The sequence below is a fragment of the Leptodactylus fuscus genome, chromosome 1 (assembly GCF_031893055.1).
Source record: "Leptodactylus fuscus isolate aLepFus1 chromosome 1, aLepFus1.hap2, whole genome shotgun sequence".
Classification (NCBI taxonomy): domain Eukaryota; kingdom Metazoa; phylum Chordata; class Amphibia; order Anura; family Leptodactylidae; genus Leptodactylus; species Leptodactylus fuscus.
Window position 1 is genome coordinate 34,921,257 of NC_134265.1, and position 268,096 is coordinate 35,189,352.

Below are 268,096 nucleotides of genomic sequence, written 5' to 3' on the forward strand. Positions count from 1 at the left end.
TACCATGAAGTTGCCACTGGTTATCTATGAGCACGACATCCTCCAGAATGGCTGGCTCCTTTCCTCTGAGGCCACTCATTGACCTTACATGCGGTGCAGGTCTTCCAGTGGTAACTTCACAACGCATGCTGCAACGAAAAGCGGCAGCAGACACCGGAGGACAGATAAGTATGATTTTTTTCATGTTTCGCCTTCCCCAGCCTCCTTCTTCAGCTCTCCTGAATTCCTGAACAACCCTTTTAACTTTGTCTTAGTTTTAGACATTTTCAATAAATCTGCCCCAATATGTTCTTTATATTTATAGTATGCAGTGTTTGGTTATACAGCTTGTAAGGTAAAGAACATGGTTTACATTGTACCTAAACTGCAGTGGCATAACTACCGGGGTAGCAGCTGCCACAGGGCCCGGGGCATGACAATGGCACTGAGGATGTCCGCTCTCCCTCCTGATCTTCATACTTACCACTGCTGCAACCCCAACCCCATCCCTCTCACCCCCACCTTCCCCCTGCTTCTTACCTAAATAAAAACAAACAAGAGAGGTTGGATAAATTGGCCACAGCAGCCGTTTTATTACATAAAATACAAACAACAAATTTTAACCTTTCTTTATTAAAACATCCTTTCTGAGTAACTAACTAACCATACCCCACTTCTCTTATCTAAATAATATATAATTAATATAAATATTAGTGCAAATAACAAAGAGGGGGGAAAGCCCTTGGAGCTAAAGATCTGACCACCAGACTGACCATCATAAACAAGTTACCCCCAGCCGCAACCACAGGCACGGGGGCACCGTAAACTGATGGCAGTACCAAGCTCAAATCACTCCCCGGGACGCCACCCAGCAGGAGTCCAGAGGCAGCCAGACCACTCATATGCAGTGATTACATAATTGGGGAGAAATACACCCCATGTGTTTTTCCCCACCCCCAAGGTTTTTACAACTCCAAGGACCTCCCACCCCGCCAACTACTGCGACGATCAAGTAACCCTACCCACAAACCCAAGCTAAAGGGCGGGCGGGACCGTTCTTCCTCTGCTACGCGACTGGCCAGCGGCGGGGGTCGCAGGGGGCTTTATCACCTCCCCCTAGCAACTCCCGCCGCCGGCCAGCCGCTCCCCCTCCCTTCCCTGACAACCACCTCCCGCTGACCCCTCTGCCCTGTCATGTCGGCCTCCCCCTAAGCTGTGCCCCGGGTCCGGCCTTTCTTTAGGGGTGATGGCCGCTACCCCTGCAATTTTTTTTCTTAATAGGCCGTTACCAGCTGGAGTTACTCCTATTTACTTACCGATACTGGCAGGGGCCGGGATCGGTAAGTGAAGCCACGAGCCCCACAAGTACTATTATTGTACTCAGGGGTCTTTTCAGACACCCAAGTATAATGATCGGAGGCCCCGGAAAGCTAAAGGAACATAATAAACGTGTTACTTACCTTTCCACGCTCCTAGCAGTGTCCTGATGTCACATAACTGGGGCCTGTGTCATTATGTCATTGGTTATGTGTCAGTATGTCATTAAAGAAGGCCAACACTACCAAAGACTGCAGCGGAGAGGGAGATAGGTAAGTAACAGTGTTTTTTTTATGTTGGTATTCCCCCGGGTATCCGATTATTATACTATGGGGTCTGAAAAGAGCTCAGAGTATAATTACTGTTCATGGGTGTTCATTATGGGGTATAATACTGCGCCCAGGGGCCACTATGGGGCGTAATACTGTGTGCAAGGGCCACTATGGGGCATAATACTGTGTGCAAGGGCCACTATGGGGCATAATACTGTGTGCAAGGGCCACTATGGGGCATAATACTGTGTGCAGGGGCCACTATGGGGCATAATACTGTGTGCAAGGGCCACTATGGGGCATAATACTGTGTGCAGGGGCCACTATGGGGCATAATACTGTGTGTAAGGGCCACTATGGGACATAATACTGTGTGCAAGGGCCACTATGGGGCATAATACTGTGTGCAAGGGCCACTATGGGGCATAATACTGTGTGCAGGGGCCACTATGGGGCATAAAACTGTGTGCAGTGGCCACTATGGGACATAATACTGTGTGCAAGGGCCACTATGGGGCATAATACTGTGTGCAGGGGCCATTATGTGGCATAATACTGTGTGCAGGGGCCACTATGGGTCATAATAGAGCGCGCAGGAATGTGGCGGGGGGGGGGGGGGTCGGTCGGTTGAGGTCTTCAGTGTCGGTCAGGAAAGGGGGGGCCCCATGTCAAAAGTTTGCCACGGGGCCTCGCCATTCCTAGTTACACCACTGCTAAACTGATTTTCTGGCAGCATGTTTCCATTCTTTCATGAACTCTGCACTGACATCCATGTTCTGTCCCATCTTTATTTTTCCATTTGGCAGCAAAAATTCTCGCTGCTTCTGACTGTGAGTACAGGGGGTAGCTGAGGGAAGCTGAGACTGGAGGAGACTGGGGTCAGAACTACATGGAGATGTATGAAAGGTGAGATTCTTAAGGTCACAGATCTAGCTTTATCATTTCCAGAGATAACACCATCACAGTCAGGATTGGGAGCTACTGTATATAAATATGTCAGTGTTTTCAGTTGGGGATATCTCCAGGAATAATAAAGGTAGAACTTGATGTCATGCAACGTTGGTGAATGTTTTCTTACATATGACACCATGGTTCTACATTTTATATCACCTGAGATATAAGTTTTTGAATTGAGCCCCCCCCCCCCCAAACCCCCGCCCCCCAACCCCAGTTTTCCTGCATTATACAAGCGCCCACCTCTCTACACTCCAGTGAGAGAGACGGGAATGATAAAATAAGGGACAGAATTTCAGCGCAGGAGCCAAATCCATGAATAAAATATAGTGCAATTCATTTATTAAAACAAATTCCCCCATTATAATTTTTTTTCCAATTTCCATGATTTTGAAGATGGTGTGGTGATTCTAAGATAGTGAGAATATAATTATTTATTATGCTTACTTGTATAGCGCCATCATATTCCGCAGCGCTTTACAGACATTGACAGTCACTGCCCCATATAGGGCTCACAATCTACAGTCCCTATCAGTATGTCTTTGGCGTGTGGGAGGAAACCAGAGTACCCGGAGGAAACCCACCCAAACACGGGGAGAACATACAAACTCCTTACAGATGTTGTCCCTGGCAGGATTTGAACCAAGGACCCCAGCGCTGCAAGGCTGCAGTGCTAACCACTGAGCCACTGTGCTGCCCTATGATGGATGTGAAAAGCCTTGTTTACTAAGACATTATCTCCTGATAAGAGACTCCATCAGAGGATGGTATGAACAATCCTGCACTGGAATACTAGGAGTTCATTCATGAACTAGCCATTAATCACTGGTGACATCATGGGATTGTCATTTATCACCGTCTTCATCAACCCGTCCTGTTCTTCTCCAGGCACCAGCATAGACCTATGCATTCAGTATTCAGAAGATGACAGAAGCCTCATATAACCCTCTTGTAGACTTCACGTAACATGGAACCTTACAATAAAAGTTACACACGGGTGACCAGACCGCTGATATCTGATTAAAGACAGGTTCTGCTTGTTATCAGTTGTAAATGTGTTATGTTGATCCAGAAGAAGACAAAACAAGAGGTTTGGGCTCTAAATCTGAGCTCAAATGATCCAATACTTCAACACTTTTCTTTATTGACCCCTCAGAAGTTGGTTGGTTCAGCTGAGTAGCAAAGAATCATCTGGGAGATGCAGGCTGAGATATAAAAATTGGCTTATAGGTCAGCGCAAGACAATTCCATATGGCGTTGACTTTGGAGACAATCAATTGACCCTTGGGTCTACTTCTCATGGGATCAAGTTGATGATGTAGCTAAGGCTGGATTCACAACTAAGCCCGGTTTACTTTCTGGGATTCCATCTGCCATTCAGCTTGAAAAGCATGGGGAGAAAAGTTCTGCTTCGGAAATGTGGCAGACCCCATTATAGCCTAGTTTGTTTTTTTGTTGTTTTTTTTAATGTAGATTGTGAGCCCTACATAGAGCTCACAATGTACATTTTTCCCCTATCAGTATGTCTTTGAAATATGGGATGGAAATCCATGCAAACACGGGGAGAACATACAAACTCCTTGCAGATGGTTTTATGCCCTTGGCGGGATTTGAACACCAGGACTCCAGCTATAGCCTAGTTTCCTCGGGAAATAAATTAATTCATATTTTAATAATTCAGGCACATTCCCATATGCCCAAATTGAAATCTGCACCATTGCATTATAACCGTCCCAAATTTGTGAAGATTGACCCAAATTTTTCGCAACTATCCTGGCAAATTTGATTATGTCGAAAGTTAAATGTAGTAGAAGGAACAAGGTGGTACACCTTTGGTGCAATAAAGAGTCCTGTGTCATAGATGTGCCACATTTATATCCATGGTATGTGAGAAGACTGATTTCCGTTTCTCTCTGAACTTGTTCGAGCCAAAACAAATCTTTGGGCTGAACAATTTGAACCTGAATCGAAAACTAATCTTTAGATGTTCGTCCATCTGTAGTAAGCAATACATTTTTTAGAGTTGGAGTCAGAGGTAGACATATGTCATACATACTCTGTCAGGTACAGCGCTCTCTCCTGATCCATCATGGATTTCTTTGGTCCTTCCTATCCTTTGTGTGACACCATGTTCTCGGGGTCTCATGCACTGTGTCTTCTCTCCAGTACTCTTTTTAGGTCTTCAGTTGTCCACATATTCTGCTCGCCAGCATGTGCCACAAATTGCAGGTTCTTCCTCTATTAGTTGGTGCCTAAGCAAGTTCTGCTAAGTTCCAGTATATACTAAAGTGTATATTGTTCTGCTACTTTTGGCATCAGCCCAGCTTGTTATTCGACCATACCTGTCTATCCTTTTGATTGTTCCTAACCTGCCATGACCTCCCCCCATCCAACTACATTTTCTACTTGGCACCAAGAATTACTCCATTGCATCTATATGTCAACTGTTGCTAATGGACTCTGGGGGCATTGGGAACTCTTGGGAAAGTCCATTTATCCCGTTAGACTCTGCTTTCGGGTGTAGCTAAACACCAAATCCATAGCAAGCCAGACATTGGACCCACATCACACATTTATGGCATATCTTGTGGAGATGCCATAAATATTCCAGATGGGAATACGCCTTGAAAGGGAGTCTGTCATCAGAATCCAAGATATCACCCCAGCCCTACAGATAGATAGGTTAGGATCATCAGAACCCGTTATATCAACCAAGTCCCACAGATAGGTTAGTGTCACCAGATCCAAGCATATCATACCAGCCCTGCAGATAGATATTTTAGGATCACCAGAACCCAGAATATCACCCCAGCCCTACATATAGATAGGTTAGTGTCACCAGAACCAGCATATCACCCCAGCCCTACATATAGATAGGTTAGTGTCACCAGAACCAGCATATCACCCCAGCCCTACAGATAGATAGGTTAGTGTCACCAGAACCAGCATATCAACACAGCCCTACAGATAGATAGGTTAGTGTCACCAGAACCAGCATATCCCCCCAGCCCTACAGATAGATAGGTTACTGTCACCAGAACCAGCATATCACCCCAGCCCTACAGATAGATAGGTCAGTGTCACCAGAACCAGCATATCACCCCAGCCCTGCAGATAGATAGGTTAGTGTCACCAGAACCAGCATATCACCCCAGCCCTACATATAGATAGGTTAGTGTCACCAGAACCAGCATATCACCCCAGCCCTACAGATAGATAGGTTAGTGTCACCAGAACCAGCATATCAACACAGCCCTACAGATAGATAGGTTAGTGTCACCAGAACCAGCATATCCCCCCAGCCCTACAGATAGATAGGTCAGTGTCACCAGAACCAGCATATCAACACAGCCCTACAGATAGATAGGTTAGTGTCACCAGAACAAGGAGATCATCACAGCTCTACAGATAGATATTTTAGGATCACCAGAACCCAGAATATCAACCCAGCCCTGCAGATAGATAGGTTAGTGTCACCAGAACCAGCATATCACCCCAGCCCTACATATAGATAGGTTACTGTCACCCGAACTAGCATATCACCCCAGCCCTACAGATAGATAGGTTAGTGTCACCAGAACCAGCATATCACCCCAGCCCTACAGATAGATAGGTTAGTGTCACCAGAACCAGCATATCAACACAGCCCTACAGATAGATAGGTTAGTGTCACCAGAACCAGCATATCCCCCCAGCCCTACAGATAGATAGGTTAGTGTCACCAGAACCAGCATATCCCCCCAGCCCTACAGATAGATAGGTCAGTGTCACCAGAACCAGCATATCAACACAGCCCTACAGATAGATAGGTTAGTGTCACCAGAACAAGGAGATCATCACAGCCCTGCAGATAGGTTAGGATCACCTGATTCAAATTGTGAATTGGTATCTCCATTCCTGAGAAGTCACCATTTGTAGTCACTATGCAAACGATGTCTTTGAAGCAAGAAGGGTGTTGCTATTGCTCCAAACAGCTAATTTGAATATTGACATAAAAATCTGATATCTTGGCAATGGAGGCACCGATACACAAGGGAAAAATACTGTTTGATTCAGGTAACCTTAACCTTTTTTTAAACTCAAAAGTTTTATTGATAATTTTCACAAGGAGAAAAGAAAAGACAATTACAAGCTACTGGGCGAACACACGCCCTGTGAACAGAAAAGCACACAGTGCAACACAAGATTTAAGCACAGAAAAATAAAAACAACATAGAAAAAAACAATAAAAGGCTTTCAGGAAGACCCGGAAGATCAGGAATAAGGGAGTCAGGTAACCTTAACCCATGTATGTATGGGACTCGGTTAATCTGCTGAGTTCTTTGAGTTCTGATTTGTTAAAATTTGCTTTAATTTAATTAAAATCAAATTTCTTATCTTAAAGAAGAATTAATTTATAGGTCTAAAGGCCTAGGTGTTATCAGCAAGTCACAGAACAACACCTTATATAAACATTATCGATACATATACTCGGTGGCCAGTTTATAACAGGTATTTCTGACGTCAGATCACCGGGAGATACAAGAAGGTGAACATGAAAGCATTCCGCAGATATCAGAGACATAATAGATAAACAGCCAGTCTCACAAACTCTGAACATGGAATGATTATGGTTGAAGCTTTGACACAAGTTGCGAGCAGCAATTGTTAATGTCTTAATGCTGTTTCACTTTCCTTTCCTACTCTTGAGAAGAGAGCTGGGTGAATATTTTTGCGATATACGTTATTAACCTATTTTAGTTCCTTTTATTACAAAAATGGCTCTAAAGTTCTCCCTAGCATTCCTCTAGCTAAGCTATAGGGAGGGATAATCCATACACATTTATATTGCCAGTAAGTACATATGTAGCTCTTGCCAGGTAGGATGTAATTTGAAATAGTTGTATCTCTGTATCTTTTATACCACTTAGATCAGTGATTCTGGTGTCATATGAGTGCATTCTTAACACCAGTCCGGCCTCTTCATAATTCATGCACGATCTTATGCACCAGAATTTAACCACTTCAGTACCGGGCCAATTTGTGGTCCAGGACCAGACACATTTTTGGGTTTTTTTGTATGTGCACTTTTGAGGGCTGTAACATTTTTCCCATATGTCTCAGTCAACTAATTTCTGCGTCTTTTTTTTGGGGAAACATAGGGCTTTATTTTTATGTTGTTTTTATTTTTGAATGTGTTTAAAAAAAATTTATATCCAGGAAAATATAAACAAAATAGGAGGGAAATTGTGTCTGGTTTTCAATATTTTTTTTTTTAATTTAAGAACACAAAGTGTCACTGAAAACTTTATAAAATCGTTTTTCCTCTCCGTTACAGTAATTTTTATTTTGTATGGTGTCGTCGGGGGTGGGGCTATAACCTTTAATAACGGCGTTTTATTAGCGTATTATTTTATTTATTTAATTATTATTATTTCATTTACACTTTTTAAAAACTTTTTTATTATATATATATATATTTTTTTTTTCAGATTGTGTCCCCATAAGGTCATAAGAGACCTTTGAGGACATCTGATCAATTTTTTTTTTGTTACAGAGGCTGATTTCTCCTGCAACTGAGGCTGGTACATTTAGCCCCAGTTGCAGGAGGAATACAGCCTCCTGCACACTGTATACGCAGTATACAGAGCTGATCTGGGTCCTGTAGGACCCAGCAGCTCTTGCAAGACGCTGCTCCTGGCGGATCACGTGACCTCCGGGTCAGAGGGTGGCCTCATCATGGCGGCACCCATAGCCGTGTATGCAGCGCTCATTGAGCGCTGTATACACAGCGATCGAGATGGCAGGGAAGGGAATAAACCTTCCCTGCCATCTCTCTTGGAGCTCCGGCTGAAGTTACAGCCGGCTCCCAGCTTCAGTAGCTGCACGATCTCCGTGCAGCTACTGTGTTCTGACTGGACGTACCGGTACGTTCTGTCAGAACTAGGCAACCACTTCCCGGACGTATAAAGTCTATGGGCGGTCCGGAAGTGGTTAAAGATGACCTTTCACCACCTCCAACAATTCCAGGTCTTTACATCATTTAAGCTGTTACGCCACTGATTCTGGCACAGTTGGATTTTTTTCCCTAGCCCCCACCATTCCTGAACAATCAACCTTGCTAACTCTGTTCACATCGGTAAAAATTTGCAAAAGGGGTGCTTCTTTGGTGCAAGAAGGGGCAGTGTGTCACAGTTACAGTAATCTACACTAGAAAATTGGCATCTATGGGTCAGTAAATTTCCCCCAGTAAGTATAGGTGTTGGAGATAGACTCTCCCTGGCAACTCTTAGAGGATTGTGAGGGAAAACTTTAGAGCCTGTTATCTACTAAAAAGAAGTAATTTTAGACTACTTTTTTGGCAACACCCTGACCCTTAGGCTTTTAACATCTGCAGAGGTAGGCCCTATATCTTGGTCTGATCATGCTCCTGTTTTGCTCTCACTGGCCTCAGCCCTCGGCGCCTCTAGGAAATGCCACTGGCGCTTAAATGAAGCCCCCCTTCATTCCCCCTCCTCTAGTGCTACCCTCCGTACACAGCTTCAGGAGTATTTTACCCACAATGTGGGTTCAGTTTCTTCTGATTCCACTCTATGGGAAGCCCACAAGGTGGTTATGAGAAGTCACTGCATCGCCCTGGCCACTTGACTTAAGAAGGATCGGATAGCTAAGGAGAAGGCTTTGGTGTCTCGGATCCAACTTCTATCTGACAGTCTGAGCGAGGGCAGATTTGAGAGATTTCACTACACAGGCTACCCAACGCCTCCTCCTATATAGCTGCCAATGCTACTATGAGAGGGGCAACAAGGCGCACACCCTACTTGCTAAAACTCTGTGTGATCACCAAACTTCTTCCACCCCGTATGCGGTCTGGGACCTTCACGGAACCCTCCAGTACCACCCTGACTCCATTGTGTCCCTGTTTAAGGATTACTACACTAACTTATATAATCCCCCTCCCCCCCGCTCGAGTGCAGACCCAACATCACGGGCTGCTGCATTGCACGATTACTTAGAAGGTTGCTCCCTGCCTAAACTCTCTTCCACAGCAGTTGCCGCTCTAAATGCTCCTATTACGGTAGATGAGATTAGCTCCACCCTCAAAGAACTTCCTAATGGTAAAGCCCCGGCCCGGACGGTTTCACGTATCTTTATTACAAAACATTCCAATCAGACCTGCTCCCCCATATGTGTCGCCTGTTTAACTCTTTCTTGGAAGGTGCCCCTATTCCCCAGTCCATGCTTCATTCCCATATCACCCCAGTACCTAAACCCCAAAAGGACCACCAAGAGTGCTCTAACTACCATCCTATAGCATTACTCAATACTGACTTGAAGCTTTTTACTAAGATTCTGGCTAACAGGCTTGGTGTTTGGCTTCCATCTCTGATCCATAAGGACCAGGTGGGCTTCATCCCCTGTCGTCAGAGGGGAGATAACACCAGAAGAACTGTGGATCTTATTGATGTGGCTAATCGCTCCACCACCCCTGCCCTCCTTTTGAGCCCAGATGCAGAGAAGGCTTCTGACTGCCTAGATAAGTCGTTTATGAGAGCCACCCTGTTTAGCTTTGGCTTATCTGGAGTTTTTCTCACTGCAATCGAGTGGCAATCGAGTGCAGCGGTGAAACTCCCTAACTCAGTCTCAGCCCCGTTCCCTATGTGAAATGGTACCCTTATGAATTGAACCCCTAGCAGCCCGCGTCCGATCTAATCCTGATATCACATGGGTGTTAGTTAGAGACAAGCTTTTTAAAATTAGCCTGTTGGCGGATGATGTCCTACTAACGCTTACCCACCCCCACATTTCCCTCCACAATCTTCTCCAGGTCTTTAAGACTTATAGAATGTGAACAAAGGATGAAGATCAGCATCACTCGGAGGAAGACGTAGAAAAATTCTTTATTCCATTTCCAACGTAAAAAACATATAACAATAAAGAAAAAGTAATGACAAAAAACACATATTAAAAAACGCCGACGCGTTTCGGAACACGCAGTTCCTTAGTCATGGCTTTTTTGAACTGAGCACAACCATGCTAGTATATATATGCAAGAGACTAACAGCAAGATTCATTCCACATCGGTTAGCAATAAAGACAAATTAAGTACAAGTGTGTGTTGGCCTGATATTTATACACCACCTACTATGCAAATCTCACATAATCATTTTTACAAAAAATACACGTACGAACATTATATATCCATCTTATTTGTCTTGTATTCTTCCTCTTTCATGCACTTTTCCTTTTGAATAATCCTACATGTTCACAGACTCTAAAGTATAGGACATTGCTTCTTCAGATATCCTCCGGTCACGTGTTATAAACGGACCAATTAGATCACAGTTGTGAATCCATTCATAAAAAGAAGAAAGGAGTAAGAAAGAGAGGAACTGAATCACGTGGTGTAAACGAGCCAATCAGCATTATATCTACAACACAAAGAAGAGAGTCAACATATATTACTACAAACATATTGGATAAAGAATAACACAAGTTTATCATCATGAACAAACTCCGGTCACGTGTCACAAAAGGACCAATTAAACACCTCTGTGTGTTGGGAACTACTGCGATATCTGGCTCCCTCCAAGAACATGAATCCATCCAAACTATTAATTAACCCATAAGAGACAATGGCAACAGGTAAGTATAACTCTCAGATGGTAAATATCTACATAATAAGAACTAAACAACCATTTAATATATAAATGTTAAGTCAGATTTCATATTCATACCTTGGGGGGCCCTGGAATTAAACTGTAAAATCCAAAACGCCTCCCTTAAAAGTAAATTTTTTCTCCAGTCACCACCCCTGCGAGGTTTCTTAACCATTTCTACACCACAAAATTTCATAGAGTCTAAGACTCCTCCATGTACCGTGGAAAAATGTTTCGTAGCCCCTGATGAATTTTCTAGGCACTTATTGCTGTCGGAAATATGTTCCGAAATACGTGTTTTAGCTGATCTGATAGTGCAACCAATGTAATCCACCTGGCATGTGGTACATTTTATACAATAAACTAAATGGTGCGTATCGCAATTCATATGATTATTGATGTTAACTATGCAGTCTGATGCATAGCTTTTTATTTGTTTGGTTTTATAAACATACTTACACACCATGCAACGTTTCTTTCCACACATAAAAAAACCTTTTTGATCTAACCAGTTATTTTTGTCGCAAGTTGAATTAGATTGAAAGAAACTAGGGGACAACAAGTCATTTAGAGATCTTCCTTTTTTGGCTACAAAGGAAACCCCTTTGTCTAAGATCTTATTAGTAATGTCATCAGTACATAATATGGGCATGTTTTTTTGAATGATTGTGACAATATCTTTATATTGGGTACTATAAGGTGTAGAAAAGACCACATCAGAAGTAACTTTTTGTTCACGTCTAGGTGCCGCATTCAAAAGTGAACAACGATCTCTATCTGCCACCAAGTTTTCCGCTCTGTCTAACATCCATTGAGGATAATTTCTAGTTTTTAGTCTTTGGAAAGTCTCATTTTTAGTGACCTCATAATCTTCTGGATGAGAGCAAGATCTTTTAGCTCTTACAAGTTCACCAATAGGGATAGCCCTAGCTGTATGTGGGGGATGGCAACTATCTTTTCTCAAAATAGTATTACCTGCAGTTTTTTTACGAAATAATTTGGTAACAACCTTACCTGTATGAACATCCCCCCGCAAAGTAATATCTAAAAAATCAACAGAAACAAAATCAAAGGCGTGTGTGAACTTTAAATTAAACAAATTATCATTCAAATAAACCAAAAATTCTGGTATGGGCGCTACATCTCCATACCAAACAATTAGTATATCATCGATGTAGCGCCCATACCAGAATTTTTACATCGATGATATACTAATTGTTTGGTATGGAGATGTAGCGCTCATACCAGAATTTTTGGTTTATTTGAACGATAATTTGTTTAATTTAAAGTTCACACACGCCTTTGATTTTGTTTCTGTTGATTTTTTAGATATTACTTTGCGGGGGGATGTTCATACAGGTAAGGTTGTTACCAAATTATTTCGTAAAAAAACTGCAGGTAATACTATTTTGAGAAAAGATAGTTGCCATCCCCCACATACAGCTAGGGCTATCCCTATTGGTGAACTTGTAAGAGCTAAAAGATCTTGCTCTCATCCAGAAGATTATGAGGTCACTAAAAATGAGACTTTCCAAAGACTAAAAACTAGAAATTATCCTCAATGGATGTTAGACAGAGCGGAAAACTTGGTGGCAGATAGAGATCGTTGTTCACTTTTGAATGCGGCACCTAGACGTGAACAAAAAGTTACTTCTGATGTGGTCTTTTCTACACCTTATAGTACCCAATATAAAGATATTGTCACAATCATTCAAAAAAACATGCCCATATTATGTACTGATGACATTACTAATAAGATCTTAGACAAAGGGGTTTCCTTTGTAGCCAAAAAAGGAAGATCTCTAAATGACTTGTTGTCCCCTAGTTTCTTTCAATCTAATTCAACTTGCGACAAAAATAACTGGTTAGATCAAAAAGGTTTTTTTATGTGTGGAAAGAAACGTTGCATGGTGTGTAAGTATGTTTATAAAACCAAACAAATAAAAAGCTATGCATCAGACTGCATAGTTAACATCAATAATCATATGAATTGCGATACGCACCATTTAGTTTATTGTATAAAATGTACCACATGCCAGGTGGATTACATTGGTTGCACTATCAGATCAGCTAAAACACGTATTTCGGAACATATTTCCGACAGCAATAAGTGCCTAGAAAATTCATCAGGGGCTACGAAACATTTTTCCACGGTACATGGAGGAGTCTTAGACTCTATGAAATTTTGTGGTGTAGAAATGGTTAAGAAACCTCGCAGGGGTGGTGACTGGAGAAAAAATTTACTTTTAAGGGAGGCGTTTTGGATTTTACAGTTTAATTCCAGGGCCCCCCAAGGTATGAATATGAAATCTGACTTAACATTTATATATTAAATGGTTGTTTAGTTCTTATTATGTAGATATTTACCATCTGAGAGTTATACTTACCTGTTGCCATTGTCTCTTATGGGTTAATTAATAGTTTGGATGGATTCATGTTCTTGGAGGGAGCCAGATATCGCAGTAGTTCCCAACACACAGAGGTGTTTAATTGGTCCTTTTGTGACACGTGACCGGAGTTTGTTCATGATGATAAACTTGTGTTATTCTTTATCCAATATGTTTGTAGTAATATATGTTGACTCTCTTCTTTGTGTTGTAGATATAATGCTGATTGGCTCGTTTACACCACGTGATTCAGTTCCTCTCTTTCTTACTCCTTTCTTCTTTTTATGAATGGATTCACAACTGTGATCTAATTGGTCCGTTTATAACACGTGACCGGAGGATATCTGAAGAAGCAATGTCCTATACTTTAGAGTCTGTGAACATGTAGGATTATTCAAAAGGAAAAGTGCATGAAAGAGGAAGAATACAAGACAAATAAGATGGATATATAATGTTCGTACGTGTATTTTTTGTAAAAATGATTATGTGAGATTTGCATAGTAGGTGGTGTATAAATATCAGGCCAACACACACTTGTACTTAATTTGTCTTTATTGCTAACCGATGTGGAATGAATCTTGCTGTTAGTCTCTTGCATATATATACTAGCATGGTTGTGCTCAGTTCAAAAAAGCCATGACTAAGGAACTGCGTGTTCCGAAACGCGTCGGCGTTTTTTAATATGTGTTTTTTGTCATTACTTTTTCTTTATTGTTATATGTTTTTTACGTTGGAAATGGAATAAAGAATTTTTCTACGTCTTCCTCCGAGTGATGCTGATCTTCATCCTTTGTTCACATTCTATTTAATTTGCTTTTTTGCCCGGAAGGCTGATCGTGCACCCCGGTTGGAATATCAGAACATACACGGTGAGCTCCAAACTTTTTCTTTTTTGGACTTTATCTTTAAGACTTATGGTGATTTTTCAAGTTATAAAGTCAATTCCCCCAAGACTGAAGCCCTCCCCCTCAACATTCCTGTCGCTGATATACAACTGCTTCACTCCAACTTTGACTTTCAATAGAAGGAGCGTTCCCTCAGATATTTGGGGATCCAGCTCTCCCCTTCCTACTCTACCCTCTACTCGGTTAATTACCCTAAATTATTTAGCGAATTAAGAGCCCTCCTGGAAAAGTGGCGCCCTCTTCCTATCTCGCTTATAGGTAAAATTAATGCGGTCAAAATGTCCTTCTTCCCAAAGCTACTCTATTATTTTGAGATGCTTTCTATAGCCGTCCCTCACTCAGAATTGCATTCCCTTCAAAAATCTATTTTTAAGTTTATTTGGAACGGCAAACGTTATCGCATCCCTCGCTCGGTGATGCTTTCTGGTAAGGGCGAGGGGGGGCTGGCGGTATCACATGTTCTGCATTACTACTGGGCCACTCACTTGCGCTGTCTACCATTTTGGTCCGCTCCTCAGGCTTATACAAAGTGGGCCGAGATAGAAAAACTTTGGCTTGCACCGATCCACCCCAATGTGCTCCTGTGATCTCGTCCTTCCCCCCTTCCCTCCATTCCCCTCCTAGGAGCCATTCGCTTCACGAGGGCTATATGGCTCACCTGCTCTAAAATCTTCCCCCTGGCCTCCCAGTGTTCCTCCATGATTTCCTTCCTGTATAACCCCCTCCTCCCAGGGAGTCTTTCATCGGCTATGGTATGTCCTTGGAGTAGGTTAGGTCTTTTTCAAATTGCTGACCTGATTGATCCGCTGACGTTGGAGCTCAGGCCCTTTGACTATTTTGTATCTGACATTCATTTGCCTGCCACTGAATGGTTGTATTACCAGCAAATTGCCCATTTTATGTTTACCTTTGGAAGACTTTGTCGAGCGGGCACCTCCACGGATGGCCTTCTCTCTGCCATCTACAGACTCCTTTCTTTGCTTGAGAAGAGGGGTTCTGTCTCACATAAATATATTGAGAAATGGTCCGGGGCGCTGAAAAGGCAGATTTCACTGAAACAATGGCAAGTTATCTGGTCACGTGCAGCTAAGTCTTCCACCTGTATTACATTCCGGGAGACCCAATATAAACTACTCATGTACTGGTACCATACTCCTGCCTTGCTCCACTCCCTAAACCCTAGCATATCTCCTCAGTGTTGGCGTTGCCAGGCAGGGGTTGGTACCTTGTATCATATTTTTTGGGAATGTTCAGGGTTTCGCCCCTTTTGGTCGGAGGTCAAGTCTCGCATTATTTATCCAAGGGGTCCCCTTGGACCCTCTTACCATCTCCTCAGCCTCCCACCCATGCACTTAGGTAAACAATCTTCTAAATTGTTTCTCTATCTTTGCACTGCTGCTATAAGACACTTATTGCCCTTCGCTGGAGGAAAACCGTCCCTCCTTCCTGTGCAGAAGGATGTCCGTAGCATGGAGAACTTGGCGGCCTCACTGTTGAGGCGTTTCAAGCTATCTGGTCACCTTGGGGCACATATTGTATTTTAAATGGTCTCTGATTCCCTCATTTCCCCTCCTCCCTCTCTTCCTTATCCCTCATACCCAGATTTTGTGTCATGTACGCGTTTTTAGTTTCTTGGGTTGCTTTTGCACCATTTTCCGTTTACATGTTTTTTGTCTTTCTTTATTGTTGTATTCTGTTCTTTTACAAAACTATTTCAATAAAAATTAGTTAAAAAAAAAGAGGTAATTTAATACTAATGCTAATACTAATTTAATATTAATGGATTCATTTTGTTACTTTTTATATGTTTATAATTAGAGAAGAGCGAACAGTAAAATGTTCGAGATTCGATATTCATTTCGAGTAGCCGCTCAATGTTCGACTACTCGAATCGAATATCGAATCCCATAATAGTCTATGGGGGTGGAAATGCTCGTTTCAGGGGTAGGCAACGTTCGATCAAATTATACTTACCAAGTCCACGAGTGAGGGTCGGGCTGGATCCTCCGAGAAGTCTTCTCCGTGCAGCGTCCCCGCAGCATCTTCCGGCTCTGAATTCACTCTGCCAGGCATTGGGCCTGGGCAGAGCCGACTGCGCATGTCCGCACTACAAGTGGGCATGCACAGTCAGCTCTGCCCAGGCCCGATGCCTGGCAGAGTGAATTCAGAGCCGGAAGACGCCGCGGGGAAGCTGCACGGAGAAGACTTCTAAAGGTAGGAGAAGAACCAGCGTTGATTGGCCAACTGTATAGCATTCGGCCAATCAATGCTGGTTCTGCATCCAACTTTTCCATTCGAATAGCGAGTGGTACTCGATCGAGTACGAGTATTTCGAATACCGTAGTATTCGATCGAATACCTACTCGATCGAGTACTACTCGCTCATCTCTATTTATAATATCTTTGCAACATGTTAATATTCAATGACTGATATACTTCCATATATTATATTACTATTACAAGACCCTTGCTATGATTGACACTTGGACACCCTGCAGTAACTTCAGTCCGAAGCATTAAGGCAATAGTACACTACAATATCCCAAGCTGATGTGATTTGTGAATAAGAAAAAAACACAGTAGGAACACTAAAAAGTAAACACTAAGACCTAGTGATAACCGCAAGTGTCAGGTCAGTTGTCTACTGCAAACATCTACATTATTCACTAAAATACTGCAGATTGCCTTGTTTCAGGAATATTCCTTGTAGTGGTTTCCTGGTAAGGTTATATCTAGGACATTGTAGACAATCATTATTGGGGTAAGTTCATACTACCGTTTTTACTGTCCGTTATCTGTTATAAGATGAGAGCAATGGACATTAAGGGTAGCAGAATAAAGACGGGGTCACACCTGCGTCCAGTCTATGCTTTAGCCAATCCGGCAGGTTTCTGTCTTCAGCCCTGAGAAACTGAAAAGGGGATGGAAATCCAGCAGTCAGTTTTCAAACCCATTCACTTGAATGGGTTTGCAAAGTGACCGCCTGTGTGTGTCTTCTGCCTCTCCGCGGTGAAACCAGTTTTTTTTTTTTTAACTGAACACAAAGTCCTGCATATCTGACTTTGTGTCTGGTTAAAAAACCCGGTTTCACCGTGGAATGGAGGGTAAACTACCCCGTGGTGAGCAGTCACAAGTGAATCAGCTGAAAACTAGTGGGACATAGAATAAACCCCACTCCCATTCACTTACAAAACTCCTTTAAAGGGGTTGTCCAGGCTAAACCTTTAAAGTTTAATTCTGTAGGGGCCAGTGAAAAGATTTGTTTACTCCTTGGGTCTCTTCTAGCGTTGTGTGGAAGCCACTGACTGGCCTCAGCGATCACTTCAGTCAGTTATATCAAGGGCATTGTACCTGTATTATTTCCAGAGATATCACCAGTTGAAAACATAGTCAGGATTGGGATATTTATATGGACCTGCAGCCGCCCTAATGCCAACTGCACTGATATCACTGGAAATAATGCAGCTAGAACTGAGATCTTGGTGTCATATGAAGACTGAGTCATATTTCATATGTCACCAGAAGCAGTGTTCTAGAATTTCTAATGTCTGAGATCTAATTGTTTGAAGTGGCCCACCACCACCTCCTAGCCTCAGCTTCCCTGCATTATACAATAGCCATCCAGCTGTCCATCTAGTGAAAAGCGGTGATCAGATTTCAGCTGGCAACAGGGAAAAGAATGAAAAATTGCAGGATTTCTCAGAAAGAAGCCAGAAGTTTTTAATAAAGAATATAACGATATTTATTATGCTAGGTTCATAATAGCTATCTCTTAGTTGTTCGGGTTCATCAGAGGACCCAAACAACAGAGGGGCAGACTACTAAATGAGCGGGTACACATGGAACGCAGCAGACACATTGACTATAATGGGGTCCATTGTGTGTCCAAATTAAAATTGGTGGAAGAAAAAATCCTCAGTGCAGGACATTTTCCTCTGCCGGTTTTTGAAAAACATTGCAATGGAGTCTGCAACAAACACAGATGTTAATATAGCCTTAAGGAGCTGAACAATGCCAGACAATCTATAGTTTTGTTACACAAGTTTAGTTGTTTTCTAGATCAAAGCGACTTCATCACCCCATCCAACTCTAGTTTACTGCCAGTGTGCTTTTCCATGGCTGATTTCCTTATAGATACTTTGACATTTGTAAGAAAGTGAACACATTAAATGTCACTGATGACTTATGAGCCAAATACATTGCAAATTCCTTTTTGTCACTTCCATTGTATAGGTTAGCATATTATTACACAAAATCTGAGGAGGAAAAGGTCTTATATAGGGTTGCATTTTTTTTTTTTCAAAATGGTTTTGCTTTTATGGGAACATGAGTCCAGAACAGTGCAGATGGTCGGGCTCATGGAGGGCATGGACAGGGACAAACCTAGGACTATACATAAGAGACTATACGATCAGCTCATGGCACTGAACATACCCTCATTTAAATAATAGTATCATACAGTACAATACCCATACAATGACATATTAAAGAGTTGTCCTGTTACGGACACTAGCCTCTATTCACAGGAAAGAGGATAAATGTCCGATCGCTAGGTCGCGATCACTGGGTCCACCAGTGATCAGGAGGACAATGGAGCAAAAGTCCTCCTAAGGTCGCCTTGTGAATGGAGCACCAGATTACAGTCCCTGTAGCCCTATATAAGTGAATGGAGTGCCGGTCACACAAGTGCCCTGGTGCTCCATTTACAAGGAGGCATTAGGAGGACTTGTGGTCCCCCATTCTCCTGATCACTAGGGAATCCAGCGATCAACTCCCAGCGATCAAACACTTATCCCCAGTCCTGCAGATAAGGAAAAAGCGTCCTGTTATGAATCAAATGCACCACCAGGGTATGTATTGAGTCCCAGCCACCAGACATACTGATCAAATGGCATAACAGTGCTGAACGTCTGACCCACTCCAAGCCGCACCACTCCCGACCCCCAGACGTGTTCATCAGAACCCCTGATGGTATGGATGGACTTGGTAGCTACTGTTGGGCAGAGTGGTAACAGGTCAGAGAGTGCAGGACGAACAGCGCACCACTAGTCTCAGCAGACCCAGAAACCGAACACACTTACCAGAAAACTTCCTGAGGTAGGATGAAGGTCTGAAGATGCAGAGGCAACTGATGGCAGCAAACGGATGGTAGCAGCAGTGAACAAATAGAGTAGCCGTCCAATCTAATCAGCAATGAGAGGTCTGCAGAGTACAGAGAGGTAATCCAGGAGAATTATCAACAAGCTGGGTCAGTAGCAGGAGAGCAACGCGGTACACAATCGAAATCAGCAGGAAGGAGCCTAAAGGCAAGCGGAGGTCGTAGCGGGAGAGGACAGAGCTACAAAATCAGGAGATGAGAGCAAAGTCAGGGAACGAAACCAAGAAGTCAGGCAGGAGACAACCAGAACACAGATCAAGAGAGCTAACATCCAGAAAACCGAATATCTAGTGGTGAACGGGAGCGAAAGTGAGTAGAAATAGGCTCGGACAGTACAAACAATTAACCCTTCACCGGAGCATGAGCACACCCGACACGTGTTAGGAGAAGACCAGCAAACCCAGCATAGCCACTGCAGAGGTTCCGGCTCTACTCCTAACATGTCCATAATGGGAACAACTTTGATGTTTTTAAAGGTGTGGTCTGATAAGACACTGGGTCTTACCATAAGAGGGTGTAAAAGTGCTTTGTCTTTTGCCCTATAAAAAAGCTATCAAAGGCAACTTTTGGGTAGTGTAGACTGGCAGATATGCCTCCATGATGCACTCAAGGACAATTTGCCAAGTTGACAGACTTAGAGGGTATGTCCTCAGCCTCCAGAGGAAGCTGTGGGGTGAAACATATTTTGAGGCTGAAGGTTGGAGATCGTGGCTGCCACTCCTATACCACCACCATGTCTGGTTAGTCTGTGTACTTTAGGCACCATGTTTTTGATGCCATTCACTGATTATTACTACATATACCGTATGGATTATATGTCTATGAACTGACTGGGGCATATGATGTTGACTTGTTTTATGGGTACCAGCTGTATTGCTGTATATATAATGTATGACCTTGACCTTCATTATTAGTATTGCTGTATATGGTGCATGTGACTCTACATCCTTCATAATAATTTTTAATGGGTTTAATTGTATAAGTGTGGATTTTACTTTATGAACTAATAAATTACTGTGTTTTTTTAAAAAAATTTGTGGCGTATTTGTTTATACTCAATAAGGAAAATATTAGGTTATTAGTTATTTCAGAAAATGTTATATACTAGTAATTCTAGAAATTTTTAGAATTATGCATTTCTTTATAATACCTGTAGTAGATTCATCAGTTTATGTGGACAGGTAACCTGCAGTAAAGTCATCTTCCACATGCGTTGCATGATGTTTACACACGACTGCTGAGCTCTTCACAAAGATAATAATCAACTAGTCATAAAGGGATGAATGCAGCCGGCCAAAGCAAACATGACTTAACATTGTAAATTGTAAAGGAGAAATTATAGCAGAATGAGACCAATAAGAGCAAACAAAGAACACCATGACTGTGTGCACCAATGTCAAGTTATGTGCTCACTAGAGATGGGTGAACCTCTGAAGATTCATTTCATTTCAGGTTCAGGTAGTTCAGTCTAAAGATTTGTTTTGGGTCGAACAAGTTCAGCATTAACCACAACCAAAATTGGCTTAAAACATAGTATAGAATAATCTGAGGACTTCTATGAACCTATCTATAAAACATAGTATATAATACTGTCAGGGCTCCTAGGAACCTATCTATAAAACATAGTGTGAACACCGTCAGGGCTCCTAGGAACCTATCTATAATACATAGTGTATAACACTGTCAGGGCTCCTAGGAACCTATCTATAAAATATAACGTATAACACTGTAAGGGCTAGTTCACACGTGGGCAAAGGGGAGGTTTTTGACAGCGGAATTCGCTTCAAAAACCTCTCCTTTAACATGGTGGTCTATGTAGACCACTAGCTTTTTTTTTCCTCCTAGCGTTTTCCGCCTGAAGAAGCGACATGACCTTTCTTCAGGCGGAAAACGCCTGAAGAATTGCATAGAAGTGAATGGGAGGCGAAAACCGCGCGGTAAAAAACCGCGCGGTTTTTTACACACAAAACCGCACGGTTTTTTGCAAAAAAACGCGCGGTTTTCGCCTGCAGTTTCTATAGCACATATAGGAAAAAAAAACCTAGCGAAAACCGCTAGCGAAAACCGCGTCAAAAACCTCGTCAAAAACCGCGTGGAATGCAAAAAACAGCGTAAAAAAAACTCCTCGAGGTTTTTTACCTCGCACAAATAAGCTAGGCGGTTTTCACGTGTGAACTGACCCTAAGGGCTCCGGGGAACCTATCTATAATACATAGTGTAGAACACTGTCAGGGATCCTAGGAACCTATCTATAATACATAGTGTATAACACTGTCAGGGCTCCTAGGAATCTATCTATAAAACATAGTGTATAACACTGTCAGGGCTCCTAGGAATCTATCTATAAAACATAGTGTATAACACTGTCAGGGCTCCTAGGAACCTATCTATAAAACATAGTGTATAACACTGTCAGGGCTCCTAGGAACCTATCTATAAAACATAGTGTATAACACTGTCAGGGCTCCTAGGAACCTATCTATAAAACATAGTGTATGACACTGTCAGGGCTCCTAGGAACCTATCTATAAAACATAGTGTATAACACTGTAAGGGCTCCTAGGAACCTATCTATAAAACATAGTGTAGAACACTGTAAGGGCTCCTAGGAACCTATCTATAATACATAGTGTATAACACTGTCATGGCCTAGGAACCTATCTATTACACATAGTGTAGAACACTGTCAGGGCTCCTAGGAACCTATCTATAAAACATAGTGTATAACACTGTCAGGGCTCCTAGGAACCTATCTATAACACATAGTGTAGAACACTGTCAGGGCTCCTAGGAACCTATCTATAACACATAGTGTAGAACACTGTCGGGGCTCCTAGGAACCTATCTATAAAACATAGTGTATAACACTGTCAGGGCTCCTATCAGCTTATGTTGATGTGCTACAAAACACCTTAGCATGTCTAAGTTATCTTTTTGTAGCCCCCTATTCTGATCTTGCATTGCACCATATAGTGCTCCTTAGTCCCAGGCTACTTAACGACCATTACTCCATCTATCTCTCTGAGCACCTAAATCTGCATTTGAGTTGTTCTTGCTCCCTTCCTTGCCTCAAACTGTGTTTGTCTATTAGTCCGCTGCCCATCTTCTACCATTCCACAGCTTATGACCAAACTCTGGATCCCTTGATGTAGGCTCATTCTGTATAGATAGATAGATAGATCTATACAATAGATTATAAGACAGACAAGCATTTACAATTGTGAGCATACAATCATAAAGTTTATGAAGAACTCAGCATTCAAAGGGAGTCATAAGACCCTAACCCCAATTTCCAAGACAGGCATGCCAATATAAAGCAATCTGTTGTTTGTATTGGGGTTGTTGTCTTACAACTCCCCAAATATTGGGATATCACCACTGATTGGTTTATATTCATATGCCTGTGTTGGATATTGGGGTTTTGACCTTATGGCTCACCACAACATTGGGATGTCACCACAGATTGAATTATATTGACGTACCTATCTAGGAAACTGGGTTTGTGGGTCTTATGACTCCCTTAGATAGATTTTTTTTATGTATGTTATGATTCTATGGTCACAATTGTAAATCCTAGTCTGGTTACTCTTCCAAATATCTATTCTCTGGTTTCCTTCCAACTATATTTCCTCCCATGGGTAGGTGAGTTTAGCTGATCTTCATGTCACCCTTTAAGACTTCACCAAAAGTAAAAACCTAAAGGGATCCCTGTGACATAAGTCCATACTCCTTATGGTGAGTCAAGACTAATGGATCACTGTATGGCACCATGAAGAGTCCTGGGCTCCACCATAGATCTCCTACATATAGTGTTGCTTTCATGAGATCTTATGGAAATGTAATCTACCCTACTATCGGGTTATCATACAAAGATTTTCGCCATCAATACACGTTTCTGACTTTGTATAGTTAAGCGGGTGAGGCATCAACTTTGAAAAGCCCGGACCTTTCTTCACTGTATATATGAAGAATAAATGTTTTTTAATTGCTTCTTTATCAAGCAAGCGTGAAGAGCCAAGGCTCCTTGTAATACAGAAACACATGAGCTGTTGCGGCATCAACCTGTTCTGATTTCTCGAGTATTTGGTTGAACAGATTAAAGCAAATATTGAAACTGAACAGTCAATAGCTATAGGAGTTTGAACAGGTGTCTAACACAAGGAAGGTTCAGCAGCTCTTCCTGCGATGCCTATGAAATAGTTAAGCCAATGCAAACTACGACCTTCTTCAAACTTACTTTTGCTTTTTCTGAGGATTATAAATTGCAAAATGTAAATATCAGCCACTGACCAGAAGTAAGTCAATGTTTGGACGACATGAAAGGCACTTTTCAGAACTGTCATATAAGATTGTCCTTGATGTATACTTTTGCTCGGAGGGCACAAACCTATTACCGGACTAATGCAATAATAACAATAATAATAATGATATAGATAAAAAGGGAAAAAAAATTGGCTTGTTTTTAGATGTTGCTGTACTGGATGATCAGAACATCATGTTGAAAGAAAAGCAGAAAAACTTATGAAGTACAAAGATCTTGAGATGGAACCGGGCAGAATGCAGAGGAACAAAATCAGAATTGTTCGGAGATCTAAGTATCATCAAAAAAAGACTAGAAGAAGTCTTTAAAAGTTTCCAGGCCATCATAGAAAATTTTCTCAATGCCCCTGGTTGAGACACAGCCACCTACACTGTCTACCAGTATTTGGACACCTGCGGTAGAATAGAAAAACACCATTTCTTCCTATCCAATAGTTGGTAGACCCCAGCAGATGCTTCCTTACGGATGGTATTGAGCGACACAATACTCCCGGATGCCTGGTGACACTCCTGGTGTATGTGAGCCATCGGTTGGGTGCGGTTTATCTGGCCCACACTCATCGGTCTCTATCCCCCAGTTTTGGGGGTTTGCCGACTCAGGGCACATTCCAATAGTGACCGCTCACCTTCCATTTCGTAATCACATAGGCCACTGTCGATTTTGGGTAATTCAGTTCTCTTGCTATGTCCCCTAAGGATCGACCATTGCTGTGGTACCCGACAATTACCCCTTTCCCGAAATCGGACAACTCTGCACTTCGTGGCATCTTTCATGCGACTAATGCCAATGCTGTTTCCTATTTAACTGCAGAAGGCGGGACGTACATCACAACCGAGTCATTCTAAAAATATTATAAAAATATATTTTTTGTACAATGTAGCATTGTAGTTACATTATTTTTATTTTTTCAGTTTTTTATTAACTCTACTTTTTTTCTCCATGCTTATTTGTGATCCTTTTTTTTTTTTACTATCCCATTCACATAGCTGTATATGAGAGTTTGTTTTTTGCAGAACAAGTAGTATTTTTAATGACACTATTCATGTTTCAAGTATTGAGAAAATGTAAAAGAAAATTTTGGGGCAATTTCACCATTATTGATTTCCACTGGCTAGGGGATAAGTTACAAATTGGTTGGGGGTCTGACCACTAGGGACCCCTCTGATCACAAAAAGGGATCTTAGTTCAGAATGGATCAGTGGTCAGATGGAAACACCAATGCTCCATTCATTTCAACCATTAGCACTACACTATAACCTGTTATAACCATAAGAGGTAGTTAACACAGAGTTTTTTGGCAGCGGATTTTGATGCGGAATCTACCTCAAAATCTGCTGCCAAAAACGGCTGCCATTGAATTCAATGAGAGCTGCTCGCTTCTTTTTTCCGCTAGCTAGTAGCGGAAAAAAGAAGCAATATGCCCCACCTTCTGCATCTGACTCAGCCACAGTGTCCGTGGAGTGAGACTGTCTCCCGATTAGGCCCATTCATTCAAGCCTAACACGAAGCGGAACGCCGCGATGGGATGCCAGTGCACTGCATCGGCATTCTGTTGCGGCTAGCTGCGTGGTATGTTCACACGGTCCTTCTGTCAGCTGATTGGTGGGGGTGCCAATCTGATGTTACTGACTGATGTTACTGAGCTTATAGCTCACCTCCTTCTTACCACCCTGTGCCCCCCTGCATCGTAATCATGGGGTGCCAGGGGGTTACCAAGACCTAACAGCCTCCAGGCTGCCATGTATGTCTAGGTAATAACATGCTCAATCTCCTTTGTGAAACTGTAAAAAATACAGTTAAAAAAAAGTGTAAGTCTAAGGCCTCACGTTGCGGAAATGCAGCTTTTTTTATTGCAGATTTTGTTGCAATTTTAGAAGCCAAAGCCAAGGATGGCTACAAATGGAATTGCAAATATTTAGAAAGTTCTTATACTTCTCCCTTCTTCTCAATCTACTCCTGGCTTATATATATATATATATATATATATATATATATATATATATATATATGAAATAAAAATCAGAATGCCCACATGTGTAACAGACAGACCTGCTTATAAGCTCACAAAACTCATTTAACACATTTGGATTTGGGTTTTCATCTAAATGTTCAGGTGGATTCCTAATAATCCAGCATAGCCTTCATGGTTTATGTTATTGCAGAAGCCATACGGCTAGTGGGAACAGAGCATTAGTCTTCAGTGTAGGTCTTAATCAGTGGCATGTTCCTGTCCTCCATAAGATTTGGTCATCTAGTTTCTGCTGGTGGTCTATGGTGTCAAACTGCTGAGAGCTCCAGAAGAATAAGAAGAGAATGGTCACCATTAGATTTAGCCATCCGGAAATCAATGGAGACTTTTATAAGAACCATTTCAGTAGAGTGCAGATTGCGGAAGCCAGATTGTAAGGGGTCAAGAAGAGAGTTAGTGAAAGAATAGTGGATCAAATGAGAATAGACCAAGTGTTCCAAGATTTCCGAGATGAAGGGGGGGGGTGAGGGTTAGAGACGGGCTGGTAGTTAGCAGCAAGGGACGGGTCAAGGGATCATGATGGAATGTTTAAAAGAGGAGGGAAAGATTCCAGAGGTCTACTTGCTCTATTGCCCGCATCTCTTCGAAAATATTTGTCTTTTCGGTTAAAGGGGTTTTCCGGGCTTTTTTTTAAAATAAGGTCTGTCAGTGCTATTAATGGGTTAAAAGTGCACTCAAATACTTTAAGCAGTGTTTTGAGGGATTTCTGGGAGCTCCTGGTATTTGCTGCATTTGTTTGCATGGTGGTTGCTTCCTACTATGTAACTTCTTGTGTACCTTCAACGCTACCTCCTTGTCACTGCTCCCCCCTCCTCTCTCACTGCATTACACCTCCATCCCTGTCTCCTTAGCTAAGCTACGCTAAGCGATCCTGCCCACACCTAGACCTTCTCAATTAACTAAGCCCCCCTCCCCACATCATACTTACCTAGCTTCCGATCTGTGAGATGGCTCCTCCTTTCCTCTTCACTGCGCAGGCTGGAGACGTGGTGTACAGACCGGAAATACCTGTGAGGCTTGCGCAGTACAAATGCCATCTCTACTGCGCATGTCTTGCAGTCACCTCCGACTGCGCAAGCACTTCAAGAGAGGAGGACCTGTTCCGGACACAGGAAGACATGTGAGTATTGATGGGGTTTGGGTTAGGGAGGGAGAGAATACTTGTGATTTTCCGTTTTGGATGCAGTGAAATGGAAAGTCAGAAAGTGTCCCTGGGGCGGTCACATGACCTTCTCAGGGATATAGGTAATTATATAATTTTTTTTAATACAAGTAAATTATAAGTTAAGTGGGAGGAGGGGATTTCGTTTTGGGGAAGATTTGTAGTTTATCCTGGACAACCCCTTATAATATGATCCTATATACTTCAGGTGGAAGGTAAAGCTCAATTTTGTATGGGTTTTCCATTATTTCTTTAAGTCTTCGTAGTCATTACTACTCGCACTTCTTTTTTGCCCATTATACTTTAAGAGCTTTTCTATAGCTTTGATCCTTGTTCCACCAAGTTCCATTTTGTGTCATATTTCTTGTCATTTTGTGTAATACTTCAGTTTCGCCAACACTCCCACTGTAGGCTTATCAGATCTAGGATGACAGCGGCACTATGCTCGGTCTGATGTTTTTGTTTAAGTACTTTCATAAATCTCACCCTCGTGATGTTTGCTTGAACAATATTGTTGTCACAAGTGCGTGCTTATTCTTCCTCCACCCTACTGTATACAATACCTGGCAAGGATTCATTACGAGTAAGGGGGAGGTAAGTCATCTCATTACCGACAAAAAAAAAAGTTTCAAGTTAGAAAGATAGCAGGAAGGCTCATATTTTTTTCTATTAGTAAGCAGTTTTTTTTTACTAAGGTCCAGTTTACGTGATAAACTTTTGCCTAATGATGGCTCCCCTGCGGTATACAGGGAAACAATGAACAAAACCAGATCTAGCTTTAGATTAAAAGAGGTAGTAATCCGGGCTCAGCCATCGGAGAAGGCCCAGATCCACTGGGTTTCTTTGAGTCTGCTTAGGGGTTATGCAGAAAGCTACAGCAAGGTCTGTCACTTTTACATTAAGTGTAAGACAGGGCCCTATGGCAGCCGGGGGCACTTTGCGACAGCAGGACAGCCAACCATTTAGAATGCTACCCCGCTGTTTTGGGCATTGCTTCCTGTCTGCCTTGGTACGTCCTCAGTTCACCTCATCTGTGTCCTCTGCTTTGCACGCCAGGTCTCCCTAAATCCTACTTCTTATAGTTGGCAATTATGGCCTAATTTAGTAAATTTGTTGTATTCCTACAAGCCACGGGAGAACAGACTGGGGCCCTAGAAGATGAGGCCCATTTCCTACTACGCTGCACCAAATACTCAGCGGTGAGGGCCGTCTACTACCAAAGACTCTCTGCCCACATCCCAGACTTCACATTTGCAGATGAGAAGAGGAAACTCTACATCCTACTGCGAGAAAAGGAGTCCACTGTGGAGATCGCTGCCCAATACGTGTCCAGCTGTCACCAGACAAGAAGAAGATGAAGCCCCAGAGGCCTGATAATAGGCAGGGTGGTGGGGTAGGATTACTGCTGTCACCGCAGTGCATTTTTCAGTCCATTCCCCCGGTCCCCTCACTCACATTCTCCTCATTTGAAGTCCATGCTATCAGACTTTTCCGGCCACTCTCCTTACGTGTAGCTGTGATCTACCGCCCACCTGGCTCACCCTACCAATTTTTGGACCACTTTGCTTCTTGGCTTCCCCACTTTTTATCCAGTGACATTCCTACCCTCATCATGGGTGACTTTAACATCCCTATTGCCCCCCCCTCACTCCCCGGCTGCCTCACAGTTTCTCTCATTAACCACTTCTCTTGGTCTCTCACAATGTTCTTCTTCCGCCACACATATAGACGGTAACACGATTGATCTAGTCTTCCATCGACTCCTCACAGTCTCTAAATTTTCTAACTCTTCTCTGCCGCTTTCTGACCACAACCTTCTATCTCTCACCATCAGTGCTCTCTCCCCTTCACAAGACGCCCCTACCAATCACACATATAGGAACTTGCGTGCTATTGACACCCAGCACCTCTCAGATACTCTACAGTCCTCCCTGTCCCCCATCTCTTCAATCTCCTGTCCCAATCTGGCCACCAGTCACTATAATGAAACCCTCAAAAATGCATTGGATGAGGTTGCTCCCCCCTCCACTCGTAAAGTCCCACATAGGAAGCAGCAGCCCTGGCACACGCCACAGACACGATTTCTTCAGCGCTGCTCTAGGTGTGCCGAACGTCTCTGGAGAAAATCACGCTCACCTGCAGATTTCCTCCACTTCAAGTTTATGCTTAAAACATATAGCTCTGCCCTTTACCTCGCCAAACAAGACTATTTCACCGCCCTCATCTCTTCTCTCTCCAGCAACCCTAAAAGGCTTTTTGAAACCTTTCACTCCTTACTCACACCCAAGGTGCAGACGCCATTCACAGACCTTAGTGCTGATGACCTGGCCATGTATTTCCATGATAAAATTGATAAGATCCGTCAGGAAATTACTGCCCAAGCCCCAGGTGGCATTGACTCCCACACCTACGATAGTACTGATCCCCTCACCAGCCGCACTTTAGACTGTCCATTCTCATCTTTTGAACCTGTCACAGAAGAGGAAGTCTCCCAGCTACTTTCTTCATCTCGCCCCACAACCTGCAGTAGTGACCCCTTCCCCTCACACCTTCTCCAATCTCTGTCCCCTGCTGTCACTACTTACCTTACTAAAATATTTAACCTCTCTCTCTCTTCTGGAATCTTCCCATCCTCCTTCAAGCATGCTGTTATAATCCCGCTACTGAAAAAACCCTCCCTGGACCCATCCTGTGCTGCTAACTATCGACCCGTCTCTAACCTCCCCTTCATCTCTAAACTTTTGGAACGCCTGGTTTATTCTCGGTTAATCCGTTATCTCTCTGCTAACTCTCTGCTTGACCCCTTACAATCTGGTTTCCGCGCTCTGCACTCTACTGAAACAGCTCTCACAAAAGTCTCTAATGATCTACTAAAGGCTAAATCCAATGGTGACTTCTCTCTTCTTATTCTTCTGGACCTCTCTGCAGCTTTTGACACTGTTGACCATCAACTTCTCCTCACTATGCTCCGCTCAGTCGGCCTCAATGACACTGCGCTCTCCTGGTTCTCCTCTTATCTCTCAGACTGCACTTTCAGTGTATCATTTGCGGGCTCTGTTTCCTCCCCTCTTTCCCTTGCTGTTGGGGTTCCTCAGGGCTCGGTCCTCGGCCCCCTGCTCTTTTCTCTCTACACAGCCCCCATTGGACAAACCATCGCCAGATTTGGCTTCAGGTACCATCTTTATGCTGATGACACCCAATTATACACATCTTCCCGTGACATCACCCCTGCACTCATACAGAACACCAGTGACTGTCTCTCTGCTGTCTCTAATATCATGTCCTCGCTCTATCTGAAACTAAATTTCTCTAAGACTGAACTACTACTGTTTCCACCATCTAACAGATCTGTCCCTGATATATCCATTGCAGTCTCAGGCCTTACTATAACTCCTAGGCAGCATGCCCGCTGCCTTGGGGTCATATTTGACGCAGACCTTTCCTTCACCCCTCATATTGAATCACTCGCACGTTCATGTCACCTCCACCTCAAAAACATCTCCACAATACGCCCTTTCCTTACCAGAGATACACTAAAGACACTTATTGTCTCTCTGATTCATTCTCGCCTTGACTACTGTAATTCCTTACTAATCGGTCTTCCCCTCACTAAACTCTCTCCTCTACAATCTATTCTGAATGCAGCAGCCAGGCTCATCTATCAGGCTAGACGCTACAGCGATGCCTCCGGTCTGTGCCAGTCACTACATTGGTTGCCTATTCATTATAGAATAAAATATAAAGTTATCACCCTCATCCACAAGGCTCTCCATAATGCCACACCTCCCTACATTTCTTCCCTCATCTCTGTCTACCGCCCAACCCGTGCTCTCCGCTCACTCAATGACCTAATACTTACATCCTCTATTATCAGAACCTCCCACGCTCGTATACAAGACTTCTCCCGAGCTGCACCACTTCTCTGGAATGCTCTACCCCGGACAATAAGATTAACTCCCAACTTCTACAGTTTCAAACGCAAACTAAAGACGCATCTTTTCAGACAAGCCTATCTCAATTCCTAATGCACAAAATTGTCTGAACACAGTATAAGCAATGCCGCCCCTGCTACCTCTTGTGTCACCCCCTCTACCTCATAGATTGTGAGCTCTTTTGAGCAGGGCCCTCAGTCCCATTGTGTGAAATGACGTTCTTTGTTATGTATGTCTGTATCTGAACTCTATAAATTGTACAGCGCTGCGGAATATGTTGGCGCTATATAAATAAAATGTATTATTATTATTATTATTATAAGCCCCAAGGACTATTAAACCTCCCACCACCCAAAGACCTTTAAGCCCCCCCCCCATCAACTGTCTACCCCATGCCCACCTATACCCACATGTCCCAAGCAAGAACGATGAGACCTCAAGGACACACGAACCCCCAAAACACCACACCCCCTTCCCCCACCCCCAACCACTCTTTGCTTTGGCAACACCAAATGTTTTTCTTCGGTCATGCTAATAAAGCACATTTGTATTTGTATTTCCTGCCTTCAGTGCACCAGAATCTCAAATGTGAGGTACAAATCCTCTACAAGACATAAATTTGGTGCAAAATGTACCAAGGATGTACTGTACGAAGTTGTGTAGCTGCAGTAGTGGGCTTTTACTACAGCTAGAGCGCCAATAGACAAGGCAGGCATGGATTATTATTAAAAAATAAATAAATAAATAATAATAATAATAATAATAAATAATACGGCAATATCACACCTTCATTGCAGGTTCTAGGCCTACCCCTGATGACACCATGAAAAAAAAAATTACCATAACCGAGAGGAAAAGCTATTAGGCCGAGGCAGGAACGTCATGGGAAAAATTGTGGCGTTTTACAGTAACCGCAAAGTGGATGGGATTCTAGCAAATAACATGCCCACTTTGCAGTAAAAACCGTGGTGCGGATAGCCACGATTTCCAAAACCAGCACTTTGTAACAGAAAGTCCTCAAAGGAAAACTCTGTGAACTTTCTGCTTAAAGTGCTGCTTTATTACTACAGGACGTCCCGTGGGGCCTTAGCCTAAGGCTGAGGCCTCATGTTAAGCTTTTTTTTGTTGTAGATTTTGCTGCGGTACTTTGAACCAAAACCAGGAGTGGATTGAGCAAAAGGTAGAAGTATAAGAACTTCCTACATATCTCCCATTCCTCTTGTAGTCACTCTTGACTCTGGCTCAAAAAACTGCAACAAAAAAAGCTGCGATTCCGCAACGGAGGCCTTAGCCTTACAGCAGGGGTGAACCATGGGTTTCTTCCGCCTGAGGCAGACGTCAGAAAAAAGTCACCCCCCCCCGGGGAGGGGTGGGGCTGAGGGGGCGGGCCGAGTGGAGGGGGCGGGGCCAAGCGGAGAGAGCGTCTTGAGCAGGCAGGGAGAGGACCTGCTGTCTGCCTGAGCGTGAGGGGCGGCCGCTGGAGCAGCCTCCCCAATCCACCGCTCAGTGATGGTGACCCTAAGCCAGTCCAGGACATAAGGCACGAGAGAGTTTTTGGCACAATTTGTGCAAAATTTTTTGCAGGATTTGTTTGACTGCTATATTAGACTTCCCTACAATGGAGATCTGAACATAGCTCAAGACCTCCTTCACATGACCGTGTTCAGTGTATATGTCAGTGAAAATGGCGCGGATTGGTTTCTGCCTACTCTAGAGGATGGCTTATGTTACTTGGCGCCATGTAATACCGTATATCCTGCGGCTGACCATTATGATTTTAGATTTTAGCACGATCATTTGATCTCCTCTGTGGCTGCAGGATAATAAGATTCCTGTCCATTATTACTCTCTTCTTATGTACAGTACATTGCTATATGATTTACCACACACATGGTACTGTATAGAAGACATCTGTGGCTGTGTAACGTATGTCATTGTGCAGATCCTGAGCAGGAGAGATTTGTGCACCTGTAGTTTGGAATGACAGGTTCTGGGCAAACAAATGCCGCGGCACATTCCTCTATACTTTGTAGTCTAGTACGCTCCATTAGATTAGCTTGTGTGATCTGCCCGTACAGATATCAGACTACAAATATCACTGTATACAGACAAGTATGTCTCCAGATTACATTTACTGTAATACCGCATGGATTGAGTTACTAAATATAACCCACAACCGAAAGCAAAGGGGCTCGCTAATGGCAAGTGAGCCGGTCACCAGAACCCAGCACAGTGGTTAGCATTGTAGCCCTGCAGTGATAAAGCCCTGGGTTTGAATCCAGCCGAGGACAGCGCTTGTATGTTCTCCCTATGTTGATTTGGGTCTAATAGGGAACTCAGATTGTGATCCCCATGGGACAGGGTTGATAACATTTCTGTAAAGTGCTATTGAATATGTTGGTGCTATATAATTGAGAACATTAAATAAACCAGCCCTGCTGATAGATAGGTTAGGGTTACATGGTGAGTTGTAACCCTCATTACTGAGATTTCTCTGGGTTTTTTTAACTCTTTTGTTCCCTATCAAATTAGTCCCCTGGAAACTATAGCAGAGGCGGGTGAGTTTGTAAGTAGTAAATATCAGCTAAGGACCAGTAAAGTGGGCATCATACTGTATGGAAGACATTAATGAGGGTGTTATACTGTGTGGGTGACAGTAAAGGTGGCATCATACTGTGTGGGGGGCAGTAATGGGAGTGTTATTCTGTATGGAGGGCAGTATAAGGGGGCATCATGCTGTGTAGAAGACAATAATGGTGGTGTTATACTGTGTGGTGGACAGTAAAGGGAGCATCAAACTGTGTGGAAGATAGTAATGGGGGTGTTCTGCTGTGTGGGGGACAATAATTGTGCTGTTATACTGTGTGGGGAACAGTAAAGGGGGCATCATACTGTGTGGGGACAGTAATGGTGGTGTTGTACTGTGTGGGCGCCAGTAATAGGGGTGTTATACTGTGTAGGGGGTAGTAATGTGGGTGTTGTACTGTGTGGGTGCCAATAATGGGGGTGTTGTACTGTGTGGGGGGCAGTAAAGGGGTCATCATACTGTGTGGGAACAGTAATGGGGGTGTTATACTGTGTGTGGGTCAGTAAAACAGTAAAAAAGGCATCATACTATGTGGGTGGCAGCTCAGCTCAGGGTCTTGTCCCGTGGTTTCTGTGGCACTTCAGCTGCGGAATCCACAACAAGATGGAGCATCCTGCTTCAGTGTTTGTCTCCCATTGAAAACAATGGGCAGAATCTGGCGCTAATTTTAAGTTGGATTCCACCTCAAAATGAGTGCCAACATTCAGCATGTGAACATATCCTTAACACTATGCTGACCAAGTGCAATGTACTCATTCAACCATATATATATATATATATATATATATATATATATATATATATATATATATATATATATATATTAGCTGGTACCCGCGACTTCGTCTGCGGTGATTGTAGCAGTGGGTATATACAGGTGTGGGTAAGGTTTGAGTACTGTGTATAAGGTATGGGATATGAAATGTAACTTTGTATCTTGTTGTTGCTGTAATTCTGAGAATACGTGAGACTTTTGTGTTGAAGTTACTTTGTATTTGAGCTGCTATATATACGGTGTTGTGAGAAACTTTACATAGTGTTTTTGGGACAGAGGTATTTGAAGTTAACCCTTTCCCGCCGATGGCATTTTTTGATTTTGGTTTTTCGTTTTTGACTCCCCTCCTTCTAAACTCCATAACTTTTTTATTTCTCCGCTCCCAGAGTCATATGAGGTGTTAATTTTTCTGGGACAAATTTTTCTTCAAGATGCCACCATTATTTATTCTATATAATGTACTGGGAAGCAGGGAAAAAATTCAGACTGGGGTGGATTTGAAGAAAAAATGCATTTCAGCGACTTTCTTACGGGCTTTGGTTTTACGGTGTTCACTGTGCAACCAAAATGACATGTCCCCTGTATTCTGTGTTTCGTTACGATTCCGGGGATACCAAATTTATATGGTTTTATTTACATTTTGACCCCTTAAAAAAATCCAAAACTATGTTAAAAATTTTTTTTTTGAAAAGTCGCCATATTCTGACAGCCGTAACTTTTTTATACGTCCGTGTACGGGGATGCATAGGGCGTCTTTTTTTGGGGGTCGGGTGTACTTTGTAGTTCTACCATTTTCGGGAAATGTTATTGCTTTGATCACTTTTTATTCAAATTTTTATCAGAATCAAAACAGTGAAAAAACGGCGGTTTGGCACTTTTGACCATTTTTCCCGCTACGGCGTTTACCGAACAGAAAAAATATTTGTATATCTTTGTAGAGCGGGAGATTTCGGATGCGGGGATACCTAACTTGTATGTGTTTCACAGTTTTTAACTACTTTTATATGTGTTCTAGGGAAAGGGGGGTGATTTGAATTTTTAATCCTTTTTATTGGTTTTAAATTTTTTTTGCATTTATTAGACCGCCTAGGGGTATTGACATGGGTGGGCGGTGTCACGGATTGTCAGAGCAGTGGGGGTCGGCAAACATGGCTGCTCCGGAGCGTTATAGAGCGCCTCCTGGAGTATCGTTAAGGTGAGGGGCAAAGTGGTAAAGTATATGTATATGTGACTGTGTGGGGTTAGGGGCGAGGCTGCAGAGGGCAATATGAATTTTGTGGCTTGCTATGGTCCAAAGTGTGTGAGATTGCAGAGATGGTGGTGTGAGTTTGGGTTTTGTGGGGTTCCTGGTACAAACGTATGTGCGCTATTGTGACGAAAAGTAGCCTATTGCGCAATCGGGTGTAGTGACTATGTTTGTGGAAAATTTCAGCCAAATCGGTGGAGCGGGTTTTGCGTGATTGAGGAACAAACATCCGAACATGCAAACATCCAAAGACACAAACTTTCACATTTATAATATTAATAGGATGTATGTACATACATACATATACAGTACACACAGAGACGTAACTGGATGCTTCTGAGATCCAGGGGCGTTCATACTACCATTGGGGACCATCAGTAGTGTCCGTTGCTATTGTCTGTTACAAGATTTTAGCAACAGACACTAGCTGAACCGTCACAAATCCATTAAAATTTCCATTGATTTCAATGGTATTTTATCTTGTGTCCATTAGCGTCTGTTATACACCCAATCCATCCGTCACATGTTCGGGTTTTTTTTGTGACCAAAAAATCCTACACGCAGGACTTTTGTGTATGGTAAAAAAAATCAGATTCATGTCGGACATAAGGCGTCCCTTATATTTTAACATTGAAGTCTATGGGTAACAGACTTATCACGGACAGTAACTACTGTATATACTCAAGTATAAGCCGAATTTTTCAGCACAGTTTTCATCTGGCAGTTTCGAATTAAAAGAATGGACAGATCGCCGCATAGTGAATGAGGTCCACTTGGCTCTGGTTATGACCACCAATCCTCCGACGGACCAGAACAATGGACAGGCCAATGTTAGCGTGAGCCTAGCGCCACTTATTTGGCAAATTAAAAAAATATCAGACACGACATAATGTATATAAATACTTTTACTTGCAAAAAAAACATAAAAAATAAAATCATTTCCGTGTAACCTGTAAACAATAGATAGTCGGCTTTAAGTTACATTTACATCTGACCTATGAACATATTTACATGATATAAGTTAATCTCCATGCTGACTCGATCACATGACCGGTGACGCAGCAGCAACTTTTATTTTTTACTTTTATTTTTTACATAGGTGTATAAATAGTTCTTGGAACTGGCGTCAGTGCAATGAAGGATTTCATCTGGATCTCTGAGAGGTATATACGGATATCTAGTCTGCATTGTACAGATAGAACCTGGGCTAGAACTCCCATTCTCTTTCGCATTAGAGAATCAATGATGAGGGTTGTAGTCCAGAAGGATCAATGGCACCTGGTAGTGAGAGAAACGTAGGCAGCTGTGGTTACGACATCTCTACTGGAAATACATTTGGGTCCTGGCAACGCGACGCCGGGGCTAAAGGAGACAACAAGAAACTTTGCCTTATTCTAATAGGCTGGGAAACCCCTTAAGGTTAAGGCCCAATGTAACAAAACGCAGTGCAAAAAATGAAGCAGAAACAGTGTTCCCGTTTTTGCAACATGGGGTTTCATCCTTAAAGCCAGGACTACTGGCAGCAAACCCACTGCAATCTATAGAAGCAGGACTCTATAGGCTAGGACTATATGGCAACATGTGTCACGTAAAAAAAAAAGCCGTACGACTAAAACAGTTGTACGACTTTGTCTGAGAGCTGAGATTTGATTGTAAAAACACATTGGACTTCCATTAAAGTCTATGGTAAAAAAGTGGCATACAATCTGCAACCAACAGGTTTGGATTGTTGCATCACAGTTGCGTGAGGTTGCAAGTCACAAAACAACACCAAGAAGATGTATTGAAATTTCTGTGCAACTTCTTTGTCACACAATACATATGTTTGTGCAGCTCTAGCCTTAGGCCAGGGCCCCATGGGACGTAAACGCCGCGATTTGCCCGCAGCGGAGATGCTGTGGGGAAAATCGCGGCGTTTTACAGTGCAAGCAAAGGGGATGGGATTCATGCGAATCCCATGCCCATTTTGCAGAAGAAATCGCAGCGCGGACACGCTGCAATTTGCAAAGCTGTTGCGGCTTTGCAAATCGCAGCATGTCAATTATATCTACAGAAACGCCGGCGGCTTTTCCGTAGATATAATGGGAAGAGAAAGTCCAGGGAGGAAAACTCCGTGAGCTTTCTCTTCAAAGCGCTTCGGAAAGAACCGCAATGCGATCGCGCAGCGGTTCCTTCCGCAGCGCTTTAGCGCTGCAATTATGGCCCGCGGGGCCTTAGCCTTAAACAGATCTCATCCATAGGCTGCAAGTAAACAAAGTCTACTGCAATGCAAAGGCTGAGATCTGCGTGGGGGTCCACCAAGAAACCTGCACCCAATCTTGGGTGGTTTTTGCTGCGGCAGTGTGGCTTATATGAAATTTTTAGCAAATAAAATCCCTGAGCTTCAAATACGTCTATTATGATTTTTTGCATTCATCAGTTCAATAGATATTAGTCAGTGCTTACATTCTCCTCTGGGGGGCGCTAAAAAATAATTCTACAGATTTTACATTCAAATTTAATACTGGTGCAGATGGGTCTCTTCGTATGTACTCCAACTTGGTAGATCATGTTGTCGCTAGATATGTCAGAACGTTTACATAGTGCAGTTTCTTTGGGAAACGCGTTGTTCAAGGTACATATGGGCACAATAACACACACGTGCCATCTACATGTAAACCCATGCACATAGAAGAGTCATGTGCATTGAGTCTGTATGGCAGCATTGTGTTATGCCATATGGCACAGCACCATGTTACAAAGGCTTCTATAGATTCTATAGAATATTTCCATATTACAGCCTCTAACAGAATATGTTGCAATTAAAAAGGAAGGTATAAGAAAGTACAGTATGGATACTATAATCTCTAGAGGCAGCGTATCACAGCTTCATACAAGCCGTAACACAGTCACCGGCCTGAACTGCAACGTTCACCCTTATTGCTAGTGTTGCTCGCCCCCTGGTGGTAGTCCAGATGATTAGCAGTAGTTCATGGAAGTGTAGTTAGCTGATCGTGGACGGATTCAGTTAGGAACCCATCGAAACTTATAGCCTCCTTCATTGGTCCTAATGGTAAAGGCATTCCCCTGGGGATAGGCAATTGTCCGAATGGTGCAGTGGTCTTTGATGGAGGTCCTGAAGGTAATGTCTTCTTCTAAACCAGTGTCGCACAAGTTCACTGAGCTGTGACCTGTGGAGGTCTTCAGTCCCTGAAAGGTTCCGCACATTTTGATGCCAGTGGTGACTTCATCCTTGCTGTCCGTGGTGTCCTCAGAACACAATTTCGGACGCTTGGCCTCACTGTGCACAGTCCCCATTAGGGCGGCGTTACACTTCTGGGATATTTCCATCAATATCTCATCCACCTGATGACATTCCTGCTCGGTGGTCTGTGGATAGTATTCCTCTAAACTTCTTTTTACTGGAGGTCTGCTCAGTAAGCCATCAGAGGAGGGTCTGCCATCATCCCCGGCCCGATGTCTCATCAGCTTCTGGAGGGTGGAGAAGAAGAATTTTAGTATTTGTGGAATATAAGCTATTGTTCGCTGGTATCAGCCATTTTAGGCTGGAGAGGCTTGATGTATATAGGGGGTATAGAGGGTATCTATCTGAAGGGTCAGTTCTGAGACCCTCCAGAAATATTGTTATAGCTAAGGAAAGAACAATAGCAATTGTAAGTTTTGCAATTTTCGGTTTAGTGTACCTTTAGGGCCCGTTCACACGGAGTAAATGCGCGTGTATTTTGGCGAAATACACGTGTAAAAATAAGACTAAAAAAAATCACGTCAAAATACACGTGTAAAATGTCATTGAAGTCAATGGGAGTCTTATTTTTACACGTGTATATTCCCAAAATACACGCGCGTTTACTCCGTGTGAACGGGCCCTTAAGCTACGTGACCAAAGATGCCTATGTGGACTCCTTCACCTACGTAAGTGAATGGAGTCGCATTGTGATCCTGAGGATGTTGCGACTGCGACTTTTAGTTACAAAAAACCCAGCAGTGCTCAATGTTTTGCAACACCCTCAGGTGACTCCATTCACTTACATAGAAGCTCGACACAATGTGCTATGGTCACATGACCGAAATCACCACATAGCCTAAATGCAATACTGCCCTCTGTGGGTATAACATGATACTACACCTTGCACTTACATCAAGCACAGACGCCAGATGTTTCGCCTGATTTGCAAGTTCTTTAAGCTGAACGTTTTTCTCTTTAAGACAAGCGATTTCTTCCTGCTTTTCATTCAGGGTCACGTGAAGCTGAAATGGAGGAAATAAAAATGAGTGAAATCCTTAAACTTCAGATTCCTTATCCACAGTTTACAATCAGCATGGAGTGGCCCCACCATACATACCTGGGTGTTCTCCACCAATGCGTCTCCTAGCGCCTTCTGGTTGTGATCCGCCATGTCTCTCCAGAATTGCTCTGTGCTGGGAATCGGCTGCACATTGATGGGGGTGAGTTGGGGTGGATGAATATTGGAGACCATACATGGCTCATACGACGTCACATCAGGGGGTAGGAGAAGGAAGTTTGGGGAACCCATTCCAGTTTGCATGTGAGATGTGTGGCCTGCCAAGAGAGGAGGTAATTGGGAATTAGTCAAATTATACCGGATGTCCATATATATATATATATATATATATATATATATATATATGTGTGTGTGTATGTGTTGTATGTCCATGTATATGTAAATATGCTATATGTTATTAAAAAAAAGTCTTAACGGTTTATGTGAATGAATAAAAGAGAAATGTAAATCCCATCAATATTTGGTGTGACCTGGAAGTGATGATACGGCCCGCACAGATATAGCCCTGATCTCAACATCATCCAGTCCATCTGGGATGACATGAAGAGACAGACGGATTGGAGCAAGCCTAAATCCACAGATGATCTGTGCTTAGTTCTCCAAGATGGCGGAACAACCTCCCTGCCCAGTTCTGCCGAAAACTGTCTGCAAGTACCGAGAAGAATTGATGGAAGGCAAAGAGCAAAGGTCACACCAAATACTGTTAGAATTTAGAATCCTCTTTTCCTCATTCACCTCATTCCATTCATTGACAAAAAAAACTATTAACCCTTCTATTTTTGGAAGCATTCTTAGTCCACAGCTTTTTTTCCATACCTGTCCAGAAGATTTGCACAGTGCTGCATATATATATATATATATATACACACACATACAGATGTAGCAGAGTTGACCTGACTTTAGGCAGCAGGCTAAGTCATTACATTAGGACAATGTAATGCAGAAGACAAATCTTTCTCAATAAAACTATTCATTGGCCTTTGTTGTCTTTTATGATACTATATCACACTATAGCTATTTATCCTGCTGCAGAAAGTTGCGTTAACTCAGATACATCTGTATACCTGCCTGTCTGTATTTAGCGACAAAGAAAACACACATAGTCGGCATATCAAATAGCGTTCACTTAAAAATACAGCACCACACATGTCCACAGGTTGTACGTGGTATTGCAGTTCGCCTCTCAAGTTAGATTGTCTAATCGCTCAAATGTAGAAAAAAAAAAAAATCAAGATAATACAGTTGTATGAAAAGAAAAACACATTAATTATGTTAATATTTTACTATAATAAATACAAGTGCATATTAATTCAGGTTTTATTCTATATTTTATTTTTATTCTTATTTTTATTCTATATTTTATTTTTATTCTTATTTTTATTCTATATTTTATTTTTATTCTATATTTTATTCTATATTATATTTTATCTTTTATTCTATATTCCACGGTACCCTACAAAGACCTCACACTAGACCCCAGTAGTACTAACCCAAGCGCACATACTAGAAAGTATATACAAGACTATCAAAGCGGGTATATATACTCCATTCACATGTTCTCCTGCTCCAGTTCAATACCAGGACCCTAGTGCTGCACGGTGCCAGTAAGAACTACTGAGGAACAATGCCACCTGCACCGCTTTAACTGCTGATAATAAACAATGACCACAATACGTGATTGTACCAAACTGGTAGACAATGGTCCAACTGGTGTGGAACTACAAGTCCAAGCAATATTCAGATAGAAATGACATGCAACCAAATAACAATACCAATATGCAGATAATCCTCATAATATAATGTAGCATCACTTACCGTCAATAAAACTGTCCACGGCATCCCTGAATTCCTGCAGATCAAACTCAGCTTCACTTTGCAAGCACGGTCCCTGAAACACACAAATGAATACAGGTGTAAGGAACAGGGACGGGTGCAGAACAGACAACGCTGCGAAAAAACAGAGCCACAAACCTGGTACTCATATCCATAGGTTGGAAAACTAAAGTGACCAGTCTGCACCGCCATATCCAACATGGTGACTGTTTCCACCAAATTCCCAAAAACAAGGTGAAGGGGGGCAGGTAATGAGAAGTGGAGCAGGCTGTAGTGTAAGTGATGCCAGGAGCAGGTGTACAGGAGGTAGGACAAGTCACTTATCCCAAACCTGTCACTCTACGCTGTCCCTATACATACTATGGCGGCTCCTGATTGGTCAGTCATTGTCCAATCTCTGTCCCTCGCCCATCCACATTCCTCAGGCCCTTCAGTGACAGATTAACCCAGGCTGCTTGCTTCAGTGTGCAGAGCCTCACCTCAGGGCACCGGGCAAATAAACTGCCTGGGGAGGCTTAGCATCCACACAATGCAATGGCAGGCGCCGCCCAAGCCTTGCACTGATCAGATCCACTACAATGCACTTCACAGCAGAGTAATTGGCTATTCATTGCTGATTCTGATGCTAGATTACCTGTGTACACTACACACCTAGGGGCAGACACTACAACACCCCTCAACAGCAATAGTCCATCCTACTGATGGCGCTCTAACACTCTTCCTATGGGATATTGTCAGGATATTAGTGTATAGCAATATTCTGCAACCTGTGACTCTATAGATGTTACACTACTGATGTCTGAGCATGCTTGTATACGGACTTATATACGGATATATTCATTCTATAGTCTAATTTAATTATGGGATATATTTGTATTGCATTAGTAAACCTTGTGGCCCTTTACATTACTAGTGTACAACTTGTGGCCCTTTATATTAGTGATAGCCAACTTGTGCCCTATTACATTACTGGTGTGCAACTTGTGGCTCTTTACATTTGTGGTGAGCAACTTGTGGCCCTTTATATTAATGAGGTGCAACTTGTGCCCCGTTACATTAGTGGTGTGCAACTTGTGCCCCATTACATTAGCGGTGTGCAACTTGTGCCCCATCACATTAGCGGTGTGCAACTTGTGCCCCGTTACATTAGCGGTGTGCAACTTGTGCCCCTTTATATTAATGAGGTGCAACTTGTGCCCCGTTACATTAGTGGTATGCAACTTGTGCCCCGTTACATTAGTGGTATGCAACTTGTGGCCCTTTATATTAATGAGGTGCAACTTGTGCCCCGTTACATTAGTGGTGTGCAACTTGTGCCCCATTACATTAGTGGTGTGCAGCTTGTGGCCCTTTATATTATTAGGTAGCTACAGGTGGTCCTTTACATTAGTATTATGCAATGTGTGGTCCTTTAAATTAGTAGTGTGCAACATGTGCCCCTTTATATTAGTGATAGGCAACTTGTGGCCCTTTATATTAGTGATAGGCAACTTGTGGCCCTTTATATTAGTGGTAGCCAACGTGTGACCCATTACATTAGTGATGTGCAACTTGTGGCCCTTTACAGTAGTGGACGGCTACTTGTGTCCCCTTACATAGTGATCTGCAGTACCTGTCCTGGCCATTACACAGAGAACAGCGCTGTCTGCTTCCTGCTCCATTTTCTGTGACTCAGCTACCAAGGACATCTGATCGGGGGGCTACCAGGTGTCAGACCCCCACCAATCTGGTATTGACTTTCTCTCCTTAGGAGAGATTATCGCTGTTTTTAGTCTGGAGTGCAGCTTGTGGGCCCCTACATGGTGGCATACTCTATGGAGACCATGGCGAGGCTTTGTATCTTCCTTCCACAGCTCCCCTACTCTCCGCATTGTGTACACACTTGGCAGAAACATTTACACATAACTGAAATCTGGTAATAATCCTCCTCTAAATACACTACAAGTGCCAGCCATTATGCAACTTGTTAGGCTGCCAATGTCTATATATAGAGCACAATATGTGTCACCTCCAAGGAGGGGCCACTCATAGTAATAATAAATTGGGAGCGAACAGCAAATAATAAAAAAAATGTAAAAACCACATCCAAACGGTCATGTCATAGCCCAAGTACCCAATGCAAGATAGAAAGAGAGACACACAGATAAATAGAGAGAAATATAGATAAGAGATAGATAGAAATATAAGTAGAAAATAGATGTAAAAATATAGGTAAGAAACAAATAAATGGAAATATAGATAAGAAAGAGAAATATAAATAAGAAACCGATATAAATGTAGATAAAAATAACTAGAAATATAAAGAAAAAAAATGATTAAAATATAGGTAAGAAATGGATAGAAGTATAGAAAGGGCTCTTCTACTCTATTCTCTCTGTGGGGTCACTGATGGACATACAGCAGATGGACCAAAAACACATCCATCATACTGAAAAGATCTAGTCACGTGTCTATTTCTTCATGGACCAGAGGTAGTATATAGATAGATACATAGATAGATAGTTATGAGATAGAAATACATAGATAGAGTTATTAGATAGATAGATAGATAGATAGATAGACAGATAGATGATAGATAGATAGATAGATAGATAGATAGATAGATAGATATTAAGTTATTAGATAGATAGATAGATAGATAGATAGATAGATGATAGATAGAGTTATGAGATAGATAGATAGATAGATAGATAGATGATAGATAGATGACAGATAGATAGATGATAGATAGATATTAAGTTATTAGATAGATAGATGATAGATAGAGTTATGAGATAGATAGATAGATAGATGATAGATAGATAGATATTAAGTTATTAGATAGATAGATAGATAGATAGATAGATAGATAGATGATAGATAGAGTTATGAGATAGATAGATAGATAGATAGATAGATAGATAGATAGATAGATTGATCGATAGACTTGGATTTGCACACGTATAATATCAGTTGGCCGTGTATTCGTTTCTGTAGTAACGTGAGTTTCCACAACAGTATTACAAAGCCTCCATAGAGATCTAGCTTATTACACGTTACACCTAATTCTGCTCAGCCATCTGAAGGTATGGGGGGGGGGGATTTTTTACAATCGTACATGGATTATACATTGTTTTGTTTCTTATAATAATAGGTATATGGGGGGATTCTGCATTCGGCAGATTTTGCTTTACATTAATTTTATAGAAGGAAAGGACGGTCACAGCAAATATTGATGGGATTTCTCTTTTGTTCATTGACTTCCTTTTGTTAAATGACAAAAAAATAAACCATTACCACTTCTACTTTCTATACGGGATTTCTTCTCCACACCTTCCTTGCAACTTTTGCATATTGATGAAATATCCCCAATCCCAAATCCACCGGTAAACCCATCCGCCAATAAGCATGCCTTAATTAAGATATTGGAGTGGGGCCATCTTTAATGGGGACAGGTTCACTTGTAACACTGTGATCACACACTTGTTACTCTGCCTTTTGTGGTCATGTTCTTTAAAGCTGAAAATGTTGTCCTAAAAGGGGTTAATGATCTGCTTTGACAGTAAGTGTGCCACTTTAATTTGCATTGCATGTGTCCCTTTAAGGCATCAAAGTTGCAATGGGCTTTGATGTTCTGTGTCTTACCTGTTGCGTTAGAGTGCCCCTAGCGGCGTCCTGCTGTATGACACTGTTACAATCATCCAAGTCCTGCCAATCAATTGTAGAGAGCGCTGTGGGGCAAATGCAAGGACAGGTCACTGCAAGTGCACAGTATATATGCATATTGTGTATATACATATAGATCAGGGCTACTTACCTGCATCCACAGTACCTGGAGACTGGTCCACATAGATAGTGACAGGGCCATTGGGCTGCCCAAATATCTTCCTAGACACCTAGTAATGATAACAAACACCCTTTAGCTGGGTCCTTATGGCCGTGCATCATCATGGCGGTGCATGGAGCAGTCCTACCTTTCTCTCTGGCTTTTCTGGCTTCCTATTGACTCTATTAGCAATGTCAGTGATCCTGTTGGGACAGAGTTTATCGAAGGCTTTCCTTCTATTCTGCATGATGTCAGCTCTGCAGCGGCCCCGCACCGACTACTGATCGAAATGCCAGATAGCAGCGACTTTAGAGTAAACGTTATAACGGTAGCTGTGCGACAATAGGCGGCGTGCGCCAATCACAGGGGCCGGGGCCCTCCGGTTACCAGGGAGAAGCGTCCCTAGCAGTGAGCCGGAGCCCGCCAGTGCCCGGGCTGCAGGGAGCAGTGACAGCAGCTGGAGGGCAGCAGTGAGAGTAGGGAGTGGAGCCAATCACCTGGGACAATAGGTGGGAAGGGTGGCGGGGCGCTAATTACAGGGATTATGGCGGTGTCAGCGGCTCCCGGGCTATCCCCGGGCTGTGGGGACACTTCACCATTAGCGGAGGTGCAGAGGCTGTTACCGTGGCAACCACCGGGAGAGGGACATTGAGCGCCAAATGTGCGGGGACCTGGCGCAGACCCGGAATACAAGGACCAGCAGGGGGGTGACAGCCCTGTAACATGTATAACGTGTGTCACCCAGAGAAATGAGAGCCATGTCATGTCAGGAGGGTCTCAGAGCTATCTACAGTATCTATCTATCTATCTATCTATCTATCTATCTATCTATCTATCTATCTATCTATCTATCTATTATCTATCTGTATCTATCTATCCCTCTATCTATCTATCTATCTATCTATCTATCTATCTATCTACCTACCTACACATCTATCTATCTATCTATCTATCTATCTATCTATCTATCTATCTATATCTATCTATTTCCTATCTATCTATCTATTTATCTATCTATCTATCTATCTATCTATCTATCTATTATCTATCTGTATCTATCTAATATCTATCTACAGTATCTATCTATCTAATATCTATCTACAGTATCTATCTATCTAATATCTATCTACAGTATCTATCTATCTAATATCTATCTACAGTATCTATCTATCTAATATCTATCTACAGTATCTATCTATCTAATATCTATCTACAGTATCTATCTATCTAATATCTATCTACAGTATCTATCTATCTATCCCTCTATCTATCTCCTATCTATCTATCTAATATCTATCTACAGTATCTATCTATCTATCTATCTATCTATCTATGCCTCTATCTATCTCCTATCTATCTATCTATCTATCTATCTATCTATCTATCTATCTATCTAATATCTATCTACAGTATCTATCTATCTATCTATCTATCTAATATCTATCTACAGTATCTATCTATCTATCTATCTATCTATCTATCTATCTATCTATCCCTCTATCTATCTATCCCTCTGTCTATCTATCTCCTATCTATCTATCTATCTATCTATCTATCTATCTATCTATCTATCTATCATCTATCTATCTATCTATCTATCTATCTATCTATCTATTATCTATCTGTATCTATCTAATATCTATCTACAGTATCTATCTATCTATTATCTATCTATCTATCTAATATCTATCTACAGTATCTATCTATCTATCTAATATCTATCTACAGTATCTATCTATCCATCTATCTATCTATCTATCCCTCTATCTATCTCCTATCTATCTATCTATCTATCTATCTATCTAATATCTATCTACAGTATCTATCTATCTATCTATCCCTCTATCTATCTATCTATCTATCTATCTATCTATCTATCCCTCTATCTATCTCCTATCTATCTATCTATCTATCTATCTATCTATCTATCTAATATCTATCTACAGTATCTATCTATCTATCTATCTAATATCTATCTACAGTATCTATCTATCCCTCTATCTATCTATCTATCTATCTATCTATCTATCCCTCTATCTATCTATCTATCTATCTATCTATCTATCTATCTATCTCCTATCTATCTATCTATCAATTATCTATCTATCTCCTATCTATCTATCTATCTTCTATCTATCTGTCTATCCCTCTATCTATCTATCTCATATCTATCTATCTATCTATCTATCTATCTATCTATCTATCTATCTATCTATCTACAGTATCTATCTATCTATCCCTCTATCTATCTATCTATCTATCTATCTATCTATCTCATATCTATCTATCTATCTATCTATCTATCTATCTACAGTATCTATCTATCTATCTATCTATCTATCTATCTATCTATCCCTCTATCTATCCATCTATCTATCTATCTATCTATCTATCTATCTATCTATCTATCTACAGTATCTATCTATCTATCTATCTATCCCTCTATCTATCTCCTATCTATCTATCTATCTATCTATCTAATATCTATCTACAGTATCTATCTATCTATCTATCTATCTATCTAATATCTATCTACAGTATCTATCTATCCCTCTATCTATCTATCTATCTATCTATCTATCTATCTATCTATCCCTCTATCTATCTATCTATCTATCTATCTATCTCCTATCTATCTATCATCTATCTATCTATCTATCTATCTATCTATCTATCTATCTATCTATTATCTATCTGTATCTATCTATCTAATATCTATCTACAGTATCTATCTATCTATTATCTATCTATCTAATATCTATCTACAGTATCTATCTATCTAATATCTATCTACAGTATCTATCTATCTATCCCTCTATCTATCTATCTATCTATCTATCTATCCCTCTATCTATCTCCTATCTATCTATCTATCTATCTAATATCTATCTACAGTATCTATCTATCTATCCCTCTATCTATCTATCTATCTATCTATCTATCTATCTATCTATCCCTCTATCTATCTCCTATCTATCTATCTATCTATCTAATATCTATCTACAGTATCTATCTATCTATCTATCTATCTAATATCTATCTACAGTATCTATCTATCCCTCTATCTATCTATCTATCTATCTATCTATCTATCTATCTATCTATCTATCCCTCTATCTATCTATCTATCTATCTATCTATCTCCTATCTATCTATCTATCTATCTATCTATCTATCTATCTATCCCTCTATCTATCTATCTATCTATCTATCTCCTATCTATCTATCTATCTATCTATCTATCTCATATCTATCTATCAATTATCTATCTATCTCCTATCTATCTATCTTCTATCTATCTATCTATCTATCTATCTATCCCTCTATCTATCTATCTATCTATCTATCTATCTCATATCTATCTATCTATCTATCTATCTATCTATCTATCTATCTATCTATCTATCTACAGTATCTATCTATCTATCTATCTATCTATCTATCCCTCTATCTATCTATCTATCTATCTATCTATCTATCTATCTATCTCATATCTATCTACAGTATCTATCTATCTATCTATCTATCTATCTATCTATCTATCTATCTATCTATCTACAGTATCTATCTATCTATCTATCTATCTATCTATCTACAGTATCTATCTATCTATCTATCTATCTATCTATCTATCTATCTATCTATCTATCTATCTATCTATCTATCCCTCTATCTATCTATCTATCTATCTATCTATCTATCTATCTATCTATCTATCTATCTATCTATCTATCTATCTATCCCTCTATCTATCTATCCCTCTATCTATCTATCTATCTATCTATCTATCTATCTATCTTTATCTTTCTATCATATCTATCTGTCATCTTCTATTTACTCTGTGTATTTTCTAAATTTCATATCTATTTGTGTTTCATCTTCTATCATCTATGTCTATCTGTTCTATCTATCATTTATCATCTATCTATCTGTCTGTCTGTCCATCCGTCCGTCTATCTATTTATCTATCTATCTATTTATCTATTTATTTAATTTTCTATCTAGCTATCTGTCTAATATCTATCTCTGTTCTTTCCTTCTTTTTTGTTACGTCTTTGGAAAGCTTTAAATGGAGTCTGTCAATCTGAACTCTTTGGAGTAATAAGGGTGTTGTCATTTCTCCAAACAGCTCAGCTGCAATTTAAGAGGTCAAAATTCGGCTAAAGTAATATTTGTAGGAATTTTCCTTCTCTCTCAGTCATTGCACCTGAGTCAGGGGGCGTTCACACTTACGCCCATATCTGCCCGCCGGGTCTCCATCCTATTTCCCAGAGAAACTGCATAGGGGACGGCTTCCCGGCGGTCAGTTTTATACTCCATTCATTTGAATGGGTTTTAAAAGCAAACCACCAGTGTCCATACTCAGACTCTCCGTGGGGAAAACGTTTTTCTTGGTCGGACATGCAGTACATTTGGTCCAGCCCCCCCAAAAAAACGGTTTCCCTGCGGAGAGGCAGCAGGCGGACACCGGCGGTTTGCTTTTAAAACCCATTACTGACCGCCGGGAAGCCGTCCCCTATGCAGTTTCTCTGGGAGATAGGACGGAGACCCGACGAGCGGATACAGGCGTAAGTGTGAACTCTCTCTAAACATGCCAGTGATTGATCGACGTACCAGAAAACATTCAGTCCACATGTAATCTGCGTGGGTGCGACACCAGGAACCCAGACAGATCAGCTGTTCTACTGGAGGCTGCTGCAGTGGGCGGGGAGCGCATATAGGCTGCTTGTATTCATGTATTGTATGCGGTGCTGTAATTCTCTACAACCTCTGCTATGTAGTGGATGGCGCTATAGCTACACCCCTATATGTGCTCCTCATCCACTGTATCAGCTTCCGAGGCCCAGAAACTGCCAGAACAGCTGATCCATATGGGGTCCTGATGTCGAATCATACAGATCACATACTGATGACCATCAGTATAAAATATCCATTTGGGGCCGTACTCCATGCACCAATCCATTCATTTAACATAACACATTGCTGTATACATTATCCATGTCCTGTGACATCATTATGTGAAATATCTCTTTGCTGTGACATTACTGAGCACATTCTCACTTCACTGTGACATCATTGTTTGCGTTTGTTCTGGGCTATGAGATCACTGTATGTATATCCATTCCCTGTGACATCATAGTGTACATGATCCATGCCATGTGACATCAGTCTGTGAATTGTTTTTCCTGTGACATCACTGTACACATATCCATTCTCTGTGACATCATTGTGTGAATTATCTCTTTTCTGTGACATCACTGTGTATATTATCCATGCATTGTGACATCATTGCCTATATATGATGACATCACTGAGTGTATGACTGTGCTGTATCTTCATTATGTTATTCTGTGATGTTCTTAGGATCACTATGTATATACTCTGACCTCACCAGCAGTATCACCCCTGTCCTGTGACATCACCTGCAGTGTCACCCCTGTCCTGTGACATCACCTGCAGTGTCACCCCTGTCCTGTGACATCACCTGCAGTGTCACCCCTGTCCTGAGACATCACCTGCAGTGTCACCCCTGTCCTGTGACATCACCAGAGGTATCACCCCTATCCTGTGACATCACCAGCGGTATCACCCCTATCCTGTGACATCACCAGCAGTATCACGCCTGTCCTGTGACATCACCTGCAGTGTCACCCCTGTCCTGTGACATCACCTGCAGTGTCACCCCTGTCCTGTGACATCACCAGCGGTATTACCCCTGTCCTGTGACATCACCTGCAGTGTCACCCCTGTCCTGTGACATCACCTGCAGTGTCACCCCTGTCCTGTGACATCACCAGCGGTATCACCCCTGTCCTGTGACATCACCTGCAGTGTCACCCCTGACCTGTGACATCACCTGAAGTGTCACCCCTGTCCTGTGACATCATCAGCGGTATCACCCCTATCCTGTGACATCACCAGCATTATCACGCCTGTCCTGTGACATCACCTGCAGTGTCACCCCTGTCCTGTGACATCACCTGCAGTATCACCCCTGTCCTGTGACATCACCTGCAGTATCACCCCTGTCCTGTGACATCACCAGTGGTATCACCCCTGTCCTGTGACATCACCAGCAGTATCACGCCTGACCTGTGACATCACCTGCAGTGTCACTCCTGTCCTGTGACATCACTAGCGGTATCACCCCTGTCCTGTGACATCACCTGCATTGTCACCCCTGTCCTGTGACATCACCAGCAGTATCACCCCTGTCCTGTGACATCCTCGCTGTGCATTATGCAATGGAGATCAGATTTGTATATACTTTTCATACCCTGGTCATGACAGAGTGGGGCCCCCGCCCAAATGTTGCATTAGGGCCCCATGGTTACCCGTTACCTCTCTGGCTAGAGCCTACCTACACTCACTGCAGTAAAAAATACTGAAATATTCTTTATGTCAGAGAGATATTTGTTTTATATCAATAGCAACATTTGTAGCAAAAAAATGCAATGATTTCTTATTATAACCGAATACAGCAAGAACAAGCAACAAATGTCCCACAAGGTCTCCCCCTATATCAGTGATGGCGAACCTTTTAGAGACCGAGTGCCCAAATTTCAACCCAAAACCCACTAATTTATCGCAAAGTGCCAACACGGCAATTTAACCTTAATATTGTGCCGATCCACTATTGCACACAATTACAGAACTGCAAAATATGGTGATACGAATGGGGCTTTATAGAGCTTTCTGCTCCACTGTGACCCCCAGACAGTCCTATCTGCTTGACAGTGGCCCCCACAGTATAATCTGCTGAACAGTGGCCCCCACACAGAACAATTTGCTCCAGGATGGCCCCCACACAGTATAATATGTTCCATGGATGGGTGGCCAAAGAGAGGGCTCTGAGTGCCACCTCTGGCACCCGTGCCATAGGTTCGCCATCACGGCCTTATATCATGTGCTGGGCTCATTCAATGACAACAAAAAGAGGTTTTACAAAGTAGCAAATGTATAACATAAAACCTATACAATGTCGTCAGAAAATCAATAGAAATGTTGATTCTGGATGGAGATCAGTAGTGAAGGGGGGTCTGTGCTGCACATAGTAATGAGGGGGGGGGGGGGGGTCTGTGCTGCAGACTGATAGTGAGTAATGGGGGGGGGTCTGTGCTGCAGACTGATAGTGAATAATGGGGGGTCTGTGCTGCACACAGTAATGGGGGGGTTCTGTGCTGCAGACTGATAGTGAGTAATGGGGGGGGTCTGTGCTGCAGACTGATAGTGAATAATGGGGGGTCTGTGCTGCACACAGTAATGGGGGGGTTCTGTGCTGCAAACTGATAGTGAGCAATGGGGGGTCTGTACTGCAGACTGACAGTGAGTAATATGGGGGGGTCTGTGCTGTAGACTGTTAGTAATGGGGGGTCTGTCTGTGCTGCAGACTGTTAGTAATGGGGGGTCTGTCTGTGCTGCAGACTGTTAGTAATGGGGGGGTCTGTGCTGCAGCCTGTTAGTAATGGGGGGGGGGGGGGGGCTCTGTGCTGAACACTATTAGTAACATGTGGGGTCTGCGCTGCGGACTGTTAGTCATAGGGGGTCTATGCTGAACACTATTAGTAATGGGGGAGTCTGTGCTGCAGACTGTTGGTCAGTTATAGAGGGCGGGGTCTGTGCTGCAGACTATAGTAATGGGGGGGGGTCTGTGCTTCAGACTACTGTATAGTAATGGGGGGGGTCTGTGCTGCAGACTATAGTAATGCGGGGGGTCTGTGCTGCAGACTGTTAGTCATAGGGGGTCTATGCTGAACACTATTAGTAATGGGGGAGTCTGTGCTGCAGACTGTTGGTCAGTTATAGAGGGCGGGGTCTGTGCTGCGGACTGTTGGTCAGTTATAGAGGGCGGGGTCTGTGCTGCAGACTGTTGGTCAGTTATAGAGGGCGGGGTCTGTGCTGCGGACTGTTGGTCAGTTATAGAGGGCGGGGTCTGTGCTGCGGACTGTTGGTCAGTTATAGAGGGCGGGGTCTGTGCTGCGGACTGTTGGTCAGTTATAGAGGGCGGGGTCTGTGCTGCGGACTGTTGGTCAGTTATAGAGGGCGGGGTCTGTGCTGCGGACTGTTGGTCAGTTATAGAGGGCGGGGTCTGTGCTGCGGACTGTTGGTCAGTTATAGAGGGCGGGGTCTGTGCTGCGGACTGTTGGTCAGTTATAGAGGGCGGGGTCTGTGCTGCGGACTGTTGGTCAGTTATAGAGGGCGGGGTCTGTGCTGCGGACTGTTGGTCAGTTATAGAGGGCGGGGTCTGTGCTGCGGACTGTTGGTCAGTAGCGCGGTAGGTGGCGCGCTTAGTCGGGTCAGTAGGGGGCGCGCTGTTGATGCGGGGACTCCGCGCTCCTCTTCGCACCTTGCGCTCTTTCCTCTGTACAATGGCGCCCTCTGTGCCATCCCTGCCCGTTGCCATCTGTGCTGTGTATCATTAATGTACACAGAAACCAACTGCAGCTGCGGCGGCACATCAGTGTCTGCTGGTCAGTGACTGCCTTAACATTAACCCCTTGTTAGCCAAGCATAACCCGGATCCTGTAGGTATTGCTCTCAGTGGTACCCACCTAATACGCATTAGCTGTGTGTGTCTGTAATAATGTGGGTATCAGTAAAATCCAAATAAAATCTCCCTACTTTATATGCAATACATTTTTGGGTGGACCTTTTTGGGGTATTGGGAACCTACGAAAAAAATATATTACCATACCTCGCACTACATGGAAATAAAGGTACTATTCCGTTATCGGGCCAGCAGCAGCGCATTTCAGCACCAGCTTTCGGGACAGCAGTTCAGTTCAGCAGCGGGAATTACAATGACATCCGAGGACTGCTGGCCCGATGCTTGTGCCCAGTAGCCAGTACATCAATGACCCCCCCTCCATCTCCTCCTCCTTCCAGTGCTGCCCCCCAGCTCTCCTTACATCTACCCCGTACCCTCTCCCCGCCACATGACTAAGCCGATGCTGGCCCGATGATAGAGGCCGTGCTTGTGTGTAGTAGGCAGTACATCGATCGATGCCCTCATCCTCCTCTTCCTTCCAGTGCTGCCCCCCAGCTCTTCTTACATCTGCCCCGTACCCTCTCCCTGTAATAGGCCTCACCGTAAATCTTGAGCAATGAATGCTACTAGATAGCCGCCGGACGCTGCAGAAAGTTTGTCCCTCCGGCTCGCTGTAGCTCACCGTTCCTATAGTCGGCGTGTTTCTTGTCAGGGCCTGGATTGAGCCCCGGTGTCTTTCCTTTCGGTCTCGGTACTAGCGCTGAGGTGAGGCCTAGTCGTGTGGCGGGGAGAGGGTACGGGGAAGATGTAAGGAGAGCTGGGGGGCAGCACTGGCAGGAGGAGAAGGATGGGGGAGGGGGGTCATCGATGTACTGGTTACTGGGCACAAGCATCGGGCCAGCAGTCCTCGGATGTCATTGTAATTCCCGCTGCTGAACTGCTGTCCCGAAAGCTGCTGCTGAACTGCGCTGCTGCTGGCCCGATAACGGAATAGTACCGAAATAAATTCTATTACGGGAAATATTTATATTGCTCCAGCAGTGCAATTCCGCATGTTCAGGCCGTGTTCACATCTGCAGCAGAGTCTCTGAAGACTCCATTGCAGTGACCAATGACTTTTTTGTCTGACGGTTTCATTTTAAGACAATGGACACCCAGCGAATCCCGTTATAGTGTCCATCATGCACCAATGGTGTCCACTGTTCTGTTCCTACAATAGACCAGAACACCCAGGTGCAATTGTAAACGTGGTGTGGATCCAGTAATTGGCGCTACCTCTGCTACGGACATGTTACATCTGTGTTTGGGCCATTCTGTTCCCCTATCCGCATGAATAGTTCTACCAGCAGCACTTTTCTCTCCACATTTTTCGTGTGGAAACCACACGGACCCCATTATAGTCTATGGGGTCCGCGGGTTTCCTAAGGTAGCCGCTTTTTTATGCGGATTAGGTTTCTGTTCAGGGGTCCCCAAGCGGACCCCTCAAATGGAAACCCAGCATAGATGTAAACCGGGCCTTAGTTGTGAGGTCTGGCGGACAAGACAGAAACTCCTCCTAACTTTCCTCCTTCACATGCATGCTCAGCTCAGTGGCCATGTGTTCTAAATAGGGCGTGGGGAGTAACCCACTACCAGTCATCTATTAGGGTCCATTCACACGGAGGAAAATGGTGCAGAATTTTCCTCGCTGAAAATAAAGCCTCCCATTGACTTCAATGTGTAGCGCGCGTATGCCGGCACCCATTGAAATCAATGGGATCTGTTTTGAAGCGCTGCGCTCTGACACGTGTATATGTGTCTAAATGAGCGGCACGTTACTCCGTGAGAACAGAGCCTTAGGCTACGTTTACATCTGCGCTGGAGTCTCAGTTGGAGACTCTGCTACAGAAACCGCCGGAAATCAGTGGGCCCGAACGACGGACAGCCCAGCGCAGAGATGAACATGGCCTTAGGTTGATGAATATGGTATATCAGTATAAGTATATAATACTGTAAAGCCAGCGACTTTGCACACAGGAATGCTGACATTAGCTGGGGAGAAGCACGGCGCGAGGAACAAGTTCAGTAGCAGGACAGCTTGAGAGCTGCTGAAACGCCAGAACAGGTGAACCATCGACAACAACATAGACATCAATGGATGGACTGGATCCACATGATCACAGGGCCCTGTTTGTTAGCAACTCGACAGGGTCCTGCTACAATGGCACCTATATGTCCTAATAGAAGATATGGAAAGGGGTTGGTCGAGATGCTAAAACTATACAATGTAGATCCTACCCTGGGAAAGGAAATTATTAAAATTTGTCCAGTTTCTAAAACATGGCAGCATGTAAGGAATGAGCAATGGGCGTCTTCAATGTGGTCACATATATGATATTTTGTTGTATGCTGTCGGTACCCCTGTATCTAGATTCTTCATACTTTTAGCTTGTACATTGTAGGGAGCAGTGGAGTAACTAGGAATGGCGGGGCCCCGTGGCAAACTTTTGACATGCCCCCCCTCCCTCCCCCGACCGACGCCGAAGACCTCGACTGACCCCTTCCTACGCATTTCTGCACATTCTATTATGCCCCATAGTGGCCCCTTAACACAGTATTATCCCCCATAGTAGCCCCTGCACACAGTATTATGTCCCTCAGTGGCCCCTACACACAGTATTATCCCCAATAGTGGCCCCTCCATACAGTATTATGTCCCTTAGTGGCCCCTGCACACAGTATTATCCCCCATAGTTGCCCCTGCACACAGTATTATGTCCCTCAGTGGCCCCTACACACAGTATTATCCCCAATAGTGGCCCCTCCATACAGTATTATGTCCCTTAGTGGCCCCTGCACACAGTATTATCCCCCATAGTAGCCCCTGCACACAGTATTATGTCCCTCAGTGGCCCCTACACACAGTATTATCCCCAATAGTGGCCCCTCCATACAGTATTATGTCCCTTAGTGGCCCCTGTACACAGTATTATCCCCCATAGTCGCCCCTGCACACAGTACTATGTCCCACTGTGGACACCCATAAACAATTATTATACTCTGGGGTCTTTTCAGACCCCAGAGTATAATAATCGGAGACCCGGGGGAATAAAAACATAAAAAACTACTGCTACTTACCTGTCCCCGGCTCCTACGCGGTCTTCTCCGCTGCCTTCTGCGCTGCTGTCCTTATTCAATGACGTCGGACGTCACATGATCCGGGACGCAGGCCGGGTTCATGTGACGTCAGAGATGTCAGGAAGAAGACCTGACAGGATCGAGGGGAGGAAATTAACATGTTTTTTTATGTTTCTTACCTCTCCCGGTCTGCCAATCATTATATTTGGGGGTCCGAAAAGACCCCCGAGTATAATGATAGCAGTGGTAGCGGCTGTCACCGGGCCCCCAATGTCCCAGGCCCTGTGGCAGCTGCCTCCGCTGCTATGGCGGTAGTTACGCCACTGGTAGGGAGTGTAATGATAATTCTTCACCTATTGCTCCCGACAATAGGAAGAGATGGCTGCGGGGGAATGGACAGTTATATGGGAACACCCTGAGCAAACAAGGAGGCTTCACAAAGTGACCAAGCCCAAAAGTCATGCAGGCTATCAGGATAAAGAATAGACATGGGAAGGGGGAGAGCGGGCACCCTGTTCATAGAAATATCTTCATTATTGTATAATGCACCAGTAACGTACGTTGCGCTTTAGTTTCTCAACATTTTCAAGATCTTGGTTTGCTGTTGAGTGCTTGGATTATTTCTTATTTTTACATCCTGAAAACCTGCAATGGTATTTGTCTGACAACTGCCACAGGGCTCGGGACATTAGGGGCCCGGCGACAGCCGCTACCGCTGTGTTTTTTTATAGGCTGTTACCGGCTGGAGTTAACAGGCCCTATTTACTTACCGATCCTGGCAGGGGCCGGGACCGGTAAGTGACGCGGCGGGCCCCACAAACACTATTATTATACTCGGGGTTTTTTCAGATCCCCAAGTTTAATGATCGGAAGCCCGGGAGAGGTAAGAGAACATAAAGAACAGTGTTAGTTACCTCTCTGGGTTCCAGATAGGCTTCGGGCCTACTTCTGTGACGTCCCTGATGTCACATGACCAGGGCCTGCGTCCCAGGTCATATGACATCCTGGACATCATTGAAGATGGCTGACACCACCAAGGAGTGCAGCAGAGCCAGAGAGAAGTAAATAACAGTGTTTCTCATTATTATACTCTGGGGTCTGAAAAGACCCCAGAATATAATAATAGTTCATGGGTGTTCACAGTGGGACATAATAGTGTGTGTAGGGGCCACTATGGGGCATAATAGTGTGCGCAGGAATGTGGGGGGGAGGGGTCGGTTGAGGTCTTCGGCGTCGGTCGGGGGGGCCATGTCAAAAGTTCACCACAGGGCCTCTCCAGTCCTAGTTATGCCACTGATTGGAATGCTGATATAACGGCAAGGGGCCTGACTGGAGTGATGCAGATCTGTGTGTGACAGCCCATCCACCATTGGCACTTACCAACTCTAATTGTTTTGAGTGTAAGGGGTCTGGAGTTGTTCATGGTAAAAATATAAGGCATCCCCTAACAATAAGCCCTAACCCAACTTTCATAGCAAAAAAAAATAATATAAGTCCCTGTCTTATTTTTGGAGAAACACGGTATCCTAAGAATATCAAAATCAGATTAGTGGGGGTCTAATATCCAGCACACCTCACAACTGTTCTCAGCAGCTGAAAAAAAATACAACAGGAAACAGACAGCTCTGTTCTCTGTGTAGTGGCTGCACTGAGTCACTGCAGCTTAACTCCCATTCAAGTGAATAGGAGCTGATCTGCAGTGACCTGGTTCGGCCACTATACAGAGAACGGCGCTGTGTGCTTCCTGATCCATTCTCTGTATCAGCTTCTGAGAACAGCTGATCAATGATGGTGCCCGGTGTCAGACCCGAAACCAATCTGAACTTCATGAACTATCATTAGTATAACCCCTATAGGCTAAGGCCTCACATAGCAAGACACAGCCATAAAATGCTGTAGAAAAGACCGTGCTGGAAATGCATTTTTTTTCCACAGATTTTCTGCCTCTATTATATTTCTAGGTATACCTAGAAATATAGGTAATTGCAGCACTTTTCTCTTTGCATTTTTCATTGGAGAGGGGAAGGAAATGACCCAAATGTAGATGTGAACAGAGTCTAACACGATACTTGCAAATGGGTTTTGTATGTGACTCTCACTAAATTGAATACAAGTCGGGAGCGCTCCATCAATTCTCACAATACAAAGAATATTTTTATAAATTAGTTTTATTTAGTGCTGGTCATTGCAATTTTATTTTACTGCATCGCATATATTGTTTAATATAAACAGTTCATCTATAGGACTATATACAAATACATTGTGAGTATATAAATACTAGTGCAAAAGAAATGCTACATTAGTAGCAATGGAAAAACAGCAACATTAAGATTCACACTTCACAAGTGTCTTCACGATTTCTACACAACATTGTTCCATAAAATACAAGAAATATTCAAGTGTTTGCCTAAAACGCAATACTGTTAGAGCCTCATAATCCTTCAATATGGCTCGGGCTACACGGTCGTGACTCCGGTCGCGCAACCAAGGATCATCTCACCAGTGTAAGCGAATGGGTGATGAAACTGCGACTTCTAGTCACAAAAAAAGCTTGCAGCGCTCAGTCTGTGACTAGTAGTTGCAATTGCAGCAACGTTGGGGTCACAGTGCAACCCCTTCCACTTACATGGGTGAAGAAGGTGCAGGGTGGTAAAGTCGCCATGTAGCCCTAGCCGAAAATAGAATACTTCAATAAAACAGGCTGGTTAAGAAATAAATTAGTCAGCCATTTTGCATTGTATATGTTAATTATTATGGCATTCACATAACGTAAATGTGAGGAAGTAAATAAATACATGAAGGGGTTAATTGTCCACATCCATGGCCACCTCAGGCATGTCACTGGGCAGAAGCCGCTGCAAGGAGTCTTTATTCAAGGAGACCAGCAAGTCGATCTTGGTCGTACACTCTTGCAGTTCGCTATCGGCATATCCGCTGTCCTGCCTACTGGTGGAGCCATCTTGGCATAAAATGTTCTTTGCAAGTGCCAAGCAGCAGGCGGCCATCATGGAAGGTGGGTATGCACTGAAGGCATAGTCGGCCAAGCTCAGTTCTGCTATGCCCTTGGCCAAGGCTAGGGCTTTGGAGGCCTGACAGAAGTCCAGCTCTGAGGGTTCTCCCTCTGTCAGCTGCTTTAGAGAGAAGTGCTGCAGGAAGAAGTTGATGGTAGGAGCTGCGAGCTGGAACTGAAGCTTGAGCAAGATGATGCATTCAAGATTGCAGAGCTGTTCACGGGTGAAGTTGTTGCAACAGAGAGCGAGGAGCTGCTTCACTCTGGGAGGTCGTGTCTCCACCTGGGGAGGAGAATAGAGTGATCCTTAGGTATGTAGAACAATATGGGACCTGAACTTGAGGGTCATAACATGAGGTCACTTAGAACATGGACTATGAATGATCTTAATTAGAGATGAGCGAACAGTGTTCTATCGAACACATGTTCGATCGGATATCAGGGTGTTCGCCATGTTCGAATCGAATCGAACACCGTGTGGTAAAGTGCGCTAAAATTCGATTCCCCTCCCACCTTCCCTGGCGCCTTTTTTGCACCAATAACAGCGCAGGGGAGGTGGGACAGGAACTACGACACCGGGGGCATTGAAAAAAATTGGAAAAAGTCATTGGCTGCCGAAATCAGGTGACCTCCATTTTAGACGAATAGTGGATTTCAAATCCGGGTCATATGAGAATGTGAACTTTGTGACTATGAGACAGGGATAGCTGTACAGGCAGGGATAGCTAGGGATAACCTTTATTTAGGGGGGAATGTTATTAAAAATAACTTTTTGGGGCTCTATCGGGTGTGTAATTGTGATTTTTGTGAGATAAACTTTTTCCCATAGGGATGCATTGGCCAGCGCTGATTGGCCGAATTCCGTACTCTGGCCAATCAGTGCTGGCCAATGCATTCTATTAGCTTGATGAAGCAGAGTGTGCACAAGGGTTCAAGCGCACCCTCGGTTCTGATGTAGGAGAGCCGAGGGTGCACTTGAACCCTTGTGCACCCTCGGCTCTGCTACATCAGAGCCGAGGGTGCGCTTGAACCCTTGTGCACACTCTGCTTCATCAAGCTAATAGAATGCATTGGCCAGCGCTGATTGGCCAGAGTACGGAATTCGGCCAATCAGCGCTGGCTCTGCTGGAGGAGGCGGAGTCTAAGATCGCTCCACACCAGTCTCCATTCAGGTCCGACCTTAGACTCCGCCTCCTCCAGCAGAGCCAGCACTGATTGGCCGAATTCCGTACTCTGGCCAATCAGCACTGGCTAATGCATTGTATTGGCGTGATGAAGCAGTGCTGAATGTGTGTGCTTAGCACACACATTCAGCTCTACTTCATCGGGCTAATAGAATGCATTGGTCAATCAGCGCTGGCCAATGCATTCTATTAGCGTGAACTGAGTTTGCACAGGGGTTCTAGTGCACCCTCGGCTCTGCTACATCAGATTGCTACATCTGATGTAGCAGTGCCGAGTGTGCATCAGATGTGTAGTTGAGCAAAACTGACTCAGCACTGCTAAGTCTCTGCATTCGCATAGGAATGCATTGGCCAGCCTTCGGCCAATCAGCGCTGGGTTTGGGGTATAACAGTCCGTGGAGTCTCATCTTCCTCTTAGATGGTGACCGCTATATGGGGAGGTGGGGTCTACTATCTGTACTATATATAGTATGGGACAGTAAAGCCATGCAGAGGCCGGGACTCCTAGTATCATAGATCACTGATATATCACATTGAGTGCTAAGCTATTCTTACTGTCACATAAGGCCTCGTTCACATCTGCGTTCGGTATTCTGTCTGGGGGAATCCGCATGAGGACCCACCCCCAAACAGAATACCGAAAGCAACTGCAAGCGCTGTGCAGTGAAAGCACACGGACCCCATAGACTATAATGGGGTCTGTGTGCTTGCCGCCAGATCTCCGCAGAGAACATGCAGACAGGAAAGTAGTTCACAATCTACTTTCCTGTTTGTATGATTCGTATGGGCAGCGCGTGGCAAGCACACGGACCCCATTATAGTCTATGGGATCCGTGTGCTTTCACTGCACAGTGCTTGCAGTTGCATTCGGTATTCCGTTCGGGGGGTCCCCATGCAGACTCCCCAAACGGAATACCGAACGCAGATGTGAACGAAGGGTAAGATGTATGTATGAAGGAGCATTCAATGCTCCTGTGACCACAGTCCCTACACAGACAAAAATGTTTAGGGCATATGTAATGGTGCAGCACTTATAGGAGGAGCCCCTGTAAGGAAATGAAACATGCTTATTGTTTAGGGGTCACCTACCTGCTTACATGCGATGAGTAGAGATGTGACACCCACTAACTGGAAGCAGTCGATTGCTACAGGCGTGTTGGAAAGGAACCTGTCCAGGATACTGACGGTGAGACACAAGGACTCAAAGCCCAGGCTGAAGTGTCTGTGCACCGGGATCAGCCAACTGATCAATTTACACCGAGATTCTGGCTTCAGCTGCAGGAAAAAAAAAACAAATGGTCACAACTCATGAAAGTCATATACCAGACACATGATAGTATATAGCGCGTACAGATCTTTGTATTTAAATGGAACCTGTCAGGACTATTTGAGACTAAACCACTCACAGATGCTTATCAATGATGGTTTGCTATCTCAAATAGGCAAATCGCAGCGTTCCCGGCCCGTGGGACCCTGACCTAAGGGGTTCTTAGTTTCTGATCAGTCCTCACTAGAGAGCATAGTGATTCTCCGATCAGAAAAGATGGGTCCTAGAGCTAATTTGAACGCTTTTGTTCCCCTATTTTATCAATCACGGGGGTGTCAACACCTGAATCCCCACTGATCAAACCATCTGCCATGTCAACAGTTTTATCCAGAGTGACAGTTCTGACAATAGGCTTGCTTTGTGTTTCAATTTCTCTATATCTGCTGTCAGTGAACTGAAACCTCCCTATTACATCCAGAGGCTGAAGATCTACACTGACCTAATGTTTCTCACAGCTGCGGGGTTGTGACAGTTGTATCCAATCTTCCGTGAGGCCCGGTTCACATCACTGTTCGGGTTTCTGTTCAGGAAGTCCGCTTGAGGACCCCCCCAAAAGGAAACCTATATACGTTAAAAAGCGGTTACCTGGGAAACCCACGGATCACATAGACGCATACCTATACGCATTAAAAAGCGGTTAACGTCAGGAAAGACGCAGACCCCATATGACTATAATGGGGTCCGTGTGCTTTCCGCTCAGTGTCTGAACAAAACATGCAGAGCCAAAAGTACTGCAAGCAACACTTTTCTTTCCATATGTTTCGTGTCAACACCGAGCGGAAAGCACACGGACCCCATTATAGTCTATGGGGTCTGCGTCTTTCCTGACGTTAACCGGTTTTTAATGCGTATAGGTTTCCGTTTGGGGGGTCGTCAAGTGGTCTTCCTGAACGGAAACCTGAACAGTGATGTGAATCCTGAATCCGGCATTAGCTAAATATTAGATTAGAGACACAAATAGTTCTCCTGCTATCATAGTTTGCTACAGTGTATCAGTGAAGGTAAAAATGTATCGGTCCAGACTGTTGACATTACAAAGACTGGAAACAAAAGTAACCAAATCTCAGGCTCAGTTCACATCTGCATTTGGGGATTCCATTCCCCTCTCCGCATGAAAAATCCGGAGAGAAAAACGCTGCAAGCCACACGGGCTCCATCATAGTCTATTGGGTCCGCCGTTTTTTATTTTTTTTATGCAGATTAGGTTCCGTTCAGGGGGTCATAAAGCGGACCCTCAGAGCGGAAACCTTAACGCAGAAGTGAACTGGGCCTTATGGGAACTTATAAACTGGGTTCTCATAAGTGTTGTTTTAGGATATGTTCACATCTGCACTGTCCAATGCAAAGTCCGTCTGAAATCAAAGAAAAAAAAAGTTCTGCAAGTAGTACTTTTCTGTCCAGCGATGTCAGGGAGGAATCAATGGATATATGACAGACCCAATTCTAGTCAATGGGGTCCCTCAGGATCATTGTTCTCCATCATCAGACAGGCTGTCCTTACTGTTTAATCTGTTCTTCTGGTGCTAGAATGGGCCAGGAGAACAGATAAAGTGACACAGATGTCAACACATCCATGGGGGAAGTCTACACTACCATTAGTCAATGTCCATTGCTCTCATCCATCACAGGATGAGAGTACGGACATTAAATGACAGATATTGCCCTTCTGTGTGGCATCCATCTGCATTCACCCCATGTTAAAATCATGATACATTTTCTGGCAGAGGAAAAGTCCTGCAAGCAAAAGTATACAAACATGACAGAAGACAGCGTCCGCCATGTTGTTTACAGTATAGTCAATGGGAATAGACGCAGGAGAATGACGCTCCATCTGTGCTCATTACTCTACTACTGTTAATGTCCGCTGTTGTCATCCTATGACTTATGACAGAAACGGGCTGTAATAACATCAATGTGAACATAGACCATTCTTCTTTTCCGTAATAGAAAAAGAAGAGCGGACTAAACATTTAAGACAGAGCCGTATAATGACGGACAACAATGGATCCCATTGACCATAGTGAAGTAGGACAGATATCTCCTTTATTTCACCACAACAGACCCCAGTGGACCCTAACTATAATGGGATCTGTCGAGGCATGAAACTAAGTCAGGCTTGCAACACGTTTTTGTCTGGCCATTGTGGACACACACACTGGAGTCGGAGACTCCAACACAGATGTGAATGTAGCTGTGACACATATTAGGTTTAAGATAAGATAATCGGTTACAGTCCCACCACTGGCTGGTTTTATTCACTGATCTTGAAAATGGGGAAAAAAATGAAGCACAAGACAGTGTCTGTTTCTCTACAGCTGCTGCAGAACTACCACTCCCAGCATGTCCTGGCCGCCTGCAGCCATCAGGGCTGGGAGTTGTAGTGTCCCGACAGCGGGTGACAGGTGTGACAACTTGGCCATGGTCATAATGCCATTTGCAGGGTGACAACCTCTGTAGGCGCTATATCAGTAGCCACATTGGTTGCCACCCCGCCGCAGCTCCTCCAGGGACTTACCTGGGGCTGGTTGGCCATGCACTGTGCAGACAGATACTTCTTCTCCAGGCCTTTCTTGAAGTGGTAGCATTCTTCCCCATAGTCTCTGAAGTTCTTCAGGCTCAGCCTGTCAGAGATCTTAGGGCACAGGTCACTGCTGGGGGTCACGGGTCTGCGGGTCACAGAGGTGGGTGTAGGGCTGGGGGTGTCATACAAGTCACACACCCCAGAGTCACAGCTCTTCAGCTGCAGGGACTGCTTCCTATGTCTCAGGTACTTGGCTTTCTTGATGTCCCTGCAGGATCCAGCACTGGTGCAGAGCACCCCATCATCTCCCCCCCGGCCTTGTGGGGTGACTTCTTCCCTCTTCCTCTTGCTAGGACACACGGGCTCCTCGGTCTGCCTAGAGCTACAGGTCACCATGTCTGCGGACTGACTACACACGTGTCCTGCCCACCTTTGTGCTCGGCCCCGACATGCTGCAGCTTTTATATCCAGCTGTGCCGCGCGCTGATTGGCCGGAATCGGGAACCTCTGGACGTGACGTCATCGTGAGAACTTTTCCCGGCGAAAGAACCGCTGAAGAGGGAAAGCAGTTGTCAGCTTCTCCAGGCGAGCGCCGCCGGGTTACCGAGGAGACGAGCTGGCGCTTATAAAGAGGCGCGCTAGCTTGTGGCGGGCAGTGTCTGTCTGGACCCCCTGGGGCTCGGGCGGGTCCCCTGTGATGTGTCAGGGCAACATGAGCAACGGCAATTAGCTGGTGAATACAGAGGATGTGTGGGGTCCGGGAGAGAGGCAGGAAACACAGCAAATACTGCAGGAGTGTTTGTATACATAAGTCAGTCCCAGGCAAGAAAAGCACAACTAGAGGAGAGACCCCACATCTAGAGGAGAGACCCCACAACTAGAGGAGAGACCCCACAACTAGAGGAGAGACCCCACAACTAGAGGAGAGACCCCCACTACTAGAGGAGAGACCCCATATCTAGAGGAGAGACCCTCATAACTAGAGGAGAGACCCCCACTACTAGAGGAGAGACCCTCATAACTAGAGGAGAGACCCCACAACTAGAGGAGAGACCCCACAACTAGAGGAGAGACCCCCACTACTAGAGGAGAGACCCCACAACTAGAGGAGAGACCCTCATAACTAGAGGAGAGACCCTCATAACTAGAGGAGAGACCCCCACTACTAGAGGAGAGACCCTCATAACTAGAGGAGAGACCCCACATCTAGAGGAGAGACCCCACAACTAGAGGAGAGACCCCACAACTAGAGGAGAGACCCCATATCTAGAGGAGAGACCCTCATAACTAGAGGAGAGACCCCCACTACTAGAGGAGAGACCCTCATAACTAGAGGAGAGACCCCACAACTAGAGGAGAGACCCCCACATCTAGAGGAGAGACCCCACAACTAGAGGAGAGACCCCATATCTAGAGGAGAGACCCTCATAACTAGAGGAGAGACCCCCACTACTAGAGGAGAGACCCTCATAACTAGAGGAGAGACCCCACATCTAGAGGAGAGACCCCCACATCTAGAGGAGAGACCACATAACTAGAGGAGAGACCCCACATCTAGACGAGAGACCCCACATCTAGAGGAGCGACCCCACATCTATAGGAGAGACCCTCATAACTAGAGGAGAGACCCCACAACTAGAGGAGAGACCCCCACATCTAGAGGAGAGACCCCATATCTAGAGGAGAGACCCTCATAACTAGAGGAGAGACCCCCACTACTAGAGGAGAGACCCTCATAACTAGAGGAGAGACCCCACAACTAGAGGAGAGACCCCACAACTAGAGGAGAGACCCCATATCTAGAGGAGAGACCCCACAACTAGAGGAGAGACCCCACAACTAGAGGAGAGACCCCACATCTAGGGGAGAGACCCCACAACTAGAGGAGAGACCCCACAACTAGAGGAGAGACCCCACATCTAGGGGAGAGACCCCACAACTAGAGGAGAGACCCCACAACTAGAGGAGAGACCCCACAACTAGAGGAGAGACCCTCATAACTAGAGGAGAGACCCCACAACTAGAGGAGAGACCCCCACATCTAGAGGAGAGACCACATAACTAGAGGAGAGACCCCACATCTAGACGAGAGACCCCACATCTAGAGGAGCGACCCCACATCTAGAGGAGAGACCCCACAACTAGAGGAGAGACCCCACAACTAGAGGAGAGACCCCCACAACTAGAGGAGAGACCCCACAACTAGAGGAGAGACCCCATATCTAGAGGAGAGACCCCCACTACTAGAGGAGAGACCCTCATAACTAGAGGAGAGACCCCACAACTAGAGGAGAGACCCCCACATCTAGAGGAGAGACCACATAACTAGAGGAGAGACCCCACATCTAGAGGAGAGACCCCACATCTAGAGGAGAGACCCCACATCTAGAGGAGAGACCCCACAACTAGAGGAGAGACCCCCACAACTAGAGGAGAGACCCCACAACTAGAGGAGAGACCCCACATCTAGGGGAGAGACCCCACAACTAGAGGAGAGACCCCACATCTAGGGGAGAGACCCCACAACTAGAGGAGAGACCCCACAACTAGAGGAGAGACCCCACATCTAGGGGAGAGACCCCACAACTAGAGGAGAGACCCCACATCTAGGGGAGAGACCCCACAACTAGAGGAGAGACCCCCACAACTAGAGGAGAGGCCCCCCACAACTAGAGGAGAGACCCCCACAACTAGAGGAGAGACCCCACAACTAGAGAAGAGACCCCCACAACTAGAGGAGAGACCCCCATAACTAGAGGAGAGACCCTCATAACTAGAGGAGAGACCCCACAACTAGAGGAGAGACCCCACAACTAGAGGAGAGACCCCACATCTAGAGGAGAGACCCCACAACTAGAGGAGAGACCCCACAACTAGAGGAGAGACCCCACATCTAGAGGAGAGACCCCACAACTAGAGGAGAGACCCCACAACTAGAGGAGAGACCCCACATCTAGGGGAGGGACCCCACAACTAGAGGAGAGACCCCACATCTAGGGGAGAGACCCCACAACTAGAGGAGAGACCCCACATCTAGGGGAGAGACCCCACAACTAGAGGAGAGACCCCACATCTAGGGGAGAGACCCCACAACTAGAGGAGAGACCCCACATCTAGGGGAGAGACCCCACAACTAGAGGAGAGACCCCACATCTAGGGGAGAGACCCCACAACTAGAGGAGAGACCCCACATCTAGGGGAGAGACCCCACAACTGGAGGAGAGACCCCACAACTAGAGGAGAGACCCCCACAACTGGAGGAGAGGCCCCCCACAACTAGAGGAGAGACCCCCCACAACTAGAGGAGAGACCCCACAACTAGAGAAGAGACCCCCACAACTAGAGGAGAGACCCTCATAACTAGAGGAGAGACCCTCATAACTAGAGGAGAGACCCCACAACTAGAGGAGAGACCCCACATCTAGAAGAGGGACCCCACAACTAGAGGAGAGACCCCACAACTAGAGGAGAGACCCCACATCTAGAGGAGAGACCCCACAACTAGAGGAGAGACCCCACAACTAGAGGAGAGACCCCACATCTAGAAGAGGGACCCCACAACTAGAGGAGAGACCCCACAACTAGAGGAGAGACCCCACAACTAGAGGAAAGACCCCACAACTAGAGGAGTGAACCCAGAACTAGAAGAATTACGTCACAACCTGAGGAGCGATCATCTTAATATAAACAGGAGAGGGCACAGGGCTGTTTTAACCCATTAACGTGGTAAAAGTGGGCACCCCCATCACCACCACTAAGATATATCTGACCCACACAGGTTATGTGGCCCCCACATAGGGACTTTAAACTGTCCCCCTATCAGTGGCCTCTCAGACATTATATTACAATGGTCATCTCCAGCTGCCTCCACAGTTTCATAATCCACTTTAGATACCCTCATGGTATAATGTGGTCACCACCACAGTTTTAGCCCCCCCCCTTCTGCAGGCACCTCAGTACGTATCAAACAAAGGAAAAAAATAACATTTATTTTACTTACTCATATAGCGCCATTATATTCTGCAGTGCGTTACAGAGATATTATCAATACTGTCCCATATAGGGTTTATAATCTACACTCCGGATGTCTTTGGAGTGTGGGAGGAAACCGAAGTACCCAAGGAAACCCAAGCCAACACGGGGAGAACATACATAAAAAGCTACAAAGTCCTTATACCCACCTTTCCCTGTTCCTCTGATCTCTGCTTCTGGAGACTTCAGGGAGCTACAGATACAATGTAAGTGACGTCATTACATTGTGCCTATTCTCCAAAAACACTGGGAGCAAGAGTCAGGGGATACCGTAGAGCTCGGTGTAGATGTACTATTTGTCCTATGGTTAGAGTAGCCCTGGTGAGGCGGACAATGAAAATCCTTGTATTCAGCAAAAATATTTCCATTGTTGGCTTAAAGGGATCCTAACACTCACACACGATTTTTTTCTAAGTACCATGATGGAATAGCATTAAGAAAGGCTATTCGTCTCCTACCTTTCGTCGTCTTCTCCACGCAGCCGTTCCCCCACAATCCCGGTTCTGAGACAATACTGTGCAAGCGGCCATTTTCTCATGGCCTGTGGGCATGCGCAGTCTGCTCTGCCCAAGGCCCGAGGTCTAGAAGTTTCAAGCCACCGCCGGAAGAAGAGAATGAAGATGACGCTGCTGACGAAGGAGGTGGCGCTGGAGAGAGTTCTCTCGCAGCATTGGGGACGCCCCAGTGCTGCGAGAGAGCTAATTTGCAAACTGACAAGAACCAGGATTGTAGGAGAACGGCGGCGCTGAGACGACGACAAAAGGTAGGAGACGAATAGCCTTTCTTAAGGATATTCCGATGTGGTACCTAGAAAAAATTGTGTGTGAGTGATAGGATCCCTTTAAGATGGACAGTTTTAGCCTCCATAGTCACCGCACAGACATTTTCCTCCGTGTGAATGGACCCTAAGTGTCCGAAAATGGCCTGAATGGTGGCCAATGAAACTATGAGACTTGACCATGCTTGTCAGTAGATCAATACTGTCTACTGGTGGTCTGTTTGGGCCGTTCACTGCGTGTGCTTACCCTCACATAACCTCTACTTCCAACACCACCTAGCAGCTAGGTCAGAACGGCCTAGATGATAGGCAATTTGTCGAAATGGTAATTCTGCTTCTCTCTGACCAATGATGTACACCTTCTTAAAGTCTGTCAACTGAGCAGTATGTCTTAACATGTGTCAAAGAATCATGTCTAAGGCTGCCTTCACACGGCGTAGCGCGCCGCTCCTATAGACACGTATACACGTGTTCGAGCGCGGCGCTTCAAAACAGAGCCCATTGATTTCAATGGGTGCCGATATACGCGTGCTACACATTGAAATCAATAGGTAAAAAGCCTCTGATTGATTTCAATGGGTAGCATGCGTATATCGGCACCCATTGAAACCAATGGGCTCTGTTTTGAAGCGCCGCGCTCGGACACGTGTATACGTGTCTAAAGGAGCGGCGCGCTACGCCGTGTGAAGGCACCCTAACATTCAATGATCTTTCACTAAGAGCTACACTACCCAAAAGTAGAAAAAAGTTTGCAACTGGCATTTTTATGCCAACCTCATCACTTTTGAGAAAGTGGTTGGAGCCATCTGCTGCACCAGATACATTATCACTTACACAACTTTAATGGCATAAAAGATGGCATAAATCTATGCCGGCAGAGAGGTGGGGTAGCTTTTCACCCGGGCGCATGAATTCACAGAGGACGTCATGAATTTAACACATCCTATGCTGGCGTAGGGGACAACATGACCGGTGCACAGAACTCCGTTTTCATGAGTATCCTCCATAGTGTTTTTACTCTATGGCCCTATATGTGCCAAATGTATCCACAGGCCTCTGTTTATCTGATGGAGGCCAAAAGAGCATTTTGAAATGTAATGTGAACAGTTTCTTAGTCCTCATCTCCCAACAAAGCAAAACAAGTGAACAGGTGACTACAAAAGAAAAAAAAACATCATATGTTGCAGAACTGGTTTGGGGAACAAAATGGGAAGTTTTCTATCCCCTGTTTATTCAAGGGTTTGTCCAGTTTCAGCAAATAGATGTTATTGTTTATGTCATGAAAAGTTGAACAATTTTCCAATTATATTTTCCGGATCGATTCCTCGTGGTTTTCTAGATCTTGGCTTGCTGTAATTTGTAATTCCAATCAATAAAAAAATCATTCCATGGTCATATGATATATTGTCCGTAGTCATGTGGTGGACACACAGGTGCACAGCCCCCACCCGCGGCCATTATTTTTTTTAGTTTGAGGCTCTCTTCCCACGGAGTAACGTTCCGCTCATTTAGACACGTATACACGTGTCAGAGTGAGCGCTCAAAACAGATCCCATTGACTTCAATGTGTGCTGGCTTACGGGCGATACACATTGAAATCAATGGGAGGATTTTTAACCCATTGATTTCAATGTGTAGCGCGCGTGAGCCAGCACACATTGAAGTGAATGGGATCTGTTTTGAGCGCTCACACTGTGACACGTGTATACATGTCTAAATGCGCGGTGCGTTACTCCGTGGGAACTGAGCCTAAGGTGTTATAGACAACCCCTTTAACTCCTAGAATCTACATGTAAATACACTGATATATGGCCGCAGTCAGACTCCACAATCTAAAAGTGATGATATATTAGATGAAATTTTACTAAGGGCGCAGAATGTGCTGCAGATTTTGTTGCGGTTTTTTTAACCAAAGCCAACAATGGCTACTAAACTAATGAGAACTATATAAGAAGTTCTTATGTTTCTCCCTCCTGTTCAATCCACCCTGGCATAAAAACACAGCAAAGTCTTCAACAAAAACATCAACATGGGTCCAACAAAAACATCAGCTGTGGCCCCGTGTAGCGAATACACAGCATTTTGGCCCAGATTGTCTGCTTCAAATTCCTCTTTGTTACTTCCATGTGAACATACTATAAAACGTAACTATCTTTCCATGTGTTGATAACAGTTCACATGGCAGGTTATATGTAATCCAAGATATATAACACCAACAAAGCAAGAACAAATAAAACAAAAAGAGGTCACTCAAAACCCAGGACAAATCATCAGCAATGGACCATTGATCAGTAGGGATTTTATTGGGTGAGTATATCTAGGGTCAGGTTCCAATTAGGATGGGGCGGGCAGTCGGTTAGGGCTAGTTCACACAGAGTTTTTTGCAGGCGGATTTTGACACGGAATCCGCCTCAAAATCCGCCTGCAAAAAAGGCTCCTATTCATTTGAATGGGAGCCACTTGCTTTTTTCCCCGCTAGTAATTTTTTTCTAAAAGAAGCGACATGCCCTATCTTCCCACGGATTCCACGGCTGAGACAGCCGCGGCATCCGCAGCGCGAGATTCCGTCCTGATTAGGCCCATTCATTCGGGTCTAATCAGGAGTGGGATGCCGATGCACAACGTCGGACATGCAGGACTTTGTGTCCGGCTAAAAAAAACGGTTTCCAGGCCGCAGGCGGACACGGGTGGTCACCTTTACAAATCCATTTGAGTGAATGGGTTTTGAAACTGCATCCCCTGTCCAGTTTCGCCGGGGCTGAAGATGGAAACCCGATGGAATGCACAAGCCGGACACCGGGCGCAAGTGTGAACCCCCCCCCCCTTAGTCTGCTACATCTTTATATCACACATTTTCTTTAGAAGAGTTTCTGTGCATATCATTTTTATCTAAAAGTGTTCTCCAGCCCCAAATGAATTTTTCATATCGATGAACTATCCACAGGGTCTGACACCTGGACCCTGCACAGATCAGCTCGTGTGCTAGTGGATGAGAAATTCATGCAGCACTGCTCCCATACAAGTAATAGGAGCAATGCTGCAGTTCCTCTGGGAGCACCGCTATACCTTGGACAGGGCTACTGTGCCACTCCTATTACTTGTATAGGAGAGATGCTGCATGCCCTCCCCATCCTTTATTAGCTGCAACAGCTAATCTGTGTGGGGAACAAGTGTTGGACCTCACAGATCACACACTGATAACCTGTTTTATGGATAAGTCATTAGCATAACAATATTGATTTGGGGCCATAAAGCTCCTTTAACAAGCAACCACTTCAAAAACAGCTTACATTCACACGGAGGAAAATGGTGAGGAATTTTGTGTGGAATTTCAGCGCTGAAAAAAAGCCTCCCATTGACTTCAATGGGTTCCTTTTTCTGCTAGCAGATAGCTCACTTGCTGGGCGGCTGCCATATTTAAACACCCAACTTCCACTATAATAGTACGGCATATGTCGGGAAAGGCCTAAAGCTACGCTCGCATCTGCATCATGACTTCTGCATAAATAAACCATGGCATAGTGTTGGTTTCGTCTCACGGCAGACACCACCTTTACCCAACAGATCCCATTGATTTACAATGTGGTCTGTTGAGTTTTATCATTTCAACAGAATTAAAACTTTCACTGCTTCTCTATCAATCACTCACATACAGCTTTTACAGAAGTACTATACATCACTTGCAGAAGACAGCAGAGGGGTCAGAGAAGGGAAAACTTCAACAGGTGGTTGAAGACTGATGACAGCAAGTTTAGCAGGGGTTTGGTAATAAAATTGATGTGTTCCGTTCTCAGCTGAGCAGTGGGCCCCTTGAGCTCAATAGGCCCCAGCATCTGTCCGGGATTACCAGGTGCTGCCGCCGACCCTGGCCCTAACATAGCATAATATTCCACCGTGGCTCTTCCATACAGTATAAAGTCCCACAGTATAATGTTCCATAATGGCACATACATAGGGTTGACCAAACCGATTCTCAATATGAATTTTCCAAAAATTGCGGGTTCAACCGAGCACAAAGTTTTTGGGTTCGTCAGCCACAGAATATTATTGTATTCTAGGGACTCTTTAGGCCCCAGGGTATAATAAGCAGAGTACCAGGGGAGGTGAGGAATCATAAAAAATAGTGTTACTCACCTCCCCTGGGCTTTGATGCGTCCTCTTCAGGTCTCTTGAATGACTTACGAGACCGCTGAGGCCTATGATTGGGCCTCAGCAATCACATAGGTTGCTTGTCCCAAGGGACTGCTGAGGTCCAAAGACAGGTCTCAGCGTTCCTGGAAGTCATTCTGGAGGCCAGAAAAGATCCAAGCAGAACGTGCCAGAACCAAGGGGAGGTGAGTAACACTATTTGTTATGTTTGATCGCCTCTTCTCTTATACCTTGGGATCTGAAGTGACTTTAGAGTATAATAATAGCAGTTCTGATTTGGATGTGTTCGCTCCTAACAAATATCATGAGGTTCGCCCAACAAGGTTGGATTATAGTGAGGCAAATGTTCAGTTTCTGTTGGGCCCCCTTAAAGTCTTGGGCCCCGGCCCATGGCTCCAAACAGGTTTTCCTAAGAACAACCATGATGTTTAAGGATGAGGCACATGGTGGGAAAAAAAAAATGCTGCATTTTACAGTATCGGCAAAAGGAATGAGATTTTGGAGAATCTCATCCACACAATCCAGAAAAAAAAGCTGAGTTTTCAAAAATGTGTGTATTTTTGAAAACTCAAAGGATTTGCAGAAAGTCCCTACTTCACACTCTATTGGTTTAAAGCAAACCTGTCACATTGGAAATCTAATGTATAGGTATAGAGCAGGAGGCGCGGAACAGACTGATGTATAGTTTTGTGGAAAAAGAGTCAGTATAAATGGCAAATTATTTAATCCTTACTCGTTCCATTTTTAGGAGCCCAGTGGGTGGTTCTATGTGGTGACTGGCACTCATACAGGGTTGTCAATCACTGATAGGACGGCCCACTTGACTCTTAAACTCAGAATGCACGGAGTTGAACAGGAACTGAACTCCATATTAGTCTGCTCAGCTCCTCCTGCTTTATAACATGTCTGCAGATAGGAGACAGGTTCCCTTTAAATTCCTGCACTGCAAAGTAGGGACTTTCTCCAATACCTCTCAGTGTTTGCATTTGATCAGTTTGTGAACTCTACTGATCCACTGAGAACACTTTGTCTCCCCCTAGAGGTCAATAAGGGGTAACAGATACAAGTGACATAAATATAAAGACCAATACTGTATATACCTTATGCCATAACCCTACTAATATTATAAAATCCTACTAATATTATAAATGTGAAAGTTTGTACGTTTGTGTGTTTGGATGTTTGTTACTCAATCACGCAAAAATGGCTGAACGGATTTGGATGAAACTCGGCACATAGATAGATGTAACCTCAATTAAAATATAGGCAACTTTTTATCCCGGTAAATGATATGGCTTCATGACTGTTATGAATTTTTGTTCACATACTATAGTACACTGCTCTTATCTCACCTTCTGAGAAAGCCAGGGCTATTATCTCTAGGTGTAAACACACGCTAATCCACAGTGTTCATGCATTTGCGTATTATCTGATCTGGTCCAGGCACTGCAGACAAACTGACATGAGCAAACACCTTCAATCCAAACTGTCAGTTTGACAATTTTAAATATGCCGGGAAAAAGAGAATCTGATTTGTCGCAAACAATGAGAGCTATGAAGGAGCCAGAAGTCACAGAGTTCTCCTCAAGCGGAGCAGACGGGGATCATCGATGCCAACAACACGCTCATTATATGGCATCCCAGCGAGCTGCTGAGATGCCGGAACAATCACAGGCACGGTGCGAGGAACAACTTCAGTGCCAGGCCAACTTGAGAGCTGCCGAAACCCCAGAGCAGGCAGATCGTCATTGCCAACAACACGCTCATTATATGGCATTGCAGCGAGATGCTGAGATGCCGCAACAATCACGGGCACAGCATGAGGAACGAGTTCAGGGGCAGGCCAGCTTGAGAGTTGCCGAAACGCCTGAGCATGTGGATCATCAATGCCAAGAACACACTCATTATATGGCGTCCGAGTGAGCTGCTGACAACAATCACAGGCACCGATCCAGGAACAAGTTCAGCGGCAGGCCAGCTTGAGAGTTGCCAAAACGCCAGAGCAGGCGGATCATCAACACCAACAACATGCTCATTATATGGCGTCCCAGCGAGCTGCTGAAATGTTGTAACAATACCGGGCACAGCGCGAGGAACGCATTCAGCGACAGGCCAGCTTGACAGCTGTCCAAACGCCGGAGCAGGTGGATCATCAATACCAACAACATGCTCATTATATGGCGTCCCAGCGAGCTGCTGAGATGCCGGAACAATAACAGGTACAGTGCGAGGAACAAGTTCAGCAGCAGGACAGCTTGAGAGCTGCCGAAATGCCGGAGCAGGCAAACCATCGACAGCAGCAATATGCTGAATATATCCACTCCAACAACCCGCAGACGAAGTCACGAGCAGAGGCTAGTTCTACATAAAGCAGGATTTCACTACCGTAGATGTGAACCTTGCAATGCCAAGGAATAAAAGGAGTTTTCCAAGACTTATTAATTAAAGATCACAAAAAGATCAATCAAAAATCAATTAAAGATCAGCAGAGGCCTGACCACCGGCCGGTCAGCTATTTGGAGAGGATGCAGCTTTCAGGTGTGTGCCCCAAAAGCCTCTTCGGTACTCACCGAGCACAGCACCATACATTTGTACAGTGGCTGTACTTGGTATCACAGCTAGGCCTATTCACTTTAATGGGACTGAGCTGCAATCAAGCCATGTGACCAATGAATAGCTGATCCACGGGGGTCCCAGGAGATAGACCCCCACAGATCTTCAATTGATGACCTATCCTAAACAGAATCGATAACATGATCTCTATTATGTATCTCTCAAAGCAAAATACTGAAACGGGTCTGGCCACTACAGATACAAAAGCTGCAGATCAAAGGGTTAAAAGCATATGGAGACTTTCAGCACATATTCAGAATATTTTAGGAATTCTCATATAGCATTGTCAAGTATAACTGAATCTGGACTCTTTGTTATTCCTTTCTGCAGACAGATGTAGCGTGTAATTGCCGTGATATTCATTATTGTATTGTGTTACAGCAGCGTGACACTTCATGTTACTGGATCTGTTTGGTAATCTGAGCAAGCGGATGTCAATGCCACAACTGATACATTTCTCAATTTGCTTCTTCCAGGGGTTCTGTCGCTTCCTTCCACTTACCATCAAAACAGTGGAAATCTTATGGACCCCTTTCTAAGTTATTGGGGTCTGACGGGCACAATAAATTTGGCACATTGCTACGGCTTCCCTTAGGAACGGAAGCTTTCTAGCGAACATATGGTAAGGTTGATAACATGTCTTATGCAGTGATGGTACAGTAGTATAGGTAGGCCATTGTGGGTCTGTGATAAACAGGGTGAATGCAGGTGACAACTCCACCAAAGTCATCACCACCAAAGGAACTGCTTGTTACCAAGTGGGGCGTAACCAGCGCCGCACTTCCCATGAGGCGACCTGAAGCGACCGCTTCAGGCGGCGTTATGCCAGGGCCCCCGGGAGGGCGGCATTTTTGCTTACCTAAGCCAGTCCAGGCTGTCCTGGACTGGCTTAGCGTCACCGAGCGGTGGATTGGGGAGGCCTCCCCTCACGCTCAGGCAGAGAACAGGTCCTCTCCGTGCCTGTTCTCTGCCTGCTAACGCCGCTCCGCCCTCTCCTCCGGGTGGTGGTGGAGAGGGGGGGCTTTCTGTCGTCCGCCTCGGGCAGCGAAAAAAGCAGGTTCACCCCTGGGCGTAACTTGATGGGGTGCAGAGGGTGCGGCTGTACCAAGGCTCAGGAGCCTTAGGTGACCCATAAGCGCTGGCATAACTATAGAGGTTGAAGCAATCATTGCTGCGGCCAGTCCTATAAGCCAGGGGGGCCCACAGGTCACCCTCATCACATGAAGGGTGATTAACCCCTAGTTCAATTTTTGTTTTTGACTCCGCACCTTACAAACCCTATAACATTTAAAATTTTCCTGTTACAGAGCCATATGAGGGCTTAATGTTTGCAGGATAAATTGTACTTCGTAATGGGACACTTATACATCTTTGAGTCCTCTGAAAGCTGTGAGGTAAGTTATAGGGCTCATTCACACGGGGCAAGAGGGGGTGGATTTTGACGCAGAATCCGCCCCCTCACAATTGAGGACTATGTAGACCGCTAGCATCCTTTTTTTCCATGAGTGGTTTGTTCCTGCTCACGGTAAAAAGAAGCGAGCTGCCCTTTCTTCAGGCGGATTTCGCGGCCAATTCATCTGCAGCGTCCGCCTCGCGACAGCACCCTCTGGACTACGTCCATTCATTTGGGCCTACTTTGGAGCGGAAAGCCGCGACAGTCCTAAAATCAGGACCAAAATACACGGTCCCGTGCCTCGTGTGAACTAGTCCTAAGTGTTGGTGAAGGAGGGGTATACTGAAATGAACTGGAGGGGGTAAGGAAAGATCCTCCTTAAAGGTGAAGTCCCTGGTGACATTAGGAAGTGAAGCTTTGCATTGAGGTATCTCCTTCATTCCTTGGAGACCCCCTAGGAAAACAGTCAAGTGTCTACTTTTGCCAGTCTCTAAAACTGTCCTTAGCATCACTCCCCATGTCCGTGGGCACTTCTCACATTTGGGCGGTGACCAGACACGTTCCTAACATCTGTGTTTTATAATTTATAGCCATTTACTTGCATTGTGCAATGTGACTTTTTTTCCTTTAAGTGTCTTGATATTTCCGTCTTGACCTTCTATTTGCAAAACAGCAATAAAAGTAGAATTAAAAAAAGAGAGCGCTCACCATTGCCAGGAATCCACCTTTTACATATTGCGCTTTTCTCCAGGTCTTTTGTCTAGTGATGCCCTGACACAAAGCCGTGTGACAAGAGATGGTTATGTGAGAGGCTGCACATGATGAGTAGTCGCTCAGGTATGCTACAGTTAATTTCTTCCATTCATGTTAGGTGTTGGGTACTTTTCAGCAAACACTATTTATTTCCTTCAGTTACCTAATACTAAGGGCCCAAAATGGATCAAGATTTTTACAGCGGTTTGCAGAGAGCAAATAATGGAAGCCTATGGCTTTGTTTCATTACATAGGCCGCTGACAGACCTCAAATAATAAGAAATCAGTGCTGGGTAGATGGCGGCGTATGGCGGAGCGCCAAATACGGGATTGGATTTGAAGCAGATCTGCCAGGTCTCCTCTTCTTCTTTTATACAGGGTGTTCTTAAGTAGTATGATATAAGTAGTGACATTAAAGGGATTCTACCATTAAACTACTTTTTTTTCTAATTACCACGTCGGAATAGCCTTAAGAAAGGCTATTCGTCTCCTACCTTTAGACATGGTCTCCGCCGCGCCGTTCCGTAGAAATACCGGTTTAAACTGGTATGAAAATGAGCTCTCCGCAGCAATGAGGGCGGGCCCCAGCGCTGAAAGGCCGATGAGCGCATCCCCATTGCCGCCCGAGAGCCCTTTCCTGCGCCGCCTCCTTGTTCTGCAGCTACTCCGCCTCTTCTGGCTTCTCTTGCTCTTGTAGTTCTATACAGGAGCATAGAGAGGCCACTCCAAAATGGCCGCCGGCCGGCTCTTGTATTGAACTGCAAGAGCGGCTACCCAAAATGGCCGCCTCCTGTATTGAACTGCAAAAGCGGCTACCCCAAAATGGCTGCCGGCCGGCTCCTGTATTGAACTGCAAGAGCAGCTACCCAAAAATCGCCGCCGGCCATTTTTGGGTAGCCGCTCTTGCAGTTCAATACAGGAGCCGGCTGGCGGCCATTTTGGGGTGGCCTCTCTATGCTCCTGTATAGAACTACAAGAGCAAGAGAAGCCAGAAGAGGCGGAGTTGCTGCAGAACAAGGAGGCGGCGCAGGAAAGGGCTCTCGGGCAGCAATGGGGACGCGCTCATCGGTGTTTCAGCGCTGGGGCCCGCCCTCATTGCTGCGGAGAGCTCATTTGCATACCGGTTAAAACCGGTATTTCTACGGAACGGCGCGGCAGAGACCACGTCTAAAGGTAGGAGATGAATAGCCTTTCTTAAGGCTATTCCGACATGTTCATTAGAAAAAAAAGGTAGTTTAATGGTAGAATCCCTTTAAAGTAAGGGAAAGCAATTTGTGTATTGCAGTTTGTAAGAATAGAGTCTGCTTAAAAAGCAGTTACCCAAAGATTCTAGAGCAGGGGTTTCAAACTCAATTTACCCAGGGGCCGCTGGAGGTCTGGGTGAGGCTGGCCCACATCAGGTTTTCCCAAATTTTTTTTTTTTCTAAAAGTCGCCATATTCTGACACCCGTTACTTTATACTTTTTTTCCCCCGTGTACGGGGATGCATAGGGCGTCTTTTTTTGCGGGGCCGGGTGTACTTTTTAGTTCTACTATTTTGAGAAATTGGTATTGCTTTAAATAATTTTTTATTCAAATTTTTATCAGAAGCAAAAAAATGACGGTTTGGCACTTTTGACTTTTTTTCCCCACTATGGCGTTTACCGTACAGGAAAAATATTTTTATAGATTTGTAGAGCGGGCTTTTTCAGACACAGGGATACCTAACATGTATGTGTTTCACAGTATTTAAAGGGGTTGTCCCATCACAAGGATCCTATCAATACTGCTAGTTTATGTGGATTTAAGATGCAATCCTCTGGACCCTCAACACTGCTGGCTTCTCTTTTGACTGCAGCGGAAGATCCCATGATTGGCTTTGCATTTTTCTTCCTGGGATAGTAAATTGAAATGGATGAAGGTTAAGATGAATTAAAGGGATTGTCCCATAACAAAGATCCTATCTATACTGCTAGTTTATGTGGATTTAAGACTTTTCCTAAATGCATTGCTTTATCAAAACTGCTTTGTTTGGCCGCTATCTTAATTTATTCACTTCATTGTTTACACTCCGTTTCTATGGCCACTGGGCTTATCTGCTCATTTGTCAAGTGATGTAGCTGCCTGCTCTCAGGGGGGGAAGGAGGGGCTGGCAGCAGCTCTGAGCTGTTTGTGTCTAATAAGTAGCGGAGCTTCTCAGATAGGGGAGGTGAGAGCTTCGGGATTCCTGAGCTCTTATCAGTCGGTTTAATTGAATGTGGCTGATAAGGGCTGAGATAGGGAGTCCATTACCTCTGTATGTAATGCAAACGGACTCAAATCCAGCTCTGCTACATCAGCTTCACACTGTGGTAATTCATTGACAACCAATCCTGTGCAAGTGAAACTCCGCCCACCTATGTGCCGAGAAAAGCAGGAAGTGAATAGAGCACAACAGCCTGCAGGTTGATGAACAAGTGTCATGGGAATACCCCTTTAACTACTTTTATATGTGTTCTACGGAAAGGGGGGTGATTTGAATTTTTAATACTTTAATTTTTTTTTTATTTTTTACTTTAAATTTTTTTGCATTTATTAGACGGGTCTTGAACCCCAGGGGGTCTGATCACTAATGCAATGCATTACAAGCTAATGCATTGCAAAAAATCACTGCAGACCGGCTGGAGAGCCTTTACAAGGCTCCCGGCAGTCGTGGAAACGTGACGTCAGCCCTGGAGCATGTCATCGACCGGAGGCATTAGCGCTGGGTGTCTACTGTGTAAAACAGTAGACACCTGGCAGCTACAGCAGCCGCCCGACTCCCGGGTTGCCGCCATAGTTAAACACCCGGCGTCAACCGGGGCCGCAAACTATTGTCCCGATGGCCGCAGTTGGCCCGCAGGCCGCAAGTTTGAGACCCCTGTTCTAAAGACTAAAATGGAGTCTGCTGGCTTTCCGATTGTATACTATATTAAGCGGAATGGGGGATTGAGTCTCTAAACGCTAGTGTGAACCTAGCATAAGGAAATTAAGAACCATTTGGTGTTTATGTCTTGGAAGATTTAGAAAGAAACAGTGAACGGGATTCGAGCCTCATATAGCGTAGTCCTATAAAGTCGACCAGGGTGGCTAGAATGGAACTACAGATTTGCAAATATCTGCATTGTAAGCCGTACGGATTACATCTTTTTCAGGAGCTGAAGGCAGACGACAAACCAAAATGCTGTGAGTTGATAACTTGCAAGGCCAATTGAAAAAGGAGCAATTTGCTGGCAGACGGGTGTTCAGCCATGAGGCTACCTGTCACCTCATTGGGAAGATCAATCGCCTCAACATTAAAATTTGGGGCTGAGAAAAACCATATAGGAATAGGGAGGAACTGTCTATCTATCTATCTATCTATCTATCTATCTATCTATCTATCTATCTATCTATCCATCCATCCATCCATCTATCTCCTATCTATCCATCTATCTCCTATCTATCTATCTATCTATCTATCTATCTATCTATCTATCTACTATTGTAAGTGTACCATAAATTATTATATATAAGGAGGGATATTATAAGGGGTTAGTGTATTTATTAGGTGGGCTATTATTTATAAGGGAGGAACTATTTATAAGAGGCCTATAATAAGGGGGAAATTATTATATATAAGGCATCTAGTAAAAGGAGGGAGCTTTTATTTAAAGGCTGGATATTTTAAAGGGGGATATTGTTAAAGGGGCTCTATCATCAAAATTATGCCCTATGAGCCCCACATATTTCTGAATAGCCTTTAAAAAGGCTATTCAGGCACTGCTAATGGTATTTTAAAAGCCCCTCCCCATTTTAAACTAATTCCTTAAAAATTAATATTCAAATCATACTTACCGTGCACGGTGGGCGGTTTGTGCACTGGTGGACGCCATCTTCGGTCCCGCCTTCCTCTGGAGTCTTCTTCCAGCGACGTCCTCCTGGGCTCTTTCTACCACGCCTTCAATCTTCTTTTCTTCTGGCAGGTTGTGTTTAAATCCTGCGTGTGCACAGTAGCGCTCTGGCGCCATTTTTGTTATAGTTCTAAAGAGAACTGAGCATGCTCAGTTCCCCTTAGAACTACACGAGCGTACTGCGCATGTGCAGTATGGTTGCAAACTTCCATTGACAAAAATGGCGCCAGAGACTGCGCAGTAGCACTCTGGAGGAAGCGATACTGCGCACGCGCGGGATTTAAACACAACCTGGCGGAAGAAAAGAAGATTAAAGGCGTGGAAGAAAGAGCGCAGGAGGACGTCACTGGAAGAAGACAACAGAGGAAGGTAGGACCAAAGATGGCGTCCACCAGTGCACGAATCGCCCACCGTGCACGTTAAGTATGATTTGCATATTGGTTTTTAGGGTCTTAGTTTAATATGGGGGGGCTTTTAAAATACCATTAGCGGTGCCTGAATAGCCTTTTTAAAGGCTACTCAGGCACATGTGGGGCTCATAGGGCATAATGTTGATGATAGAGCTCCTTTAAAAGGGAGATCTATTTATAAAGGGGTTATTATTGTTAAGAGGACTATTATCAATAAGAATATTTATTAAGGTGCAGTATTACATATAAGCGGGGCTATTACAGATAAAGGGGACTATTATTTATAAGGAGGCACTATAATATCTGATGAGGAGGTGCAAAAATCTAACAGGGTTCCCACTACCATATCATACCGGTGCAGATACATTTATTTGCCGTATGGTTAATGCGGCCCTGTCTGCTATCATGGATTTATTTCTATTCAGTATCCGGACTTCAGACTAGACATACTGGGTTGGTATAAGTAACAAAGACACCATGGATCTCTGATCTAACCTCTCCAGGTAAATGACATGCCCTGTTTACTGATACATTATCTAATAAAGCAGCGCCACCTATAGGACAAGTTAAGAAATGAACTTTTTAAAACAATCAATTAATATTCAGCATCATTATTTATTTTACAAATTGTATTTTTTCACCTCTTTGATATCCATGAAGAGAAGTGAATATACTGTATACATTTAGACACTGTCCAATATCGCATTGACCAACATTAAAGTTTTTAGCAAAATTTGACCGACTTATATCATATTCACTTTACTTTCTGATGAAATATCAGAGATAATCTGAGATCTTTATGAGCCAGGACTACAGAGATGTTACACTCTCTGATCACCCCTTGTTGTCATCACTGTAGATGTGTAAGTCTTGCAGCAAACATAGGGAGATTTGCCTTTCAGGGGCCTGGAAAAGGAGGAGGATGATCAGTGAGGTCGCGTACAAGGTAGCCATTAAGTTACAGATTCTCCAAGTTTGAATCCATTTGGTGCTGACATCTAGAGAATTCATAGTTGTTACCATTAACCCCACTTTGTAACATGGGGATCTCCAAATTAGTAATAGAAGAAGCGCAGCCAGCAATGGGGCCAAGGGTCTTCACCAGGAGAACTGCTAGGATATGACAGGACATAGGACAAGGTAAAATCACAGTCAAAAATGGAGACAAAAGTGAGACCCAGTAGAAGAACAATAGGGACCAGATACAGAATATAAGGGGTAAGGCAAAGATAATATCCAGGAACAAGGCCAAGGAAACCTGCACCAATAGTGGAACAATGGCACAGGGAATGAACCAAAACCAACAGACGATGTAAGGCCACCAGACCTGAGCTCTGAGACCATGTATGATGGCTGGAACCAGGCAAGACAAGTAATGTTAGCTGAGGACAAGCTTTTCCATAAGTAGGTATAGATGCCGTGCAAAATGGTGTCAGGTTATATTAGGGGCTATGCCAAATAAGAATCCTATAACATGACGTATGTACCTGTTTGGCTGGAGTTACACTTTAGCAAGTCCTTGAAAGTTATCCATTACCAAGTACGACAGATCTCCAAGAGCTCTTGAGATCTCTACAAATGTATACAATGAGGTCAAGTCGCTTGATTCCCGACAGTGTTACAAGATTTAGAGCAAACAAGTGTTCAGAACATTGTGCACTCCTGACAACAAAAGACATGGCAGGTGTTATACAGGAAAGTGTGAAGTGCAAAGATTGTCCAAGGTAAGGAGAAGTAAATAAGACCCATCAAGGATCCTACTAATATTATACATGTGAGAGCTTGTATCCTATTAATATTATGTTTGTTTGTTTGTTCCTCAATCACGCATAAATGGCTGAACGGATTTGGATGAAATTTGGCACATAGATAGATTGTAACCTCAATTAAAACATAGGCTACTTTTTATCCCGGAAAATGACATGGCTTCACGACTGTTATGAATTTATGATCACATACTATATTACACTGCTCTTATCTCAGCTTCTGAGAAAGCCAGGGCTGTTATCTATCCGTGTAAACACTCAGATAACCCTTTGTGATTTGTGTTCATGCATTTGCATATTATCTGATCTGGTCCAGGCACTGCTGACAAACTGGCATGGGCAAACACTTTTAATCCAAATTGGCAGTTTGTCAATTTTCAACATGCCGGGAAAAAGAAAATCTAATTTGTCGCAAACAAGGAGAGCTATGACGGAAGCCAGAAGTCACAGAGCTCTCCTCAAGCGGAGCTGAGGGAGATCATCAACACCAACAACTTTATATGGTGTCCCAGCGAGCTGCTGAGATGCCGGAACAATCACGGGCACAGCGCGAGGAATGAGTCTAGTGGCAGGCCATCTTGACAGCTGCAGAAACGCCGGAGCAGGCGGATCATCAACACCAACAACAGGCTTATTATATGACGTTCCAGCGAGGTGCTGAGATGCCGCAACAATCACAGGCACAGTGCAAGAAACAAGTTCAGCGGCAGACCAGCTTGAGAGCTGCCAAAACGCCGGAGCAGGTGGATCATCAACGCCAACAACACACTCATTATATGGCGTCCCAGCGAGCTGCTAAGATGCCCGAACAATCACAGGCACGGTGTGAGGAACAAGTTCAGCAGCAGGACAGCTTGAGAGCTGCCAAAATGCCGGAGCAGGCAAACCACCGACAGCAGCAATTTGCTGAATATAGGCGGATCATCAACGGCAAGAGCACACAGATGAAGTCGCGGGCAGAAGCTAGTAGTTCATATTTTCTTATATTCTTTCCTTAAATCTAATCTAATTGTCATGGTGATAACAGCTTAAAGAGGACCTTTCATGGTTTGGGGCACAGGCAGTTCTATATACTGCTGGAAAGCCAACAGTGCGCTGAATTCAGCGCACTGTCGGCTTTCCCAATCTGTGCCCCGGGTGAAGAGCTAGCGGTGTCGGTACCGTAGCTCTTCATCGTCAGAAGGGTATTTCTGACACTCTATCAGGACCGTCCTTCTCCACAGCAGTGCCTATAGCGCTGTACTGTGTGAGCGGGGAGGAACGCCCCCTCCCTCTGCTCACAGTGCTCATCCATAGACAAGTATTATCAGGGGGGAGAGGGGCGTTCCTCCCCGCTCACACAGTACAGCGCTATTGCCGCTGCTTGTACGGAAGGATGTTCGTTACGGAGTGTCAGAAATGCCCTTCTGACTGTAAAGAGCTACGGTACCGGCACCGCTAGCTCTTCACCCAGGGCACAGATCGGGAAAGCCGACAGTGCACTGAATTCAGGGCACTGTCAGCTTTCCAGCAGTATATAGAACTGCCCGTGCCGCAAAACATGAAAGCTCACTGCATTCACTTATGGGTCTGCATGCCTACCTTGTTTTAAAAAAATAAAAATACTGAATCAAATTAACCAACTTGCACAAAATCACATCAGTTAAGCAGGTTGATTTGGTTCAGTTTTGGCTATTTTTCGATTAATTGGCCCAATACACAATATCATCCCATCAGTAGTCCACGCACAGTAAAACGATCGCCCCTCACCTTGATCCTTAAAGTAAGCCCTTTACGTGGTAAGACCTGCAAATTTAGAATGTGAGACCAAGTGCACCAAATTTATGAAGGTCTGTAGGACAGAATTGTAGATATGTCTAAGGACCTGGTGGTTTTAGACAGCGCAACCATAGACCGTATTGATAAATATACCCCATTGTGATTGCACAAATCCAAAGGGAAATGCCGCCATACACCACCACAACAAATATGGCACTGAGTTTTATTTGAAACGCATTAAATGGTTGCCAGATGCAGAAAATAAAGTCCTGTATTCCCTTCAACGCTGCATGCAACATTGATCAGAGGAAGAAAACTAGTCATCCGCAGCAGAGCTGAAATACCACAGGATTTAATGCTCGTGTCTCGGCCTGGCTGCTGACATCCTAGTACAGCAATCCTTGGGATTGGAATCCGATCAGCTTCACTTTTCTGTTTTAATCAGTTCCTTGATGATTCTTAAGATTTCATCATCTGTAAGGATACAGGATAGGGATCAAGACTATCTTTACAATAGCAACGCCCAATTTATGCATAAATATTTAGTAGGATCTCAGTCTTCCCCTAAAGGGGTTTTCCTACAAGACAAGTTATCCCTTATCCTTACAACAGGGGATAAGTTGCAGATCAGTGGAGGTCTGATGGCTGAGATTGCAGCGGAATGTACTTGGAAGACACTCCAACCGACCGCATTCTGTAATGCCTTCTTGTCTATGGATCTTATCATCTGTTCCGCTTTGATAACATACAGCTCTATCCTGTTCTGTGTCACTGGAACAAAACAGATTGGAAGCCCCCATAGACATGAATGCATCACAGAACGCAATCAGATGACACAAGGATCTCAATCCAAGTGTTAACATTCTGCTGCAAAAGTCAGCCTCACATTGCAAGCACTCAGTCGTGTACATGGGGTCTGACGGTATCAATCTGTTTTGGCTGTAACTTAAAGGGATCCTACCATTAAAATGCTATTTTTTTTCTCCCTAACAAGTAGGAATGGCCTTAAGAAAGGCTATTCTTCTCCTACCTTTAGATGTCTTCTCCGCGCCGCCGATCGGTAGAAATCCCGGTTTTCGTCAGTATGCAAATGAATTTTCTTGCAGCACTGGGGGCAGTCCTCAGCCCTCAAACAGCACTGGAGTCGTCCCCAATGCTGGGAAAAAAAATATCCAGCGCCGCCTCCATCTTATTCAGGAACGGTCTCTTCAGGCATCTTATTCCCGCACTTCTAAACATGCGCAAGTCGGCTCTGCCATTGGGCCGACTGCACATGCAGACGGTCATTTTTTTGTGGCCACTTACGCGATCATGCACAGTATGCTCTATGTTCTGTTAAACTACAGGAGCGTATTGCGCATGCTCGCGTAAGCGGCCACAAAAAAATATCCGCCTGCATGTGGAGTCGGATCTGCCCGAGCCGACTTGTGCATGTGTAGAAGTTGGACCCCCCCAGCGATGGAAGAAGATGTGTGAAGAGGCCGTTCCTAAAGAAGATGGAGATGTTGCTGGAGATTTCTCTTGCAGCATTGGGGACACCCCCAGTGTTGCGAGAGAATTCTTTTGCATACAGAAGAAAACCGGCCATTTTCTTGTGGCCCGGGCATGCGCAGTGGGTTCTGTCCGAGGCCTAGAAGATTGAAACCCAGGACGGAAGAAGACACAGGGAGATGGCGTTTGAGCGCTGGGGACCGCCCCTAAATTTCAATCGAATGGCGGTGAGGAGAAGACATCTAAAGGTAGGAGGCGAATAGCTTTTCTTAAGGCTATTCCTATGTGTTAGTCAGAAAAAATTGCATTTTAATGATAGGATCTCTTTAAAGGGGTATTGGACATGCCATAAACTACCCATACACATGGTTCCCCTCATCTCGAGACTGCAGTAAATGGATAGTACACTGTACAAACACCAAGACTTCTGAGATTAGCTCGGCAAATACTGAAAACAATTGTTACCTTCAAGAGACATTTTGGGGTTTTGTAGCTTTTCCTTTAGGACCGATTCAATTAAAACGCGCAATTCCTTAAAGATGACAGCGATCTTTACAGGAGCCTGTGAAGAGGAACAGAACAATGGCTGTGACAAGACTCTTCATACACCTGAACATGTATCGCTATATCTTACAAATGAGCTTCACTATCTAAACCAATACAACATCCTTTCCTATATCATTAATGGGACCAGATATGAGCTTGAATATCAGCGATATTACAAATGTATATAAAACTAACATAAAAACCTTCAAAAACACTGTAGAGATGCATCAATCATCCATAAGATTAAAGAGGTTGCCGGGAATTGGCATAGGTCAGTCTCGTGCTATGCCCTCAGAGGTCCTACGCCCCACATGACTGCTGAGACCAGTCACATACGTGGTCAATTCTTTTAATGACTGCTGAGGCCACTTATTGGTCTCAGCAGTCACAAGCAGCGCAAATCTTCCAGTGGCAAGGCCAAATTGTGAGCCAACATATTCCGCAGCGCTGTACAATTTTTAGGGTTCAAATACAGACAGAAAGATACATTACAAAGAAAGTCATTTCACACAATGGGACTGAGGGCCCTGCTCGCAAGAGCTTACAATCTATGAGGTAGAGGGGGTGACACAAGAGCTAGCAGGGGCGGCATTGCTTATGCAGAGGTCAGACACTTTGTAATAGAGGTGACTGTCATTACACAAACATAAAACTATATATGAGCCATCACCAGTTGTGTCCTTTAACATGTGGCTGGAGCTTGGACATATAAAGTTAGCCTGAAATGGTATCATATCATGTGGTGTAATGTGGGAGCGGGGACAGAGGAGGGTTAAATTTTGGGGATTCTAATTATAGTACAGAAGGGTTACATTAGAATTTGTGATAGGCCTGTCTGAAAAGATGCGTCTTTAGTTTGCACTTGAAGCTGTAGAAATTGGGAGTTAATCTGATAGTCTGGGGTAGAGCATTCCAGAGAAGTGGTGCAGCTCGGGAGAAGTCTTGTATACGAGCGTGGGAGGTTCTGATAATAGAGAATGTAAGTGTTAGGTCATTGAGTGAGCGGAGAGCACAGGTTGGGCGGTAGATAGAGATGAGGGAGGAAATGTAGGGAGGTGCAGCATTATGGAGAGACTTGTGGGTGAGGGGGATAACTTTATATTTTATTCTATTCTATATATAGTTATAAGGCATGTGTCAAAGTAACCTCCACATGAACATCAGGACCCAAAGTTTCCCAGAAGAATGGTGTCCAGAGCATCACACTATCATCTTCCATAGGCTACCCTATGCCATGTCTTCCCCAGATAAGCGGCATACATGTATCTGGCCATCCACATGATGTAAACGAAAATATGATTTATAAGACCAAGTCGCCTTCTTCTATAGCAGGGGTAGGGAACGTACAGCTCTCCAGCTGTTGCAAAACTACAACTCCCAGCATGCATACTGGCTCTGCTGTTCTGGGAACTCCCATGGAAGTGAATGGAGCATGCTGGGAGTTGTAGTTTCACAGCAGCTGGAGAGAAAAGGTTCCCTACCCCTGTTCTATAGCTACATGGTTCAGATCTGATGCTCTAGTGTTCATTATGGACACTTTCAGAAGTGGACAGGGATCGGCATGGGCACTCTACCTATACATCTATATTGCTATACACGTCATACCCAATGGAATAACAGATTACTCACATAGATTGTCACATTTGCACAGAACACTTATAATACCTGAAACTGAACCCAGTCGTCTACAGTCAGCAGACGCTCCCGATGTTGTACGGCTATATCACCTCCGAACAAGAGGATCGGAAAGGGAGACACCAGGGTTGTTTCTCTAAGGAAAACCTTGGAATATTTAACCTGTGGAAAATCCAAGAAGATGTGTATAAAGGTAACAGGATAGACTAGAACGGTGCAAAATATCGGCACAAACATGTAGGGAAAGGCATGTGGACAACATAATAACATCCACTCACCTTCTCCTGGTACAGCAGCCATCCATACGTCTGCAGGTCTCGGTTCACAGAGGATGGATGCACTTGTGCTTTTCCTTGCGCTGTCTCCACCATGCAGGCCAACTTTTCGGAGATATCCACAGACTTTGTGAACAGGATCTTCCCGACATTGTCGTACAGACCAGCTGTCAAAATGGCTTTAAGAAGTGACATCTCCTCGGTAGACATTGTTCCTCTTCTGTCTACGCCACCTGAGGAGGTCGACCTGGAGCATTCAAAGCCTGCGGCCCTCACCAAGCGGATTAACTCCTGTTTCACATCCTTAAGAAAAAAGAAATACATTGACCGTACAGCAAGTCCCATGTACGTAGCCTGATGTAGAGCGGTGGTTCCTGTGTGGACAGGTAGTCAGTTTATTTATTCAATCCTATGACAGCCTCAATGAATGTCTCACAGGAATCAATAGAGAAATTGTCTTCACAAGACAAAAAAAATTACACAGATGGGAGGAGTTCTCCCTTAAATGTCTACAATTGGGGTTAGCAGTGGGTTTCAGCTGTAATCCACAACACCTGTTGGGTATGAAATGGGCTAAGTTAAGGATATATGTGTGCATTATTGGTTGTCAAGGGGCAGTAGTGTAATTAGGAATGGCGGGGCCCCGTGATGAACTTTTGAAATGGCACCCCCTGCATTTCTGAGCACACTATAATGCCCCATAGTGGCCCCTGCACACAGTATTATGTCCCATAGTGACCCCTGCGGACAGTATTATGCCCTATAGTAGCCCTTTCACACAGTATTATCCCCCATAGTGGCCCCTGTGGACAGTATTATCCCCCATAGTGGCCCCTGTGGACAGTATTATGCCCCATAGTGGCCCCTGAGGACAGTATTATGCCACATAGTGGCCCCTACACACAGTATTATGCCCCATAGTGGCCCCTGCACACAGTATTATGCCCCATAGTGGCCCCTGCACACAGTATTATGCCACATAGTGGCCCCTACACACAGTATTATGCCACATAGTGGCCCCTACACACAGTATTATGCCCCATAGTGGCCCCTGCACACAGTATTATGCCCCATAGTGGCCCCTGCACACAGTATTATGTCCCATAGTGACCCCTGCGGACAGTATTATGCCCTATAGTAGCCCTTGCACACAGTATTATCCCCCATAGTGGCCCCTGTGGACAGTATTATGCCCCATAGTGGCCCCTGAGGACAGTATTATGCCCTACAGTGGGCTCTGCACACAGTATTATGCCACAGTATTATGCCCCATAGTGGCCCCTGCACACAGTATTATGCCCCATAGTGGCCCCTGCACACAGTATTATGCCCCATAGTGGCCCCTGCACACAGTATTATCCCCCATAGTGGCCCCTGCACACAATATTATGTCCCATAGTGGCCCCTGCACACAGTATTATCCCCCATAGTGGCCCCTGAACACAGTTTTATGCCCCATAGTGGTCTTTTCAGACCCCAGAGTATAATAATCGGAGACCCAATGGGGGATAAAAACATAAAAAACACTGTTAATTACCTTTTCCCGGCTCCACTGTATACTCTGTTGCTGTCGGCCATCTTCAATGACATCTGGGATGTCATGTGACTGGGGGGCCTGTGTCGCGACGCATATGGACACAGATCCCAGTCATGTGACATCAGGGACGTCACGCAAGTAGGCACGAAGCCTGCCCGGAGAGGTAAGTAACACTGTTTTTTATGTTCCGTTACCTCTCCTGGGCCTCCAAACATTATACTCGGGGATCCGAAAAGACCCCCCGAGTATAATAGCGCTTGAGGAGCCCATGGTGTCACTTACTGATCCCGGCCTCCGCCAGGATCAGTAAGTAAGTAGGGCCCCGTTACCGGCTGGAGTTACTCCAGCCAGTAACGGCTTATTATAAACAAAAAAACAAAACGCAGCGGTAGCGGCTGTCGTCGGGCCTCTAATATCCCTGGCCCTGTGGTAGCTGCTACCCCGGTAGTTACACGACTGTCAAGGGCTTAATAAAGTACTAAAATGCCAATTATTACATTACCTCTATAGTTAAAAGTGCCTTTCTGTTCAGAAAGTTTTTCCTGCAGAAACTCATCTCTGTGTTATAACCTTCTACTCGGATCATCTTCCATCTGTGAAGACAAAGGGAAATCCTTGTAAGACACAGGTCTAGGCGATGAATGTTGGGATGACACATCCCTATAGAACGCCTATAGAGCAGCAGACATGATATACAATACAGTAGTTACATCTGGTGGCTGACAAGTTGACACAGGTCACTGGATTTCCAATATTGTCAGATCCCTCCAACTCAAAAGTATAGAAAGATTTCATAACCTAAGAATTAAAGATTCAATCATCTAGGAGATGCCATTCTGATCCTTCTATTCGTATGACTTACCTCATGTAGGCGCTGAAGATAGTCAAATGATCAGAGTTAGCCAGAGCCATGGCGGATTTTGCCAGATCTGCTTCATCTTTTCTACCAATAGGTGTCATGAACGGAGACTTCTCAGTCATGGTAGCAGCCAGTGTTGCCTGTCACAAGGAAACAAAGTTTTAGATGAGATCGATCTCCAGGATTAGGAAGTGTCCTGCCTTGGATTCAGCTGCAATACCCGCAGCACAAGAATACAGCTGATCATAAATTGCAAGCTCTTGTGAGCAGGGCCCTCAATCTCATTGTGTGAATTCATTTATTACTCTGTAATGTCTTATTTTGTCTCTACATGAACGCTACGATTTGTAAAGTGCTGTGGAATAGGCTGGCGCGATATAAATAAAATGTATTATTACATTATTATTAGCCCCATTGTTTCTAAGGATAGACCTGTGGTAGCAAGTCAAAGCTCTGCTTCATCTTCCTGCCGCGGGCTGCACAGGGCCTGGAAGTGGAGAAGAACCTGAGGCTGAAGATCACTTCCAGTTCCTCTCCACTTTCCAAGTTGTGACCCCTTACAGTACATGATCCTATTAACCACTTAACAGGAGAAATATGTAATAGTATGTTATTTAAAGGGATCCTATCATTAAAAGTTATTTTTTTGTCCCTAACACGTAGGAATAGCCTTAAGAAAGGCTATTCTTCTCCTACCTTTAGATGCCTTCTCCGCGCCACCGTTCGGTATATAATCCAATTTTCGTTGGTATGAGTTCTCTCACAGCACTGGGGGTGGGCCCCAGCGCTCAAACAGCATTGGGAGCGCCCCAATGCTGCGAGAGAACTCTCCAGTGCCGCCTCCATCTTCTTCAGAAACAAGTTTTCATCGCGTCTTCTTCCGGCGGTGGCTTCAAACTTCTAGGCCTCAGGAAAGGCCGACTGCGCATGCCCGCCGGCCACAAGAAAATGGCCGCTTACAATACTGTGTCATTTTTGTGTAGAGAACTGCTCAGTTCCCCTGAGAACTACGTGAGAGTGCTGTGCATGTGCAGTGCGGTCGCAATGTTCTCTACAGGAAAATGGCGCTGGAGCGTGCACAGTTGCGCTCTGGGGGGAGTGCTACTGCGCATGCGCAAGATTTCAATCGAAACTGCTGGACTGGAGGCAGTGAATCGCAAAGAGAAGGAAGTCAAAGACGAGAGGAGAGCGTGAACAACCTATCACACGGGGGAAGGTTCCTTAGCGAACGCCCACCATGCACAGTAGGACTGATTTACATATACGTTTTAACATTAATGCAGAAAAACGAGGGGGGGGGAATTGTTCAAGAACGATTAGCAGCACCTGAATAACCTTTTTAAAGGCTAATCAGGCATATGTGTATCTAAAAACCGGAAAATCTAATGATAGAGCCCCTTTAAAATGGGATTACAAGGAGATTATCACTGATTAGAGATGAGTGAGTGGTATTCGATCAAGTAGGTATTCGATCAAATACTACATTATTTGATCGAATACTACGGTATTCAAAATAATCGTACTTGGTCAAATACCACGCGGTAAACGCCTTTACATTTGCCGCGTGGTATTCAACCAAGTACGAGTATTTTGAATACCGCAGTATTCGTTCGAATACCTACTCGATTGAATACTACTCGCTCATCTCTATCACTGATATATAGACCTGGCCTGCTATGTGATAAAATAATTTAGCACATGAGAAGTTCTCGTCTTACCACCGCATCCAGGCAGCCAAAGATAGCACCAAAGATAAGCATCTTTCCAATCTTCACATTAACCGGCAGAGCGGCAAGGTGCTGACCTAGAGGAGTGAGCTTGGGCTGAGTGAGCTCACAGGCGCCGATCTTCCGCAGTAAGTTCATGGCGTTACTGATGACTTGGAGCTGAGGAGGGTCTAACGCCTTAGATAGGAAATCCTCTGGAGAGCCAAGATCACACTTCTAGAATTACCAACAAAGAAAATATATCAGATAAGAAGAAAAAGCGCAATGTGCACAAATCATAGCACGTCAAGGAGCCTCGCTATGTTATGAAGCGCTGCCCTATTCCTGGTTAATGTAATCAGGTTTCACAGGTGAATATAACACTTTGTAATATGTCCTATTACATAAAAATGCTTCGTTCTCCTCTTACCAGGCGTTCTTTTATCCCATCCCTTAGGCACCATGCACACCAATGAGTGTGATTAGGATGTGGAGCTGAGTTTGCAGCACGAACGCACTCGGATGACACTTGGAGTGACAGCTTAGTCTCATCCAAATGTGTTTGGTTATGCATTCACGTCTATGGGGGCTTCGGATTCATTGCGTACCGATGACACTGAGCAGGATAGGATCTGCTATATAATCATTTGTGTCAGAACGAATCAGAAGTCCCCATAGAGATGAATGCATCTGGGAGTGCATTCTGAGACAATCTGATAATTTCCGTGCCCAAATGTGTACAGCGTGGCATCAATAATCTCACTGATAGCATGCCAAGGTGTGTAATGGCGGCGATTTCAGCACGTGGTGCTCACACTGAATACTGAGATGTTTTGAACATTTGCATTTCATTAACATATCTTATCCATCCTGGAATCTCCATCATTCTAAGACTTAGTCGAGGAGTGTATGTGAAGATAGGCTTTAAAGGGCTCTGCTTTTGCTTTTCAGAACCAGCATCGCTCCTGTCCATGTACCATTTCTACTATTGCAGCTCAGCTTCATTCATGTGAATGAGACAAAGCCAAGCCACAATATGCTACACTGCTTAAGCAGCACGGTGGCTCAGTGGTTAGCACAGCAGCCTTGCAGCGCTGGAGTCCTGGGTTTGAATCCTGCCAAGGATAATATCTGCAAGGAGTTTGTATGTTCTCCCTGTGTTTGCGTGGGTTTCCTCCCACACTCCAAAGACATACTGATAGGGAAAAAAAAATGAAAAAAAAATGCTATACTTTACTACTAAGCACAATGAACAGTTGCACTGCAGCCATAGCTAACGGCCAGCGACACTAAGAGTCCAACTCCAACTGATCTGCTGTAAATTGCCTATTTTAAGGACTGGTCATCAGTATGAACCCTGGAAACCACTGTAATCTGTATTTATTTATTTAGGTGGAACTGCCGCAGTATGGCATGATGGACCCAAAATATTGCAATTCACTACTGTCTGAGATACAGCAGTATAATGAATTTTAGAAACATTTTTTCTTGTTCTCTGGCGCCCTCTGCAGATTGATAAATGCAACATCTACATTTAAATGGAGACTGTCAACAGACCCCAGCATAACACCCCGGCCCTGCAGATAGATAGGTTAGTGTCACCAGAACCAGCATATCACCCCAGCCCTGCAGATAGATAGGTTAGTGTCACCAGAACCAGCATATCACAGCCCTGCAGATAGATAGGTTACAGTCACCAGACCCAGTATATCAGCCCAGCCCTGCAGATAGATAGGTTAGTGTCACCAGATCCAACATATCACCCCAGCCCTGCAGATAGATAGGTTAGTGTCACCAGAACCAGCATATCACAGCCCTGCAGATAGATAGGTTAGTGTCACCAGAACCAGCATATCACAGCCCTGCAGATAGATATGTTAGTATCACCAGATCCCAGCATATCACCCCAGCCCTGCAGATAGATATGTTACAGTCACTAGAACCAGTATATCACCCAAGCCCTGCAGATAGATAGGTTAGTGTCACCAGATCCCAGCATATCACCCAAGCCCTGCAGATAGATAGGTTAGTGTCACCAGATCCCAGCATATCACCCCAGCCCTGCAGATAGATAGGTTAGTGTCACCAGATCCAACATATCACCCCAGCCCTGCAGATAGATAGGTTAGTGTCACCAGATCCAACATATCACCCCAGCCCTGCAGATAGATATGTTAGTATCACCAGATCCCAGTATATCACCCCAGCCCTGCAGATAGATAGGTTACAGTCACTAGAACCAGTATATCACCCAAGCCCTGCAGATAGATAGGTTAGAGTCACCAGATCCCAGCGTATCACCCCAGCCCCACACATAGATAGGTTAGTGTCACCTGAATCAAATGGCGTTTTCCCCTGAATCGCTGCCTCTTCTTCCAAGTTCTTGTCAATAAGCAAATAAGCTCTCTGGAGCAATGAGGGTGTTGCTAAAGCTCCAACAAGGTCAATAGCAATGCCCGCACTGGCCTAAAGAGCTGATGGCGACATCTCGGTAACGGAGGCAGCGATTCACAAGGGGTAAACACCACATTATTAAAGTGACCCTAATGTGCAGGGCTCGGTTGCTATGCTGGGATCTGATGACACATTCCCTTTAATATGGTGATCTGATACCAGTGGTAGGCAGTCACCTCATGCCAGAGATATAACAGAATTTACCTTTACACTTAACTACAATGTGGCACAGAACTAACACAACCCTACAATGGCTTTTGCTGTTGTTTGTGATAAGATATCCCACCGCAACAAGTTACCAGTGTCAAGTTAAACTTTGCTACATCTATAGTAAACTGTTCTATAGCCGGGATTGTTCCAGTAGATTAGTCATGTGGCAAACCTCACCATAATGTGGAGACAAAGTTCTTCCAAAGGTACTCGTAATATTTCTGGAACGGAGTAGTCCATAAAACTGTGAAATCTGTTAGGGAAAATACAAATGTCAAGAAATGCAGTAAAAAAAAAGTGACAAAGGCTTCAAAGACCATCTTGTCACTGGTTTCCCCTTATACATACACATAGCAGAGTGTACACGTCCTACAGGCAATGTCTTTTTAGAAACACCTCTATGGCATAGGTTGAAGACCGTACTGGTGAGGTCCAACCTTTTGGCCAATATTAGTGTTGGTCTCTTCCCTTCTTAGAACCCCTATCAACATAATCTGTAGGAGAGAGATGACCGCTTTTCATGTGTTGGAGAACCAAAATATACCTATAGATAGCAAATTCATCCAGAACATAAAGGGTGTTCCCCATCTTAACAAGTTATCCTATATCCATAGGATAGGGAACAATTTAAATATTGGTGGTGGTCTGACTGCTCAGATCCCCAACGATCAGAATAACAGGAGTGTTTTGTTCACCCTTTGAGGTAGTCGAGTCAGTCATTTCCATAGGAGCATCTGTATTGTATTCACCTATCTCCAGCACTCCCATTGAAATAAATGGTCCGCTGGATGCCCCAGCCAAATCACCACCATTTTACTGATTGGTAGGGGCCTGAGCAGTCGGCTAAGTTGGAAGACCCCCTTAAAAGGGGCTCCACTATCTTCAGCAATCCCCTAGAAATGAATGGAGAAGCTGGGGGGCAGGTTAATGTATGATGGGCCATTATGTTATATGGGGCCAATGCAGGGGCCACTGAAAGGCACTATATTTTATGGGGGCACTAAGGAGTAAATATACTATGTGGGGGCCACTGAGGGGGCATTATAATTTTAGCAGGTCAGTATGTCTAAGTGGTGGCGATGGCAGGTGCCCACTTTTGAAAATTTTGCACTAGGCCCACCAATGTGTTAAAACAGCCCTGCCCCATACGTCCTATTAGGACATCATAGGCTGTTGTCTACCACCTAGGACTCACCTATATGCATCAGAACAGAGAGTCAAGACAATAAACTCCATGGCTGGCCATGGCTGAGTAGATTTCCCTGCAGCCATCGCCGACGAGATTATGCAAAAATGTTTAACTTCTGCTACAAATATGGATTATAGTCATGAGTAGAGATGAGCGAACACTGTTCGGATCAGCTGATCCGAACAGCACGATCCCATAGAAATGAATGGAAGCACCTGTGACGCCGGCCGGCCGCCGGCAAAGTCAGCGTCACAGATGCTTCCATTCATTTCTATGGGAGCGTGCTGTTCGGATCGGCTGATCCGAACAGTGTTCGCTCATCTCTAGTCATGAGAAATCCCCTTTAATTCCACATGACCAGGGATGCAGCATTTCCAAGACAAGCCGATTTACCTTTCTTGTGTGTACAGTCGGAAGCAGAATCCATCCCGGACACGGCCGGCTCTTCCCTGGCGTTGCAGTGCACTGGCTTTGCTTATAAAAGTCTCCACCAGAGAACTCATCTGACTGCTCTCGTGATATCTAGAAGAAACAAAGCCACATCACAGCATATTAATGTACTGTACATCGCTTATGGGAGTTGTCATCCACCTTTCCCACACCACTGAATGGTAATTCTGCCTTGTTATAAAGCATTATACTGGTTGCCACCCAAAAAGAGAGATAACTAAGAAACGGCTGAACAGAATAATAGAAGATTTAGGTATTTTGATTTACAGACCATTTAGTGACTGTAGGTTAAAGAAAAAAAAGTTTTTGTAGCCCGGTCACCTGTTCTCTTTTGTTCTCCCAGCATCTATGACAAATACCACATCCGGGATGGTGATACCAGTTTCAGCAATGTTTGTTGCCAGCACAATCTACACAAATAATGAAAAGGGTCAATGTAAAAACCACCGTATCCCAGTACTAGGCAGGCGAATCACTGCTCTAAGCTACTGTATTAGAAGATACTGATGTAAAAGGGGTTGTGTTGTTAAAGGGATCCTATCATTGGATACTTTTTTGCTCCCGAACACATAGGAATAGCCTTAAGAAAGGCTATTTTTCTCCTACCTTTAGATGTCTTCTCTGCGTCGCCGTTCAGTAGAAATCCGTGTTTTCTTCGGCATGTAAATGAGTTCTCTCGCAGCACTGGGGGCGGGCCCCGGCACTCAAACAGCACTGGAGGCGTCCCCGATGCTGCGAGAGAAATCTCCAGCGATGCCTCCATCTTCTTCTGGAACGCCCTCTCCCTGTGTCTTCTTCCGTTCTGGGTTTCAAACTTCTAGGCCTCGGTCAGAGCCGAATGCGCATGCCCGGGCCACAAGAAAATGGCCGCTCACACCAGCTTACTGTGTAAGCGGCCATAAGAAAATGGCTGTTTATACCAGCTTACTGTGTAAGTGGCCATTTCCTTGCGGCCCAGGCATGCGCAGTCGGCTCTGCCCGAGGCCTAGAAGATTGAAACCCAGGACAGAAGAAGACACAGGGAGAGGGCGTTCCAGAATATAGAGGCATCGCCGAAGATTTCTCTCACAGCATCGGGAACGCCTCCAGTGCTGTTTGAGTGCCGGGGCCCGCCCCCAGTGCTGCGAGAGAATTCATTTGCATAATGAAGAAAGCCCGGATTTCTACCGAACGGCAGCGTGAAGAAGACATCTAAAGGTAGGAGAAGAATAGCCTTTCTTAAGGCTATTCCTACGTGTTAGTCAGAAAAGGTTATCCAATGATAGGATCCCTTTAAGGATACTTATTCCTATCCTGTCAGATCAGTCGAGGGTTCCCCAGTGATTAGGAGAATGGGGTTGGGTAGACAGGGGACAGTGCCTCGAAAGCACCAGTGCGCTTGTGTGACCAGCGCACCATTCACTTCTATGGGGCTGCTATGACTATAAAGTAGTCCATTCACAAGGAGGCTTTAGGGGGGACCCTTCATTCCCCTGTTCTACTGACCACAGGAGGACCCTTAGTAGCAATATTTTGTGCAAAAAATGCAACGTCTTTCTTTCTTAGACCTGCTTCAGCACTTTCCTGAAAGGGGTGGTGGCGTGGACAACGGCCATCTTATACTTATGATCATTTACTCCAGTTTCATGATGGCTGAAATCTATGACAGCTATGAGCACGGCCAATACGCCTTGTCATAAATCTCGAGGTGCAGGGGTTATCAAGATCTGTGGATTAAACCCCAGACTTGATAAATCCCCCCACAATACACAAAGATAAGGAAGTGTACCCCTAGTAATAGACTTCTGACATGTCACAGGAGATATGAAGACAGGTCATAAAGGTTGTCGTACTCATTAGATAGTCAAGCTTTTCCTCCCAATCCCCTTTCCTTTCACAATCCCCGGATGCCCAGTCGAGCATGCATGTGTTTTTACTATGGAAAGGGGAATAAGCTGCTATCAGACAACTCTACTGGTGACTTCTAAGCCTTGAGAATACGCAAATCGGCATCTTTAAATCCGGCAGAACTAATCCTTCTGCTGTGAATCAGGACACCCCATGTATATTAAATGAATAGCTGGCCCCACCAAAATAGTCACCTTAAGACTGTGTTACGTGATCTTACCTTTCTTGTTCCTGTTGGAGGAAGTACGAATGCTTCAGCCTGGTCCTGACTGGAAAGGATTGAGTGAAGTGCTATCAACTTGTACCTAAAAAATAAAAAATTGCAATGGCCTGGGTCTATATAGTAAAATAGGGAAAAGCTCATCAGCAGCACAAAAGAAGGGTGAATAGTGATATTGTGGCTCTAGTGCAAAAACCAATACAGAGCTGATCTGGACTGGCCAACAATGATCTGGTGAACAATCAGGACCTATTCACAATACCTTGGTGAGGAACTAACCGATATCTGCAAGTGATTTGACCTGGTTATCACAGAGCTTTGCAGGGGCGACCATGGGTTGTGTACAGTTACAGTACTGTATATAGTAAGCTGTGAGGAGCTACGCCAAGTAATACGTCTCAGGCAGTACATTCTGTATGTATAGACCAGGTCACTAGTATGGGAACAAATACGACTATATGACAATCTTGTAACCCAATGGCCTGTTGGCTTGTCACTATGCCATAGGCCTGATACTGTAATGTTTTAAACCCTTAAAAGGCTTTATAATTGATGACATATCCTTAGGGGTCCAGCACCTGGGTCCCTGACCGATCAGCTCTCTGAAGAGGCTGCATGGTATTGCAGCTCAGCCCTTCACTTGAATTGGACTGAGCTGCAATCAGGCCATGTGACCGATGAATGTGACATCCCATAGGTTGCGAAGCTGCAGCTTCAAGCAGCTCGGACCCCCATGGATCTTTAACTGATGACCTATCCTATGAATAGGTCAGCATTTAAAGGGATCCTATCATTGGATACCATTTTTTTCTCCCTAACACCTAGGAATAGCCTTAAGAAAGGCTATTCTTCTCCTACCTTTAGAATTCTTCTCCACGCTGACGTTCGGTAGAAACCCGGGTTTTCTTCGGTATGCATATGAGTTCTCTCGCAGCACTCTGGGGCGGTCCCCAGCGCTCAAACGTCCTTAATGCCGCGAGAGAAATCTCCAGTGACGCCTCTATCTTCTTCTGGAACGCCCTCTGCCTGTGTCTTCTTCCGTCCTGGGTTTCAATCTTATAGGCATGCGCAGTTGGCTATGCCATGGAGCAGAGCCGAATGTACATGCACACGGCCACAAGAAAATGGCCGCTTACTCCAGTTTACTGTGTATGCAGCCAGAAGAAAATGGCTGCTTACACAGCTTACTATGTGAATAGCCATTTTCTTGTGGCCTTGGCGGCATGTGCAGTCATCTCTGCCTGAGGCCCGACGGTAGAGCCGACTACGCATGCCTATAATATTGAAACCCAGGATGGAAGAAGAAACAGGGAGAGGGCGTTCCAGAAGAAGATGGAGGCGTCGCTGGGACGCCCCCAGTGGAGTTTGAGCGCTGGGGACCGCCCCCGAGTGCTGTGAGAGAACTCATTTGCATACTGAAGAAAATTGGGATTTCTACTGAACGGCGGCGCGGAGAAGACATCTAAAGGTAAGAGAAGAATAGCCTTTCTTAAGGCTATTCCTACGTGGTAGGCAGAAAAAAAGGGTATTCAATGATAGGATCCCTTTAAAAAGTCCTGGAAAAACCCTTTAAATACTAGGCCAATCAGCTTCAATAGCTGACAGTTATTTTTCCTGGCTCCTACACATACCCATATCAAGGGGTTTCTGGGACTAAATTTACTGATGATCGGCCTTAGAATAGGCCTTGAACATAAGATACAAAGGCATCCTATACTCAGGACCCCCACACATAACCCAAGTAATGTGAGCGCTGCCTCGTTTCACAGTCACATGGCCTGCTGACGCTCAGTCCCATTCAAGTGAAAGGGGCTGAGTTGCAGTACCAAGCACAAAGGTTACAGCATGTACAGTAGTGTGTTTGCAAACTAGTGAAGAGGATGCAATGCTCACATGAATTCTGTGGTCTCTTCAAATGGCTGATCAGTGGAGTCCTGGTTGTTAAATGCCTACCTATCTGATATCAATGAGCTATCCTAAAGATAGGGCATCAATATTTTAGCCCTGGAAATCCGTTTAAAAGTAAGAATAGGGAGACCCCCAACACACACAGCAAAGTTGACCCGGTGCATATAAATCTGCTTGTCTCTTATATGTACATGGGCCGTAGGTATAGATTTATACAGTCCATCACCTCCTCCTGTCATTGAACCTCTTGTCAGAAGATAGAAGGTCATAAAGCTGCTGAATATCAGCCAGGCCGGGTAAGAAGATCAGCACAGCTCCCTCCACATTTCTGTACTGTGAGCTTCTGTCTGGTGAAGGAGAAAAGCAAAGAATGGGGTTACAGAGGAAAAGTCATACAATGCCTACAGACAGTATGAAGGGATTGATAATTCAGCGCCATGTTTTGTGGCATCCTCTAAATAACACACATTTTCTTAAAAGCAAATCTGTGAAAACAGTAATGGCGGCCATATTGGTAATCCTCCAACCCTGGCCATAATGATTGTAATAGAAGATATGAACGTACCCAGAAACACCAGCAGGTCCAGGATCAGATCCAGATTTATTTTGTTGGGGTTCATGTACAGGACGGCATGCTGTGTCCGTGCTGAATACTTCTGATAAGACGGGTTGACATCCACCAGTGATCCAGACTGAACAGGAATAAACTCCTACAAGGGAAACCATTTGTACTGTTAACTGGAGTGGATCCTTTATATAGCATGTCATTTATAGGAATGGTTTTAGGCATCCTTAATATGATTTATATGCATCTATAAGCAGAATTTTTGCAACCTACGAGTGGCCACCAGAGGGAGCTATATTTGGGTTTTAACCATCACGCTACTACAGAGCAATAGGTCGAGGCTACCCGTGACCCTCACCTGGTATTTTCTGCTGCCTCCTCCTTTACAGGTGACATTAAGGGTTATTTCTTCCTCATCTTCTAAGAATTTCTGACAATACTCGGAGTCCTGTTCCAAGATGAACCCTGTTTCCTCCACAATATCTTCCAAATGGAAAACCTGGAAAAGACACAAATCTTTGCAACTACAAACAAGACTCATATTAAATAAAAATAAATAAATAAATAAATTGCCTAGAACAGGGGTGTCAAACTCATTTTCACCACATTAGCCTTATGGTTGTCTTCTAAGGACCATTGGTGATTCTGTGACTGTATAAATGTAGCCGTGCCGGTAATATGTAGTTACATTTATAGCCAAAGGCAACCATAAGGCTGATGTTAACATATTGTTAATACACATACGAAAAACCTGCCCGGTTGTGCACCTCTTTTTTTTTTTTTAATGTAGATTGTGAGCCTCATATAGGGATCACAATGTACGTTTTTTATTTTCCTATCAGTATGTCTTTGTAGAATGGGAGGAAATCCACACAAACACGTGGAGAACATACAAACTTCTTGCAGATGTTGTTCCTGGTGGGATTTATCTATCTATCTATCTATCTATCTATCTATCTATCTCCTATCTATCTATCTATCTATCTATCTATCTATCTATCTATCTATCTCATATCTATCTATCTATCTATCTATCTATCTATCTATCTCCTATCTATCTATCTATCTATCTATCTATCTATCTATCTATCTCCTATCTATTTATCTATCTATCTATCTATCTATCTATCTATCTATCTATCTCATATCCATTATCTATCTATCTATCTATCTATCTATCTATCTATCTATCTATCTATCTATCTCCTATCTATCTATCTATCTATCTATCTATCTATCTATCATCCCCTTACCATTCATGGAATTATCCAACATGCACATACCTCAACAGGGTAAGTCCTTCCTGAAATCCTGATGATCGGACAGTGCGAGAAGTAGTTAGAAAATTTATCGCTGTCCACAGTGGCGCTCATGAGTATGAGGTGCAGGTCTGAACGCTTGTGCAGGATTTCTCGGAGGATGATGAGCAGGAAGTCAGACTGCACTGTTCTTTCATGTACCTGGATTGAGAAGGATTAATCACCCACAGTTATAAACAGGCAGACGGCAGTCTCTGCTTATAACAGCAGGAATTTCCAACATTTCTACACAGTAAAGTAAAAATCTGTGTACTACAACTCCATGACATTTCATTCAGGTGATCCTAACAGCAAAAGCTTACAATTTCTTAAGGACAAAAATTTAAATTGTAGCAAAGACAATTCGATTTGCATTTTGAATGTTGTTCACATATAGGCTGCGAAACACTCTTCACACATAGGCTATAAAGGATAGGCCCTGAATGTCTTGTTTGGTGCAGCGACTGTACAGACAACAAAATTAACTATATTGGTGTCTTCTTTAAGATGAAGACTCATCTGACTACAGGAGTGGAACAGGGGATAACTCCGACCCCACCGTTCAACTTCATAGGCTACAGGCCGCTTTAGGCTGAACACTAAGAATGACGATATGATCCTACTTACCCATAAGTCTGAGTGTGCACTCACCTCATCCACAATGACGTGTGTGATGTTCTTCAGTAGGCTGTCCTCCTGCAGCTTGCGTAGTAAGATTCCTGTGGTACAATACAGCAGTCTGGTATGTTCCCCTGTTCGGGATTCCATGCGAATCTGGTATCCACATAGAGAATTCTAGAAACACACGATATTATAGAATAAATTCTTCATTTGTAAGCCATTAATGCTTTTGTCTTTTCTTGGATCGGCAGATAAACAACTTCTATTCATGTATGCGGAGAGAACAACCAGATCCCGACATCACAAGAGTGAAAATATGTTACCATTTCTTTCCTTTTTTTATGTAGTTTGTGAGCCCATATAGGGATTACAATGTAGATTTTTTTTTCCTATCAGTATGTCTTTGTTAGAATGGGAGGAAATCCAAGCAAACACAGGGAGAACATACAAACTCCTGCAGATGTTGTTCCTGGAGGGATTCGAACCCAGGACTTCAGCACTGCAAGGCTACAGTGCTAACCATTTCATTTCTATTAAAGTGGTGCCCAGGCCCATGTGGGTCTCCGCATCCTGCTCCATCACAACACACAGGAAATGCCTGCTTAGCCAGTCAATGGCCAGTGAACGGGTTAGCAGCTATCTCCTGTGTGTCGGATGTAGAGACCAGCAGGGACCTGAACTGTGTTGGAACGGGGGAGACATGATCGGTAATCTATATTTCTTCTGACACCAATTTTTTCCCCATTTCAAACTCCTTTTAAAAAAATTTGTCTAGGTTTATGGACAATCCTCAGTTCATAAATACTTGATCGGTAAATTTAGGACAGGAAGGCTAAAGGTACAAGAACAGTTGCAGCAATGGGTTAATGGTAAAAAAAAAAACGCACATGGATACCTGTGTTATCGCCCATGTCTCCACGGATCTTATAATTTTCTATAATGAGCCCAGACCTCAAAACAGACAGGTATAGGACTTAGTTTTGCACCTGGCTCATGGCCCCTTACACAGACCTGTGATAATACACGTGCGTGTGTATAGGGCCATAGAAAATAACGGGTCAGTGTACTATTCATGAAAACACTGACAAAGTACATGCTTGTGAGCATGGAGTCTTAAAGTAAGTGTCCCCCAGTACATCTCAATTTACATGCAGTAATAGATAAGGGAGAGAAAGGAATTAAAGGGGATGTTCAGCATTATACAAATATGGCTGGTTTCAGACACAGATCTCCCTCAATCCATGGGTTGTGTCTGACATTGAAGGTCATGTCTACTAAAGTGAAGGGGCTGAGCCGGATAGAACCTGAGGATAGAAGTGGCCCCTTTTTTTTTTTTTTTTTGCAAAAAAACAACCATTTATTTCTAATTCTGTACATGCCTTTTAATGTTTTGCCATTGTACCTTCCTTCACTACTTTGAAATCCATTGCAGGGTAAAACAAGTCTTATTTATGGCTTTTCTTACGGATTTTCAATACAAAGTTATCACCCTCACCCACAAGGCTCTCCATAATGCCGCACCTCCCTACATTTCCTCCCTCATCTCTGTCTACCGCCCAACCCGTGCTCTCCGTTCACTCAATGATCTAACACTTACATCCTCTATTATCAGAACCTCCCACACTCGTATACAAGACTTCTCCCGAGCTGCACCACTTCTCTGGAATGCTCTACCCCCGACAATCAGATTAACTCCCAATTTCTACAGCTTCAAGCGCCAACTAAAGACACATCTTTTCAGACAGGCCTATCACAATTTCTAATGTAAGCCTTTCTGTACCGTCATTAGAATCCCTAATATTAACCCTCCTCTGTTCCAGCTCCCACATTACCCCACAGGATATGATGCCATTTCAGGCTAACTCTATATGTCCAAGCTCCATCCACATGTTAAAGGACACGACTGGTGACGGCTCATAAAGTTTTATGTTTGTGTAATGACTAGAGATGAGCGAACACTGTTCTGATCAGCCGATCCGAACAGCACGCACCCATAGAAATGAATGGAAACACCTGTGACGCCGGCCGGCCTCCGGCAAAGTCAGTATCACAGGTGCTTCCATTCATTTCTATGGGTGCGTGCTGTTCGGATCGGCTGATCCGAACAGTGTTCGCTCATCTCTAGTAATGACAGTCACCTCTATTACAAAATTGTCTGACCTCTGTATAAGCAATGCCGCCCCTGCTACCTCTTGTGTCACCCCTTCTACCTCATAGATTGTAAGCTCTTGCGAGCAGGGCCCTCAGTCCCAGTGTGTGAAATGACTTTCTTTGTAATGTATCTTTTTTGTCTGTATTTGAACCCTACTATAGTGTACAGCGCTGCGGAATATGTTGGCGCTATATAAATAAAATGTATTATTATTATTTTCTCTCCACTCACCTTTGCTCCAGGTCCAGATTCACACCCCAGCTCTTCACACACTCGAGTGGCCAGGCTCATGGCAGATATCCTGCGAGGCTGAGTACAGACGATGTTGCACTTCCCTGAGGCCCATTTATTTAGCAGCAGATCTTCTAGTATGAATTGCGGCACCTGAGTACTTTTACCACTGCCCGTCTCACCCGCTACAACGATAACCCGGTGCCTGCTAAGTGTTTCTAAAATATAGTCCCTGTGTGCAAACACCGGGAGCTGCTCCCTGTCACTCAGCAGTCTCTTGTACTTTGCCGAATCTCGGCACTTAAAGAAAAGGTTCCTGACTGGTTCTAAATTGTCCTTCTCGACCAGATGTAATGTGTTCTGCTCCACATCGTCTTCGCCGGCTAGGTTTTCCCAGGAGTCTTCGGGGTCTTCAGACAATTTGTTGATCTTTGGGGGCTTCTGTTGCTGCTGTTTCAGCTTCAGTTTATTTAATAGTTTGGCAATGAACTGTTCCCGCGGCTTGTTGCTCTCAAGTTTGTCTTTCTCCTGCTTACTTTTCTCAGCATCGCTCCATTCTAGCCATACGTCTCTGTATGTTGGCGGCAGCAGCTGATGCACAGACTAAATGGGGGGGGAAACATGCAATCATTTCTTTTCTCCTTCAAATTCCATTTAAAGAGGACCTTTCATTGGTTCGGGCACAGGCAGTTCTATATACTGCTGGAAAGCCGACAGCGCACTGTCAGCTTTCCCGATCTGTGCCCCGGGTAAAGAGCTATCGGTGCCGATACCGTAGCTCTTTACAGTCAGAACGGCGTTCCTGACAGTCTGTCAGGTACGTCCTTCTACACAGCAGCGCCAATAGCGCTGTAGAGTGTGAGCGGGGAGGAACACCCCCTCCCTCTGCTCACAGTGCTCGTCCATAAACGACTATTATCAGGAGGGGAGGGGGTGTTCCTCCCCGCTCACACTGTACAGCGCTATAGGCTCTGTTGCGGAGAAGGACGTTCCTGACAGACTGTCAGGAACGCCCTTCTGACTGTAAAGAGCTACGGTACCGGGACCAATAGCTCTTTACCCGGGGCACAGATCGGGAAAGCCGACAGTGTGCTGAATTCAGCGCACTGTTGGCTTTCCAGCAGTATATAGAACTGCCTGTGCCCCGGACCATGAAAGGTCCTCTTTAAGCTTTTTTTTTTCTTAACAGAACCTAAAACAGAAGAACACTTGAAAGTGTCTGATAGCTTCTCTATTCAATTCTATGGAATGATGGAGTCTTGTACTTGGCTATGTCAGTGTCACAGAAATTAATGGTGCACGGGTCCTGGGGTGCTGGTGGCATAGGGACCCTTGTTCTCCTGATCAAAGGAGATCCTGTAGATTTGAGCGGAGTGTTATTATTTGTAACGCCCCTTTAAAGGGCATGTCTCACTGCTCCTGACATGTCTGTTTTAGTAAATACTTATATTCCTTGTATCGACTTTCCTCGTTGGATTCTATTTAGCCCGAGCCTCCGGTTTCCGAGCTGGCTCCGACTCAAGGTTACCGCATTGGAATTGGAACCTGAGTTGTTCCGCCTCTACCTGTTCAGTGTATTATCTGTACTAGGGGGCTGGCTTTACTATGTAGTCTAGGGGGGAGAATGCGGGTGCTGGTTCTTATTACATGACCCTGAGACGGAACCAGTTCGGGAAACTTGAGGTTTGGGCTAAATAGAATTCGGCCAGTGCATGTGAAGTCCCCAGATAACTCCTTTAAATTTCAATCATTTCCTATCAGTTTTCACTGTGCTCTTCCTCTGAATAATAATGAATAAATTGACATCTGGGTGTCACCATTCCCTTGTGTCCTTGCACAGTTTGGCACCGTCATCACTTATTGAACAGTGACAACAGTGTAGGGGCACCCCACAAAAGCTTAACACCCAGCTGTCAATTTCTAGGAGTAATAATAGAGGAGCAATAGTATGAGGAGTTCTAGGGAAAAAAAGATCCATAACTGATATTTCAAGAAGACCTCAACTATATCGTGAAGGGAATATCCTCCAAAAAACATCTGTCAAATGTATGACCAAGGATTACCCCACCACTGATCATCAATGGAGAAAGATCTGGTGGTCATGCCTGCACACTGATGCACCCTTTAGTGTCTTTGTGGCTAGACTCCAGAAGAATGGACAAAGGAACTATTAAAACAGCTAAGACTTACGAAGACAGAGGGACCACATTGACTATAATGGGGTCTGTTGGGTATCCGTGCTTTTTAAATAAAATCGGCAAGCGAAAAAGTTAGTTTTCATCTGGCGGTTTTAGACTGGCACTGAGATGGAGTTCCTGAAGGGAGACTCAAACGCAGATACGAACATGGCCTAAGTTGTCTGCTTTTATGATCAGTACTTAGTCATAGCATCAGGTACATCCACTATAAGAGAATCCACCCAGCACTCAGATATATAGAAAATATTTGAGACTTGATTGAATCCTAAAATAACCACAGACAACCAGAGTAACAGACACTGCAAAAGTCAAACGCGTTTCGGACATGTAGATCATCCATATTCATGACATGTCTCAGGTATCTTCTACTTAACCCAGTGTTGAGTGGATTCTCTTTCTATACGTGGCTAAAATTATACTTCATGTGACTGCATATGAAACAAAAATCTATAGAAATAGAAGAAAATCTCATACTTGGCCTTTAGTGAGTTCATAAAGAGCTAAAGTGGCGGCGAGGTGCTGAGCTTGCATGCTGTCCTCTGTGACGATTGTAGGACACACAGACATGACGTCATCATTTGATTTCACAATTTTCACTCTACAAAGAAACAGATAGAATTTATATCCTCAGAAATGTATTGTTAATTCTTCTATATGGCCACAGCTTTATGATATGAAATACTGATATGTAATGAGCCAGGGATATTTGCCCACGCAGGTAGCAAAGACAACGCAAGATGATTGGTTATTGGAGCCCATGCGGTGTGATTGAGAAGATGGGGTTCAGGGAAGAAGGATAATGGTTGGCCTGACTCTGCACCTTGATGTCATCTCATCCGCTAGTATATAAAAATAAACTGGGTAGTTACTCAAATAATCTCTCAAAAATATTATACTGACATATGGGCTGGTTGAGATGCTGTAGGATGAGTATCTGTATGAAGTACGATGAGTGTACTGTGCCATACTAGGGTGAGCTGGAGGCGACCTGGCTCAGCGGCCCACCTAGGGAGTCTGAACTTGGTTATAGCTAATAAATCCCTACCCTGCCCTTACTAGAATTGCACACTCTTTCTCAGGGGCTATATGTTATACAATTTTCCCAAAAACTGAAAAACCTTGTACTAAGTTGATATGATGACTGTAGCCCAATGTGACGACACTTACCTACTTTTCCAGTACCTGCCCACAGGCACCTTCTCAAATGAGGGGTTTGGACTTTTAGGATAATGTTTCCTACACCAATCAATCAAAAACTGCTTCGGAGATTTACCCGTCCAGCTGCGAGAGGTGTAGTCGAAGTTCCGGATGTCAAGAGGGGGTCTGGTTTTAACTGGACACAAAATAGATTAGAAAAAGTTGGAAACAACAAACACGTCAAAAATAAATATATAATCTGATATTAGGCCACAAAAGATTAATGTAAGGCGACTTTGGTAGTTTTGTGAGCAACAATAGCATAATATACATCACTATACTTGCTAACAAAGTGACAAAAATCAGATAGGAACCCATAATAAGTCACTTGGGTGTGTCCGAAGCCATTGCAATAGGTCATATGATGCAACACACGGCATTATAAAGGAGCAGCTTCAGTGATTTCTATAAAAACTTTTTTTTAATGCTAAAATCTGCTTGGGTGCGATGAACAACAATGACGTAAATTGGGACAGGCCACTCCATTCATGTCTATGGGACAGCCAAAGGTAGCCAAGCGCTGTAATTGGCCTCCTAGAAAAGCATGGAGCAATATCATGTATGTTCATCCACCATTCCATTCATACATAGGACCAAGGGACCTATGGATTGGCAGGAATCCCAGTGGTCAGACCATCACTGATCAAACACCTATCACCTATCCTGTGGATAGATATGTTTAAAACTTTGTATGACCCCTTTCAATAAGACAAGTGTGAGTTTCCAGCCTTTTCCTACCTTTCTCCTCCTTGACTTCTCTATCATTGTCAAACAGACTGAACCCTAATGATCCGTCATCCGGATGTGCTGGTGGCGGCTTTTGACTTTCATTTTTCTCCTCAGTCAGTTTCACTGCAGGGTTAAACATGGGGTGCAGCTCCAACGTCTTCATTTCTGTATAAAGGAAATTCATTACAAATTCAGGCATTGAAGGGGTTGTGCCTTATGGACACTTCTCCCAGCGAATAAGTGTCTGATCATTGGGGGCCTGAATGCCAGGCCCCCCTGTGATCAAGACAAGAAGCTAAATGGCCAAGTAAAGCCTCCTTGTGAATGGGGTGTCGGTGTGTGTGGCGCTCCATTCACTGCCGTGAGGATGTGGGTTTCTCCGGAGATTACAGTCCCAGCAACTCAACAGCAGAGAATGGAGCGCTGGTCATGTAAGCACACTGCTGCTTAAAGGGATTGTCCCATCACAAGGATCCTATCTATACTGCTAGTTTATGTGGATTTAAGACGTTTCCTAAATGCATTGCTTTATCAAAACTGCTTTGTTTGGCCGCTATCTTAATTTATTCACTTCACTGTTTACACTTTGTTTCTATGGCCCTTGGGATTATCTGCTCATTTGTCAAGTGATGTAGCTGCCTGCTCTGGGGGGGAGGGGCTGGGAGCAGCTCTGAGCTGTTTGTGTCTGATAAGTAGCAGAGCTTCTGAGACAGCTCCAGGATTTCTGAGCTCTTATCAGTCGGTTTAATTGAATTTGGCTGATAAGGGCTGAGATAGGGAGTCCCTTACCTCTGTATGTAATGCAAACTGACTCAAATCCAGCTCTTCTACATCAGCTTCACACTGTGGTAATTCATTTACAACCAATCCCATGCAAGTGAAACCCTGCCCACCAATGTGCCGAGAAAAGCAGGAAGTGAATAGAGCACAACAGCCTGCAGGTTAGTGAACAAGCGTCATAGGAATACCCCTTTAATTCACAAGGAAGCTTTAGGGGGACTTATGGTACCCCATCCTTTTGATCACTGACGAACCAATTAGACCCCCAGCATTCAGACAATTATCCCCTGTCCAAACTTTTTTGTGGGAATCTTAAGTGAGAGAATATTACACATTTTGCTTCCAACATGATGTTACAAGTCCTACCTTGCTGATATTCCCGGATTTTGTTCTGGGCCTCCCTCTGGCCCGCTTTATCTTTTTCTTGTTTTGTGATAGCTGCTTGACTTTTGGCATCCAACAACTTTGCTGTCAGTTCAAGATATCGTTCATTCTATAGAAAACATAAAATACTGAATTGTCTAGCTATTTCTTAGCCACACCGTTCCATAACTCCCAACAATGTGTGATCCTGCTGACTTGGCTGATACTTAGGTAACACCTGTACCTATACATTCCCACCATACTGTCTTTAGTGTTTAACTTACAGGGTCAAACTTCTCATTGTCAGGATCTTTGACAGGATCCAGCTCTTCCTCCTCATCGCTACCCTGCTCGGCATAGCGCAGAATCCACTCTTTCATGCTCACTTCCTTCTCATTACTGGCCTGCCACATAGAAGAGAATAAAGGTGCTGCCATAAGTTATGTCCACTCTTCATAAAGACAATTACCTAAGATATTACAGAGCGCCTTTCATGTTGTCTGACATCAGAGGTTTTATACACCGCTACCTGTCCATATATATGGAATGGGTTTTTCATTCCCAGAAAGTTCTACAATAACCAGCTGTGTGTGAACTTGCCCTTTAAATTCAACACATACTTTCACAGGTGCTTCAGCAGATCTACTAGAGCTGGCAACATTGTCACGGACCGGCTGCTGTGATGTGGGCCGAAACTTTTCTCTTTCTTTCTTCTCCTCCTCTGCAAACTGCTGGCTGAAGCCATCTGGCAACTGATCTGTGGAAAGAAAGCAATATTATCATACACTACATAGACGAAGGCGCCGACCGTATCTTACGGCTATGTCAGGTCTGTGTATTTCTTGCTTCTCTACTTGAGTGGCACAACAATATGGACAAATATTGCAATTAAAGGGGTTGTCCGGGATTTATTTTTTATGGCCGATGGAACACTTGGCTCCAGTTCCTGTATAGTGGCCAGGCATAGGTACTACAGTTTAGCTCGCACGGAAGTCAATGGGAACTGAGCTACAGTGAAGGCTCCAGCCAACATACAGGACACAGAGCCATATACTGCCAGCTCTGGGCTGTGTATAGCATGGGCATTGGAAGGGGCTCCGTACAGCTGATCCATGTGGGGGCCGGCTGACAACCCTCCAAGGTACAAATATCTATGGCCTATCTTAAGGCAATAAAAAAAAATCCAATTCTGAAGACCCCTTTAAAGAGGACCTTTCACCATATCCGGGCACATGCAGTTTTATATACTGCCGGAAAGCTGACAGTGCGCTGAGTTCAGCACACTGTCGGCTTTCCCGATCTGTGCCCGGTGTGAAGAGCTTACGGTCCGGTACCGTAGCTCTTCTATGGTCAGAAGGGCGTTTCTGACCATTAGCCAGAGACGTCCTTCTGCCTCACGGCGCCAATCACGCTGTGCTGTGGAGCGGGGAGGAACGCCCCTACCTCTGCTCGCAGTGCTCGTCCATAGACGAGTATTATCAGGAGAGGGAGGGGGCGTTCCTCCCCGCTCCACAGAACAGTGCGATAGGCGATGCGAGGCAGAAGGATGTCTCTGGCTAATGGTCAGAAACGCCCTTCTGACCATAGAAGAGCTACGGTACCGGACCGTAAGCTCTTCACACCGGGCACAGATCGGGAAAGCCGACAGTGCGCTGAATTCAGCGCACTGTCAGCTTTCCGGCAGTATATAACACTGCATGTGCCCAGATATGGTGAAAGGTCCTCTTTAAGTTTTCTTTATTTTACTATAAAGTATTATTCATACCATCCTGTAGATTCAAGCACAGCCAATCCAGTGCAGAATGTAGATCGCCACCGTACAGCACAACGTTTGACATTGCATCTTCAATGTGCTCTGGCTTGAAATTTAATTCCTGTAAAGCTATATACAGATCCTAGAAAAGGTAAAAAGGACACTATACTTTATCTGAGTTTTTAAGGTGGACACCTGTACTATCAACGATACAGCAGAGATTAGAAACTTTGTAATATATTGTCTTAGAGAAAAATGCTTCTTTCTCCACTTGTCAGCCAAGCTTAAGTGCAATATTTCACTGCAATCGGAGTGATAGGTTTTTGCAGACCTGTAACTTCTTAGAAGTCAGCCTTCCAGACACCGTTCCTTTGTCACAGATGAACTTCTTATGCTCATTTATTAGAGAGATGATCTTCTTCTCTAGTTTGCTCTCAATCACCACCTGTTTTAAGAAGAAAAGATCAGATCAATGCAACAAATTGGTGATACCCTGTTACTTATTCATAATCCAAGGATCCCACTAAGGCTGTTTTCACATGTATTGGATGGGACAACCGCTAGATCGGTGGGGGCCCAACTTCTGGTGCCCTCTCTGATTACAAAAAGGGGGATCCTGAGCCCACCGTTTTAATGGAGCATTGGTTGAGCATGTGCAGGAGACAAGTACAGTACTAAGCTATCTTCAGCAGTGTCTTACATTTTGATGGACTCCCACTGATCTAGCAGTTACCCCCCCATCCAGAAGATAGGGAATAAGTGACTACTCCTATTGGGGTATGTATATTATTTCAGTTTATTACTTCAATGCATTTTTTAGCCTCAGACTACATGCAGGGTTTGTAAGTATCCTGTAATTGTAGAGACAAATCGATTTATTTTTGCAATGTTTCAGAATTTTGACTGAAAAACAAAAGTAGAAACTGCGTCTTATGAACAATTTCCAAATATAAATTTAAAGGGATTTTGCGCCTTCAGATTGAATCTTCATATTGATGAGGTATCCACCCGGACCATGCACAGATCAGCTTTAGCAACAGCCTCCAGGTGATAGAAGCTACTATCACACAGGGAGCGGGTGCATTTCCCAAAAATCACAGCCATGAAGTGGACAGAGCTGCTGTGCTGCTCCTATTACTTGAATAAGAGCACCAGAGGCTGCTGCAACAGCTGATCTGTACAGGGTCTAGGTCTCAGATCTTGACAGTTCACATACTAAGGCCTATAATGTGGATAGGTCATCACTATGAAAACTTGACCTAGGTCTGAAAAAAACCCTTTAACTGTAAAGGAAGAGCTGGAGAAGTACAAGAGTGTGCCCTCACCTTCAGTATAGACTTATCACTAGTAACAGAAGCGCCGGATTCAGCAGAAGATCCAAAACTGTATGTTTTTGGACCTAACAAAAAAGAAGAAAAAACAACGTTAACGAGAAATACTTTAAGTGCCTTGACGTTAGACAAACCCAACCCAAATATATCAGGTAACGTCTGCTGTAACAGAAATCACTGTACCATGAGCCATGCTGTCTCAGTACAGCTGATCTGTAGGGATCCCGGGTGTTGGATCTCAGCATAACTCATATTAATGGATTGACCTAAGGATGGGCCATCAGTAGTAGAAACTACTTTAACTACTGTAGGCAGATTTACCATTTAAAAGTTTTAGGTGTCTTACTAGAGATGAGTGTGTACTATTCGAAACGCCAGTTTTGAATAGCACGCACCCATAGGAATGAATGAACGTAGCCGGCACACAGTGGGTTAAGCGGCCATCTGTGTGCCGGACGTTTCCATTCATTCCTATGGCCGCGTGCTATTCGAAACGGCCGTTTCGAATAGTACTCGCTCATCTCTATGTCTTACCATAAATCCCTTTGGCAACCATGGGACCAGCCTTACAGGTTGTCACTCTAAAATTAAGTTCTGTTTCTAGAAACGCCAGACTCTCTATGTAAATAAAAATCATTAGGACTGACACATGTCCCTGTTACCTTGCTTGTTTCGTGCTTCCTTGTTCCCAGAGGACACACTAGCAGATTTGCCAGCCTCCCTCTTCGATGTCTCGTCCCCACCAGGCCTGGTTTCTGCCGCTGCCCTTGGTCGATTAGCGGCTGAAATTGCTCCCTGTATGGCCGGAGCATTGCTGTGCCGATTTTTCTTATTTTTGCCACCCATTCTTTTAGATCCTGAGCATATCTACAAAGGTGTAAATAGATAAAAATAAAATAGTGATTAAATGGTTTTACCTACTGTGGTGATAATAGGAAATATGCATTGTATATACGTCTCTAAAACTCCAGCAGTCCCTGTCAGTATATAAGGTTCCTGGAAAAGACATCTCACTGTCAATCTAGAATACAAAGAAATTGACGACACTGCTCAATAGTTTTATCGAACATTAAAGTGATACAACTTTATTGATATATAGCACCAGGTGCATTAGGACAAGATAAGCTGTATAAGTGAACTCTAAAGGTCCACTTGGATTTGGGATTCTTCTTTTGTCCTCTTCCACTGGTATGCTGTTATGATCAGGTCAGAGACGGTGTTTTTACTCTATGTTATACATGTGCTAAAAAATATATCCATACTATTTATTCTACTGTCTTCCATACAAAATAGGCTTGTTCTACCTTAAAAAAAGCCCGTCATTTAGAGGTCAGCATGAGTCCAGGTCCTGCCGAATACTTGTTGGTTTGCTAAGACAGATGTGCCTTGTACAGTTGCTCTGTCCCATTCAAGTATATGAGATGAAGCTGTGGCATCGGGCACAGTCACAACCTCATATATGGCAGAGCCACATCCGCTCCCTGTCCACTATTGCTGCCTCTGGCATCCACAGGCAGCCGGATCAGCTGATCTATGCAGGGTTCAGGTGTTGGATACCACAGGTCACATACTAATGGATAATCCTGTGTATAGGTCATCAGTATGAAACTTGCATTTGGGGCCAGACAACCCCTTTAACCATCAATTCAATGAATCTCGGATAAGAACAGCTCTCAGGGGACACGAATGACTATAATGGGGTCCGTCTGGTCGCTGTTGTTTTATCTGTAATTTTGCGTGAGAACAAAGTCATATTTGCAGGTCTTATTTTGTTACAGATTTTATAAGGACTCTGCACCACAGATGGACACAGACAACGTGGGATGCAGATGTGTACATAGCCTTACAATGCGGCCAGGTTACATCTGTGCTGGAGCTGGTTCAGGATCTTCATCACAGATTACGTTAAGCATGGCGGACCAAATGGAGCAGAACTCTGTATTATACTATCTGATAGAAAGATGGATGCCACGATGGAAACTGATGAGCCCTGTTATGGACAACTGGTATTATTATTTATTATGCTTTATTTTATTTTATTTATATAGCGCCATCATATTCCGCAGCGCTTTACAGATATTGTCAGTCACTGTCCCATATAGGGCTCACAATCTACATTCCCTATCAGTATGTCTTTGGTGTGTGGGAGGAAACCGGAGCACCCGGAGGAAACCCACGCAAACATGGGGAGAACATACAAACTCCTTGCAGATGTTGCCCTTGGCAGGATTTGAACCCAGGACTCCAGTGCCGCAAGGCTGCAGTGCTAACCACTGAGCCACCCGCCATAAGAAATATGGCAAAGCTATCTATGAAACTGTGACAACAGTCAGTCATCTGCAAACCACAGAGTACAGAGAAGAGTCAGGAGCCTGAAAGGAGACTGCAGGCACCAGAACAATGGCCGAAACCCAGTAGTAACCTCTGTTCTCTATGGAAGTGCAGGATGGACTGTCCTGGTAGCCACGTGTCCAGTACAGCCACAGAGCCGGTGTATGTGCCCCACCAGCAGCAGAATATAAGAACTGCATTACTCACCACTCAATCGTCCCCATCACACCCGTGACGTCACGACAGACTACGGAACACCCGGTGCAGCTGACGTCACGAAACCAATCGGTCTACAACACAGGTTCCCCACCACATGTAACGTGAATAAAATCCCTTCCCGTCTGCAGAGAAGCGGTCATTTTGTTGTAGCCCAACTCGTTAGCATAAGCTGACGCTTGGTCTTCAACAAAATGGCCGAAGCCGCCAATCACTGCCCAGGGACCGCAGACGTATTTAATAAACCACTGCCCCAGCGCATAGTGCAAGCCCCGCCTACTGCTCTCTGACGTCATTTCTGTGCGGCCAGAACCAACTCCATACCTCATCTGTGTGCGACCCTTAGCACACGCTACCATCCGTTGCGTTGAAATTCAAGCAGTACCGAATTCGTCAGTTTGCGGGAAAGCTGAGCTGGTTCGTCGGAGGAAATGGCGGACGCGTTCGGGGACGAGCTGTTCAGTGTGTTTGAGGAGGAGACCCCAGCGGCGAGCAAGAGCGCCGCCCAACCGGGGCCTGCGGCCAAAGCTGGGTAAGAGGGCGAGCTGTGGTGTAGTACGGCCCCCATCATGTACCGGTGTGATATAGATTATATGAGGTCAGGGCCATCATGTCCTCCCAGCCCCGCTCTGTGTGCAGTGTTACCAATATCACCATCTCTGCTTGCTGTCAGTGAATGGAGCTTTAGTGTTACCATGCAGAGGCCCAAATGTCACAGAGTATTCAGCTCAGAGTGGGGCGGTGGGTCCAGGGGTATCACAGTGTCCTGATGGTGGCAAATACTTGAGTACTGGTTAGGCTATGATAGGACGTATACATGTTGTTACATTTTTCTGTGCCATGTTGTTACTTAAAGGGATTGTCCAGCTTTACAATGATATTGAGAGACAAATCTTATTACTTGTGTAATGAACAGTTGTACAATTGTGTAATATACTCCCAGTATCAATCCCTCACGGTTTACTAGATTCATTTATTCTTCTTAATTCCCATGGATTAAAATCAGACCGGGGTCATGTGACGGTCAGGGCCGGGGTCATGTGACGGTCAGGGCCGGGGTCATGTGACGGTCACCTAGGTGGACAGTAGTCGGACATCTGCCTGGTGACCGGCTGTCCATCACATAACCATGGAGTGAACCTTGACAGGACAACCCTTTTAACATTGTGTATTGTGTATATCAGTAATGCAAAGCCCATATTGTACCTCTATGTATAAACTTATGATGGCCTGCTGCATTGTACAGGGAGGCCATAATATAACTTCAGGTGTTTGGAGTCATGTGCAGGCTGACCCAATGGACGGAATTGCCTGAAAATTTGTATGTGTGCTAATCAAGGCATGGGGAAACAGACGGCATGAAATTTTTATTTTTTAAATTTAATACGAAAACTCCCCACCAGGGGATAAAGTGGCGTTGTACAGTGAGCGCACGGCGCAAAACCCGTCTGTTAATACTTGGGGATGTCCCATTTGGACCAACAACTAGCATGACTGTTCAATGTGGCCGCCATCATGCATGGTGAGCATGGTCATCTTATGCAGAACATGCTCAACGCCTGCGTGTAACGTCTCTGGTGAGATGCTGCGCACATCCAACGTGATGCGGTCTTTGAGGTCAGGCAGGGTTTCGACATTCCCCCGATAAACGCGCTCCTTCAAGTGTCCCCACATCCAGAAATCACAAGGAGTGAGATCCGGAGAGCGCGGTAGCCACGCTGTAGGGAATGAGCGGCTCAAAATCCTGTCATCGGGAAAATGTGTACGAAGAGCGTTCTTCACAGGATTTGCGATGTGAGGAGGGGCTCCATCCTGCATAAAGGTGATCGTCTGCAGACACTGCCGCTGATGGAGTTGGGGAATGACCACTGTTTCCAGCACTGTCCGGTACCTCGCTGCTGTGACGGAACAGGTAGCTACCCCAGTTGGGCCCAAATCTTCGAAAAAGAACGGTCCAATCATGAACGATGAGGTGAACCCACACCAAACAGTCACCTTGGGCGAATGCAGCAGAACCCCCTCGAGTACACGTGGGTTTTCGGTGGCCCATATGCGACCGGTCTGTGTATTGATGGTATTCAGGTAAAAATGCGCTTCGTCGCTCCACAGGATATTCCATGGCCAATTGGTATCCACTTCCACTCTGGCCAGAAACAGGGTGTCATTGTCATGAGGAAGCAGTTGGTGGTGATTTTTAGGTTTTTTTTTCATGCCGTCCGTTTCCCCATGCCTTGATTAGCACACATACAAATTTTCAGGCAATTCCGTCCATTGGGTCAGTCTGCACACGACTCCAAACACCTGAGTTTATATTATGGCCACCCTGTATAACATATTAAAGAATTATTCTTCCCTCTCCTGGAGGCGTCCTAGGGTGACACATGGGGTGCCTAGGAGTGTCGCTGTACTGAGAAGCCATTTATTGTCAAACTTCTGTTTTCTCTTTGTAAATCGTAACAACTAGAGATGAGCGAATAGTATTGGAAACTGCAGTTTCGAATACCTCGCTCCATAGGAATGAATGGGAGCGGCCGGCGCTTAACCCCTTGCAGTTCGCCCGCTCCCATTCATTCCTATGGGAGCAAGGTATTCGAAACTAGAGTTTCGAATAGTCTTCGCTCATCTCTAATAATAACAACCAAAAACATCAAAATGACCCTGTTCAAAAGTTTCCGTACCATGTATTGCCTCCTCTAACATCAGTGACAGCTTGAAGTCTTTTGAGGTCGTTGTGGATGGAGGTTCTTTATTTTCTCAGGATGGTAAAGCTGCCCATTTTTGTTGGCAAAAAGTCTCCATTTCTTGTAAATTCCTGGGCTGTCTTGCATGTATTGCGTCCCAAAGTGGCTCAATGATACTGAGGTCAGGAGACGGCCACTCCAGAACTTTCACTTTCTTCTGCTGTAGCCAATGACAGGTTAACTTGTCCATGTGTTTTGGTTCGTTGTCATGTTGGAACATCCAAGTACCTTGCCTATGCTATGAGGTCTATAGTAAAGTCAGCTCACGTAGCACTGATTAACTACCTGTAAAAACAGGAGACGAGACAAATGTGCATAGAGCCTTACCATTTTTTATTTATTTCAAATCAACAATAACTTTATTGTGACATCACATTCTAGTTAAAGAAAAGGAGAAAAAAAATTTCAATAAATATGACCATGCAGGGTCGGAGTGTCACATCCTCTCAGTAGACCTAAGTTGGTGTCTGAGTTGGGAGATGCCCTTTAATGTCCCTACTCTCTGTATGTTCTACGGAATGGGGTGTAAAGGGAGTGGGGCACTTAAGGTGGGTTTGGCATAAGAAACTGTAGACACACGAGTAGAAAAATTTTAACCTAGACTATTTGTGGGACTTGCTTCAGCTAAGGGGATATTTTCAGTTTTCATGATTTTCCATCAAACCCCTGTCGAGTAACCTTATGCTTAAAGGGGTATTCCCATGACGCTTGTTCACTAACCTGCAGGCTGTTGTGCTCTATTCACTTCCTGCTTTTCTCAGCACATTGGTGGGCGGGGTTTCACTTGCACATGTTATAAATGAATTACCACAGTGTGAAGCTGATGTAGCAGAGCTGGATTTGAGTCAGTTTGCATTGCATACAGAGGTAACAACTCCCTATCTAAGCCCTTATCAGCCAAATTCAATTAAACCGACTGATAAGAGCTCAGAAATCCCGGAGCTCTCACCTCCCCTATCTGAGAAGCTCCGCTACTTATCAGACACAAACAGCTCAGAGCTGCTCCCAGCCCCTCCCTCCCCCACTGAGAGCAGGCAGCTACATCACTTGACAAATGAGCAGATAATCCCAAGGGCCATAGAAACGGAGTGTAAACAATGAAGTGAATAAATTAAAATAGCGGCCAAACAAAGCAGTTTTGATAAAGCAATGCATTTAGGAAAAGTCCACATAAACTAGCAGTATAGATAGGATCCTTGTGATGGGACAACCCCTTTAATTCATCTTAATCTTCATCCATTTCAATTTACTATCCCAGGAAGAAAAATGCAAAGCCAATCACGGGATCTTCCGCTGCAGTCAAAAGAGAAGCCAGCAGTGTTGAGGGTCCAGAGGATTGCATCTTTGGAAAGAAGATAAAGCTTGAACCTTCATCGGATGATGTCAAGTAAGAATTAATGTCTGGTTTTATGAAGGTGTCCTTCATTGGTTACAGGGAGCTTGTCGCTGTTTTTGGGGCCAGTAAACCACTAGCATGTCCTTGCGCAGCTGGGGTTTTGGATCCCAAACACGTCATTGTCAAATATGTGCATTAAATATTCGGTAACAAAAGAACTCCAGTGACATGGTGAGGCATATAAAAGGTTGTGGGGTTTGCTTGTGTTGCCCAGCTCTTACCCTTCGTTCACATCTGCATTGGTATTCCATTCGGGGGAGTCCACATGGGGACCCCCGAACAGAATACCAGGCGCAATTGGAAGCGCTCTGCAGTAAATGCACATGGACCCCATAGACTAGAATGGGGTCTGTGTGCTTGCCCTGCGCTGTCCGCACAAATCATGCGGACAAGAAAGTAGATTGTGAAGTACCTTCCTGTTCGCATGTTCTGTGCGGAGATCTGGCGGCAAGCACACAGACCCCATTCTAGCCTATGGGGATCCATGTGCTTTAATTGCACACTACTTGCAATCGCATTTGTTATTCTGCTCGAGGGGGGGGGTGTCTCCATGCAGACTCCCCCAGATGGAATACCAACGCAGATGTGAACCAACACTTAGTTAAAAAACAAAACACAGAATAGCCATTGTTAAGAAATAAGTGGAGGTCTGACACGTGTGACCCTGACTGAGCCCCATCACCCTTAACTGTTCTCATGGCTGCCTGTATTATATTGGCTGTGTGGTGTCATTTCGGCCTCATCCCAGTAACTGCTATGGGACAAGGCTGTAATCATTGTTTGGCCCCTGTAATTGGTGTGCAATTTAAACACTATAGAGGTCAGTGCCACGACCCAATTACAAAGCTGATTAGGGTGGGGATCCTGGGTGCCGGACCTCCACTGATGACCTAGGTCATAGGTTGGCAACCTTTTCAGCATGCTGTGCTTTCATTTTTAAGGGGTTGTCCCATCTCAAGGCTCCTGTTTATACTGGTAGCTTATGTAAATTGAAGACTTTTCCTAAATATATTCCTTTTGTTAATGCTGCTTTGTTTCCCTGCTATGTGAACTTATTCCTCCCATTGTTTACACAGCGTTTCCATAACCACTGACTTGTGAGAAAGGACAAGTGACCTCATTCACTGCAGGACAATCAGTTCAGCTAATTGCAGTTTCTGTTCTCTCTCTATGTTAACACACGGATAACAATGAGTCCATTCTCTAAAGCATGTGCATATTATCTGATCTGCATACGTATTGTGATACTTCATACAGTCCTGTACAGCAAGCTGGGAGGGGGAGAAATGCAGGAAGTGAGAAGACACAGCAGGCAAACTAATGAAACGGTGAAAACCCATATAACACAAAAAAAATAGTTTTGTCGTGGGTGTGTTTGCAAATCAAAACCCTAGCTGCATGATGACATGTTGGTGGTTTAGTGACCGCAAAACTAGTGACAAGTTCCCTGAAAATGTAAATCGTGCAGCCTGACCTGAATTCCTGAATGTTTTTTTTTTTTTTTTTTTCTAATTGAAAACCCCATTTACATGTGTTGTGCTGTAAATTTCCATATCTTTACATTCATGAATCCATTACAAAGGTGCCGCAGTTGAATTGATGCTACAATAGTTAAACAGAAGTGGATTAGACAGGCATAGTAATGATATGCGCCGCCGCGCTCATGGTGCAGGCGTAATGTATACTATATAACATATGACCACAGCAGCTGTCTGCATTCATTTATCGCTTGAATAGCGCCGCAAAGCAAGTGCCCAGCTGCACGTGCCGCCCGTTACTGTATGTGAAGCTAGCTAATTGGGCCGCCCCCAGTGCACTTACAGGCTGACTTGCATATTGATTTAAAAAAAAAATAAAAAAAAGGTTAGCTTTGCATGGCTTGATGGGATTGTGGCCACGTATTAAAGGTTCTTGAAATGCCCGAACCTCAAATCTGTTTCTTTTACAGTCTGGCTGACTTGATGCCAAGGGTGAAAGTTCAAGAAGTGGATACAGTTGAGGGCTGCACCCATGAGGTAAGATGCCGTGTGTTGTCCATTTTGTACGTTAGAATTTTTGTGTATTGATAAAATTGAATGGGGCAGAACTGACTCTAGTGGGGCAGCGCTGCAGTACCAAACTTTGCCACTACAAGTGGTACGGCAAGGGGGCAGCATGGATCCCTGCCTGGTCTCGACTGTTGGACTCTTTAAAGGGGACCTTTCATCAGATTGGGCACAGGCAGGTCTATATACTGCTGGAAAGCCAACAGTGCACTGAATTCAGTGCACTGTCGGCTTTCCTGATCTGTGCCCCGGGTAAAGAGCTAGCGGTGCCGGTACCGTAGCTCTTTACAGTCATAAGGGCATTCCTGACAGTCTGTCAGGAACGTCTTTCTCCACAGCAGCGCCTATCTGCTCACAGTGCTCGTCCATAGATGAATATTATCAGGAGGGGAGGCGGCGTTCCTCCCCACTCACACTGTGCAGCGCGATAGACGCTGCTGGGCAGAAGGACGTCCCTGACAGAGTGTCAGGAACTCCCTTCTGACTGTAAAGAGCTACGGTACCGAGACCGAAAGCGCTTTACCCGGGGCACAGATAGGGAAAGCCGACAGTGCACTGAATTCAGTGCAATGTCTGCTTTCCAGCAGTATATGGAACTGCCTGTGCCCCAAACCATGAAAGGTCCTCTTTAAGGCAGCTTGTGTAAGTCCTGGAAGTGGTCAGGGTACTTGGCTTTCACTGATAGATTAAAGCAGGGATAGGGAACCTTCGGCTCTCCAGTTGCTGTGAAACTACAACTCCCAACGTGCTCCATTCACTTCCATGGTAGTTACAAGGATAGCAGAGCAAGTATGTATGCTGGGAGTTGTAGTTTTGCAACAGCCAAGGTTCCCTACCCCTGGATTAAAGGATCAATCAATACTGACAGACATCGGCTTACCTATTGCAAGATGTTTCATAGCAGTGCAGATAGGGGGGTTTCAGTCATGCTTCAGAGCACTACTATAGTATGAAGTTTTAATACTTGCTGTATAGTAGGTAATACTTGTACCATTTCTTGCTGTAGGTTGCGCTCCCTGCAGATGATGAGTATACGCCTCTGAGGGCTCGCGTCGGCAAAGCTGCAAAGGTGGGTTACGATTATTGTGCTGTATTGGTGAACATTGAATAACGTCCATCAGGATAAGCTGACACTGCAGCCTCCTGGCATAGCTTTTAACCACACATACATATACCTCCCCATGGACTATTAAACCCCCCACGCACCACCCAAAAGACCCCATGGACTGTATCACCCACCCCCCATGAACTATTAAACCCCCTAAGCCCCCCCCATCACCTGTCTACCCCATACCCACCGACACCCCAACGCCCCAAACAAGAACGAGGAGACCCTAAAGACACTCAAACTCCCAACCCACGAACTCTGTACCCATCCCCCTCCACCACCACTAACTTTCTTTTTGCTTTGGCAACACCAAATGTTTTATTCTTTGGTAATGCTAATAAAGCTTATTTGTATTTGTATACGTCTGCCTTCACTGTAATACAGAAAGCTGGATCTCTATTTGCCCTTGCTAAATTAAGTTCACAAGAACTGCCACCATGATTTCTTAGAACAGTAGTCTAACCTTTCATCCTATTGTGATTTTATTTGCGTTTCTTGAATCAGATTTCTATGGCTTTGTCCAAATTCCTTATCGATATCGCACAGTCTTCGTTTTTGTTATCCTGACGGTCACTCATCGTCTCTCGACAATTGTATGTGTTAAGAGAAGAACCTTGTGTAATTACTTGTTCTATATCTTCTGTATCTTCAGGAATACCCATTCATATTGGACGCGTTTCAGAAAGAAGCCATTCTTTGCATAGATAACAATCAGTCAGTCCTTGTGTCCGCTCATACATCGGCTGGAAAAACAGTGTGTGCAGAGTATGTACCGTTTTGTTCATTAACATTTTTGGATTTATTTAGTGTATTGGTTTCTACCCCCCCCCCCCTCCGAACATTGAGTAAGGGGGCCATATTTATTTAAATAATTTTATTTATATCGCGCCAATGTATTCTGCAGCACTTTACAAATACAGAGGAGACACGAAAAGACCTTATCAGACATTACAGGCTTACAAAATAATAAAGATGTTAAAAATAGGAGTGAGGGTTCTGTAAGTTCTTGCTGGCAATCTCTGAAGGCATAGGGGATAAGAGGGCTTCTTGGATACAATGGTCCTGCCATCTATTAATAAGGTCATATAACTGAAACTGTATGAGCCGACCACCAGCTGCCATCTGTGAATGTACAGATACTGAGTATAGGGTAAGATGTGGATGGAGGGTCAGGTTCTGAGGGAAGGAGTAGGAAGGCTAGCTTAAAGGGATTCTACCACTAAATAGCTATTTTTTTATTTTTTTTTTCTGCTTTAGACGTTGGAATAGCCTTTAGAAAGGCTATTCATCTCTTAGCTTTAGACGTGGTCTCCGCAGCGCCGTTCCTTAGAAATCCCGGCTTTTACCGGTATGCTGATGAGTTCTCTTGCAGCGATGGGGGCGTTCCCACTGCTGCCCGAGAACTCTCTCCAGCGACGCCTCCTTCTTCAGCTGCATCCTCCCCTTCTCTCGTCGTCTTCCTTCTGCGTCCTCTCCGACGCCTGTGCAGTCGGCTCTGTCAGTGAGACACTAGTAGAGCCGGCTGCGCCTGCCGGCCGGCGGCTGTGTTTTTGAGGTCGCAATTACGCGCAGTACGCTCCTTGAAGTTTTCGCATAATAGAGCGTACTGCGCATGCTCAGTAAGGTCTGTACAACCCTCCAACGCTTGAGTGAAGTAATCCAGGCTTCGGAGGGCTGTACAGACCTTACTGAGCATGTGCAATGCGCTCTGTTCAGCAAAGACTTTGAGGAGCGTACTGCGTGCGATTGCGGCCTCGAAAAATGACAACCCCCTTTGTGTGAGGAAATGTACAAATGTGAGTGAGTGTATTTTATCCCATCCCTTTTGCCTTTGGCTTTACCAAACTTTAAACGGCACCAATTTTATTGAAGCTTCATCTTATACATTGAGCCAAACACAACCATTCGACAAAAGTGATCATAATCAAAGGTAAGAGAAATAGAAAATGAATGGCTGTGCTACTCAACCACTTCATAGGGGTCCTTTAGTGATGTATTAAATCTTTTTCCTATCTGTATAGGCCTGCACGTTTTGAGGCCGGACTGGTCTCTTCGTCAGGACCAAATGTTGTGTGTCTATTCCTGTCAGTGACTGGTCCAGTCTTGAAACACATAGACCTTAACACATAATGTACTACGTTACTAAAGAACTCGTATCATGTAGTGTTGAGCAATACGGCCATTATTTTCCATTTTTCGTATTTGTTATTGTGTACACATGGTTTCATCTAAGTGGCTGAAGAGGTTGCAGCAGCGCTAGCATAGATAGGGCCAATTGTGGTTATGTTATGGCTGGTTGTGTTCATCTCCTGCCCTCTTCCCTTCTCACAGATACGCCATAGCTCTCGCTCTCCGAGAAAAGCAGAGAGTTATTTTCACCAGCCCAATCAAAGCTCTTAGTAACCAGAAATACAGAGAGATGTATGAAGAGTTCCAAGATGTCGGCCTGATGACTGGAGACGTCACGATCAACCCAACAGCATCCTGCCTGGTTATGACCACTGAGGTACGTCAAATACTACCAGAGCTTCTATAACCAAAATGTCCTATGCTGATCACAGCAAGTCCCTGCGGCACCACCATAGGGCATGTTAAAGGCCTATTCTCAGCTCTGTAGCGTCTTGCCAAGATGAGAATAATCCTTTAAGGGCCCCTGGATTTGAAAAATAAGATTGGTTAAAAACTGATGCAATACAGACAGTAAAAAATGAGGAATGGCCAGAAAAGTGACACAGTGCTGGGAAATCTGACACTTACTGGTTCTGGGCTGGGTGGTCTACTTTTAATCCAGCAAGGACCTTACTCCTGCGTCCTTGAAATCTTAAAGGGATCCGATCATTAAAACTCAATTTTTTTTTTCTCACTAACACGTCGGAATAGCCTTAAGAAAGGCTATTCTTCTCCTACCTTTAGATGTCTTCTTCGCACCGCCATTCAGTATAAATCCTGTTTTTTTGCTGGTATGCAAATGAGTTCTTTCACAGCACTGGGGGCGGGCCCAATGCTGTGAGAGAAATCTCCAGCGCCGCCTCATCTTTTTCAAACTTCTAGGGCAAAGCCCACTGCACTTGCCCGCTGGCCACAAGAAAATGGCCATACAATACTGTGTGCCTTAGGCCTGAGGCGTAGAAATTTGAAGCCAACCCCCGGAAGAAGAGGCGTGAAGAGGCCTACATGACAGTTCCTATTACTCGATCAAACTGACCTGACATATATGTGGGTTCACACGTGTGTCCAGGTTGCCGTTCTTTTGGTCCGTCAGAGCAGCAGCTTCATTGGATCTCATACATGATGGAGACTAAAAGAGCCTGAGGGACTATAATGGGGTCCTTCAGGTGAAACTGCCAGACCAAAAAAAAATCAGGCGTGCAGATTTATATGTCCAGCAATTTCCAATGGACACTGTGATGGAGTCCAAAAGAAGCAAATAGGAACACAGTCCATGTTCTGCTTCCTTTATTAGCCCCGTGTATGTTACAAACTCTGTAAAGATGCATAAAAAAAAGCACTTAGTCACAATGGAATAGATTTATAAAAAGCTGAATTTTGTTTGTTTTTTTCCGCCTTAGTTATGACTGTATCCTTCTATATTATACAGATTTTGCGCAGCATGTTATACAGAGGCTCTGAAGTCATGAGAGAAGTGGCCTGGGTCATTTTTGATGAAATTCACTACATGAGAGACTCGGGTAGGTACCAGGATATATGCAGTGTACCATTGTCTGTGCTGCGGGTACGCCCGCATTTCTTATTATGTGGACTTGAACTCACTATAGGGTATAGATAATGCAAATGGCAGCAAATGCTAGAGAGACTGGCATCTCCCCAACCCCTCCTCCCCATACATGTGTGTCCTCGGAGATGGGTGGTATTGTATACTGCTAGAGAGCTTTGCCAGTATGCTTCCCAATTGCAGACATTTTGGTGCCTTTCATTTCGGCACTGATCTCCCTCCACTGAAAGAAGGGTGGATCTTGCTGCTTGGCATCATCACTGGGCTGCGAGGAACGTTCCCCTCAACAGTACAAGGCTGTGCAAGAGTATTGTCCCGGGGGGTTCCTCACAGCTCAGCTATAATGCTAGGCAGTAAGATCTGCCCTTCTGACAGTGGAGGGATAACTGTGCCAAAATATCTGAGACACCGGGATGCGGACCGACTGTGCTTTTTCTGTGAACACAAACCTACTTAGGCTTGTACTTAATTAAAAGTTAAAGGGATCCTATCATAGAAATCTTTTTTTTTTCCTGAGTAACTTGTAGGAATAGCCTTAAGAAAGTCTATTCTTCTCCTACCTTTTGTTGTCTTCTTCGCGCCGCCATTCCGTAGGAATCCCAGTTTTTGTTGATATGCAAATGAGTTCTCTCGCAGCACTGGGGGAAGGCCCCAGTGCTCAAACAGCAATGGGGACGTCCCCAATGCTGCCAGAGAACTCTCTCCAGCGCTGCCTCCATCTTTGTCAGCAGCATCCTCTTCATCCTCTTCTTCTGGCGCAGGATTCCAACTTCTAGGCCTCAGGCCTTGGGCAGAGCAGACTGCGCATGCCCACAGGCCACGAGAAAATGTCCGCTTACAATACTGTGTAAGTGGCCATTTTCTCGTGGCCTGTGGGCATGTGCAGTCTGCTCTGCCCAAGGCCCCAGGCCTACAAGTCGGAAACCTGTGCCAGAAGAAGAGGACGCTGCTGACGAAGATGGAGGCGGCGCTGGAGAGAGGTCTCTTGCAGCATTGGGGACGCCCCCAGTTCTGTTTGAGCGCTGGGGCCGCCCCCAGTGCAGCGAGAGAACTCATTTGCATACCGACAAGAACAAAGATTCCTACAGAACGGCGGCGCAGAGAAGACAACGCGAAAGGTAGGAGAAGAATAGCCTTTCTTAAGGCTATTCCCACGTGTTACTCATTAAAAAAAAAAAAAGGGGTTTCTATAATAGGATCCCTTTAACTATATAAAGAAATTTAGTTTTAAAGATTTTCTTTGACTTCTTAAAGGTGTCCTTTGTTGTATTCAGTTCCCAATTGATACGACCAGTGTCAGAAACCCAGCAATGACTTCCTTATTGCGCCCGGGTTGTCTTTTCGTGCATGTAGTGTCCCTGCCTCATAACCAGCCCATATAGGGCAGATGTGAACTAAGGTTTAGTTAGTGAATTTACACAATGTTTGACTTGTATATTTATTTTTTCCTTCTTATCTGACTAGAAAGAGGAGTTGTATGGGAGGAGACCATCATTCTTCTTCCAGACAATGTGCACTATGTCTTTCTGTCTGCAACTATACCCAATGCTCGACAGTTTGCTGAATGGATCTGCCATTTACACAAACAGGTAAGATACATGCAGCGTGCATATGTTACATATGATTATTATCTGCTTTTCCTATTGATTTGTGCTAAGGTTGTTTTTTCTTTTTTTAATTGCCACGTTTGAGATATTATAGACTTGAGATTTCTTTACGATGATACTCCCCCAGATCAACACTGTAGGTTATAGGTTGGACTTGATGGACTGATGTCTTCATCCAACCTCATCTACTATGTATAACTTTGTACTCTTGTAAAAACAATGTGGCAGAGATCAGTCTTTGGCTACTGCAATCATTTTAAGTCAAGTAGGTGGCGCTTAAAGATGACCTTTCACCTCCTCCACCAATTCTAGCTCTTGACATCTGTTATTAGTTGCCCCTCCACTGATTCCAGCACAGTTGGAATTTTCTCTGTAGCCCCTCTGTTCCCTAACAGCCAGCACAGGTAGTTTTGATGTCTGATGTGCTGTTTAGGCTCTGGTGGGTGGTGTTTACTGTGGTCAGCCGTTCCCCATAGCACAGGTAAGATGGAGGAACTATTGGGAGGAGGGGGTTCTGATCATGCTGGGAGTCAAAACCAGCTCCCCACGGAAAATCCAGGAGCAGGGAACTCCCTGGGTAACCTCCCTAAATTTGGGAAGCGAGGTATATAAGCAGTAAATGTTGAGGCATTGGCAATATGTCTGTACTGGAGCTTAAGTTGCTCCTGTTCCTATTTCATTATTTGTTTCATGTTGGATCTGTGATGCCATGTAACACAACGGGGCAGAGCTCAGAACTGCGGGGCAGATTAAACAACGCCACACTTTAGACCTTTTTTGATCTCTGCGATGATCAAAATACTGGGGCACATTTATAGCTGTTTAATGAATCTGTCCATTGTATTTGTCCGTATTCCCATATAAAAATTCCGTGTAGGGCTAAGGCCCCATGGGCCGGAAACGCAGCGTGGTGCTTCCCACAGTGCTTTGAACAAAAAGTTCACAAAGTTTTCCTCCAGACTTTCTGTTGCAATTATATCTACGGGGAAGACTCTGGCGTTTCCGTAGATATAATTGACATGCTGCAATTTTTAAAACCGCAACGGTTTTGGAAATCGCGAGTCCACACTACTTTTTTTTTTTTTTTTTTTTTTTTTTTAATAAATAATCCTTTCTCCTGCAAAGTGGGGATGGGATTTGCATGAATCCCATCCACTTTGCAAGTACTGTAAAACACTGGTGTTTTTTTTGTTTTGTTTTTTTGTCTGTGGCAGACAAATTATGGCGTTTCCAGCCCGTGGGGCCCGGCCTTAGGGGTTGCAGCGGACATTCTGTAGCATGTTCACACTTTGTGTCCTATGGGTGGTTACGTGTATGTATGACACTGGTTTTTGGGAAAAAAAAAATTTCCCTTCTGATACTACAGCCATGTAAACCCAGTAGATGGGTGTTAAAATAATTGTCTGTCTGTTAAGTGAAGCCAACAGGTGGCGCTCAATATGAACAACTACTGCAGTCATAGGATCCTAATTGGTGGAGCTCCATTATAAAGTTTTATTGAAGCTGCTGCACAGTAAACCCAATAGATGGCGCGCTAGAGTTCGTTAGGCTGCGGAGACTCTGTGAAACCAATAGATGGCGCTAATTGAACAATCTTTAGGCTGCTTGAGTATGTCAATCCGATAGATGGCGGGCAAGAGCGCTTTAGGATGGTGATGTTCTATAAATCCGATAGATGGCGCACAAGAGCTCCTATGGCTGCTGAGGTTATGTGAATCCAACAACTTGCGCCGATTCGAGACCTTATGTCAGACCGATAGAGGGCGCTCATTCTATTTCGCGGCTTTGCGCTGCTAAATTTCAGGGAATCCAGTAGATGGGGCTCTATTGTAATAGGAGTCTTGAAACTGCTGCAATTCGCGGCCATATCGCTCGGCTTACAGGATTGTTACGTCGCGCAGTCTGTGTACTAGTCGTGTCCGAGCGGCCCGGTCTCCTAAACTGGACGCGCTTTGCCTAGTGAATGTTGTTTAGGCAGCAGTAGCCGTGTGATTCCGATAGATGGCGCTGCTGATAACTCCTTCATATAGTTAGTCATCAGGCGATGGTTCCTTATTGTTTACTCAGGAGTCCGTAGTACATGGCGCATGGTAATCGCCGTTTCATTTTGTGCTACGTCGTTCCTTTTTCTGCTAGTAGATGTTCCTGTGCTCTGCCCTATGTCACATGAGGTATTAGAGCCGATGAGAGTGACGCCCGACCATGCAAGTTTTCTAGTGTGTGTATATGCTATATACCAAGCGAAACAGCCGAGACAGCGTAGTATGAGTGTGCATGGTGAGGCCGCGGCGGGTGTTGAAGTCAGGCTTTAGGTTGCTGCGGGTTTGTGAACCGATAGATGGCGCTTATAATATAGTCTAGGCTGCTGTGTTCAATAGAAGCCAATAGATGGCGCTAAGAGAGCGAGGCTTTAGGCTGCTGTAATTATGGAAAACCAATAGATGGCGCTCATTACAACGTGAGGCTTTATGCTGCCTTAATCATGATGGCCAATAGATGGCGCTCATAATGCCAGGCTTTAGGCTGCCTTAATCATGTAAACCAATAGATGGCGCTCATAACGTGAGCCTTTAGATTGCTGTAATTAAAACCAATAGATGGCGCTCTGATTGATGAGTACAAGTGCATGCTCCTAGTCAAGTCTCTGGATAGTGGTTTGAATACATCACGTGGATTTATGCCTTTTTATACAAATCATTGAACTAAGATAGCCATAAAGAACCTGGGGATTGATTATTTGTTGTTATATGTATATACTAATAAGCCTCTCCCCCCCCCCCTCCCTCCTGTAATCCTATCCCTGTATCCAGTTATACATAAATATGCAGCCTGCAGAAAGTGTTTTTAGATATATCTGAAGAAGCCAGAGGAAGCTTCGAAACGTCATATTCTGGCATCATTATGAGTTAGCCATTAAAAAAAGGTATCACCTACTGAAGAAGTGTGTGTTTTTTTTTTGTTTTTTTTTTTTTCTTATTTCATAACCACTGGCTAACACGGTCAAAAACAAACATTTAGATTGCTGTAATCATTAAAACCGATAGATGGCGCTCATAACGTGAGCCTTTAGATTGCTGTAATCATTAAAACCGATAGATGGCGCTCAACGTGAGCCTTTAGCTTGCTGTAATCATTAAAACCGATAGATGGCGCTCATAACGTGAGCCTTTAGATTGCTGTAATCATTAAAACCAATAGATGGCGCTCTGTATAATGTGAAGTATAGACTGCAGAGGTTATGTGATCCTAATAGACGTCACTCATTATAAAGTGCTTCCTTAGGGTAGGTTCACACTATTGCTGGAAGTCTGTGTTGATAGGGGTTGTTGAAATAAATAATAAAAAAATGTAATTTTAAAAAAAAAAAAATAACGTAGATTGTGAGCCCCATATAGGGATGACAATGTACTTTTTTTTTAATTTCCCTATCAGTATGTCTTTGTAGAATGGGAGGAAAGCCACTCCTTGCAGATGTTGTTCCTGGTGGGATTTGAGCCCAGGACTCCAGCGCTGCAGGGTTGCAGTGCTAACCACTAAGCCACTATGTTGCCTCCCTGGGATTTTTAATTTTTGACTGATCTGTTAGTGTTTAACATTTTCTGATGGATGCCAACGGTAGTGTGAACATTCCCTTAGGATGTTGCTGTTATTTGATAAGAATAGATGGCGTGCTTAGAGCGTGCTTTAGGATGTTAGTCATGTGATCACCAATAGATGGCGCTTTGCGTAAACTTAATTTATCATGCGAGATCCTGAAAAACCAATAGATGGCGCTCATTGTAAAATTAGCCTTGTCTGATGTACGTCTTGTGAAAACCAATAGATGGCGCTCATTACATATAAAGTGAGTCCTTTGTGTCATGAGTAAACATCAGATCAAGTCATAAAAGCCCAATAGATGGCGCTCGTTATGAAGTTAGTTTAGGCTGCTGTGGTCTATGTGAAACCAATAGATGGCGCTGATTGTAATATGAACCTCTTCTGATGCCAAGTCATGTGAAAACAAATAGATGGCGCTCCTATGCCTGTTTAGGCTGTTCATTTCATCCCAATTGATGTCGTACGAGTGTTCGGCTGCTCATACTATGTGAATCCAATAGATGGCGCTCGCGATATAGTGAGTGCTTAGACTGCTGCAGCCCAATAGATGGCGCTCGTGATATAGTGGACGCTCAGACTGCTGCAACCAATAGATGGCGCTCGTGATATAGTGGGTGCTCAGACTGCCGCAACCAATAGATGGCGCTCGTGATATAGTGAGTGCTCAGACTTCTGCAGCCCAATAGATGGCGCTCGTGATATAGTGAGTGCTCAGACTGCCGCAACCAATAGATGGCGCTCGTGATATAGTGAGTGCTCAGACTTCTGCAGCCCAATAGATGGCGCTCGTGATATAGTGAGTGCTCAGACTGCTGCAGCCCAATAGATGGCGCTCGTCTCTTGTTATCTTTAGTCACTGAGCATTTCCTATGGCATTCTTTAGGCTGCAGTACATGTGAGGCCGATAGATGGCGCTGTCAGTATGTGCAGTCAATGATAAAACTTCTTATCTGTTGCTTATTGTTTAGATTTTCTCTATCTTTGGTAAATATTTGGGGAATTAATGTAAGCAGGAAATGTAATTTATTAACCCTTCAATGCCATGGGCAGTGACTATTTGGACACTGGATTATTGATCTATTTTTCTCTTTCTCAGCCCTGCCATGTCATCTACACGGATTACCGCCCTACTCCATTACAGCATTACATCTTCCCGGCCGGAGGTGACGGGCTGCACCTGGTTGTGGATGAAAACGTGAGTTGTGTGTGTTGTATAGGGATAGTCTGGTCACATGACTTGGATGTGAGATATAACGTATCAGCACGCTGTTATATTATAGTCACATGGTGTTGTGTCCGCTGTCTCGCAGGGTGATTTCAGAGAAGACAACTTCAATACAGCCATGCAGGTCTTAAGAGACGCCGGGGAGCTGTCCAAGGGTGATCAGAAGGGCCGAAAGGGAGGAACTAAAGGTAAAGACGTGGGGTTACCTATATAATGCTGGTACCTATAGGGCTAGACGCTTAACCCTCTAGTGACCAGACACAACCTTGGGTTTGTCATGTCCAGATTGCTCTTTGCATTACGCGGTGTTCATATCTGCACCCAGTTGTCCGTTGTTCTGGCCCGTCAGAGGATTAGGGGTTAAGTATCTGATCGCTGGGGCCCCGAATACCAGATCCCTCAATGATTAGGACAAGGGGAAGAAAGTCTGCCGAAATCTTCCTTGGGAATGGAGCACCAATGTGTTTGCGTGACTGTTCACTTCTATGGACTGTAATCTCCGGCAGCGCCATGGAAGTGTATGGAGTGCCGAGCACTGGAATCTTTATGGAGACTGTTCGGTCCCCTGTCCTCCTCATCACGGGGGGACCTGACATTTGGGGGCCCCCAGTGATCGGACGTTTATCCCCTGCCTTGTGGATAAGGGAATAAGTGTCCATGACGGAACCAAACCTTTAATCTTCCTGGAAACAGTTGTATCCCCCAATCCTGACCTCCTGTCGCCCATCCTCCTAATCGTTTTGCTTTCTGGTTCCAGGGCCGTCCAACGTGTTCAAGATTGTGAAGATGATCATGGAGCGAAACTTCCAGCCCGTCATTATATTCAGCTTCAGCAAGAAAGACTGTGAGGCGTACGCCCTGCAGATGTCCAAGCTGGACTTCAACTCCGGTACGGTCTGCGCTCCGTATACAGGCCTTGGCCGGGTCTTGCATGCTATAGCAGATATTGGGTTCTTGTGTATTGTGCTGCATTGTTTGTGCGGAATAAACCATCTGGCTGATCTTGTGTCGTCTTTTCCCACCAGATGAGGAGAAAAAGTTGGTGGAGGAAGTTTTCAACAATGCCATAGACTGTCTGTCTGATGAGGACAAGAAGCTCCCACAGGTCAGTTCTCTATAAATACCTCAGTGTCTTCTACCTAAATATTGGGTCAACTGCAGACCGTGCACTGGGATGAGGGCCAGCTCTTGCAAGGCAGCACATAGAAGTCAATGGAGGAATCAGAACATGCAAGGCTGTCTCTCAATTCCCAGCGGTCACTGCACCAGGCAGTACAGGTGGGGCGGGGGGACCCCTGCTCTGGTTATGTGGACGAAATAAGATGTCTTTACTGTACATGGTGCTGTCTGCTTGGTGGACTCCCTTTTTGGGTCAAAAGTGGGTTTTTGACCCCAAATCAAGTTTTTCTTCTGATCTATCTGCAGGATGGGTGAACAGTCTATGATCTGTATTGTCTGACACCCGGACCTCGGCGTCCTCCAGAGTGCCAGAAGCTGCTAGTGGACGGGGAGCGCCTGCAGCACCTCTCCTATACATGTAATAAGAGCCGCTGCAGTTCCTTTGACTCCCTGCTATGCTTTGGACAGGGCTGCTGCGTCACTCCTATTACTTGTATAGGAGCGGTGCTGCGCGTGTTCCCCCGTCTATCGATTTCTAGCGTTTGGAGGCGGCAGCTAATCTGTGTTGGATCCCACAGCTCATATACTGATATTGTGTCCTGTATCGGTATGGAAAAACTCGATTTGGGGCTAGAAAACCCCTTTCAGCTCTGACTCCCAGTCCATGAACTTGGATCTCCTCTTATTTCCCATATTAAATCCCTTTGGCCCAAACTGTAGAAGTCCAGTAAATAACGGTGTCGGGTCTGAAACCTCCTGGAATAATCCCAGGAGTTCACTATGAAGACTTTGCCCTATACTGATCGTTTTGCTAGTTCTTTATCGTCGTGTCGTCCATGTAATATTTCTATATTCGTTGTTCTCTGTAGGTGGAACATGTTCTGCCTCTGCTCAAGCGAGGTATAGGGATACATCATGGAGGGCTCCTTCCGATCCTGAAAGAAACCATTGAGATTCTGTTCTCCGAGGGTCTACTTAAGGTAAAAAATATTAGAAGCTTTATCCATTGGCAAGATCAGGGATTGTCTGTGAAGATCTGGCCTGGCTCTGTAACCCTTCACGGACCCTACAGAGACTAAAGGGGGAATCTGTCGCCACGTCCCTGTTGTTCTCCGTCCAGTGACGGACTCTGATCTCATTGGACCAATACCTGTCCATAATGTTTGCATCAGTCTATACGTCCTTACGTTACCTCTATTTCTTCACAGGCTTTATTCGCCACCGAGACGTTCGCCATGGGTATAAACATGCCCGCCAGGACTGTCTTGTTCACAAGTGCTCGGAAATTTGACGGCAAAGACTTTCGCTGGGTGAGTCTTCTCTGCCTCATTCACTTTACATGGACCGCTCAGCTTCCTCCTTTATTCTGTCAGGTAATGTCTTGTGTTTTTTTTTCCATTTCCTCTGTTAGATTTCTTCTGGGGAATACATTCAGATGTCCGGCCGCGCCGGGAGACGTGGGATGGATGAAAGGGGAATAGTCATTCTTATGGTGGATGAGAAAATGAGTCCTACGGTTGGAAAACAGCTGCTGAAGGTAACGCACTCATATCTATAGGGGATTCCTCCCTTAGAAATGCTATGGTATATAGATGGGTATGCTGTAAGGGTCAGATTGGCAGGAGTCTGACCTCCAGGGCACCGCCAAACTGTAAGTGAACTGACTGCATTGCTCACCGTATAGGGTTCTGCAATGTGGTGGCTTTCTTCTTAGGAAGGGACATCGTGTCCGTCGGTCAATACTACAGCTCAGTTCTATTAAAATGATTGGGGCTGAGTTGCAGCAAGGGCTGACTGAGAAGAATAGTAGTCCTGTTGTGAAATCCCGTGAAGAGGATTCCACTACTTACTGATGGAGGCGATGAAGGTCTCATTGCGGGGGGTCCTTGCTTGAGTGAAGTGACAAACATGCACGCTGCCACGCCATTAAAGGGATCCTATCATTAAAATATTTTTTTTTTCTGACTACCACGTAGGTATAGCCTTAAGAAAGGCTATTCTTCTCCTACCTTTAGATGTCTTCTCCGCAACGCCATTCGGTAGAAATCCCGGTTTTCTTCTGTATGCAAATGAGTTCTCTCGCAGCACTGGGGGCGGTCCCTAGTGTTCAAACAGCACTGGGGGCATCCCCAATGCTGCGAGAGAACTCCCCAGCGCCTCTTTATCTTCTTTAGGAACGGCCTCTCCCTGTGTTTTCTTCCAGCGTTGTGGATCAAACTTTTACGAATGCGCAGTTGGCTCTGCCATTGGGCCTCGGGCAGAGCTGACTGCACATGCGCACAGCCATTTTTTTCAAGAAAATGACCACTTACACCAGGCGGGCATGGGCAGTTGGCTTTGCCCAGGGCATGCCTAGAAGTTTGATTCCAGCGTCTGAAGAAGACGTGGTGAGAGGCCATTCTAGAAGAAGATGGAGGCAGCATTGGGGACACCTTTAGTGCTGCAAGCGAACTCTTTTGCATACCAAAGAAAACCGGGATTTCTACCAAACGGTGGTGTGGAGAAGACTTCTGAAGTTAAGAGAAGAATAGCCTTTCTTAAGGCTATTCCTACGTGTTATTGAGAAAAAATGTTGTTTTAATGATAGGATCCCTTTAGGTCTTTATGGGACTGACTGAGGTACAGCACTGTTTTTATTAGTCCCATAGACTTGGAATGGAGTATGAGCATGCATGTTCCAGTAGGGTGCCAAGCTGTAGGAACCTCGGATCAGATCTTTGTCGCCTATCGGGTGTTGAGTTGTTGCTATTTATATGGGGGTCTATTTTGCTGTTATGCCAACACCTTTAAAGCAATGGCATAGCCTAGAGTTTGGCCATTGTTGACCATTGCCGTTAGTGAGGAAATTCCGTCCTTAGCAAATCATGATTTCTTATCAAAGGACGCCGCTTCATTGGTTCTGTGATATAACACTGTAGAAGTTTGGGATTATCCAGTTTCTAGAATTGATAGCCCATCTTTAGGATAGATCTGTGGAGGTGCAACACCCAGATCGACAGTACTGGTACAGTGCGACTCCCTCTATTGCTTATGTTCCGGCCGTTGCGCTGCTCTCACTGTACCAGCGGGTGTAGGTACTGCAACGCTATCCTAAGGCCAGGATAGATAAAGGTTTACCCTAATGTGCAGATTTTTGGGGATCTTTTCTCCCCCCCCCCCCCCCTACTGGTTTCTTCTTGGTCAGATGTAAGAGCTGTGCTGTTTTCTCTGAAGCAGTGAGCTGTCTGCTCTCCCGTCCTTGCTTGTGCATTGAGGGGCATATACTGCAGCTGCATCCCCCTCCTCCTCCATGTCCACCATTTACTGTATTACACTAGTGCATTTCCACCTGGGATTTATAGTCTTAGGACACTACACCTGTTACAGCTCTTGTAGGAATTGTCCTGTGTTCTTACTTTCCTTGTTACCTACCTGCACATATCTTGACATTAGCCATTGTGGAGACCGCTGTGCGCACTGTACTACACCGCCATGTGCCTTGTACAAATCCTACAGCGTTGGCTGCAGCAGATTTCCCTCCATAGTGCAGTGATATTTTCTATCTCTGCCTGAGAAGTTTTATATTTTCCCCTTTTCCACAATCTGTGACAACATTTTTGTTGGCATAACCTTTGGGCGGGAATTCAGACCCTTCCAACAGGTTGCCTGCGTGTGAGTCACTAGCACGGCGTCCACATGTGCGAACCTCACTTGTTTAACACCTTTTTTTTCGCCTCTTAATCCTGTAATCGTCTTTCGCTTTAGTGCGTGAACTTTTTGCTTTTTTTAACACTAAAAGGCGTAAAATGGTTAAACCCGTGGATCCTTTAATCCGCGTACCACAAAGCAGACATCTGTAGAAGATCTTCAGGCCCGGTCTGCAGAATTGGCAGAACTTGAAACATACAAGTTCATCTTCAGAGAGCCTCATGTGAACCTAACACTGCACATTTAGGAATTCTCATATACCGAAGAGTCCTAGTGCATGTAATTGTCATAGTGAATGTTCAGAGTTTCTTAGAAATAGCGCCACTCTTGCCTGGGGGGGCCATGTCTGGTACTGCGCCTCATCTCAATTGAAAGGGATCCTATCATTGGATCCCTTTTTTCCCTAACTAACACGTAGGTATAGCCTTAAAGAGGACCTTTCACCATATCTGGGCACAGGCAGTGTTATATACTGCCAGAAAGCTGACAGTGCGCTGAATTCAGCGCACTGTCGGCTTTCCCGATCCGTGCCCGGTGTAAAGCGCTATCGGTCCCGGTACCGTAGCGCTTTACAGTCAGAAGGGCGTTTCTGACCATTAGCCAGAGACGTCCTTCTGCCTCGCGGCGCCAATCGCGCTGTGCTGTGGAGCCGGGAGGAACTCCCCCTCCCTCTCCTGATAATGCTCGTCTATGGACGAGTACTGCGAGCAGAGGGAGGGGGCGTTCCTCCCGGCTCCACAGCACAGCGCGATTGGCGCCGCGAGGCAGAAGGATGTCTCTGGCTAATGGTCAGAAACGCCCTTCTGACCATAGAAGAGCTACGGTACCGGGCCGTAAGCTCTTCACACCGGGCACAGATCGGGAAAGCCGACAGTGCGCTGAATTCAGCGCACTGTCAGCATATAACACTGCCTGTGCCCGGATATGGTGAAAGGTCCTCTTTAAGAAAGGCTATTCTTCTCCTACCTTTTTGATGTCTTCTCCGCGCCGCTGTTCGGTAGAAATCCCGGTTTTCTTTGTTATGCAAATGAGTTCTCTTGCAGCACTGGGGGCAGTCCCCAGCCATGAAAAATCACTGGGGGCGGTCCCCAGCCCTGAAACTGCACTGGGGGCAGTCCCCAGCCCTGAAAAATCATTGGGGGACCCAATCCTGCAAGAGAACTCTCTACTGACACCTCCATCTTCTTCAGGAATGGCTTCCCCCTGCGTCGTCTTCCGTCCTGGGTTTCAGTCTTCTAGGCCTTAGGCAGAGCCGACTGCGCATTCCCAAGGCCACAAGAAAATGGCCGCTTACAACTGCTTACTGTGTAAGCGGCCATTTTTCTTGTGGCCATGGGCATGCGCAGTCGGCTCTGCCTAAGGCCTAGAAGACTGAAACCCAGGACAGAAGAAGATACTTGAAGAGGACGCTCCTGAAGAAGATGGAGGCGGCGCTGGAGAGTTCTCCCATAGCATTGGAGACACCCCCAGTGCTGTTTGAGTGCTGGGGACCTCCCCTAGTGCTGCAAGAGAACTCTTTTGCATACCGACGAAAACTGGGATTTCTACCAAACGGCGGCACGGAGAAGAATAGCCCCCCTTAAGGCTATTCCTACGTGTTTGTCAGAAAAAAGGGAATCCAATGATGGGAATCCTTTAAGACCGTATGGAGTTATTTGCATTTTGGTTGAGTTTGTAGTTCTGATTTAGGGGATGTTTATTGACCTGCTTATTGATTGTTTCCACTTTACTCTTAGCTGAGCATCCATAATGTAGTTGGAGAATGGCTTTCTCTTGCATTAGGCTAATCTGTACAGTGACCTATATATAAAAGACTTCACTTTCCACATTACGGATCTCCAGAGCAAGGTCTGTGTCAGTCTTGAGACAATCCTTCAATAGCACCAGATGCCCCTGAATTATTAAAGGGCCTGTACATACCTTAAGCAGCTGAGATTTTTCTAGGCCGAGGCCCCACATTGCAGAAAAGCAGCTTTTTTTTTTTTTTTTTTTGCTGCAGTTTTTTGAGCCAAAATCAGGACTAGGTTTAGCAGAAGTATAAAATCTTCCTAGATATTTCCCATTCCTTTTGTATACTAGGGTATTGGTAAACCAATATAGGTAAGTGAACGCGCTCACTCGAGTATTAATATAAAAGGTAAATATTTTATTCATAAAAGGATGACGCGTTTCGGGGTTTTTGAAGTATAACAATACAAGCTACCCCTTCATCAGATCTGGAGGCAGGTCAAACAAGGCTCCATGTAGCTGCCTCCAGATCTGATGAAGGGGTAGCTTGTATTGTTATACTTCAAAAACCCCGAAACGTGTCATCCTTTTATGAATAAAATATTTACCTTTTATATTAATACTCGAGTGAGCGCGTTCACTTACCTATATTGGTTTACCAATACCCTAGTATGTTTTGTTGACCATGAGTCATATAAGTGTTTACGCTGCCAAAACTGCTCGCAATATACAATATTGAGCAAATAGCTCTCTTTTTTGCCTTATATCACATATTGGATTCGGTTCACTAAAGATACAAAGGAAGCGCGGTCTCCCTTGAATTTGTTTTTTTCTTTTTGTGCCATTCCTTTTGTAGCCATTCTTGGCTTTGGATTTAGCATTGAGGTGGATGGACAAGGTTAGTAAAGGGTGGCCGCTGTCTACTGACCTGTGCTTACATCTTGAGGGGTATTGCAGCTCAACATAAGTCACACTGGTATGGAAAGAAAGTGGCCGAGCCCGTCTAATCCTGTAATCCCTTTAATCCATAGGGATTGTCTGACACAGTCTGTCTTAATCTTGTCATGATTTGACTGTATCACATATGGCTTCAGGATCTTGAGCATGTACGTCGGCCTTTACATTAACTGCGCCATTCTTGTGCTCAGATGCAGCAAGTAAATCGTCTTCCCACGTCTTAGACTTGTCCCTCTGGTCAGCATATGGGGACAGTATGGGAAGAGCAGACTGTTCATATCTGTGTTGTGGTTTCCATTTATACAGTGCCAGATCTGTCACATGGCCTCACCGGGAACCAGGAATTAAAGGGATTGTCCTATTATGGTCACTTCTGTTTTATCCACAGGAGAAGGGGATACGTGTCCGATCGCTGGGTGCCCAACTATGGGGCTCCCCTGTGATCAGTGTATTGGGAGACCAAAAGTCCCCCCATTGCCTTTTTGCGAATGGAAAGCCAGTGCGCTTGTGTGACCAGCACTCCATTCATTGCTGTGGGTCTGCGGAAGATTATAGTCATGGCCGCCCCTTAGAAGTGAATGAAGCGCCAGTCTGACGAGTGCACTGGCCCTCCATTCACAAGGAGTATGCATTGGGGGCTTTAGGTCTCGTTTACATCTGCGTCAGAAATCGGTAACCCAACCCCAAATCGAACTCCCCACATCCCTGCGCCCCCCCCCGAACAGACTTCGGAACGGACTTAGAAACGCATAGGCAAGCGGAGAGCTTATGAGACCACACGAACCCCATAGACTATAACAGGGTCCATGTGCTTTCCTCCCGGTCTCCGCACGAGTCATGCAGACAGGTAATTAGAACATGAACTACTTTTCTGTCTGCAAAGCACACAGACCCCATTATAGTCTATGGGGTCCATGTGGCCTCATAAGCTCTCCGCTTGCCTATGCGCTCCGAAGTCTGTTCGTTCCATCAGTATTAAATCGCAAATGGACTGAAACTCAGGACCTCCACCGATCAGCTGACGTAAGGGTTATGTTCACCAGTCAAATGGCCTATTTGCAGTGCAGTGCTATTCAAGTGAATAAGGCTGAGCTGCAATACCAAGTGCTGCCACAATACAATGTACAGCGCTGTGCTCGGAAAGTAGTGTAGAAGGTCTCTTCAGACAGCCAATTGGTGGAGGTCGATGGTTTCTGACCCCCACTCTTCTGATATTGATGACCTTTCCTAATATTTTAGTTATGATACCCCTGTAAGTTTCATCTGCAGAACTCTACAGAGGTCCCCCTCTAACTCCCGGCACACACAGTTAATAGTGCCGAGGCCGGGCTGCTCTTGAAGTCCCTGTGTGGTGAGGTTTTATCGCTTTCAGATGTCTGGACGGGTGCCTGTTACATTCAGTTTTCGTATGTGTTTTAATTTTATGGGCCTGTTTTTCCTTTTTCGTCACAGTCCCTGTTGCTTTTCCTCTTGAACTTGAGGGAGCGCCTACGTATGACACGTTATTCATCTTTCTTAGAAGTTGTCAGGTACAGATTATACTGCTTTAGTGTCTTGTGAAACGAGCGCAAGATGTGTAAAAGCTGGAGACGGTTCTGTAGGGTTGTGCAAGCGCGAGATCTCGTCCTGGAAAGAATGGTGGGAGGTAAATGTGCAGCGACAGCAACTCTCCAGCAGGCGGGATCAGGGGGTTTTCTTTTCTCAAGTAGTAAGGAAGACCTTCTTGATCGGGTGCATTGGTGATCACAGCTGGCCCATAATAGTCTATGTGTAGTGTCACGGGGTCTTGGGGCAAAACTGAGGATGGGTCCTATAGGTGTGCCGTACTCAGACCTGTACATGCACCCCCATCAAGGATCTCAGCGCCATGAAGAAAGCACGGTATTGTAGACTAGAGCCAGAGGCGACTTGCTGAGATACAGATCTCCCGCGGGATATTCTTGGCTTTTTGCCTTGTTTTCCGATAAGTTATCAGAAAGGAAATGAGATTTCTGGTAATGGCCGGTGAGAATCCCATAAATGTGCACACATCATACAAGCACAAATACTAAAGCGAAGCCTACCCAGCGCTTCCATCCCGCAGAGCGGTCCAGGGGCGTTTATGTCCTGACCTCTTCATGTCAAGGAAACATACGTTTCCTGCTGATGGCAATGGGTTATGAGAGATTACGGTGTTGGATCCATCATTCTGTCTATGATGACACTGCTTATTGTCAGACAGAAGCTTCATGGGGTTTTTTTTTTACCCTATATAACTATTATATTGGAATGTTCTGCATTTGGGAATCCTGAAACTTGTCTGTAAATTTTACTATAAAGTCGCTGATGCTGGATCTGGTGATCCGGTATTCATCTAGGTTATGCCAGATTTTAAAGGGATTTTCAGACTGATACTATTTACCTCTTGTTTTCCAGTGTCTGATCATTGGCAAGGTACAAGGGATCCATGTGTGAATGGTATAGTCGTGCACATGTATGACCGCCACAGTGCTATCCGCTTCCTTGGAACTGTCGGCGCCATGTATTTGGCGCTTGACTGGAATAGCCCTGTGAACACTTAGGCACATGACCAAATTCTTCACATTGTTCTCATCGCTATGGATCAGAGCTTGTAGGCCCCCCTGTGATCGCTTATGCCCCTATCCTGTAGTCACTAAATACAAGGTACACTCCTGTATTTCCATATTATATTTTACAGACAGGACTGAAAATCTGCCTGCATTTAGACATGGCCCCCAATTTCAAGATTGACGGGTCCGTGGCACAGTCGAGACTATTTAGTAGGTTTCTAATGGAAATCCCATCTGTAAGCCTAGATCAAGGTCTCTGATCTTCTCTGAGACGTCATGGGACAGATTGGTGGTCTGGGAGGGAACGGAAAGCTGGGTGCAGAGAAGAGAAGTGAAAGGTTAGCTTCAGAATTTTGTTGCTTCATTTGCTAAATACATGGGATTCTATACCCTTCAGTATGTGATCTGTAGGGTCCAAGACACCCGGGCCTGCACAGATGAGCTGTCCTGAAAGTGTCTGGGCGCCAGAAGCTGCTAGTAATAGAAGCGGCACAGCCCGCCCCATCCACTGCATAGCACAGACAGCTAGAACAGCTGATCTGTATGGGGTCCAGATATGGGACGTACGCAGGACACCTACTGATATACTGGAAAAATAAAAATCTTTGGATCTCTGGATCTTCTACTCTGTATGTACAGGGGTTACTCTAAACCTATGGTGTTTAATGTTTAAGGGGAAGACAATCAAGACGTAACGAATTCTAGGTTATTGGCGTACAGTAAGAACTAGAGATGCATATTATGAAGAACTGCTAAAACCCTGACCGCTCGGCCTATGACAAGTTGTCTGATGTTTTTGGAATATCCCATTTCATCAGTCACCAAAAATGTTGTAAAAATTGTATACAATGGCATTTATTCCTACTTCCCATACTATACATTACCATTCCTATTTTCTTCTGTACCCAAATAACAAGTTAACGCGTTTTCCCTTTTCTCAGGGCTCCGCTGATCCGCTGAACAGCGCCTTCCACCTCACCTACAACATGGTACTGAACCTGCTGCGAGTGGAGGAGATTAACCCCGAATACATGCTGGAGAAATCCTTCTATCAGTTCCAGCACTACAGAGCCATTCCTGGAGTAGCAGAAAGTAAGTGACCCTTCTCCCCGTGTTTGGCGGCTTTGCCTGTGAGATGTTCACCCCACACTTACACTTGAGACATTGCTGCTGCACCTCTCCACTAAACCCGCTGTCTAAAGGGACCTTCTATTCCCCCCCCCCCAAAAAAAAAATAAAAAAAATAAAAATAAAAAAAATACTGTACTTACCAGGTGTCCTATGTGCTGCTCCTGCTGCTTTCATTGCTTTCTTTGGTTTTGTTCTGTACAGTTTATCTCTATGAGGAGAGGCGAGGAAAACATGGCTGGAAAAGACCAAATTGAGCGCAGCTACTAAACTTTGCTACATTGTCAGAGAGGGAGCTCTTTGGGTGTGTTCACATGGCAAAAACGTTTTCCGCTGTGTGAAGTCTCCGCACAGCTAGCCACGACTGGAGGAGGGTGGGAGGAGGTAAAGGGCACTGTTCCGGACTCCCACAGACTGCTGTATACCTGTGCCGTGCATCCAGCGCTGCCGACCCTAGCCACCCCTGTAGCATTGGTGCATGGGGAGCCTGGGGTGGGCTGAGGCCGGGGGCACAGGTTGGGGTGGGTAAGGGGACACAGGGTCGGGAAGGTCTGGTGGGGGGTGGGGAAGGGGGCCTGGGGTAGGTCAGACATAGGGGGGGGGGGGGGGTTGGGGGCACGGGGTAGGCAGAAGGAGCGAGAACATGGGGGAGCGGGTAGAGAAATGAGCGGGGGGGGAAGGGAGCCAGCGAGCCAAAGGGTGGGGACACAAGGCAAAGGGAGGAGCCTGCGTGGCACTCCAGATGGGTTGCGCAGGGGGTCAGGGTTCCGCAGATGAAGTTGTGGCTATTGCTAGTATCTTATAGACTTCTGTCTGAGGAGTCGGACTCTATGTAAACAGTCTAAGTGAAGATGAGGAGGAGAGCTTCATAATGAATAGAGACAATTTATTTTATTTTAAACATATGTTCCAAGGTTACTTCTATTCACCTGCACTGTTCATTTCTTACATGTGGTTCTATAATTCAAGGTATACTTTAACCAAAGACCTATCTTGATCAGTAAAGATAAGTGGTTGCTTAATATAGAAGCCTGATCCTTGGTATTACAGATGTAGCGTTACATCCGTCCTTCCTACTAGCTTGTTCTTTTCATTGCTCACATCCCATGCATTGTACCTTTTTATATGACGTGATAACGCTGACCCTTGCCCTTCCCAATTTCTAGAGGTGAAGAAGTTGGAGGAACAGTATAACAGTATTCAGATTACTAATGAGGAAAGTGTCGTCACCTATTACAAGATTCGCCAGCAGCTCGCCAAACTGGCAAAGGAGATTGAAGATTACATCCACAAGCCCAAGTATTGCCTCCCGTTTCTGCAGCCCGGGCGTTTGGTTAAGGTAAGTGTGTAACTTTTTTTTTTTTTTCTTTGCATTGTGCCTGCTTAGCAGGTTTAGGCCACGTTGAAGGGATTCTACCATTAAAATCCTTATTTTCCTCATTAACACGTCGGAATAGCCTTAAGAAAGGCTATTCTTCTTCCACTTTTAGAAGTCATCTCCGGCCCACCGTTTGGTTAAAATCCCGTTTTTTGTCTGTATGCATATGAGTTTTCTCGCAGCACTGGGGGCGGTCCTCAGCGCTCAAACAGCACTGGGGGCGTCCCCAATGCTGTGAGGGAGAACTCTCCAGCGACGCCTCTATCTTCTTCAGCAACTGCCTCTTCACTCGTCTTCTTCCGGCTGGGGTCACACTTCGACGCCTGCGCAGTCGGCTCTGCCATGGGGCCTCACGCAGAGCCAACTGCAAATGCCGATGGCCAATTTTTTTGTGGCCGCTTACGCGAGCTTGCGCAGTACGCTCTGTAGCGGCCACAAAACAATGGCCTCCGGCATTTGCAGTCGGTTCTGCGTGAGGCCCGATGGCAGAACCTACTGCACAGGTGTCGAAGTGTGATCCCACCCGGAAGAAGACGAGTGAAGAGTCGGTTGCTGAAGAAGATGGAGGCGTCGCTGGAGAGAGTTCTCTCGCAGTAATGGGGATGCCCCAGTGCTGTTTGAGCGCTGAGGACAGCCCCCAGTGCTGTGAGAGAACTCATTTGCATACCGACAAAAACCGGGATTTCAACCGAACGGTGGGCTGGAGACGACTTCTAAAGGTAGGAGAAGAATAGCCTTTCTTAAGGCTATTCCGACGTGTTAACGAGAAAAAAAAAAAAAAGGGGTTTTAATGGTAGAATCTCTTTAAATACTAATTTTCTTAAGATATGGCACCACCTTATAACTGGTCGGAGCCTGACTAATCCTGAAAGTGAAGAATCGGCAGCACAAGAGTATGCAGGGAATATTTTGAATGGCCAATAGTGCAGTTCTCTGCATTATAGTAGGGGGCGCTGCTGTGCAGAGAAAAACTGCAAAGGGACTGCAGTATTAAAGGGGCTCTATCACCTAATTTCAGCAATATGAGGTAGACCTATTGCTGAATAGCCTTTAAAAAGGCTATTCCAGCCCCGCTAATCATTTTATATAAAAGAGCAGCCCGTTGATAAGTTTAACCTAAAAAAACGTATATGTAAATCATACTTACCATACCAATGGGCGTTTCGTACACCCCTCCATGTCATCCATCGTTGACGTCCTCCTTCTTTTGCGATTTTCCGCCCCCGTCTTCCTTTCTTCCAGCGGCTTTCAGCTAAATCCCCTGAGAACTACACAGAAATGGCGCCGGAGCCCTACTTCTCTGTATGACCTCCTCCTCCTTGCAATTCACCGCCTCCAAGTGTCTTTATTCCCGTCGGTTTCAATCGAAATCTCGCGCATGCACAATAGAGCTCTTTCCGGAGCGCAACTGCGCACGCTCTCGCGCTATTTTTGTGTAGGGAACTGCTCCGTTCCCCTGAGAACTAAGCGAGCGTGCTGTGCATGCGCAGTAGAGTCATGCAGTTCTCTACACAAAAATGGCGTGGGAGTGTGTGCAGTAGTGCTCTGGACAGAGTGCTACTGCGCATGCGTGACATTTTGATCAAAACCGCCGGGAATAGAGACACTTTGAGGCGGTGAATTGCAAGAAGGGGAGGAGGTCTTACAGAGAAGAAGCAAGAGAGGAGGGCATGAACAAGCTATGACGTGGGGGTGCACGGAACGCCCAGGGTGCATGGTAGGACTGGTTTGCATATACGCTTTAACGGTAATTCATTAAACTTAATTGATTAAATTTAATGCTCCTTTAAAGGGGTTGCAACAAGTTTTGAAGCAACCTCCCACCAATAGGATAAAAAATGACTTGGTAATCCATAGGGGTATGACTGATGGGACCGCACCAGTTCTGAGATTGAGGTTCTGGTTCCCCTGTCATTCCATTCATTTTTAGTGGGAGCACCAGATGTAGCAAAATACAGAGCTCAGCTATCTCCAGTGTTCCCATAGAGAATGGAAGGAACGGCGGGTACGTTAACCTTGCTGTTACATCAGGAGAAGGAACCAGACAGCCGTTGTTGGGATGGGTGATGGCCAAATCATTCTAACTGGTTCCATTTATTGGGGGTCACAGAATTTGGATGACCTTCACTCAGTCCATGTCATTTTAGCTGTATCCTAAGCGAGCTAGCCCCTTGTCCCCATCCTGCCCCCACCAGTGGTAATTCTTGTGCTCTCTGTAATCTACACGGCTGTTCACACTGTTGTCTGCAGATCTGTCCTGGGGCCAAGCAGCTGCTGCCCGGGCATTTCACAATAAATGCTGTCACCCTCTGTTTCTCTGCCAATTGGAGATCGCGTTTATGACTTTTCCATTAGTCATTTATACGTTTTCTCAGGATTTGACAGAAGACTTCATAATGAACAGTTTTATGGCTTCTCGGCCTGATATTAAGCTTGATCTTATGTTTCACCCCGTGCCCCTGCACCAATGTCATGGAGTACATCTGTTTGCAGATCTGTCAGGCCGAAGCTGCAGCGTATCACATCTCTGTCTCTGTTCTTTAACAGGTTAAGAATGAGGAGGATGATTTTGGATGGGGCGTGGTGGTCAACTTCTCTAAAAAGTCCAATGTTAAGGTCGGTGAGATGTTCATGTGCTTGCTATTGTCTGTTTGTTTTTACTATAAAGGGATATGTCATCACTTAAAGGGATAGTTTGATGTATGTACACAGTGACTGCACCAACAGAATAGTGAGCGCAGCTCTGGAGTATAATACAGGATGTAACTCAGGATCAGTACAGGATAAGTAATGTAATGTATGTACACAGTGACTGTACCAGCAGAATAGTGAGCGCAGCTCTGGAGTATAATACAGGATGTAACTCAGGATCAGTACAGGATAAGTAATGTAATGTATGTACACAGTGACTGTACCAGCAGAATAGTGAGTGCAGCTCTGGAGTATAATACAGGATGTAACTCAGGATCAGTACAGGATAAGTAATGTATGTACACAGTGGCTGTACCAGCAGAATAGTGAGTGCAGCTCTGGAGTATAATACAGGATGTAACTCAGGATCAGTACAGGATAAGTAATGTAATGTATGTACACAGTGACTGTACCAGCAGAATAGTGAGCGCAGCTCTGGAGTATAATACAGGATGTAACTCAGGATCAGTACAGGATAAGTAATGTAATGTACGTACACAATGACTGTACCAGCAGAATAGTGAGCGCAGCTTTGGAGTATAATACAGGATAAGTAATGTAATGTATGTACACAGTGACTGTACCAGCAGAATAGTGAGCGCAGCTCTGGAGTATAATACAGGATGTAACTCAGGATCAGTACAGGATAAGTAACTTTCCATGTAGATTATATCTGAATGTAAACTGTGTTTAAATAGTGATGAAACGTGAACATTCTCCAGTCCATACGGCAGCAGAGCGGACAGCTGGATGTCCTCTAGGCACAGCATGTAAACAGCTGTAATCTCACTGAATTGGGTTTTTAAGCATGACTGATGTTCTCCTATGATCGTTTCAATAAACATCATAGTCCAGCTTTCCATTTGGAAGTGTAACTTAAGTGACTTTTCTTGTAATCTTTTCTCTTTAGCCAAATACAGGAGATCTGGATCCTATTTATGTGGTGGAGGTGTTGCTGAACTGCTGTAAAGAGAGCCTGAAAAACTCTGCGACCGAAGCGGCAAAGCCAGTGAAACCAGATGAGAAGGGAGAGATGCAGGTAAAGCGTGCATGGTGTTATCTAAAGATGGTTTAGCAGTCTTTTTGAGAGTAAGAGATTGATGGGAATCCAGAACCCAAAATTTAGACCTTTATAAAACTACTTGACATCTGGGTGTTGCGGTTTCCCCTGACAGTGTGACGTGTCCCTGCACAGTCTGACTGTGCAGGGACTCGCCCCCAACTGGTAGCACCTATATGTCCGTCTATACATTTCTAGGAGTTGTTACAGAGGAACGACACAACCGTTATCCCCAAAAACTCCAGAATTATTTTATGGCAAATATATTTATAGTGGCGTCGTCCCCCATAGTGATCTATGTTGTTAAAAGAAAAATGGAAGCTAAATAAATACTGTCAGAGGTATAACCTATCTGTCCGTTTAACGTATGTGCCAGGAAATCTCCAGAACAAACATATATTGTGTGAAAAGACCCCATCACCTACTGCCATATACTGAAATGTGTACCGTATTTTTCGGACTATAAGGCGCACATAAAATACTTCGATTTCCTCAGAAATCGAAAGTGCGCCTTATAGTCCGGTGCGCCTTATATAAGGCTTGAAGCGGCGGCACGCGAGGAGTTAAGCGGCGGCCGCCGGCAAAGTCTCCATGCCGCTTCCATACATTGCAATGGGAGCGCGCTATTCAAATAGTATTCGTTCATCTCTAACTATTTGAATAGCGCGCTCTCATTGTAATGTATGGAAGCGGCATGAAGACTTTGCCGGCGGCCGCTGCTTAAAGGGATTCTACTAGAGATGAGCGAGTACTGTTCGGATCAGCCAATCCGAACAGTACTCGCTCAACTCTAGATTCTACCATTAAAAGAACTTCTTCCCCCTAACCACGTCGGAATAGCCTTAAAAGACTATTCGTCTCTTACCTTTCCCATAGCCATAGCCCATGACGCATGCGCAGTCGGCTCTAACAGGCTCTCGCAGCCAGAGCCGACTGCGCATGCGTCATCCATGAGGCCCAAAGAAGACGACACGGAAGGCGCGAACACAGCTCAGGGAGAAGGCGGCGCTGGCTATGGGAAAGGTAAGAGACGAATAGTCTTTTAAGGCTATTCCGACGTGATCAAGAAGGAAGTTCTTTTAAAGGTAGAATCCCTTTAACTCCTCGTGTGCCGAGCGCTTCCATTCATTTCAATGGAAGCGTGCCATTGAAATGAATAGAAGCGGCTGGCACGCGGGGGGTTAAGCAGCCGCCGGCAAAGTCTGCCGGCCGCCGCTTTCAATCATATAAGGCGCACCGGACAGCGCTGCGCCTTGTAGTCCGGTGCGCCTTATATATGGACCTAGGCAGGACTATAAGGCGCTCATGGGTAATGCGCCTTATAGTCCGGTGCGCCTTATAGTCCGGTCAAAATACGGTATATCCTGGTTCATTGTAGGTGACTACGGCCATTGTGCTTAGTGTATGTGTCTCGCACAACATACGAGAGGCATGGGATAGATATCAGGCGCTGTAAATCGTGGCGTGTCTGTGCTGCCTGATGTTTGGCAGCGGACTGAACGGCACATTTGGATGCCACATGGTGAATGTATTTCACGAATACTGGAGCGATTCCCATGTGTTCCACTTCTTCTCCTCCGTCCTCTTTTATTGCTGCCCAGTTCAGTTAACACAATGAAAATACACGTAGATGTTTTAGCTTTTCGTAAAGTGGAGTGCATCTAAAGTCCATGTCCACCACTGATTTCTCCAGTTAAAGGGAGTCTGCCATCTCCGCCCATGCATATTCAGCTGCCACCACCTTAGTGATCAATTTCATTACCTTTATGTTATGTATGTCACATGTAAATTTGGAGAAAAATAACTTTGAAATTATTTGGTGCAGTGGGGGCGGGCCTTCAGCTATGGGAGCGCTGTTTTTGCCGATTACGTTGGATGAGTGGTGTAATAGCAATGCACGGGCATGGTAGGAGGTGGAGTGACTAGAACAGTGCTCCAGAGAGCTGGAGGCCCACCCCCAGTGCACCAAATGACATGTAAGGGCGGGTTCATGTCTGCGCCCCGGGTCTCCACTTTCAGTTTCCGTCTTCTGCCGACAGGAGACAGAAACCCGACAGACTGTGTCCGCCTGTGAGCGTTTTGTGGTCTCCGGCGAAACCGGGTTTTTTTTAAACTGGACACAAAGTCCTGCATGGTCGACTTTGTGTCCGGTTAAAGAAAAAAAAAAAAGAACCGGTTTTGCTGCGGAGACCATAAAACGCTCACAGGCGGACACTTTGCAAAAATGACTGCCAGTTTCCGTCACCTGTCCAGTTTCTTGGGCAGAAGATGGAAACTGAAAGCGGAGACCGGGGCGCAGGTGTGAACCCGCCCTAACAAAGGTATGTTGTTCATCACGGTAATGTTCTCACTATCACAGTGGGAGAGGTTGTACATGATTTGGGGGGAGGTGATAGACTACCTTCAATGTATATTACAAAACATGAACCAAATGGCCTGTAAAAAGAATATCCTCCTGCTGTGTGTATACAGCTCCTGTACCAACCTGTGTTTCTCCGTGGTTACAGACTGCAAACAAATCCCGTTGTAGTCTGATCCTGCAGTCATGCTTTCTTCTGTCTGTCTTGACGTACACTGGACAGCTTTGCAAGCCAAAGTTCCTTGTAGGGTATGAGGATCAGGCATGTTGGATTTCATCATGTGCAATCTTTGTGTACAGAAGATTGTAGGAGAGAAGGAGATAAGTTTCGGTATTAAAAAAAACCAAAACACTCATTCACACTGCCGAGCTAAGTGTGCATGTATATGGAGAGATCAGGAAGAATAACAGACTAGCGGTTGCAAGTATATGGCCAGCGTTAATGTACTGGAATGACTGTCGTTCATCCTGCACATGTGTTAGGGTAGTGACGCCAGTGTGAGCGAATGACAGGAGGAGCAAAGGGGTTTTTTTCTGTGTAAACCTTTACACGCCGCCTGGCAGGTCGGGGAGGAAACGCCAGACATCATGGATTATTTAGACACATCTGAAGAGAAATCGTGTCTGGTTCTGTAATAAATGATAACATGTCTGACAGGGAATTAGATGCAGACGTTCCTCAGTAATTCTTCTGGAAATAATGTGCTGTTTGATGCAGACGTAGATAAATCCCCCCCGAGAGCAAGTTCACACTCGCGTTTCTCGTCAAACACAATCCTATTCGTTGAATTCATTGACGGCCTTCTGTGTATTTTACGTTAAAGGGGTTTTCCTGCCCCAAATTAGTTTTCCTGTGGATAGGTCTGTCGGGGGCTGACACCCGGACCTAGGTGTTGTAGCAGCCGCTAGTATATAGGTGTTGTCTTCAACAGTGCAAGTAATAGGATCAGCACCTTACTCTGGACTGATGGGTTTTCTTCTCAAAACAGCACCCGAGTGTCCGTTGTTCTGGTCCGACACATGGACTGGACAAATATTTGCATCCTCAGCTACTGAGACCGCATAGAACTGTATAAACACATATCCCATTGCTGAAGATTTACAGATTTGCTCCAGATGTTTACACGCTATATGAAATGTGTATGTATGGCTGCTCTAAGCTGTGTAGTCCCTGTAGATGTGCGTGTAAGTGCGGGGACAGGGGTGACAGTCCCCATATGGGCCACTCTCTGCAACTTCTGTCTCTCTCCACTGTTTGACTGGATGTATACGTATTGCATAAAATGTTTTCTCCATGTAAGATCATTGCCAGCTATTTATAACCCCGGCGCAGGCATTCCTCTAGTATACACAATCCCATACAGTCACACGTCAGGGCTCAGGGTTGATCCACAGCAGGTCTGTGCGAAAACGGACTTGTCCTAACTTATTACACTTACAGCACTTACTTTCCCATGAACATAAACTTAGTTATATCGGTAGACAAAAGTGACACATTTTTGCAAATATCAAGAATTTTAAATGATGGCAGTGTGTTAAAGATTTCCTCCGACCATCTTGGTGGAGATGTCTTATGTTTTGTTCAGTCGCCAATGGATATGACCATGAATGTAGGAACTTTCTATGGTCTGGGACTGGTGAAAAACTCGGCCATGATGTCCTTATTGTGGACAGGTTATCAGGAGGACACTACATGTATGAGAAGATAACCCGACCACAATAAGGACATCATGGCTGGTTATCAGGAGGACACTACATGTATGAGAAGATAACCTGATCACAATAAGGACATCATGGCTGGTTATCAGGAGGACACTACATGTATGAGAAGATAACCCGGACACAATAAGGACATCATGGCTGGTTATCAGGAGGACACTACATGTATGAGAAGATAACCCGGACACAATAAGGACATCATGGCTGGTTATCAGGAGGACACTACATGTATGAGAAGATAACCCGGACATAATAAGGACATCATGGCTGGTTATCAGGAGGACACTACATGTATGAGAAGATAACCCGGACATAATAAGGACATCATGGCTGGTTATTAGGAGGACACTACATGTATGAGAAGATAACCCGACCACAATAAGGACATCATGGCTGGTTATCAGGAGGACACTACATGTATGAGAAGATAACCCGGACATAATAAGGACATCATGGCTAGTTAACAGGAGGATCCTACATGTATGAGAAGACCATCTGGACACAATGAAGATATCATGGCTGGGCTTCTAACCATAGAAAGTTCCAGGATTGGAATCTCCATTGCATTGTGTGTCAAAAATCTCCAGACGAAAAAGTGCCGAAAGGCTAACTCTTATTTCCAGTGGTTTCAGTATAAAGCAGTGGACACCCGATTAATCCCATTATAGTTAATGGGGTCCATCGGGTCACTGTAGTAGAGGTCCGTTTATCCGTTGTTTTGGTCCTCCTCCGGACCAGAGGAGCGGATAGGCCACCGCTAGTGTGGTTAGAGAAAATCTAAAAAAAATTCTGCCAAATTTTTAACTATTTAACATGCAAAAATATTTAACTTTAAATTGTCTACAATGGTAAATATGGTTGTTAAAGGGATTCTATCATTGGAAAAACGCGTCTGAATGGCCTTTACAAAGGTTACTCTACTACTAGCTTTACTTCTTCTGTTGTCCTTGCCATTTCTTTTTAGACTTCTTTATGCTAATGAACCCCATGGAGCACCCTGAGCGTTCCCCAAGGCCTCAGAGGACCCCCACGTCATACCTTTAATACCCCCCGCCACTGCTTGTTCTCAGTCTGCCCAATGATAGAATCCCTTTAATGGGAAATCCCTAGAAGTAAAAAAAAAATTCCTTCTGGCAAGTTGTCACATAGCAAATTGTATGATTTCTGAGAGAGCTTGGTGACTACCAATATGACCCCGGTGACTGCTTACAAGTAGACATTCTGATTGTGTGGTGGCCAAGCTGGGTGAGAATATCGTCCATACAGTGACTTCATATAGAGGATCCAAGATGGTGACGTTTCTTCTTTTCCTTTGCAGGTGGTTCCGGTGTTGCTGCACTTGCTCTGCGCCATTAGCAGTGTGCGGCTCTATATCCCCAAGGACTTGCGGCCTCTAGACAACAGGCAGAGTGTACTAAAGTCTATACAGGTGAGAGAACGGGGTTTCTGACAACCCCCTCTAATAGTGTGCGTTTTTTAATAGTCGTCTTTTCATACTTTTGTCATAAGGTGGGAAAAATCTTGTGTATAGGTGTGATATGTCCTATTGTCAGTACTAGGCTCTTGTGATTGCTTAGAGGAGTTGTCCAGAATTGGAAAAAAAGGCCATTTTCATCCAAAATATAGCACCGCTCAGGTCCACAGGTTGCATGTGATGTTGTAACACGGCCCATTTATTTCACTGGACCTTCAGCTGAGCCGGAGATTGGTCCAGACCGCTTTGTAGCGGTGAATAAAGAGCCTTCACGGACCCATTCATTTACTTCACTGAGCCCGGGCCGCAACACTGACAAGAGTACAACCTGTCTTTGAGTTTTGACTCCATATATCTGACACTGAAAATACACGGCTGTGTGTATGGGGCTATAGGATACAACACCGCTCACATACTGAATGGTCATGTGCATGAGAACTTGGTGAGCATTAGAGATGAGCGAGTACTGTTCAGATCAGCCGATCCGAACAGCACGCTCGCATAGAAATGAGCGGCCGCCGTCAAAGCTGAAGTACCAGGTGCATCCATTCATTTCTATGCGAGCGTGCTGTTCAGATCGGTTGATCCGAACAGTACTCGCTCATCTCTAGTGAGCATGTATTTGTTTGGATCTGGTTGTTACAGAAAAGGGTTAATTTTTCTCACTACTCTTCCAGTTTTTTTTAGTTTTTTTTTTCCCTTCAAATATGTTGGCACTTGCCGAGATTTCCTTTAAAATATTTTAATATATGTGGTCACATCCACAGAAATTCGGCAGCACTTCTGCAGTCCAATGTGGGTTTTTTGGTCGTATTTAATGACTGTGTTGGAATCGTCGCCGTTCCGTCAGTCATCGGAGCCATTGTAGCAACTATCTGGTAATGACTGTATGCTGGAGCGCTTCCAGTTGTGGGATCTCTCTGGCTCCAGCAGCCATGTCCTCAGCGCGGCTTCCCTTACTCTGCATATTCATCACTATGTGATCCGGGAGTTTTAGCAGATGATTTTGTCTTTCCTAAGTCTCTTAAAATCATAAAACACACTAAAGGCCTTCTAGGGATTCTCTAGGGGCTTTTAGTTGTTGGATCTAAGGAGTTTTAGTCTGGTACTGACCCAGGTCATGTGATGAGAAGCAGCACCCGGTCCACAGCAACTCTCCGCATCCTCCCGATTTCTCCACTTGTTACCGAGGCTATGGGGTTTGGCTTTACCATAGTCCACTATCCCCCGTAGCACAGGTAATTAGAAAGTACTTCTGCCAGGCTCTTCATTCTGTCAAACCGGCGCACAGACGCATCTTCCTTGTGTCAGTCGCTGCGCTAAACAATACAATATAAACGTACACCCTCACCACCCCTATACCTCCGCACCTCCCCCTACATCTCCTCCCTCGTCCTTATTTACCACCTTAACCTTCCTCTCCGTTCTAACATTGATCTTAGACTTAGTCGAACATCCCACTCCAAAACTTCTCTTGTGCTGCATCGGTGTGTTGGAATGCTCTACCCTGGACAATCCGATTTCATACCCAACTACAGCAAAACGTCCCCAGAATCCCATCTGTTTAGGCGGCATGTCCTGCTCACATTGTTCTTCACCTCTGCACACTTGGCTAACATTTGTTATAGTATGTAGTATCCTATCCTTCCTCCTTAATTCCTCAGATCCGGACCCCTCCATCTAGAAGTTACCGTGCACTAAGTATCTGTATATTCTCAGTGGCTGGTGCTGGCTCATACGGCCCTCTCTTACCTCTTGTGTCTCCTATCAACTCATAGATTGTAAGCTCCTGTGAGCAGGGCCCATATGTTTGTGGAGAGCAGCCATGTTAATAGACTGTCACTAGACACACATGTGAAGTGTTTGTACAGATAGTGCCATCCCTTCCTTCATGTGCAGATCTAGGTGGCACAGACATGTGGTATGTCTCCTCATATAGGCAACTGGCACAGCGGGGGGTTAATGGAGTGCTGTTGCACGCTACGTGCTCACTATATGTTACATAGCGTTATTTGTTGCAGTAGGCCATGCTGTATACACTTGTATTTACTGCAGAAATAACAATCGGGAATCCAATCTGTCTCCAGGGCTTCGATGTTCGGAGTGGGAGTCTTGTTTATATGGATTTTATGACCATGGGAAAAGCTTTTATTAGATAAGATGACCGATGATATTCCGCCCTTGCATTCCTTTCCTTTCCCGTAATGCTTACCATCGATCAAAAGAAAAATAATGAAGTTTATCAGCTTATCTTTCCACTTCGGTTAGAGCGGTCTTCAGGGTAGAGTAGAGGATACTAGGGAAGATCTTGCTGTCTTGTCAAGGTGACTGTAATTTGAGATGCTTGCTATACAGTATACTGCCTGTCCAGACTGCACAGACTTGTTTCAGGTCCTTCTTACTGGGAGGAGATGTGAAGGTTTATTTGTTACCTGTATACAGTAGAAGTTTACCAGTGCTGTCAGATCCTGGACCATAAACTAATCACTTTTGCCACTTAAAGGGGCCATCTTGTCTGAGCTTTTCTAGACCTGCTCTGTACAGGGAGGGTTTAGATAAGCTGTGACCTCTATTGCGACTCCAGAAAACGGGACTTTAACTCTCTCCTTTTGACCATTTTGCAGGAGGTTCAGAAGCGCTTCCCCGATGGTGTCCCCTTATTGGATCCCATTGATGATATGGGCATTAAAGATCCAGGCCTTAAAAAAGTGATCCAGAAAACCGAAGCCTTTGAGCACAGGATGTACTCGCACCCCCTCAACAATGACCCCAATCTGGAGTCTGCGTATAAACTGTGTGAGAAGAAAGCACAGGTAAAGCCCTCTTCAGAGCTATCCGTGGGCGCGGGTTGGTGGCCATTTTGTAGATCCATATGATGATGTTCTCTGACTTGAATTGCAGATTGCTGTGGACATACGGGCAGCGAGGCGAGAACTGAAGAAAGCTCGCACCGTGTTACAGATGGATGAGCTGAAGTGCAGGAAGCGCGTGCTGAGACGTATGGGTTTTGCGTCCTCCGCTGATGTTATCGAGATGAAGGGACGAGTGGCTTGTGAAATCAGCAGGTGATTCTCTTTTTAGTAGGAAATTTATGGTTTTTGAGTTTCTGGGGATGTGGTATCCAATATATTCTGATTACCAAGGTTGCAGGGAATTGGGATACCCAGAACTCCCAACTACTCAGTAGAATGAAGTGGTTGTACAGGATTAGAAAGATTGTCCCTTCTGTACATGATAAATGTCATCAGACCTGCCCACAGGTTGTCTGGTACTGAATCTCCCCAACTAACGTCAATGGAGCTCTTCTGTAAACCAGGATCCAACCTATGGACAAGTGTGGTGCTGTTTGTAGAAGAAAGCAGCCATATTCTTATATTATTGTACAACTTTTCAAGGAAAATTTAATCACCTCTGCCATCTGCAAGTCTTTGCGTCCTTCAGTAGTCACCACTTCACTGATTCCTGTGCAGTTGCCTTTTTTTCTGTAGTCCTCACCATTCCTGAGCTGTCATTGCTGTAAGTTTCAGTACAGTTAGGCTCTCTACTCAGGTGGGCGGACCTAGGTTGTCACAGAAAGACAGGGACCGCCCACCTGAGTAGAGAGCATAATTCTACTCAATCTTCCAGCAATGATTGCTCTGGAACGGTGGGGGCTAGAGAAAAAATTCCAACTGTGACAGAATCAGTGGGATGATTTCTATTGAAGGATACAAAGAGTTGTTGAGGGCAATGAAGGGTCGTTTTTAAAGGGGTTGTCCCGTCACAAGGATCCTATCTATAATGCTTGTAAATGTGAATGTAAGACTTTTCCTAAATACGCTGCTTCAGCAAAACTGCTTTGTTTGGCCACTATCTCTCTTTATTCATTTTTTTTGTGGCTACAGCCCTGACCTAGCTGCTCCTGAGTCAAGTGATGTGTCTGCTGCTCTCAGAGGGGAGGGAGGAGGGGCTAAGTACACGGGAGCGAGCCTGGAGGGGGGGGGGTAGTTTACACTTTGGGGGAAGGGGCCGCCAATACAGGGTTAGACGCCGGCACAGGTGAAGCCAGCAACATGGCTATGCTTCTGTCCTGCATGAAGCAAGCAGCGGCAGAAGCGATGCTGCTATTCCGGGGCGGAGGAGCGGAATAACAGCATCACTTCTGCCGCTGCTGTCTTCATGCAGGGCAGAAGCATAGCGATGTTGCTGGCTTCACCTGTGCCGGCATCTAACTCCCCGGCATTCGCTGTAATAGGCGGATGCTGGGGACTGTTAGACGCCGGCACAGGCACATCGCTATGCTTCTGCCCTGCATGAAGACAGCAGCGGCAGAAGCGATGCTGTTCCGCTCCGGGGTCACATATGCAAAGCTAAGCGGCGAGATGCCGCCGGCCCTGCGTGCGCGCTCATACACCAGTCTAGCCTTCACAATGCTAATACAGACCCGCAGGGTGTCGGGTCTGTATTTGCATTGTGAAGGGTAGACTGGTGTATGAGCGCGCACGCAGGGCCGGTGGCATCTCGCCGCTTGGCTTTGCATATGTGACCCCGCCCACCAATGACGAGACAAAGCCGGAAGACAGAAGATTTTAGAGGAACGAAGACGGGTGAGTATGCGACGTGGGAGTACCCCTTTAAGCAGCCCTGTGTAAAAATAGCATAAGGGTCACCAGCCATCATATTGTAGGCACATTTCGACTTCTCCTCCACATACTCGGGCATAACATTGGTGCGTTAAAAATATGACCTTTGCGAGTAAGGAGAACTCGCTAATGGATAATCACAAGTCACTTAATATCGGAGTGCCCCTTTATAACTCATTTTCAGGTAGCTTTCAGTTGGGGTTCCCCTTCAGTCATCGCACAGTATGATGGCCGCCGCCATGTATAACTCTGGTGTTTGTCTCCTTCCAGTGCCGATGAGCTGCTCCTTACCGAAATGATGTTTAATGGCCTTTTCAATGACCTGACGGCAGAACAAGCGACAGCCCTGCTCAGCTGCTTCGTGTTTCAGGAGAACGTAAGTTTAGATTCCCAGGCTGTAGCGCTACATGCTGATGTTTATTCCTAGCAAGATAAATTGTAAATTGGTGGTGGGTTTCGTGTTCCGTCCCCTAAGCTACGAGGAATGTAAAACCTCATGTTGGGTTGGTTTCCATGGCTGCTGAGGATTTCGTTGGAGAGGAGAGCACAAGTGCAGCCAACTCTCCGCTGATTCTAGACATTGGTTGGGGTCCCGGTCTCTGGATTCCCTCAAGAGATGTTTTAACGACGAACACAAGTCCCTGATCACTGGTATCCCCACTAATCGCAAGAATGGGCGACCTCCGTTCACTTCTACAGGACTGATGACGTTGGCTGAGCACGGTGCCATAGAGGTGACTAGAGCAGTGGTCATGCATGAGGCCCCCGGACACGTATTCATTATACCATGTATTTTTGGGGGTATCCCTTTATAGAGTATCATTTATCATATGTACTCCTTTAAATTTAACAAGTCAGTTTATATTATAGGGATCTGTAGTTAGAGGGATTGCCTGGTTTTTCAGGTCTCAATAATGGTTGACCTATCTTTAGGATAGGTCATCAATTAAAGGGGTCTTCCCATCTCAGTGTTTCAGCTGTTTGCCTGCAGTCTGCTCTTCTCACTTCCTGTATTTTGCTTCCCCCTATTTCCTCTTGCTAAATGGAACACACAACACTTATGCAGATCAGATAATATGCAGATGCTTGTGTCTGTGTGTATACATAGTGATAAGAGTCCTGCCGGCAAGAGCAGCGAGTGAGTGATGTCACTTGACCTATAGGTCCGTGGTTATAGAACGCTGTGTAAACAATGGGAATAATAAGGTCACATAGCAGGCAAACAAAGCAAAATATTTAGGAAAAGGCTTCAATTTGCATAAGCTACCAGTATAGATAGGATCCTTGAAACGGGACAACGGCTTTAAACAGCACCTGAACCGCCGCCAATCTTTAAAGAGGTTACAGCCTCTTATGTACTTTTGAAACACAGCTCCATATATTTGTACAATGCCTATGCTTGGTATCACAGCTCAGCCCCATTCACTTGAATGGGACTGAGCTGTGATCAGGCCATGATGGATTTGTAGAAGTGGAGTGCAGGGAGTTCTGCTGCTGCTTCAGCCAGCAGATCCATGTGGGTCTCCAGTGTTGGACTGTTGAATTTGATATGTCATACCCTAGGGACAGGTCACCTGAAAACCCCTTTAAGGATCCTCAACTATTAGTCAGAGCTGAGAGTGGCGACAAAGAACGTCGGTTCCCCGGACATACAGTCCATTGACTTTTATAGTGACTTCAGTTCTTTTTCTTTGTGGTGGCTCTGCAGGCAAATTGCCCACCACCTCCTGTGTTCCCCTACAGATTACAGTATATCACAGATCGTGCGGTCACCGGACACCTTATTGTCACAGTCCTACTCTAAGAGGGATTGTCCAAAGAGAGAATCACAGACAAGACTTATAAGTGTCTGATCAGTGATGGCTCTGACCAGTCGTGGCAACAGTGCTCCAAGATGGAGATTATAGCCAACCCCTCCCCCCCTGCAGTACTGAGCATCAGATCTGTATATTTAGTATTACCTACTCCCACGCAGTCAGGAGTTCGGGCTAGCTGGCAGCGGCGGCCATATCTGTTGTCACCTATCCTTCATAGGATCAGATGTAACAGCTGGAGATTTACCTTGTGGTCAGAATGGGCGCCCTTCCCATTAGTTTTGGGATTGGTACAATTGCATTGATACTAGTAGTGAAGGCTGGGCTCCTGGTGGCCATGCGAGCTCTCGGGAGGTGGGAGGGCATGTAGAAAGCAAACATCACCCCTCCCTCGCTGCGCGCACATCAGTCCAGCTGGAGTCCGGGGGCATTTTCTCATTAAGTTCGGTGTTTGTACAGCTGTGCTATAGAAGTATATGGGTGAGGAGGGATGCCCGGGCCCACAGCACACTTTACAAGGGAAATGCTATCAGTGGGGGTGGGGGGTGGTATCTGTTTAACTCATGAAACGCTAAATGAGGCAACGTGGGTCACAGTCGTTACATATTAGATACCTAGCAAAAATAGTAGAGAGTGGCTGCACACCCCCATTCCCAGGATCAGTGAGGTTCACTTATCGGATAATTTGGATCAATAAAACCAAAAAGTGTCATATAAAGAATTACGGATCTATTTGTAGTATCCATAGTTGTAGAAGATTCATTTATTTCTCTTTTCTTGCTCTAGTCCAGCGAAATGCCGAAACTAACCGAACAGTTGGCAGGACCCCTGCGACAAATGCAGGTAAGTGCTCTGCTCTAGAACCAATACTAGAGATACATTGCATCACGTAGTAAGTTACGGCTTTCTATAGGTTTTCCATGTAGCTTAAAGGGGTTGTCCAGGATAAACTGATAATTAATCCCTAAACTAAACTCCCTCCCCCCACCTAACTTATAATTTTACATCAATTAAAAAAAAAATCTTTCATTACCCATATCCCTGGAGAGGTCATGTCACCGCTCCAGGGACACTTTCTGATCATCCGGTGATGTTCCGTTTTACCACTTCCGAAACAGAACGTCACCATCACTCTTCCCCTTCCCCTATCCCCTGCAATACTTACCAAGCCTTCCTGTGTCCGGGAAAAAATCCTCCTCCTCCTCTTCTTGTCTTCTAGTAAAGGGTTGATTAGCTTAGCTAGGGAGACGGGGAGAGTAGGAGGGGCTAGTGATGGGCGGGGAATAATAAACTTGGCGAGCTTAGTGGGCAGGACACAGGCAGGGTGGCTGGAGGGTTTTGTAACGGAATAACGCGTGGTTCACATCTTGGTTCGGTAATCCGTTTGTGGAGTCCACATGGGGAGGAGTTGGGGGGGGGGGGTGGTTAATGAGAAGGAGTTAGTGCAGCAACGACACAGGAAGCTGCTAACAGCATTGAAACAAACAAAGAGGGTTCAGCAGAAACACTCAGAAATCACTCCAATAACTGCTGAAGGTAAATGGATTAGCCCATCAGTAGCACTAACAGACCTTTATTTAAGAAAATAAAAAATTCTGCCTGGAAAACCCCTTTAATGTAACATGTAGTGACGGGTGTAGTTTATATAAGAGTCCCGCTTTGTCGTATTGATTTACGTCGCTGTCTACACTACGTCTGACAGGCTAATGGCAATACTTTATAGCCGCCTGCAATGTACAGAGGTACAATTATTAAGACATGTAACACCATTGATCTCTGTAACCATCTGGACAGGAAACCGCCCGGAGGATTGCGAAAGTCTCAGCTGAAGCCAAGTTAGAAGTCGATGAAGAGTCCTACTTAAGTTCTTTCCGTCCTAACCTTATGGATGTCGTCTACACATGGGCCAATGGCTCCACGTTTGCTCAGATTTGTAAGATGACGGATGTTTTTGAAGGTAAGAAGCAATGAAGACTGGTTACATCTGCTAAACACTGACCTTACCTAATGCCGCATAATACGGGTGTCCCGTCCACATTGCAACGGGAAAATCAACATACAATTAATTGGCCTAAAAAGACAAAAAAAATTACGTCTCGTCTGTCCCTCAGAAGTCAAATACTGCCACCTTCCTTTCTGTTCCCAGTGTCCGTTTACTCATATAGGGTATGTGATCGCTGCAGCCTTAAAGGGATTCTACCATTAAAACCTCTTTTTTCGTGGATAAGATGTCGGAATAGCCTTTAGAAAGGCTATTCGTCTTTTACCTTTAGATGTGATCGCCGCCGCGGGCGGGCCCAAGCGCTGGAAATGTGATGGGGGCGCCCCCAATGCTGCTCGAGAACAGAGGCGTCGCTGGAGCCTATCTTCAGCTGGATCCTCCCCTTCTTTCGTTGTCTTTCTTCGGCGTCACCTCCGACGCCTGCGCAGTTGGCTCTGCCAGTGAGACACTAGTAGAGCTGATTGCGCATGCCGGCAGGCGGCCATTTTTCGGAGGCCACTCTTGTAGTTCAATGCAGGAGTGGCCTCCCAAAAATGGCCTGCCGTCTTCCTCCTGGAGGTGACTCAGTTGGAAGATGTCAGAGAAGGGGAGGATCCAGCCAAAGATAGAGGCGTCGCAGGATCGTGTTCTCGAGCTGCAGTGGGGATGCCCCCATCACATTTTCATTGCTGGGGCCACCCTCATCGCTGTGAGAGAACTCATTTACATACCGGTAAAAACGGTATTTCTAAGGAATGGCGCGGCGGAGATCACATCTAAAGGTAAGAGACGAATAGCCTTTCTAAAGGCTATTCCGACGTCTTATCCACAAAAAAAGAGGTTTTAATGGTAGAATCCCTTTAAATGTTCACCAGGCCACACACTGACCCTAAATAGTGTCTAAGTGGTTTAGAAGAGCTTTCAGGTGGAGCGGTCATGGCTTTCTAACCATAGTCTCCAGCAGTAAGGGGTTAACAGCAGGCGTGGGGTTCGGATGATATCAGACACCATTCCATGTCTCTTAGTAAATAACCTTCAGTAAACTAATCCTCCATTAATTGTGATTTCCTGTGAACTCTTCTTTCATCCTGACCATGATGGACTCCCACGCCTCAGGCACGTCCATGGTCAGAAGTCAATGGCCGGTTTTGAGCTGACCTTGTGTGTTTTTTGCGCTGGAAGGAGGCTTTTATTCAAACATGTCCTCTGAAGTTTCTTATTTATGTCGTAATGGCTTTCACAGCGGGTCCTAGAAATCTGAGAGCTTGTCGTGTCCCACACTGTGCCGCTTCGGCTCCTTTAAAGCAGACCCAATGTGTTTTGTCATTCAGTCTAAGGGTATGTTCACACGGCAGATTCAATCAACTCCAAATTCTGCCTGGAATCTGCCCCCCTCCTCCCCCCATTAAAATGAATAGGAGGCAAGCACAGGTAATGATCCTGCCAACTGTACTAAGACCTGGAGCTTCTCTTTTCAGGTAGTATTATTCGTTGCATGAGACGACTGGAAGAACTACTGCGACAAATGTGTCAGGCCGCCAAAGCGATCGGAAATACAGAATTGGAGAATAAGTTTGCAGAAGGTAAGTGCACACCGATGTCATTGAATGGGGACCTTGGGGGAGAACGGTAAGGGATGAAAGCAATTGTACTCCAGTCATGGTAAAACGTCGGCTACAAAGATGGCTGTCTCACCCTAAGACGCATTGACTTGGGAAACAGAACTCATGGCCGTAATGTGACTCAATTCAAAGTGCAACATTCTTATGGTCGTTGTGCTGTTCCATTCACTTATATTGTTGGAGCCATCTTTGGCTAAGGACACACAATAACTTTAGACATGAGCAATGTATTTAGTCCCTAGGCTAGGGTTGGGATAATGACATGTGGACACCCCCTGGCAGCCACAGCCCCTCTCTGTCTACACTCAGGATATCGCGCTATTCATTGTTACTTAGACCAGGTTGGATATTATAGAACCCTGTTATAACCATTCAGGTGTAACTTGTCCGCCCCGCGTACCTGATCCTTCCCAATATACATGACCATATCTGTAGTGTGCCAGATTGTCTGACTCGGCTGTTCCTTCCGTCTACATCAGATGCAGAAACATAATACGAGCATCTCATTAGAATAGGAGAACAAAGCAGAACATGGCCGCGCTCGGCGTGAGACACATCGCAGTCCAGACCTTCGCTCATGGATTAGAATAACAGAGCCGGGGCCCCACTGAGCACATCCTGTGGAGAGCCCTGCAGGCCCAGGACGGCCATGGACACTTCATTCCACACGTGACATGACCTCATCCGCTATTACACATTTCAGAGTGTTCCTGTGATAAACCTCTCCCCAAAGTCTAGTTCTGACCCCTCTTTATTATTCCGCACAGATTTGTATGTTGTGATTATATTCACTTCATCCATTTTTGATGTCTTTCCCATTCACGCTGTGCTATCGCATTACATCACCAGATTAACCCTGCGTTACGGCCGCCGCCTGCCAATAACCAGTGCTGGCAAAAACAACTTGTGATAAACATTGATCCATTTTAAGGGGTGTAAACAGCGCCTCTCTTGTCTAGTGACAGGAAACCTACAGCGTTCAGCCATTATATATGGGCCCTTGATTTATAGCTAATATCTCCTCAGGGTTGGGTCACATCTGCGTTGGTATTCCACTTGGGGAATATCAAATACAACTGCAAGTGGTGTGCGGTAAAAGCACACGGATCGCCATAGACTATAATGAGGTCCATGCGTTTGATGCCAGATCTCCGCAGGGAACATGCGGACAGGAAAGTAGTTCACAATCTACTTTCCTGTCTGCATGATTTATGCAGGCAGTGTGCAGCAAGCACATGGACTCCATTAAAGTCTATGGGGTCTGTGTGCTTTCTCTGCACAGCGCTTGCAAATGCGTTTGTTAATCCGTTCGGGGACACCCCTTGAACGGATTACCAAATGCAAATGTGAACTAAGGGTCAGTCTTCTCCGATAAATGTTTACTTTATTCCCACCATCTGCACTGTAGTCTGATATATGGCTGTATACAACTGCAGGATCTGACCACACTGCAGTTGTCTGTTGCCATAGGGTCACCCCCTATCTGCATGGGCCCCAACACTAGATATTTTGTTTAGTGTTCCCATATATACCACAGTGTGCGCATCCAAGTTGGAGCAGAGTTTATCACGGAATGTAGTCTATGACTTCCATGATACATTCACATCTCTGGGGTTTTGGCAGATCCATTCCACACTATAGAGTAGGCCATGTTATCAGAATGGATTCAGAAACCCCGTAGATGTGACTGTATCTTGTATGTCGTCTAACTACATCTTGTATGTCAAACTCTGCCCTGACTCCATTGCTCACTGTCACGTTCCTGGTTGGTTCACGCGCTGACGGCCACTTTCTCGGTTCTTTCGCCTTGGTACATGTGGGCCATTGTGTCTACCTTGCAGGAATTTTTCAATGTCTTGCTGTATTGTTCAGCTAAATCTGGTGGCGACGCGTCCTATTATAGCTGCAGATATAAAGGAATAGTAATTGTCGGGTGGAGCCGTCAGACCTCACACAGTATAATTACTCGGGCTTTCTCACGGCGCCGCCTCCGCTCGGTGGGGGTGAGAACATGGATTGCTTTCACAGCGAGAAGTATAGTGTCATCTTACAGCTCCTGGTCTGCTCCTTTGTATCAGTTTACAAGGTGTTTAATACTCCATAATTTTTTTCAGGAATTACCAAGATCAAGAGGGACATTGTATTTGCTGCCAGTCTCTACCTATAGTGGAACGTCTATGAAGCCCCTTCTGTATTGAAGCTGTCAGTGCATGGAGTGTAAGCTCCTTGGACAACGAAAGCATCAAAGTCCAGACTTTTTTTTTTGCTAGAAACCTTTTTAATGTTTTGGTGTTATAAGTTTGCAGAACAAGCGTCGTTCGAGCAAAGCAATATAATACAAGTGTTTGTTTGTACATACCATTTCCACACTATTTTAATAATAAAAAAAAAAATATATATATAAAATTTTAATACCACATTTCATTCTTTTGTCTGTATAGTTAAGGCTCTGTGCACACTGGTGTCATGGCGTCTAAACCCATGACTGATCATGTTAACATATAACCTGTTTTTCTGAATCCTGGATCTCCTAACAGACCCACCAGTGTGAACAGAGTCTAATAAAAGCAACAGGGCTTGTCCAGGATTACAGAAACAGGCACTTTTTTTTTTTTTTTTTTGCAGAGACAGCTCCACACCTGTCCATGGTTGTCTGGTATTACAACTCAGGCCTCGTTCACATCAGCATTCGTATTCCATCCGAAGTAGTCCGCATGAGGACCCCCCCTCCTAATTGAAATACTGAACACAATAGCAAGTGGTGTGCCAGTGACAGCACACAGACCCCAGACACTATAATGGGGTGTATGTGCTTGCTGCCAGATCTCCGCATGGATCATGCGGACAGGAAAGCGGTTCACAATCTACTTTGCTGCCTGCATGATTCGAGCAGGTAAGCACACGGATCCCATTATAGTCTATGAGGTCCGTGTGCTTGCAGTTGCGTTCGGGATTCTGTTCAGGGGGATCCTTCGTGAACGAGGGGTCCGCTCAATTGAAATGAACAGGGCCAGGGTGTAATTCTCTACATAACCTTCAGAGGTGTGTGGTGCTGTTTCAGAAAAAAAAAAAAGTGAGCCCTATTTTTCAGATTCTGTACAAACCTAATAAACTTTATTTTTAAAGCTATAACATATACATAAAAGGTGATCTTTATAACTATATACAAAGTGGGCATCCAACAGGTATAGCAGCAGCTGTCCATTGCACATGTTGCTTTACACATACGGCCTTCGGCAGCCTCTTCGTAACCCGTATTCAGGCATGAGAATGCGGCATCGTCACCCGTGCTCCCAGATGCTGCCTTTTCATATCGAGTCAGGCCACAAAAATGGCTGCTTGAGTGGTGCGTACAAGACGGGTGCAACTGAAAGGCTTAAGTGCTAGAGTGCCATGCAGGATTAGCCTCTCCAGCACTGACAGGGTTAAAGGCTAATTAAAAGGAATTAAGAGCTTAATCTCTTAATACTGTGTAAAAAAAAAAGCGGGATATGTTTCTCTTGGAGAGAGTGGCTTTCAGGGCTGGTGACTGTTGCCATAGTGGTTCCCATTGGTTGATGTCTCGTGCAGGGTCGTGTGCGAATCTTCTTCTTTCTGATTGAACCCGCTTTTCTTGACTTTGAAGAAATCGGAGACGTAAAGAACCTGCGAAGCAAAGAGATGTGTCAGCAACGCGCGAATAAACAAACTACACAAAATCAAAAATCTGCTTTTCTGGCCATACGGTGTCATCATGGGTGATGATGGAACCGGATATTCCGGCCGTGTTCTGCCCCATCCCTCCATAGGTAATTTCCTGTACTACTATAGTAACGCCAACCCCTATAGTATACATAATTAAGTCGGCGAGGGCTTTGGGTCACATGACCCGGCGGTCCATCACTTGCAATAACCCTGGGCAGACAAGTCAATTACCAACCCAGTTTAATAAATTTTTGCCTCAAGCGTTGCCAGAATTGTCCAGAAATGTAGCTACACTTTAATGCAGGTTGTAATTAAAGCCGTGGCTGCCGGCAAGGAATCTGGTATAATTATCCCTGTTATATGGAGGGTTCGCTTTGATCAAAGAAACTTTGTGCCCACAGATAACAGTTGTCCTGGACGCCATGTTCAGCTTCAGTGGTCGCTGAGAACATGAAAGATCCTCATTAACATGTGCTAAATGTTTCCAGGCACAGGAATAGCAGGAGAGTCTCAGCCCCTCTTCTGTATGATGGCTCTAGTGTCCAGCTGGGTGCCACAGGACGGAGCAGGCATGGAGATCATAGCACCAAAACTGGGCCTGACCATCATCTGTGACAACCTTCGGCACTCCCGCTGCTGTGAAACTACAACACCCAGCATGCTCCATTCACTTCCATGCAAGTATGCATGCTGGGAGTTGTAGTTTTTCAACAGCTGGAGCGCCAGAGGTTAACTATCCCTGGTATAGGCCATCAGTATTAGCCACGTCTGTCCATCCACCACGTTGCAGGGTCTGTTTTTGCCGTTCCATCCCATCAGCCCAGCTACGGTCACTACTATTAGTATAATGTGCCCAGGACAGAAAGAGAGATTATCCAGGCCTATAAGGAGCCAAATCTTAGCTCATCCCCCAAGTACTAGGAGGATACAGCATGTCCATGGAGAGTGGTCTGAACAATAAGGCTAATAGGGGCCACAATACAGTACACAGAGCTAATGCCGGTAATGTCACCTCAGCCTGCCCTTCAGGACTAGAGATTTACATACAAGTTTCGATCACAAGGTCACAGGCTGCACCGATCTAATACCCAGATTGTAAAGAGGGACACCGGCCTTATAGTCATATTCACAATTCTCTGCTGTTCTTTTATTGAGCCTAGTTGGTTAAGGTATGTTCACACACACAAGTGTAGTCAGGGAGGGGGGAAAAAAAAACAAAAATCTGCAGGAAATTGAAGCAGATTCTAAAAAGGGAAATTCACACGACAAAGTGAAGAAGAATTTCAAGCAGACAGCCAGCTCTGATTCTTTTTCTTTTCCATCCTAAGGATGAGGCCCCACGTTGCGGAAATGCAGCTTTTTTTGTTGCAGATTCCGTTGCGGTTTTTTGAGCTAAAGCCAAGAATGGCTACAAGAGGAATGGGAACTCGATAAAAAAAAAAAAAAAAAAGTTCTTATACTTCTCCCTTCTGCTCAATCCACTCCTGGATTTGGCTCAAAAAACTGCAGCAAAATCTGCAACAAAAAAAGCTACGTTTCTGCAATGTGGGGCCTAAGACAGATTCCCAGAGCTGAGCTTTTAGTTTTCGGCTGTGGATAAGGCCCAGCACTACGTCTCTAACCCGTGGATTCTACGGATGAATCAGCGACAAGATCTAGCGCTACTCTGATCTCTGCCTTGCATTGATTACAATGGAAGATAGAATCCAGCCTTTGAACAAGCCCTTAGGTTTCTTTACGATTAAGGGTTACTCTGACTGGTTAAACCCTTCCATTTAATTCATGGCAATGATCCAGGACTACAACCACCGATCACTGAGTGGGGCCAAGGCATCAGTATGAATCGCCTGTCACCCCCTGCAGTCTGTCATTTATCTAGGGTATAGATTCCGCATAAATGTTGTCCTATAGAAAAGACTGATACTTACTATAAGAACAGCAACAATGGCGCCCTGGATGAGTCCGACCAGCACATCGCTCCAGTGATGCTTATAGTCAGACACTCTGGACAGGCCAACGTAGATGGACACCGCGACAAGTCCGAACTGGATGGTTGGACGTAATAGTCTGGCCCAGTCTCCTCTCATCCTGGACTGAAGATACAACTGGAAGGGGAACAAAAAGAAATACAGGTTATACACAGGCAGTAAGGGAACTCTGACGTAGGTAAAAGATGACGTTTCCGTGCCGGTGACTATCCTGCCAACCGACCATGATGTGGCCCTCCTCCTGGCCTAGTGGTCATGTGACTATAAACTGCTGGGTCCTAAAAGATCCAGCTCAGCTCTGACATGTATCTTAGGATATTTCTTAGGAGGCTGCATTACTGTTGTAATAAAAGGTCCATTACAGAATATATAATATAAGCCTGCAAACCACACGTATATGAAAAACAAAAAACAGTGGTGGCCTGGTCCTGAAATAGTTAATACATCTAGAATAGTATAAATTATATATAAAGTATAATTGGCAGAATACTGAAAAATCAGAAAGACAATAACCCGATATTAACCTCTTTCTGCCAACTCTCAGGATAATCTACTATAATGTGACATTTTCTCTCCCGCCACAAGGAAACTGAAGAAACCCCTCTTCAGTAAGCGATACCGGAATCCAGCGGTGTGTGGTCGCATCCTGTAGACGCTGCTGAATTGGGCTTTAATAAGCGCTGTCTGGTTATTGGCCTCAGATAATACTGAGATCTGTGCTCAGGGAAGACCCGCCAGGTCCCAGGGCCTAGAATGCAGATGTAGCCGGCCCATAGCTAACTCTACTCATCACCTGCCATGGGTTATATGAGAAACTGACCAAGGGGGTGAATGAACAAATTATATATATATATATAAAAAAAATAATTATATTTTCCCAATGCAGGCCAAAAACTTTCCTCCACTGGGTGAATGGAGATCTATCTAGATGTCTGTCGTAGCTTCAGTACAATATAGCCAGAGCTTGTAGCTTCTATTCAGAAAAAAACTGCATTAAAATCAATCCATCCGAGTGAGGTTATTCATATGACAGAGCCCCTTTAAAAAGGAATGCAAAATCTATCAGCAAAATCCTGCTGATAGAGCCCCCACATATGCGTGAATAGGCTTTAAAAAGGCTATTCAGGCACCGTAAATGTTATATTAAACTTTTAAAATAAAACCCTAAAAAAGAATGTGCTCTACTTACGCATCATGCACGCTGGGCGGGCATTCAGGGTGTGTCGTCTTCTTCATCCACACCTCTTCTTCCTCCGATCCCGTCCTCCTCCGGCGCTCGCGAGCGGACACTGATATAAAAAAAAAATGGCCTAGGCGCATGCTCAGTAGCACGCGGCTTTTACTACGGCTACTGCGCAGGCGCCCAGGCCATTTTTTTATATCAGTGTCCGCTCGCGAGCGCCGGAGGAGGACGGGACCGGAGGAAGAAGAGGCGTGGATGAAGAAGACGGCGCACCCTGAATGCCCGCCCATCGTGCATGATGCGTAAGTAGACATTCTTTTTTAGGGTTTTATTTTAAAACGGGGGGGTAGTGTAATATAACATTTATTGTGCCTGAATAGCCTTTTTAAAGGCTATTCATGCATATGTGGGGCTCTAGCAGCATGATTTTGCTGCTAGAGCCCCTTTAATATCCTATTTTTGCCCATTTTCACGGGTTCCTCAAGAGACTCAAACCTACAAGGGATCCGTAAAATTGGGAATCCCAAAGAAACAAAACGTTGGGCAAAAAACAACTGGACATTTTTCACATTATCGTCTGAAAGTGATGCCGACCAAAGCGAACCCCATACGGAATGGGGGTTATACAGAGGGCGCTCGCCATAGGCTTATATAGCATATATTAGATCACAATCTGTTTACTTGTAACGTGATAAGTAACCTTATATATACTTACTGCTAGGAAGAGCATGCAGTACATGGAGAAGGAAGAATGGCCTGAGTAGAAGGACAACCTGGAAGACATAAACAATATGGCTCTATTATTACACCGGCCTTGGCCTGAGCTCCTTCCTGTCATCTCTATGCAAACTAGATATACTGACATGTGAACATGAGCAACCAGCACAACCAAATCCTACATGCCACAATGTAAAGCAGGGTGACTGGCGCCTGTCTGTGGATATTCGATGACTCTCATGTAAGGCCACGGGACCTGTCTGGTGACACCGCAGCCTGAAGGCATCTAAAAGCTCCATTTCCTTTACAAGGAGCAGAATCATTAGGAATCCATTTACTGTAATGCATCGCTACCTTACATCTATGGGAGCCCAGCATGGGTTTGGAAGTGGCTCGCCGATGTGGTATTAATAGCAACAATTCCCTGGGAAAGAGTCACCGAGAAATGAAAGTGATTGCCTCAGTAGACCAGCCCTCTCAGAATGCAGCCCCCGGGGTAAGGCTCCGACACTCCCTGCAAACAGCCGCAGGCAGAGACTAGCCTAGAACAGGTGCAGCTCTACACCCTGGCCCGTAGAGGGGTGAGGTCCCCTTTCTGTAAAGTGGGGTATTTAGGCAGGCAATGTCTTCATGGGACAAACCCTTTTCTATCCTCAACTTTAACATACAGGGATCTAGCAGATAAATACTTAAGGGTCGGGATGTTCCCACCTTCAAGAAGCGACGACGCTCTTGCCTATGGTACGACGCTCTCCCACATTCATAGTAACTGAAAAATCATGAGCTGCAGTACCAGACACAGTCTATGAACAAGAGTGGCGCTGTTGAGACTTAGGTGACCTGAGACTTTAAACTTCTTGGAAAACCGCTTTAATTTAACTTCCCTCCAGGGATTTACTGGTTTTGGACCTGGGGATTCCGGGCTGATCAGAACCAGCACCTGACCACTGGGTCGCTCTGCTTGCTTCCTCCTCTCCCAGTTCCATAGGGAGTTACTAGTGCAATGGAGTCTGGCTTTACTATAGTTTAGCTCGAAAAAACTAGAGAGGAGCCGGAGGCAGCGCCATTTCCAGAATCACCAGGTCCAGGTCAAATAAATTCCCAGAAGAAACAAGTTAAAATAAACTCAGACAACCCCTTTAAATGTAACTTACTTCCTCCAGGGATTTATTCAACCTGGACCTGTTTCCAACACCAGGTCATGTCATCGGAACCAGCGCCTGGTCCGCAGATTGCTCCCTCCTCCCCCATCCCATAGACGATAGTAAAGCCAGTGCCCATAGCCCAGGTAATGACCCTGGAGGAGGCGGAGTCACCCCGGGCCTAGTGATGGTTCCGATCACATGACTCCCTAAAGGAGGTTAAATTGAAACTCCCCGGACAACCCCTTTAAGATGATGCTATAATATGCTCATCCGCATCAAACTAGGAATTCAGCTCTGAATAGAACCCAAAAAGCACACAATGTGAATAAGGCTTTGCACGTCAGTAAGTTCAGTTTGGTTTTGACGGTGAGAATACGACTCGTAGCTCTATTATTTCTTGCAGCATGACAAGTCGCAGCAGCTGTCAGCGTACAGGCCATGCCAATGTGCTGACTGGCGTCCCCATGGCATTATCTCACCATACTGTACACATATTGGCACCAGTTGTTGTGCGCAAACCAATTATGGACGAGAAAAGAAGAGTCTTGGCAACGGACAGATGGCCCAAAATAATGACCCCCCCCCCCCTCCCCCATTTCTCTCATTACAGAGCAGGGCAAATAACAATGCCAATGATCTGCAGAGTTAAAGGGCTACTCCTATCTTATGGATCGGGGGTCAGGACAGATGCCACACCTTAAAGGGAATGATACACCTCGTTATAATAAATATTAATATACGTTTCGACCGTCCTGTGCTCACAAGATGCTGTAAGGAGTTGGGCTGGAAATTGTCACATTTTCCGGGCCAAATATGGCTGTGTAATAAGGTGCTAACCCCCAGCAAACAGACTCGGCTATGTCATGGCCCCCCGGCGAGCTTTATCTTGTTTAATAAAACCAAGGTTCACATTCCCCGGCAGATGTATACAATACATAGCGACAACCGAGAAAACTTCTCGAGGATGCTTTAAGAATAAAAACTTTCTGAGCTTTGATCTTTCATCGGACCTTCATGAAAGGTTTCTACAAAGATCCAGCAGGTCATATCATGTCAACTAGAAGAAGGGAAAGAAAAGCTGCTGATGTGACTTTCATCGCCAGGAGTTTCGTTTCGGGGTAGTTGGACTATTGAGCGCAGCGTTTACAGCTTCAGATACAACCGAGTGACAAGACGTCGATATTCAGTCCATCTCCGGGGAGAGAGATCAATAATTCCTCACTAACTTACGCTAGGTTCACACTGGTGTCAGCCAATCCATTCTGGCCCGTCGGAGGATCAGAACAACGGATAGATTTGTTGCGGTTTTTTGAGCCAAAGCCAGAAGTGACTACAGAAGGAATGGGAAATATATAGGAAGTACGTCTACCTTTTGCTTAATCCACTTCTGGATTTGGCTAAAAAAAAAAAAGCAACGAAATTTGCAACAAATTAGGGTAAGTTCATATGGGGTTTTTTTGGACCGGAACCTGAAGTGGAGGCTACCTCCGGTCCAGTCCAAAATACGGGTAGCCGCGACTGAATGCCGGTACACTGCACCAGCATCCAGTCGCACACTCTGCTCCGGATTAGGCCCAATGAATGGGCCTAGTCGGGAGGAGGGAGTGTCTTCAAGCCGAATTGCGAGGCGAAATAGCCTAAAGAATGAGCACCTCGCTTCTTTTCCCAGTTTGTTCCGCTCCCGGAAAAAAAAACACCTGACTGGCTCTCATTGATTTCAATGGGAGCCATCTTTTTGGTCAGGATTTTGACACTCCGTGTGAATTTAGCCTTAAAGGGATTTTCTCAGACTATAGGATTGATATTGATGCGGCCTCTCCTCTGCTGACCAAGCATAGCGCTATACACTGTATACTGGCTGTGCTTGGTATTGCATCTCAGCCCCATTCATTTGAATTGGGCTGAGCTGCAGTAATACCATGTGGACGTGATGTCACTGACCTGAGAAGAGGCAGTGGCCTGGAGCGTGACAACCAGATGAGTGGTGCAAGGATGGAAAAAGGTGTTTTTTTCTGGAGCCCATGCTCCAATACTTCTAACAGTCTCCGCAGTTCTGCCTTTTATCATATAAAATAATCCATATAGAGATCTTTTCCTCCACCATCACTCCATAAATCAAAAATATCCTGAACCATTAGGATTATCAGAGTCAGGAAATCAATGTTCTCTCCGCCCTGAAGTCTGATGTATTTCCTGCGGACATTTCACCCCTTCCTGCTCCAGTTTCAGCAGTTAATATTCGGTGGTAGGATGAGGAACGCTTTATCAGATAGGACTATTTTAGAAAATCCAGATTAAAATAAATAATCATGCATGTAAAAAAATAAGCAAAACACAAGATTATATTTTTAGGCAAAGATCACCCATCCCTATCCTGTCTGACAACTTCCAGCCTACAAGGTGACGCCAGGGCAAAAAGTCTTCGAGAAAAGTCACTTCCACTTTTATCAGTTCCGATATGTTGAATGATGAGAAAGTCTAAGCGTTTCCGTTAAAGATAATAAATTCGTACGAGATCTAAAAATAAAAAATCTACGTAGAAAGTCTACATTAACCCAACAATGAACATTCAGAACTTCACATTTTTGGTCATTTAGGCAAGGTTGTCCAACTAGAGCTGTAAGAAGTCGGTTGTGTGTGTTGATTTTGACGGAGCCGCCCAACCAATGTATATGGGGGCATCCCGATTCTTCTTCAGTTGAATATTTTGGAATTTAGAAACCTGGTCTGCTGATTATTTTTCGGGCAGACCTCATTATAGTCTAAGGGGGTCCACGGGTTTCTGTAGGTAATCGCTTTTTAAGCAGACTGGGTTTCCGTTTTCCGGGCTTGAAGAGTGGTAACCTGAATACAAGTGTAATGCGTATGACGCGACTAAACATCCGTTCATATCAGTGTTGTTTAATCCAACATTCTCGTCCATCATAGGACCAGGATAACAGATTAAACAATAAAAAAAAGGCGCCATCTAATGGCGGTCAACAACGGATCCCAAGGGACACAATTGACTATCATGGAATCTGTCACATACCCGTTATCAACAGACCAAACGTCATCCTGGAGTTTTTCGTCCACAATTTCAGATATGCTCTGACCCAGATGTGAAGCAAAAGAAGCCTATAAATCTGACCCATCCGTATACAGAGTGTTGTCAGCAACAGTATTGGCAAAACAGCCCAGAGGTACGCCATGTGCGCCACATCCACAAGAAGGCGGTACACCAATGACTCGTGCCTGCTATATTCTGGAGACAATATGGGGTATTTTGGCGGAAGAAATGCTGTTTTATTGCCAGTCTTGGAAACCCTTCTAAGAGGAAATTCCTTTGTACGTTTCAAAAGACAGCGTGGAACAGAACACAAAACACAAAACTTAAATCAGCCAAAAGAAAATTTAAGGAAACCGAATATCCAAATTTATTGGACCAAGACAAAGGAAGTCTAGTCATTCAAATACCTATTATGTTCTTATTTACTGGCAACCCTTCAAGAAACCACAAGATAGCGTGAAAACTGTAAACCAAAGCCACAGTAGACTAGCAAAAATACAAAGACTGTTCACAATACGAAACACTAAAGGGAGTGCGTGAACCGTAACCTGCCGGAGGATAGATAGGTTAGGATCCTCCTCCTGAATAGCGTTAAAAATTTTTTTGGGGGGAGCAATTACCATACCCTCATGTTTGTTCACTTTCCATTGAAGTTGAAAGTTTGTCAAAACTCAAGAGGTCTCCTAAGTGCCAGAGAACCATAAAGCGCAAAACCTCTTTCAGGCGACCACCAAAAATTGCATCAAGCAGTGGTCTTCTAGGAGGGTGGTCTTCTCAAAGGAGATGGTTAATATGGAAAAATGGAAATTGACACAGAAAATGTGGTCTGGGTATGGGAGTGGTCTTCTCAAAGAGGTGGTCTTCTGGAGAAGTTTAATGTACCTTCTTACTTCAATTAACTATAGAGTAGGCTGAAGAGTCTCCAAGATGTGTTATAAATTTGAGATCCTTCATATGAGGGTCCTCTAAACCTGTTCCAGTTAGCTAGAGGGTGTCATGTCACCATTTAAGACTATGGGGTTTATGGAAAGCTTCTTGGTTCAGGAGACATCCGCTGTACACATAACTAGGAGTCCCAGAGATGGGACCACTTATGGCAGATCATGTGGACGTGTCATAAGGATCTACAGTGGAGAAGGATCAGCGGCTCCTAGGATCTAGGCACTAAGATCAGCGGCTCCTTGTAAATCCTCTTGCTTTTATATCTTTGACTGTTTAACTATATAAGTTGCTCCTGTACAAATGTAGGAGTAACGGCAAATCCAATGCCAAAAGTTGACGTGATGCTCACTAATAGTACACACATGCTTGCTCATACCTCCCTTCTAACAAAGCATTGCGAAAGAGCTTATCAGGAGAACCCCAGGCGACATTACAAGCTTTTTATTACCACACTGAGATTGCAACACTTGAAGAAATTCAATTTTAAGGTTATGTTCACATTTGGAATGGATGTAGGGGTCAGAGTGGAAGTTTTACAGACTGAAAAAATAGTGCCAATGGATGGGATCTTTATAAGTTAGCACAAACTTACCATAGGTCATACTGCTAATAGAATCTGCGTTAATTCAGTATTCACAATAAACATAAGAACTGCCAAAGGTTACTCTACTTTGGAGAATCCCAACTTATTAGAAGGGTCCCCATAACAATAAGCTAATGAAAGAGACCCTCAGCCATGGGCTGAAATCTGTGGGGAAGTCTAGGAGTAAGTGTTTAATATTCCTACAGCACCACCACAGGCTGAATGAGGCACTACACATTGTCCATGCATAATTAGTAGGTTGCCTATGTAAGCCAGGACAGGTTAGGTCCTCCGGGGAAAAAGGACTTTTTTGGAAATCGATATCCTGGTCAAGAGATTAAAAATCTGAATAGAAGATTCCCTATATTAAATCAAAATTACCTATAATAAATGAAAATGGGTATTCTATGCATGGGATTTTTTTTATTTTTTTTTTAATTTATTTTTTAATGAAAATGGGTTTTCTAAATTGGACAGATGAAGTCAGTTGGATGTGATGTTCTATGAGACCTATTGAAAGTGGGCATGAGATGATTGGTAAACCAAGCTGACGCTGGTCACGCTGGTTGTGACCTTTACTGTAAATAATTCTTAGTTGGTATCACAGTGTCCTCACGTCATTACACCACCAATGTAAACCTCTAAATACACAAGAAGCTAATCTCTGGTCCCATCGTCATCACCGTGCTGTAGAATCTAACACGTCTGACCAGGGAACATATTTCTAAACATCAGTTGTACATTTTTGGTAATTTTGTGGACACAATCTTAGTAGATTGTAGAAGAGCCTAATATGGTCTTCAAAGCTTGCCATGCTAGGAGTCCATAGACTCTTCTGCAGGTCACTGATGTAACATTTTTGGGTTTACCGTCATCTTCCCGACAGCTTTAACCAATCTAGCCATTCTTTGAGGTCTCCTTTACCCAAAAAAATGGTTCTCGTTTTGTGGACCTTAGTATGTAAACTGTAAAATCCTAGAAGATCGTAAATTGAGATACTTCAACCAAGATCTTTCAAGTCATGCAGATGGCACTTTATTCTAATTTTTGTGTTTGGCCCACTGGACAACGCATTTCCATATACCCTTTCAAAGTAAAAATATCCTCCTGACCTTTCAAGAATATATCTAAAGCCGACCCATGTCAATGTCGACAAATTAATAAGTTGACTTTGATGACTAATCTATAGAGTATTTCCATTCCAATTATATTAATATACCAATTTCTTCAAAAATTATTTAGAAAAGGTCGGAAATCTCCTTCATGTCATTCCAATAGAAGCTCAAAGTCCAGTGGATAATACATTTATTAGAGCAGATTATTACTACATGTCCAAAAAAAATCACCCAATGAGGACACGAGCCGAGCGCAACTCAATAATCATTTACCGATTTATGGTCACAATTGTTACATTGTTAGTACATACAACTAGAAAATGTACCTTGTGGGATGGTGAAAACATCGTAAACGTTAATGATAAACCAGAGACGTTTCCAAGAAGTATCGAAATAATAAGGGAATGGAAATCGGGCTCATGGCCAAGTTACAGCTGATTACAAGCTTCGGCCCAATGCACACGACCGTAATTTTATCTGCAGTTACGTGTCAAAATTTGGACCCAAACTTTTCCAGTTGTGCGGCACCCATATTGTGTCCCCTAAAATAGGCTATGGGCAAATATTGTAATCTGTAGTACTGGCACCTCTGTCTTTGGAGCAATTTGGGTTTTGCAGCTTTCCTCTCTGGAGTAATGACAATGCCCTCTTAATTCAAAAACAGAGGCGCCAATTCACTAGAGATGAGCGAACACTGTTCGGATCGGCCGATCCGAACAGCACGCTCCCATGGAAATGAATGGAAGCACCTGTGACGCTGACTTTGCCAGCGGCCGGCCGGCGTCACAGGTGCTTCCATTCATTTCTATGGGAGCGTGCTGTTCGGATCGGCTGATCTGAACAGTGTTTGCTCATCTCTACAATTCACCAGGGGAAATCACCATCTGGTTCGGGAAACCCTAACCTGAGTTGATATGAACCAAATCGAGGAGTCATAAAACAGCCTCATGTCTCTGAAGATGGGCTTGAAGCCTCTACGTTAACAAGAGAACTTCTGATACTTTCCATATGTTTGGATGATGTTCCTGTATCTAATGGAAAAAATGACTTTTTGGATTCAAAAACATTCTTTTCATTTGATGACTGATCTTCTATAAATGAAGCTGAGCAACGTCCTATCATCTCAATGATAAATTCAAAACAGCGAAAATGCGAAAACCTACAAAAACCCCCATTAATATTCCAGTAGTATTCGCTAGGCATGTCAAAATTCTCAATAACAGCCATAAACAAACGCGTTCCATTACAGAAAGATCATGATTACTCATCGGGCCGTCAGTCTTGGTACTGCCAGCGGTTCTTTCCAGAATTTCATGTGCCAAGACTAAAAAATCTTAAAAGGTGAAACATCACCAAGAAAAGAACAGAAAAGTAAAGTACTCTCTTGCATTTTGACCTATTTATACTTGGATTAACAGATGTTAATCGGTTTTGGCATATCAGAATGGAGATGTTTTGGAGACCGTTTCCCTACAGTTGGGGTATACAGCTGACACTTAAGACCGTTGGTTGACTTAGTCTTCTAGGGCGGAAGTCAATTCAGTAGCAACAATATGTTCTAAAAGAGATTTTCCAACCCAAAATTTGTCCTTTCAACACCGTTCAGGTCCGGCCACTGACAGCCCCCATTCATTCCCATGCAGAACTAATACTTACATTTGGTCTGATCTCTATTGATCAATAAGACTTAAAGGGTTTTTCCTAATCAGAAAACCTAAGGTGGGTCGGTGATGGAGTAAAGAATAAAAAAAATTAAAAAAAAAAACAGATACTGTTGTAGCCCCAGGTCCCCCGTTCAATTCTGAGCCCACAATGGTACCAAATATCAATGAGGCCATGAATTGGTGGCAGTGGTGACTGCAGGAACTTTACTTCTGGTCTAACCAGTGCAAGTCCAAAATGCAACAGGGGACACTGCAACGGAGAATGGGGGGGGGGGGGGGGGTTAGAAGAAATTTGTTTGTTTGTTTGTTTTTTAACTTTTACCCAATCCCCAGTTCTCCTTGGGTTCCCCAATTTGATTGGAAAACTCCTTAAGGGTCAGTGCACACAGATTTTTTTGGCACTGATTTTGACGCTGAATCAGACTCAAAATCAGCCTCCAAAAAAGCCTTCCAACTGAACTCTATTGGGAGTCTTTTTTTGGAGGCTGATTTTGTGGCAGATTCAGTGTTAAAAATCAGCACCAAAAAAACGCTGTGTGCACTGACCCTAAGGCTGAGGCCCCACATTGAGGAAATGCAGCTTTTTTTTAAAGCAGATTTAGTTGCGATTTTTTAAGCTAAAGCCAAGAACGTCTACAAAAGGAACGGGAAACACATAGTAAATTCTTATACATCTAACTTCTGCCCAATCCACTCCTGGCTTTGGCTCAAAAAACCACAACAAAATCTGCAACAAAAAAGCGTTTCCGCAACAGGGAATCTGTCAGGTCCAAACCGACTCCCAAACCAATAATAGGAGTAAAAGATAATAGAAGTAAAGATAATAGAAGTAAAGATAATAGAAGTAAAGATAATAGATAATAGAGTAAAGATAATTCCAGTAAAGTAAGTAAAGATAATAGAAGTAAAAGTAATAGAAGTAAAAACATACATTTATGACCACAAACTAATGCAGAGATAATCATCCTTTTATGGATATGCAATGCAGCCTGGAAGTGCATTGGAGGCGGGCCAGATTTGCTTAGCGGCAGCAAGTGCTACAGCACTCCTCTGGTATGGAACAATATTTTCAGCCTCTGTTAGTAAGCTGACTCGTGTTCCTGTAGCATTTAAATTTGAGATTCTCATCACCTATCAAATCCATCTCTGCTACATCAGCTTCATATTGTGCATATTCCAGTGTGCTAATTTATTTACAACCATCGATCATTACTGGCTGCAAACATGTACTGCTATGAAGAGAGGTAGCAGAGCAGGTGAAACCCCGCCCACCAATTTACCAAGAAAACCAGAAGTGAACAGAGCATACAGCCTGCATGGTGGTGAACAGGCGAGTTGGGAACACCCCTTTAAGCATGAAATGATTCCTATCCCTGTTATGTTTAACTCATGTTGATATAAACAGAGATCTAACCATCCGAAAAGTGAATGAGACCAAAAGAAAGAAGGTTGACTAGATAAGTACATGAATGAACTAGAGCACAGCAAGGTAGACGACTAACTAGGGAGGGCGTACAGGCAGTTCTGTGTACCGGCCTCGTGGCGTATGTCACTGGGTGTCTTGCCAAACTCAAGACAGCTTCCAGGAAAAGGTTTCTGAAACTGTCAGATGAGTCATGATCTATGTAGTTATAGAGAATATTCTCAGACCTGTAAAAATTATAGCACAGTCATCATTAATCCTGACAAAAAAATGAACTAAAAAAAACACAGCACCGGTTATGTCCACTGGGATATTATACACATTATATCATCTGCGCCAGTCTCCGTTGTAGTGTCCACCTAAGAATCGGCAGAGGAAAAAGTCCTACTCTGCCACTTATAGTTTTAAAATGATCGACCCCATTGTAGTCAATGGAGCCCGTCAGACTCTGTGTGTTACTGTTACTTTAGTGGTCCACTAACGGATCAGAACAACGGAGGTTTCACTTGTATAAGAGCGGTTCTGCACACAATGGCAGCTTCTGGCACCTGAAAGATGCTGCAACAGCTGATCTGTGTGGGGTCCGGGTGTCAGAACCTGACATATAACATACTGATGACATATCCTAATAGGACAAAGGATATCAGCCAAAGAAGAAAGAATCTTCTCTATAAGGAAAATAGAAAATTCTGACTTGACACACATCCTTATGTTACAAGGCCTATCAAAGGGTCATACATTCACTTCCAGGATAGCCACTCCCAATAGGGGGCATCATGGAGACTGGTTTTCCGTCTTCCTGGAGGAGAGTTACTTGGTATATTTTTTTCCCCAAGGAGCACTGTCTGACCCATAAGGCAACGTGGTAATCTCCACATGAAGAAATATTATATCTCCCCCCCCCATCGAGATCAATAAAAAGATCTTCGAAAACGACTAAGTCGTCCTAGGATCAGGGCAAAAACTTCTTCCAACCCAGGGACTAGGCACTGCCTAACCGAAAAGTAGGAAGAAAAAACAAAAACATTGCACTCCGACCCTAAAAAATAAATCAATTTCACTTCATCATAAACTGAGTATTTTTACAACCAAAGGTTATTTTCGTTTCCTATATTTCCCACTTATTACACAGACGAAGAAAGAGGGAAGCAGAGGCGACAACGGAGAGATGTCTTCGAAGTTAAAAAAGTTATGTGACCCTCAATTCATGAGTCCCCCCACACAGCTAGGGATTACGTCTGGAAAAGCTTACATGACTGTGGTCAGTTACTATGGTGAGCTGGCACCGTGGCCTAGGTATGCCGAAATAGCAGACAGCATGTCTTTTATGAATCCATTTTTTTAACATATCATAATACACCTTTATGGCCATGAAATTATTTGACTTTTTGCAGATACTTCGGTCTTTTTGACAATCCGGGATACATTCGCAATATTCTATCAAAAACATAATCCTTCTTCAGATGGCTTCACACTAAGGATTTTTGTCTTCCATAATGGTGCATTTGGATCACTTTTTGTTTATTGCTCTTCCATATTTTTCATGACATATCCGAGCGCATAAAAAAAAAACCCAAAAAACAAAACCCTAAGTCTGCCCTATTGCATACAGTCATGGACAATACTTGGAAAGCCATCTTTGCCAAATGGCAGATGCCCCACCAGATATCGAGGCAAATTTGTCGTATTTGGTTACGGTGTGGTTCACCAGAACAACAACCTTCGAAAGGCAAACAGTGAACAAAAACTTTTTGACCTCGTGTATGGACAGCCTTGTATTGGTGGTTGAAAGCCCTATACATTTTTGAGCCTGCGAGTGCAATAAAGTCTTCTGTACCCATTGACTTTCGACAAATGCTTTTGTCCACGCTAGAGATAAACCATCACCAGGAGTGTCTTACTCCATTATCTCTACTGAAAACATGTTTGATGAGCTAATCCAAGCTTCTACGCAGGGACATGTTAACATACTGAAAGCCCCAGTACAAAGATTTCATAAATGGTCCTCCCATCACCACCACTTAGACATATGGGATCTAACCTAGTATAATTCCTCCTTAGTGATCCCATTATTATTATTATTGTTGTTGTTTATTTATATAGCACCATTAATTCCATGGGGCTGTACAATATTAGATTAATTCCATGGGGCTGTACATTATTAGATTAATTCCATGGGGCTGTACATTATTATATTAATCCCATGGTGCTTTACATTTGGGGGTTACATACAATACACAAATATACAGGTAGATATAATACTAACAGTGACCGACTGGCACAGTGGGGTAGAGGGCCCTGCCCGCGAGGGCTTACAATCTATGAGGGAAGGGGGGTAGAGACAGAAGGAGAGGGGGAGACTGTACAGATGGTAGTGCGGTGATAGTGTTATTGGAGGTTGTAGCCTTCCTGAATAGGTGAGTCCTCAGGGCCTTCTTGAAGCCTGTGATTGTGGGGGTCAGTCTTATGTGTCTTGGTAAGGAGTTCCAGAGTATGGGGGATGCACGGGAGAAATCTTGGAGGTGGTTGTGTGAGGAGCGGATGAGAGCAGAGCGGAGCAGGAGGTCATTGGAGGATCGGAGGTTACGTGTGGGCACTTAGTGGGAGATTAGTTCAGAGATATATGGAGGGGACAGGTTGTGGATGGCTTTGTATGTTAGTGTTAGTAGCTTGAACTCAATTCTCTGGGCTATAGGTAGCCAGTGGAGGGACTGGCAGAGGGGAGCAGCTGATGAAGATCGGGGGGAGAGGTGAATTAAGCGAGCAGCGCAGTTTAAGGTGGACTGGAGGGGGGCGAGGGTGTTTCCAATATAATGTCCCTCAGCGGCCCATCGCAAAGTCAAATGCCCCTGTAGTGGCCCTATATAATGTAATGTCCCCCCACTAACCCATCACAAATTACTATGCCCCCTGTCCCAAATGGCCCCCTCTGACATTAACTCATCTCCCTAGTAGCCCCTCTATAATACAAAAAAAAAACCAAAAAAAAAAAACCACTTGCCTAGTCCCAAATTGCTGCTTGCAGGAGGCTCTGGTTCTAGTGCTGCCTGTGGATTGGGGCTCATGATTCCTCCCTGTTCCTTCAGACAGAACTAGTGGATGCCTAAATGGTGGAGCATGGAGCCGACTGTTCCACCCTTGTATTCAACTCTATTTCGGGATGCACATTGGGACAATATTGGAACCCACTGCCCAGAACAACAAAAGCAATGTGGGACTGGCCCGCTGTTCCTGGGGGCTGACATAGGGCCCTTTGCAAGTGCACCATTTCCCCTATGCTTACAGCAGCCGTGAGTATATGTGTGGGGAAAATTGGAGAATAACACTTGGCAGCTTTTGAAGGTGTATGGGCACTGACTAAAAGACATCCATGACTAAACCAGAAGAACACGTAAAGAATCTCACTCCATTACAAGACCCATCACCCCAGATCTCAGCTTTCCAGGCTCCAGTGTACGGATTTTCATTTTTTGGTTGCCTTGGGGGATATTTTAGCAGATTGACTAAGTTTTATGATTAAGACTAAGTCATTGGTGGTTCACAGTAGCCTCGAGGCAATTTTCATTCCTGTGCACTGCCCATAAAAGTCCTATGATCTGCGCATTAGCTTAGACCACATTATGAGTTATGGCTTCCTGAAAGGAAAAGTGTATGAACCAGTCAGCAGATTTACCAGGGTTGAAATAGGGATGTAAAGTGTAAAACAAGGAGCAGTTCTTTCCAATGACCTTTACATCATCAGGTAAAGAAAACTGGAAAGGTCAGAAAATAAACCGATCGGAATTCTCCATCTGTACAACTATCTGGATTCTGCCACTAAATCAATGGAAGAAGCAAATAATAGACTTTAGTGAACGGAGGACAAGGTTTGAGAAAATATTACACAGTTCTCGATAATCATTTTGCCATGTAAGAAATAGTATAAACTATACACAAAAGGATTTATTGGGACTTTGAAAAAACAATCCCGCTTGCAGAATTTATATTGATTCATGAAATAAAGCTTCCTTTTGCATTGTTTTCGTACTTTTTTGCCCCCATGCTACAGCCCAAGTCACGTCAGCGCGGACAACACGTACATAGAGAGAGGAACAAGTCACTTGTGGCATGTACAGCATATGATCTCCAACCCCAAAGGGGTCCTGCTTGTACTTTTAGAAGCTCAGAGTTTTGGACTGATAATGATGTAGGGTCTCCCACCTACTCCTAATGCTCAAGATCGTATATCCCTTAGATGCTGCAGTCATTGGCAACTGCAGCATCTAGGGTTTTGGAGCAGGGAGGCATCGGAACCCCTGTGAACAAAACCCCATATTAATCCTACCATCCCAAAATGTTTCATAAAGTAATTGAGGAATACAGCTGTTATTTTACACAAATGCTTAACGTTTAAAAAAAGAAAGAAAAAAAAAAGCGCCAGAAGTGTCGCCTCCAAAAAAATTATCAAGTTATGAGTCTAGGAAAGTGGCGAAAGCAAAAACAAAATTGTTCATACAAAAAGTGTTTTTACTAATACTACTATTGGTTTCTTCACATGTAATTCTTCCAGGAGCAACTGTAAAATGGCAAACAAATAGATGAGCAAGCCTAAGGATAACCAAGAACTGCATATCCAGGTTATGACACAGCTACAAAGATCCCCATCACAAAAAAAAAAAACCTGTGACTAATGTGCCATCAGCAATAACATAAGAAGCCAGAATATAAAAGTACATAGTAGACTTTTCTTACATTGTGAACTGCGAGATGCTGCAGAGATTTTGCTGCATAGTGTACAGAGAAAGCTGAGTACAGACATATACAGGCTGTGAGGATAGACCTGCCCCTCCCCACTCCACTGCTCTCTGTATGAAGAGCGCCCAGACCTCCCCCACTCCATTCACTGTGTCTGGATTTTGAAGGTAACTAAGAGCAGTCCTTCTCTAATCACATAATAATAGGGAGTGAACAGCAAATTATTTAGAAGGGAGACACCTAGTGGCAGTAACTTTAAACAGGTTTTTCAGGCAGAAAACAGCAACATTTCTAAAACGGTGCATTACGTTTTGATCCGGAATTATTACTCTATTAAAAGGAGACTAAACGGTCTGAAACGTTAGTGACCATTTAAGGGCAAAAGTAGCCGAGATTTTACAAAATTGTTTCAGGAGCTTGGAGAAATTCTTAGAACCTGACAAAACAGGTGTTTTCTTCCTTTCTCATTTCTAGGTTTACTTTCCCTTTAAAAAGGTCAATTTTGGAAATGATTTGCCCTATGGGGAAAGGAGATGTAGTAAACCCAGAGTAGTGGGATTAAAGCGTCATGCTTGTTTAGTATCAGATATTTGTATCAAGGGATTTTATTTTTTTATATATATACTTTGGAAAACAGATGTTATTTTTTATTCTAGATTTCCAGCAGCGCCATACTTGGCCACATAAATTAAAACTGATGGCGTTGCCAGATGATGCAGATAACAGGAATCTGTCAAACTGCCCAGCTCCAAGTAATAACAGAGATCCTATGATGTGAGGAGCAGGCCTCCAATGCACATGGGAGCTATCTGTTATCTCTGGAAAAAAAAACAAAGTTGGAGATTTGAGGCCGGGAGCAGAACACATTACAAAAACGGATCCTGAGAACTAGTAAAGCATTTGCTGTGTAGCAGAAATAGTGTGTACCATTACTAAATCTATTCACCATTCCCTATCCCTTGTCGTGCTTAGACGGTGGCCTCTTATCTAAATGTGGATGAGGTGAAAAGCCTTCTGTCAAATGTTTAAAATGGAAATGTGCCACAAAAATCAATACGTGTGTTAATAAATAATGGTACAGGCGGACTGGAAGTTAGAGGGGTTGTCCGGGCAAGAAGACACCGGAGCAGCTGGACTGGACCACAATGGGAGGTTCATTCGGACCAAAAATGTCTGCACTGGAACTGCCATGAGTACAATAAGCAGAGGCCCAGGGGAGGTGAGTAAACTTAAACCATGTTACTCACCACTCCTAGTCTCTGGTCCTGGTCTTCGTCCTCTTACAGATACCTGAATAACAGACACTGTCACAGATATCATTCAAGAGGCCTGAAGAGGTCCAGAAGCAGCACCGGAACTTAGCCTGATCAATCGTGATTTTGATTGTTGATTGTCATAGATTGTAGATTCATAGATTGTAAGCTCTTGCGAGCAGGGCCCTCAGTCCCATTGTGTGAAATGACTTTCTTTGTAATGCATCTGTCTGTATTTGAACCCTACAAATTGTACAGCGCTGCGGAATATGTTGGTGCTATATAAATAAAATTTATTATTATTATTATATTTAGGTCATAATCACCCAGCCCTATATTGTACATAGATACAGTATACACTTTTTGTACTAGATACTGCCACCCACAGCAGATCACTTTTCAACTTTACTGTGTAGATTAGGTCACAGTCATACAAACTGATAAAACACTGTATGTGGCTTTTCTTACCACTCCCTGTTTGGGAAGGGTGAATATACCTGACAGATTTCTGACCACTCATTTTTCATTTATGACCGTTGCCATAAAGCACACACACCTTGCCCTCACAATGTACACATGCAATACTGAGAAAGAGCGTGTCTTTGATAAGGCTGTCCCTTAAGGACATTTTAAAAGTGTAAAGCAGCTACAAATTTTAACAAAAAAAAAAAAAAAAAAATATTGAGTCTCGCATGGAATTACTAAATTGAATTTTTGCACAGAACATATAACCTATTCTTCATCTAAAAAAGTGAACGTTTATAGACAGAAGCCATTAAAAATGAAATGCATAGAGAAATCTTCAGTGTGCCCCAGGAGCTCAGAGAAGTCCACCCTCCTCCTCTGCCTAACTACAAGACAACTGGCTGCAGCGGGAGCCTCCCCCATCTTCCCAGTCACTGGAAAGACAAAATATTACCGTATATACTCGAGTATAAGCTGACCCCCCTAATTTTACCACAAAAAACTGGGAAAACTTATTGACTCGAGTATAAGCCTAGGGGGGGAAATGCAGCAGCTACTGGAAAATTTCAGAAATTAAAATGGTTTTTGGGTGCAGTAGTTGCTGGTAAGGGGAGGGGGTGTTTTGGTTGTCTGTCTGCCCCTTCCCTGAGCTTGAGGACTGGTTTTTTTCCCCCCACTTGGAATTCAGTCTGGCTGAATATAGGGGATCTGCAGTGCTCCTATTAACCCCTTCCCGACAGAACAGGAGCACTGCAGATCCCCTATATTCAGTAGACCGGGCACTGTCAGACACAGGGATACCTAAGGTGTATGCATGTCACAGTCATTTTCTATTTATATATGTATTCTAGGGAAAGGAGGGATTTAGAATTTTTTTTTTAATTATATTTTTTTAAAGCTACTTTTTTTCCACTATTTTATGGGAGATTCTATACATTACTAATTCGGCTTATACTCGAGTATATACGTTATCTCCTTTACCTAACCCCTTCCTCCTCTTTCTAGTCACCAACTCAAAATGGAGGAGATAAGCAGGAGAATGACCCCTATGTTTTCGGCAGAATTGCTAAAGACAAGTGAGGACAACTATAGTTCTATAATTGATTTTATGGTTTAGTGTTCCTTTAAGGCCTCATGCATCCTAAGTGGGGCAGAGTTTGCAACGGAGTGACACCCAAGTGCATTCCAACATGCATTCACGTCTATGAGGGCTTTGGATCCATTCCAATGACACGGAGCAGGATAGGGCCCGCTGTATAATCGTAACAAAATCCGTAGACCCTACAGATGTGACTACATACTGCAATGTACTCAGGTGTCACTCTGAGCATCATCCGCTGCAAGCTCAGCCCCACATTGAAGTACACTCAGTGGGGTGCATGGGGTCTAAGGGATAGTTTCAGCAAGTAAAAATGACAGTACACAATGAAGGTTCCTATGAACTGACAGCAGAGATCTTGAAAACCAGGAGATTGATGCAAAAAGTATAATTTTTCATACTATGAACACTCATTTTTTTGCAGAACCCCTACTAATCCTGTACTGTCAGGGCATCTATAATGGTGAGGATAATCTAGCATGCATTAAACATGCCTCCTTACTGCGGTCCTATACAAGCCTTCATGCCTTAGTCGTGTCTATATTTGTGTCAGACATGGCACGTTCTATAATAAAGATTATAGCGGGTTTTCCTTGCTGGTGTGATGTAGCTAAGCTGACAATCCTGCAGACAAGCTGGGTATTAGGACTATGAGCGGGCTATGGAGCGCTTTACAGCAGGCTTTGTAAATAAAATAGCCCTAATGTCATATTCAGTGCAGCCGCGCTCAGGTTACATTTAATTATAGTAACAGGCGCAGCTCCCCAATATTCACAGGCGCCAGCAATGCGACATGCCAAGAACATCACAGTGGTATCTCATATCACGTGTGCGGCCGAGCCAGTGCACAAGCAATATATACACACACAATATACAGTTACACGCAGTGCAATGTACCGTCTACACAAGTCTTATTATAGCAAGTTTTACTATACGTTGCTAAACCACAAACAACTTCAGATTTGGAACATTGCTTCTAAGGTTCCTTGCACATGGTCGTACTATGCATAGAGGTACATGTGGTTTCTTCTATGTTCTCATAGATACTTTATACTTGCACCATCTGTATGGCAGTATACAAAAGACTTTGGCCTTCACCACGCGTTTCAGCCTTAATGTCCACCAGTGCAAAGTATTCATGCTGGCCGTATATTTTACACAGATATCTTTCTACGCCCACTAAACAAGACCGCTCAGATCAGTCTTAGCTGCTGTATTTATAGACATCTTTGGCGGTAGTTTATCAGTAAGAATCAGGCATGCGGAAATCCAACATGTCCAATCGTGCTTATCCTGATGGCGGACGTTGACTAAAAGTTTAATGCGAGTGGCTGGAAAACCAGAACTTGCACATGTGAGGGCAAAACTGAATAAGTCATAGGTTACAAGGGCAAGCGATGCAACCACAAGTATGCAACAGTCCTTGCTAACATGCAAGCATTGAATGTATAAACCTATGGTTTCGTGCAGAAAATCTACAGTGTGGTCAGACTCCATGCCCAAGGATATGTTCAAACAGAGGAGGGAGGAGGGAGGAGGAGGAAGAGGAAGAGGAAGAAGAAAATTTAAAAAAAAAAAAAAAAAAAAAGGGTCCTGCATGAGCTTGCTGCAGATTTCCGTGGCCAATACAGCTGCAGTACCTGTGGGACGTGGCTCATGCAGATTAGCCCCATTGTATCTGAGGCTCTCAGCATGCAAACCCGCTGTAGGTTCCACAGGGCTTGTATTTGGAGATGAATTTGAGGCAAAAGCATCAAATTACTCCAAGTGAACCTGCCTTTGAAGTCTTCTACAAATGAGTGCAAAGCGACATGTTGTATCGTCCATCACCTCTTGGCCACCCAAACACTGGACTGTGTAAATCCAGCCTAGAGCAAGTCTCTAGTATGAGAAGGCCTCTAACCAACAGTCCAAATCTCAGCTAACCCCTGTGAGCATCACGGTGATCAGGAGAAGTAAGGGTTACGTACAAATGTGGACGGTAACCTAACACGTACTTGGAGACGCGATGAAGCAACAGCCATCAGACATGAATCCCTGGTAACCAGAGTTCACACAAGCCAGTTGTGCAAGGACCTCGGTCACCACATGAAAGTTCCTCTATCACATTAGTAAAGAAATGTTAATATTAACAAACCCGAGCGACCGTACTCACCGCGCTTCACTGGATTTCACCGCGTCTCCCAGGCAAACAAAGTTCTCAATGTATCCCGCGCTGCAGTTAATCTTGGTCCAATCCGGTTTACAAACATCCAAAAAGTGAGGCCTCAGGCGCCCTATAGTGTACTTGGCGATATCGGTCAGCGATTGGCTTACTGCAGCGCCAAAGATGAACGTGCCGATGGCTTTGTAGATAGTGGCTACATATTGATTCCTGACAAAGCCACTAGACTGCAGACGGTTGTAAAATACAGACAGGGCTTCCCCTAAAATGATCTGTATGGGGGGGAAAAAAAGGAAACAGGTGTTAATCCAATGCTCCAAAAACCTGCAAAAAACAAAACAAAAAAAAACTTCTGGAAAGAAGTGCCAGTAAGTATGTGTATATATATATATATATATATATATATATATATATATATATATATATATATACCGTATTTTTCGGACTATAAGACGCACCCAGGTTTTAGAGGAGAAAAATAGGGAAAAAAAATTTTCAGGCAAAAAATGGTAAAATATTTAATATATGGGAGTTGTAGTTTTGGAACAGCTGCAAGGCCACATTGACAGGTGACCCTGCAGCTGTACGGGGATGTATAGGGCGTTTTTTTTGTGGGGCCAGGTGTAGACCGGGCATTTTCAGACACAGGGATACCTAATGTATATGTTTCACAGTAATGTTATACTTTTATATGTATTCTAGGGAAAGGAGGTGAACTTTTATTTATTTTATTTTTTATTATATTTTTTTTAAGTGTTTTTTTTATTTTTTACTATTTTAATATCCCCCGCCTAGGGGGCTTGAACCTGCAATCATTTGATTGCAAGTCCCATAGACGGCAATACAAGTGTATTGCCGTCTATGGGAGATTCTATACATTACTATCGCGGAGGGTCATATACCAGCCGCGATAGTAATATATATCTATGACAGGCCTGGGAGCCTTCATTAGGCTCCCGGCTGTCATCGGAACAGGTCGGCTCCTGCGGCCTCGCCGTGCAGGAGCCGGCCTGCATCACTAAAGGTATGAGGCCGGGGGGGGCTAACTAACTGTCGGGACCTGCGGAGGAGCAGTGGGTTTGCAGCATGGCCATGCTACTGCCACCGCTGGTTTTCTTCAGCGGCAGTAGCGCGGCAATCTGCAGGCCCCGGCAGCTAAGACACTCCCTGGCATCCGCCGGTCTATTACAGCAGATGCCGGGGACTGTCTTAGCTGCCGGGGCCTGCGGATTGCCGCGCTACTGCCGCTGAAGAAAACCAGCGGTGGCAGTAGCGCGGCCATGCTGCAAACCCACATTCAGACTATAAGACGCACCCTCATTTTCCTCCGAAATTTGGGGGGAAAAAAGTGCGTCTTATAGTCCGAAAAATACGGTATACAGTATATATATATATATATATATATATATATATATATATATATATATATATATATATATATATTTATATTTCTTCAGTTGTGACCAAGTGCACTTATTCATACAATACCATAAGCATTAGGTTTGACAGGATCAATAAACCCTCTATCAAAATATTAAAGTTCAATCGACATCCATGTATTGTTGGCCAAGTTTAATGGTCATCAAGTAAGTTAGACCCACATGACATGAAGTATATACTGAACTATTGCGCCACGTATAGCAGAACGCAACCTCGATACAAGAATGAACAATACTACTCTGACCCGAATTGTTCTGGTGAAGGTTAAGTTCACATCCATGCCCATTGCAATCTTCCCCTGAAATCGGACAAAAGGCATGTGCGGAGGACCTGACGGACACCATTATAACTGGGTCAGTCAGACTCTGAGTCATTGCCATTTTAGCAGTCCAGATATCTGTTAGGGTAAGTTCACACAGGGTTTTTTGGGTCGGAACTTGAGGTGGAGGCCACCTCAGGTTCCAATCCAAAAGCCAGGTCGCCGTGACTGAAAGCCACATCCAACCGCGGACTCCGCTCCGGATTAGGCCCAATGAATGGGCCTAGTCCGGAAGTGGGAGTTTCTTCAGGCCGAATCGTGAGGCGACTCGGCCTGAAGAATAAGCGTCTGGTTTATTTTTTCCGGGAGCCGAAATAAATGGCTCCCGGAAAAGCTCCTGAGCGGCTCCCATCGATTTCAATGGGAGCCGTCTTTTGGGTCAGGGTTTTGAGGCGAATACAGCCTCAAAATCCTGACCAAAAAACCCAGTGTGAACTTACCCTTATTCTGGTCCTCCGACGGATACTAGTGTGCACCTGTGGTAAAGCTGCCCATACACAGTCATATAAAGTGGTAAAAATGGCTGATCTTAACCCCACCTAAGTTGCTGACCAATGATATGACATAATCTTCGTTAATTAATTTTAATGGGCACCATGTAATGTTTCATCTCCCCTCTAGAGGCGCTGCAGGAGAACTGAACACTTGCTGCTAGTTTTCCCATGAGATTACAGCAGATCATTGGGGATATTAATAGAAGTATACAGATCTAGAGCACGTCCTCATAGACTGGCAATGTGATCACATGCCTGGAATGTATTTTTGCATAGTAAGTAATTTTACGTTTACTGGCTTTACAACCTGTCAGGATATTACATAGGACATTGCTAACTCTTATCTGCCAGTTTACAGTGAGGTCCAAGCAATGATAGACTTGCACAAGGCTCAATACTGAGAGGCCGAGATAGGCAGCGCCGTCTTGTAATATCTAGTTCTATCTTCCTAGCGTGCAAAAAGTTGCCTAATAATACAGAAGGGGTTATCAGGACAGAGGTCTACTCAGCAAGAGTGGAAACTGTCCAAACCTAAGAGAATGTGGGGTCTCTGGAGACCACTTCTTGGGCAGGACACGTGGTGCTTAATTTTTCCATCTGCTCCTTGACAAGATTCCCGAGCTGCAAATTTCCATTTCAAAACCTTGGAAAATGGAAGGATTTTTTTTTTTTTTCTTCTTAAAGCCTTTGTGTGGTCAAAAAGATTGCAATGCAAAACAACTGCTTTTGTGTCTTTGACTGTAGCGTACGAAATAGGAATAAAACTACGTAGGGTAAAAGAGGAGATGTCAGAAGGTTTTATCAATGAACAGGAAGGAAATTTGCAATAAGAATATCCTGTGTCTAAACATATATCCTCTATTTAAGGCAGTTTTTACATCTGACTTGACGGTTGGAAGATGAAATTGGCCGTAAAGTTCTAAGGTCCGCTCTAAATGTGCTTGCCTTCTGTTGGACTGATGGTCCCCATTAAAATGCCAGATCCTTGAGGATTTCAGGTGGGTCAGGTTGTCCAGAACCTTGCTGTTACTAAAAACTTTACCATCAGTTTCTGACCTCCAGTGTTACAAGCTGTCCCTCATGTAGACTGTTGTCCAACCAGCAACGAGAATCATGGACCACTGGAGAAACAGACCGCTAAAGTAGTGGACACATATGTAGCCCAACAGATCCTATGGACTATAATGGGGGAATTCTGTACTATTAAAGGGGTTGTCCAGTACCAGCAAATAATATTGTTTGTGTAATAAAAGGTTGCACAGTTTTCCAATATACTTTCTGTATCAAATCCTCCTTTTTTAGATCTCTGATTGCTGTCATTCATCCGGTTTACTTCCAGTGGATAAAAGAAAACAGTCCATGGTCATGTGATACAGTCATGGTCCACATATACATGGTCATGTGATGTACATTCCATGGTCATGTGATGTATAGTCCATGGTCATGTGATGTATAGTCCATGGTCATATGATACACAGTCATGATCATGGTCCACATGTACATGGTCCTGTGATGTACAGTCCATGGTCCTGTGATGTACAGTCCATGGTCATGCGATGTACAGTCCATGGTCATGCGATGTACAGTCCATGGTCATGCGATGTACAGTCCATGGTCATGCGATGTACAGTCCATGGTCATGCGATGTACAGTCCATGGTCATGCGATGTACAGTCCATGGTCATGCGATGTACAGTCCATGGTCATGCGATGTACAGTCCATGGTCATATGATACACAGTCATGGTCATGGTCCACATGTACATGGTCATGTGATGTACAGTTCATGGTCATGTGATGTACAGTCCATGGTCATATGATACACAGTCATGGTCCACATGTACATGGTCATGTGATGTACAGTCCATGGTCATGTGATGAACACAAGTGCACAGCTCGTTACTGGACAGGTGCCTGATTACTGTGAATGTAACAAACTGTGCACCTGTGTCCATCACATGACCATGGACTGATTTTTATCCTCTGGAAGTAAGAATGAATGAATGACAGCGAGTAGAGATTTAGAAAACCATTGGGAAATTGATACAGAAAGTATGCTGGAAAATTGTACAACTATTCATTAATCACAAATAACATTTATTTGCTGAAACTGGACAACCCCTTTAAGACATGGATCTGTCAAAATAGCAAGTGCAAATTTTTTTTTAATTTTTTTTTCGGGGGGGGGGGGGGGGTTGTGGTCAAAAAATAACTACAAATGTCCCCATTTAATAAGAGGATATCCTGCTGCCAAAATTAAAAGTCCTGAAAGGTCAAGAAAAGGAAACCAGGTCAAAAGTAAGATGTACAAAGCCAGGTCTAAGTTCGAGATTCGATCACATTGAGTTCACATCTGCGTTGGAGTCTCCGTTGCAATCGCAGAATTTTTCTGACAACGGACACTGGGGCACAGACGTGAACGTAACGAACAAGTAACAAGAGTAAGCCAAGTCTGTATGAAAGAGATAGAATACAAGTAATGGTGGTGCTGGTGTTATAATAATGATGGCGAGTGTGATGTCGGACGTACAGATCTAGAAGGGTTAACCTGAACTTCTGCAGAATAATATTATATCACAGAAGGCAACAAAAACCAATGAGAAGTCACTAAGGTTTTCCTGATGACTTTTCATTGCTTTCGTTGCCTTCGGTGATAAGATGTCAGGCGGCGGAGGTTTTACCCACTGGCAGAAGTTCAGTATAACTCCGCTACATCTGTTTATGAATTTTTTTATCCAATATTCTGGTGAAAAAAACTTTTCTTGAAAGAGAATGTCTAGTCTGAAGGACTGTAATGGACAATATAAACTAAAAACGTATACGGCCAAGTCTACTAAATGATCACTGAGCCGCAGATTAATATCTTCCAGCCCCCAATGCAGTATTCATCCTGATGACCTATCCACAAGATGTGACCCGATCGCCCAATCCCCAAACAGGGAAAAACCCTTTAAGGGTTGTTCTACTATAATCTACTTGCACCTAACCAGTTCTATCCATGTTGGTGAAGCTTAATGTGTATATACGGCTATAGATGTATAACTAGCATGAGCACATAATCACTGCAGCACCAATTCTATGTGCAAATAGGAATATTACAGACAGAAAAACCTAAAAGCATCATACTATATCAAGATTTTACATGTATTAGTCTTCTGCACTAGGACAATGACATGGAAAGTGTGCTTGAGTATGCAACATCTGTAACCGTACACCTCACCCCAGGAACCTTTGTGGGCAGGAATGAGCAGTGGACAAGTGTACCCTGAATGGCCCCTTTATTAGAGACACCTGCCCTTCCATAATTGGATTTTCCCTGTATAGACATTAGACAAGTGTCCTTGAAGTGGTCACCAATGTTAGACTAGACAGGGCTCAGTATTTCATAAACTCCCAACATTGTAGAGTTTTGCATATGAAAGGGGATTCTGTTCCCCATTCTGCTTTAAAAATTCAGAGAGAATATTACTGCGAGCAGGACTTTTCTCTCCGCATTTTTCGTGCTGAAACCAGGCAGAAACCCAGCGGATCCCATAATAGTCTATGGGGTCTGTAGGTAGCTGCTTTTTAAGCAGATTGGGTTTCCGTTTATCAGGTCCCCAAGCAGATCTGAAGAACTGAAACCCAAGCGCAGATGTGATCTTGGAGGAATACGACCTGAGAATGGAAACCATTCACTGACAAAAAGGATTAGAGGAAAATGCCAAGAATCATTCCTATGAGCAGTGCAGTCAGGCAAACTGTAGCCAAATACAACGCTGGGGGCTTTAGCCAAAACGTCTAAACGCACATTTCTATCCCGAGCACGGGTAGGCTTTAACAGAGGATGGCCACTGATGTCAAACAAAAACAAGACGGGGGGGGAAGAGATATTAATTGCAAAAATTGTCTTTTATCAACCCAGACAAAAGACGTGATTTTGGTTTTTTTGGGGGTTATTTCAGTTTGGTTATTACAATATTCACAAGGTTCCACCTGCAGTTTCGACATTCAAACAGAAAGTGCTATTATTATACTCAGGAGTCTCTTCAGGCCACAGACTATAATAAGGGGAGGTGAGCAAACATACAAACGGTATTACTCACCTCTCTCGGGTTCCAGCACACTTCCTCTTCTGGTATTCTGACTGATGTCTGAGTCCGCTGATGCCCAATCGCAGACATCGGCAGTCCCCGAGGTCAGGCAAAAGCCCGGAACCCACTGTTTTTATGTTTGCTCACCTCCCCTGGGCCTCCATTTATTATAATCTGGGGCCTGAAGAGACTCCAGGGTATAATAATAGCAGTTTTTGTTTGAATGTCTTCTGCCCGAACGAAACTGCAGGTGGAACCTCGTGAATATTGTAATAACCCACAACAGACTCCTAAATGCCAAACCTGAAACCTCACCCAGATCATTTGTTTTCCGGGAAAATATTCAGTATCTAACGTAATTGTAATTCAATATTCCATTGTAATTGCAGGGAAAATATTTTAATCCTTTGGACAAAGCAGAATATATTTGATGTTTGGCGCTGGAAATACCAACTAGACATTTGCCGGGAGGCAATGTCAAGGCCTTGAGGTTTTCGGTTCCAGGATGCAAATTCTGTACTAGCATAGACTGGCAGATATTGTAGAAATGCTAAGAATTGCTGAATAATTCGCACTAGTCTCATGGATCCTATACGCAACACAACTAGGACAACCACGGCCACCGATTAGAACTCCTGATGGATCCAACTGACTTACATTGAGATTCATGATTTATGATGGCAAGAATACCAATACTGCCAAAACAACCAAAATCACAACTCCTACATCCAAGACTTCTCCTGAGTTGCCTCACTTCTCTGGAATGCTCTACCTCAGACAATCAGAATAACTCCAACTTCTACAGCTTCAAGTACATTCTAAAGGCACATCTCTTCAGACAGGCCACCCACAATTCCTAATCTAAACACCTCTTCAGTTACACTTCCTAAAACGAACCCTAATCTATTCACGCAACGCCTCAATTATCCCAAGGGGCATGATGCTTTTATTGGACCATAACCTTGTATATCCATGCACCATCTGCACATAAAAGGACAGACTGGTAACAGCTCATACAGCATTATTTATGTGTAATGAAAATAACCTTTATCATAAAAACGGCATTTCTGCCTCCTATGCGCCCTCGCTACCTCATAGATTGTAAGCTCTTGTGGGAAGGACCTCACTCCTATGGTGTGAATTGATTTCTTACGCTATGTCCACACTAGCATTTGGATTTCCATTCTTCGGGTATGCTTAAAAAGCAGTTACCCATGGAAAATGATGTACTCTATAGACTATAATGGAGCCCACCAGGTTTCCCCCTGAAATCGGTAGAGAGAAAAGACTTGCTCTGCCTATTTTAAAGCGAAATTGGGGACAGAGTCCCCGAATGCTAGTGTGAACAATCCCTTTTGTTTGTACTTGAACCCTAAGGCCAAGTTCACACGGGGAGCAGAAGGGAGTATTTTGGCACCGAGAGTGACACGGGGAGCCGCGTCACTCTCGGGTCAAAACCCGCCTGACACGACAGTCGCGGCTTCCCCCTCCGGAGCAGGCTCAAATGAATGGGCCAACTCTCGAGGTTGCTGCTGCCAGGCGGACACCGTGGTTCAACGATCCGCGGAAGCCGCCTGAAGAAAGGGTAGCCCACTTATTTTTTCCGTGAAAAAGTATCCTGGCGGTCTACATAGACCACCATTGTGAGGGGGCGGATTATGACGTGGATTACATGCCATAATCCGGCCCCTTAGTGCCCTAAGATTTGCAAAGTGCTGCAAAATATGTTGGTGCTATATAAATATGAATTATTTTTTATTATTATTATTATTATTATGTAATGTCTAAAGGCAACATCCCCTTTAAGAGGAAGCCATAACCAAAAAAAAAAAAAAAAGTGAAACTGTGATTACACTGATGTTGGACAAGTCTGCAGTTAGAACATAACAGAGAATGGTTAGAACTTACAATAAGAATACTGAGCGGTATCATTATCGCCGCTAACAACTGATAAGAAATGGTGTCTTCTTTGTACGGATACCGGATGGAATCATCATTACAGAAAAATCCACGTTTGAAGGAGCTATGCTTCAGATTGAGAATTGCAAAAGGCAATCCGGCTAGCAAAAGGAAGAAAGATATGCATTAATGTAGAGGGAGTCATGACAATACATGGAAATGCTGCATTAACGGGAAAGGGTTAAAGACTGCGAGCAAGCAGGACAAACAAGGAAACAATACGACATACACACACGACTGGATTTCATAGAGCATGCTTGATTTAGAGGAGTAAGAGATGAGAGACCAGACCCAAGAATAACATGCAGTAGGCAAGAGTGAACCATAAAGGGGATGTCTTATATTAAAAAAAAAAAAAAAAAAAAAAAAAAAATTAATAATAATAATAATAATAAAGGATAGGCCATATAGGTCTGTGTGATTGGTGGTTGTCTCCGCTCTGTGCATTTGGCACCATACCCTGTATAGTGGCAGGTCACTGGTACTGTGGCTCAGTTCCCATTGAAGTCAATGGAAGCTGAACTGCAGTAATGGTGTCAGGCCAAATGCTCCCAGCTCTGTGCACAGAGATCCAACAGCTGATCTGCGTAGGGGCCACACTGATCAGATTCTATGTGTTTGGTAGGAGCAGGACTGGTCCGACATGGTTACTTTGGCACGGCACAGTAGTCAATATAATAGATTCAGCTAGTCTAAGCGTGTCGTGCAGACGGCACAGGACTGAAATAATTGTTCCTCCTCTGCCCCTGGCATTTACAGGCGCTCAAACTGGATTTGTTCTAAAATTACCGTAGATTCTGATGAGATATACATGAGTAATTTCTGCACCGCCCTTTTAAAAGGAATACTCCAGGCATAACCGAGACAACGTTACACCCCGTGAAGGGCCTGTGGGGTGGTGCCCATTCAGACACTGCATTAAAGATGCCCATACATTTTCGATAGGTTTTCAACACTTGTTTGGCCAGCAGCTATTCCTAAGAAGCCATGCACAAGTACATTCAAGCTTGGCATAGGTGTATACTAGTGAGAGTAAGCAGACATTAGACTCCTTTGGTATCAGCTTTTCTCCCTGGAAACAAAGGATGGGACATGTTAATCTTCAACATGCCCAATCCTTAACCAACCACATCATACAGTTCACAAGGTTAGCTGTAATTGGCAGGCTCAGTCGACGTAAGTCTTAAGTGTATGGTCGCCTTAAGGGTATGCTAACATAGTCTCAAAATTATCGCCAAATTCTGCCCAAGGATTTACCTCCCATTGCATTCAGAAGGAGGCAGAAATCAAAGAAGGACATTGACTTGTGGGGCAAGACACTCTGGTGATCGGACCCATTCATCTTGGAGCGCTAAATCAATGAGAAAATCTGCACGGTCTTAGAAAGAGAGGAAGGGGATGTACATTACCACACCAGGTAATTTATACGGATGCACAGACATGTTTCCCATTTCCCAGAACGAAGCATAATGCCCCCTAAGGTGAGTTCACATTGGAGTTGTTTGATCTGTACTGCGGGTCCATCATAGGACGAAAAGAGCAGATTAAACAGTAAGGATGACCGGTTTAGTGACAGACAACAATGGAACCCCATCGTGTATCCATCGTTTTCTCGTCCACGATTTTGGATGGTCTGTGTGATGGGTGGACACTGGTGCAGATGTGACCGTATCCTAAACTCAGTCATCTGAGATTAAAGGACAACCTGGGTAACATGGGCCAATGATAGATGGAACAAACCATTATAGGAATGTCCTTTTGGACTACTGTCCCATATAGGTCCCATTGGTCAGTTAAAATGAGCAAATGCCCATTTGTTGGAAGATCACATCTTTTACGTGGCACCCCAATTCCTTGGTTTGTCAGCAGCACATAGCCATGTAAAGGTCAATGGAAACAAGAGTCAATGAGCCATAGTCCCCTGTTCAGGCATCGGCCCAGGGACAAGGACCTTTGCATCGAAGTAGGTCACACCTCAATGTAGTAGTCAGTGTGACGTTTTTACACATAGGATATCTAGTGCACATCAGTTTCTCGGTAATAGGAGCTTTCGATAGAGATCAGGTGCTTACAACAATGATAAATATAGCCTTTAATAATAGCCACAGCAATGTGATGTCACCCACACCCAGAGACCGGCACACACCCATCCTAATGTTAGCTCTCTCAGAAACATATCCTGCCTCTCGGACTGAAGGGTGGTGTAGGTGAGACCAAAGGCGCCTTTCCCGCAATAGCTCAAAACATAAGGGCGACATAAGCCCTGAGAGAAACATAAAAAGCGAGTTACCAATGAGACGAGGAAGGAAACTTGTACAATAGTGTGGGAAGTTTGCCATTGCATTAGGAACCTTCATTCAGCTAAAGCCAAACAAGAAGAATAAACCACCTTGAGAATGAAAATCCTTTTATCAATGGTGTACCCGTATGGGATGGAAATGAATCAGGGCAACAAGATGATATCTGACTCTTCAGTAAGAAAAGGGCGGATTCTGGAGAGGTTTTTGAGGTTCGGGTGGCATGAGCATAGGCAGTGAACATAACCCCAAGACAGCGAGCAGGCTGCCTAGAAGTTATGAAAAGATCACACACTGCCATGTAAATATTAGCTGTTGTGTCAGTCACATGTATACAGCGCCGGCTCGCCAAGAGCGATCTTGTGATCACACAGACCAGTGCATCTCTGTAGAATCCATTAGAAAAGAGCCTCGTAGACTTGTGTAGATGAGCCATTTCCCTTCACGCTCTATTCACACAACCAAACCGACCCTCAGCTGTGTGTTTCTCGGATCCCGTTTCAAATCCATTTTTCACGGACCCGACCACATCGCTCGATGAAACGGGTCTGTGTAAATCAGGGGTGGGAAATTAATTTTGCCATGGGGCCAAATGAGAAATTATAACGGTTCTAGAGGGCCATGCGCGCCGTGGCAAATTTAGCTCCACCTACTTCTCCGCTGACTCCGCCCATTCTCAATTTTTTGTCCATGTGCCCCACAAAGTGAAATCCTCTTACAGTCACCCTAACATTATACACCCCCACATTATAATGCTTCCCTCCAAATGTCCCATAATATTAAGCCCCTCTCCTGGTGACCCAGAATAAACTAGCAGAAACTAGAGGGGACATTAAACTGGGGCAGCTGGAGGGGGACATTAAACTGGGGGCAACTAGAAGCAGACATGTCCCCCTCCAGCTACCCCCCCATGGTTTAATATCCTCCTCCAGCTGCCCTAGTTTACTGTCACCCTACATCTTCCCCCTAGTTTAATGTCCCCCCTCCATGTGCATTCAGTTTAACTGCCCCCCTACATCTGCCCCTAGTCCCCCCTCTTGCTCACACATGGTGTCTCTTCTCTCTTTATCATCCAGCAGCCTCCATTGCCGGCAGCTTGCAGAAAGCACACAGTCCCGTGTGGCCCCGCCCACTAACGAGTCATAGCCTATCCTGGTGATAGGCTGTGATGACATCACAGGTCCTTTAAAAAACCTCTAATAGCTATGCGGGCCGGATAGAAGCAGTCAGAGGGCCGGATGTGGCCCGCGGGCTGTACATTGCCCAGGTCTGGTGTAAATGGACCAGAAATTCCAAAGGATGTCCTATTTATTTATTTATTTATTTTTTTACAAATCACGTAGACCACAGCCAAGAACCTTGTTCATGTGAATAAGTTCCTAGGTTGCCTGTATCCATATATTTTGTGTGAGGACTGACAGATGAACAACTTTTTCCCCAGTTATCTAAGGTTAGGTTCACATCTGCATTGGAACGTTTGTTGGAGATTCCCTCGCAGAGTCCACCTAAAATCGGCAGAGGAAAAAGTCTTGCATGGAGAACTTTTTCCTCCACCACTTTCAGTTTAAAGATGACGGACCTCATAATAGTTAATGGGGTCCCCTGGGCTCAATGTGAAATCACAGTTTTAGCAGTATGCCTCTCTGTTGTTCAGGTCCCCAGAACGATGGAGAACCAGCGCTAAGGTGAACCTAGTGTAGGGCTTGGCTAACATCTACATCCGTTCTTCTGCTCAGTCACAGGAGCAGAATAATAAAAATTGGGACACTGCTTGATCTGTCATAGAACAAACACCAACTGCGCCTTACAGACGTTTCCCACTATAAAGCCTCGTTCACACGGGGCATGGGACCGCATATTTTGGTCCTGATTCTGATGTGGGAAGCTTCATCAGAATTGGACCAAAACGCGCCTGCCACGACTAACACGGCTTCTGACAGTCACGGATTCCCCCTCTGGAGTAAGCTCAAATGAATGGGCCTAGTCCGAAGGGTGCCGTCGATAGGTGGACCTAATGTCTATGGTCAGATTTGGTGACGAACATACTCTGAAGCTTGCTGGGCACTGTACTGGGACAAAGTTTTTACCCACCTTTATTTTCCCCCTTAAGGCTTAACGCCATGTTATACGCAGAACTGTGGAGTTGATAGGCCAAAACCACCAGCTCTGACTCCTTCATCAATGGCTGACAGCCATGGTCAGTCAGAAGCAGTAAAAATCCACCAAATCATAAAAAAAAACAGTGACCGAATTCCTATGAAAGTAAATAGGTGACAAATTCTACATCTAATTAATTATCTAAATATCTTTACATAATATATTTAAAAATAATCTATTTAATTGGAAACCAGAGTCGAAGTTGGTAACTATTTCCCTAAACTCCACCTCTATGACTACGACTACACAGCCTTGGTTATAAAGTACAAAAAGTTACGTGATTTGCAACGTTAAAACAAGAACAACAACAACGTCTCCGTTATAAAAAAAAATAAAAAAATAAAGAAAATTACATACACAGGCACCAAGGACTCGTAATTGTTCCCTTCCAACCTTTCAAGATAAACTCGATCAGAGAAGGTCCTAAAATATGTATGAGGTGGCTTTGTGCCCGCACCTGTCGCTGGTGTTTATTACGGGTTTCTAAATAATCCTAGCTATTTTAGCACCGGACTGAGGGAGTTACAAAAACATCAACAATGCCAATAGTGGAGAAAATAAACTTCCTTTCCTGTCAATGTACACAGTCCGATTTTACATGTCCTTCCTTCGCACTTCCTCGACAAGAACAGACGGAAAAAACTTACACAGAGTTATTTATGCCGTTGACACCAGGGTGAAGGGAAAAAGATAAAATTGTCCACGTTGCTAGGCTGTAAGAGGAGATCGCAACAGAAGGACAATGCAAAGAAGCAGTGTAGCCAACGGACATATGCTAATGTAGGTTAGATTTCTGTACTCTATGGAAGTCCAGTCTGGACTGGCATGCTGGATCTATCAATTCCAGATGTGAGCCATGGGTTTCAACAGGCAGAACCAATATATCCATTTCAAAGAATCAACCACATGGTCGGAGAAATGCAGCCAAAAACCAAATCACCGGAAGAAGCCAATGGCTCCATGACTTTGCGGGTAATCACCATGTGGTCTTACTCCTGTTGTGTCACTCTTAGGGCTAGTTCCGTCATGTGGTTTTTCGGCGTGGCTAGCTGCGACGGGATGCCGGTACAGTGCAAGGTCTGGCGATTTTCACATATCCACAATATGGAAATGTTATATGTGATTTACAATATACTAAACAATTTATGTGAACGTTCCAAGTCACCAGCAACGTCTTTAAACACAAGAAAACATCAAGGTGACGATGGGGGTGGTAACTAACACCACCATGATAAGAATTAATCTGAAGGTAATAAATGATAAGATAACAATAACTACATAACAGGCAGGATTTACAGGACGTTCCTTCCCATTATGTCAAAGTATTACACAATATAAACAAATAAAACTTCACAAGACCAATTCATAAGTTGCCATTCAAACACTTATCTTAAGCAAACTATTCTACTTCTTTAAAAGCAGATAGCTGAACATCTGACGACAACCATTCCTCTTGACTTTCCCATACCATGAATGGGACGAACTTACACATGTTGTGAACAGGGACAGGGGAGAAAGTTATTGCCCTCAGTAAGAGCCAAGCAGGGTTCATGCCAAACCACCGCACCACGGACCATAGCTACACCCTGCACAGCCTCATCAAGACCCACATCCACAACACCAAAAAAAGGCAAAATATTTGCCTGCTTCGTGGACTATAAGAAGGCATTCGACTCAATATGGCACCCAGGCCTACTCCTAAAACTGCTAGGGAGCGGAATAGGAGGAAGAACGTATGACGTCATCAAGAGCTCCTACACCGGAAACCAGTGCAGTGTGAAGGTGAACGGGAAAGGACAGCATACTTCCAACAGGCCCGAAGGGTCAGACAAGGCTGTAGCCTGAGCCCAACGCTCTTCAACACCTACATCAATGAACTAGCTGCAGCCCTAGAGGCAGCACCAACACCAGGCCTCACCCTGAACAACCATAAGGTGAAGTTCCTGCTATACGCTGACGACCTCCTACTTCTATCCCCCACCGAGAAAGACCTCCAAGACAACCTATCAGTGCTGGAAAAATTCAGCACAACATGGGCCCTCCCCATCAACCACAAGAAAACCAAAATCATGGTACTCCAGAAAAAGGGCCGAAACAAAGCCCCCACACCACAATTCACACTGAATGGCTCTAAACTGGAGAAAACCAACAGCTACACCTACCTGGGGCTGGAGCTCAACAAATCAGGGAGCTTCAAAGCAGCAATAGAAACCCTGAAGGCAAAACCCTGCAGAACCTTCTACGCCATCAGAAGACAACTGTACCACCTCAAACCACCGGTGAGGGTCTGGCTAAAGATATTTGACGCAGCCATCACCCCGATCCTTCTCTATGGCAGTGAGGTTTGGGGCCCAGGCACCTACCCAGACCAGCCAAAATGGGACTCTAGCCCAACAGAGACCTTCCACCTGGAGTTCTGCAATTAACTGCTCAATATACTATGCCAATACTGTGACCAAGGGGCCCTAGAAGTCAAGACCCACTTCCTGCTATACTGCACCAAATACTCAGCTGTGAGGACCACCTACTTCCAAAGGCTCTCTGCCCACATCCCAGACTTCACATCAGCAGACGAGAAGAGGAAACTCTACATCCTACTGGGAAGAGGAGTCCACAGTGGAGATCGCTGCCCAATATGTGTCCAGCTGTCACAAATAAGAGGAAGATGAGATGCATGGACTATCAAACCACCCACCCCCATGGACTTATTCTCCAGTAATGCCAATAAAAACTTTTATATTTGTATTTGTACCAAGGCCTCCTGCCATGGGTTGGTAAGTATGAAGTAAGGAAGCTGAGAGACACCTCTACCTTCATCTTGATTCATAACTTCATACTCAACCTCCCATGACAGGGATGGCATCCTAAAATCATTGGGTGAACACTCATTCCATTTCCTTGGTCAAGACAGAATATCAAGTTGGTACCCAATATCTTGGGCATATGGGGTATAATTTGGTAATCTATGTAAAATTAATTTAAAAAAAAAAGCTATTTTATCAACAGAAGAAGGTCTAATTTCTTTCTTTAGAGTATTGTCTTTACAAAGGGGTATAAGCAGGGGAGGTTGTGTAGGCGTGGTCAGAGTATTCAGGGGCAGGGTTTCAAGTACCATGTGACATTGAAATAGTGTAGCAATGCATTAGAAATCTTTAACGTTAAGAGTAAGTTGACACAGGGTTTTTTGGACTGGAACCTGAAGCGGAGGCTACTTCAGGCTCTGATCCAAAAAACGGGTAGCCACAACTGAATGCCGGTGCACTGCACCAGTATCCAGTTGTGCACTCCGCTCCAGATTAGGCCCAATGAATGGGCCTAGTCAAGAGGAGGGAGCGTCTTCAGGCCGAATCGCGAGGCGAAACAGCCTGAAGAATGAGCATCTCGCTTCTTTTTTTGGGAGCCAGAACAAGCCGGCTTCCAGAAAAAAAAAAAAAAAAAAACAAAAAAAAAACACCTAACCGGCTCCCATTGATTTCAATTGGAGTCGTCTTTTTGGTCAGGATTTTGAGGCGAATACGGCCTCAAAATCCTGACCAAAAATCGCCGTGTGAACTTACCCTTAGGAATCGCTCCAAGCCAACTAAACCACGTAACAACATTTCATTCTGCATATAAAGACATTATTCCATTGTACACACAATATCAGCAACACAATTTATGGTACCGCAACTAAACACAAAATTTATTTTTGGATTTGTAGTTCAACAGAATTGGGGAAGTCGTATAAATATAGAAAGTAAAGTTTAATACTAATAACAACAAAAGTGAAAATATTGTATTTGCAAAAACTTTTCGTATAACCAAATTATATAGAATTTCACGAAGAAATGAGGACACAGTACGACAAGTAAACATTAGCAGCAGAGAGGTCCTAGAATTCGTTCTGGCCAGGCACTGTACGGGGACAAACCGGCTCCTATCTCACACACAGCCAATTGTTCAGGACAACAGCGGATTATAATCTTCAGTGAGGTCATGGCGTTTTGTAACCTATTGACAAGCCAGAAAATGGGGCCCTCAGCCCACACTAAGAATGCAGACAGAATGCTGACTTCTTCAAGTAATTTATTCCATTACAACAAAAGGAAAGTCTGAATCACCGTAAACTTCACTTCCATCATAACACAATAGGTGACATTTGGTGAATGATAGACGTGTGTGTCAGGTCCATGTCGGACAACCCAAGACAAATATGTGACTGTGTGCTGCAGTCCATCTAAAGTGCTCACCTCTACACTGAACCTATACATATTACACACACAGACTATAACAGTAACAAAGGGAGGACAAGATGAAAATATATATATATATATATATATATATATATATATATATATATATATATTTATTGGATAGGCCATAGTTCCCTCAAAACTTGGAGAATGTGTGGTCAAACCAAAACACCTCCTAAACCTAACGCCATATGGTGTATAAAGAAAACTATAATCTAAGGCAGCGGTGGCGAACCTTTTAGAGACCAAGTGCCCAAACTGCAACCCAAAACCCACTAATTTATCACAAAGTGCCAACACGGCAATTTAACCTTAATACTCTGCACATCCAAAATTGTGTACGGTCACGGACGGTCTGTAACAATATCACTTATCTGCTATAAATCAGATACTATGTGATATTAATAGTGAAGGGACCCCAAACAGTACAATCTGCTCCACAGTGGCTGATACACAGTATAATTTGCTCCACAGTGGACCCCACACAGTGTAATCTGCTGCAAACTGACCCCACATAGTATAATCTGCTCCACAAATGGGTGCCTACAGAGTGTGCTCTGAGTGCCACCTCTGGCACGTGTGCCATTTGGTTCGCCATCAAGGATCTAGGGGTTTGAGCATGTCACAGAGGAATGCCATGTTCACATCCGAGCCTGGTATTCATCCGTTGCAAATCAGTCTCAAAAACGGATTTGTCAAAATACCATAATCCGTCTTTTCTGATGGATCCTTTGCACCAAGCAGAAACGGATTACAAAATGGACACAAACTGATTACTACTCATTGGTAATCCATTTGTGTCAGCCTTCGATAGAACTCAATGTTTAAAAAAAAAAAAAAAAAAACACAGATCTGTTCCTGTCCATCATGTATCCTTATTTTTGGATGGAGCAAATATTCATCAAGTCCGACTTTTATCTCAGTCTAAAAGAGAGGCAACACGACTAATAATTTTATATAGATCTATATCTCAAAGTCAGAAAATACTAAACTTGGATACAAAAAATAAGGACATCACCTATGCAGGTAAAAACTATTATTGACACATTCTATATGTAGTTTTGATGTTTCAACCCCAAAAAGACCCCTCAAATCTATCTATGGAAAGAGTTAAGAAGCCTATAAAGAGGAAATGGGTTGGCCAACTGGGACCATCCTTATAGAACTTTCAAAAAAATAGGGACTTTTTTGTTTTTGACCAACAAAGGCTCTTTTAATTAAGACAGAAGGACTCTATACTGTATCCTGTGTGCAAGCTTCGTGAACAGTATTACTTGGGAGAGGCGCGATATCAAGAACATTGGCGTTAACGTCAATCAAACATTTGACCTGGTGGATTCTAGGACACTTTCTGGGTAATAAAATTAAAAAAATAGAAGTCCCTATTGCCCACTGATTTGGTTACTTACAGAGCATATAGGCACAGTGAACCCTACGGTGTAGAGTACAGTGGAGGTGACGGTACTGTCATGGAATGGATACTTGATGCTCTCGTCATCACAGAAAAAACCTCTCTGATACGGCTTTTTTGTGATCAACTTTAAAACGCCCAAAGGTAAGCCAGCTGTTGGGGGAAGGGAGAAAAACAGAAATATTAAGAAGTCTGGTTCACCAGAGTATCTGATAACAGATAACATAGGGGACCGCTATAGTGCCAAGGCAGGGAGACCATGCAAGTGGGAGGAGAGGCCGGATAAAAAAAAATTCAAGGCAATTCTATATAATGTCATTTAGTTAGAACTCAACGATACCACAACCAGCTATGGTCATTGGAGTCACACTGGTGGGGGGCTGGGATCAATATGGCGGACCGCTGAACTGACTGCGCATGCACTGCAACTTATTGAATGCAATAGGACTTACAGGGACCTACAGAGATAGTTTCATCACCCAACAAGGTTTGCTGCCAACTCAACATGAAAGATAAAATGGGACATACATAGAGGAATCGAATCGTACAAGATCGGGTTGTGCCTAATACAATAGGGCTGCATCTGGAAAAAAAAAATTTGTAACAAACCTAAGATACTACTCACACGACAGAGTACATTGAGAGAAATGCTCTATTTTGCCAAGGCTCAGACTATTGCCTCATTCACATGACCAAGCCAAGACTCGGCCATGTATTTAATGTGCAAATAGGACACCAGTTTATTTTCACGGATCCATTTACTGCAATTGGGTTTGTGAAAAACATGAATTAGAACAAGTTCTATTTTTCATAGATCTCAAGCACCACTCGACCAATGTACTTGGTCATGTACATAGGCTCTATCGGGACAGTTTTTAGTGGAGTCCCCCACTGAAATGAATAGGGTGCCACATGGATGTTGCACTGATCTAGTCAATACATAGCCGAGTCTTGGCTTGGCTGTGTGAATGAGGCATTACTTAGAAGCATGTTGCTTTATAATAAGGTGAATATACTGTGCTAAAGGCAGAATACAGGCTGCCGTAAAGGGACGGTCACTGTTCTGCTGACAGATAATATTAACAGCTGCTGTTTTCTGTATCTGTCAATGCTTTGTATAGAGGATCGATACCAATCGGTCTATATTATGTAACTGATATGCATTTGCCTTTAAGGGTTAGTTCACACGTAGATAACGTGTGGCTTATTTTAGCACCGGAAAAAAAAGCTTCCTAATTAGAAAGTTTTTTTTGGACCTTGCCAAGCTTTTTTTTGGAGCTTTTTTTTTGTAAAAACCATTCACATTCTACAATAGTACATGGCAATGTCAAAACACCGAAGAAATTGGTAGACGGTGGAGATCACTGGTAAAGAAAGGCTGGCATTTTATATATACCGTATATACTCGAGTATAAGCCGACCCGAATATAAGCCGAGGCCCCTAATTTTACCACAAAAAAAACGGGAAAACTTATTGACTCGAGTATAAGCCGAGGGGGGGAAATGCAGCAGCTACTGGAAAATTTCAAAAATTAAAATGGTCGGAGTTTTTGGGTGCAGTAGTTGCTGGGGAAGGGGAGGGGGTGTTTTGGTTGTCTGTCTGCCCCTTCCCTGAGCTTGAGGACTGGGTTTTTTCTTCCCCCACTTGGAATTCAGTCTGGCTGAATATAGGGGATCTGCAGTGCTCCTATTAACCCCTTCCCGACGGAACAGGGGCACTGCAGATCCCCTGTATTCAGTAGACCGGGCACTGTCAGACACAGGGATACCTAATGTGTTTGTGTTTCACAGTAATTTTTTTTTTTTGCTGACTCGAGTATAAGCCAAGGGGGGCTTTTTCAGCACAAAAACTGGGCTGGGCTGAAAAACTCGGCTTACACGAGTATATACAGTACATCTATATATATCTATGGAAAAAAAGGAATTATTAATCCTATAAGCTTGAAAATAATTAGTATTTTGTACATCTTCAGGATTGACTAAGGCTCTACGTAGCGAAATGCAGCCCAAAAAAAAAAAAAAAAAACCCAGCAGAAACGCATTCTGGGTTTTTTATATCCACAATGTTTTTCATAGAAATTCCGCAGAGAAAAACGCTCTGTCCTTATTATACCAATACGAAAAACACCAGCGATTCCACTGGTATAATTGACATGCTGCGATTTTCAGCCCCACATTGCCAAAAAATGAAGAGTTTTGTCCGCTCACATTTTTAAAAAAATCGCAGCAGGTCAAGTATACCTGCTGGAAACGCTGGCATTTCCGTATAGGTATAATAGAAGAAGAAAGTCCGCAGGGGAAACCTCTGTGAAATCACAAAAACGTGCCAGAAAAAAAAAAAAAAAAAAAAGATGCGTTTCCGCAGAATGGTTTTCCTGCCCTATGCTATGTGGGCTCATAGTCAGTAACCTATTATATCTTTTTACGGTATTTACTTTTGGCATAGACAAAAAAAAAAAAAAAAATCCACTCTACAAAGAATGTGATTGTAATCCTATAGTTCTTGGTGAGATGTGAAAACGTAACAGAGTAAAACCTTGAATTTTTTTTTCATTCATTGAGATGAATGGGTGGGGGAGGGGATGTTGTCTGCTGACAGACATCAGTGAGAGAGTTTAACTGAAGACCGGTGAAGGCATGCAAGGCCAGAAAAGTTATATGTTTAGATAAACAAACAGGAAATAAAACAAGGGAAACAGAGAAACCCCAAAATGGTGAAGATAACAGGAAGTTGTGTTTTGGGTGAAAGCAAAAGAGAATGGAGAAAGTTATATAAAATACCACACCGCAGAATCATCACAGGGATTGGGAATGGAAAGACTATACAAAAGACATCCACAAGGATTAGCTCATAATAAAACATTTTTTCTACATGACCGGTTATGTTAGCCCGGGAATACGTGTCTGTACATTGTTGTGTTGTGTTGGAGGCCGCCTCAGAATCCGCTCCAAAAAACAGCTAGCCACGACTGGATGCCGGTGCAGTGCATACGCATCCGGTCACAGTATTCCACTCCGGATTAGGCCCAAATAAATGGGCTTAGTCAGGAGGGAGTGTCGAGCCGCAGAATCCGCCTGAAGAAATTGCATGTCGCTTCTTTTTTCTGCGAGCGGAAACAAACCACTCGTGGAAAAAGGAACCCATTGAATTCAATGGGAGGTGGTTTTCTGAGCCGGATTCCGCGACAAAATCCGGCCCAAAAAACCCCGTCTGAACCCGGCTTTACTCTGGTTTCCTCTTTCCTCCCACACTCCAAAGACATACAGATAGGGAATGTAGTTTGTGAGCCCTATATGGGACAGTGGCCAGACCAATATTTCGTGACAAATGTCATTGTTTGTAGAATGAAACGTTGTACAATATACTTTTTGTCTTAAAGGGGTTGTCCCATCACAAGGATCCTATCTATACTTCTTGTTAATGTGGATATAAGACTTTTCCTAAATACATTGCTTCAGCAAAACTGCTTTGTTTGTCCACTATCTTACTTTATTCAATTCTTTGTGGCCACAGCCCTGACCTAGCTGCTCCTGAGTCAAGTGATGTATCTGCTGCTCTCAGGGGGGAGGGAGGAGGGGCTAAGTGCACAGGAGCAAGCCTGTGTTTCTAGCTATTCCTGTGTCTACACCACATGTGACCTAGCTTCCTGCACTCAGATAGGGGAGAGGAGCTGCTTTCATTTCTGAACGTCTTCTGTTCTCCCAGTTATCAGGCTAGCTAATTCAATTGTGTTCATTATGGCAGAAACAGGCAGTCTCTGTATGTAACACAGAATGGAGTTGTTCCTGCCTGTACTTCATAGTCCAATATTGTGCATATAGTGTTTAAGGACCTTTGATGACATCACAGGCCCTTCAGCCGCCCCCATAGGATCACGCTATGTGGTGGGCGGAGCTACACACTAATTTGGGGGTGGAGCTAAATGGCAGGTTGCATGTGAAACCCCGCCCACCAAATGATGCAAGAAACCAGGAAGAAAGAAGATTTTACAGCAGTGAAGACTGGTGAGTATGCGACGTGGGAATACCCCTTTAATTCCTCATGGTTTTCTATATCTCAGCTGGCTGTGATTAATTCTGCTTATGATCGGTGGCTAAAAAAAAAAAAAAAATCAGTCCATGGTCACGTAATATACAGGCCCATACCCATGTGATATACAGGTTGAGTGATTGTGATTTTTATTCACTGGAAGTAAGCAATGACAGCAGAGTTCTAGAAACCCGTGAAAAATTGATACAGAAAATATATTGGAAAACCGTATAACTTTTCATTATACAAACAATAACATTGGTCTCACAATATTGGTCAGAAACTGGACAACCCCTTTAAGGAAATGCCTCATCAAGACAACTTTGCATTACTGAATATTACAGGTGACTATAAGAAACAGTGTAATATATCTTATTAAAGAAATCTGTTATTTTCTCCAGTTTTCGGGCAAAGTAACTTTCTACATATTCGTCTATTAAGCTGGGAGGGGGAGATAATAGACACCCTATATAAACTGCCGCTCCGACGCTCTGCTACTCTGTACACTGCCAGGTTAATCTATTCACAACCCTACTGCCATAAAACCTCATTTTTATATACTGTATACATTTGCTTCCCAGACAGTAACAGACATCTCAGCTCATGAAATGATCTTATTATCAATCCCATTGCAATCATAATGTAAACACTACCCCGCACGGCACTGGTTTCACGCCACAGACGCATAGTTGGTTGGTACGTTACATTTCAACACATTTTCCCTGCTGCCCATTAACACCATACCAATACATTTACACGGAGTGGAAACATACTTGAAGCAGAACATGTCCAGAATACATATGAGACACTGAAGACGTTTCTGTCAGCTACTGTTGAACAGGCCTTTCTCAGAAGAGCTAATATTTATAAGAAGCAATGTGCCGGGAACCACTTGGGAGAATGTGCAGGAATGAAATGAGTCGTATAACCCTTTAACTGTAATACGCAAGACATACAAGCACAGTAGTCAATGCAACTTTTTGCTATTTTTTTTTTCTTTTAAAGGAACACTAAACCTAAAAATAATAGATTAAAGTAACAGAAATCTAACTGCCTCCATTGCTTGTCTGCAGCATCTACTGCATGATCCTGACACATTCTTGTAGGAATGCCGCAGAGAACACAAGGGGTTAATCTAATGCCAATCTGCTCCATCTTGGACTGGTTGGTGGGTAAGGCTTAGCTCAATCGGGGTGGTGCACGGGCGGATTTTGGCCATATTCTGACGGGGGAAGCCGCGTCAGAATATGGCCAAAATCTGCCTGTGGCGACTTCCGATAGTCGCAGCACTCCGGTCCGGCGTGGGCCCAAATGAATGGGCCTAGTCCGGAGCGGACTGCAGCAAGGCGGACGCTGCGGCTGAATCAGCCGCGGATTCAGCCTGAAGAAAGGGCAGTCGTGACGTGGAGTCCGCTCCATAATCCACACCTTTTGTGCCCATGTGAACAGGCCCTTAAGGGTAGAGACTAGAATGGAACGGTTAAAGGGATCCCATCAGTCAAGACACAATTTTTTTGTAGGTACCACGTCGGAATAAGCCTTAAGAAAGGATAGTATATGCAGGCAGAAGAGAACTCCTGTTTGTACATCAACCCATGCTAGAAAACAAAAGAGGTCATGCCATTAACTTCTTAAGGAATAAGAGGGTGAAAAGTAGCATAAAAGAAATACATTGTGAGTAGACAACTATTACTACTGAGGGGACCGTTCTATATACACAGTCCATTCACATTAATGTGACCATCGGTCAAAATCCAGAATAACCACCTTTGGTAGAGTGGACTGCTGCGAGACGTGCAGGAAGAGAGGGGATGTTGTGATGATGTTTACTGCGGTGTTGAGCCATGTCGACTCCAGTGACCAGCTGTGCTAGTTACACAGTTGAGCATGCATGGCGCAAAACCTGATTGAGGTGGTCCCACAGATTCTCGATTGGGTTCAAGTCAGGGGAATTTTCTGGCCAAAGGAGTACGGTAAACTCATCCTGGTGCTCCTCGAACCACGCACGTACACTGCGAGCTTTATGACACGTCACATTGTCCTGCTGGTAGATGCCATCATCCTGAGGAAAAACAATTCACACGTAGGGGTGAACATGGTCCGCAAGGATAGATGCATACTTGTGTTGATCCATCGTGCCTTCCACAATGATGAGTGCACCCAGATGGCTGATGACACGCGCCTTCTGCGATTGGTTATTTAACGTTGACGTCAAAAGTAGGCGGTGATCACATTAATATGACTGGACTGTGTATATGTTACCAAACTGTCCCTTTAAGAATCCTGCTCTGTCACTGGATAAATGACAGGAGATGGCCGAGCACTTGCAGAGGTTCTATATATTTTTCATTATTAAGGAGGAGGACATGGAAGGAGATTATTTAAATTTTTTGCACATTTTTTTGTTTTTATTGCTCCTTGAAAGCCTAAAAAGCGAGGACTATGTGCTAGGGAGGAATGCCTCGCCTATATGTAAGGGCCATTACGAGTAGTGCTATATCCACATTAACCAATTCCTGTTACAATCGCTCAGAAACGTCCTTTGACCACAGATTGGTTCCGAATTCCCTGCCAGCACATTTTCAAGCTATAGGCTGTCCCTCTTTTGCAAATACCGTATTATACTACTATAAATGGCAATGCACAGCTTACTGATGGGAACGCAGGCCAAATAAGAGGAGCCTGAAATTCCCCTGACAGCCCTTTCTATTTGCAGATCGCCCTCCTGCTCCTACCTGGAGTAAGTCAGTTCATAATACTACGATAGTAAATTGCTGTTTATGTAGGTTCTTGTTACATATTTTTATATATTTTATTTCATGTCGTGCGAATGTGGTTTAGTAAATAGACCTTTATTTTCCTGTCCCAGATGTGTGGTTTTATTATACACGAGTGTGAGCAGTCGCGGCTCCATGTATTGCAAATGAAGGAAGCTGCTAGCCAAACATTCACACCGGGGTGCACAGCTCTGCATAAGACGGCTGCCAACATCAGGATTTTGACAGTCACCTGTTTCACAAGCAGATATGCCATGTGAGGTTAGCGGCAAAAAGTATTAACAACTGACACCCAAAAGTCTGGTAAAGCTGAGCTGTAACGGATAGGGCTCCCCAGAGGGGTAACATAAAACACCAATACAAAACGTGTAGTCTGTAATGTATCCTGGTCACCTCAAAGAAGGAAAGGCGCACCTTATAGGCCCCCTAAGACACCCCCCGTCTTATAAGTCCCAGAGGGTCAAAAGCACATGTCGCTTAAGCAACATAGCGCCATATGTGAACCAATATCGGGATCAAGTCGTCACAAAATCCCTTGTGCGAGGAAAGGTTACCCCTCTGCCCGGAATCAATCCCACTTCTGGAACAAAGAATAAGACTATACATGGACTGCTGAAGTTTGACTCAAGTCAGTCCCAAGAGAAGTCTCAAAAACATGCTATAAGAATAGGACATCTTATGTTACCTACTGAACAAGAGAAGTCTATCCAAATATGTATTTGTTCGCCGTCTTTCTGCTCCGTCGCCTCTCTTCTAGATCTGACTGCCGGAACTAGAGACTGGATGGAGGGTTCCCCAGTACGCTAGTTGTTTTATACAACTGAAAATATCTTCATTTACAGTCAACCATGACACAGTACACACTACGAGAATGCCGTACAGGCCAAAAGCAATACATAATATATGACTGCACACAGGACAGGAGGAGGGCGAGTTCTCATGTAGTCAGAAGATGCCGGCAGCCAGTACAGAAACCTAGATGGGGCAGAAATCTTACCAACATCGAAATATTGGTACGTTGAAGAAGTAGCAAAAATATCAAGGAAGAGAATTCGTAAATGGTTATTATTTCTATGACCTGAGGGGGTTTTCTAGTTCCAAACTGATTTTTCATACTTAAGATCTATTCACAGGATCAACTACAGATCTACGGGATAGAACATCAGTATGGGTTCAATCGGGATCTGACACCGAACCTTGTACAAATCAATCGATGCAACAATCTCCGGGTGAGGGGATAGTGGCTAACGGCATAGCGGTGCTCTCAAGGAATTGCAGTACCAATCCTAAAACCAGACACCTGGAGGCAGCTACAATAGCTGATCTGTGTAGGGTCTGGGTGTCAGATCCCAACTGATCACATACTGATGACCTATCCTGTGGACTGGTCAAGAGTACGGAAAATCAATTAGAAGCCAGAAAACCCCTTTAGGCTGAGGCCCTACGTTGTTGGAAACGCAGCTTTTTTGTTGCAGATTTTGATGTGTTTTTTGAGCCAAAGCCAGGAGTGGATTGAGCAGAAGGGAGAAGTATAAGAACCTCCTATATAGTTCCCATTCCTTTTGTAGCCATTATTGGCTATGGCTCAAAAAAAAACAGAACAAAATCTGCAATGAAAAAAGCTGCATTTCCACAAAGTGGAGCCACAGCCTTCAATATTTTTTTCCATGATGGCAACACATCTCTGCCTGCTACTCCGAGACCCCACTGAACGGAGAGGCTGCGTGCCTACAAGATACTCCCAATCTCGAAGGAGGTCCAGCAGTTGGATTGCACTGATCTGCAACGTATCCCCTATACTTTGGGTATAGGAAATGTTGCTCTTGTGGGGAAACTCCTGGAAGTTTTCATATGATACAATGTATCAGTCTTGGAATGGGATTCTTGCATCTTCAAAGAGTATTTTTTTATTTTTTTTATGCATTTTGTAACCTATATAGTAAAAAAAAACAAGGATATAGTATAAAACCATGCATTCAGTAAAGAGGATTGAAGGTAATGACTTGCTTCCCTACCATGTTGAACAACAGGGGAGCATTCAACAGGGGATCAAGAGGGGAAGAGAAAACAAGATGGAAGGGCCATAGAAACCCAAGGAAGCAGGGACAGAGAGGAGAGGGGACCTCTCACAACTATGCCTCCACAGCCTCAGTTCTCCATGGAGGACTTGCACTTGTCAGTTCTGATGCTGGTTTTTAAGGGAACACGTCGCCACAAAAATGCTGAATAGATTGATATATACTTTAGTGTAAAAAGATTCAGTACGACTTAATGATTGAAATGCACTCTTTGTGGGGAAGGCAGGGGGCGGTTAGGAGTCTCGTGATTGTGTTGGACAGCCTTTGTTGCATGGACATGCACACAAAGATGGCGGTCAGTCACTGGGAAGGTTCATCCATTGGACTCCTAGGGCTAGAATGGGAACTATAGGCAGGTATCAATCTTCTTCAATCTTGTTCACCATAACAGATTTCCTTTAAGAGTGATGTTTACACCCCCATGCCAGTAAACATTGCACAGGTCAGTTTAATCCCTGGACTACATGAGTATGGACCAAACCAAAGAACCCACTTTAGGGACCGTACAGTAAAACTAGCATGACTGGATTCTCGTAGTTTTGCGTAGCTCGTGAGAAGATCAGAGCATTGTTGAAAGTTCACCAACACCCAGCTCAAGAACTCGGGAACAGCTGCTTTCTAGCAAAGCTTAAAATAAGCCTCCAACAATCCTGACATCTGCAACGTGATATAAGCAAAGTGACTGCTTGTATGTACTGTTGGGTTTTACCAGAAATCAGAAACTGGGATACAACTATGTTCCAGCTGTTACTGTATAAATGGCAATTGGCATGAAGTACATTGTGGGTGATTTCTGAAGAGAAGAAGTGGCTAAATGTAACGGGAAGTGTTCTAGACGATCGCCACCAACTTAGAGGAAGGAGGAAGGCTGGCGGAAGCTAAATTTCTTTAGAAATTCTCAATATACCGTTGGACAAAATCCATGGATTCCAAACCGCTGAAAGAGACTGGAGGCGGAATGAACAAATTTTACACAGGCGACAATGACTGAAAAGTCCTAAAAACTAGTCAAGACATCTTCTGTCTTACAGCAGGGGCGTGGAGGGCGAACGGCTTGTTCTCAACATTTAATACATTTCATTACAAAAGTGGTTCAAGGTTAACAAACCTCAGACCCAGCACCGTTTGCTCCTGTTTTGTAATAGGAAATGTCACAATTCCAAAAATTTGTATTGAAATTACTTAGCCTAAGGCCTATATGGCTGGCATGATATCAGATTTTGGATGACCGTGTGTGAATGATCCCACCATCAACCAGAACCCATTATTTGCCACACCTCGTGACAAACTACCACATGGCAAAGTCAATAAAAAAAATAAATAATTTGTCTTAACCACTGCCAACTTTAATTTTCCCAGTATTGGGTCAAATACAGAGACAATCATGAGCATCCAAATAAGAAAATATTAAGCAATCCTACACATATTGCAATACAATGTGATGCTCTGTATCTTGTAGACCAAATGCAAACATTTAGCCAAACTTTATCCTTGTATACTTGTGTTTCCCGCACAACCCGCAGTCCTGGAAACACCCAGTCACAATACGTACAATGGCACACCCTAGTTATCCTAACATCTGAAGCTTGTTCCCAGGTTAGTAATGTATGTACATGAACGTGTTGGAGTTCCCGGTCCATGGTAAAATGGCTTGGACGGCACATGGATGATAACCATGTGCTGCACCCCGTGCCTCCATGACCCCATTCGTTTCTTTTCAGTGAGCCCAGGATCTGTAGAGTTTTGCCCTCGGTTCACAGCCCCCTACTGTGTGTGTGTGGGGCTATAGAAAATAATGGGTCAACCAAAAAACAAAGCACACAGTACATACAAGGGCTGGCATCCAACGTTCCCATGGAGAGAAAATGCCTCGAGGATGTCTATTTAGTGGTTATTTTTCCTTTTCAGGTGACAATTTTTGGATCTTTAGACCAATGTATACTGCAGTAGAAGAGGACAAGCTAATCCCTCCATGTCTATGAATAGGACTCCATTACTGACGTCCCTGTTATCAGCAGGCTCCAATTACCACTTTACTCATCCTATATCCAGTTTACATTCTGAGGATGCTTTTGTCTCTGTTGCTCAGCAGCTTTCCCGTCACCAGCCCTGGCTTTACCAACAAAGGCTGCACTATACATTACCAGATTAGGTTGTATTCACACTGGGAACTATTTCGCTGCAAGGGTCAAATGGGTAGTGCTGGTGAATGGGCAATTTTTAATTCCTGTTTACACTGCGAATCATGCTTGGATGGAGTTACCGTTGCAGCACACAATTGTAAGAGCGTTTGGTAACCTCCATTAAAGGGATCCTATCATTAAAATCACATTTTTTCTCCATCACATGTAAGAATAGCCTTAAGAAAGGCTATTCTTCTCCTAACTTTAGAGGTCTTCTCTGCGCCGCCGGTCGGTAGAAATCCTGGTTTTCTTTGATATGCTAATGAGATCTCTCGCAGTGCTCAAACAGCCATTTTCTTCTGGCTGTTTACACAGTAAGCTGGGGTAAGCGGCCGCAAAAAAAAGGCCACGCACAGTCGGCTCTGCCCGAGGCCTGATGGCAGAGCCGACTGCGCATGCGTAGAAGTTTGAACCCAGCTCCTGAAGAAGACACAAGAAGAGGGCATTCCTGAAGAAGTTGGAGGCGGCGCTGGAGATTTCTCTCGCGGCATTGGGGACGCCCCCAGTGCTGTTTGAGCGTCAAGGACCACCCTCAGTGATGCGAGAGAACTCATTTGCATACACACGAAAACAGGGATTTCTACCGAACGGTGGAGCGGAGAAGACATCTAAAGGTAGTAGAAGAATAGCCTTTCTTAAGGCTATTCCTACGTGTGATCGAGAAAAAAAAAAATACGATTTTAATGATAGGATCCCTTTAAATTCAGTGGGAAAAACCAGAGGTATGTCAAAGTAGCATATAGCGGAATCCGCCTCATTATCCTGACCAAAAAAGCGGCTCCACGTATGCCAATAGTGGGGGGCGATAAGTGAAGTAATGTCCATGTCTTGATTCCATGCCACAAAAAGCGTATATTTCAGGACACAGACCCCCTTCTATAAAAGACCTGGACTGCCCATATATCAGATATAAGCACAGTCCACAAACAAATTCATCAGCGTGATGGGACGCCCCCTACTGATCACACTGGTGTGGCATACCCTAGTACTGTTCCAAGATGGGAATACCCCTTTAAATCATCTGCCACAAGGACAGGCTGGAGTTGGCCCTTGTTCACGACTATGGAGGCGCCATTCATCATTTTGTTTAACACACTAAAAGAAGGTTATTTCCTCATAACCCCCCCCCCCAAAAAAAAAAAAAAAAAAAAAAACCCAAACTATACAACCACACACCCGCACACTAGAAAACAACAGTTCTATCATGACTATAAAAGGTAAGTGAGCGTTGACTGAGCAGTCAGACAGATAACCACACAACAAAATGTGGAAGTAATAGATAGTCATTCACACAAAGCATCTCGCTGCGCCCACAGCACGCACATAACTAACCTGAGGTACAATAAACGCTCTGCGGACTGCAGACTATTACTTCTTCAGACCATACACAACTGAGAAATTTAAAGGGTACCTGTCATGTTACATAACATCTGGACATGTCATAGCGACAGGTCAGAAAAGGTCACAGATCAGAAATGGCGGCCATACTTCTCTATCTGGGGAGAGCCAAGCAGAATAGATCAGGCTGGGTTCACATTTGCATTGGAGTCTTGGCTTGGAGACTTTGTTGAAGTGACTACCGAAAATCGCTGGACAACTTTTTCATCCAGCGGTTTCAGTTTACAACATTGGACCGCCGATGGACCCCATTATAGTCAATGGGGTATCCCAGGCACTGTTGTCACCTGCAGTTTTACGCTAGGTTCGCAATAGCATTCAGTTCTTCCCAACTGGACTGGAAAGCTAACCCCCTTAAAAAGTGGTTGCCTGCAAACCCAGTAGATTATGCTGTGGTATGCCAGTTTTCCGCCCAAAAAAACCCCCGAAACCCTGAATGTAGTTCAAGCGCTGGTGTGAACCTAGCCTTACCGATCTGGCTGTCCGTTGTTCTGAACAATTAACTACGCAACGCTGATGTGAATATAGTGCTAGAAACGTAAGGGCACAGTCAGGACTGAGGTCCTGGAGTCTAAGGCTCAGTTCACACAGGGTATTTCGGTCAGGATTTTGAGGCCTCAAAATCCTGACCATAAAAGCGGCTCCCATTGAAATCAATGGGAGCCGGTCAGTTCTTATTTCCGGGAGCGGTTTGTTCCGGCTCCCGGAAAAAAGAAGCGACATGCTCATTCTTCATGCTCATTCTTGCAACATCCGCCTGAAGACACTCCCTCCTCCTGACTAGGCCCATTCATCCAATCCAAAGCGGAGTGCTGCGACTGGATGCCGATGCACTGCACCAACATCCAGTCACAGCTACCTGTCTTTTGGACCGGAATCTGAGGCGGCCTCCGTGTCAAATTCCGGTCCAAAATACCCCGTGTGAACCTGGCCAGAGAAAAAAAGTTTTTGACTCGGGTTTCAAAGTAAAATAGCCTATAGACTGCACAGCCTAATTTACAATCCCACAGGTCAGTGTCTGCCAACCATTTCCAATGAGGACCAGAACTGTGAATACAGCTCTGAAGCTTTGAAATAAGTAAATAAAGTTTACATTTTAGTTATCCACATAGAAATGTTGAAAAGGTTGTTTGGAGCCATTGTCAAGACCAGAATGACTGAAAGGAGCAGAAAAACTTCTTAGGACACCATAAATGCATTTGATTAGGAACAATTAACAGGATGCAATTCACACTTGACATCTCGGCGCTTTACAATTATTATTGCAAACGGTTGGAGTCCTCTGAAACTGAACTGTTAAATGGGTTTTACATATCAAAAAGCAACTCCAGGCATCAGTTTTAATTAAAAGGGAAGGGCTGGTAAATGAGCTCATTCACAAACATGGAAATTGACAAATGCTAACAAAGATTTTTGGCCCCACCATGACCTAGAGGACCATTTGGTGATAGGAATGTACAAAACAAAGTCTCCCCCTCCCACCCATGAGCTCATTTCAATAATCCTCTTATCACATTACTACATAATACTATTAGGGTTCTCTACATTACAAAATTAAGAAACTGCAAATACCTAACACAACTCTACAAGGGTTCCCCAGCCATAGGAAAAAAATAAAATAGAGCAAAAAGTGCTTAATAGGTTGCTACATTTGCAAGTATCCCAATGCCATGCTTATCCTGGGGATAGGGAAGAAGTATAAGGCTGAGGTCACACATAGTTTTTTGAGGCCGAATTCGCCTCAAAATCCTGCCCAAAAAGACGGCTCCCATTGAAATCAATGGGACACGTTCAGTTCTTTTTTTTCCGAGAGCCGTTTGTTCTGGCTCCCGGAAAAAAGAAGCGACATGCTCATTCTTCAGGCGGATTCGCCTCGTGATTCAGCTTGAAGACACTCCCTCCTCCCGACTAGGCCCATTCATTGGGCCTAATCCTGAATGGAGTGCGTGACTGGATACCGGCACCGGCATCTGGATACCTGCACCGGCATCGAGTCGCTGCTACCCGGTTTTTGGTCCGGAAACTGAGGCAGCCTCCACCTTAGTTTCCGGACCAAAAAAACCTTGTGTGAACCCGGCCTAAGATATTTTAAAGATAATAATAAAAAAAATTATATATATATCTTTATTAGTTTAAAATATACATTATACACACACACACACACTGTATATTGGAAGAAATAACAGATTTAAAAAATAAAATTCTATATCATTATATACAATAAAGTAATATAGTTGACTTTGTGTAACATCGGGAGATTCGGTTTAAAGAATATACTAAGGAGGAAAAGCAAATAAAAATATCAGTCGCCACCTTACTACTGTTTACTCAGCCCGGCCGGAGTGGGGCAGATGCCATCTTGAGGCCTGTTCCCAGCAGTAGTCTCCATACAGGAATGAGTTGGAAGTGAATTGCACCGATCTGGCCTGGAATGACCTGGCTCCTGGAGTCTATTTCCAGAGCCTGGGATTATGGATAAATACACTTTAGCCCTTCTTAGTATTTAGCACCTCGAGCAGTTTTTAGAAAGCATTTTCTCTTTCCTGAGCGGAATGAAGCCTTTCATTTTACTCCCCCCTTCTTCTCTGCAGCTCAGAATACCTTGCTAAAGTGAAAGTCACACGTCGCGTGCCTGGAAAAGCACACAGTCTGTGATCTAAGCGATCCGGCCTCCTTGTGTAAACCGGCAAGAAATATTAAAAAGGAAATAAATTCAAGAAAGACGGCCGGTAAATCTTGTATAAACGCTCACTTTCTGTTTTTATACATGGGGATGAATTACATTTATAAAGCGTCATAACATGAACAGATGACCAGGCCCGTGGAGATGGAGAAGGGACCGATTTTGGGCGGAGTCGGAAAAAAGTTACCGATGGATCTAATAACAGCTGTTAAAAATGGACGTACACGTCCATTTTAAGACTGAGGGCGGGTTCACACCTGCGCCCGGTCTCCGCTTTGTGGGTTTCCATCTTCTGTCCGAGAAACTGGACAGGAGACGGAAACAAGCAGCCAGTTTTCAAAGCCATTCACTTGAATGGGTTTGCAAAGTGTCCGGCCATGAGCGTCTTGTGCCTCTCCGCGGCAAAACCATTTTTTTTTTTTTTTTTTTAACGAGTCAAAATCTTGCATGTCCAACTTTGTGTCCGGTTAAAAAAACAACCCAAATGTAAGCCTAGTATGCCCTAAAACAGGGATCGGCAACCTTCGCCACTCCATCTTCTGTTAGACTGCAACCCCCAGCGTGCGCCGTTCACTTCTATACGAGTTGCAGAGTAACCATGAATGCTGGAAGTTGTAGTTGTACAACGGCTGGAGTGCTGAAGGTTGCTGACCCCCTGCCCTGTTCAAAGGAACAAGGAATTTTCCCTGCCGTGAACAAACACAACTTGGCCATCTCTGCCTCCCACTTGGGTTATTGAAGTAGCAAAGAATACGACAGGACAGATGAGTAGCAAAGAATACGACAGGACAGATGAGTAGCAAAGAATACGACAGGACAGATGACAAGGGAAGCAAAATCACTTCCTCCCTCTTCTCATCTGACAATAGGGTAGGGGGCAGTGGGGGGGGGGGGGGGATTTTCTTTCCACTGCACACTATACAAATGTAAACCAGACACCAGGAATTAGCAGGCAGGAAAAAACAAAAGCTTTGTTATAGGGAATGCTTCGTATACGCTACATCACCCAGTGAGCTAGACAGCAGGGCCATCCCACCAAGCATGTTCAAACACATTATAAACCAGTCTCCCGAGACATAAAATTCCACCGCAAGGATGTCGCAACGCTCTACGGTGCAATGAAATATAACCAGCCTATCAGCCTAAAATACAATCCCGATACAAGTGATGTCATAGCGCAATACAATAAGGGCATTGATGCCGACTCTAGGAAGCCAAAGGCCACAGAAAAGAAAAGGAATAGAGCTGTTGTATTCAATACAAGCCTTCAAGGCGAGGACGCCAGCCACACAAAAGCAGCAAAGCACAGAATGGAGGTCACAGTTTGGCTTCACTCAGACTTGGACTCATTTTAAGGACTTTGGGTGCAGCCAAAGGTTAAATTCTGGTCTGTGTGATCCATGTGTAATCCAGACGGAGTTATAATCTGGAGGAGGTAAAGTTAAAGGGTTAAAATTTATTGCGGAGAACTGAAAAACAGGAAAAAAAAACTAAACACCAAAAACTAAGAATCAACCACAGTATACAGAACTCACCTGTTCAATTTTCACCTCTCCAGTGGTTACGTGCGGCATATGAGGTGACGTGCCGCTGCCACTTACCACAGGATAGGTCCAGGTGCGCAATTACTGTGGTATCAGGGGTAGCAGCTGCCACAGGGCCCGGGACATTAGGGGCCCAGTGACAGCCACTACCACTGCGTGTTTTTTTTTTTTCTTAATAGGCCGTAATGGGCCGGTAATGGGCCCTATTTACTTACCGATCCTGGCAGGGGCCGGGATCGGTAAGAGACACCACGAGCCCCACAAACATTATTATTATACTCAGAGGTCTTTTCAGACCCTCGAGTATAATGATTGAAGGCCCAGGAGAGGTAAGAGAACATAAAAAAAAACACTGTTACTTACCTCTCCAGGCTCTAGAAAGGCTTCAGACCTACTACTGTTATGTCTCGGAGGTCATTCAAGATGGCCAACACCACCGAGAAGTGCAGAAGAGCCAGGGAGAGGTAAGTAAGTGTTTTTTATTTTGGTATCCCCTCTCGGTCTCCGATTATTATACTCTGGGGTCTGAAAAGACCCCAGAGTATAATAATTTTTCATGGGTGTCCACATTGGGGCATAATACTGTGTGCAGGGGCCACTAAGGGACATAATACTGTGTGCAGGGGCCACTATGGGGCATCATACTGTGTGCAGGAGCCACTATGGGGCATCATACTGTGTGCAGGGGCCACTATGGGGCATCATACTGTGTGCAGAGGCCACTATGGGACATGATACTGTGTGCAGGGGCCACTATGGGGCATAATACTGTGTGCAGGGGCCACTATGGGGCATCATACTGTGTGCAGAGGCCACTATGGGGCATAACACTGTGTGCAGGGGCCATATTGGGGGATAATACTGTGTGCAGGAGCCACTATGGGGCATAATACTGTGTGCAGGGGCAACTATGGGGCATAATACTGTGTGCAGGGGCCACTATGGGGGATAATACTGTGTGCAGAGGCCACAATTGGGCATAATACTGTGTGCAGGGGCCACTATGGGGCATCATACAGTGTGCAGGGGCCACTATGGGGGATAATACTGTGTGCAGAGGCCACAATGGGGCATAATCCTGTGTGCAGGGGCCACTATGGGGCATCATACTGTGTGCAGGGACCATAATGGGGCATAATAGAGCGTTCAGAAATACAGGATTGTGGTCTTCGGCGTCAGTCGGGGGGAGGGGGGGTGGGGCGCATGTCAAAATGTTGCCAGAGGGCCCCGCCTTTCCTAGATACGCCACTGGATAGGTCATCAGTATACGATCTGTGGCGGTCTGACACCTGGACCCCACAAAGATCAGCTCTTCTAGCAGCCTCTGGGCACCAGAGCCTACAGCAGTGCTCGAAAAGCATATGAAGAGTCGCTCCTCTTTAGACAATAGGGACAGTGCAGAAATCCTGTCCACTGTATAGCAATGGTTCAGAGGAATGGCAGCTGCTATTACTTTATAGCTGGAAAGCCCCTTTAAGTAACAGGTTACTCCTTCAATTAATAACAGTGCACATGCATGAAGAGCTCCCCATTCACTTCTATGAGATTGAGTATTGTACTGTGATATCTCTGATATTCCAACACAAGTGAAAGGTGCAGTGGTCACACACACTACTTCTCAACCCACATAGGTCTTCTGAGCTTTACATTAGTGAACCAGGAAGCTCAGGCTGATTATTTTTTTGCATTGGATATTTGCAAAGCGAATCTGAATGGAATTATGTTTAGTGATCCTTCCCGTGTCCGAGGCCACTGTCTATGGCGGATATGCTGGTCTAGTTCTTTAAGAGCCAGTAAATCACCAAGTGAAGAATCAATAAATACAAGTGCACTTCTCTATATTGTGGTTGAATGTATTAGGAGCATTAAGGATGTGGTTTGTGTATAGTAACAACCTATGTAATGAGACTTACAGGCTGAAACTTCAGACGTCTCTGACACTACCTAATATAGCACAAGTTTTAGGACCGCCGCGTGCACTCACATCCTTCATGCAGACAAGTCATGGGACCGGGCAACAGCTAAATTTACAAAGCTCCATAGGAACATCTTACGGTAGCAGCAGAGGAAAAGATTCACTTGAGAAAAACACCATTTGATTCAGGTAACCTATCTATTTTGCAGATCCCAGCAGATAGATAGGTTAAGTGAATCAAACAGTGTTTTCACCCAATGAATCACTGCCACTGTATTTGTCGATATGCAGAGGAGTTCTTTGGAGCAATATTGGGCATGCCGACTACATCTTTGGATCAATGACGACTCCCTCATTGCTCTAAAGAGCTAATCTGCATATTGAAAAACAAGGTTACATCTTAATAAATGGAGGCACCGATTCACAAAAAAAACGGCTTGATTCAGTTGACCCTAACCTATCTATCTGCAGGGGGGCGAGGTTGATGCTGCCACAATCCAAGATGAATACAAATTAGAGTGCAGACCCATATTGGATACTGGCCTGGGGACTAGATTTGCCATGTGACTGATGACCACCATGCCGTATGAGAAATGGAGGGCTTTGATATGACACGTCTTTCTCCAATAGATGTAATAAACATGACTGGTCACGTATTGATTTTCACGTGAATTGGAATTTTTCTTGTTTTTTTGCGTCATAATTCAAGCACAGAGGTCAGGTTGGAAATAGCTCATTAAGATTGTACGGGTGATTCAAAGCCCAAGGTCCAGGATAAAAATGTCACAACGTATCGCAAGGTTACAGTAAAGACACCCACATGAACCGGCCGCTCTTCTCCTGTTTTGCAACTACAGAGATCTTTAAGATGCCGATTGCCCTTTGGTCAGACTGCCCTGGTGGACGAATGTAACCATGGCCTGATGAATGGCAGCAGGTAAAAGGTTAGTACTTTTACAAATGGAGGTCACTCAGCGGCACAAGTGAAGCAAGAATATCCTCCTCTAGTGAGGACGTAGCACCCTGTCTACCTTGAGATGTTCTTTGTTAGTGGGAAACTCCTTTAAAGGGATTCTACCATTAAAACTTTTTTTTTTTTTTGTAGATATGACGTTGGAATAGCCTTTAGAAAGGCTATTCGTCTCTTACCTTTAGACGTGGTCTCCGCCGCGCCGTTCCTCAGAAATACCAGTGCAAACGAGTTCTCTCGCAGCGATGGGGGCGGGCCCAGCGCTCAAACAGCGATGAGGGCATCCCCACCGCTGCCAAAGAAGTGTCTCCAAGCGCCGCTTCCTTCTTCGTCCGCCGCGTCATGTTCAATGTCTTCTTCCGGCACAGGCTCGTAACCTAGCAGAGCAGACTGCGCAGGCGTGCAGGTGCACAGGCAACGGGAAAATGGCTGCTAACAATACTGTGCAAGCGGCCATTTTCCCGTGACCTGTGCGCCTGCGCAGTCTGCTCTGCTAGAAGTTACGAGCCTGCGCCGGAAGACATTGAAGATGACACGGCGAACGAAGAAGGAGGCGGCGCTTGGAGATGCCCTCATCGCTGTTTGAGCGCTGGGACCTGTCCCCATCGCTGCGGGAGGACTCATTTGCATACCGGTAAAAAACTGTATTTCTAAGGAACGGCATAGCGGAGACCACGTCTAAAGGTAAGAGATGAATAGCCTTTCTAAAGGCTATTCTGACGTCTTATCCACAAAAAAATGTTTTAATGGTAGAATCCCTTTAAGACTAGACCTACATGGTGGCACGCATCAGGCAAAAAGAATTTGCGTTAGGGTTTCCGTTTGAGGACATTCCTCCCTCCCCCCCCCCCCCCGAATGGCAACCTATATGCATAAAAAAGTGGTTACCTTAGGAAATCTGCAGGCCTCATAGACAATAATGGGGTCCATGTGGTTTCCACACAAAACATTCGGAGAGAAAAGTGCTGCTTGCAGGACTTTTTTCTCCGCATGTTTGGCGCGTAAACCACACGGACTCCATTATAATCTAAGGGGTCCGCGGGTTTCCTTAGGTAACCACTTTTTTTTTGCGTATATATATTGCGTCCCCAATCAGACTCCACAAATGGAAACCCAAAGGCAGATGTGAATAGGGCCTAAAACATTTACAGCACTTTCTTACAGTCACAGGACTTAGACTCGCTGGAATTAGTTACAGTCTTGGGACTTTCTTAGAGCTGTGATTTGACCTTAAAAACAAGTCATAGTGTCAAGTCGTAGACATGTCCCTGGCGAGCTGTAGTGGTATACAACTTCCATTAAAATCTATAATAGACGAGTTGCATGTGGCCTGGAGCCTGTGACCTTGATTTTCTTGCGACTGCAGCATGACATGTGCATGATGTCATATGTCGCAATACAACACCATAGAGCGCCCCTCTATGATATATGTGATTTTAGGCTAAAAGGAGCCTATTGTTCCAAATGCTTCCCCTTTAGACTACTACAGTAAGTTCCACGTGACTAGATGTCAGCTTATAAGGACATGATTCACAGTCAGATGTTATAAGGAATAAACACATCCTACTATAAATCAGTGCAACGGAGGCCAAATGTATGGGCAAGTAACAGGTAGTGCAATGACATGTACATGTGCAGACTGAGCCCAGGAAAAACTAGGAATGCTGCGAATAGTTCACATCTTTGTGTGTGCGTATTATATATATGAAGAGAATAATTCCTTCATTCTGACATGATAGGCAGTAGATGATATCACACACACACATATAGTACATATGAAGTGGGGGGCATCCGGAGAGCCTGCGGCCCCCAGTGCACAGATGGAAGGCCCTCTCACAAATTATTTATAGATATAATTACAGTCCACAAGTCTTCCCGACCTCGGGCCATATACTTGAAAAGACCTGCAAAGTTTACAAAAGTTGTCTAGCCTATAATTGCAGCCATTAAACCCTCTCGCTGCCCTTAACCCTGTGAGCTGCACCGAAATCCTAATGTCTGTGAAGTACGGCAAGTGTCCAGAAAAAGGGCCAGACGTGGAAGAATAGTCTATGGCCATGAATGTATTACCCTGAGTCCAGGGTGCCCTCTCTGCAATTAATGCAGTATGTACCCCATATGGAACCACCCCAAAACCACTGGCAGGTGAAGAGACCAACAATGCTTATCAGGGGGTGAAAGGAGAACCTGTCAGAATGATTTGGGACACTCATCCACCCATGGATCCTTATGCACTAGGGATTTAGTCTCCAAAATAGCCCTTTTTATAAAGTAATTTCCACACTAAAACCAAAAAACATTTATACTCCCTCTGTCACTGTAATCATTCCGCCTGCGCGGTTCATGACACCAGAGAAGTACACTCAGCTTCAGTGCGCATGCACCAGATCCTGGGGGCATGTACGGGGAAGCCAGGGTATACAACCCTGGATTCACTGAAGAAGAGCGCATGTGCCAAAAGTACCAGAGATGAGTCTGTTGAGACTTATTGGAATCATCTCTAGGAAAGTTCATAGGGTAATTTATTTTTATTTTTTTTGGGGGGGGGGGGCAAAGTGAGCTAGGGTCAAGGGCTGGTTCTGATCATGTGACTCCAGATTGCGCCAGGCTGGAAGATCCAGGTCCAGCAATAAGAAACCGATGGACCCCTTTAAAAAACCTGCCCCTCATGTCTTGGTGCCAATTGAGACCCTCCCCCCTCCCGTTTTTGCCACAGCTCTGCTGTTAAAAACTTCAAGTGACAATAAATCATCCCTACCGCTACTGCTTGTTATGGGGGGGGGGGGGGGGGTTCAGTATCAAAAAGGACTGTTGAAACTAAAAACAAAACAAAAAAACACCTTTACTGCACTTTCCTCTAATAACGTCATCTCTATTGTGGGTGTAATCCATTGGAAACTATTAGAAAATAATATAACACAGAAGCCGTGGGATTTTTTCTGATTCAGTCATTTTAGACCAGGACTGCAGCAGTACAAGCATATTGGCACGAACCCATCAGACATTTCCATTAAAGTGCTGCATTACACTGCAGATTTTTTTTTTTTTTTAGGTCTCCGTCTGTGCCAATCAAAACACCAAGTGCACGAAAAAAGTGTGGGTGCCACACTAAAAAAAACGTGCCCAGGATGCTCGCCAAAAAACGCACCCTTCCCCTAAAGGGGAGAGAGGTTCCTGACTCAAACTCTTCCCCACAAGGACCAAAAGGTGACCGAGTGGGGTCGAGTATCCGAAAGGGCCATCTGCCGGAGCAGGATGGCCCTACCAACATCCGTTTTCCCCCCCGGGCTGCCACCACCAGGGGTACTCAGGATTACCAGTCGCCAAGTTTCTCTCCAGGCTGCCACCACCAGAGATACTCCTTGGCTCAGGCAAAGAGGTCTGCGCCTGCCCCGGTTCCCCAGGACAGGTCAGCTGACAGAGGGGAGAGACCCATTACAGGCCTCATCCCCAGACACCGTCAGGAAGCGTCCCAAAAGGGTACAGCATCCCTTCGTCGACACAAAAAAAAGGTGACAGAGTGAAAGACAAAACGTGAGAAAAACACTAAACAAGTGGTAAAGTGCCCATCAGAGCCCGGTTTACCGCCGGATCTATAAAAATTACTCCAATGCTGGTAAACCAGGCATTAAGGAGTGGGGTGCTCAAATGGTGTAATCTAGTGCCACGCAATAGTGCCTAAATCAGTGGGTTTCCCACGCCCAGTGACTTAAGGCACCCTGGGGGCCACTCAACCCCCAGGGCACGACACCAGAGACCTTCGAGCGCTTCACCGACCTTCAGCTAAGATCCCCAAGGGAGCATCCTGTCCCCCTTGGTGGTCGTGTCGACAGCGTCTGTGGCGTTCTGCCAGCCCCCTGCAGTGGATCCATCACCTCCACTGGCGGAGCCGGCGTACTAACCACGTCCCCCATCGACAACGCCTCAAGTGGTTCTCCGTTCAGATCTCCATAGTTTTCGGCATACTCCTGCTGTGACCGGCCTAGCGGACCGCAATCTCCAGCAGTTTCGCCTACTAGCTACTTCTGATAAGAACAGATACTACACTTGATCTTAGCCAAAAGGCCAAGAAGCGACTGCATTACACTGCAGATGCCCAATGTGTACACAGCCCTGACACACTGTGCAGCTTTGGACTCAGGGCTCGTATTTTTGCGATCTTTGAGGGCCCCAGTAATTGGACACCCACCAATCCAAAAGTTAGCCCCTATGTGAGATAACAATTCAAATACATCACTTTAATGCTGAACCCCACATTGTAAAGTGAATGGAATTCTGGCTAATCTCATTAAAAGATTGCAGAACATCTGCAATTTTAAAAAAATACCCATGTTTTTGAAAATCGCATCATTTCAACTGTACCTGCGGAAGCGCTGGCGTTTTCCGTATGGGTATACTAGCGGGCAGAAAGTCTACAGAGGAAAACGCTGCAAAAATGCTTCCGGAAAAAAAAAATACAATGCATTTTTTTATCCGATGTTTTGTTTTACTACTTGGGGCCTCAGCCTAAAGGGGTTTTCTGACTCCAAATCAAATTTTCATACCGATGACCAGGTTACCAACATGTGAGCTATGGGAATCTGACATCCGGACCCCGCAGAGATCAGCTGTTATGGCAGACTCCAGGATGGGGAGCACGTACAGCGCCTTACTTATCCATCCACTAGCAGCTTCTGACACCCAGCGGCTGCTTTATCAGCTGATCTGTGCAGGGTTCAGGTGTCGGACTCCCACAGATCACATATTGATGACCTATCTGAACAGTCAGCCAAACCCGTGTCCAGCTGACAGCTACTTCTCGCTCCTCTTGAAGGGGTTGTGCACCGGAGTCAGAAGGTTTCCAAACAATTGTCAACCATCAGTTCATAAAGGAGAAGACAAATTTACTACGAGATACAATGGCACCATAAAATAAATAACAGACACCGCAGCACCTCCAAAAACTTATCCAAAAACCTTCAAAAAGGAAGCACAAGGCCAAGCCTTATTTACCGAGAGACTTATCTTGTTGTCTATGGCAACACACCCGAGCAGTTTAAAGGGATTTTCCAGGGTAACATTAAAAAACAAAACAAAAAACCCAAAGTGATAACCTCCCCAGTCCTACGTTCCATTTCACGGCCACACTGGCTGGGTCAGAAGTGAAGTGTCCCAGGTGATCACTGACCTCAGCAGTCACATGTTAGGCATCGGTGATGTCACTTTTAAGGCTTAGTTCACACAGTTTTTTGGTCAGGGTTTTTGAGGCCGTAAACGCCTCAAAACCCGGACCAAAAAGACGGCTCCCATTGAAATCAATGGGAGCCGCTCAGGAGGTTTTCATTTCAGGACGTGTCCATTCTTCAGGCCGAGTCACCTCGCGACTCGGCCTGAAGAAATCCCTCCTCCGGATTAGGCCCATTCATTAATAAGTTACCAGTACGCAACAGCCAGGGCCAGCCATGGGCCTCAGGGGTCACCTTAGCTTCTTCACATCCAGTTTATGAAATGGAATTGGGAACAAGACATCAGAATGGATGCCTGGGTGTAGGTTAGTGCCCACCCCTCTTTGCATTTTGCCTAGAAACCTCCATTGGAAGCAGAGCGCTGATTAGTTGTTATGGGCAACAAGGCCAGTTTTCTTTTATCTATATCAACATGGCTTCCATCATCATTACAAATGCTGACTGAGCCTAAACGCCCCATTATTAGTTGCTAGCATTACCTGCGACTTTGTCCTTGCCGCCTTTACTCCTTGTGCCAATCATCACTTACAAAGGCCAACACTCCCTCGCGCAACCGTCCGCCTTCCCTGCGCATGCGCGTCATCGCTGAGCCAGTTTCCTTGCCGTACCGCACCAAAGCCCACCACTCCCATCCACGCACAGCATCCGGTACCCAGCTGCGGCGCGCAACAACGTCCCCCGCCAGTGCTACACATACCAACTCCCCCGGGTGGTTTCACTACCTATTCACCAACCCCCCCTATTGCCCCCTCCCAAAGCACCCCCCCCTGGACCCCCTGCCTAACCCCCACCCCCAGAACTCCCCCAAAACCACCTCCCCCCCCCCCCCTTTCCCATAATACAACGACAATACTGCATTACAGTGCTGACCCTCTGTTACTCCTCCTGGAAAGTTTTAAATAAATGAACACCAGTTGGGGGCGTAACCCTGCGTATGCCGATATTACTCCATCAGCTCCAAACTGTGCAAGGATATGCCAAACTGACAAGTGGAATGGTAACACCTATTTTGCAATGTATTCACAAATTCCAGGAAGAATAACAGAGGAGGCACATGATTCAAACTTCTGATAGAAGAGAATATTTATATCCTAAGAATTCACTATAACAAACATGACAGGAGAGGTGGTAGGTCCCCTTTAAATATGTCTGCATCTAACCACACCTAAGAATACTGCAGGAGCTCGGAGCAGATTCACCAAATTCTTATTCATACATAAATGCAGCAGACACCATCAATTTTTCCAGCACACTTTGGATTGTACCACATACAGGAGATCGACAGATCGACCCCCCCCCCCAAAAAAAATAAATAAATAAATAAATAAAAGTACAAACAAGGACCTGTCCTTACTCCAATACACGTGTAATAATGATAATGAATCCCAAATAAATGTAAGTTTCATAGTCGCCACCTTTTGTTACCGTATCTGCTTCTGGGAAAGTACAGCTCCCCAAACAGCTGTCACCCAGCTTTCCTAGAATTCTGAAAAGCAAATTAGGGCATCTTCATGCAGAATTTTTCTACATATTTTTTGGGGGCTCTTTCCCACATCATAACAAAAACCAAAAAAAAATGTCCACGCTAAAGTCTCTTTGTTTTCAATAGGAAAATACGCTGCTGCGAAAACCTCACAATGTTCGTTGTACATGGGGGGGGGGCATTGCTGAAGTGGAAATTTTTGTACCAGAAGTGGTGCAAAAGTGTCACATTTTTAGCACGTCCACAGGATAGGTTTTCAGTATGTGATCTGTCGGGGTCCAACACTAGGATCCTGTGCAGATCAGCTCTTGCAATACCCTTCGGGCATCAGAGGCTGCTAGTGGACAAGGGAGCGTGTGCAGCACATCTATTATACAAGTAATAGGAGCGGCACAGCAGCCCTGTCCACTGTCTAGCGGTGATTCCAGGGAATTGCTGTGCCGCCCCTATTACTTGTAAAGGAGTGGTGCTGCACATGTTCCCTATCCACTAACAGCTGATCTGCCTTGTCCATGTGTCAGAACCCCACAAATCACACACTATTGCTGTAAAACCCCTTTAAGATCAGCGCACTATGTGACAGAGCTAAGAAAATCCTTCCAAGGGATGGGATCCATCTGGTGGCATAAATGTGGCGCAAAGCCCTTTTGGGCGACAAAGATGCTCCACGTTGTTGATTCTGCGTTTCGCCTGCTGCTTTTTGCAAGAGTGGATCAGGATGGAGACCAAAGTGGGCTGGAGAAGGGAAGCCTCAGCCAGATAATGGAGTTGTACCCAAAGTCTGCACCAGTCTTTGCCTTTGTGGCACAGGAACGCTGCAGAATTAGGAAGACGCCGGAGCCTTATAATAACTCAGGGGAATTGTATAAGACTGGCGACGGATATGCCAATCTTAACAAATCCTTCCAATGTGTCTCCAGATCTCCAACACGTTTTAATAGGTTTTCTGCTGTGTGAACATACCCCAGAGCAGAGATGCATCCTCATATCTAAGCAAATTCATGAGTAAGTGACCACCCCTGCCGGTCGTCACTCAGCTTTTCCAGGAGGAGATAGAAATGGGAACTGAAAATCAACAACTTGCCAGTTGGACTGATATTTGCCGAGCGTTTTTAGGGATAAGGTTGAGTTCACACTTGACACAAGGCAGCAAAACAAAGAAGTATGTCCCTGAATGGGAGTAACTAAATGCATCCAAAATGCACAGTGTGAATGCAGTCTAATGATATTTCCAATATGGATTTTAGCTATGCAACAAGTCAATAGTAGGAGATTGTCCCAGGGTAGAAACATAATGGGAATCATAGAGGAAAGAGATAGCAGGGAGGTTAGTACATAGGATAATATGCATGCAAAGCAGGAGCCCCGTGTATTACAGGTAGGACAGGTGACATGCACCTCATGTTTAAAGGGACAGTACAGGAAAAGCATGCTTAGCACATAGAACACGTGACATACCAAGTACGACACACACGACGTCCAGGACCACGAAGGGGATCCGCGTTTTGTCAAACATGTTGTTGGTCTGGCTGTCAGAGAGACAAGTGCCGGTCAATGGAGGAGGTGCCGCAGTCTCATGTGTGTCAGTCCGGCTAGCGGGTACTTATAGTCCAGGTGGGTGTTACGGTGACAACGAAGACGTAGCTCGGGTAGTCAGTGACTATAACCAAGAGACATTACCGGACACAGCCCTCAGCCTGCCCGCGGGACTCCAGACTGCCTGCCGCACGGGGAGGCTGGAGCTGTGTAATGTTGATGGGACGGGCCTGAGAGAGAAAGTGACGTGACGTCACGCAGCACCCAGCCAATCAGAGATCGGTTAGTCCCGGAGGGGCGTGGTCGTGTCGCTTCATGGGTAAATGTTATAATCGACCTATCCGGGTCTACTACGTCATAATGGGCGTGGTTAGGGACAAGCTTACTGTGAAGAGCGTGTGGTAAAGATGGAGCAGGGCTGGGGGGTGAGGTGAGCAGAGGACGGGCAGGAGCCTGAGGGGGTGGCCGGGACTGGAGGAGTCACGAGAGCTGATATGTAAGAAGGGGGTGGATAGCTGGGGTGCGGCCCGCGCTGTGGTGTGACGTCATTGCATTGCTGCCTTAGGTGTCGCACGGTGAGGTCATGAGGGCGCAGCAGGAACCACGTGCGGTGATTTATTAACCGATTTAGGGAATTTACTGTGAAGGGCTTGTGCTAGAGTGGTAACCATGTATTGTAATGACTAGCTGTGCCTTAACGTGAACTCACATTGTGCAGGTAAAACTGCTTTGGGAAAAACTGTATAATGCGGTTTTTGTGTCGTTTTCTACAGGTGACATGTAAGCTATATGTATTACCCCCTATAAACTGGCTGCACAGTGTGAATGCAGAGCTGATACCTCTGACCCTTCAAAGTACTGACAGAGGGACAGATCTGAATTTAGATATCAGCCCAACCATGTCTCTTTGTGCCTTTATATAGTATAGTGGTCCCAACAAAGTTTAAGACCTCCCCCCTATTGTGGCTCTCATGCTATAATGCCCCACACACACACACACACACACACACACACACACACACACACACACATTGAGACCCTCGCATTGTAATGCTCCCCCACAATGTGACCCTCCTATTGTAATGCCCCCCCCCACATTGAGACCCTCACATTGTAATGCTCCCCCACATTGTGACCCTCACATTGTAATGCTCCCTGACATTGTGACCCTCACATTGTAATGCCTCCTCACATTGTGACCCTCATATTGTAATGCCTCCCCACATTGTGACCCTCATATTGTAATGCCTCCCCACATTGTGACCCTCATATTGTAATGCTCCCCCACATTGTGACCCTCATATTGTAATGCCTCCTCACATTGTGACCCTCACATTGTAATGCTCCCCCACATTGTGACCCTCATATTGTAATGCTCCCCCACATTGTGACCCTCATATTGTAATGCTCCCCCACATTGTGACCCTCATATTGTAATGCTCCCCCACATTGTGACCCTCATATTGTAATGCTCCCCCACATTGTGACCCTCATATTGTAATGCTCCCCCACATTGTGACCCTCATATTGTAATGCTCCCCCACATTGTGACCCTCATATTGTAATGCTCCCCCACATTGTGACCCTCATATTGTAATGCCTCCCCACATTGTGATCCTCATATTGTAATGACTCCCCACATTGTGACCCTAAAGTTGTAATGACCCCCACATTGTGTCCTTCTCACTATATCTCCCTTGTTGTGACCCTCGCATCTGACTACCCCCTCTGACTACCCCCTCTTTGTTTATTTCAATGGCAACAAGGTAGGAATCCACTAGCAGATCCCTTTTTTTTTTTTTTTTTCACCGACTATTTGCCAGTCAGACAATTTTAGTCACTTCATCTGGGTAGCTTCTAATGTGTATGACCACCTTCTTACAGTCATATTATATAACAAACTAGCCTCTGCCCGCGAGTTCATCTCCGTGTTGTTGACGTCGATGATCTGTCTATATTCAGAAAATTGCTGCCATCGATGGTTCGCCTGCATTGGCATTTTGGCAGATCTCAAGCTATCCTGCTGCTGAACTTGTTCCTGGCGCTGTGCCTGTGATTGTTCCGGCATCTCAACAGCTTGCTGGAGCGCCATGAGCGTGTTGTTGGCATCAATGATTTGCCTGCTCCGGCGTATCGGCAGCTGTCAAGCTGGCCTGCCGCTGAACTTGTTCCTCGCACCGTGCCTGTGATTGTTCCGGCATCTCAGCAGCTTGCTGGAACGCCATGAGTGTGTTATTGGCATCGATGATCCATCTGCTTCGGCTGCTCTAAGAGCCACTTTGACACGTAGCTTGCTCAATCCCCCTGAGCTCTGCTTGAGGAGAAGTCTGTGACTTCATAGCTCTCGTTGTTTTACAATTTTTTTTGGATTAAAGGGGTTTTCCTAGGTCTGTGTCTCAGCAGTGGAGCAGATCAGATAATATGCAGCTGTTTGCACACAATGGTCTCAGTGTCATCTGTGTGAGTACATAGAGAGATAACAGGACCAGGCTTTATCAGCAAAGTGCAATTAACTGATAGTCCCGGCAGCAAGAGCAGTGTAATAATATAGTATATGAACATAAATTCATAACAGTCATGAAGCCATGTCATTTAGCCTGTGTGTTAATCAAGGTTACAAACTATCTACGTGCCAAATTTCATCCAAATCCGTTCAGCCGTTTTTGCGTGATTGACGAACAAACATCCAAACCCACAAACTTTCACATTTATAATATTAGTAAGCTATAGACAAACCCTAGATACCAAGACCTCTGATAAAAGATCTACCCAGTGGTGTCAGACCACTTTGGAACTGAAGAGGTGTCCCTTATACATGTCAAGTGGGACTACTCTGCAATCCTGAACTTTTGGGACCAGATATTAGCCGTGTACTCTGGTTTATGAAGGTACGGTGTGGCATCCCAGTTGGCCCTACAGTCGGTTATACCAGGCTCAAGTTCCACAGTGAAAAAGGGCCTTTTGAGATGTTTTCTGATGGCTGCTAGATTAGTTATATCTAGACAGCGCTGCAGGCCCTGTTCTCTCACTATAGTTTAGTGAATTCAGAATCTAGGGAATGAAGATTCTGGTGACGTTGGATTCCTCTTAACCTCTCAAGCGTAGAGATGCTTTGACAGCAGTTGCAGGAGTCCAACGTTTTTCTAATCTGATATCCTAGGAGCCTCTGCTGTGATGGATAGGTCCTTCTCTCTTCTTGGTCTCTTTCTTCCTCTGTTGAATGTGTAGTTGGTTACTCCATTTATTACCTTGATTCTCCAGTGGCCTACAGCAGACCCTTATGCTTTTGCGTTCATGGTATAGAGTTGCTTATACCTACGTCTGTTCTAGGTTTGTATATCTCTTGCTCTTATATGCCTTGTCTGTTATAAAACTTTTGTAATAAACGTTGAATAAACATAATTTTTATACTCATTGCAGTTTATAATGCTGATAGGCCCTCAAATGTTGTAAATGATTCATGGATCGATAGTCCTGAAACTGAAAGGTTCAAGGCCGAAAGTTGAAATGGCTGAAATGTGACTGAGATTTCTTCACCCATAAAGATATGTCATTCTCTTATCTTTTTTTTTTTTTTTTTCCATGCTTGTTAGAATCAATTCATTACATCATTGGCAAATCATTTTTCCCATTACATCATGGGAACACTTTGGCTTCTGCTTACCAGTTCGTAATAATCTAGACTAAGATCACCTACTCACGTATATCACTCGTACTGCAATGCTCAATACCTGGTTCCTTGTTTTGCTAGGAATGTCTTGTAATTCTTGAATTTCTGTAAGATCTGTTGTTTTGTCCATATTGTTGCCCCAGGGCCGGTTTTAGACAAACTGTGGCCCTTGACAAAATGAAAAGCAGGGCCCCAATTGCTGAAATATCAACAACTCCATTATATTTACAGTGGCAGCCTCTTTAATAAGGCCCCGTTTCTTTCCCCAAAACAGTAACAACCACCCCCGTTATGTCCACACACAATTCAAATAACCACCTTTGTACTGCCTAATAAATTTTTCCACCCCCTCATCAGTAATAGCCCCCTTATTCCCCGTGTAGTACTGTGTTTAGACGACCTCTCCTCTGCCTTTGACACAGTTGATCACTCCCTCCTGTTAGAAATTCTCTCATCCCTTGGTATCTCAGACCTGGCCCATTCCCGGATCTCCTCATACCTCACCGACCGCACATTCAGCGTCTCCCACTCGCACACCACCTCCTCACCTCCTCCTCATCATCTTCAGCCCATCCTGTATGGCCCCTCCACCTGACCCATCTATCAAAGTTAATGGAACCACAATTACCCCTGTCCCACAGGCCCAATGCCTTGGGGTATCCTTGGACTCTGACCTATCCTTCAAGCCACATATTCAAGCCCTCAACACCTCCTGCCGCCTCCAGCTCAAGAACATCCACCGAATTCACCCCTTCCTCACCCAGGAAACTACCAAGATGCTCGTCCAGGCCCTCATAATCTCCCGCCTAGACTACTGCAACATCCTTCTCCATGGACTCCCAGCAAACACCCTCGCCCCCTCCAGTCCACCTTAAACTGCGCTGCTCGCTTAATCCACCTCACCCCCCCCCCATCTTCATTGACTGCTCCCCTCTGCCAGTCCCTCCACTGGCTACCCATAGCACAGCGAATTGAGTTCAAGCTACTAACGCTAACATACAAAGCCATCCACAACCTGTCCCCTCCATATATCTCTGAACTAATCTCCCGCTACCTGCCCACACGTAACCTCAGATCCTCCAATGACCTCCTGCTCCGCTCTGCTCTCATCCACTCCTCACACAACCGTCTACAAGATTTCTCCCGTGCATACCCCATACTCTGGAACTCCTTACCACGACACATAAGACTGACCCCCACAATCACAGGCTTCAAAAAGGCCCTGAAGACTCACCTATTCAGGAAGGCCTACAACCTCCAATAACACTATCACCGCACCCCCATCTGTACAGTCTCCCCCTCTCCTTCTGTCTCTACCCCCCTTCCCTCATAGATTGTAAGCCCTTGCAGGTAGGGCCCTCTACCCCACTGTGCCAGTCGGTCACTGTTAGTATTATATCTACCTGTATATTCTGTGTATTGTATGTAACCCCCAAATGTGAAGCACCATGGAATTAATGGTGCTATATAAATAAATATCTAATCCTTGTTGGTGTGGTGCTGTGTGCAGATGCACATATCTAATCCTCCGGCATGTGGTATTATGTGAAGAGGCGCGTATCTAATCCTCCGGTAAGTGAAACTGTGTGCAGACGTGCATATCTAATCCTCTGGCGTGTGGTACTGTGTGCAGATGTGCGTATCTAATCCTCCCCCGTGAGATACTGTGTGCTGAGACGTATATCGAATTCTCTGGCATGTGGTACTGTGTTCAGATGCACGTATCTAATCCTCCCCTGTGTGATATCGTGTGAAGAGGTGCGTATCTAATCCTACGGCATGTGGAACTGTGTGTAGATGCGAGTATCTAATCCTACAGCATGTGGTACTGTATGCAGACGCATGTATCTAATCCTATGGCGTGTACAACTGTGTGAAGACGCACGTATCTAATCCTCTGGCGTGTGGAACTGTAAGCAGACGCGCATATGTAATCCTACTGCATGTGGTACTGTGTGCAGACGTGCTTATCTAATCCTCTGGTGTGTGGAACTGTGTGCAGATGCGCGTATCCAATCCTCTGGCATGTGGTATTGTGTGCAGTCGCATGTAACCAATACCCCGGCGTATGGTACTGTGTGCAGACGTGCGTATCTAATCTTCCGGCGTGTGAAACTGTGTGCAGACGCACGTATCTAATACTACGGCATGTGGTACTGTGTGAAGACGTGTGTTTCTAATCCTCTGGCGTATGGAACTGTGTGCAGATATGCATATCCAATACGCTGGCGTGTGGTACTGTGTGCAGACGCGCGTATCTAATCCTCCTCCTGTGGTACTGTGTGCTGAGACGTGTATCTAATTCTCTGGCTTGTGGTACTGTGTGCAGACACACGTATCTAATCATCCCCTGTGTGGTATTGTGTGAAGATGCGCATATCTAATCCTACGGCATATGAAACTGTGTGTAGACGCGCATATCTAATCCTACGGCATGTGGTACTGTGTGCAGAGGTGCATATCTTATGCTCTGGTGTGTGAAACTGTGTGCAGATGCGTGTATCCAATCCTTTGGCATGTGGTACTGTGTTCAGACATGTGTATCCAATCCCCTGGAGTGTGGTACTTTGTGCAGATGCGAGTATCTAATCCTTCGGCAGTGGAACCATGTGCAGACGCATGTATCTAATTCTTCAGTGTGTGGAACTGTGTGCAGAAGCGCGTATTTAATCCTCTGGTGGGTGGGACTGTGTGCAGATGCGTGTATCTAATCCTTTGGCGTGTGATACTGTGTGCTGATCTGTGTTTCTAATCCTCTGATGCGTGTATCTCAGTTTGGATATCAGTGTTGTATTGTGCATGTAGTGTGACCGTGTGTATTGCAGTTGGAATATGAGTGAAAGACTTGCAGGTTTGTAAGGGGGGGGGGGGGGCATTGTGTTTGGAATGCTCTATTTCAGCAACGGTACGTCCGAGCAAGTTGGAGTCTCGTCTTAAACCTTCCCGGATATCTGAAGTATCTCTGTACCAAATTTGGTGAAGATCGGTCCAGTTGTTTGGTTCGCATTAGAGGACAGACAACAAGAATTCATTTTTATAAATAAACCCCTTATATTTAATAGTTTCCTCCCTTATACATAATAGCCCCCTTGTAGCAGTCCACTTTATTTATAAGTTTCTCTCCTATAGTACCCCTTTATTTATAATATTCTCCCCCTTTATAAATAAGTTCCCTGTTTATATATACCACATTCCTCCTTATATATAATAATTCCTTCCTTACACATAATAGCCCCTTATACATAACCATCTCTCCCTTATAACAACTAACCTTATAAATAATAGTTCCCCCTTATAATAGCTCTATGTATACTAGTTCCTCTCGTGTAATACCCTCCTTATATATATGTGTCCCTTTATGATAACCCCCTCCCTCTCTCATATATATATATCTAAATAACCCCCATATGACAGCCCTCTTTATATATGAGTTCCTTTTAGCCCCCTTATATGTAATAGTGCCCTTATGTATAACAGTCTCCCCTTATAATAGCTCCCCTTATATAATATTTACTCTTTTATAATAACGCCCTTATTTATTATAGTTTCAAAGCCAGATGCTCTGAATCCTAAGGGGCCCCTTTGGGGACTAGGGCCCAGCCCCCCTCCCGCATAACACCAACCCTGTGTTTCCTTTTTATTTATACTTATAAAATTGCTAAATGGAGAATTGTGTAAAATATATGTAAATCCATTGTTCGTCAACTGAAAATCATGATATTGTTAAATATTGTTCATGCACATGAGAACGGTGTTGAAACTTGCTTGCAGTTCTTACTTGTTGTGTTCAGAAAATAGTGCAATTCATTTGTTTCCATTCATGTGCATGTATATATTTTTATATTTTGACACAAGATGTCTCCTAAAAAGAAATGGCTAAGTCAAATAGCACATGAGCGCGTACGGGCTACTGGCCATTATTGAACTGCACGGGTGTCCCACGGATGTTATTCATGTGCCTCCTGTGCACAGTTCATTCAATGAATAGGGGTCGCAGAAGTGCGGCTGCAAAATTGTATAGAAATAAGACCTCTCCTGAGTATTGCAACCCGGACTGTCGCCCATGCACAGAAACTTGTAATACTGTTGTATGTTATGTACAGCAAATGTGCCGTCTCAAAATTCAGCACCAAATTCGCCCGGTTGGGAGGCAGAGACAGAAGTAGGCCTTGTCTTGACTCTGCTGATTTGTCCCATTCTTTGAGGAAAAGGTGGGAAGGAAAGTGTTGTGAAGAAGCAATATTACCTTGGAGATTGTTCAATGAATTTGAATGCTGTACTTCAAAATGGAAATTTACCCGATCTGTGCCCCGGGTAAAGCGCTATCGGTCCCGTAGCGCTTTACAGTCAGAAGGGCGTTTCTGACACTTAGCCAGGGACGCCCTTCTGCTCAGCAGCACGTAACGCGCTGTACTGTGTGAGTGGGGAGGAACGCCCAGGAGGCAGGCGTTCCTCCCCGCTCCACAGTACAGCGCTATAGATGCTGCTGGGCAGAAGTGTGTCCCTGGCTAAGTGTCAGAAACACCCTTCTGACAGTAAAGCGCTACGGGACCGATAGCGCTTTACCCGGGGCACAGATCGGGAAAGCCGACAGTGCGCTGAATTCAGCACACTGTCAGCTTTCCAGCAGTATATAGAACTGCCTGTGCCCAATCTGATGAAAGGTCCTCTTTAAAAGCTTACCCTGGCCATTCCCATTTAATGGCCTCTCCATTCCCCTATATGCCTTATACTGGTTATTCTGTTTTACTGTTTTTGGTACATATGTTATAGATCACACCCTCCTGCATCAGGAGCGCCTTCTCATCCATTTTAGGGTGAATTCACACTGAGTAAACGCTAGCTTATTCTGAACGTAAAACACGTTCAGAATAAGCGGCGTCTAAAGCAGCTCCATTCATTTCTATGGGAGCGGGGATACGAGCGCTCCCCATAGAAATGAATGGGCTGCTTCTTTCACTCCGTGCAGTCCCATTGAAGTGAATGGGGAGTGCCGGCGTATACGGCAAGCTCTGCTCATGCCGGAGCGTACACGCCGGCACTCCCCATTCACTTCAATGGGACTGCACGGAGTGAAAGAAGCAGCCCATTCATTTCTATGGGGAGCGCTCGTATCCCCGCTCCCATAGAAATGAATGGAGCTGCTTTAGACGCCGCTTATTCTGAACGTGTTTTACGTTCAGAATAAGCTAGCGTTTACTCAGTGTGAATGCACCCTTAAGCCGCATTTTCTCTGGATTCTCCTAAACCCACCCATCCCCCCTCCTTTTTTTTTTCTGACCAGATTTACTGACAACAGTTTTGGTTTAGGATGGTATTGCCTTTTCTTTGAAAAGCTTAATAAAACTTTCTAATGGAAAAAAAGAAAAGGTTGAGATGTAGATGAATAGGTTGAGATCAAGACAATTACAAACAGGCTATTACTGTTACCAGGACAGTAGGAACCTTATTACTCAGATGCATTCTAAGGGTCAGTTCACACTGCAGAAAGTGAAGAGGAAATTCCTCTTCACTTTCTGCCGCCGGTCCTTTCATGCGGCTAGCTGCAACAGGATACCGATGCAGTGCATTGGCATACTGTCATGGCACCCTGTCTCTCAATAGGGCTGGATAAATAGGCCTAATCAGGAGGGAGTCTCAAACCATGGATGCCGTGACTGACTCAGCTGCGGAATCCGCCTGTGTATAGGTCATGTTGTTTTTTTTGTTTGTTTTTTCTTCTGCAAACTGAAAAAAAAAATCGCTAGTGGAAAAAAAAAATATTCTAGTAACACCCACTGAAATGAATGGGAGGTGCTTTTTCAGGCGGATTCCATGTCAAAATCCACCTGCAAAAAAACTCCATGTGAACTGACCCTAATGGGGAAGAGTGACTTACGGTAGACCTTTCATGTTCTGTGATACTGTCAATGTTATATACTGTTAGGCTAGGTTCACATTCCCCTACCCCAACAGATATCTAATCTCCATTAAAAATAAATAGTTACCATAGAAATCCTGTAGACTCCATAGACCATGGGTAGGCAACCTTTTTTGTTTGGTGTGCCGATTTAAATTTAAAAAAAATCAAAGATTAAGTCCTCAGAGGGCCGCACAATAATTGTAAGGATGATGACCCCTATACTAAAGTCATGTAGCACAAACCGTAACATAGAGGTGCTGTCATACTGCGCTCCCAGCCAGATTTTGTTTACCACTATTTGCCTGGATACACCTGTACCTTTCCATTGGAAGCAATGAAAGTACATATGCATTGGTGAACCTAGCCTCTCTGCTGCCTGAGGTAATGCAGTAAGGGTAAGTTCACACGTTCACAGTCCCGCACGGGTTTTGACACAGAGAGAGACGCGACGAGCCACGTCTCTCTTTGGTCAAAACCCGCCTGCCGCGACCATCGCGGTCGCGGCTTTCCCCTCCTATGTCGGCTCAAGTGAATGAGCCGACATAGGAGGGTGCTGCCGCTAGGCGGAAGCCGCGACCCAGCGCGCCACGGTTTCCGCCTGAAGATAGGACATGTTGCTTCTTTTCTCCGCTAGCATCAGCCCGCCGCTAGTGGAAAAAAGAAGTCCGGCGGTCTGCATAGACCACCATTGTAAAGGTGCGGATTTTGAAGCGAAATCCGCTGTCAAAATCCGCCCTTTTGCCCACGTGTGAACGAGCCCTAATACTCACAATGCAGTAATACTCACAGGAGACGTCTTCCCACATTTCCCATCTCTTCCCTTTGGACGGCCATGACCACTTCTTTCAGTTGAGACTTGACTCTGTAAAGTTTGAAACATATACATCTTTGACTCCTCACTTATCCACGCACCCAACCCCTATATATATATATATATATATATATATATATATATATATATATATATATATTCCACAGCTGCTCCTGCAGCCTATATTATGCCCCACAGTGGCACAATAGACTGTGGGGTACAATAGAGGTTGCAGGGGGCCGCTGTGGACCCTTCAAGCTCTATTATTATATTCAGGGGTCTTTTCAGACCCCCGAGTATAATAATCGGAACCCCAGGGGAGATGAGGGAACATAATAAACACTGTTACTCACCTCTCCGGGATCCGATGTTAAAGAGGACCTTTCATGGGTTTGGGGCACAGGCAGTTTTATATACCGCTGGAAAGCTGACAGTGCGCTGAATTCTGGATCTGTTTTCTAGCTGTGTAAGCCTTTTTAAGTGGTGCCCATCACTTTTTTTTTTCCCTGCTGTTAATAGCATCATTATGGCAGCAGCACATTTTTTAAAAAATTTTCTCTCTAAAATACAGGGTGTGCACAAAACGGAACAGTCCCCCACACCCAATTCCTTATCCATTACTGGTTACATATAATTAGGACTAATATATGTTAGGACTAATTGTAAAGTAGCTGAGAAAAGCCCAAGTGACCATAATATAGGAGATGCTTGGTCACTAGACTGCAATATGATGCAGCTGAAAAGATCCCTTTCTCAGAAAGAGAAAAATGTAAGCACAATCTGGAAGGCTGCTGTCTGTCTGACATCTCTTCTGCAATAAATAAAACAAACTTCAAGCAAAAAGGTAACTAAGGATGGAATGTCCCTAATAACAGGGAGTGAACAGCAACTTTAGAGATGTGTTTCACAGAGAAAATAGCAACAATTTTCAGAAAAATTCACTATAGGTGCAAAATCAAATGCTAGAATAAATGAAACTTAGCAAACACAAGCCATGGAAAGTGTACCACTGTTTATTGAGTCATCATTTTGTAATTCCAGATGGTCTGAAAAGGTTAACAAAATGAAAAATTTTTTTTTGAAAGATACAATACAACAATGCGTACAGAGCACAAAAACCAAGAACGTGAAAGAGGGGGAAAAAAGGAAGAAAAAAAAAGGGGGGGGGAGGGGTTAGAGACCATTCAAAGTACAATACACATCCCATGGAGACCATACAGCCTGGAAAGCCTCAACGGTGTGGTTAAGTGAGGCCATCAGATTCTCCAAACTGTGCACTTTTACCCGGGCAATGAGATCGGGGTAGGAAGGAGGAGAGACCTTCTTCCAGCGGAGGGCAATAAGCGTCTTGGCTGCAGTGCATATATAAACAATTTAGAAGACTGTTTGCCAAGATGCTTAGGAGGAAGATTCAAGAGATATGTAAGAGGATCTAGCGGAACCCCAGAAATAAATAAACAAAGCGTCCGTAAGGGACTTAACCTCCAACCAGAAGGGGCGAATCCCCGGGCATTCCCAGAAAATGTGATACAAGGTACCAACCCCCGCAACACCAACAGTGGGTCAAAATACTTGGGTTGAGAGAATGAAGTAGGGCAGGGATATGATACCAGTGCATCAATATTTTATATTGAGTCTCGCGGAATGTAACAAAGGTAGAAGACTTAGCCGCGCGAGACCAGATGATTTGCCATTGGGAGGGCGAGATCTGCCTATTCAATGCTCTAGACCACTTCTCCATATATTTATGTGAAATGGGGCTCCGTTCCCCAGAAGATGAGCGGAAGCAATAAATACTAGAGATAAGGCCAGCCATGGAGGTGCCAGCACGACAGAGTCTCTCAAAAGATTTTGGTCGAGATACCTTCAGGGAGCCAAATTGGGTAGAAATGGACAATCTGTTGGTAGTGTAGCCACTTGGAGGCGGGTAAGTGTAGGTCAGTTACAAAATATTCAAAAGGTCTGAGCTCCAAAGTCAAAGGGTCAACCAAGTCTGCAATATGGAAAAGATCTAGCTTACTCCAGGGTTTCAGAGCCGAGGTGAGTCCCTCTGGGAGGAGGGGATTATACAAGAAGGAAATCATAGATGAACACTTGAATGCTAAGGGCTAGTTCACACGTGGGCAAAGGGGAGGTTTTTGACAGCGGAATTCGCTTCAAAAACCTCTCCTTTAACATGGTGGTCTATGTAGACCACTAGCTTTTTTTTTCCTCCTAGCGTTTTCCGCCTGAAGAAGCGACATGACCTTTCTTCAGGCGGAAAACGCCTGAAGAATTGCATAGAAGTGAATGGGAGGCGAAAACCGCGCGGTAAAAAACCGCGCGGTTTTTTGCACACAAAACCGCGCGGTTTTTTGCAAAAAACAGCGCGGTTTTCGCCTGCAGTTTCTATAGCACATATAGGAAAAAAAAACCCTAGCGAAAACCGCTAGCGAAAACCGCGTCAAAAACCTCGTCAAAAACCGCGTGGAATGCAAAAAACAGCGTCAAAAAAACTCCTCGAGGTTTTTTACCTCGCACAAATAAGCTAGGCGGTTTTCACGTGTGAACTGACCCTAAGGGGAACATTTTAGAACAGGTGAGCCAGATAGACCTCGTAAAACGTATAGGACCCAGTAGAGGGGTTGAAGGAAGGGGTGAAAAGCCGGACCACAAGAATGCATTGGGATGGATCGGAGCTAGCCAAAGCTTCTCTATCTTGACCCATTTTGTGTGTTCCTGTGGAGCCGACCAAAATGGTATATAACGCAGATGGGTGGCCCAATAGTAATGCAGGATATGTGGGAACGCCAATTCTCCCTCCTCTTTACCAGAAAGCATCACCGAACGAGGTATGCGGTGACGCCATTCCAGATGAACTTAAAAATGGATTTCTGAAGGGAGCGCAATTCCGAGCGAGGGACAGCCACCGGGAGCATCTCAAAGTAATAAAGAAATTTAAGGAGGAGAGACATTTTGACTTCATTAATGCGGCCTAAAAGCGAGATATGGAGGGGGGAGCGCTATTTGTCTAGGAGGGCTCGTAGTTCATTAAACAATCTAGGATAATTAACCGAGTACAAGGTAGAGTAGGACGGGGAAAGCTGAACTTGTGGAATTTTAACAAATGCTTGTAGAACGAAGTATGTGATGTGCTGAATTAAGTATTCTGATGCTGGGTTCACACCTGTGCCTCGGTCTCCGTTCTCAGGTTTCCGTCTTCTGTCTGTCAGACCATGTCCAGCCGTGAGCTTTTTGTGCTCTCCGCGGCCAAACCATTTTTTTTTTTAACCGGACACAAAGTCCTGCATATCCGACTTTGTGTCCGGTTAAAAAAAGACGGTTTTGCCGCAGAGAGCACAAATCACTCACAGCCGGACACTTTTCAAACCCATTACCTAAATTTCTCTTCAACATGGACTACGGGGAAATTATATTGTCCCTGTTATCAATCATTCCCGTAGCTGTTGGGATTATCTGGTTACCAAAATGATCTGGGCTAATGTTGTCTATTGTATGCTTGCCACTTGTGTGTAGGTGTAAAGCAGCGCTTCCCAAACTGTGCTCCGCCAACCATCTACAAGTGCTTTGCGATATGGTGATAATAAACGGTTAATAAAAAATGTGAAGGGTTTCAAAATTAAAATACTGGTTCGCATGCACTCCTAATATTCTACCGGGGTGGCACTATGGTCGGTTTGGTGAATATATGAGGCTGGCGGATTAACGCTTCACGGTCGGACAGCATTTCCAAACTGGTTTCAGACCGTCCTTTTCCCGCTTAATACACCGGTCTCGTATATTCACCGAACAAACTGTACTTACGGACGGAAGTGCTTTAGCCATCTTTCACGCTCGTATTGTGCGGTCATTCGATCCTTGCTGTGTCAGTTTAGTTTGCGCAGTTTGGTTGTTTAGCAATGGATCGCTGGTTGAAGACTGGATCCTTCAGAAAAGCAGCTAATACCACTGAAACAGACCCTCTAGTAGGAGCAGCGGCTTCAACGTCGAACAGGTATATTCAAATATTATGTTAAAATAGGGATGTTGTGATTATCCAGAACCAGATTTGGGTGATGCAGCTTTTCAATTGCAGTGTTGAAAAGATTACTGATGCTGAAATAATTGGACAGGCTGAAGAGTTTGTGGAAAAGTTAGTGACGCCAAATGTGCCAGAAGTGTTCAACGAACTGCCTAGTACTAGTTCTTCTTCAGCAGGTATCCCAAATTCAGCCAGATATTGCTAAACTATGCAAAACAAAACAGCCTCATTCTTCACATTAAAATGAAGACCTTGTTTTTTAAGATTTAAGGATCTGTGTTTTCAGGATTTTTGTTATATGTAGTTAAGTGCCTTATTTTTTTTAACTGTGACCGAAAAAGAAAAAAGTATGAATAAAGTGTAAGCCGATGGCTGGCCAGGTAATGGAGAGGGTGTACATCTCACCCAAACTACTAAGATGGGTGAGATGAGAAGACTCCAGAAAGAATGTTTCTCAGCAGATAATTCTGTCTGCTGAGTGTTATTTCAAGTTCTGGTTACTGGACTCGATTTTTAGGAATGGCAGGTAGGTTGGTAGTGGGACCTGTCATTCCACCCCCCTTCAGTCCACACTTTGGGGATGTTCCGGCAGCGACTCAGCTGTTGAGAGTCTCCTTGTCAAGGAGGCTTAAGAAGTCAGCTCCAGCAGCAGAGTTTGGCTGGAGAGCCAAGAGAGGTCATATTTTTGGAGCTGTGTCCTGAGTGATTCTACTGGCTTTTGGAGGTAACCTATTCTATGTTCAGTTAGCGCCTAGCCGGGCAGGGATTTATTTTTGTACAGTTTCCTTTTGTTGCTGCACTATATTTTTGAGTGAAAATAAAACTCTACCTTTGTTTTGGACTAAAGAAACTGGACTTGTGTGTCCATGCCACCCCACCTAGCAACCCCAGACCCTGACAAAAGTTAATAGAAAATGTAATATCTAATATCAATTCGTTAGAAATCCCCTCCCCCCCCCCCCATAATTAATATTGCTTGTTATCTTTGGCACCTATGTAAGTTTTAGGTAAAATATGTAGGTGCTCCCTACAGAATTTGTATCCTGATTAGTGCTCCTCGACTCAAAAAGTTTGGGAAATGCTGGTGTGGAGGACTTGGCAATCGGTGAACCAGGTAAGTTCTCGGAGCCCCATTGGAGGGAGTCAGGAGTGGTGGGCTATTTGATCTGCACAATATTTCTTTTGACTATAGGCTAAACTGCAAGACAAATGTATCCATTGATAAATGTTTTTTTTTTTTTTTTTAAATCTATATAACTTAACTCTATGGCTTCTTGGAGTTGCTAGAAGATAACACAAGATAACTATATACAGACTTTTTATGTATCAGTGCATTGTGTTTACTTGAAGTTTGGGTGGAGGGTGGGAAATGAGTGGACTTGTCATATATTCTTTGCAAAAAAAAATTAAAAATGATACAACTGTCCATCGGCTTTTCCAGTATGAGTCCCTGTGGTGGAGATATCATGCCGTTTGTTTCGGCACCGATAACGCCCCAACGTTGAAAGGGCGCTACTCATAACTCAGTGTTTATCGCTGGGCGGTAAGGAATGCCCCTCCCTGACAGTACTACTTTCAGGGAGGGACTTTCCTTACTGCACAACAATGGACACTGAGTTATGATAACCCTGTCTCTGTATCCTGCTGTGCGCACCCCCCCCCCCCCCTTTTTTCACTTCTCTCTCTGTCTTTGATCCATGACTGATTGTATCTGCATGTATCCACACCCCTATTCACACCTGATGGTCAGTTTACAAACATTAGTTTGTATAAATGTAAGTGCTTAGGTCATTGTGCAATCTAAGTGTGCTGATCAGAATTGGACCAGAAGGGAACAGAAACCAACTACTACAAACTTATCAATTGTCTAATAGAAATCCTTCTCGCTATAATCACTGTTCTTTCTATACTTGTAAAAACCACTTTTCCACCCCAGACCAGCCATGTAAGTAACAAAATCCTTTTCTCTCCATCTATGCCTCCCCACCATCTGACATTCTCTGCACAGCTACTCCCAAACCTGCAGGCTTTCCGCCCCAACACACGCAACCTCCTCACACCCTCTCCTACTTATACCTGCTGTCCTTCTCCCTGCTACTCCTTACTTGGGGGTGGATCCAGGGCTGGGCGAGCAGGGCAATCGCCCGGGGCCCGAACCTAACAAAACACAGGTTGGGTTGATCGGCTGCCTTTCCCTAGAATACATATAAAAATAGTTAAATACTGTGAAACACATACATGTTAGGTATCCCTGTGTCCGAAATCACCCTCTCTACAAATCTATCAAAATAATTTTCCTATACAGTAAACGCCGCAGCGGGAAAAATAGTCAAAAGTGCCAAACCGCCGTTTTTTCACCGTTTTGATTCTGATAAAAAATTGAATAAAAAGTGATCAAAGCAATAGCAATTCCCCAAAATGGTAGAACAAAAAAGTACACCCGGCCACGCAAAAAACGATGCCCTATGCATCCCCGTACACAGACATATAAAAAAGTTACGGCTGTCAGAATATAGCGACTTTTAGAAAAAAAAAATTTTAACACAGTTTTGGATTTTTTTTAAGGGGTTAAAATGTAAATAAAACCATATAAATTTGGTATCCCCGGAATCTTAATGAAACACAGAATACAGGGGACATTTCATTTTGGCTGCACAGTGAACACCGTAAAACCAAAGCCCGTAAGAAAATCGCAGAAATGCATTTTTTTTTCAAATTCACCCCATTCTGAATTTTTTTTCCTGCTTCCCAGTACATTATACAGAATAATTAATGGTGGCATCATGAAGAAAAATTGTGTCCCGCAAAGATTAAGACCTCATATGGCTCTGGGAGCGGAGAAATAAAAAAAGTTATGGGGTTTAGAAGGAGGGGAGTCAAAAACGAAAAATGAAAACCAAAAAATGCCATCGGCGGGAAGGGGTTAATTTCGGCAGCAATATCTCTCCACTCTCAGAAGGGCAAGTCTTATAGCTCAGTGTCATTCCTGGGCTGTGAGGAACGCCCTCTTGACTGTACTCTTCCATAGCCTTGTACTGTCAGAGGGGCGTTTTCTACCGCCCAGTAATGCCACTAGGCTAGAATCAATACCTACCCCCCCCCCCAGTCTTCTGTTCCTCACCGCCTCCTGTGGTCTCTCTCCAATGGTCCTCCTCTTCCACCCATAAAAGACAACAAAGGACCGACACTGGATCAAGGATGATGAACCAGTGTTGAAGAAACCGCTCTGAACAGGTGAGGAGATCAACGACTTTATTATACGGTTTAAAGCACAACGCATTTCAGGCGTACACTTCACCCTTGCTCAGGTGCAAACAAAGAGAGTCTTTAAGATGCAAGTGGCAGCCGAACAAGTGGGAATCCAAATATAGCGAGATTATTAACAACTACAAATGCATGCAGAGAGGCAATGACAGGCCCAGGGGACAGCTTGCCGTAGTATTCATGCTCCTACAAGCTGAGTTATAATTTATGATATGCAGCTCAAGGTTCCTCCAATCGGGCAGCCAAACTGCAACTAGTAAAACTGGCTGCAAAGGACTGAAAGGGCAGCACTAGAACAAGAGAGATATCCTCCACCTCCTTAATCTGCTTATCTCAGCCTGTAACCTCTTACTGCCAGGTAGCAGCTCACAGCTCCATTGTTTCTGCTTTTGTTTTTGAGATATCTACCCACATAAAAGGGCACAAACTAGACCTCATATTCACCCGCCTCTGCTCTATATGCAGCCTCTCTAACTCTCCGCCCACGTTTTATGATCACAACTTGCTGACTTTCTCTGCCCTCTCCTCTGTAATAGACATCCCAACCCCTAAACCAACACGCCCCCGCAGGAACCTTAAACGCCTTGACATCCGCACGCTCTCAGTCCCTTTTATCACTTGCTGACTTATACTCACTCCAGGACACAGATGCTGTGGCTGCCTTCTACAATACCACCATTGCCTCAGCCCTTTACTCTGTGGCTCCCTTCACAAACACCAGAACCCGAGAAATCAATAGGCAACCCTGGCACACTCACCAAACTAAAAAACTGAGACGTGCTTTGCTGGTTGCTGAACACCTCTGGAAGAAAAGCCACTCCCAGGAGGACTTACTCGGGTATAAAGAGGCAGTACTTGCATTCAAGAACGCACTCACCTCTGCAAAGCAGGTCTATTTCACCACACTCATATCTGCCCACTGTAGGGGGCTGGCAGAACGCCACTGACGCTGTCAACACGACCACCAGGGGGACAGGACGCTCCCTGGGGATCTTACCATGGGCCGGGGAAGCGCTCGAAGGTCTCTGGTGTCGTGCCCTGGGGGTTGAGTGGCCCCCGGGTTGTCTTAAATCACTGGGCGTGGGAAACCCACTGATTTGGGCACATTGCCTGGCACTAGAATCACACCTTGCAGAGCACCCACTCCTTTATGCCTGGTTTTCCAGCATAGGAGAATTTTTATAGATCTGGTGGTAAACCAGGCTCGTAAGGGCACTTTACCACTTTATATAGATGTTTTTCACTTTCTTTTGTCACTCGTCAACTTTTTTTTTGTGTCAACAAAGGGATGCTGTACCCTTTTGGGACGCTTCCTGACGGTTGTCTGGAGACGAGGCCTGTAATGGGCCTCCCTCCTCTGTCAGTCGACCTGTCCTGGGGAACCGGGGCAGGCGCAGACCTCTTTGCCTGAGTCAAGGAGTATCTCTGGTGGTGGCAGCCTGGAGAGAAACTAGACGACTGGTAGCCCTGAGTACCCTCGGTGGTGGCAGCCCAAGGGGAAAATGGACGTTGGGGACCTCCTGCTTCGGCAGTTGGTCCATTGGTACTCGACCCCACTCGGTCACCTTTTGGTCCTTGTGGGGAAGAGTTAGTCAGGAACCTCCCTCCCCTTTAGGGGAAGGGTGCATTTTTTGGCAAGCATCCTGGCCACGTTTTTTTTAGTGTGACACCCACACTTTTTGCGTGCACTTGGTGTTTTTGATTGGCACAGACGGAGACCTTCGATAAAAAAAAAAAATATATAGCTGCCCTATCTCGTAACCCCAAACAGCTATTCACCATCTTCAACTCCCTTTTCTGTCTTCCTGTGCCCTCTCCGACGTCACTTATCTCAGTTGATGACTTTGCCTCTTATTTCAAAAGTAAAATTGACACCATCAGAGACAGTCTCACACCCGGCAACCACTTTACCCAACTGCTCGCTGCTCATCATCTTTAACCTGTTTCTCCACTGTAACTGTCAACAATCTCTCCTTCCTAATCTCCAAACCTCACCTCCTGCGTGCTTGACCCGATCCAGTCACACCTCATCCCCAGACTCGCTGAAGTTAATAATCCAGCCCTAACTCATCTCTTCAACCTATTCATAGTCTTCCCTTCTGCCTTCAAATACACCAAAGTCACACCTATACTTAAGAAACCGTCCCTCGACCCATCCTCTCCAGCCAACTATCGCCCCATCTCTCTGCTCCCGTACGCCTCAAAACTGCTTGAGCAACATGTGTTCTCCAAACTATCTCCTATCTCTCGTCCAACCTGCTCTTTGACAGACTTCAGTCAGGCTTCAGACCCCCCACTGAAACTGCTCTAAACAAAGTCACTAATGACCTTCTAACTGCCAAAGCCAAGTGCTATTACTCTGTCCTCCTCCTCCTTGACCCCTCCTCTGCCTTTGACACAGTTGACCATTCCCTCTTGTTAGAAACACTCTCATCCCTTGGTATCTCAGAACTTGCCCTTTCCTGGATCTCCTCATACTTCACCGACCGCACATTCAGCGTCTCCCACTTCGCACACCACCTCCTCACCATGCCCTCTCTCTGTAGGTGTCCCCCAAGGCTCCGTCCTAGGACCCCTCCTGTTCTCCATCTACAGCCTGAGCCAACTGATAGAATCTCATGGTTTTTGATACCATTGCTATGCTGTAACACTCAAATATATCTCTCTGGACCAGACATTACCTCTTCCAGATCGAGTTCCAGATTGTTTAACGGCCGTAGCCTCCTTTCTTTCCTCCCACTTTCTCAAACTCAACATGGAGAAAACAGAGTTCATCATCTTCGCTCCACCTCGTACGGCCCCTCTACCTGACCCATCTATAAAATGTAACAGAAGCATGCTTACCCCTTTCCCACGGGCCCGTTGCCTTGGGATAACCCTGGACTCCGAAGTATCCTTCAATTCGCACGTTCAAACCCTCAACACCTCCTGCCGCCTCCAACTCAAGAATATCCATCAGATCCGCTCCTTCCTCACCCCAGAAACTTCAAAGATGCTAATCCATGCCCTCATAATCTCCTGCTTAGATTACTGCAACACCCTTCTCCATGGACTCCCAGTGGACACTATCGCCCCCCTCCAGTCCACCTTAAACTGTGCTGCTTGCTCAATACACCTCGCCCCCCCTTCTTCATTGGCCGCTCCCCTATGCCAACCCCTTCACTGATTACCCGTTGCCCAGCAAATTGAGTTCAAGCTATTAACACTAACATACAAAGCCACCCACAACCTGTCCCCTTCATATACCTCTGATCTAATCTCCTGCTACCTGCCCACACGTAACCTCAGATCCTCCAAGAACCTCCTACTCCTCTCTGCTCTCATCTGCTCCTCTCACAACCGTCTCCAAGATTTCTCCCGTGCATCCCCCATACTCTGGAACTCCTTACCAAGACACATAAGACTGACCCCCACAATCACAGGCTTCAAGAAGGCGCTGAAGACTCCCCTATTCAGGAAGGCCTACAACCTCCAATAACACTACTGTCACCACATCACCATCTGTACAGTCTCTCCCCTCACCTTCTGTCTCTATCCCTCTTCCCTCATAGATTGTAAGCCCTTGTGGGCAGGGCCCTCTATCCCACTGTGCCAATCGGTCATTGTTAGTATTATATTTATTTGTATATTTTGTGTACTATATGTAAACCCTCAAACGTAAAGCACCATGGAATTCGTGGTGCTATTTAAATAAACAACAATAATAATTTAAAAAAAGAGTTACGCTCTTTTGACGTTGGGGAGATATCGGTTCCAGGGCACATACCGGGAATGCCGACAGTGTGCTGAATTCATTGTGTTGTCGGCTTTCTAGAGGTACGTAAAACCGCACATTCATGAGGAAGTGAAAGGTCCTCTTTAAGGTTAGGATGGAGTGCTGGATTTACATGTTTTTATACTGCTAGCCAAAATGGGCTAATGTCTGTCTATTTGTACAGTGAACAATACTGCACATGGGAGTATACCTGGGCATGGTGAGTATGAAATATTTTTACCACACATTTATCTCTAGTTTATCTATCTGTCTAGCATAAATGCCTGATAGGTCCCACCCCTGCAACCAACACCTACCTGAAAACATTAATCTTCATAAATTATGATTGAAAGTCAATTAATCTTTGATATATTGCAATAAATAGAAATAACGTACATACAAGGGAGGTTATCTCAGTAGCAATTGCTAGAGATTCCAGTTGGAAGGTATAGTTCTCAAAGACCTGCTTCCTTTGGCTGCCCTAAAATCTCTATTAAGAAACACCTAGGAAATGCCCCAATGGGATATACATAAAAGCAATGCATTGGAATAAATTACAGTAACCAAAAATTAGGCTACAAGAAAAAAACCCTTTATGGTTCCCATAAAAGCTCACTATTAAGGAGATTGTCCAGGGAGTGTAATTGTATACAGTATGTGCCAGAGTTTTATTGATTCCAGACCTTGGTGTTTCAGTTTATTCTAATTCCAGGTCACATGATCATAATTAAGCCCCTGGGTGTCTCTGCCTCCTCTCTCTTCTTCTATGTACACAGGTAGCTGTTCTATGAAGGTTGGCTGGTTCTGGGTAATTGCAGCACCACTCCTATTACTTAGTAGTGGTGCAGATCCTGTCCACAAGCAGCATCTGGAACTCGGAAGCTGCTAGTACAGCTGATCTGTGTGGGGTTCGGGTGTTGAACCCTGACAGATTACATACTAACATACCGATGTGCCGTCCTGTGGATAGATTATCAGTATAAAAGAATCAATTTGGGACCAGAAAACCCTTTAATTGATGTGATGTTTATTATATTACAAGAGGTGGTGTTGGTCTATACATGATGTGTATTGTCTGGTAATTGTCTGTTTAGTGGTAATAACTCTCCCCGGTATAGCGGTACATACATAGCAGATTCACATATATATATATATATATATATAGATATAGATATAGATATAGATATAGATATCTTTACAATTTTTTTTTTCTTTGTATTCCTGATCTTCTGAGACCATATCACTGCCACTGGAAGTGCAGCCCTGACTTCTGAAATGACTGAATATGATGGTGTTGGTATGTCAGGATATGGGGGCCCCGCTTTTAGTTTTGCCCAGAGCCTCACTTTGTCTAAAACCGGCCCTGCATATACGAATCTGTTCAGATCACCTTCTTCATGGATGACTGTGCCTAGAGAATGACATGATAACCTCCCACTGACCAAAATACTGCTGCCATCACCATACATCATTCATACATCAATTGTTATAGGGAGTTTGTTCTCTAATGTTTCTCATCTGACAAGCCATCCGTTTAATGAAGCAGAAAATGTCCTCCTTGGGGATGGTAACCCTCTATCCATCAGTTTTCCATATCCTATATTGCTGTGTAATTTAAGCTTTTGCTTTTCCAAAAACCTTTTGTTAGCATAGATGCAATGATCAGCCATTTGCTTGGGATCCCCATACAACATAGGATTTGCAGCACTAGAGACACATTTGCTAGCTCCATGCTCATTTTTACGATAAATTCCTCTACTGTGGGTTGTTGGTCAGCTAGAACCAATGTAGCTGATGTTCAACGGCACAAGGTACTCTGCTATTTTCACATTGTGTTTTTTCCAATGGCACTCTTTGTACACTCATAATCCATTGTCACCAAAGGAGCATGGGGACAGTTCTAACAAAATGTGCTGCTACAAAAACACTGATAGCCTTGGCCCCAAAGCTCATAGTCATAGCCAGGGCCAGAGTTCGGAGGGGGGGCAAACTGGGCAATTGCCCAGGGCCCCAACACTTACAGGGTCCCCCTGCCAGTGGCATACTTTCCCCATTAATCTAGAGAAAGTATATATCGGCAGGACATCAAGTGCATCTACAGCATTGGCTAATGGCTGTTTCCGCACACTAAACATCAGCAGTTACCGCTGCTAGTTTATAAGATTCTGCTCCGATCCTTCTCTACGGCAGTGAAATCTGGGGCCCAGCCACCTACCCAGATTAGCCAAAATGGAACTCTAGTCCAACAGAGACCTTCCAGCTGGAGTTCTGCAAATACCTGCTCCATATCCACCGCAGCACCTCCAACATGGCTTGCAGGGCAGAGCTAGGCAGGCTTTCCCTATGGCTCACCATACAGAAGAGGGCACTAGTATTCCAGGCACACATCCAAAGCAGCAACCCTGACTCCTACCACCACCAAGCATGGCTAAGCCACAGAACTCGAAATAACCCCCCCCCCCCAACCAAACAATAGCCAACTGTCAAACCAAAAACACCAACAGACAATGACCAAGGCCCAAATAAAGGCGACCATGAGAGGCAAACAAACAGCAATACATCAAAGAATGGAGAAACAAAAAAAATAACTCCAAGAAACTCAACGTATACCATTCTCTGTAAAGGAACTACACCATGGCCACCTACCTGGAGAAACCCACCCCCACCCCAAACACAGACCCTGAGCCGATACAGACTGAGCGTCCACAATTTAGAGATTGAAACGGGGCAGCACAAGCAGTCATACAAGCCACGGGAAAACAGACCGTGCCAACACTGCGACCAAAGGGCCCTAGAAGACGAGGCCCATTTCCTGCTACACTGCACCAAATACTCAGCAACGAGGACCATCTACTTTGAAAACTCTCTGCCCACATACCAGACTTCATATCTGCAGAGGAGGAGAGGAAACTCTATATCCTACTAGGAGAAGAGAAGGCCACTGTGGAGATCGCTGCCCAATATGTGTCCAGCTGTCACCAAACAAGAGGAAGATGAGACCCCAAAGAGTATTGAACCCACCCACCATTCAAAGACCATTAAACCCCCCACCCATACCCACACGCCCCAAACAAGAAGGACGAGACCCCAAGGATGCACATACCCACAAACCACACATCCCACACCCCACCCGTCCCAAAGATTCTATGCTTTGGCAATACCTAATGTTTTGTCTTCAATTACGCTGATAAAGCCCCATTGTTGTTGTTGATTTGTTATTGTTGTCCTGTCTGTGCAGCCTGAACTTCTCCCCCGTCCCCTCCCCCTCACAGCAGTGTCTCATCCCTTAGACTGTAGTGTGTGGGGACAGGAAGAAGTCTGCTGCAATGCAAAAGCTTCACTTCAGACAAATGTGAGTGTGTATTTTTTTGGTAAAATATAATATTTAATATGTATATATGTGTACATTTGCTTAGAGTTTGTATCTTGTATACTGTGTGAGTACTGTATGTTTGTATACAGGTATGTGTGAGTATATATGCTGTAGGAATGTATATATGTTATTATATATGCTATAAGAATGTTTATGTGTGAGTATGTAACCCCCTCACAAGAGTTACTAATGGTTATTTGGCCATAGAAGTGCCTTACATGTTATGATAGATTGTATATGTTGTCATGTTCATTCTGTGTTCATTTGTGTAATGTTGTTAAGCTATTGTTCTCTGGTTTCACTTGTCCTAGTGAGCTGTGGTCTCCATAGCAACACACACTATAGTGGGTAGATCTGTAGCTGGAACAGGAAATAGTCACAGCAGGGACAGGAAGTAGTATTCTGTAAGCAGCCAGGGAAGGAGGAGGAAGGAGAAGTGTGGCAGTGGCCATCTTGTGTGTCAGACACTGTGTGCTGTGAGGATTGCCACAGCAGCAGCAGGGCAGAGAAGCTGTGTGACAGCGCCCCCATCACTATCAGTAAGAGGACAGGATTATATCAGGCTAAGCAGAGCTATAACCCTGGCAGCCTGCACCTACCTCTATAAGGTAACTGAACCCCTGCAGTAGACCAGCAACTGGACCTGCAGCCATCTTAGACTCTCTGCTAATACATGGGAAGGTGTCATCCAGCTACAAGCCACTGTGCCACAGCTCACTGCTACAGGACAAGTGACCCAGCAGATGCCTGTTACAATAAAGCAGTGAGCACTTCTACTGATCCTGGCCTGGACATTGCCTTCCTTGCAGCTAATCCCTGGGCAAAAGCTCTTTGTTGGAGTAGAGCACTGGCACCCACATCACCATCTCAGCCCAGGGACCAGCGGGTGTCTCATTACTCCAACTGGCGTCACATCTAACTGACTCTGCCTATTACCCTGTGCACCTCTCCTGGGAGTTCTGGTGCCTATAAGGTCACCGTGACAGTCCAGCCTCCTGCACGGTTCTCCTGGGGTGGTCGCAAGTATATATGGTGTGTGGTATGTGTGAGTATATACAGTATACTAGAATCCCATCCACACATTGCATAAAAATACACGCAGCGGAAATAGCAAAACTGTAGTGGTTTTGGAAATTGCTTCATGTCAATTACACCTACAGAAACACTCTTGGTTTCCCTATAGGTATAATGGAAGCAGACAGTCCACAGAGGAAACCTCTGCTGACTTTCTGTGAAAAGCGAGGGGGGAAAAACTGTGATACGATGTTGCTGCGGTTTTTCCCCACAGTGCTTTTTTTTTTGCTGTGGCCCGCTACTTGAGGATTTAACCTTATAGCTTTTGATGCATTTTTCCTGTACTTTCTACCCTATTAAATATATGTAGAAATGTGCACGATTACGGAGATAGAATTACCCTGTCATGTTTTTTTAAGCGCATGCATTTTACAATTTGCAGCATCTTTCATTCATGTGTGAATGTGGTAAATTGATTACATTAAATTCACTTTGCTGGTTCTGTAAGGGCGGGTTCACAACTGCGCCCGTGCGAGCTGTAGGCAATCCAGCTGGGTTTCCGTCTTCTGCCCCAAGAAACTGGACA

The 268,096-nt window shown here is 44.6% G+C and overlaps 5 protein-coding genes and 1 pseudogene across 6 annotated transcripts; 1 reads left to right on the forward strand and 5 right to left on the reverse strand.

Moving 5' to 3' along the window:
• Positions 1-38,666: 38,666 nt before the first annotated feature.
• On the reverse strand, positions 38,667-45,852 carry MCIDAS (multiciliate differentiation and DNA synthesis associated cell cycle protein). The gene is made up of 7 exons (XM_075269472.1): positions 45,754-45,852; positions 45,597-45,675; positions 45,425-45,510; positions 41,783-41,855; positions 40,007-40,224; positions 39,801-39,911; positions 38,667-39,134 (listed from the first exon to the last, which is right to left on the reverse strand). The coding sequence occupies exons 1-7, from the start codon at positions 45,850-45,852 to the stop codon at positions 38,667-38,669; spliced, it is 1,134 nt and encodes a 377-aa protein (XP_075125573.1).
• A 14,162-nt stretch (positions 45,853-60,014) lies between these two features.
• CCNO (cyclin O) lies at positions 60,015-82,977 on the reverse strand. Its single transcript, XM_075262169.1, has 4 exons — positions 82,903-82,977; positions 65,247-65,759; positions 62,494-62,679; positions 60,015-60,503 (listed from the first exon to the last, which is right to left on the reverse strand). The coding sequence occupies exons 1-4, from the start codon at positions 82,975-82,977 to the stop codon at positions 60,015-60,017; spliced, it is 1,263 nt and encodes a 420-aa protein (XP_075118270.1).
• A 3,935-nt stretch (positions 82,978-86,912) lies between these two features.
• Positions 86,913-119,059, reverse strand: DHX29 (DExH-box helicase 29). The gene is made up of 28 exons (XM_075269403.1): positions 118,918-119,059; positions 117,042-117,246; positions 116,374-116,447; positions 115,380-115,493; positions 115,061-115,190; positions 113,916-114,052; positions 113,580-113,699; positions 113,299-113,425; positions 112,162-112,317; positions 111,394-111,559; positions 110,701-110,824; positions 108,029-108,631; positions 105,676-105,819; positions 105,010-105,186; positions 104,085-104,225; positions 103,727-103,871; positions 103,388-103,508; positions 101,254-101,338; positions 99,468-99,556; positions 99,090-99,218; positions 97,685-97,760; positions 94,856-95,080; positions 93,141-93,277; positions 92,781-92,871; positions 90,745-91,044; positions 90,497-90,628; positions 88,751-88,847; positions 86,913-87,268 (listed from the first exon to the last, which is right to left on the reverse strand). The coding sequence occupies exons 2-28, from the start codon at positions 117,223-117,225 to the stop codon at positions 87,219-87,221; spliced, it is 4,074 nt and encodes a 1,357-aa protein (XP_075125504.1). The 5' UTR covers positions 117,226-117,246; positions 118,918-119,059; the 3' UTR covers positions 86,913-87,218.
• Positions 119,060-119,257: 198 nt separating this feature from the next.
• MTREX (Mtr4 exosome RNA helicase) lies at positions 119,258-170,588 on the forward strand. Its single transcript, XM_075269417.1, has 27 exons — positions 119,258-119,458; positions 122,926-123,054; positions 125,012-125,078; positions 126,115-126,177; positions 126,869-126,981; positions 128,548-128,722; positions 129,815-129,905; positions 131,414-131,538; positions 136,253-136,351; positions 136,467-136,569; positions 137,139-137,270; positions 137,407-137,486; positions 138,370-138,480; positions 138,709-138,810; positions 138,912-139,037; positions 147,384-147,534; positions 148,737-148,909; positions 151,496-151,564; positions 152,550-152,678; positions 158,096-158,206; positions 160,876-161,064; positions 161,153-161,316; positions 163,144-163,249; positions 165,474-165,530; positions 166,482-166,644; positions 168,147-168,251; positions 170,405-170,588. Exons 1-27 carry the CDS (start codon positions 119,358-119,360, stop codon positions 170,455-170,457), a joined length of 3,087 nt encoding a protein of 1,028 aa, XP_075125518.1. The 5' UTR covers positions 119,258-119,357; the 3' UTR covers positions 170,458-170,588.
• Positions 170,546-241,897, reverse strand: PLPP1 (phospholipid phosphatase 1). 2 transcript variants are annotated; one of them, XM_075269502.1, is made up of 6 exons: positions 241,624-241,897; positions 203,732-203,883; positions 195,490-195,770; positions 175,861-175,918; positions 173,903-174,079; positions 170,546-171,935 (listed from the first exon to the last, which is right to left on the reverse strand). In XM_075269502.1, the coding sequence occupies exons 1-6, from the start codon at positions 241,679-241,681 to the stop codon at positions 171,807-171,809; spliced, it is 855 nt and encodes a 284-aa protein (XP_075125603.1). In that variant the 5' UTR covers positions 241,682-241,897; the 3' UTR covers positions 170,546-171,806. The 2 variants fall into 2 exon arrangements, with proteins under 2 accessions (XP_075125603.1, XP_075125596.1); XM_075269495.1 differs by lacking the exon at positions 203,732-203,883 and adding an exon at positions 213,878-214,032.
• On the reverse strand, positions 237,408-237,534 carry LOC142190760 (U2 spliceosomal RNA; annotated as a pseudogene).
• Positions 241,898-268,096: the final 26,199 nt, after the last annotated feature.

Bases quoted from the DNA above. Each gene is read 5' to 3' on its own strand.
- MCIDAS (XM_075269472.1), bottom strand. From the start codon at position 45,852: ATGCAGAATAGAAGGAAAGCCTTCGATAAACTCTGTCCCAACAGGATC. The intron at 41,856-45,424 runs GTAAGACACAGA...TGTGTGTTTCAG, and splicing joins GGGGCACTCTAACGCAACAG to GGACCGTGCTTGCAAAGTGA. The intron at 39,912-40,006 runs GTATGTATGGTG...CCTCCATTTCAG, and splicing joins CATTGGTGGAGAACACCCAG to CTTCACGTGACCCTGAATGA.
- CCNO (XM_075262169.1), bottom strand. From the start codon at position 82,977: ATGGCGCCAGAGCGCTACTGTGCACACGCAGGATTTAAACACAACCTG. The intron at 65,760-82,902 runs GTAGAAAGAGCC...CGTCACGTCCAG, and splicing joins AAAAGAAGATTGAAGGCGTG to AGGTTCCCGATTCCGGCCAA. The intron at 60,504-62,493 runs GTAGGTGACCCC...TCTCCTCCCCAG, and splicing joins TACTCATCGCATGTAAGCAG to GTGGAGACACGACCTCCCAG.
- DHX29 (XM_075269403.1), bottom strand. From the start codon at position 117,225: ATGGGTGGCAAAAATAAGAAAAATCGGCACAGCAATGCTCCGGCCATA. The intron at 104,226-105,009 runs GTATGTGCATGT...TGTCTTTTCCAG, and splicing joins GAAGGACTTACCCTGTTGAG to GTTTTCCATTTGGAAGATAT. The intron at 99,219-99,467 runs GTGACCGGGCTA...TGTTTCTTCTAG, and splicing joins GGGAGAACAAAAGAGAACAG to ATATCACGAGAGCAGTCAGA.
- MTREX (XM_075269417.1), top strand. From the start codon at position 119,358: ATGGCGGACGCGTTCGGGGACGAGCTGTTCAGTGTGTTTGAGGAGGAG. The intron at 136,352-136,466 runs GTGAGTTGTGTG...GCTGTCTCGCAG, and splicing joins ACCTGGTTGTGGATGAAAAC to GGTGATTTCAGAGAAGACAA. The intron at 148,910-151,495 runs GTAAGTGTGTAA...GTTCTTTAACAG, and splicing joins AGCCCGGGCGTTTGGTTAAG to GTTAAGAATGAGGAGGATGA.
- PLPP1 (XM_075269495.1), bottom strand. From the start codon at position 241,681: ATGTTTGACAAAACGCGGATCCCCTTCGTGGTCCTGGACGTCGTGTGT. The intron at 214,033-241,623 runs GTATGTCACGTG...TTCCCCCAACAG, and splicing joins CGTCGTGTGTGTCGTACTTG to CTGGCTTACCTTTGGGCGTT. The intron at 175,919-195,489 runs GTGAGTACGGTC...TATGTCTTCCAG, and splicing joins GTGAAATCCAGTGAAGCGCG to GTTGTCCTTCTACTCAGGCC.